At 47.8% G+C, this 245,616-nt stretch overlaps 4 protein-coding genes and 1 pseudogene across 6 annotated transcripts; all 5 read left to right on the forward strand.

Moving 5' to 3' along the window:
- Positions 1-9,665: 9,665 nt before the first annotated feature.
- LOC122546883 (uncharacterized) lies at positions 9,666-81,222 on the forward strand. Of its 2 annotated transcripts, XM_087981064.1 has the most exons (6): positions 9,666-9,747; positions 10,438-10,515; positions 60,698-60,902; positions 67,616-67,783; positions 78,876-79,025; positions 79,122-81,222. In XM_087981064.1, exons 3-6 carry the CDS (start codon positions 60,830-60,832, stop codon positions 79,346-79,348), a joined length of 618 nt encoding a protein of 205 aa, XP_087837190.1. In that variant the 5' UTR covers positions 9,666-9,747; positions 10,438-10,515; positions 60,698-60,829; the 3' UTR covers positions 79,349-81,222. The 2 variants fall into 2 exon arrangements, with proteins under 2 accessions (XP_087837190.1, XP_087837191.1); XM_087981065.1 differs by lacking the exons at positions 9,666-9,747; positions 10,438-10,515 and having other exon boundaries at positions 60,720-60,902; positions 67,616-67,765.
- LOC148139338 (adiponectin-like) lies at positions 9,730-19,903 on the forward strand (annotated as a pseudogene).
- Positions 43,706-44,515, forward strand: LOC148139339 (putative G protein-coupled receptor 139). The gene has a single exon (XM_087980849.1). It carries the CDS (start codon positions 43,706-43,708, stop codon positions 44,513-44,515), a length of 810 nt encoding a protein of 269 aa, XP_087836975.1.
- A 4,468-nt stretch (positions 81,223-85,690) lies between the features above and the next one.
- On the forward strand, positions 85,691-93,724 carry LOC122544243 (large ribosomal subunit protein mL50-like). The gene is made up of 2 exons (XM_043683319.2): positions 85,691-85,829; positions 90,559-93,724. The coding sequence occupies exons 1-2, from the start codon at positions 85,722-85,724 to the stop codon at positions 90,919-90,921; spliced, it is 471 nt and encodes a 156-aa protein (XP_043539254.2). The 5' UTR covers positions 85,691-85,721; the 3' UTR covers positions 90,922-93,724.
- Positions 93,725-110,043: 16,319 nt separating this feature from the next.
- LOC122546290 (transcobalamin-1) lies at positions 110,044-228,911 on the forward strand. Of its 2 annotated transcripts, none has more exons than XM_087981052.1 (9): positions 110,044-110,328; positions 116,840-117,031; positions 119,128-119,277; positions 122,140-122,295; positions 141,550-141,710; positions 219,273-219,459; positions 224,065-224,257; positions 226,211-226,329; positions 226,911-228,911. In XM_087981052.1, the coding sequence occupies exons 1-9, from the start codon at positions 110,265-110,267 to the stop codon at positions 226,970-226,972; spliced, it is 1,284 nt and encodes a 427-aa protein (XP_087837178.1). In that variant the 5' UTR covers positions 110,044-110,264; the 3' UTR covers positions 226,973-228,911. The 2 variants fall into 2 exon arrangements, with proteins under 2 accessions (XP_087837178.1, XP_087837179.1); XM_087981053.1 differs by lacking the exon at positions 110,044-110,328 and adding an exon at positions 111,276-111,508.
- The last annotated feature ends 16,705 nt before the right edge of the window (positions 228,912-245,616 follow it).

The raw sequence follows: 245,616 nt of genomic DNA on the forward strand, positions 1-245,616 counted from the left end.
CGGAGTGATTCATGCTGTAGATTTCAGTTCCCCACCTATACGTGCCTGTGTTCATACCTGAGAGGGTCCTTTCCTTGTTACACAGATTCCCTTCACAAAACTACATGTCAGAAATAGTTTGTACTTGATGATGATTTGAGATATTGATGGCTGTCCTCAGATACACATCCCTTGGCAACAACGGAACCGGGTAAAATATCTGTTAATGACAAAATGTTACAAGTCATTTCAACTGGGCAGTTGTAAAATAACCCTGTTAGCTCCAATTGCCCATCCCGTCCCTTAAATAAAATCGCAACATCTCACAAATCCTTGAACCTGTAAGATCTTCAGGCTCGAATCAGAATTTTTACATTTCCAAGGATATATGAAATAAACTCGAACACCTGGGATTGGCATTTAGGAGAGGTTTGTATCTGCATGACACACTCTCTACCCTGCTGTTACCAAACTGACTCTGAATCTAAAAAGTCATAAAGGGCCCATTCAGCCCAGATTTTCTCCCTACCCATTGTATATCACCTAAACCTAATCTTTCAAGTGTCCCTCTGTTCCCCTCCTCATGGTTCTCTGAAACTACGTTGACCTGAAAAGGAAACTAGACAAATTCACTTCTCGCTCAACTGGACACAATTTTTTAAAAATACTCCAGCCCCTACACTCCTGCCTATCTCTGTAACCTCCTCCAACCTCAACATCCCTCCGTCCCTCTGTAACTTCCTTTAGCCCCTATACCCCTTCCTAAATCTGTAACCTTCTACACCCCCTACACCCCTCCCTATATCTGTAACCTTCTCCAGCTCTATGCCCCTCCCTATTGCTACAACTCATCCCTATCTCTGCAAACCACCCCACTTCCTATGCTATGCCCTATCCCTGCAATTATCCCCATTTCTGTGACCTTCTGTGCCCCTCCAATTCCCCCAGTCTGCAGCCACTACCATTCTTCCTATCCTTGTACCCTCCTCCAGACTCTGTGACTCTCCCTATCTTTAAGACCTCCTCCAGCACGTACATGCTTCTCTATCTCTGTGCCTTCCTCTAGCCCTCGACCCCTCCCTAATTGTAATATCCTCCCGACCCTACAACCTTCCTAACCCTTATATCTGTCCTCCTCCTGTCTCACTGTTTATCACTGTTTATTTCTGCCTCTTCCTCTCTCTCTCTCTCTCACTCTCTCTCTGTACTTGAAGGCACTAATTCAGAGTTCCTTTTTTTCTGATTGAATTATGTGGAGGGGAAGATGGTCAATATTCATTCGAAACTCTTTACAGGAGAATCTTAGAGTGGGTTGTGATTGTCAGTTTCACGCCATCAGTATGAATGTTCCTGAAATAGCATTTCACAATTCAACCGGATTTCACATCTGAATTTTATTTCCATTCTTCACTCCACGAGAGTGTTTTCCAGTGGAGGAACTCTCCTGGAACACACTGTGAGACATTTCACCTCTTCCCATAGGATATCAACACAGCAACTTACCAGCGGGTAGGTCAATGTCAGTGTATCCACAGCGATTCTCAATCCCTGTACATTTCACGGTAGTTAAACTGTTGGCACACTCACTGACAGAACCATTATAGCACCCATAGCACTCGAGACCATTCAATGAAAGAATAACACTGAACATTAAGGATTACAATGGGACTGTCATGGGGAGGGATAAACAGAGTTACCCTTGTCATTAATCAGTCACAAAGAGACAGTTCAGCCCATCGTTCCTGTGTCAGCACAGCCCTGACAGCTTGTATCTTTCTGAGTTCCGCTGAGGGTGCTGCTTATTCTGACATGTTTCTGACCTTACCTCGATGATTGACATCATTACATAAGTCAGAATTGCAGCAAGGGGATCCCTCAAAATAAGAGACTGAGCCAAGGTTGTAGTTAAAGTTTCCCCTGCAGAATCCGCAGCATTTAATAATAAAACTGGAAGTTTTTGAACCTGTAAACAGGCAGAGATTGACTGTCACTCAGTATAAACAATCACTTCCTCTGTTATTTCACATACATGTCTGTCTGTCTATTGTGACAATATACACTTCAGGAACTGTACATAGACTGGAAAAGTCAACAAGATCAACTGATATACATGGATTGAATGAATCAACAATAACTTTGGGATAAACTGTTTCTTGAGATGAAAGGGACAGCAAGAAACTGTTACAAAACAAAGTGACAGTGACATGTGACTTAACCATCCCTGGGTAGAAGGAGCGACAGAAGCAATAAAAACAAGCTGTATCCTGGGAGAGAGGAGATAACAGTCATCTGTTAATCTGCTGCCTTGTGACGAATGGGCTATTCAAACCGTCGTCAGAAGCTATGTTCTGAAGTAAAGTGGTTAATTGCAAGAAAAAGCTCTGTTTTAAACAGGCAGCTCACCCTGAATGTAACAAGGTACAAAGGAGCAATTATTGAGAAGAAGGCAAACCTGAGACTTGAGGTCTCCAAAGAAAATCAGTTTTGGGGATGAAAGAATCTAAAGAATATTAATAATGTCACACTCAAATTTGAAACAGAGAACATTGTATAAGAACTCACCTCCAGAACAAGTCAATGGCAGAAATTTGAAGAAGTACACTGCACTAGGTCTGAACCCTGGACACTTCCAGAGACAGATCGCTGTTGGTTGAAAGCCTAACTAGATTTTGGCTTTAATTGAGTAATAATGAAGTTGTGTCACAGGCTTACTTGCTTATTTGAGGGGTCTTAATAAAGTTTGAATTATTGTTTCACTATTTGATTGTCTGTGAGATTTCTTAATAAGTAGCTGAATTAAAGGTGACGTGTGATGATTTACCCAGATCACGATCGACGTGAGATATTTTCAAATCAACCTGTTCTGATGTATCATTACAAATCTGTGCAACAGGTTGGAGTTGAACCCAGATCGCTTGGCTGAGAGGTAGGGACACTACCACATGCAGTGCCAAAGTTAAAAATCACACTACACCAGGTTATAGTCCAACAGGTTTAATTGGAAGCACTAGGTTTAATTGTCAACTACCTGATGAAGGAGCGACGCTCCGAAATCTAGTGATTCCAATTAAACCTGTTGGACTATAACCTGGTGTTGTGTGATTTTTAACTTTGTACACCCCAGTCCAACACTGGGATCTGGAAACCTTGACATACAGTGCCAATAGGTAAATTATATAGTTTGATCAGTGTAGCCATTGAACTCACTATCAACTCATATACCTACAAAAGTAGTTTGACTCTCTCCCTCTTAAGCTGTCAGTCTGTCTATCTTCCAATTTATCAACCCATCTGTCTATCTTCCAATCCACGGGGAGAATGTGCAAACTCCACACAAGACAGTCGCCAGAGGGTGGAATCAAACCCAGGTCCCTGGCGCTGTGAGGCAGCAGTGCTAACCACTGAGACACCATGCCGCCCCATCTTGAAGGGTTTGACAGAGTATATGTTGGGAGGATGTTTCCTTTCATGGGAGAGTCTGGACCAGAAGGCATCATCTCGAAATAAAGGAGTACCAATTTCAGACTGAGATAAGGAGGAATCTCTTCTCTCAGAGGCTTGTGAGTCATTGCAACTTCTTGCCACATAAAGCTGAGGCAGAGTGCTTGCGTATATTCAAAGCTGAGATAGATTCTTGATCAGTTGGGAAATCAGAGGTCACAGGGAAAGGACAGCAAACTGGACGTAAGGGATGTCAGATTAGGCATGGCCCTATTGAATGGCCAAGCAGGCTCGAGGGGCCAAATGGCCTACTCCTGTTCCTATATATTCTGGTCTTATGGTCTAACAGTGTCATCAGAAAGTTTTGGAGATATTAGGATTGGTCACTTCATTCAATTGATTGATGTAGATGGCGAACAGTTGTGGCTCTGACCTTAACGTTTGTGAATCACCATTAGTAATATCCTGCTGTCCAGAGAATGATTCATTTATTCTTCTTCCCTGTTTCTGTCTGGACACCAACTTCAAAATGACCACACTGTTTTGTATCTGTAAAATCTTCCTTACTGTCCTGTTGTAAAACCATCACATTGATGACTTGTTATGATCTCTTTATCTTAATTAGTTTGTACAGTTTTGGATTACTTGTGAGTTTGGTTAGACCTCCGCATGTGACTGTTACACCTATCACGTCATTCCAGTCATTTTGTTTATCTCCAGCACCACTTTAATTTTAATTGTTTTGTCATTATCTCTCTGCCTCATTTACTCGGAATATAGGTCATCCCTTCACTTACATGATTCAGCTATTGACACTTTACTCATACCATCTGACACCTTTGATCACCTGCAGAGACTTATTATTTGGCCTGTCTCGACCCTCCACTCATATCATTTGTACAATATTTTGATCTCTCTGGTTATAAATTCTGTAACTGTGTGTCTCTCTTCAATTTACCAGATGCAAGTACAGTGCTCCGAAAGCTTGTGATTTCAAATTAATCTTTTGAACTATAGCCTGGTGTCGTTTGATCTCTGACCTTGTCCACCCTCGTCCAAAACCAGCACCTCCACAATGTAAAAATTGAGAAAATTCATGACAGACAGAAGGAGATAAATGTATAAATGTTTTCCTTGTTTGGTTTTTGGGGAATTCCTGTGTTGCTGTGGTCCTTTGTACAGTTTTATTGTTCAATAAAATGGCATGATCTCATTTTGGATCTGGCACCAGCACTTTTATCTCCAGTAATTTCACAGAGATGAACTGTTGATGGAACCCAGCAGCACAATATCCGTCTCCCTGCTTCCTTCCTTTCTTTTTATTTCCCATTAGAAGATTTCACCATCTGCCAGTGCGTGACTCAACATTTCACTGAGTTTCTGGATTAGTAATAGTCTAATAATAAAAAGAATCTCATAATTAATATTCTATCAATAATAGCTAATGGAAAAGGTCAGAAGGAGATCTCAGTTATTTGTAAGAATAATAGGTTGATTATTGGAGGGGAATTTACCACTAAGACCAGAAGACACAGGATTAGAAATTCAGCCATTCAGCCCATCGAGTCTGCTCCACCATTCAATCATGGCGGATAAGTTTTTCATACCCAATCTCCCGCTTTCTCCCCATAACTCTTGATCCCCTTGATACTCAAAAACCTATCTATCTAAGTCTTAAATGTACTCAATGACCTGGCCTCCACAGCCTTCTGTGGCAGTGAATTCCATAGATACACCACTCTCTGATTGAAGAAGCTTCTTCTTATCTCTGTTCTAAAAGGTCTTCCCTTTACTCCGAGGCTGTGCCCTCAAGTTCTAATTTCTCTTACCAATGAAAATATCTTCCCAACATCTACTCTGTCCAGGCCATTTGGTATTCTGTACGTTTCAATTAGATACCCCCCCAATCCTTCTAAATTTCATTGAGTATAAACCCAGAATCCTCAAACGTTCCTCATATATTAAGCTTTTCCTTCCTGGGACCATTCTCGTGAACATCCTCTGAACACACTCTAGGGCAAATACATCCTTACTGAGATGTGGAGTCCAAAACTGCGCACAATGTTCCAAATGTGGTCCAATCAGAGCCTTTGACAGCGTCAGAGGTACGTCCCTGTTTTTGTATTCAAGTTCCCTCAAAATAAATGCCATCATTGCGTTTGCTTTCGTGACTACTGACTCAACCTGCAAATTTACCTTGCAAAGAATCCTGGATAAGAACTCACAATTTTTTTACACTTCAGACTTCTGACTTTTCTCCCCATTTAGAAAATAGTCCATGCCTCTATTCTTCCTACCAAAGTGCATAACCTCACACTTTCTCATGTTGTACTCCATCTGCCACTTCTTTGCCCACTCTGCTAACCTGTCCAAATCCTTCTGCATCCTCCCTACCTCTTCAATGCTACCTTTCCCTCTATCTATTTTTGTATCATCTGCAAGCTTAGCCTGAATGCTCTCAGTTCCTTCATCTAGACTGTTAATGTAAAAAATGAAAAGTTGTAGTGCCAACACCGAGCCTTGTGAAACACCACTTGTCACCGACTGCCATCCTGAAAAAGACCTTTTTATCCCCAGTCTCTGCTTTCTGCCAGACAGCCAGGCTTCTATCCATACTAGCATCTTACCTCTAACACCCACGGCCCTTATCTTTCTCAGTAGCCTCCTGTGCAGTATCTTGTCAAAGGCCTTCTTGAAGTCCAGGTGAATAATATCCAATGGCTCTCCTTGGTCTAACCTGCTCGTTACTTCCTCAAAGAATTCTAGCAGATTTGTCAGGTATGACCTCCCCTTGATGAAACCAGGCTGATTTTGCCCTATTTTACCATGCACTTCCAGGTATTCAGAAATCTCATCCTTCACAATGGATTCCAGGATCGTACCCATGACCGCAGTTAGGCTAATCAGTCTGTAATTTTCCGTCTTTTGCCTTACTTCTTTTTAAACAGGGGTGTCACATTAGCAATTTTCCAGTCTTCTAGGACCTTTCCTGATTCTAGCGATTCCTGAAAGATCATCACTAATGCCTCCACTATCTCTTCAGCTGTCTCCCTTAGAACACCGGGGTGTAGTCCATCTGGTACAGGTGATTTATCCACCTTCGGCCCATTCCCTTTTTCTAGCACCTTCTGCTTGGTGATAGCCACGATACTCAGCTCTGCCACCTCACTCTCTTGAATATTTAAAATATTACTCTTGTCTTCCACCGTGAAGACTGACGTGAAGTAATTATTCAGTTCCTCAGCCATTTCCTTGTTCCCTACTGCTATCTCTCCAGCGTGGTTTTCAGCGGCCCAACGTTCACTTTTGCCTCTGTTTTGCCCTTAAAATATCCAAAGCAACTCTTACAGTTTTCATTTATGTTACTTGCTAGCTTGCCCTCATATTTAATCTTGTTCCTTCTTTTTATTTTGTTACCCTCTGTTGATGTGTCAACACTGGGGGAAACACCCTCAGACGCATACACATGTCTCAGACACAATTACTCACTTAACCAACAATATGTACACTCAAACTTGTGCAAATACATAGACACACTCTAAGACTCACACTCATGTCCATAAACACTTACACTTATACAGTCTGTATCACACACACATTCACTCACTCATTCAAATACTGCACACACGTTTACATGCTCTTGCACACACACACACTCAATCCTTTTTTCATGGGCTCACACAAACGTACTGTATCACAAATGAGCACAAAAACTTCTACACACTCACACACACTCACTCTCTTGTGTATACATTCATGCAGTCACTGTATGTGGTTGATGCAGAGTAAAACCTCCCTGAACAATGGACAGTGTGTTTAATATTTCAGAGGCACAGACATGATGTGTCGAAGAGCTGAATCCAAAGGGGTTAGAGTTTCACCAGTAAGTATCTCTCAGTGGGTTGTCAGTGAGCTTCTGTACTCTGCCTGTGGTTTCATGGCTTTCAAAAAAAAGAACTGAAAGTGTATGTTGGCAAATAAGGATTTTGGAACTCCACCTCAGAAACTAACCAGTCAACCCCACAAACCCTGGACACATGTACAGCATTGATCCAGACTGTCCTCCCATTCTCTAGGAGAGGACCAAGGGAAGGCTACGCTCCTTCAGTCCCAGGGACATGGAACATTTTCAGATTCATGTCAGTTCTCTGAAGTGACAACAAATTGTAAAGCCCAGGGGTTGATCTGCATTATCTCTGGAACCAGGATGATTTATGTGGTGTGTGAGAGTGTGGGTCAGTGTGCGAGTATGTATGTTGGTGCCCATCTGTGTGGGTGAGTGTTCCCCTGTATCAAGTTGCAGAAGGAAAGAGGTTCTGCATAGTAATAAATTAGTGTCTGAATCTGGAAAAGGGAGAAGCTGGGCTTTTGTGACACAGTGGTGGTGTTCCAACTCCTGAACCAGGAGATTTGGTATCAAGTCCCACTTGCTCCAGGCATGTGTGATAATATGTTTCCACAAGTTGATGAAAATTACATCCATCGAGTGGGTGGGGTGGGGGGAGCAGTAATATCTATGCCAGGATGACCTTGGAAAGGGACCATATGGTGCTCACTGGCTTATTACCTGCCCTATGTGGCCAATGCATTATTTGCCTCCTCTTTCAAATCCAAAATTGGAATTTTGTTCACTTAAATCTGAATGCTTCATTTTTTGCCCGTTTACATTGGTTTGTTTGTTTTAAATTTGATTTACTATAGAAAGGGAGGGCGGTGCATCTGGGACCAGGAGTGAGGTATTCAATGAACACTGTGCCTTTAGAAATCTCCACCTTTTCCAGTTTCTCTTTGAAGAGCCAAGTTAGAATCTGTGAATGGTGAGGGGGTAGCAAGCGATGGGTGCCCAAAAGTACAGACTGGAAACAGATTTCAGGACTCATTGGGGTCGTGCACTGGAATCAAGCATCACAGAAGTCAAAGATTAAGTGCACAAAATTCATCAATTGACCAATATTCAGACCAAGATTAGTTGGAAGCACAGAAGAGGTTTCAGTGCTGAACAAGTAATTCAGTACAAGTAATTGGACTCAAGCTACAGATAAACAGTTTTAAACCATCAGCACATCACACTACAAATTAAAACTCTCATCTCCTTCAAAACTTCTCCTTATGTATGCACACACACACAAGGGAAAATAGGTTATGGGCGCAGGAAAACTGTGAAGGAAGTTCAGTCGTTTCTTTTCATGAGCTTTTGAGATGGTCCTTATACTGGTTAGGGCTTTTTTTCTCAGTCATCTTTCTCCACTGGTCTGCAAGAAACACAGGGTGAAAGTGAGGACTGCAGATGCTGGAGATCAGAGTCGAAGAGTGTGGTGCTGGAAAAGCACAGGGTGGCTGGTTCACTTGTAACAGGTCTCTGACTTATCAGTTAAAAGTCACAGCTCGTACAATTGCTGAAGGAAAGGTGAACTGGTTTTCTTAAGGATTAAAGTGGATTTTATCCATAGACTAACAGGGAGAGCTCCTGTGCTGGTCGAGAACAAATCACTTCTCTTTGTATTCAGTTCCCAGCCTTAAGCCATTCAGTTCCCTGAGAACTCATCACTCAGTTAATGGATTTGTCATTGATAGCTGGTCACTAGTCCATAGACCAATCAACTCCTTGTTTCCATAGAGTGCTGCATTGGAACGTGCCTCCTGCGCACTTCGACTGTCATTCCTGCAGAGACATCGGTGAGCATGAAATCAGGGTGGCTATTCCCTCTTGTTGGTTCTCTCTCTACCTGTGCAGACTGAGATGCTGGTGAGAAGGATTATCCATACAAGAGAGGCTGTACTTGTGACTTTGCCATTCCCAGTGTATGATCTGGGGGCACCATCTATTTTCTTTAAATTGCTTAAATTTCATAGTGACTTCATACAGTGATACAGATTCAGCCCTGTTGCTGTGGGTCTGGTGTAACTTGTAGGCCAGACTGGATAAAGACAGCAGGTTACCTTCTCTAAAGAACATTCATGAACCAGATGCATTTTCACAATAATTCCTGCTGGCTTCACAGTTAACATGGGACGAGCTTTTCATTCCATATTTTCTGAATGAAATTCAAATCACAGCATCTGCTGAGTCTGGATGTAAGCCCATATCCTCACGTCAGACTGGAGATTCTTGTTTCTTTTGTGCAGCACCATTCCAATTTCACCGTTCACTCACTTCCCTCCACCCCAGCCCATACCCCATCATTCCCCCCCCTTCCCATTTTCTAGTCTCCTTCTCCCAACGATCTAAGCAACAGTTCAGAGACAACACCCTGCACCTGGAGACGGATAGAGACAGAAACACAGAACCAGAGAACTCATTCAAGAAAAATGGCTGATATCTGGAAAGTATATATCTGCTTCCATTTCATGGCAAATATATTCAGGGTAATACTGTTTCAGTTTCTGTCCTGCTGGATGCAAATGCTTGGTGTGATTTCAAGGGTGAATTTATGAAACAATATTTTACTGTTCAAGTGCTAGGACACTATTGCAAGCATCCGTTTCTGCCTTTGAAAATGCAGCAGTCTGAATTACTTTTAAACAGTTCGTATCCCCTCTGGGATTTGAAAGAGTGCAGGAATTTGAGAAATCCTGCAATGTAAACAATATGCTTCGACTGAATTGGGACTGAGGGAGTGCCACACTGTAAGAGTGTCCGTACTGATGGAGTGCTACACTGTTGGAGGGAGTGCCACACTATCAGAGGGTCGGTACTGAGGGAATGTCACACTGTTGTTGGGTCAGTACTGAAGGAGTGCTGACTGTCAGAGGGTCAATATGGAGGGAGAGCCCCACTGTGAGAGGATCAGTGCTGAGGGAGTGCTGCACTGTCAGTGGGTCAGTATTGAGGTAATGCCATGCTGTCAGAGGGTATGTAATAGGGAACACTATAATTAGCAGTCAATATCAGATGGCTGGATGATGCTGTGTAACAATGAGGTGTGGAGAGAGATTCTCTGCCGGAGCTATTCTGTAATTTACCAGTTGTTGTGATGCTCGTTTTGACTCTGTTATTTATTGCTGTGTTTCTATCAGGTCATCTGGCTGTTCCTGATTCTCTGTCCCTTCACCTGCCAACCCACTGCCTCTGAGGACTGTACCTGGGCCGCTCAGGTACGTACCTGCGACAGAACCAGCTCCCCCAGTACCTACAGCCTTTTGTGTGGGATCTGTCAGCAATGCTCTGGGCTGGGACTTGGACTCCAAGCGATGCAGCTCTGAATGTTGTAAATCAGGCTTGCCTACTCGTGGTTCCACACTCTGTACTGTGATTCTCTGACTATTCTTCACTGCTCCTGCTGCGCTGTCCGTCAAAACCCCTTGAAGAGTAATAGGAAGGAACTCCTTCATCACCAGTGACCCCTACCCCAGGCAGAATTCAGAGAGGCAGGGACTCCCTCGCGAGGCTCAGCAGACAGGATCAGGAGTGTGGGAACGGGGAGGGGGCTGGGTTGAAAGAATGTGTGGGACTGCGGGAAGGTGAAGGAGGCTCACGTTCCTGGGACTGAAGGGGAAAGTTGGCACTGAGCTGGGACAGGGTGAGTTGGATACTGGGGGTGTGCTGCGCTGGGGTAAGATCCATAAACAGCGCAGGACGGGACTGACCGTGCATTAAACCTGTTGGGAGGAAGGTCATGGTGGCCTTTCAAAGACTTGGTCCTGAACTGCTCTAAATGTCCTGAACCTGAGGGAGAGAGGGTGAGTCATAGAGTCATAGAGATGTACAGCACGGAAACAGACCCTTTGGTCCAATGTGTCCATGCCAACCAGATATCCCAAACAAGTCCAGTCCCATTTGCCAGCACTTAACCCACATCTCTCTAAACCCTACCTTATGCATATACCCACCCAGATGCCTTTTAAATGTTGTAATTGTACCAGCCTCCAACACTTCCTCTGGCAGCTCATTCCACACACAAACCACCATCTGCATGAAAAAGTTGCCCCTTAGATCTTTTTTATATCTTTCCCCTCTCATTTTAAAACTATGCCCTGTAGTCCTGGATTCCCCCACCCCGGGGAAAAGACTTTGTCTATTTATGCTATTTATGCCCTTCATGATTTTATAAACCTCTATAGGTCACCCCTCAGCTTCCAGTGCTACCACTGATGGAAAACGGCCCCAGCCTATTCAACCTCTCCCTACAGCTCAAATCCTCCAATCCTGGCAACATCTATGTAAATCTTTTCTGAACCCTTTAAGGTTTCGCAACATCCTTCCAATAGGAGGGAGACCAGAATTGCACGCAGTATTCTAAAAGTGACCTAACCAATGTCCTGCACAGCAGCAACATGACCTCCCAACTCCGGTACTCAATACTCTGACCAATAAAGGAAAGCATACCAAACACTGCCTTCACTATCCTATCTACCTGCGACTCTACTTTCAACGAGCTCTCTAAGGTCTCTTTGTTCAGCAGCACTCCCTAGGACCTTACCATTAAGTGTATAAGTCCTGCTAAGATTTGCTTTCCTAAAATGCAACACCTCACATTTATCTAAATTCCATCTGTCACTCCTCAGCCAAGAGACCCATTTGATCAAGATACCGTTGTAATATGAGGTAACCTTCTTCAATGTCCGTTGCACCTCCAATTTTGGTGTCATCTGCAAACTTACTAACTATATCTCCTATGTTCACATCCAAATCATTTATACAAATGACAAAAAGTAGAGGACCCAGCACCGATCCTTGTGGCACTCTACTGGTCACAGGCCTCCAGTCTGAAAAACAACCCTCCACCACCACCCTCTGTCTTCTATCTTTGAGGCATTTCTGTATCAAATGGCTAGTTCTCCCTGTATTTCATGAAATCTAACCTTGCTCACCAGTCTCCCATGGGGAACCTTGCAAAATGCCTGATTGAAGTCCGCCACTCTGCCCTCATCAATCCTCTTTGTTACTTCTTCAAAAAACTCATGTGAGTTATGATTTTCCACGCAAAGAGCCATGTTGACGATCCCAAATCAGTCCTTTCCTCTCCAAATATGGATTTACACCTAAAGGAGGGTGAGTAAGTGTGAGGGAGGAAGGAAGGGTGAGTGAGGGAGGATGAGTTAGTGTGAACGAGGAAAAAGGAGTGAGTAAGTGAGGATGAGTGAGTGTGAGGGAGGGAGGAAGGGTGAATGAGGGAGGACATGTGATTGTGTGATAGCTAGTGAGTGGGAGCAAGTTGGAGTGAGGGAGTGAGTATGGGTGAGTGAGTGAGTGAGAGCCAGTGAGTGAGTGAGATAAGGGGAGTGAAGGAGGGTGGATGAGGTAATATGAGAGTGTGAGTGAGTGAAGGAGTGAGAGTGAGGACCAGTGAGTGAGTTAATGTGTGTGTGAGTGTGTGGGGAGGGTGCTAGGGAGCTATCAATGAACTTGAACTGGACAGAGCCACTGTGTCGTTCTTCCTCACTTCCTCCCTAAAAAAGCCTACACACGTCCAGTAAACAGCTGCAGCAAAGCCAGGCTGGAACTCCTTCTCGTGAACCCATTCCCATCTGCATTCAACAAAGGTCAGCTCCAAGTGCGCTCCGCAGGAGGTGAAAGCAGTGGGATGTTAGTTCCTGCCAAATCAGCTCTCCTCCCGTTTCCACCCAATCCCCAATGATCAAGAAACGAACCACATCTGTCTCTCTATAACTCTGACTCTGAACCAAGGCAGCAAAAACATTTCAGGACTTCGCTCTGCTGCTGGGAATTTTTAAATGGTCATTTCAGTACAGAATCATTGAAGTTATTGACTTGTAAATACAAATTGTTACTTATCAAAGTTTATGAAATTCATGTTTACTGTTCTTTCCATGCTTGCACTGTATTGTCAGAGGGTCAGTGCTGAGGGACTGGGCACTGTGGGAGGGTCAACGCTGAGGGAGCACCGCACTGATGGAGGGTCAGTGTTGAGGGAGTGCCGCACTGTCGGAGGGCTAGTGCTGAGGGAGCGCTGCACTGTCGGAGGGTCAGTGCTGAGGGAGTGCCGCACTGTCGGAGGGTCAGTGCTGAGGGAGTGCTGCACAATCGGAGGGTCAGTGCTGAGGGAGTACCGCACTGTCGGAGGGTCAGTGCTGAGGGAGTATCGCACTGTCGGAGGGTCAGTGCAGAGGGAGTGCCGCACTGTCGGACAATCAATGCTGAGGGAGTGCCACACTGTCGGAGGGGACAGTGCTGAGGGAGTGCCGCACTGTCGGATGGTCAGTACTGAGGGAGCTCCGCACTGACGGAGGGTCAGTGCTGAGGGAGTGCTGCACTGTCGGAGGGTCAGTGCAGAGGGAGCACCGCACTGTCGGAGGGTCAGTGCTGAGGGAATGCCATACTGTCGGAGGGTCTATGCTGAGGGAGTGCCGCACTGTAGGAGCGTCTGTGCTGAGGGAGTGCCAAATGTCCGAGGGTCAGTACTGATGGAGTGCTGCACTGTCGGAGAGTCAGTGCCGCACTGTTTTAGTGTCAGTGCTGAGGGAACACCGCACTGTTTTAGTGTCAGTGCTGAGGGAGCACCGCACTGTCAGATTGTCAGTGCTGAGGGAGTGCCACACTGTCAGAGGGTCAGTGCTGAGGGTGTGGGCACTGTCGGAAGGTCAGTGCTGAGGGAGTGCCACACTGTCGGAGGGTCAGTGCTGAGGTACTTCCATTGCGAGACCTCCTTCCATCTCCTGTATTTCATAGAGTGTATGAGGCCTACTGAACTCAGGCTTTTTGAATTTTTCTTAGATGAGTTTTCAGGATGTAAAAGATGCTGTTGATAAAACCAAAGATACCAATGGCCTGACCAATCGAGTTGCAAAGTTGGAAGAACTGGTCGCTGTTCTCCAGAAATGTAATTGAGAATGTACTGAAAGTCACAGAGGCATACAGCACAGAAACATTTGGTCCAACCCGTCCATGCCTAAATTAATCTAGTCCCATTTACCTGCATTTGGACCATATCTCTCTAAACACTTCATTTACGTGTACCCATCCAAATGATTTTTAAATGCTGTAATTGTATCAGCTTCCACCGCTTCCTCTGGCAGCTGATCCTATACACGCACCACCCTCTGCGTGAAAAAGTTGCCCCTTAGGTCTCTTTTATATCTTGCCCCTCTCACCCTAAACCTATGCCCTCTAGTTCTGAACTCCCCCACCTAAGGGAAAAGACCTTGTCTATTCACCCTATCCATGTCCCTCATGATTTTAGAAACCTCTATAAGGTCACCCCTCAGCCTCCGACGCTGCAGGGAAAACAGCCCCAGCCTGTTCAGCCTCTCCCTGTCACTCAAACCATCCAACATTGGAAAAATGCTTGTAAGTCTTTTCTTTCAAGTTTCACAACATCCTTCTGATAACAGGGAGACCAGAATTGCGCACAGTATTCCAAAAGCGGCCTAACCAATGTCCTGTACAACTGTTACGTTCAATACTTGGTGTGGCTTTCCAGCCAGGCTGGATTTCTGAGTTATACAGGTGATTTGGGAGTTCAGTGTGAGGTCGGAGACAAATATTTTTGAGACAGTTGGAGCTGGTTCCCAGCGATCACCCTCCTCAGAGGTGGCCATATTGTTTTGGGAGCAGAAGCTGCACCTTGGACATCTCGCGTGTTCCTGGATTTGTAGAATATTGTGATTCTGCCACTGGGAACCCTCACCAATGGTTTTATGCCCAATGGAGATTGCCCATGTCTCTGAGATTGTCACAGCAGCCAGGTTATCCATGCATCATTAAAACCAACAAAAGCAGTGAAAACCACAAAGGCCAGGCAATGGGCCTCTGCATCAAGAGACATTCCCTGCACTTCAATTGCATTACCATCACCGAACCCCAACCCACAATCAAAATCTTTAGGGGTTCCCATTGGTCTGTAACTAAACTGAACGCACCACATAAAACTGAGAAGGCAAAAGTCTCGTTTGTTTTGCAGTGAATACCTCACCTCTTGACTCCCATAGCCTGTCCACCAAAAACAAGGCACAAGTCGAGACTGTGAGGGAATGCTCCCCACTTGTCTGGATGGGTGCAGCTCCAACAGCACTCAAATAGCTTGACACCATCAGGACAAAGCAGCTCGCTTGACTGGCACCCATCCGCAAACACCCACTCCCTCCACCACAGACGCTCAGTAGCAATAGGGTGTACCGTCTACAAGATGCAGAAGTGAGGGGGAGTGTGTGATTAGACTGGGTGGGATATTAAAGGATACAGTGTGTGAGGGGGAGTGTGGGATTAGACTGGGTGGGATATTAAAGGTTGTGGGAATGAGGGGGAGAGTAGGATTAGACTGGGTGGGATATTAAAGGGTGTGGGGAGTGAGGGAGAGAATGGGATTAGACTGGGTGGGATATTAAAGGATGCAACGTATGAGGGGGGGAGAGGGATTAAACTAGGTGGGATATTAAAGGGAGTGGGGAGTGAGGGGGGAGAGTGGGATTAGACTGTTTGGGATATTAAAGGGTGTGGGGAGTGAGGGGGGAGAGTGGGATTAGACTGAGTGGGATATAAAAGGGTGTGGGGAGTGAGGGGGGAGAGTGGGATTAGACTGGGTGGGATATTAAAGGGAGTGGGGAGTGAGGGGGGAGAGTGGGATTAGACTGTTTGGGATACTAAAGGGTGTGGGGAGTGAGGGGGGAGAGTGGGATTAGACTGGGTGGGATATTAAAGGGAGTGGGGAGTGAGGGGGGAGAGTGGGATTAGACTGTTTGGGATACTAAAGGGTGTGGGGAGTGAGGGGGGAGAGTGGGATTAGACTGGGTGGGATATTAAAGGGTGTGGGGAGTGAGGGGGGAGAGTGGGATTAGAATGTATGGGATATTAAAGCTTGTGGGGAGTGAGGAGGGAGTGGGATTAGACTGGGTGGGATATTAAAGGGTGCGGGAAGTGAGGGGGGAGTGGGATTAGACTAGCTAGGATCTTAAAAGGTATGGGGAGTGAGGGGGAGAGTGGGATAAGGCTGGGTATGATATTAAAGGGTGCAGGGAGTGAGGGGGGAGTGGGATTAGACTGGGTGGGATATTAAAGGGTACGGGGAGCGAGGGGGGAGTGGGATTAGACTGGGTGGGATATTAAAGGGTACGGGGAGTGTGAGGGAGAGTGGGATTAGACTGGGTGGGATAATAAAGGGTACGGGAAGTGTGGGGGAGAGTGGAATTAGTGTGGGATATTAAAGGGAGCGGGGAGTGAGGGGGGAGAGTGGGATTAGACTGGGTGGGATTTTAAAGGGTGTGGGGAGCGAGGGGGAGGGGGAATTAGACTGGGTGGGATATTAAAGGGTGTGGGGAGCGAGGGGGAGGGGAATTAGAAGGGTGTGATATTTAAGGGTGTGGGGAGTGAGGGGGACAGTGGTATTAGACAGGGTGGGATATGAAAGGGTGTGGGGAGTGATGAGGAGAGGGATTACACTGGGTGGGATATTAAAGGGTATGGGGTGTGAGGGGAGAGTGGGAATAGACAGGGTGGGATATTAAAGGGTGTGGGGTGTGAGGGGAGAGTGGGATTAGACTGGGTGGCATATTAACAGGTGCGGGGAGTGAGGGGGGAGAGTGGGATGAGACTGGGTGGGATATTAAAGGATGTGGGGAGTGAGGGGGAGAGGGTGATTAGACTGTATGGGATATTAAAGGGTGTGGGGAGTGAGGGAGGAGAGTGGGATTAGACTCTGTGGGATATTAAAGGGTGTGGGGAGTGAGGGGGGAGAGTGGGATTAGACTGGGTGGGATATTAAAGGGTGCGGGGAGTGACGGGGAGATGGGGATTAGACAGGGTGGGATATTAAAGGGTGCGGGGAGTGACGGGGAGATGGGGATTAGACAGGGTGGCATATTAAGGGGTGTGGGGAGCTGGGGAGAGTGTGATTAGACTGGGTGGGATATTAAAGGGTTTGGGGAAGGAGGGGGAGAGTGGGATTAGACTGGTGGGATTTTAAAGGGTGTGGGGAGTGAAGGGGGAGAGTGGGATTAGACTGGGTGGGATATTAAAGGTTGCGGGTAGTGAGGGGGAGAGTGGGATTAGACTGGGTGGGATAATAACAGGTGCGGGTAGTGAGGGGGAGAGTGGGATTAGACTGGGTGGGATATTAAAGGTTGCGGGTAGTGAGGGGGAGAGTGGGATTAGACTGGGTGGGATATTAACAGGTGCGGGTAGTGAGGGGGAGAGTGGGATTAGACTGGGTGGGATATTAAAGGATGTGGGGAGTGAGGGGGAGAGGGTGATTAGACTGTATGGGATATGAAAGGGTGTGGGGAGTGAGGGGGGAGAGTGGGATTAGACTCTGTGGGATATTAAAGGGTGTGGGGAGTGAGGGGGAGAGTGAGATTAGACTGGGTGGGATATTAAAGGGTGTGGGGAGTGAGGGGGGAGAGTGGGATTAGACTGGGTGGGATATTAAAGGGTGCGGGGAGTGAGGGGGAGATGGGGATTAGACAGGGTGGCATATTAAGGGGTGTGGGGAGCTGGGGAGAGTGTGATTAGACTGGGTGGGATATTAAAGGTTTTGGGGAAGGAGGGGGAGAGTGGGATTAGACTGGTGGGATTTTAAAGGGTGTGGGGAGTGAAGGGGGAGAGTGGGATTAGACTGGGTGGGATATTAAAGGTTGCGGGTAGTGAGGGGGAGAGTGGGATTAGACTGGGTGGGATATTAACAGGTGCGGGGAGTGAGGGGGGAGAGTGGGATGAGACTGGGTGGGATATTAAAGGATGTGGGGAGTGAGGGGGAGAGGGTGATTAGACTGTATGGGATATTAAAGGGTGTGGGGAGTGAGGGGGGAGAGTGGGATGAGACTGGGTGGGATATTAAAGGATGTGGGGAGTGAGGGGGGAGAGTGGGATTAGACTGGGTGAGATATTAAAGGGTGTGGGGAGTGAGGGGGGAGAGTGGGATTAGACTGGGTGGGATATTAAAGGGTGTGGGGAGTGAGGGGGGAGAGTGGGATTGGACTGGGTGGGATTTTAAAGGGAGTGGGGAGTGAGGGGGGAGAGTGGGATTAGACTGGGTGGGATATTAAGGGGAGTGGGGAGTGAGGGGGAAACGTGGGATTAGACTGGGTGGGATATTAAAGGGTGTGGGGAGTGAGGGGGCAGAGTGGGATTAGACTCTGTGGGATATTAAAGGGTGTGGGGAGTGAGGGGGAGAGTGGGATTAGACTGGGTGGGATATTAAAGGGTGTGGGGAGTGAGGGGGCAGAGTGGGATTAGACTCTGTGGGATATTAAAGGGTGTGGGGAGTGAGGGGGAGAGTGGGATTAGACTCTGTGGGATATTAAAGGGAGTGGGGAGTGAGGGGGAAAAGTGGGATTAGATTGGGTGGGTTTTAAAGGATGCAGTGTCTGAGGGGGAGAGTGGGATTACAATGCGTCTCTTTTCCTGACTGTTCCTTTGTCTCTCTCTCTCTCTCTATCTCTCCTGCTTTCAAACATTCCTTAAAAACTGGCATTTTGAGTGGTCAGCACCTGACCCTGACCTCTTTAATGTGGCCCATGGCCAGGTATGCTTTTCTTAAATTACAATCCTTTCAATGATTAATGCCATTATCGGTGCTAGGTGAGTGCCGGTTGTTGTTCTTATAGTAGCTTGTATTGTTCCTTATCTTTACACCCTCATAACCTGTATGTCCAGACGTGCCAAGTGTCATTTTCCACGCTACTGTGTCTTCAAATGTGAAGTGGGTGAACAACGCATTATCTATTACTCAGTTGGTGTGAACAGAGGCTCTGCCTACAACCCTTCGACTGGTATCTTCACTGTCCCCGTGGATGGCATCTACTTTTTTACCTCCTCCCTGCTGACACAGATATCCGCCGAGGACACCTCAGTCTACCTCATGAGGAACGATTCAGCCCTGAATTGTAAACACAGTAAACTGAGACCATTCCAGGCCCAGGCAGCATCCAAGTCTGCAATACTGACCCTCGGCCAAGGCGACCGAATCTGGGTACAGCTCATCCGTGGAATGACATGGAGTGGACTAGGAGCCATGAATTTTCAGGGGCTTCTTTTGGAGGCCCAGTAGGAAGGAACTTCTGCCAAACTCAGTCGCCTTTTGCCCAATATCCCACTCTTCCCCTGCATCTTTCCATCTCACCCAGACTAATCTCACTCTCCTCACTGCTAATATCCCACCCAATCTATTCCCACTGCTCCCCTCACTCCCCAAAATGCTGTAATACCCCACCCATTCTAATCTCACTCTCCACACTCCAGAATATTCCACCCAGTCTAATCCCACTGTCTCCCTCACTCCCCACCTGCTGTAATATCCCACCCAGTCTCATCCCACTCTCCCCCCCCGACTCCCCATACCCTTTAATATTCCACCTCCCACTCACTCCCTACTAGTGTGTTTACATTTCACATGAACCTGACTGCTTTGGCATATTCACATTATATTCACCATAATAACTAACAAGGTCAGGGAAGCCATTTTGATGCCCACACATGACTAATACAGCCATTTTGTATGAGGCATAGTTATTAATCAAATCACTGCATGGCATTTGTAACTAGTCATAGAAGAAGATTGTTGTATCTGTTGTGAATTTAGTTAGGTTGCAGTTAATAAACCAATAACCGTATTAGTAAGGCTGGATTTTAATTTGGAACACTTCAAATAAAACATGTTAAATTGTTCATTATGTTAAATCTCTTCTGTCTGAGAGAAACAGTGCAGGTAGATGATTCACAATATATTTCAATGACATGGGTGAGGGAACCAAATGCAGTATTTCCACATTTGTTGATGACACACAACTGGATGATATTGTGAGGAAGTGGAAACGTGGCTTCATGTTGATTAAGACGATTTGAGTAAGTGGACAACATTAGGCAGATGCAGTACAACATGGTAAATGTGAAAGTATGGATAATAGATCTCAGTGTGTAAAACAAAATATAATTTCAATGGTGATATATTGGGAAGTGCGGATGTACAAAGGGATCTAGTTGTCCTTGTACACCAGTCAATGAGAGCGTTCAAAGAGGGGCAGCAAAATATCAGGAAGGGAAATATTGGAGTTCAGAAGTCGGAATGTCTTACTGCAACTGCACAGGACCTGGTTTTGTGTGCTGTTATGGTCTCCCTTCTAAAAGAGGATGTACCTACCAGGCAGAGTACAGCAGAGAAGGCGGATACTGTAATTCTGGAGATCAGAGTCGAGAGTTCGATGCTGGAAAAGTACAGCAGGTCAGGCAGCATCCAAGCAGAAGGAGAGTCAATATTTCAGGCATAAACTCTTCATCAGGAATGAGGCTTGAGAGCCCGGAGGGCTGAGAGATAAATGGGAGGGGTGTGGGGCAGGGGGGGAAGGTAGCTGAGAGTACAATAGGTTAGATTAGATTACTTACAGTGTGGAAACAGGCCCTTCGGCCCAACAAGTCCATACCGACCCGCCGAAGCGCAACCCACCCAGACCCCTACATTTACCCCTTTAACCTAACACTACGGGCAATTTAGCATGGCCAATTCACCTGACCCGCACATCTTTGGACTGTGGGAGGAAACCGGAGCACCCGGAGGAATCCCACGCAGACACGGGGAGAATGTGCAAACTCCACACAGTCAGTCGCCTAAGTCGGGAATTGAACCCGGGTCTCTGGCGCTGTGAGGCAGCAGTGCTAACCACTGTGCCACCGTGCCGCCCACTAGGTAGATGAAGGTGGGCAGTAATGGTGATAGGTCACAGAGGAGGGTGAAGCTGATAGGTGGGAAGGAAGACGGACAGGTAGGACAGTTCAAGAGGGCAGTGCCAAGCTAGAAAGTTGGATCTGGGATAAGGTGAAGGGAGGGGGGGAAGTGAGGAAACTGGTGGAATCCACATTAATCCTGTGCAGTTGGAGGGTCCCAAGGTGGAAGGTGAGATGTTCTTCCTCCAGGTGTCAGGTGGTTAGAATTTGGTGATGGAGGAGGCCCAGGACCTGCAAGTCCTTAGCGGAATAGGGGGAGGAGGTAAAATGTTCGGCCATGGGGCAGTGGGGTTGCTTCGCTCGTGTGTCCCGGAGATGTTCTCTGAAGCATTCTGAAAGTAGACGTCCTGTCTCCTCCATGTATAGGAGACTGCATCAGGAGCAACAGACACAGTAAATGACATGTGTGGGAATCAGAAGGTTTTGAATTTGTAGTAGGTACTGATTGTCCTGTTCAGATCCATTCAGAACATTCTGATCCATTCAGAGTACAGCAGAGGTTCACTGAGCTGATATCCAAGATAGTAGGACAGGATAGTGTCTGAGGAAAGGCCAATGAAAGAAGGCCCATCTGTTTTGATAATGTAGAAGATATTTGATGTCTATCCTGAGGTTCTGTAATGGCATTTGAGATGGATCTGTTGTAAGCAGATTACCTTGTGAGGACTGCACCTTGCTGTGCTAGTTTCCTGAACACATCTCATTTAAACTGGCCATCTCCAAGTTTTAATTCCAAAATCTGCTATTTATTTCCTTAAAGAGGCCTTCCCCCGACCAAAATAAGGCTGTGGATGTAAATTCAATGCTACCTGACAAAGTCCTGTGTGGAATCCAGGGAATGTCACACCTGTAGGGTGTCAGCGAAGTTTCAGAGAGAGAGAAAGAGAGAGAGAGAGAGAGAAAAAAACCTGACAGGAAGAGATCATGAGGGAGCTGACTATCTACCCCTCCACTCCACCAAGCAGAAATCCCCCCTTGCAGAAAGCTTGTTTGATTTGTCTTTCCAGAAGTATGCAAAATACAAATGGTTAAATATCAATTCCAACTCTGATATGGGCTTGTGGCAGAAGGTGTGCTAGTGAATTAGGGGGGATCTTATAGAATCACACAAAATTATGAAGGGAATTGGTAAAATAGAAATATATAGGATATTTCCACTGGTTGGTGAGACTAGGACAAGAGGGCATGGCCTCAAGATCAGAGGTTTAAAACTGAACTGAGAAGGAACTTCTTCACCCAGAGGGTTGTTAATCTATGGAATTCCTTGCCCAGGGAAGTAGTTTAAAGCTAAACTAGATACTTTTTTGAAAATTCAAGGAATGAAGGGATATGATGAAAATGTGGGTAAGTGGAACTTAGTCCATGAATAGATTAGTCATGATCTTATTGAGTGGCGGAGCAGGCTCGAAGGACCGGACGGCCTACTCCTGCTCCTAGTCCTTATGTTCTTATGTTCTAGTGAACTACGAACTTGTCTCTACTAGCTTGGGTTCAGGCATGAAGAGGACTGGAGAAGTGAGTCAAAAAGTCACCCAACAAACACCCTTGCTTTGCAGGTAATGGATTCTCTCACTCTGATTGCTGACAACCAACCACTATCAAAAGGGAATAGGATAAAGTATAAAAGTGGGGAGATTTTGCTAAACTTATACAAGGGGATAGTCTGTCCACAGCTGGAATAGAGTCATGGAATCATAAAGATGTACAGCAATGAAACAGACCCTTTGGTCCCACTCATCCATGCTGCCCAGATATCCCAACCCAATCGAGTCCCATTTGCCAGCACTTGGCCCATATCCCTCCAAACCCTACCTATTCATATACCCATCCAGTTGCCTTTTAAATACTGTAATTGTAGCCTCCACTACTTCCTCTAGCAACTCATTCCATACACGTACCACCCTCTATGTGAAAAACTTGCCCCTTAGGTCCCTTTTATATCTTTCCCCTCTCACCTTAAACCTATGCCCTCTCGTTCTGGACTCCCCCACCCCAGGGAAAAGACTTTGTCTATTTATCCTATCCATGCCCCTCATGATTTTATAAATCTCTATAAGGTCACCCCTCAGCCTCCGATGCTCCAGGGAAAACAGCCCCAGCCTATTCAGCCTCTTCCTATAGCTCAAACCCTCCAAACCTGGCAACATCTTTGCAAGTCTTTTCTGAACCCTTTCAAGTTTCACAACATCTTTCCGATAGGAAGGAGACCAGAATATTCCAACAGTGGCCTAACCAATGTCCTGTACAGCAGCAACATGACCTCCCAACTCCTGTACTCAATACTCTGACCAATAAAGGAAAGCATACCAAATGCCTTCTTCACTATCCTATCTACCTGCGACTCCACTTTCAAGGAGCTATGAACCTGCACTCCAAGGTCTCTTTGTTCATCAACACTCCTTAGGGCTTTACCATTAAGTATATAAGTCCTGCTCTCATTTGCTTTCCCAAAGTGAAGCACCTTGCATTTATCTAAATTAATCTTCATTTGCCACTCCTCAGCCAATTGACCCGCCTGGTCAAGATCCTGTTGTACTCTGAGGTAAACCTCTTCACTGTCTAGTACATTGTTAATTTTGGTGTCATTTGCAAACCTACTCACCATACCTCCTATGTTCACATCCAAATGCTGTGAATAGCTTTTGGCCTTTTATCTCAGGAAAGATATATTGGCATTGGAGGCAGACCTGGTAGATCCATGGTATGCTGGGATTGCATTTGTTTAGTTTCAAAGAATGAGTGGCGGCCATATTGAAATCTGCAAGTTTCTTGGAGAATTTGACAAACTAGAATTTGTTCTCCCTGAGGGGAATGAATCTGTGGAATTCTTTACTGCACAGGTCTGCTGAGGCTGGGTTAGTAAGTATCTTCAAGGCAAAGGTAGATTTTTAATCAGTAATGGGGAATCAAGTGTTGCGGGGAAAAAACAGGAAAGTGGACTTGAAGACGATCAGATCAGCCACAATCTCATTGAGTAGCAGAGGAGACTCAATGGGCAGAATGACCCACTTCTACTCCCTACCTCGACAAACAGGAGGCTGGAAGAACAAGCCAGGCAGCATCAGGAGGTGCAGAAGTCAGCATTTCGGGCAAAACCCTTCTTCAGGACTAGAGGTGAGGGTCAGGGGAACTGCAGATAAAGCGAGAGAGGGGTTGGGGTGCAAAAAGTAGAGGAATGGTGAGGTAGTGATAGGACTGCTTCTACTCCTACAGCTTATGGTCTTAAAAGGATTTACACAAACTTGTAAAATCCAAAGTTAACAATCACACAACACCAGGTTATAGTCCAACAGGTTTAATTGGAAGCAATAGCTTTCGGAGCGACGCTCCTTCATCAAGTGATTGACTACCACCTGATGAAGGACCATCACTCCAAAAGCGAGTGTGCTTCCAATTAAACCTGTTGGACTATAACCTGGTGTTGTGTGATATTTAACTTTGTACACCCCAGTCCAACACCGGCATCTCCAAATCTTATAAAATCCAAGAATCCTGAAATCGATGATCCAATAATCAATGTTCCAGGAACTACATTTTAATAACCTCTTAGAGAGATTGGTCCATGTACCTTTCAACTTCTTTTGAATCTGTATGTATATGGGTTACATTATTCGTTCCTCTTGCCTGTCTGGCTTATCATGTTTACTATTCACACTCACTGACTGGTCTCTCTGAGCTCTGATAACATTATTTCCTCTGGGATTGCACTCACAGCCTTTATGTGTCACAAATGGAAATTTGAAAAAGGCTTTGGCCTTGTTCCCGGGTTGGCTCATGTTCACACTCATGTAGATCCAAAAATATTCCCAGTCCTAGGATTAAAGGAGAGTGGGAGGAGATTGTGGATCAATGCTGTACGTGTGTCTGGGGTGGGGCGTAGGAGGCGGTTGTGTGGTGAGGAGTCAGGGGCATGCTGGTGGTCAATTCTCAGGGGACCATTAGTTTCTGAGGTGAAGTTCCAATTCCATATTTGTATAAGTGCCTGTCAACGTTTGTTTTTTTTAAAAGCTGTGAAACTCACTGACAGATACTTACTGCCAAGATTCGAATGCCACTGGTTTCAGTTCTTCACCACATCATGTCTATGAGTCTGAAATATTAAGTACACTGTCCACTGTTCGGGGAGATTTCACTCTGTGAATCGACCACACACACGGAGTGGGTCAGTGCATGAGGATGAGTGTGTGTGTGTGAGAGAGAGAGAGGCAGAAAGGGTTTTGTCTGAGGGTGAGTCAGTGACTGAGTGAGTGTGAAAGTATGTGTGTTCACTGTGTGAGTGCGTGCCTGTGGGTGTGTGCACCTGAATGTGTTTGGGTGTCTGTGAGTGTGTGTTTATGAGTCAGTGTCTGAGGGTGTGTGTGGGTGTCTGTCTGAGTGTGTGTAGGTGCCTGTGAGTTTGTGTGAGTGTCAGTCTGTGAGTGTGCATGGGTGAATGGGTGTCTGAGAGTTTGTGTGTCTGAGAATGTTTATGTGGGTGTCTCTGAGTTTGTGTGAGTGTTTATGAGTCAGTGTCTGAGAGTGTATGTGCGTGTCTGCGAATGTGCATAGGTGAGGGGTATCTGTGAGTTTGTGTGTCTGAGAATGTTTATGTGAGTATCCGTGAGTGTGCGTGGGTGTCTGTGAGTGCGTGTGGGTGAGGGATGTCTGTGAATTGTGTGTCTGAGAATGTTTATGTGGGTGTATGTGAGTGTGTGTGGGTGTCTGTGAGTGTGCATAGGTGAGGGGTGTCTGTGAATTTCTGTGTCTGAGAGTGTTTATGTGGGTGTCTGTGAGTGTGCATGTGAGGAGTGTTTGTGAGTTTGTGTGTCTGAGAGTGTTTATGTGGGTGTCTGTGAGTGTGTGTGTGAGTGTCTGTGAGTGCGTGAAGGTGTCTGTCTTAAGTGTGCATGGGTGAGTGGGTGTCTGTGAGTTTGTGTGGGTGTATGTGGGTGTATGTGAGTGTGTGTGGGTGTCTGTGAATGTGCATAGGTGAGGGTTGTCTGTGAGTTTATGTGTCTGAGAGTGTTTATGTGGGTATCTGTGAGTGCGTGTGGGTGTCTGTGAGTGTGTGTGGGTGTCTGTGAGTGTGCATAGGTGAGGGGTGTCTGTGAGTTTGTGTGTCTGAGAGTGTTTATGTGGGTGTCTGTGAGTGTGTGTGAGTGTCTGTGAGTGTGTGTGGGTGTCTGTGAGTGTGCATGGGTGAGGGGTATCTGTGAGTTTGTATGTCTGAGAGTGTTTATGTGCGTATCTGTGAGTGTGGGTGTCTGTGAGTGTGCATGTGTGAGGGGTGTCTGTGAGTTTGTGTGTCTGAGAGTGTTTATGCGGGTATCTGAGAGTGTGGGTGTCTGTGAGTGTGCATGGGTGAGGGGTGTCTGTGAGTTTGTGTGTCTGAGAGTGGTTATGTGGGTATCTGTGAGTGTGGGTGTCTGTGAGTGTGCAAAGGTGAGGGGTGTCTGTGAGTTTGTGTGTCTGAGAGTGTTTATGTGGGTGTCTGTGAGTGTGTGTGGGTGTCTGTGAGTGTGCATAGGTGAGGGGTGTCTGTGAGTTTGTGTGTCTGAGAGTGTTTATGTGGGTGTCTGTGAGTGTGTGTGGGTGAGGGGTGTCTGTGAGTTTGTGTGTCTGAGAGTGTTTATGTGAGTGTCTGTGAGAGTGTGTGGGTGTCTGTGAGTGTGCTTGGGTGAGGGGTGTCTGTGGGTTTGTGTGTCTGAGAGTGTTTATGTGGGTGTCTCTGAGTTTGTGTTAGTGTTTATGAGTCAGTGTCTGTGAGTGTATGTGCGTGTCTGTGAATGTGCATAGGTGAGGGGTGTCTGTGAGTTTGTGTGTCTGAGAATGTTTATGTGGGTGTCTGTGAGTGTGTGTGGATGTCTGTGAATGCGTGTGGGTGAGGGATGTCTGTGAGTTGTGTGTCTGAGAGTGTTTATGTGGGGTGTCTGTGAGTGTGTGTGGGTGTCTGTGAGTGTGCATAGGTGAGGGGTGTCTGTGAGTTTGTGTGTCTGAGAGTGTTTATGTGGGTGTCTGTGAGTGTGCATGTGAGGGGTGTTTGTGAGTTTGTGTGTCTGAGAGTGTTTATGTGGGTGTCTGTGAGTATGTGTTGGTGTCTGTCTTCAGTATGCATAGGGGTGTGGGTGTCTGTGAGTGTGTGTGGATGTCTGTCTTGAGTGTGCATAGGTGACGGGTGTCTGTTATTCTCAAACACCCAGTCAAGTATCCATTTCAGTGTCAACACCTTGCATTGAAAAGCTACGCTTTATACCAATAACCTGCCAGGAGCTTCTCGAAAATTCCGCCTGACATCCTGCCCTTGGGCAGTCACTCCTGTCTCGGGAATAACTTCTCTGTCCTTGACAGTTCTGACTGCGACGTTTGGTCCTTCCAATTTCAAACAAGCTCCCAACAGATTGGCTGGCTGTATCAATCCGCTTATCAGCGATTTATTGCTGAGCAGTAATCAAATACTTTGAATAAGTCATTCATAATCGAGTGCACAGCTCAGTAACTCTTTCTTCTTATCATATACTGACCCTCTGACAGTGCCGCACTCCCTCAGTATTGAACCTCTGACAGTGCAGCACTCCCTCAGCACTGACCCTCCGACTGTGCGGCACTCCCTCAGCACTGAGCCTCTGACAGTGTAACACTCCCTCAGTACTGACCCTCCGACAGTGCGGCACACACTCAGCACTGACCCTCCAACAGTGCTGCACTCCCTCAGTTTTGAACCTCTAACAGAGCAGGACTCACTGAAATTTTCTGCACTTATTCAGTGCATCACTGCTTAAATTCAGCACACGCTTCTGATAAAAACTACTTAATATCAGGAATCACAGTAGTGCGCTCCTTGTTGATGGTATAAGAAACTCCACAATAGCCTTTGTTTTCACATCCCATGCAGCCATCTGTCCGTGTCCAATAATATGGCCCAGGAATGTACCTTGGGTTTTTTCAAGCACGCTCGTGGTCAGGTTTATCACCAAACCCACCTCCCAAAGTCAATCAAACAATTTTGATAAATGTTCCATATGTCCCTTCGATATGGGACTAAACATCACCAGGGCGCCATTGTACACCACACAGTTGGGTAATCCCAAAATGACTTTACTGGTTAGTCTTTGAAATATGGTTGGCATACTTTTCAAACCAAATGGCAAGACTTTACACTGATGTAGACCATCCGGTGTCATGAAAGCCAAACTTTCCTTCAGTTTTTCAGGTAACGGTTCTTGCCAGTATCATCTGAGTAAATCTAATTTATAAATATAAGTTGCTTGTCCCACAATCTCAATACAGTCTTCCAAACATGGAATAAAATATGAGCCAGATTTTATAACTGCATTGACTTTGCGATAGTTGACACATAATTGTTGAGTGCTGGAAATGTGTTGCTGGAAAAGCGCAGCAGGTCAGGCAGCATCCAGGGAACAGGAGAATCGACGTTTCGGGCATAGGCCCTTCTTCAGGAATGAGGAAAGTGTGTCCAGCAGGCTAAGATAAAAGGTAGGGAGAAGGGACTTGGGGGAGGGGCGTCGGAAATGTGATAGGTGGAAAGAGGTCAAGGTGAGGGTGATAGGTCAGACTGGGGTGGGGGCGGAGAGGTCGGGAAGAAGATCTCAGGTTAGGAAGGCGGTGCTGAATTTGATGGATTTGACTGAGACAGGGTGGGGGGAGGAGAAATGAGGAAACTGGTGAAATCCGAGTTCATCCCTTGTGGTTGGAGGGTTCCTAGCCGGAAGATGAGGCGTTCTTCCTCCAACCGTCGTTTTGTTGTGGTCTGACGATGGAGGAGTCCAAAGACCTGCATGTCCTTGGTGGAGTGGGAGGGGGAATTGAAATGTTGAGCTACAGGGTGGTTGGGTTGGTTGGTCCGGGTGTCCCAGAGGTATTCTCTGAAACGCTCCGCAAGTAGCCGGCCTGTCTCCCCAATATAGAGGAGGCCACATCGGGTGCAGAGGATGCAATAGATGATATGCGTGGAGGTGCAGGTGAATCTGTGGCGGATATGGAAGTTTCCTTTGGGGCCTTGGAGGGAGGTGAGGGGGGAGGTGTGGGCGCAAGTCTTGCACCTCCTGCGGTTGCAGGGGAAGGTGCCGGGAGTGGAGGTTGGGTTGGTGGGGGGTGTGGATCTGACGAGGGAGTCACGGAGGGAGTGGTCTTTACGGAATGCTGATAGGGGAGGGGAGGGAAATATATCCTTGATGGTGGGGTCCGTTTGGAGGTAGCGGAAATGACGGCGGATGATGCGCTGTACATGGAGATTGGTGGGGTGGTAGGTGAGGACCAGTGGGGTTCTGTCCTGGTGGCGGTTGGAGGGGCGGGGTTCAAGGGCGGAGGAGCGGGAAGTGGAAGAGATGCGGTGGAGGGCATCGTCGACCACGTCGGGGGGGAAATTGCGGTCCTTGAAGAAGGAGGCCATCTGGGATGTGCGTTTTTGGAACTGGTCCTCCTGGGAGCAGATGCGGCGGAGTCGAAGGAATTGGGGGAATGGGATGGCGTTTTTACAGGGGGCAGGATGGGAGGAGGTGTAGTCCAGGTAGCTGTGGGAGTCGGTCGGTTTATAGTAGATGTCCGTGTTGATTCGGTCGCCTGAGATAGAAATAGAAAGGTCGAGGAAGGGGAGGGAGGAATCTGAGACTGTCCAGGTGAATTTGAGGTCGGGGTGGAAGGTGTTGGTGAAGTGGATGAACTGTTCAACTTCCTCGTGGGAGCACGAGGCGGCGCCGATACAGTCATCGATGTAGCGGAGGAAAAGGTGGGGGGTGGGGCCAGTGTAGTTGCGGAAGATGGATTGTTCCACATACCCTACGAAGAGGCAGGCATAGCTGGGGCCCATGTGGGTGCCCATGGCTACTCCTTTGGTTTGGAGTAAGTGGGAGGATTGGAAAGAGAAGTTGTTCAGGGTGAGGACCAGTTCGGTCAGTCGAAGGAGGGTGTCGGTGGAAGGGTACTGGGTGGTATGGCGGGAAAGAAAGAAGCGGAGGGCTTTGAGTCCTTCGTGATGGGGGATGGAGGTGTACAGGGACTGGATGTCCATGGTGAAAATAAGGCGTTGGGGACCGGGGAAGCGAAAATCATGGAGCAGGTGGAGGGCATGGGTGGTCTCCCGAACGTAGGTGGGGAGTTCTTGGACTAATGGGGACAGGACCGTGTCGAGGTATGCCGAGATGAGTTCGGTGGGGCAGGAGCAGGCGGAGACAGTGGGTCGGCCGGGGCAGTCAGGTTTGTGGATTTTGGGCAGGAGGTAGAAGCGGGCGGTGCGGGGTTGTGGGACTATGAGGTTGGAGGCGGTGGATGGGAGGTCCCCTGAGGTGATGAGGTTATGGATGGTCTGGGAGATGATGGTTTGGTGGTGGGGGGTGGGGTCATGGTCAAGGGGGCAGTAGGAGGAGGTATCTGCGAGCTGGCGTTTGGCCTCAGCGGTGTAGAGGTCGGTGCGCCAAACTACTACCGCGCCTCCCTTGTCAGCTGGTTTGATGGTGAGGTTGGGGTTGGAACGGAGGGAGTGGAGGGCTGCGCGTTCCGAGGGTGAGAGGTTGGAGTGGGTGGGAGGGGTGTGGGAGTTCAGGTAGCGGTTAATATCGCGGCGGCAGTTGGCTATGCAGAGGTCGAGGGCAGGTAGGAGGCCAGCACGGGGTGTCCAGGTGTAACCCCACCCCCACACCCAGCTCCAGCCCCACACCAGGTCCTAGCTCCCAGCCCTGCCGTGTGTTCACCATCCCTCCAGACCTCCCCCTCTCTGAGGATGAAAGATCAGTCTTCGGCAGAGGCCTCACCTTCATTCCCCTACGCTCCCGGATTAACGAGTTCAACATGCGGCGTGACATCGAACAATTCTTCCGCCGCCTTCGCCTCCGCGCCTACTTCTTTAACCAAGACTCTCGCCCACCCTCTGACGACCCCTTCTCCCACCTCCAACACACCCCGTCCACCTGGACACCCCGTGCTCGCCTCCTACCTGCCCTCGACCTCTTCATAGCAAACTGCCGCCGCGATATTAACCGCCACCTGAACTCCCCCACCCCTCCCACCCACTCCAACCTCTCACCCTCGGAACGCGCAGCCCTCCACTCCCTCCGTTCCAACCCCAACCTCACCATCAAACCAGCTGACAAGGGAGGCGCGGTAGTAGTTTGGCGCACTGACCTTTACACCGCTGAGGCCAAACGCCAGCTCGCAGATACCTCCTCCTACTGCCCCCTTGACCATGACCCCACCCCCCACCACCAAACCATCATCTCCCAGACCGTCCATAACCTCATCACCTCGGGGGATTCCCATCCACCGCCTCCAACCTCATAGTCCCACAACCCCGCACCACCCGTTTCTACCTCCTGCCCAAAATCCACAAACCTGACTGCCCCGGCCGACCCATTGTCTCCGCCTGCTCCTGCCCAACCGAACTCATCTCCGCATACCTTGACACCGTCCTGTCCCCCTTAGTCCAAGAACTCCCCACCTACGTTCGGGACACCACCCATGTCCTCCACCTGCTCCATGATTTTCGCTTCCCCGGTCCCCAACGCCTTATTTTCACCATGGACATCCAGTCCCTGTACACCTCCATCCCCCATCACGAAAGACTCAAAGCCCTCTGCTTCTTTCTTTCCAGCCGTAACGACCAGTACCCTTCCACTGACACCCTCCTTCGACTGACTGAACTGGTCCTCACCCTGAACAACTTCTCTTTCCAATCCTCCCACTTCCTCCAAACCAAAGGAGTAGCCATGGGCACCCGCATGGGCCCCAGCTATGCCTGCCTCTTCGTAGGGTATGTGGAACAATCCATCTTCCACAACTACACTGGCCCCACCCCCCACCTTTTCCTCCGCTACATCGATGACTGTATCGGCGCCGCCTCGTGCTCCCACGAGGAAGTTGAACAGTTCATCCACTTCACCAACACCTTCCACCCCGACCTCAAATTCACCTGGACAGTCTCAGATTCCTCCCTCCCCTTCCTCGACCTTTCTATTTCTATCTCAGGCGACCGAATCAACACGGACATCTACTACAAACCGACCGACTCCCACAGCTACCTGGACTACACCTCCTCCCATCCTGCCCCCTGTAAAAACGCCATCCCATTCTCCCAATTCCTTCGACTCCGCCGCATCTGCTCCCAGGAGGACCAGTTCCAAAAACGCACAACCCAGATGGCCTCCTTCTTCAAGGACCGCAATTTCCCCCCCCCGACGTGGTCGACGATGCCCTCCACCGCATCTCTTCCACTTCCCGCTCCTCCGCCCTTGAACCCCACCCCTCCAACTGCCACCAGGACAGAACCCTACTGGTCCTCACCTACCACCCCACCAATCTCCATGTACAGCGCATCATCCGCCGTCATTTCCACTACCTCCAAACGGACCCCACCACCAGGGATATATTTCCCTCCCTCCCCTATCAGCATTCCGTAAAGACCACTCCCTCCGTGACTCCCTCGTCAGATCCACACCCCACACCAACCCAACCTCCACTCCCGGCACCTTCCCCTGCAACCTCAGGAGGTGCAAGACTTGCGCCCACACCTCCCCCCTCACCTCCCTCCAAGGCCCCAAAGGAAACTTCCATATCCGCCACAGATTCACCTGCACCTCCACACATATCATCTATTGCATCCTCTGCACCCGATGTGGCCTCCTCTATATTGGGGAGACAGGCCGGCTACTTGCGGAGCGTTTCAGAGAATACCTCTGGGACACCCGGACCAACCAACCCAACCACCCTGTAGCTCAACATTTCAATTCCCCCTCCCACTCCACCAAGGACATGCAGGTCTTTGGACTCCTCCATCGTCAGACCACAACAAAACGACGGTTGGAGGAAGAACGCCTCATCTTCCGGCTAGGAACCCTCCAACCACAAGGGATGAACTTGGATTTCACCAGTTTCCTCATTTCCCCTCCCCCCACCCTGTCTCAGTCAAATCCATCAAATTCAGCACCACCTTCCTAACCTGAGATCTTCTTCCCGACCTCTCCGCCCCCACCCCAGTCTGACCTATCACCCTCACCTTGACCTCTTTCCACCTATCACATTTCCGACGCCCCTCCCCCAAGTCCCTCCTCCCTACCTTTTATCTTAGCCTGCTGGACAAACTTTCCTCATTCCTGAAGAAGGGCTTATGCCCGAAACGTCGAGTCTCCTGTTCCCTGGATGCTGCCTGACCTGCTGCGCTTTTCCAGCAACACATTTCCAGCTCTGATCTCCAGCATCTGCAGACCTCACTTTCTCCACATAATTGTTGAGTACCATGTGGTTTTGACACCATTACTATGGGTGACTTCCATTTGCTACAACTCACTTTAATTATATTGTCTTTGATCATGCGATCAATCTCTTTTTGAACCTGTGCCAACTTTAGAGAGTTAAGTCTGCAAGGATGGTGCTTTATTGGAACAGCATTTCCTATCTCTACACCATGCGTAATTGGATTATTGCATCCCAGCTTATTCCTACAAATCTCCCCATGTAGAAGATTATAATAATTCTTTCAGATCATTTCAATTTTCCTCAGAAGGTAACTCAATAATTTATCCCTTTTTTTGGAACTTTCTCATTGTCCAACTTAACCTGAGGAATGTCCAATTCACAATCATCTGGCTTTGGTTCCTCATTTTGTGTTGTAAGCAGGAACACATTCTCCTTTTGCTTTCCTTCCCCATCAAAATACCTTTTGAGCATTTTCACGTGGCACTCTCTGTGAGGCTTCTTTCTATTTGGCGTTTCTGATCAAATAATTCACCTTTGATTTTATCAATTTTGTAAGTCCCACTAAACCTTGCTTTTAAAGGTTTATCTACTACTGGAAGTAACACAAACATTTTACCTCCTCTAGCAAAACTATGAAGTTTTGATTTCTTGTCTGCTTCCTGCTTCATCATTTGCTGCGCTACTTTCAAATGCTGTCTAGTCAACTCACCAGCGTTATTTAATCTTTCCCTAAAATTTGACACATAGTCCAAATATGTGGTGTCTGAACTTTGACTCACCAATTCCTCTTTACTTAATTTGGTAACTATTTATTTTCCGGGCTACAAATTGCAAACAAAAGAGAAATTCCCACAGTCCATTTAGGTTACTACAGGGATGACACACTGCCATTTGTAGTTAATGGTTACTCTTCAGGTTTATAATGAGGGCCTGGAAAGTTTGTTTCCAATTTCTTTAAAATTTTAAACTTTATTGATTTTTTTCATTCTCTACGGGGAGATCGAACAAAATCGGGAGAAATGAATCTGGACGTTCCTTCTCCTCTGCTCCTGTTCAGAAACTTAGACCAATTCCTCACATCCAAAGACACTTGTTGACACTCTGTCTCAAGTTGCTTTCCAACTTCAGATTACAGATTTTTTTTTACAGATTACATTACAGTGTAGAAACAGGCCCTTCGGCCCAACAAGTCCACACCGACCTGCCGAAGCACAACCCACCCATACCCCTACATTTACTCCTTACCTAACACTACGGGCAATTTAGACTGGCCAATTCACCTGACCTACACATCTTTGGACTGTGGGAGGAAACCGGAGCACCCGGAGGAAACCCACGCCGACACGGGGAGAACGTGCAAACTCCACACAGTCAGTCACCTGAGGCGGGAATTGAACCCGGGTCTCTGGCGCTGTGAGGCAGCAGTGCTAACCACTGTGCCACCGTGCCGCCCACAAAGATAGCAGTTCCAAAAACAAATAAAAATTTGTGGCATTCTACATCACAAAAGAAAAGAAAATGACTGTTTTGTTTAAGGTAATTTGTTACCACATAGACAAAGAAAATATCTAATGAAAAGAAAAATGGATCTTCCATTTGTTTTGATTAGGAGAAAGAGAGGACTGCAGATACTGGAGATCAGAGCCGAGACCATGGTACTGGAAAAGTATAGCAGGTCAGGCAGCATCCAAGGAGCAGGAGAATCCCTCCACATTATCCCAGTCCCAAGCCTCGAACTCGGCACCACCCTCTTGACCTGTCCATCTTCCCTCCCACCGATCCACTCCAACCTCCTCTCTGACCTATCACCTTTTACCCACACCAACTTCACCTACACATCGCATTCTCAGGTACCTGCACCCCAGCCCCACATCCCTCCTACTTATCTCTCAGCCTCCATCCAGCCCACAAGCCTCATTCCTGATGAAGGGCTTATGCACGAAATGTCGATTCTCCTGCTCCTCGAATGCTGCACGACCGGCTGTGCTTTTCCAGCGCCACACTCTCGACATTTGTTCTGGTTCCCAGGTTTCAGGCCGGGATTTGGCTTGTTCAATGTTAACACAGTTGGGATCATAAAAACAGTTCCAAAAAAGTAAGTCATAATCTGTTTGACATTGTGTACTAGAGCAGTGATACACTCACCATTGATGCTGTTTATTCACATGGTGGCAACACTGCACCCTCTACTGAGAAAACCATGCACTGCTCCAACAAAGGACTCTCTATGCTTGCCTCATCTCATAAAATGGATATGGTTAAGTGGAACCATTTGAAGAAAATGGGTTACCTCTCCTTTTGACAACACCTACTTTTATCACCTCCTGCCCTACACTGATGGCACTTTACATGATATTCACACATTATTCACTCCAATGTCCATATCCACCTGTGAAATGTACCTTTAATGTTAATTACAGGTACACAATCCATTATCCGAAATCCTTGAGGCCAGTTGGTTTTCAGAATTCAGAACATTTCGTTTTTCGGAATAAATGACATTTCACAGTGGAATACAAAATATTACCGAACAGCAGACACATATGTGAACAGTACAAGCGCTGAGACTCACTTGACGCCTGCCAGTGCTGGACCATGCCACCACAGCACACCTGAGTGACGTGGTTCAAGTGGGTGTGCCGTTGGGTCACATGGTAAAAACAATGACTGCAGATGCTGGAAACCAGATTCTGGATCAGTGGTGCTGGAAGAGCACAGCAATTCAGGCAGCATCCGAGGACAGGCAAAATCGACGTTTCGGGCAAAAGCCCTTCATCAGGAATAAAGGCAGAGAGCCTGAAGCGTGGAGAGATAAGCTAGAGGAGGGTGGGGGTGGGAGAGAGTGGCATAGAGTACAATAGGTCAGTGGGGAAGGAGATGAAGGTGATAGGTCAGGGAGGAGAGGGTGGAGTGGATAGGTGGAAAAGGAGCTGGGCAGGTCGGACAAGTCCGGACAGGTCAGGGGATCGAGTTTCTGGAGGTTAGAAGCTAGGATGAGGTGGGGGAAGGGGAAATGAGGAAACTGTTAAAATCCACATTGATGCCCTGGGGTTGAAGTGTTCCGAGGCGGAAGATGAGGCGTTCTTCCTCCAGGCGTCTGGTGGTGAGGGAGCGGCGGTGGAGGAGGCCCAGCACCTCCATATCCTCGGCAGAGTGGGAGGGGGAGTTGAAATGTTGAGCCACTGGGCGATGTGGTTGATTGGTGCAGGTGTCTCGGAGATGTTCCCTAAAGCGCTCTGCTAGGAGGCGTCCAGTCTCCCCAATGTAGAGGAGACCGCATCGGGAGCAACGGATACAATAGATGATATTAGTGGATGTGCAGGTAAAACTTTGATGGATGTGGAAAGCTCCTTTGGGGCCTTGGATGGAGGTGAGGGAGGAGGTGTGGGCGCAGGTTTTACAGTTCCTGCGGTGGCAGGGGAAAGTGCCAGGATGGGAGGGTGGGTCATAGGGGGGCGTGGACCTGACCAGGTAGTCACGGAGGGAACGGTCTTTGCGGAAGGCGGAGAGGGGTGGGGAGGGAAATATATCCCTGGTGGTGGGGTCTGTTTGGAGGTGGCGGAAATGTCGGCGGATGATTTGGTTTATGCGAAGGTTTGTAGGGTGGAAGGTGAGCACCAGGGGCGTTCTGTCCTTGTTGCGGTTGGAGGGGTTGGGTCTGAGGGCGGAGGTGCGGGATGTGGATGAGATGCGTTGGAGGGCATCTTTAACCACGTGGGAAGGGAAATTGCGGTCTCTAAAGAAGGAGGCCATCTGGTGTGTTCTATGGTGGAACCGCTCCTCCTGGGAGCAGATACGGCGGAGGCGGAGGAATTGGGAATACGGGATGGCATTTTTGCAAGAGGTAGGGTGGGAAGAGGTGTAATCCAGGTATCTGTGGGAGTCGGTGGGTTTGTAGAAGATGTCAGTGTCAAGTCGGTCATCACTGATGGAGATGGAGAGGTCCAGGAAGGGGAGGGAGGTGTCAGAGATGGTCCAGGTAAATTTAAGGTCAGGGTGGAATGTGTTGGTGAAGTTGATGAATTGCTCAACCTCCTCGCGGGAGCACGAGGTGGCGCCAATGCAGTCATCAATGTAGCGGAGGAAGAGGTGGGGAGTGGTGCCGGTGTAATTACGGAAGATCAACTGCTCTACGTAGCCAACAAAGATACAGGCATAGCTGGGGCCCATACGTGTGCCCATGGCTACCCCTTTGGTCTGGAGGCAGTGGGAGGATTCAAAGGAGAAATTGTTAAGGGTGAGGACCAGTTCGGCCAAACGAATGAGAGTGTCGGTGGAGGGGTACTGTTGGGAACGTCTGGAGAGGAAAAAACGGAGGGCTTGGAGGCCCTGGTCATGGCGGATGGAGGTGTAGAGGGATTGGATATCCATGGTGAAGATGAGGTGTTGGGGGCCGGGGAAACGGAAGTCTTGGAGGAGGTGGAGGGCGTGGGTGGTGTCTCGAACGTATGTGGGGAGTTCCTGGACTAGGGGGGATAGGACAGTGTCGAGGTAGGTAGAGATGAGTTCAGTGGGGCAGGAGCATGCTGAGACAATGGGTCGGCCAGGGTGGTCAGGCTTGTGGATCTTGGGAAGGAGGTAGAACCGGGCAGTGCGGGGTTCCCGGACTATGAGGTTGGAAGCTGTGGGTGGGAGATCTCCTGAGGTGATGAGGTTCTGTATGGTCTGGGAGATGATGGTTTGGTGATGGGGGGTGGGGTCATGGTCAAGGGGGCGGTAGGAAGAGGTGTCCTCGAGTTGGCGTTTGGCTTCAGCGATGTAGAGGTCAGTGCGCCAGACTACCACTGTGCCCCCTTTATCCGCTGGCTTGATGGTGAGGTTGGGATTGGAGCAGAGGGATTGGAGGGCTGCGCGTTGTGAGGGTGAGAGGTTGGAGTGGGGGAGGGGGGGTTGACAGGTTGAGACGGTTAATGTCCCGGCGGCAGTTGGAAATGAAGAGGTCGAGGGCAGGTAATAGGCCAGCGCGGGGTGTCCAGGTGGATGCAGTGTGTTGGAGGTGGGCGAAGGGGTCCTCGGAAGGTGGGCGGGAGTCCTGATTGTGAAAGTAAGCTCGGAGGCGGAGGCGGCGGAAGAAATGTTCGACGTCACGGCGTGTATTAAATTCATTGATGCGTGGACGGAGGGGGACGAAGGTGAGTCCTTTGCTGAGGACTGATCGTTCATCCTCAGTGAGGGGGAGGTCTGGAGGGATGGTGAAAACTCGGCAGGGCTGGGAGCTGGGATCTGGTGTGGGTGTAGAGCTGGGAGTGGGGGCGGAGCCAGTACCTGGAGTGGGTGTGATGGTGGGGGGAATGGGGGTAGAGTCATGAGCAGGGGTAGTGTTCCCCTCGGGGTTCTGGGGGGTGGGGATAGTGACAGTGGGGTCTGTGGGGGGCGTGTCAGCAGAATGCAGGTGAGTGGCGCTGGTGGGGGCGGAAGTGGTGGCAGACACGGCAGGAGGGGTGGCGGAAGTCACTGAGGGTGTGGCATCGGCGATGATGTGAGGGGCGGAAGTGGCTGTGGGAGTGGCCATGATGGGGGCAGAAGTGACATCATCAATCAGCGTGGGGGTGGTAGCTGCATCAGCCGCATGGCTAATGGCGTTTCCGAAGCCAGGGGAATCTTCTGGAATGTTTAAGGAGCGCTGGTTATGGAGCTGGGTAGATAAAAGTTTGTTGTACTTACAGTTTTTGATGTTTGAGATGGAATTGAAATACTGTTTGGCAAGTTGCACAAAGCTCCAATTTCCATTACTGCAGTCACATTTCCCTTTCAGTTTTCTGTTCTGAGCTGTAAATAGAATGATCATGTTGCTTCACATTTTACAAATTATTGGTGTGGCCACAGCTGGAGCAATTGAGGCTAACTCGGGGCACAAGTTCTGGCTTGATGGTGAGGCCTTACTGGAAGTTGCAAAGCTGACTTGACTGAATGATACCAGGGATGAGGGACTTCAGTTGATGTGGAAAGACTGGAGACATTGGGATTATTTTCCCAAGATGGAGAGAGGTTGCTTCACCGTTTGTCAAAACAGGGACAAATGCATTTCCAAGCCATTAAGTGTGATGACACCAATTTTGGATAAATCAAATTGATCCGCACCTTTTTTTAGATTCTGAAAAGCTGAGAGATGCAGGATTCTCTGTCCTCAAACTACTTATACAAATTAGTCAGGCAGAAACTTAAATTAAAGCAACAAAACAAAGGGAATACTCAGGTGTATCTCAGTTAACGTTAAGACAATTAGATGTAGGAATGGAAGTAGACCGTTAGGCGTATTCTTTGAGATCATGAACCAGAGTATTTCAGTCATGAAGACAGATGAGAAGAGACACAGGTTATTATCACAAATACGTAACACATTCTTGGTGACACAGTTGCAGATTCTCCTTCTCAGTGCTTAAAAAAGTAATGTTGTGTCACACAGCTCAAGGACAAGAACATATAGAACATAGAACATAGAACAATACAGCACAGAACAGGCCCTTCGGCCCTCAATATTGCACCGACCTGTGAACTATTCTTAGCTCGTCCCCCTACACTATCCCAAAATCATCCATGTAGTTATCTAAGGATTGTTTAAATCTCCCTAATGTGGCTGAGTTGACTATATTAGCAGGTAGGGAATTCCACACCCTTACCACTCTCTGCGTAAAGAACCTGCCTCTGACATCTGACTTAAATCTATCACCCCTCAATTTGTAGTTATGCCCCCTCGTACACGCTGACGTCATCATCTTAGGAAAAAGACTTTCACTGTCTACCCTCACTAATCCTCTGATCATCTTGTATGTCTCTATCAAATCCCCTCTTAGCCTTCTTCTTGCCAATGACAACAGGTTCAAGTATCTCAGCCTTCCCTCATAAGACCTTCCCTCCAGACCAGACAACATCCTGGTAAATCTCCTCTGCACCCTTTCCAATGCTTCCACATCCCTCCCGAAATATGGGGACCAGAACTGTACAAAATATTCCAAGTGTGGCCGCACCAGCATTTTGTACAATTGCAGCATGATATTGCGGCTCAGGAACTCAATCTCTCTATGAATGAAACCTGTCACACCATATGCCTTCTTAACAGCACTATCCACCTGGGTGGCAACTTTCAGGGATCTATGCACATGGGCTCCAAGATCCTTCTGCACATCCACACTACCAAGAATCTTTCCATTGACTGAGTATAGTTCTCAAGTTGCACAAAGCCCAATTTCCATTACTGCAGTCACATTTCCCTTTCAGTTTTCTGTTCTGAGCTGTAAATAGAATGATCATGTTGCTTCACATTTTACAAATTATTGGTGTGGCCACAGCTGGAGCAATTGAGGCTAACTCGGGGCACAAGTTCTGGCTTGATGGTGAGGCCTTACTGGAAGTTGCAAAGCTGACTTGACTGAATGATACCAGGGATGAGGGACTTCAGTTGATGTGGAAAGACTGGAGACATTGGGATTATTTTCCCAAGATGGAGAGAGGTTGCTTCACCGTTTGTCAAAACAGGGACAAATGCATTTCCAAGCCGTTAAGTGTGATGACACCAATTTTGGATAAATCAAATTGATCCGCACCTTTTTTTTAAGATTCTGAAAAGCTGAGAGATGCAGGATTCTCTGTCCTCAAACTACTTATACAAATTAGTCAGGCAGAAACTTAAATTAAAGCAACAAAACAAAGGGAATACTCAGGTGTATCTCAGTCTGAAATTATTGAGATGCAGATGTGGAGGTGAGTTTACTGCAGCAATAAAATGCCCTGGTCCAACCATATTTGGAACACTGTGTGTGTGGTTCTGGGACCCAGGCTCTGGAAAGGGCATCTGAGCCTTGGATAGAGAGATCCCATAATGGGACGAACAAACAAAGCATTAGATTTTGAGGAGAAGGATGCCTCTGTTCTTTACAACAGTCATGGGGAGGGGCGGGAATGTTTAACTCAATTCATACATTTCATGCAAATGTCGGGAATGCAGTTTCATTCGCTCGGTGGGAAAGCAATGCTTTCAGAACAAATCAGGAGTTTGCTCCGGCTCTTGTCTCTCCACGATACTGTGTGTAAGTTGTACCCTCCATTTTGTTGTGTCCACCAGAAAGAATGAGGGTGTAGTTGGGTAACTGTTTGAAGTGGTGCTTGCACTCAGGTGAAGGTTCACTATCAAGAGGGCAGTGTCATTGTCCTCTGCTCAAATCCACGGTGTGCAGCAGACTAGTCAGCGTTTGTGACCTGTTTGAACAGGTCTCGGAATCCAATGTACATAAAGACAAGAATAATGCCATGTTCTCTGGACTCTCACCCCTTCACTGTTAGATCGGGTCCAGTAAAATCGATAGATTACAGATTGGAGGGCCCAAGACTTGTCTGAAAGACTGGAAGAAGATGTCACCATTTTATGACAACAACAGGACATGTGCAGAGACCCCCAATCTGCAGAGACATGGCGTACTCATTCATTGTCAAAGGAGGAAAACATACCCAGCATTGCACTCATTCTGATGGCCAACAAGGTGTCTGTCTGCATCAAGGTATCTGCAGAGCCTCAGTACGCAAGTCTCACCCAGTGCTGAGGTTCTGCCAGTATCAGATCATGTGAAGGATGAGCCCAGACATACTGAGCTGTAACACTCCCTGCAGTTGGTTTGTAACATTCCGAGTCTCGCAAGGTTTATGTGAGTAACAAAGTCCATCACGCTGTCAGTCAGTAACATCCCAGCGGCTGTGTTTAGAAGCAAAACACGTGTCGATCCTATCCAATGATTCTCGGAGCAGATTGTCAAATTTCAGAACAGAGTGAGTCATGAAACTTGACAGGGACAATTCTGGAAGCAACGTGGATTTCAGGAATAATGAAAGATCAAAATGTGTATGTGTTTCATTTTAGTCCTACTTATGTCCATTCCTACTGGGTCCATTCTGCATCTTTTGGTTGGTCTTTTTCCAAGTTCTCTGGAATCCCTAAGTTTTGCAGTCTCTTATTTTTGGGCAAATTGTCATCCATTGTATCACCCTTCAATGTTGTAAAAATAAGCTTTTCAAATGGAACAATACCCTGCAGGCTGGGAGTTAGTCTGTGTCTACACCATCTGCATTTGGATGTTCCAAGACTCGACCTTACAACAGACATTGTTTGTCCAGCCCCTCTCTCCATCATGTTGGTCACTGGTTTGAAATGAGGGTCAACTCCCATGGTCTTGCTATTACTAAGGTTGATGAACAAAGGTGAAGCAGTTTGGGAATCTCCTCACTGGAATTGAGAAGTATGAGAGGTGATCTCATTGAGACATCATGTTTTCTTTCGGGTCTTGGTGGGGTAACTGCTTGAGAGGATGTTTCCACTCCTGGGAGAGTCCAGGGTCAGAAAGAGCAGTAGAATTATGGGGTGCTAATTCAGGATTGTAATGAGAAAGCATTCCTTCTCTCAGACTGCTGTGAGTCTTTGGAACCGCTTACCACAGAGAGCTCTGCAGGCAGAGTTCTTATTTATGTTTAAGGCAGAGTAAATAAATAAATAGATTTTTGAAGCAGGGGTTAATGTGAATGGGCAGGATGTGAGAAATGTGAGATCAGCCATGATCCTGTTGACCAGCAGAATGGCCTAGTCATATTCCTATTTCTTATCATCTTCTGGTCAATAATTTGAATTGCCTTATTCACTTCAATGAGCAACTTCAATGGCTTGTGTGACACCTGTAACTGTGAAATGAGCAGTAGCATCCAAGTGACTCTATTGCATAACGCAGTGCAGTTTCAGCTCCTCCAAATCCAATACAGGATGAGCAGGACACAGCCACCTGGGAATGGCAAACATCAGCGTACACCTTAGACTGAATTAATCTTGGGAGTGGATCCCAGGGGATGATCAGAGCCTGGTGCAGCTCTGTAAGCAATTTAGCAACAGGACTGGAACTAAATCTGTCTTGGGGAACTGTGATCAAAATAAATGTAATTTCATGAGATATAAAGGCAGAACAGGCAGCAATCAGTTGTGAATTGGAATCTTTATTTCCAACGGGGATAAGCCATCGGCTTTCATAGTAAATAGCCATGTCGACAAAAGAGAGGATAAGAGCACTGTTTATCACTCGATATATATTTGAGCGTATCATTGCACCCGTTGGAATTCTTGGTGAGTTCTTGCACGTTTTTGCCTCAATAGTGTTCAGGTTTAATGCAGCCATCTTTTTCAATTGGTTCAAGATGTTCTCTCCTCGTTACTTTTCACCCTCTATTTCCAGCTGCAGCTACTCAATTTCCCAGGGCCTCTTGTTGCAAATTTGACTTCAGAGGACTCTGGGAAGTAGCATCGAGGAGAGAGAAAACAATTCCATGTTCATATATCACTGTTCACTTTTATTGACACTAAACTGTTTGGTCCATTTTAATCCTGAAATTATTATTATTCAGGAGAATAATTCATACGATTTCTTGTTTGATGTCTTCAAAGGAAATTTATTGATGATTATCATTCTTAACCGAGGAAAATGTAGGCTTACTAAATGTACCACCAGCTATCTCATCGCGATGGCAGCAGCAGATCTCCTGGTCATCTTCTTCAGTATGATAATGTCATTCATCTTTGCTGCATTGTACACGCCCCACACTGTCCCTTGTACTCTTCGAGAAGTGATGATATATGTAACCCTTGATTGTTCCGTCTGGTTAACAGTCGCTTTCACTTTTGATCACTTTGTTTCTATTTGTTGCCAGCAGTTCAAACTCAAATATTCCACCGTCAAAACTGCAAGGGTGGTGATAGGAACCGTGTGTATATTGAGTTTGGTGACTAACATCCCCTACTACTTCTCCTTTGAATCCTATGAATCGTACATACCTGTTGGTTGTGTACAAAGTCCCGAGGGTTACACTCTTCCTGGGTGGCTGGTATTCTTCTGGTTCCACGGTATTTCAACCCCACTGCTGGCTTTCTGTCTGATTTTGGTGCTTAATGTGCTGACCATCAGACATGTTTTAATATCGAGTAGAGCCCGGAGGAAGCTCCGTGGTCACGGCAAGGCTGAGAAACATGAAGATCCAGAGATGGAGAGTCGGAGGAAATCAATGATTTTACTTTTCTGTTTGTCAGGGAACTTTATCCTTTTGTGGCTGACAGAACTGATTATGATGATGTACTTCAAAATCAGCAAAACAAATGATATGCTAAATTATGGTCACCCTCTAAGTATGGCTTGGAATGCAGGAGACATGTTAAAATTTCTCAGTTCCTGCACAAACACATTTATTTATGCTGTCACTCAAAGTAAGATCCGAGAGGAATTGAAAAATGGAGTCATGTATCCATTTACATTCATTCGAAAATTGACTAACATGTAATTATCATGTTTGAAGGGGTTTCTGGTCACCAGACAAAGGAATTGGATGAATATGATGGAATTCTTCAGTACCTACAGGGAACTGCACAGAAAACTGTTCCTGATATTTCAAAACAAACAATCTACCTTTTCACTACTTTCCCCTTTCAGGGTTGGTCTAGCTTGCTCTGTAATAGCTAATATTCACCTTAACCAGTCATTGTGGTTGGAATTCTCTCTCCATTCACGTCCCCCTGCTCCCCAGAAAATTTCTCCCAAAATTCCAATCTGAAATGTTGGCGAATCTCTAATATTGAACGTCTCACATTTGGTGCCTTTCTGGGAAGTCAAAAATACAAACCGACTTTCTCAAAGCCTTGTTATAATTTTGCAAGCCTTTATTTACTCAGCACACGTCGACCTGTAATGAAGCGAAGGGTGTAACCTTGCAGAGGTGCTTTTAACTCTTTCAACTGTGCCCTTTCCACCACCTCTATATCCTTTACAAGTCAAGCAGAACCGAACATAACAATCTCATAGTCAAAGGTCCTTTCACATCAATTCACCATTTTCTATCACTGTCGAGAAATTTCTTTAAGTAAATTTCCTTCTTTGTTATCTTTTAAATTCACATTTTTAAGGCATTCAAATATAATCATGATGGTACGAACTGTTCTTTAATGAGAGACTGGAACATTACAGAAGAACCTCAATATTGTCTTTCTGTCATTCCTTCTTCTCATTGTTAATATAAAGCATTGATGTTTCCATTGCCAAGGTACCTGCCAATGGACAGACTGAATACATGAATCATTCCTTAAATGTTGTAATACTTTGGCAGTATTGCAGGTGGTTTTAGTCCTTCCTTTCCTAAAGAAAAGCTTATGAGGGACAAGGAATCTCACTAACATTTCAATATAACATATAGCTTTCATAAGGGAGTGTGAATATTGAGTAAAGATGGAGGTTCAAAGGCAAACACCTGTTTAAGGGGAACTGCAGGGGTAATAAGTGAACAGGGTTGGCAGTATGAACTCAGATTTCTCCAGCTTCCTCATTTCCCCACCCCCCACCTTGTCTCAGTCCCAACCCTCGAACTCAGCACCACCTTCCTAACCTGCAATCTTCTTCCTGACCTCTCCGCCCCCACCCCCACTCCAGCCTATCGCCCTCACCTTATCACCCACACCTTAACCTCCTTCCACCTATCGCATTTCCAACGCCCCTCCCCCAAGTCCCTCCTCCCTACCTTTTATCTTAGCCTGCTGGACACACTTTCCTCATTCCTGAAGATGGGCTTATGCCCGAAACGTCGATTCTCCTGTTCCTTGGATGCTGCCTGACCTGCTGCGCTTTTCCAGCAACACATTTTCAGCTCTGATCTCCAGCACCTGCAGTCCTCACTTTCTCCTTGTCAGTAGTAACCCCGTTTGTATTATGAGAATATGCACCGGTCTTTCTTGTTTTATACAAGCCTGTTGTTCGATCCAAAATGTCACTCCAGATCAGATGGAGCTCTCCAACATGCTATGATTTAAATCAATGCATTTCCGCAGACTTATGCAAGCTTACAGACAGTCAAGTGGATGTCTCAATGTGGCTTCGTGTTCAAACTATTGGAGAGGGTGCTGGCAGTCCCTGTTACATCTCTCCACATTTCAGCTTCCAATTGAAGTCAATGTTGTTTCAGACCTATAACAATGCATTGCAATCTCAGTCACCATCCTAAGTATAGGACTTCCACAGAAGTGTTTTATGGTGATACACAGGAGTGAAATGTTGTTCTCATGACCTCATTCTTATGCTGAATTGTAGCAAACTCAAGTTGCACTAATGACTGACCTCCAGTTCACTGCCCCAACCTGCCAGATAAAAACAGACCTGCACAGCAGCATTTAAAAGCAGACTTGCTCCAGTTTATCTCTCAAAAATTCATTATTTCCTCTGTAAAACTAATCGAATACTTTGGATTCTTGATACTGGATTAAACAGGCCACTACATGGTGACATTTTTTAGAGAAGAGAGTTGGTGAATGTTTCCACCTGCATTTGAAAAGGCACATTATTGAGTGCCTTTAGTGAAAGCGTAGTTTCTAATTGGTCAGATGCCGAATAAAGCCTGCTTCCTTTTTTCAGGGAACAAACCAAGAACGTCAAGGCCTTGGAAAGTGAACTGGGTGGACGCTGAGAGAAAAGGTTGCTTTGCACATTCAAAGTAATCTTACCAGAAATGTAGGAGAAAGTGAGGACTGCAGATGCTGGAGATCAGAGTCAAGAGTGTAGTGCTGGAAAAGCACAGCAGGTCAGGCAGCATCCGAGGAGCAGGACAATCGACACTTCGTGCAGAAGCCCTTCATCAGGAATCCATTCATTCCCAATGAAGGGCTTATGCCTGAAACACCGATTCTCCTGCTCCTCGGATGCTGCCTGACCGGCTGTGTTTTTCCAGCACTCCCCTCTTCACAGAAATATAACACACATCCTGAGAGAATGACTAGAAGGGATCTTATTTATTGGAATTCAGAAATTTGAAGGGAGATCTTACAGAAACATATAAAATTATGAATGGAATAGATAAGATAGAAGCATAAGATGTCTCCACTGATGGTAAAACTAGGACAAGAGGGCATAGCCTCAAGATTAGAGGGAGCAGATTTAGGACTGAATTGAGATGGAACTTCTTCCCCCAGAGGATTGGGAATGTATGGAATTTCTTGCCCAGGGAAATAGTTGACGCTACTTCAATAAGCGTTTTTAAAACTAAGAGTTTTTTTTGGACAATAAAAGAATTAAGGGATACGCTGAGAGCGTGGGTAAGTGGATCTGAGAGCACGAAAAGACATTTCATTTGTTCTGATTCCCGGGTTTCAGTCTGGAATTTGGCTTGTTCAATGATGACTTCAGTTGGGATCACAGCACACTGTTCCAAAAACAAAAGTTAGATTCTGTTTGTTTTCAGACCCTGGAACTGATGCTGTTTATTCAGACTGTTGCAATCACTGCGCCCTCTTTTGGAAAAACCATGTAATGCTTTCAATGCTTGCCTTATCTCATCAAATTGGTTTGAGTGGAACCATTTGAAGAAAAGTGGATGGCCTCTCCTTCTGACAATGCCTTCATATCTCACACCTACCCTTATTAGCTCCCCTTGGGGTGCAGGTCACTCTTCCTTGAAGGTGGAGTCACAGGTGGGGGAGTGAAGAAGGCATTTGGTGCACTTACCTTTGTTGGTCAGAGTTAAAAATCACACAACACCAGGTTATAGTCCAACAGGTTTATTTGGAAGCACTAGCTTTCGGAGTACTGCTCCTTTGTCAGGTATCTGTGGAGCAGTTCCACAACCATCCGATGTAAGAGCAGCACTCCGAAAGCTAGTGCTTACAAATAAACCTGTAGGACGATAACCTGGTGTTGTGTGATTTTTAACTTTGTACACCCCAGTCCAACACCAGCTCCTCCACATCATGGCTTTGCTGGTCAGTGCACCAAGTATAGGAGTCGGGATGTCATGTTGCGACAGTACAGGACATTGGTTTGACCACTTTTGGAATGCTGCATTCAATTCTGGTCACCCTGCTACAGGAACAATGTTGTTAAACTTAAAAGGGTGTAGAAAAAATTTACAAGGGTTGTTAGGTATTCTCTTTTTCTTCTTAGAATACCCAATTGTCAATCAGTAACAATCCGAGAATTATTACTAAGAAGCAGTAGTAGTTACATTCTGGTAAATGACAAGAAGTGTGGAACTGCGTTGCTTCTAAGTTCGGTTTATATTTTAAACGTTAAGGCACTGATTGCTTTATTTCAATTATGCGTGGTTTTCAACCTTAGCAACACAATAAGCCAATTGCAATATGACATTCCATCAGTAAGTTACTTGACTTGTAACCCTATTAGCAGCAGGAGCAAATTGACATGTATATTAACATAACTTGATCAGATAAGCTGTCTTCTTACATTTTTAACTGTTGTATGACTTTAGCTTGATCACACTATTTTCTTATATCCCCACAAGGATGTTGTGATCTTTGGGGATTTGAGCTACAGGGAGAGGCTGAATAGGCTGGGGCTGTTTTCCCTGGAGCGTCGGAGGCTGAGGGGTGACTCTATAGAGGTTTATAAAATCATCAAGGGCATGGATAGGGTGAACAGCTAAAGTATTTTTCCCAAGGATGAGGGACTCCAAAATTAGAAGGCATAGGTTTAAGATGAGAGGGAGAATATTTAAAAGGGTCCTGAGGGGCAACATTTTCACACAGAGGGTGGTGCATGTATGGAGTGAGCTGCCAGAGGATGTGGTGGAGGCTGGTACAATAACAACATTTAAAAGACATTGAAGAAGTAACAAAGAGGATTGAAGGCGGCAGAGCAGTAGTTGTACTTCAGTAAGGCTTTCGACAAGGTTCCCCATTGGAGACTGGTTAGCAAGATTAGATCTCACGGAATACCGGGAGAACTAGCCATTTGGATACAGAACTGTCTCAAGGGTAGAAGCCAGAGGGTGGTGATGGAGGGTTGTTTGGAGCCCTGTGACCAGTGGAGTGCCACAAGGATCGGTGCTGGGTCCTCTACTTTTCAGCATTTATATAAATGATTTGGATGTGAGCATAAGAGGTATAGTTAGTAAGTTTGCAAATGACACCAAGATGTAGTGGACAGTGAAGAGGGTTACCTCAGATTACAGCAGGATCTGGACCAGATGGGCCAATGGGCTGGGAAGTGGCAGATGGAGTTTAATTCAGATAAATGTGAGGTGCTGCATTTTGGGAAAGCAAATCTTAGCAGAACTTATACACTTAATGCTAAGGTCCTAGAGAGTGTTGCTGAACAAAGGGACCTTGTAGTGCAGGTTCATAGCTCCTTAAAAGTGGAGTCGCAGGTAGATAAGATAGTGAAGAAGGTGTTTGGTATGCTTTCCTTTATTGGTCAGAGTATTGAGTACAGGAGTTGGGAGGTCATGTTGCGGCTGTACAGGACATTGGTTAGGCCACTGTTGGAATATGGCATGCAATTCTGGTCTCCTTCTTTTCAGAAAGATGTTGTGAAACTTGAAAGGGTTCAGAAAAGATTTACAAGGATGTTGCCAGGGTTGAAGGATTTGAGTTCAGGGACTGAGACCACTGGGAGAGACAGAGAAATGGTGCAGACAAAGTTACATGGCAGTACAACTTCAGAGTTGGCATAATGTCATCATCAGATTAATGATCACAGGCCTCTGCACAGTGAATAGAAAATGTACTTTCCTGACTATGGGGAGAGTCGGTGTTGGAATGTGAAGTGGGATTGGATTCCAATGTTTGAAATCACAGATGTTTCTATGATTTAGCTGATTTGAAAAAGAATTTGAATGGGTATTTAATAAGAACATAAGAACCAGGATTGGGCGTAGGCTGTCCGGCCGTTCGAGCCCGCTCTGCCATTTAATAGGATCTTGGCTGATCTTCTCCTGGTCTCAGCTCTACTTACCCACCCTCTCACCATAACCCTTAATTCCTTCACTGTTCCAAAAAAAGTGATGTAGCTTAGCTTTAAAAACATTTACTGAATTAGCCTCAACCACTTCATTGAGCAGAGATTTCCACAGATTCCCAACCCTCTGGGTGAAGATATTCCCTCTCAATCTGCTCCCTCTAATCTTGATGCCATGCCCTCTTGTCCTAGTTTCACCTGCCACTGGACGCATCCTCTCTACTGGCACTATTCCTGTAGACAACGATGACACAAAGATCAAAGCCAAAGGCTAGACAATCCCCTCTCTGCCTTCCCAGAGTACCCTCTGATAAACCCCATCCAAACCCAGGGGGCTTATCTATTTTTACACTTTCCAGAATTGCTAACCCCTCCTCTGTGTGAACCTCAATCCTGTCTAGTCTAGTAGCCTGTATCTCAGTATTGTCCAAAACAATATTGTCTTTTTCCAGTGTGAATACTGACAAAAATATTCCTTTCGCACTTCCCCTATTTCCTCGGACTCCGCACACAACTTCCCACTACTGTGCATGATTGGCCATAATCTTACTCTAGTCATTCTTTTATTCCTGATATACCTACAGAAAGGAGAAAGTGAGGGCTGCAGATGGTGGAGATCAGAGCTGAAAATGTGTTGCTGGAAAAGCGCAGCAGGTCAGGCAGCATCCAAGGAGCAGGAGAATCGACGTTTCGGGCATGAGCCCTTCTTCAGGAAGTGCCCGAAACGTCGATTCTCCTGCTCCTTGGATGCTGCCTGACCTGCTGCGCCATACCTACAGAAAGCTTTAGGGTTTTCCTTGATCCTATCTTCTCATGTCCCCACCTGGCTCTTCTTAGCTTTCTCTTTAGGTCTTTCCTGGCTAACCTGTAACTCTCAAGTGCTCAAACTGAGCCTTCACGTCTCATCCTAACATAAGCCGCCTTCTTCCTCTTGACAAAAGAGTCAACTTCTTTAGTAAACCATGGCTCCCTCACTCGACCACTTCCTCCCTGCCTGACAGGTACATACTTATCAAGGACACGTAATAGTTGTTGCTTGAATCAGCTCCACATTTCTAATGTGCCCATTCCCTGCAATTTCCTTCCCCATCCTATACATCCTAAATGTTGCCTAATTGCATCATAATTACCTTTCCCCAGCAATAACTCTCGCCCAGCGGTATATACCTAGCCCTTTCTATCACCAAAGTAAACATAACCGAATTGTGGTCACTATCACTAAAGTGCTCACCTACCTCCAAATCTAACACCTGTCCGGGTTCATTACCCAATACCAAATCTAATGTGGCCTCGCCCCTTGTTGGCCTGTCTACACACTGTGTCAGGAAGCCCTCCTGCACACATTGGACAAAAACTGACCCATCTAAAGTACTCAAACTACAGTATTTCCAGTCAATATTTGGAAAGTTAAAGACCTCCATAACAATTACCCTGTTACTGTCGCTCCTGCGCAGAATTATCCTTACAATCTTTTCCTCTACATCTCTGGAACTATTCAGAGGCCAAAAGGCTGACCTCTTCTTTCCTGTTTCTAACCTCAGCCCATTCTACCTCAGTAGATGAGTTCTTTCTGCCACCGTGATACTGTCCTTTACTAACAATGCCACACAACCTCCCCCCCGCCCCCCACTTTTACCATCTTCTCTGTTCTTACTGAAACATCGAAACCCCGAATCCTGTAAAAACAATTCCTGTCCATTGCTCTACTCCTGTCTCTCAAATAGTCCCAACATCGAAGTCCCAGGTACCAACCCATGCTGTAAGTTCACCCACCTTATTCCGAATGTTCCTGATGTTGAAGCAGACACACTTCACACTTGCTGGTGAACTCTTGCGACCTTGAAACCTCATTTCTGACCTCACTACTCTCAACCTCCTGAACATTGGAGTTACAATTCAGGTTCCCACCTCCCTGCTGAATTAGTTTAAACCCTCCTGAAGAGCATTAGCAAATTTCCCCCCCAGGATATTGGTACCCCTCTGATTCAGGTGAAAGACCATCTTGCTTGTAGAGGTCTCACCTACCTCAGAAAGAGCCCCAGTTATCCAGGAATCCAAAACCCTCCCTCCTGCACCATCTCTGTAACTACGTGTTCAACTCTTCTCTCTCCCTCTCCTTGCCTTGCTAGCACGTGGCACGGGCAACAAACTAGAGATAACAACTCTGTTTGGTCTAGCTCTAAGCTTCCACCCTAGCTCCCTGAATTTCTGCCTGAAAACCCCATCTCTTTTCCTACCCATGTCATTGGTGCTGATGTGAACTACGACTTGGGGCTGCTCCCCCACCCCCTCAAGGATCATGAAATCACGATCAGAAACATCACGAACCCTGGCACCTGGGAGGCAACACACCAACTGTGAGTCTCTCTCATTCCTTCAGAACCTCCCATCTGTCCCCCTAACGATGGAGTCCCCAATGACTAAAGCGCTGTTCATCTCTCCCCTTCCCTTCTGAGCAACTGGGACAGAGTCTGTGCCAGAGACCTGTACCCTACGGCTTACAGCTGGTAAGTACCACCCCACAACATTATCCAAAGCAGTATACTTGTTATTGAGGAGAACGGCCACAGGGATCCCTGCCCTGCCTGCCGGTTCCTTTCCGTCCCCTGACGGTAACCCATCCACCTTCTTCATGTACCGGAGGTGTGACTATCTCCCTGTAATGCCTCTCAATGACCCCCTCCACCTCCTAAATGATCCCAAGATCACCCAGCTCCAGCTCCAGATCGCTAATTCAGTTTTCGAGAAGCTGGAGTTGTTTGCATTTCCCAGAGATCCAGTCAGCAGGGACACGACTGGTGACCCTTACCTTCCACATTCTGCACGAGGAGCATTCAACTGACCTAACGTCCATTCCCACTATTCTAAATTCCCAAAAAAGCGTACTGAATAATAAAGAATTTTTAAAAATTTACCTTACCAATCTGGCGCACATAACGTTTTTATTTGGTGAGAGGATGAGGATGGGTGGGAGATCTCAGTTAAATCAACCACCCAAATATATGAGTTCACTAACCCAGCAGTCCAGTGCCTCCTCCTGCTCAGCGTGCGCTCTGCCTATTCATGAGGTAAGTTTTTAAGTCAATGATTCACCTCCCAGTCAGCCCCTGGTCGACTCTCCAGCTCCTCCTGCTGCTGAAACAAAAATGGAGGGCCCTGACACTCAAGGTAAGTTTTTAAATCACACCTTTCCTGGTGCGTGTGTTGGGAAAAGGTGTAAACCTTGCAACAGCAATGCATTCCCTCAGCACTGACCCTCCAACAGTGCCCACTCCCTCAGCACTGACCCTCCAACAGTGCGGAACTCCCTCAGCACTGACCCTCCGACAGTGCAGGGTTCCCTCAGCACTGACCCTCCGACAGTGTCCACTCCCTCAGCACTGACCCTCCGACAGTGCAGGGTTCCCTCAGCACTGACCCTCCGACAGTGTCCACTCCCTCAGCACTGACCCTCTGACTTTTTGACCATCTGCTCACCATGAGTTGTGATCACTGTCAGTGGTCTGTCTGTTCACTGTGGAGCAGCCAGCGTTGAGAAGTGACCGATGGAAGCTTTCCAAGTAATTAAACCAGATTGACCAGGTTGGTCCATGTTAGTCTGTTATGGTGCAACTCAGCAGGAGAGATTTAAAATCATTGCGATATTCTCTTGTGAAAAGAGGGAGATTCTGCAATGTAACAATTAAACTGTAATTAGCCTGAGGCAGTGATGTCAAGAGAATGACACTGAATGAATAATGTATAACTTCCAGGCTAATGTTCTATGGTCTTGTCTTTGTATCCTGCTCTGGTGGATGTTGTGATTTCAAATCCAGCCTCATGGTAATTCCTGTCCATTGTTGTAAAACCCCACCTGGTTCACTGATGTTCTTCAGGGGATGGAATCTGCCATCATTACCTTTGCTACACGTGACTCCAGACCTACAGGAATGTCATTGATCTTTCCTGGCTCTCTCGATAATTAGGGGTGGGCCAACAGGCAACACGTGGGCTGAATGGCCTCGACAAAGCTGGAATGATTCTGTGTTGCTGCTGGTGGAAATGCCCCTTGTTTATGAAAACCCACCATGTAAAATAATGTCATTTTTATATTCACCTTGTAAAGGATGGTCTGCAGACTGCTCACCGGTGTCAGCAAGAATCGAACATTTAACAATCCTTTCACAGCTGGATTGCTCACGCAAACATCTCCATGAAGTGTCAAATTTCACTAAAATTTATTTTAAAACTTCTCCCTCACTTTAATGCCCCGTCCAAAACTTCCTCTTCCTTGTATTTAAGGGAGTGCCGGAGATGATATCAATAGTGGCAATCAATTTCCATTCCATGTTCCTCTGCAAACAGACTGTCACCACAGGAAGATAGAACATAGGACATTACAGCCCAGAACAGGCCCTTTGGCCCTCGATGTTACGCTGACCTGAGGAACCAGTCTGAAACCTATCTATCTTACAGTGTTCCATTTCCATCCATATGTTTATCCAAAGACCATTAAAATGCCCTGCAAGTTGGAGAGTCCACTGCTGTTACAGGCAGTGCGTTCCACACCCGTAATACTCTCTGGGTAAAGAAACTACCTCTGACATCTCCCCTATATCTATCACCCCTCAATTTAAAGCAATGTCCCTTCGTGCTAGCCATCACCATCCAAGTAAAAAGGCTCTCCCTGTCCACCCTATCTAACCCTCTGATTATCTTATATGTCTCAATTAATCACCTCTCAACCTTCTTCTCTCTAACGAAAACAGGTTCAAGCCCCTCAGCATTTCCTTATCAGACCTTCCCTCCATACCAGGCAACATTCTTGTAAATCTCCTCTGAACCCTTTCCAAAGCCTCCACATCCTTCCTATAATGCGGTGACCAGAACTGTACACAATACTCCAAGTGCGGCCACACCAGAGTTTTGTACAGCTGCAACATGACCTCATGGCTCCAAAACTCAATCTCTCTACCAATAAAAGCTAACACACCGTATTCCTTCTTAACAACCCAATCAACCTGGGTGGCAACTTTCAGGGATTTATATACATGGATACGGAAATCTCTCTGCTCATCCACACTACTCAGAATCTTACCATTTGCCCAGTAGTCTGCATTCCTGTTGCTCCTTTCAAAGTGAATCACCTCACACTTTTCCGCATTAACTCCACTTGCTACCTGTCAGCCCAGCTCTGCAGATTATCTATGTTACTCTGTAACCTGCAACATCCTTCAGCACTATCCACAAATCCATCGACATTAGTGTCATCTGCAAATTTACTAATGCATCCTTCTACACCGCCATCCAGGTCATTTATAAAATTGATAAACAGCAGTGGCCCCAAAACTGATCCTTGCGGTACCCCACTAGTTCCTAAACTCCACGATGAATATTTCCCATCAAGCACCACCCTCTGTCTTCTTTCAGTTAGCCAATTTCTGATCCAAACCGCTATACCACCCTCAATCCCATGCCTCCTTTTCTGCAATAGCCTATCATGGGGAACCTTGCCTTACTGAAATCCATATACACCACACCAACCGCTTTACCCTCATCCACCTGTTTGGTCACTTTCTCAAAGAACTCAAAAAAGTTTGCGTGGCACGTCCTACACTTCACAAAACTGAGTTGACTATCCCTAATCAACTTATTCCTCCCCAGATGATTATAAATCCTATCTCTTACAACCCTTTCCAACACTTTACCCACAACCAAAGGCTCACAGGTCTATAAGTTCCAGGGTTGTCTCTACTCCCCTTCTTGAACAAGGGGACAACATTTGCTGACAATGACGACATAAGATCAAAGCCATTGGCTCTGGATTCTCCACCCTGGCTTCCCAGAGAACCCCAGGATAAATCCCATCCAGCCCCAGGGGACTTATCTATTTTTACACTTTCTAGAATTGCTAACACCTTCTCCTTGTGAACCCCAATCCCATCTAGTCTAGTAGCCTGTATCTTAGTATTCTCCGCAACCACATTGTCTTTTTCTAGTGTGAATACTGATGAAAGTATTCATTTCGTGGTCCCCCTATCTCCTCTGACTCTATGCACAACTTCCCACTACTATGCTTGATTGGCACTAACCTTTCTCTTGTTATCCTTTTAGTCCAGATATTCCTACATAACGCTTTCGGGAATTTCTCGATCCTATCTGCCAATGACTTCTCATGTCCCCTCCAGGTCCTGCTTAGCTCTCTATTTAGGTCTTTCTTGGCTAACTTGTAACTCTAAGCGCCCTAACTGAGCCATTACATCTCATCCGAACATAAGTCTTCTTCTTCTTCTTGACAAGTGGTTCAGCTTCTTTAGTAAACCACGATTCCCTCACTCAAACACTTCCTCCCTGCCTGACAAGGACATGTAGCAGCTGTTCCATGAATAAGCTCTACATTTCAAGTGTATCCACCCGCCAGTTTCCTTCCCCGTGCTAATTCGGAGATGCCGGTGTTGGACTGTGGTGTACAAAGTTAAACATCACACAACACCAGGTTATAGTCCAACAGGTTTAATTGGAAGCACTAGTTTTTGGAGCGCTGCTCCATCATCAGATGATAGTGGAGGACACAATTGTAAGGCACAGAATTTATAGCAAAAATTTACAGTGTGATGTAACTGAAATTATACATTTAAAAATACCTTGATTGTCTGATGAGTCTTTCATCTGTTCGAATGCTATTATAGTTTCACTTCTTTCATGTGTAAATCACAAAACCTTTTTTTAAAAGTTGCATTCTCAGGTTAACTATAACAATTGGGGTTAGCTAGACAATATGTTGAAGGTGTTAGCCCCCGTGTTCTCTGTCTATGCCATGATGTTTAGATTGATTCTAATCTAAAAAGTGAGATAACAGAGTCTTACATAAATTCATGCAGTTTTTGAGCAAAGTACAATGTAACTCTGCATGTACAAATTCACCCCACAAACATATATGTATATGTATGTATATGTGTGCATGTGGGTCTTTGTGTCTGTGTATATGTTTGTGTATGTGAGTGTAGAGTGTCTTAAGTCTGTGAGGGGGTGCATGTGTGAGTGTGGGAGTGTGTGCGTCTGTAGGAGTGTGTGTGAGTGTCTGTGTGACAGACACACACACATTCCCACACTCATACATGCATCCTCTCAGAGACTCAGACGACTCTACACTTACGCACACACATATACACTCTCTCTCACAGACACTCACAACCCCCCACCCCAGACACACACACACTCCTACAGACACACACTCCCACACTCACACATGCACCCCGTCACAGACTTAGACACTCTACACTCTCAACCCCCCCAACCCAGACACACACACACACACACACACACACACACACACACACACACACACACACACACACACACACACACACACACACACACACACACACACACACACACACACACACACACACACACACACACACGTTTGTGGGATGAATTTGTACTTGCAGAGTTACATTGTCCTTTGCTCAAAAACTGCATGAATGCATGTAAAACTCTGTTATCTCACTTTTTAGATTACAATCCATCTAAACATAATGGCACAGACAGAACACAGGGGGCTAACACTTTCAACATATTCTGGATCAGTGGTGCTGGAAGAGCACAGCAATTCAGGCAGCATCCGAGGACAGGCAAAATCGACGTTTCGGGCAAAAACCCTTCACCAATTGTTACAGTTAACCTGAGAATACAACTTTTAAAAAAAAGGTTTTGTGATTTACACATGAAAGAAGTGAAACTATCATGGTATTCGAACAGATGAAAGACTCAACAGACAATCAAGGTATTTTTCAATGTATAATTTTAGTTACATCACACTGTAAACTTTGCTATAAATTCTGTACCTTACAATTGTGTCCTCCACAACCACCTGATGAAGGAGCGGTGCTCCGAAAGCTAGTGCTTCCAATTAAACCGGTTGGAGTATAACGTGGTGTTGGGTGATTTTTAACTTCCCATCCAATGCATCCTAAATCTTGCCTAATTGCCTTTCCCCAAGCAATAACTCGTGCCCTGCATTATATACCGATACAATGCAGGGAAATCTGACTGAGCTGTAAAGTTGTGGAGGATGAGTTTCGACAATGAGTTGGAGGACAGTACAATCAGCCTTGAAGTGTTCAATCAGGTCAGTCTTTGAGAATATTTAAGGGAGAGATAGGCAGATATCCGATTGTAAAAGGCATAAGGTACCCGAGGGATGGTTTTAGGGCATTGAAGTGTTCAATCAGCCATTGATCACATTGAATGACGGGATATTTTAGTGGGCTGAATGAACTGCTCCTGTTTGCATGATCCTAACAGTCACAGATTATCATAGCCTTGGAGAAAATAGGAACTCAAAAGTAAAACTGAGAAATCGTTTACATAATAAGTCGCTCAGCAGCTCCTGTGAAGAGACACAGTTCATGTTTGAGGTTTTTCTATACAAACGACATCTTGAAATTACAGAGATAAAGAAAATAACATTGATCCTCCCTGACTGATCCCAGTGCTGACCCTCGCTGGGGATCCTCATTCACTGAGCCCAGTGCTGATCCTCACTGGGGATCCTCACTCACTGAGCCCAGTGCTGATCCTCACTGGGGATCCTCACTCACTGATCCTCACTGGGGATCCTCACTCACTGATCCCAGTGCTGATCCTCACTGGGAATCTCACTCACTGAGCCCAGTGCTGATCCACACTGGGATCCTCACTCACTGATCCCAGTGCTGATCCTCACTGGGGATCCTCACTCACTGATCCCAGTGCTGATCCTCACTGGGGATCCTCACTCACTGATTCCAGTGCTGATCCTCACTGGGAACCCTCACTCACTGATCCCAGTGCTGATCCTCACTGGGGATCCTCACTCACTGATCCCAGTGCTGATCCTCACTAGGAATCCTCATTCACTGATCCCAGTGCTGATCCACACAGGGAACCCTCACTCACTGATCCCAGTGCTGACCCTCACTGGGAATCCTCACTCACTGATCCCAGTGCTGATCCTCACTGGGAACCTTCACTCACTGATCCCAGTGCTGATCCTCACTGGGGATCCTCACTCACTGATCCCAGTGCTGACCCTCACTGGGAACCCTCACTCACTGATCCCAGTGCTGACCCTCACTGGGAACCCTCACTCACTGATCCCAGTGCTGATCCACACTGGGAACCCTCACTCACTGATCACAGTGCTGATCCTCACTGGGGATCCTCACTCACTGATCCCAGTGCTGACCCTCACTGGGAACCCTCACTCACTGATCCCAGTGCTGATCCTCACTGGGAACCCTCACTCACTGATCCCAGTGCTGATCCTCACTGGGAACCCTCACTCACTGATCCCAGTGCTGATCCTCACTGGGAATCCTCACTCACTGATCCCAGTGCTCATCCACATTGGGGATCCTCACTCACTGATCCCAGTGCTGATCTTCACTGGGGATCCCCACTCACTAATCCCAGTGCTACCCCTCACTGGGAACCCTCACTCACTGATCCCAGTGCTGTTCCTCACTGGGGATCCTCATTTGCTGAGCCCAGTGCTGATCCTCACTGGGAACCCTCACTCACTGATCCCAGTGCTGATCCTCACTGGGAACCCTCACTCACTGATCCCAGTGCTGATCCTCACTGGGAATCCTCTCTCACTGAGCCCTGTGCTGATCCTCACTGAGGATCCTCACTCACTGATCCCAGTGCTGATGCTCACTGGGAACCCTCACTCACTGATCCCAGTGCTGATCCTCACTGGGAACCCTCACTCACTGATCCCAGTGCTGATCCTCACTGGGAACCCTCACTCACTGATCCCAGTGCTGATCCTCACTGGGAATCCTCACTCACTGATCCCAGTGCTGATCCTCACTGGGGATCCTCACTCACTGATCCCAGTGCTGATCCTCATTGGGGATCCACACTCACTGATCCCAGAGCTGATCCTCACTGGGAACCCTCACTCACTGATCCCAGAGCTGATCCTCACTGGGGATCCTCACTCACTGAGCCCAGTGCTGATCCTCACTGGGAACCCTCACTCACTGATCCCAGAGCTGATCCTCACTGGGGATCCTCACTCACTGATCCCAGAGCTGATCCTCACTGGGGATCCTCAGTCACTGATCCTCACTGGGAATCCTCACTCACTGACCCCTGTGCAAGAAGGTGATGTTGACCTGGAATTGAGAGGAGAAAGTGAGGTCTGCAGATGCTGGAGATCAAAGTTGAAACTTTATTGCTGGAACAGCACAGCAGGTCAGGCAGCATCCAGGGAACAGGAGATTCGACGTTTCGGGCACAGGCCGAAAACTCACTCTTCCTGAAGAAGGGCCTGTGCCCGAAACGTCGAATCTCCTGTTCCCTGGATGCTGCCTGACCTGCTGTGCTGTTCCAGCAATAAAGTTTCAACTGGAATTGAGAGAAAGGCTATGCGAAACAAAGAACAAAGAACAAAGAAAGTTTACAGCCCAGGAACAGGCCCTTCGGCCCTCCAAACCTGAGCCGATCCAAATGTACTATCTAAATATGTTAGTCAATTCTTAAGCATCTGTATCCCCCTGCTCCCCACCTACTCATGCATTTATCCTGACGCACCTTAAATGAATCTACCATGCCTGTCTCTACCACCTTTGCTGGCAATGGTTTCCAAACACCCACTACCCTCTGTGTGAAATACTTGCTGCATGTATCCCCCTTAAACTCTCCACCTTTCTCCTTGAAAGCATTAAGCCACAAACATATCTGATACCTATTTTCCTCTTTGCAGCAATGAAACTGCATTCACAATGAAACCAGAACTTCTTGCTGTGTCTGCTTCAGCCCACATGCATAATGAGTGCGTGACAGCCTCCAGCCGCAGAGCCCTGAGGAGAAGGGGTTCGACTCACTGATCTGCACAATGAGCATTAACGGTCAAAGCAAGATGAAGTTCCTCTCTAGCATTCTCAACCTTTGTGCTCTAGTTACTGGAGGTGAGACTTTTATTCAATAGTTCACGTTCTGGCTGATCACTTCAGTGAAAATAAATGCATGGATTATTCTCATAACAATGCAGTTGATGATGCCAACAGTATGGGTTCAATTCCTCCACTGTCTGATGTTACCAGGAAGGATGTTCCTCCATCTCTCCTCTCTCCTCAGGCATGGCGACCCTCAGGTTAAACCCCCTGCCTGTCTTCTTTCTCTCTCTCTCTCTAATGAGAGAGCAGCCCTTACTCTCTTAGGATGACGATAATTTTCTTCTCTTCTCTCATCTGTGGAGTGTGTGAAAGTAATATCCTTTATACCATCATAAGTGTGTGAGTTTTCTAGCTCGTTCTTTGAAGAGGATGAGATACCCAACCTTGGCTGACCTTGAGAAGTGAGTATTCATATGAACCTGTGGCAGCCTGTGTAGTGTGGGTGCACCCGCAGTGCTGTAGGGAAAACGAATCCAGGATTCTGACCCAGCGAAGGAATGGTGATATATTTCCAGGTCAGGATGGTGAGTGGCTTGGTGAAGGAACATACTGGTATCCCCTTGTATCTGCTGCTCTAGTCCTTTCAAGGTGATAAAGGTCCTGAGTTTGGAAGGTGCTGAGTAAAGAGCCTTGGTAAGTTGCTGCAGTGTATCATGTGGAGAAAGTGAGGTCTGCAGATGCTGGAGATCAGAGCTGGAAATGTGTTGCTGGAAAAGCGCAGCAGGTCAGGCAGCATCCAAGGAGCAGGAGAATCGACGTTTCGGGCATAAGCCCTTCTTCAGGAATGGGGAAAGTTTGTCCAGCAGGCTAAGATAAAAGATAGGGAGGAGGGACTTGGGGGAGGGGCGTCGGAAATGTGATAGGTGGAAAGAGGTCAAGGTGAGGGTGATAGGTCAGACTGGGGTGGGGGCGGAGAGGTCAGGAAGAAGATTGCAGGTTAGGAAGGCGGTGCTGAATTCAATGGATTTGACTGAGACAAGGTGGGGGGAGGGGAAATGAGGAAACTGGTGAAATCCGAGTTCATCCCTTGTGGTTGGAGGGTTCCTAGCCGGAAGATGAGGCGTTCTTCCTCCAACCGTCGTTTTGTTGTGGTCTGACGATGGAGGAGTCCAAAGACCTGCATATCCTTGGTGGAGTGGGAGGGGGAATTGAAATGTTGAGCTACAGGGTGGTTGGGTTGGTTGGTCCGGGTGTCCCAGAGGTGTTCCTCCTACGCTCCAGTGGAAAAAGTCCCAGTCCATCCAGCCTCTCCTTATAACTCAAACCTTCCAGTCCCAGGAACATCCCTGTACATTTTTCTTTGCACCCTCTTCAGGTTAAAGTTAAAAATCACACACTTCAGTTTAACAGCATCCTTCCCATAGCAGGATGATCAAGATTGTACGTGGTGCGTGAGTCCCACCTACTGCTGGAGGATGTAACAACACATCAGAACAGATCAAGTTTCACCATAATTAAGAATCCAGAATGAAACAGTCAGTGATAGGTGTACAAGATGATTAGGGGGTTAGATAGGGTCGACAGTATGAACCTTTTCCCGCGTATTGAGTCGGGTATTACAAGGGGGCATAGCTTTAAATTAAGGGGGGGTAGATATAGGACTGATGTTAGGGGTAGGTTCTTCACTCAGCGAGTCGTTAGTTCATGGAATGCCCTGCCAGTAACAGTGGTGGACTCTCCCTCTTTATGGGCATTTAAGAGGGCATTGGATAGGTATATGGAGGATAGTGGGTTAGTGTAGTTTAGGTGGGCTTGGATCGGCGCAACATCGAGGGCCAAAGGGCCTGTACTGCGCTGTATTCTTCTATGTTCTATGTTCTATCTATGATAGTACTGAGGCAATGTTACTGAGAAATTACACCAATTCCACAGCTCAACTCTGAAATCGATGTAATTAATCACACAAGTGATTACTTGAGGATGAAATGAGTTCTCTGTGATTTCCTGGAGCAACATTTATCTCCCGTTAATAACCAGGCACCTACCTTCAGACAGGTCACTGGAGGGATATTATGGGATAGCTCAGAACATGGAGAACATAGAACAGTACAGCACAGAACAGGCCCCTAGGCCCACGATGTTGTGCCAAGATTTAATCCTAATGTAAAATATAGTAACTTAACCTACGCACCCCTCAACTCACAGCTCTCCATGTGCATGTCCAGCAGTTGCTTAAATGTCCCCAATGACTCTGCTTCCACCACCACCGCTGGCAACGCATTCTATGCATTCACAACTCTCTGCATAAAGAACCTACCTCTGACATCTCCTTTATACCTTCCTCCTAATATCTTCAAACTATGACTTCTTGTACCAGTCCATCCTGCCCTGGGGAAAAGTCTCTGGCGATTGACTCTATCTATTCCCCTCATTATTTTGTGTACCTCGATCAGGTAGATCCAGGTTGCTGAGCGTCAACTGGTTGCTGGGTTTCCCTGCACTATGACGGAGATTGAACCTCTGACCAATGTTTGGAAGGGACCTGAGAAGTCCTGGACACTCCCAAGGTGCTCGTTCCTCAGTCCCACACACATGAGCTCCGTTCCATGTGACTCCAACCTAGGACCATCACTTTCTCCATGTTTGCATCTTTTCACAGCCTCTATGCGGACCTTTTACACTGGTTACATTTAAGCTGGAGACTGTCCCCACATACTGCTTGAGTCAGCAATGCATGACTTCCTTAAGCACAAGAATCAGTGAGTATACATCTAAATAGTGTCAATTTCTTCGAAGTTTGCAAAACCATGATAATGGATGGTGGACTGGCAGATCGAAATGCAGACGGATTGATAAATTGGAAGATAAGCAGTTAGATAGACAGGTGGACAGGTAGGTAGTTGAGTGACTGCTTTAGATACAGAAGTAGAGTCATTGTGTCATGGAATCATACTGCTCAGAAGCAGGCCCTTCAGTCGAACTCATCCATGTCGACCAAATTTCTTAAAGTGAGCTAATTCTATTTGCCTGCCTTTCTCAAAACCTTTCCTGTCCATGTCCCATCCAAATCTTTTTTAAATGTTGTAATTCTATCACTTCCTCTGGCAGCTCGTTCCATACATGCGCCATCCTCTGTGGAAAAGGCCCCCCTTTCAAATCTTTCCCCTCTCATGTTAAACATACACCCCCCCCCCCATTTTTGGACTCCCCTGCTCTGGGGAAAAGACTTCGGCCATTCACCTTTTCTCTGCCTGTCATGATTCTACAAACTCGTGATGTCATCCCCTCAGCCTCCTACGCTCCAGTGAAAAAAGTCCCAGTCCATCCAGCCTCTCCTTATAACTCAAACCTTCCAGTCCCAGGAACATCCCTGTACATTTTTCATGCACCCTCTTCAGTTTAACAGCATCCGTCCCATAGCAGGATGATCAAAATTGTACGTGGCGTGTGAGTCCCACCTAAATGTAATAACACATCAGAATAGGTCGATTCAAATATATCCCACCTTAATAGATGGATAGACATGTATGCATGAAGTAACAGATGAAGTAATTGTTTATATGGAGTTGACACCAGTCTATCTATGCTTCCAGGTTCAAGAAATTCCACGAGGTAAAAACAATGACTGCAGATGCTGGAAACCAGATTCTGGATTAGTGGTGCTGGAATAGCACAGCAGTTCAAGCAGCATCTAAGGCGCTGCTCCTTAGATGCTGCCTGAACTGCTGTGCTCTTCCAGCACCACTAATCCAGAATCAAGAAATTCCAGTTTCACTATTAAACGCTGTGGATTCTGCAGGGGAACCTATTCCTACAAACTTGGCTCCGTCTCACATTTTGAGGGATCCCCTTGCTGCAATTCTGACTTTTGTAACAATGTCAGTCATCAAGATAAGGTCAGAAACATGTAGGACCAAGCAGCAGCCTCAGGTGTATGGCACAGTTGAAAAGGAACAAGCTGTCAGGGCTGTGCTGACACAGGAACGATGGGCTGAACTGTCTCTGTGTGGCTGATTAATGACAAGGGTAACTCTGTGTTTATCCCTCCCAAGCTAATCCCATTGTAATCCTTAATGTTCGGTGTTATTCTTTCAGTACAACAAAATACAACATTGAATGGTCTCAAGTGCTATGGGTGCTACAGTAATTCAGTCAGTGAGTTTGCCAACAGCTTATGGAGTCAGCTCCACGTATGGAGTCAGCTATTACAAGGGGGCATAGCTTTAAATTAAGGGGGGGGTAGGTATAGGACAGATGTTAGGGGTAGATTCTTTACTCAGCGAGTCGTGAGTTCATGGAATGCCCTGCCAGTAGCAGTGGTGGACTCTCCCTCTTTATGGGCATTTAAACGGGCATTGGATAGGCATATGGAGGATAGTGGGCTAGCGTAGGTTAGGTGGGCTTGGATCGGCGCAACATCGAGGGCCAAAGGGCCTGTACTGCGCTGTATTCTTCTATGTTCTATGTTCTATGTTAACCATTGTGAAATGTACAGGGATTGAGAATTGCTGTGGATATAATGACATTCATCTACCCGTTGGTAAGTTTCTGAGCTCTTGTCCCATGGGAAGAGGTGAATTGTCTCACAGCGTCTTCAAGGAAAGTTTCTTCACTGAGGAAAACATTCTCCTGGAGGGAAGTTTGCAAATGAAATTCAGGCATGAAATCCGGTTGTGTAATGCGATATTATTTCATGCTGATGGTGTGAATTCTACAATCACAACCCACCTCTGGAATCCTTCTCCAAACAGCCATCAAATGAAAATTGGCCGTCTTCCCTCCCACATAATTCAATCGGAAAAAAAGGGATTTCGGAATTAGTGCTTTCAAGGAGCAGAGAGATGGACAGAGAGAGACAGAAAGGGACAGGCAAGACAGAACACTGGAATTAGGGATGGTCAACATGCAGAAAGGAGGAGTAAAGAAATGATGAGCGTTTGTAGGGGCTGGAGGGGGTTACAGAGATAGGGAGGGGGTTACAGAGATAGGGAGGGGGTTACAGAGATAGGGAGGGGGTGTAGGGGCTGGAGGGGGTTACAGAGATAGGGAGGGGTGTAGGGGCTGGAGGGGGTTACAGAGATAGGGAGGGGTGTAGGGGCTGGAGGGGGTTACAGAGATAGGGAGGGGTGTAGGGGCTGGAGGGGGTTACAGAGATAGGGATGGGGTGTAGGGGCTGGAGGGGGTTACAGAGATAGGGAGGGGGTGTAGGGGCTGGAGGGGGTTACAGAGATAGGGAGGGGGTGTAGGGGCTGGAGGGGGTTACAGAGATAGGGATGGGGTGTAGGGGCTGGAGGGGGTTACAGAGATAGGGAGAGGGTGTAGTGGCTGGAGGGGGTTACAGAGATAGGGAGGGGGTGTAGGGGCTGGAGGGGGTTACAGAGATAGGGAGGGGGTGTAGGGGCTGGAGGGGGTTACAGAGATAGGGAGGGGGTGTAGGGGCGGGAGGGGGTTACAGAGATAGGGAGGGGGTGTAGGGGCTGGAGAGGGTTACAGAGATAGGGAGGGGGTGTAGGGGCTGGAGGGGGTTACAGAGATAGGGAGGGGGTGTAGGGGGTTACAGAGATATGGAGGGGTGTAGTAGCTGGAGGGGGTTACAGAGATAGGGAGGGGGTGTAGGGGCTGGAGGAGGTTACAGAGACAGGGAGGGGGTGTAGTGGCTGGAGGGGTTTACAGAGATAGGGAGAGAGTGTAGGGGCTGGAGGGGGTTACAGAGATAGGGAGGGGGTGTAGTGGCTGGAGGGGGTTACAGAGATAGGGAGGGTGTAGGAGCTGGAGGGGGTTACAGGAATAGGGAGGGGTGTAGGGACTGGAGGGGGTTACAGAGATAGGGAGGGTGTATGGGCTGGAAGGGGTTACAGAGATAGGGAGGGGTTGTAGGGGCTTGAGGTGGTTACAGAGATAGGGAGAGGGTGTAGGGGCTGGAGGGGGTTACAGGGATAGGGAGAAGGTGTAGGGGCTGGAGGGGGTTACAGAGATAGGGAGGGGTGTAGGGGCTGGAGGGGGTTACAGAGATAGGGAGGGGTGTGGGGGCTGGAGGGGGTTACAGAGATAGGGAGGGGTGTAGGGGCTGGAGGGGGTTACAGAGATAGGGAGGGGTGTGGGGGCTGGAGGGGGTTACAGAGATAGGGAGGGGTGTAGGGGCTGGAGGGGGTTACAGAGATAGGGAGGGGTGTGGGGGCTGGAGGGGGTTACAGAGATAGGGAGGGTGTAGGGGCTGGAGGGGGTTACAGAGATAGGGAGGGGTGTGGGGGCTGGAGGGGGTTACAGAGATAGGGAGGGGTGTGGGGGCTAGAAGGGGTTACAGAGATAGGGAGGGGTGTGGGGCTTATAGGGGTTACAGAGATGGGGGGGAAGTGAATGCTGGGTGCAAATGCAGATATGCAATCATGTAGGATCTGCAGGAAGTGACACGGCCTGGACAGGTGCAGGATGTGAAAAATCACATGACACAGTTTCTCGTCCACCAGATTTATTTGGAAGCAATAGCTTTCGGAGCGCTGCCCCTTCATCCTCAGCTACTATCACCTGGAGTCATGTGATTTTTATCTTTGTCCACCCCAGTCCAATACCACCATCTCCACACTGGACGTAAACCTCTCCTGAAATCTCGTCCCAAACTTTGGAGTTTGTTTTGCTTTTTCTGTCAAAAAATACAAATCCTCGTTTGAATCCAAAGATTTTACCTTTTCCAGGATTCTGGGAGGTTGCGATTTTATTTCAGGGACAGGCATTTGGAACGAACAACAGCCCGATTGAAATGACCTGGACCTTTCTGTCACCAACAGATGCTGTTTTTGGTTCTGTTGCTGTCAACGGCTGTATGTCCGAGAACACTGGTCAGTTACTCAAATCACCGTCAAGTTTCGGAGTACAAACTATTTCTGAGATCCAGTTTTGTGACAGGAACCTTTGTAACCAGGAGTGGACCCACCCAGGTATGGACACAGCACAAGGTAGGTGGGGAACTGAGAATTACACTGTGCGTCTCGCTGTCTAATATTCTGCGTTCATTCTCTGTTGTGAAGGGTGAAAATGTCACTCCACTGACAGAGTGTATGGAAGTGATCAATCCACTGTGACACAATGCATCTCTTCAGACTGTAAGGCAATCTCGGTAAAAGAAGAGCAACCCAAGAATAAACTCTGCTCTAAATACTGTATCTGTAGATCCATTTGTTGGGAATTATTAAGATTTCAATTTCGTTGTTTAACATCAATCGCTATAAAGCCTGGAGTAATATACTAACAACAAGCTCTTGGACTAATATAACACCCAATGCAGTACAACACCTGAAGGAATCTGACATTATAAAGTAATACTCGGTTTGACGCCAAGTAACATGGAGGTCTAACAGCTGTGAAAGAGAAGGGAGGTGCAGAGGGTGATAGGCAGGGAGGTGCAGAGATAGATAGGAGAGAGGGAGCGGGGGAAGTTGAGGGAGGTGCAGAGATAGAGTAGGAGAGAGGGAGCGGGGGAAGTTGAGGGAGGTGCAGAGATAGAGTAGGAGAGAGTGAGCGGGGGAGTAGAGGGAGGTGCAGAGATAGAGTTGGAGAGAGGGAGCGGGGGAATCAAGGGAGGTGCAGAGATAGAGTTGGAGAGAGGGAACGGGGAGAGCCGAGGGAGGTGCAGAGGTGTAAGGAGGAATCCCAGCAGTTGAGACACCAGACAGCCGAAGACATGAGTGTACCACATGTGGAGTGAAGGGAATTGGGGATAACATAATGGGAGTGAAATGCAGCGTCTCAGAGACCTCCAAGAGCTCCAGGGGGCGAGAGGACATTACAGAGATAGGGAGGGGTGCAGGGGACTATTGGGGGTTACAGACATAAGGAGGGGTGTAGGGGCTGGAGGGGGTTACAGAGATAGGGAGGGGTGTAGGGGCTGGAGGAGGTTACAGAGATAGGGAGGGGTGTGGGGGCTGGAGGAGGTTACAGAGATAGGGAGGGGGTGTAGGTGTTGGAGAGGGTTACAGAGATAGGGAGGGGTGAAGGGGTTGGAGGGGGTTACAGAGGTAGGGAGGGGGTGTAGGGGCTGGAGGGGGTTACAGAGAGAGGGACGGGTGTAGGGGCTGGAGGAGGTTACAGAGATAGGGAGGGGTGTGGGGGCTGGAGGAGGTTACAGAGATAGGGAGGGGGTGTAGGTGTTGGAGAATGTTACAGAGATAGGGAGGGGTGAAGGGGTTGGAGGGGGTTACAGAGGTAGGGAGAGGGTGTAGGGGCTGGAGGGGGTTACAGAGATAGGGAGAGGTGTAGGGGCTAGAGAAAGTTATAGTGATAGGGAGGAGGTTAGAGACACATGGAGGGATATATTTCATGTTGGAAGCACACTGCTTGATGTTTGTGCGAAGATTTGTAGCTCGGGTGCTCGATGTTGTGGTTCTGTTCGCCGAGCTGGGAATTTGTATTGCAGATGTTTTGTCCCCTGTCTAGGTGACATCCTCAGTGCTTGGGAGCCTCCTGTGAAGCGCTTCTGTGATCTTTCCTCCGGCATTTATAGTGGTTTGTCTCTGTCGCTTCCGGTTGTCAGTTTCAGCTGTCCATTGCAGTGGCCTGTATATTGGGTCCAGGTCGATGTGTTTGTTGATAGAATCTGTGGATAAGTGTCATGCATCTAGGAATTCCCTGCTGTTCTCTGTTTGGCTTGTCCTATAATAATAGTGTTGTCCCATTTGAACTCATGTTGCTTGACATCTGCATGTGTGGCTACTAAGGATAGCTGGTCGTGTCGTTTCGTGGCTAGTTGGTGTTCGTGGATGCGGATCGTTAGCTGTCTTCCTGTTTGTCCTATGTAGTATTTTGTGCAGTCCTTGCATGGGATTTTGTACACTACATTGGTTTTGCTCATGCTGGGTATTGGGTCCTTCGTCCTGGTGAGTTGTTGTCTGAGAGTGGCTGTCAGTTTGTGTGCTGTTATGAGTCCTAGTGGTCGCAGTAGTCTGGCTGTCAGTTCGGAAATGCTCTTGATGTATGGTAACGTGGCTAGTCCTTTGGGTTGTGGCATGTCCTCATTCTGTTGTCTTTCCCTTAGGCATCTGTTGATGAAATTGCGAGGGTATCCGTTTTTGGCGAATACCTTGTATAGGTGTTCTTCTTCCTCTTTTTGCAGTTCTGGTGTACTGCAGTGTGTTGTGGCCCTTTTGAACAGTGTCTTGATGCAACATCATCAGAAATATACACATAGACAAGGAAGAAACCATGGTCTCATTCGACGTAATGGCACTGTTCACCTCTATCGACAAAACCCTAGCCAGAGAAACAATAGCCAACCTGCTGGACATACAGAACAGACAACAGGACAGGGAACCTATCAACAAAGACGGCATACTCAAACTACTGGACCTGTGCCTCACAACACACTTCACATTCAACAACCAAATATATGAACAAATCAACGGCACACCCATGGGCTCACCCATCTCAGGACTCATAGCAGAAGCAGTAATGCAAAGGTTAGAACAAACAGTCTTACCGCAAATTTAACCCAAACTCTGGGTCAGATATGTCGATGACACGTTTGTAATCATTAAAAACACGGAAATAGAGAACACACACTGGATCATCAACTCCACACTAACAGGAATCCGATTCACTAGAGAGGAAGAAAAGGACAACCAACTCCCATTCCTAGACGTGATGGTACAGAGAACACCTAACGGAGAATTCACCACAAAGGTATACAGGAAAGCCACACACACAGACCAAGTCCTAAACTATGAAAGCAACCACCCCAACACACACAAACGAAGCTGCATCAGGACACTGTTCAAAAGGGCCACAACACACTGCAGCACACCAGAACTGCAAAAAGAGGAAGAAGAACACTTCTACAATGTATTCGCCAAAAACGGATACCCGCGCAATTTCATCAACAGGTGCCTAAGGGAAAGATAACGGAACGAGGACATGCCACAACCCAAAGGACTAGCCACACTACCATACATCAAGAGCATTTCCGAACTGACAGCCAGACTACTGTGACCACTAGGACTCATAACAGCACACAAACTGACAGCCACCCTCAGACAACAACTCGAAGGACCCGATACCCAGCATGAGCAAAACCAATGTAGTGTACAAAATCCCATGCAAGGACTGCACAAAACACTACATAGGACAAACAGGAAGACAGCTAACGATCCGCATCCATGAACACCAACTAGCCACAAAACGACACGACCAGCTATCCTTAGTAGCCACACACGCAGATGTCAAGCAACATGAGTTCAAATGGGACAACACTACTATTATAGGACAAGCCAAACAGAGAACAGCAGGGAATTCCTTGAGGCATGGCATTCATCCACAGATTCTATCAATAAGCACATCGACCTGGACCCAATATACCGACCACTGCAATGGACAGCTGGAACTGACAACCGGAAGCGGCAGGGACAGGCCACTATAAATGCCGGAGGAAATATCACAGAAGCGCTTCACAGGAGGCTCCCAAGCACTGAGGATGTCACCTAGATAGGGGACAAAACATCTGCAACACAAATTCCCAGCTCGGCGAACACAACCACAACAACACTGTTTGATGAATGCACTTCAGCCAGAACAATAGGGCAGACATCTGCCTGCATGGCCCTTCCTCTGGCTTATGCCTAACTTAAATGCCTGACTGTGTTTGTACAGATGGAACGATCGGACAGTCTGTTGTGCGTGGCTGTGGGAGCTGTGCTGACAATCTGTCCTTTAATACTGGGACATTCTCAGTGGAATCAGTCGAGTCCTGCTGCCAGTCAGAGCTCTGCGACCACGCAGTAATCATGGCTAGGTCACCAACATACACACGACAAAGGATGAACTTTATGTCCATGTCAAAATGTAAGAAAGTGTCTGTCACGAAGATAGAGGCCATTCGACCAATCCATATAGACTTGGATTTGTTTTCCCTCATGGATTTATTGAGCTTCCTACTTCAACCGATATGATCCATCTTGACTACTTCCTGCGTTTACTTGCTTCACAATCTCCCACTGGATAAGGACGGATCTCCTGAATTCCTGCTTGGATTTGTTAGTGCCTCTCTGATATTGATGGCCCCTAGGTCTGGTCTCGCCACGTCCTCTCTCCCTCTGACCTATCAACGTTGTAGGGTTTCTGATTTGCCATCAGTAATTTGCTGATTTTTCGGTGGATTTGAGTCACCCCCAGATCCCTGGTTCTGACACGGGGTCTTACTTCAGGAATGTGAAATGAAGAAGGCAGTAGGCAGGTTGTTCAGGGCAAAAGAATCTCTGCATTTATTTAACTGCAAAGTGGTAAGGTTCATGCAAGGAATAAATCGCCAAATGCATTAGAACAGTGAAATTGGCACAGTTGTAACTAGATACACTATCAAATTAAATAGAGCACTATTCAAAGCTAAACAGCAGTTTTAATCACAGACACTTACTTCAGGCTTCCGACTACTGGAGGACCCTGCACTGTCACCACACATCTTCCCCCTTCCCACTAGCTTGGTTGGTATCTTTCAGGTCTCGGGAGTTTCAGCTCACCACTGGGGAACAGCCTGTTGTAAAGTGCTTCCAGTTACTGTAGTTCTTGCTGTAGGTTCCCTTAGCTTGGAACAGGCCCGTGTCTGGAAGGCCTTGTTCAGTTAGCACTTCAACTCATAGAGTCTTAGAGACATACAGCACGGAAACAGACCCTTCAGTCCAACTCATCCATGCTTCTAGTTATCCCAACCCACAGCCCATATCCCTCCAAACCCTTCCTATTCATATACCCATCCAGATGCTTTTTAAGTGCTACAAGTGTATCAGCCTCCACCACATCCTCTGGCAGCTCATTCCATACACACACCACCCTCTGTGTGAAAATGTTGCCCCTTAGGTCCCTTTTATTTCTTTCCCCTCTCACCCTAAACCTGTGCCCCTCTAGTTCTGGACTCCCCGACCCCACGGAAAGACTTTGACTATTTACTCTATCCATGCCCCTCATGATGTTATAAACCTTGTTTTACATCCCCCCCGCCCCCGCCCCCACCCCCACCCCGCCCCCCGCCCCCACCCCAGGTGTTCTTTGTTGAGATGATGCTTTTAATCATGGCTTCCTGATTCAGCTTCTCAGTTCCTCCTCTGTGGTTTTTCGTTCCGATGTTGCTTGTTGGGGGCTGGAAGCCTGTGGGGAAATTGTTTCTGCAGGTGCTTGACATTGGTAATAGCTCTCTCTCTCCCAGATCAGTTAAAGATCACACAACACCAGGTTATAGTCCAACAGGTATAATTGGAAGCACTAGCTTTCGGAGCGCTGCCCCTTCATCAGGGGGTTGTGGAGCAGCATCATAAGACCCAGGATTTGTAACAGCAGGATTACTGTGTCATTGAATGTAATAGCAAACAAATTTAGATTAAGTCTTTCATCTTTTAGAATGATCATGTTAGTTTTGGTTCTAAAAGATGAAAGACTTAATCTAGATTTGTTTGATATTACATTCAATGACACATTATTCAGGTTGTTAGAAATCCAGGGTCTTATGATGCTGCTCCACAACCACCTGATGAAGGAGCAGTGCTCCGAAAGCCAGTGCTTCCAAGTAAACCTGTTGGACTATAACCTGGTGTTGTGTGACCTTTAACTTTATCCACCCCAGTCCAACACCGGCATCTCCAAATGGTGTTCCTGGTGTTCCCTTTGAGGTCAATTGGCTTCCTGACAGTTAAGAGTAGGCATGAGTATATCTTGAATATGTGAAATGTCTGGTATCACTGAGCATGAATATTGGTTGAAGCTGATCTGCCAAGACTACATTCAGCCTGGGTTGGATGGGGTTAGGCCCGGTTGATGGGGTTAGGCCCGGTTGATGGGGTTAGGCCTGGTTGATGGGGTTAGGCCCGGTTGATGGGGTTAGGCCCGGTTGATGGGGTTAGGCCCGGTTGATGGGGTTAGGCCTGGTTGATGGGGTTAGGCCTGGTTGATTGTTCTTTTAGAGAGACTGTGTGAATTGGATTTTTGGGCCGAACAATGGCTCTCTGCAGCTCTCTCGATGGCTTGTTTATTTTCCCAGAGTTAAAAATCACACAACACCAGGTTACAGTCCAACCTGTTGTGCTATAACCTGGTGTTTGTGTGGCTTTTAACTTTGCCCACCCCAGTCCAACACTGGCACCTCCAAGTCATATTTTCCCAGAGACTAACATGGCTGCCTGTGTGGTTCTTTTACATTGAAAAGTTAGTTGAAGAGTCCAGGGTTTTGGTCCAGTATTTCAGAAAATGGGGATTTTCGCTCATTCCTACAACATCTTTCATTATTCTGAGATATTAAAGAGAATTCCCACTCAGTTGCTCCCTTCTCAAGGAAAGAGCAGTAGATTACCACAGATCTAACCTGGAGCTTCAGATGATGATCTTAGCAAATTTCATTCATCTTCTCAAGTGCCTCTCCATCTGCTCGGATGAGGAGACATAGCACTTGTGACCATCCCAGATACCCACCTATTTTGAACAATGTGCCTTTCCTCCCCCCATTACCCAGATAGCCCTCTGCTGCACCACCTCCCTTCCCCATTCCACTGCTCTAAACCACCCCATGCAACAAAGACAGAGTCCCCCTTGTCCTCACCTACCACCCCACCAGTCTCCGCATCCAACCCGTCATTCTCAAACACTCCCACCAACACCAACTAGACCACACCAACGAGAACACCTCCCCCCCACCCCCCCCCCCCCCCCCCCCCGGCTCTCTGCAAGCACCCTTCCCTCCGACAGTCCTTGGTTTATGTCACTCTCCCCCCTCCCCACCCCCGAATCCCCAGGTACCTTCCCCTGCAACCGGAAAAGATGGAAAACCTGTCAGTACACCACCCCCATCACTTCCATCCAGGACCCCAAACAGTCCTTCCAGGTGAGACAGAGGATCACCAGCCTCTCCTCCAACTGGATTTACTGCATCAGGTGCTCCCAGTGAGACCAACTCCACATCAGGGACACCGAGCGTAAACTTAGGGAACGCTTCACCGAGCATCGCAGCCGGGTCGGCAGGGGACGGCCAGATTCCCCAGGCACCGCCCATTTCATTTCCCCCCTTCCAACTCCCTTCCTGACATGACCATCCTCCCAGTCACCGCCCATTTCAACTCCCCCCCAACCACTCCCTTTCTGACATGACCATCCTCCCAGACACCGTCCCTTTCAATCCCCCTTCCCACTCCCTTTCTGACATGACCATAGTCCCAGTCCAAGCCCATTTCAATCCCCCCAACCACTCCCTTTCTGACATGACCATCCTCCCAGTTACCACCCATTTCAATTTCCCTTCCCACTCCCTTTCTGACATGACCAACCTTGGTCTCCTCCATTGCCACAACAAATTGGATCTCAAATTGGAGTAACAACACCTCATCTTCTGCCTGGGCACTCTTCAGCCTAGAGGACTCAACAGTGTGTTCGCCAGTCTCAAATAACGTCCTTTCCATCCCCCTCTCTCTCCGTCTCCGTCTCCCTCCCTTCCACTGCTCCCTGCCATCAACCAGATTCATTCCTCCCATTGACCAACCAGGTCATACCCGCTGCCTGTTCTCTCCTATCATTACTTCACCACCTAGTCCACACCACCCCCTTTATCTGCAGCTCCGCCCATACCCACTCCCAGTCCTGAAGAAGGGTTACACCCAAAATACAGATTTCTCCATCTCCTGATGCTGCCTGCCTTGCTGTGTTCCTCCAGCATCCTGCCTGTCCCTCCTGATGCTGCCTGCCTTGCTGTGTTCCTCCAGCCTCCTGCCTGTCCCTCCTGATGCTGCCTGCCTTGCTGTGTTCCCCCAGCCTCCTGCCTGTCCCTCCTGATGCTGCCTGCCTTGCTGTGTTCCCCCAGCCTCCTGTCTGTCCCTCCTGATGCTGCCTGCCTTGCTGTGTCCTCTCAGCCTCCTGCCTGTCCCTCCTGATGCTGCCTGCCTTGCTGTGTCCTCCCAGCCTCCTGCCTGTCCCTCCTGATGCTGCTTGCCTTGCTGTGTTCTCCCAGCCTCCTGCCTGTCCCTCCTGATGCTGCCTGCTTTGCTATGTACCCCCAGCCTCCTGCCTGTCCCTCCTGATGCTGCCTGCCTTGCTGTGTTCCCCCAGCCTCCTGCCTGTCCCTCCTGATGCTGCCTGCCTTGCTGTGTTCTCCCAGCCTCCTGCCTGTCCCTCCTGATGCTGCCTGTCTTCCTGTGTTCCTCCAGCCTCCTGCCTGTCCCTCCTGATGCTGCCTGCCTTGCTGTGTCCTCCCAGCCTCCTGCCTGTCCCTCCTGATGCTGCCTGGCTTGCTGTGTTCCCCCAGCCTCCTGTCTGTCCCTCCTGATGCTGCCTGCCTTGCTGTGTTCCCCCAGCCTCCTGCCTGTCCCTCCTGATGCTGCCTGCCTTGCTGTGTCCTCCCAGCCTCCTGCCTGTCCCTCCTGATGCTGCCTGCCTTGCTGTGTTCCCCCAGCCTTCTGCCTGTCCCTCCTGGTGCTGCCTGCCTTGCTGTGTTCTCCCAGCCTCCTGCCTGTCCCTCCTGATGCTGCCTGCCTTGCTGTGTTCCCCCAGCCTCCTGCCTGTCCCTCCTGATGCTGCCTGCCTTGCTGTGTCCCCTCAGCCTCCTGCCTGTCCCTCCTGATGCTGCCTGCCTTGCTGTGTTCCCCCAGCCTCCTGCCTGTCCCTCCTGATGCTGCCTGCCTTGCTGTGTTCCCCCAGCCTCCTGCCTGTCCCTCCTGATGCTGCCTGCCTTGCTGTGTTCCCCCAGCCTCCTGCCTGTCCCTCCTGGTGCTGCCTGCCTTGCTGTGTCCTCCCAGCCTCCTGCCTGTCCCTTCTGATGCTGCCTGACTTGCTGTGTCCTCACAGCCTCCTGCCTGTCCCTCCTGATGCTGCCTGCCTTGATGTGTTCCCCCAGCCTCCTGCCTGTCCCTTCTGATGCTGCCTGACTTGCTGTGTCCTCACAGCCTCCTGCCTGTCCCTCCTGATGCTGCCTGCCTTGCTGTGTTCTCCCAGCCTCCTGCCTGTCCCTCCTGATGCTGCCTGCCTTGCTGTGTTACCCCAGCCTCCTGCCTGTCCCTCCTGATGCTGCCTGCCTTGCTGTGTTCTCCCAGCCTCCTGCCTGTCCCTCCTGATGCTGCCTGCCTTGCTGTGTTCCCCCAGCCTCCTGCCTGTCCCACCTGATACTGCCTGCCTCGCTGAGTTCCCCCAGCTTCCTGCCTGTCCCTCCTGATGCTGCCTGCCTTGCTGTGTTCCCCCAGCCCCCTGCCTGTCCCTCCTGATGCTGCCTGCCTTGCTGTGTCCTCCCAGCCTCCTGCCTGTCCCTCCTGATGCTGCCTGCCTTGCTGTGTTCCCCCAGCCTCCTGCCTGTCCCTCCTGATGCTGCCTGCCTTGCTGTGTCCTCCCAGCCTCCTGCCTGTCCCTCCTGATGCTGCCTGCCTTGCTGTGTTCCCCCAGCCTCCTGCCTGTCCCTCCTGATGCTGCCTGCCTTGCTGTGTTCTCCCAGCCTCCTGCCTGTCCCTCCTGATGCTGCCTGCCTTGCTGTGTCCTCCCAGCCTCCTGCCTGTCCCTCCTGATGCTGCCTGCCTTGCTGTGTCCTCCCAGCCTCCTGCCTGTCCCTCCTGATGCTGCCTGCCTTGCTGTGTTCCTCCAGCATCCTGCCTGTCCCTCCTGATGCTGCCTGCCTTGCTGTGTTCCCCCAGCCTCCTGCCTGTCCCTCCTGATGCTGCCTGCCTTGCTGTGTTCCCGCAGCCTCCTGCCTGTCCCTCCTGATGCTGCCTGCCTTGCTGTGTTCCCCCAGCCTCCTGCCTGTCCCTCCTGATGCTGCCTGCCTTGCTGTGTCCTCCCAGCCTCCTGCCTGTACCTCCTGATGCTGCCTGCCTTGCTGTGTTCCCCCAGCCTCCTGCCTGTCCCTCCTGACTCTGCCTGCCTTGCTGTGTTCCCCCAGCCTCCTGCCTGTCCCTCCTGATGCTGCCTGCCTTGCTGTGTCCTCCCAGCCTCCTGCCTGTCCCTCCTGATGCTGCCTGCCTTGCTGTGTTCCCCCAGCCTCCTGCCTGTCCCACCTGATACTGCCTGCCTTGCTGAGTTCCCCCAGCTTCCTGCCTGTCCCTCCTGATGCTGCCTGTCTTGCTGTGTTCTCCCAGCCTCCTGCCTGTCCCTCCTGATGCTGCCTGCCTTGCTGTGTTCCCCCAGCCTCCTGCCTGTCCCTCCTGATGCTGCCTGCCTTGCTGCGTCTTCCCAGCCTCCTGCCTGTCCCTCCTGATGCTGCCTGCCTTGCTGAGTTCCCCCAGCCTCCTGCCTGTCCCTCCTGATGCTGCCTGCCTTGTTGTGTTCCCCCAGCCTCCTGCCTGTCCCTCCTGATGCTGCCTGCCTTGCTGTGTTCCCCCAGCCTCCTGCCTGTCCCTCCTGGTGCTGCCTGCCTTGCTGTGTTCCCCAGCCTCCTGCCTGTCCCTCCTGGTGCTGCCTGCCTTGCTGTGTTCCCCCAGCCTCCTGCCTGTCCCTCCTGATGCTGCCTGCCTTGCTGTGTTCCCCCAGCCTCCTGCCTGTCCCTCCTGGTGCTGCCTGCCTTGCTGTGTTCCCCCAGCCTCCTGTTTGTCTACTTCGGATTCCCGTATCTGCAGTTTTTTGTTTTGTCTCTTACTGAATGTATTTGAAGAGCTATACTGTAAACTGTGCTCCAAATGTGCTCTAACAAGACCAAAACTGTAACCATAGGTGAGCTCTGATTGTAGGATGTGGAGACCAAATCACTGCACAATCCATCAAGTGTGGCCTAACCATGGGACATGGAAACTGTGAATGTACAGTGCTGCAAGTGTGGCTTCGTCAAAGTAGGTAAAGATCAGTACTGTGCGAAAGTGAGGACTGCAGATGCTGGAGATCAGAGTCGAGAGTGTGGTGCTGGAAGAGCACAGTAGGTCAGGCAGCATCTGAGGAGCAGGAGAATCGACGCTTCAGGCAAAAGCCCTTCATCAGGTTCCACACGTTTCAGCGCCACGCTCAAAGACCAGGCAGTTCTTCAGTTGTGAGGAATATGAATAGAATCTCAGACCTTATTCACCTGAGTGTTTTGTGTATCTGTGGAACTAACATGTGTCTTTCCTGTCTGTGGCTCAGGTGAAACAAACACCACCTTGAGCGGCCTGCAGTGTTACGGGTGTGTCCCGTATTGTAGCATCGATCCCACGAACATGAATTGCGCAGATCCCAGCAACTTGGTGAAATATGTCGGGCAGCAGACACACTGTCTTCACTCCTCAGCTACAGGTACATCATGTGTCTTACCGTGTCAAATTTTATTCTCGCATAACACTGACTTAGCATCGACGCGTCATCCTCCTAATACTGGCTTCTCTGTTTTAGATCCCCAACAGCAGAATGTCATTGATAAGGGCTGTGCTTCTGAGAGCATATGCAGAAACCCAGACGTCCTGAAGTTTTACGACCTCCAGCCAAAAGAAGACTTTTACTGCTGCCAAGACAGGGGCTGTAACCGTTGGGATTCAGGGGTTAGCACAGTACAGACAGCGACAGTCCCCCTCCTGCCATTAATTGCTCTTGTACAGAGTTTGTTTCAGTCAGGGCTGTGAGAGAATTCTCCATGATGTGGGAGATTAGCGGATGGTCCTGTCAGAGATTTTGTTTTTTTCTTATACGCAGCGAGTCGTGAATCTGTCTGAAAGGACAGGGAAAGCATATTCAACTTGATACAGGGGGAATTGGAAAAATATTTCATCACAAAAACAGTCACAGATTTTTGGGTGAGTGGGACTTGCTGCATTGCACTCTTGACAAGCTAATACAGCTACAATGGTTTGAATGTGGCTTCAATGATTCTTTCATTCCAAACGGAATTTGTTTTAGAGTCACAGAGATGTACAGCACGAAAACAGACCCTTCGGCCCAACCCGTCCATGCCGACCAGATATCCCAACCCAATCTAGTCCCACCTGCCAGCACCCAGCCCATATCCCTCCAAACCCTTCCTATTCACATACCCATCCAAATGCCTCTTAAATGTTGTAATTGTACCAGCCTCCACCACATCCTCTGGCAGCTCATTCCATACACGTACCACCCTCTGCGTGAAAAAATTGGCTCTTAGGTCCCTTTTAAATCTTTCCCCTCTCACTCTAAACCTATGCCCTCTCGTTCTGGACTACCCGACCCCAGGGAAGAGACTTTGCCTATTTATCCTATCCATGCCCCTCATAATTTTATAAACCTCTATAAGGTCACCCCTCAGCCTCCGACGGTCCAGGGAAAACAGCCCCAGCCTGTTCAGCCTCTCCCTGTAGCTCAAACCCTCCAACCCTGGCAACATCCTTGTAAATCTTTTCTGAACCCTTTCAAGTTTCACAACATCTTTCCGATAGGAAGGAGACCAGAATTGCATGCAATATTCCAGCAGTGGCTTAACTAATGTCCTGTACAGCCGCAACATGACCTCCCAACTCCTGTACTCAATACTCTGACCAATAAAGGAAAGCATACCAAACGCCTTCTTCACTATCCTATCTACCTGTGACTCCACTTTCCAGGAGCTATGAACCTGCACTCCAAGGTCTCTTTGTTCAGCAACACTCCCTAGGACCTTACCATTAAGTGTATATGTCCTGCTAAGATTTGCTTTCCCAAAATGCAGCACCTCACATTTATCTGAATTAAACTCCATCTGACACTTCTCTGCCCATTGGCCCATCTGGTCCAGATCCTGTTGTAATCTGTAATCTGTTGTAATGGAAATGAAATCACAAATTCCCACAGTCTATTTAGATTATTGCAATGACGGTATGATGCTATTTCTCAGTTGATGGTCACTTCAGTTGATAATTGATCAAGAGGATGGAGAAGGTTTGCTTTAGTTTTTTTTTACTTTAAGCATTGTTGGTTTTTATATCACTCACTATGGGGACAGTAAACACGCCAGAGAGATAACATTCTCTGCTCCTGGGCAGGAACTTAGACCATTTCCTCACATCCTCACGCTGTCTCTAATTCCCCATCTTCCCACCTCAGAAAGCAACGTTGTCTCTCACACAGCTCAAACATTAGGGAGCACTTTATTTTCAAGTTAAAAACGCTCTTGACTTCTGTTTTAGTTCCTGCAATACAACTTCAGATTATGCATCGCTCTCTCTGACCCACCAAAAACTGGAGTTTTTTCTCTCTCTCTCAGCCCCAGCAAAAAGTTAGAGTTCTCTCTCTACACCAAAGGTTTCTCTTGATGTTCTTTTCTCCTTGACTGGAGAAACGTTGTTCACGAGATGCTCTATTTTACTGAATTTGCCTTTGCCAGTGGTGTGTTTGTGAGATGTTACTGTATTGGACAGTTGCTGTTTAGTCATTAAATAATCCATTATTCTGTTAAGTTTTCCAATCAAGTTAAAGTTAAAGTTATACCATTTCTTTCTTCTGTTTTTATTTTAATCAGCGGTAAGAATAAAGTAAGTTTTGGTGAAAACTGAGTAGCGTGACCCATCGAATTACATCTGGAACACAGCATCTCGTGCTTGCCTTTAACTAAGATAAAGGCTATCTCCTTGATAAACTTGAAGGAGCTTTGATCTGATCTGTAACAATGGTGAAGTTAAAGAGGAAGGAAACCATGATTAAGCTCCAGTGAGATTTGAAATCATGACCAGAGTTCTAACCCCTAAGCAATACATTGTACATTAGCAATGGCATTAGCTGTAAGGAGGGGTTAGACATAACCGGGATTATTTTCACGAAATCCTCAGAGCCTATGGGGTGACCTAATAGAAATATATAAATTATGAGAGGCATGGATGGTGTGGGTATTTGGAGTCTTTTTCCCAGGGTGGCTCAGTGGTTAGCACTGCTGCCTCACGGTGCCAGGGACCCAGGTTCAATTCCCACCTCGGGCCATTGTCTGTGTGGCGTTTACACATTCCCGCCGCGTCTGCACGGGTTTGCTCCGGTTTCCTCTCACCATCCAAAGATGTGCAGATCGGGTGAATTGGCCAGAGCTAAATTGCCCCAAAGTGTTAGGTCCATTACTCACGGGTAAATGTAGGGGAATGGGTCTGTGTTGGGTTACTCTTCGGAGGGGCGGTGTGGACTAGTTGGGCCAAATGGTCTGTTTCCACACTGTAGGGAATCTAATCTACTAGGAGACATCAGTTTAAGGTGACAGGGAAAGTTTTAAGGTGATTTATGAGGTAAGTTTTTTTTACACAAAGTGGTAGCTGCATGGAATACCCTGCCAGGGGTGATGATAGAGACAAAATAACTGCAGATTTTGGAATCCCAAGTAGACAGCCAGGAGGCTGGAAGAACACAGCAAGCCAGACAATAAAGACTCTGCCTTTACTGCATTGGGAGGAGAGGATTGAGAGCAGTGGAATGAGGAATGGTCTGGCAGAGGGCTGTCTGGGTGACAGATCTCCCCTCCATTGCCTCCAGCCCAGCATTGCCCGGTTCTACCTGCCCCCCAAGATCCACAAGCCCAACTACCCTCACTGACCTATCGTCTCAGCATGGTCCTGTCCCACCGTACTCATCTTGTTCCTACCAGGACTCCATCCTCTCCCCCTTGGGTTCAGGCACCTCCCACCTACACCTGTGACACCAACCACACCCTCCACCTCTTCAGTAACTTCCAGTTCCCCGGACCCAGTGCTTTCTCTTCACTATGGACGTGCAGTCCTTGTACACGTCCACACCCCACAGGGATGGCCTCTAGGCCTCTGCTTCTTCCTCTCCAACAGACCCATGCAGTCCCCTTCCACCAGTACCCTCCTCCACCTCGCTGAACTGGTCCTCACCCTCAATAACTTTACATTTAACTCCTTGTGTTTCCACAAATCCAGGGGGTGGCCATGGGCACCCAGATGAGCCCCAGCTATGCCTGCCTCCTAGTTGGCTATATCAAACAGTCCCTCTTCAGTACCTACATTGGCACTGTACCCCAACTCTTCCACCATTACATCAGTGCAGCCTCTCGCACCCCAGGCTGTACTGGAACAGTTCATCGACTTTGCCCACAACTTCCACCCTGTCCTCCAATTCACTCGGTCCATCTCGACCACCTCCCTCCACTTTCTTGACCTCACCATTTCCACCTCCAGTGACAGTCTCCAGACAGACATTTACTACAAACCCACAGACTCCCATAACCAGCTGGACTACACCTCCTCGCACCCAGTATCCTGCAAGAACTCCATTCCATTCTCCCAAATCCTCTGCCTCCTCTCCATCTGCTCGGATGAGGAGACATTCCACTTGTGACCACCCCAGATACCCACCTATTTTGAACAATGTGCCTTTCCTCCCCCCATTATCCAGATAGCCCTCTGCTGCACCACCTCCCTTCCCCGTTCCACTGCTCTAAACCAGCTCATGCAACAAAGACAGAGTCACCCTTGTCTTCACCTACCACCCCACCAGTCTCCGCATCCAACCCGTCATCCTCAAACACTCCCACCAACACCAACTAGACCACACCAACGAGAACATCTCCCCCCCGGCTCTCTGCAAGCACCCTTCCCTCCGACAGTCCTTGGTTTGTGTCACTCTCCCCCCTCCCCCCCCCCCCCCCCCCCCCCCCCCGAATCCCCAGGTACCTTCCCCTGCAACCGGAAAAGATGGAAAACCTGCCAGTACACCACCCCCATCACCTCCATCCAGGGCCCCAAACAGTCCTTCCAGGTAAGACAGAGGATCACCAGCCTCTCCTCCAACCTAGTTTACTGTATCCAGTGCTCTCGATGTGGTCTTCTCGGGGGCACCGAGCATAAACTTAGGGAACGGTTCACTGAGCATCACGGCCAGGTCTGCAGGGGATGACCGGACCTCCCAGTTTTAATTCCCCTTCCCACTCCCTTTCCGACATGACCATCCTCAGCCTCCTCCACTGCCACAATGAACCACACCGCACATTGGAAGAACAACACCTCATCTTCCGCCTGGGCAGTCTACAGCCCGGAGGACTCATCATTGAGTTCTCCAATTTCAAATAATCTCCCATCCCAGCCTCTCCCCCTCCCTTCCACAGCTCCCTGACACCAACTGAATTCATTTCTCCCATTGACCAACCAGGTCGTACCCTCTACCTGTCTTCACCTGTCCCTACTTAATCACCCTGCCCGCCTCCCCCTTTATCTGCAGCTGTCCCTGCACTCACCCCTAGTCCTGAAGAAGGGTTACACTCGATGCTGCTGGTGGACATGGTAGAAGCAGATAACATTTCAGAAGCAGTTGGACAAACATTCGATCAGGCAGGTAATAGGGGTATACGCACCATGTGCAGGCAGAAGGCAATTAGTTTGGAATGGCATTATGGTTAGCACAGATATGGTGGGCTGAAGGGCTGCTCCTGTGCTCCTGCTCCTATTCCATATAAAAGCCGAACGAACTGCCAATACTGTACTGTCCTACGGTCAATGGACTCTGGGTATCTCTGGTTGGTGCTGCATATTGAATGGTTGAGGTGGGGATCAGTTAATATTTTAGATGGTAAATTCATTAAGTTATGATGAACAAAATGGAGCTCATACAGAAAGTGCCGGGGGTGGGGGGGTTGGTCACTACCAGCACATTCACTGTTCCCAGAACCACAACTGCCAATTAACTGTGGTCTATTTCTCCAGTTTTTCTGGCCACCGATCAATCAAAGTTGAAAGCAAGTGTGAGGCAGACGGAAACATTAGTGGTTACAAGAAAGAGGAAGGTTTTTTTTATTCGCACATGGGACGTGGGTTTACCAGCATTTTTGTTTTGTCCATCTGTTATTTCCCCTTGAGAAGGTGGTCTTGAGCTGCCCTCTTGAATGGCTGCAGTCCACCTGTAGATCCACAATGCCTTCAGGTAGGGAATTCCAGAATTTTGACCCGGTGACATTAAAGCAACAGTGAGATATTTCCAAGTTAGGGGTAGCAAGTGGCTTAGGGGGGAACTTGCAGGGGCTTGTGTTCTTATTTATCTGCTGTCCTTATCCTTCTAGATTGAAGCGTCATCAGTTTGGAAGTTGCCGTCTAAGGAACCCTGATGAATTTCTGCTTTGCACCTTATTAATAGTGCACACTGCAGCAGTGGAGGGAGTGGATGGTTGTGGATATGGTGCCAATCAAGTGGACTGCTTTGTCCTAGATGGTGTCAGGTTTTTGAGTGTTGTTGGAGCTGCACCCTTGAAATGAGGATCCATTTGGGAATGTGGAATGGAATGTAGGATTCCCTGAGAATGACGATCCAGTTCAGGATGTGTAATGGAATGTAGAATCCTCTGGAAATGAGGATCCAGTGCCAGATCCATAATGGAAAATAGGATTCCTTGAGAATGACAACCCAGTTTGATTTATCTAATGGAATGTAGGATTCCTTGGGAATGAGGATCCACTCGGCAGAGTGGAATGTGACAGAAAATGTATGTTCGAGGAAGAGTTAACTCTGATTTCTCTCCACAGTTTCTGCCAGACCTGCTGAGCTTCACCAGATATGTCTGTTTTTGTTTCTGATTTACTGCATCCACAGTTCCTTCGGTTTTTATTTTGTAACACAGGACTCCATGAGAATAAGGGTCTAGTTGGGAATCTATTATGTGATGTAGGATTCTCTGAGAATGAGATTCCAGAGAATAGACTACAATTCCCAGAAGGCGGTGCATCATGAATCTGCTTCTGCGCCTGCGCATAATTGCAGGACGCGCTTAGCAGTTGCTAAGTAATTGGCAGTGATGGGCGTGGTTAGGTGTGGCACATGCGCATCGTCCCCATGGTGTCTGCGCAAAGGTTGTCCTTATTGGACATGCGCAATAGTTTCAATGCCTTGGCCGCCGACACGCTTAATGGGTACGGTTCAGTGTTGGCACATGCGTACATGCTCTCTAGCGCCGGCCTCCGGCGGCAAACTGGGCGTGGTTTGCTATCCGCATGCGCACTCGCTGCCCGTGCAACCTGCGCCTTGAGGGAAAGCGTTGTCTGCGGCTGCGCGGGCGGGCGGACAATGGCGGCGGTGAGACTGAGACTGGGCTCGGGTTATCGGGGCCTGAGGAAGGGCCTGGGATTCAGCCGCACAGAGTCCGGCATCGCAGCAGGACCGCAAGGGCTGGAGGTAAATCTGTATAGACACCGCGGGAGGTCAGGGGTTAATCTCTGTACGAGGAACTGGGAAAGGTCAGGGGTTAATCTCTAGGAACTGGGGAAGGTCAGGGGTTAATCTCTAGGAACTGGGGAGGTCAGAGGTTAATCTCTGTAGGAACTGGGAAAGGTCAGGGGTTAATCTCTAGGAACTGGGGAAGGTCAGGGGTTAATCTCTAGGAACTGGGGAAGGTCAGGAGTTAATCTCTGTAGGAACTGGGGAGGTCAGAGGTTAATCTCTAGGAACTGGGGAGGTCAGAGGTTAATCTCTGTAGGAACTGGGGAGGTCAGAGGTTAATCTCTGTAGGAACTGGGGAGGTCAGAGGTTAATCTCTGTAGGAACTGGGGAGGTCAGAGGTTAATCTCTAGGAACTGGGGAGGTCAGAGGTTAATCTCTGTAGGAACTGGGGGAGGTCAGGGGTTAATCTCTGTAGGAACTGGGGAGGTCAGGGGTTAATCTCTGTAGGAACTGGGGAGGTCAGGGGTTAATCTCTGTAGGAACTGGGGGAGGTCAGAGGTTAATCTCTGTAGGAACTGGGGAGGTCAGGGGTTAATCTCTGTAGGAACTGGGGAGGTCAGGGGTTAATCTCTGTAGGAACTGGGGGAGGTCAGGGGTTAATATCTGTAGGAACTGGGGGAGGTCAGGGGTTAATCTCTGTAGGAACTGGGGAGGTCAGGGGTTAATCTCTGTAGGAACTGGGGAGGTCAGGGGTTAATCTCTGTAGGAACTGGGGGAGGTCAGAGGTTAATCTCTGTAGGAACTGGGGAGGTCAGGGGTTAATCTCTGTAGGAACTGGGGAGGTCAGGGGTTAATCTCTGTAGGAACTGGGGGAGGTCAGGGGTTAATATCTGTAGGAACTGGGGGAGGTCAGGGGTTAATCTCTGTAGGAACTGGGGGAGGTCAGGGGTTAATCTCTGTAGGAACTGGGGAGGTCAGGGGTTAACCTTTGTAGGAACTGGGGGAGGTTAGGGGTTAATCTCTGTAGGAACTGGGGGAGGTCAGGGGTTAATCTCTAGGAACTGGGGAAGGTCAGAGGTTAATCTCTGTAGGAACTGGGGAGGTCAGAGGTTAATCTCTAGGAACTGGGGAAGGTCAGAGGTTAATCTCTGTAGGAGCTGGGGAAGGTCAGGGGTTAATCTCTGTAGGAACTGGGGAGGTCAGGGGTTAATCTCTAGGAACTGGGGGAGGTCAGGGGCTAATAACTGTAGGACCTGGGGAGGTCAGAGGTTAATCTCTAGGAACTGGGGAAGGTCAGAGGTTAATCTCTGTAGGAACTGGGGGAGGTCAGAGGTTAATCTCTAATAACTGGGGAGGTCAGAGGTTAATCTAGGAACGGGGTGGTCAGAGGTTAATCTCTAGGAATTGGGGAGGTCAGAGGTTAATCTCTAGGAACTGGGGAGGTCAGAAGTTAATCTCAGAACTGGGGGAGCTCAGGGGTTAATCTCTGAAGGAACTGGGGAGGTCAGAGGTTAATCTCTGTAGGAACTGGGGAGGTCAGGTGTTAATCTCTAGTAACTGGGGAGGTCAGAGATTAATCTCTAATAACTGGGGAGGTCAGAGGTTAATCTCTAGGAACTGGGAAGGTCAGAGGTTAATCTGTAGGAACTGGGAAAGGTCAGAGGTTAATCTCTAGGAACTGGGGAGGTCAGAGGTTAATCTCTAGGAACTGGGGTGGTCAGAGGTTAATCTCTAGGAACTGGGGAGGTTAGGGGTTAATCTCTGTAGGAACTGGGGGTGGTCAGGGGTTAATCTCTAGGAACTGGGGAGGTCAGAGATTAATCTCTAATAACTGGGGAGGTCAGAGGTTAATCTCTGCAGGAACTGGGGGAGGTCAAGGGTTAATCTCTGCAGGAACTGGGGAGGTCAGGGGTTAATCTCGAGTAACTGGGGGAGATCAGAGGTTAATCTGTAGGAACTGGGGAGGTCAGAGATTAGTCTTTAATAACTGGGGTGGTCAGAGGTTAATCTCTAGGAACTGGGGAGGTCAGAAATTAATCTCTCGGAACTGGGGGAGGTCAGGGGTTAATCTCTGCAGGAACTGGGGGTGGTCAGGGGTTAATCTCTGCAGGAACTGGGGAGGTCAGAGGTTAATCTCTAGGAACTGGGGAGGTCAGGGGTTAATCTCTAGTAACTGGGGAGGTTAGAGATTAATCTCTAATAACTGGGGAGGTCAGAGGTTAATCTCTAGGAACTGGGGAGGTCAGGGGTTAATCTCTAATATCTGGGGGAGGTCGGGGGTTAATCTAAACTCGGAGAGGTCGGGGGTTAATCTAATAACTCGGGGAGGTCGGGGGTTAATTTCTAATAAATGGGGGAGGTCGGGGGTTAATGTCTAATAACTGGGGAGGTCGGGGGTTAATTTCTAATAACTGAGGGAGGGCGGGGTTAATCACTAATAACTGGGGGAGGTTGTGGGTTAATCTAATAACTCGGGGAGGTCGGGGGTTAATCTCTAATAACTGGGGGAGGTCAGGGGTTAATCTCTGTAGGAATTGGGGAGGTCAGAGGTTAATCTCTGTAGGAATTGGGGAGGTCAGAGGTTAATCTCTAGGAACTGGGGGAGGTCAGGGGTTAATCTCTTTAGGAACTGGGGAGGTCAGAGGTTAATCTCTAGGAACTGGGGAAGTCAGAAGTTAATCTCTAGGAACTGGTGAGGTCAGAGGTTAATCTCTAGGAACTGGGGAGGTCAGATTAGTCTCTAATAACTGGGGAGGTCAGAGGTTAATCTCGAGGAACTACGGAGGTCAGAGGTTAATCTCTAGGAACTGGGGAGGTCAGGGGTTAATCTCTAGGATCTGGGGGAAGTCAGGGGTTCATCGCTGTAGGAACTGGGGAGGTCAGAGGTTAATCTCTGTAGGAACTGGGGAGGTCAGAGGTTAATCTCTGTAGGAACTGGGGAGGTCAGGGGTTAATCTCTGTAGGAACTGGGGAGGTCAGAGGTTAATCTCTGTAGGAACTGGGGAGGTCAGGGGTTAATCTCTAACAACTGGGGGAGGTCGGGGGTTAATTTAATAACTCGGAGAGGTCGGGGGTTAATCTCTAATAACTGGGGGAGGTCAGGGGTTAATCTCTAGGATCTGGGGAGCTCAGGAGGTAATCTCTGTAGGAACTGGGGAGGTCAGAGGTTAATCTCTGTAGGAACTGGGGGAGGTAAGGGGTTAATCTCTGTAGGAACTGGGGGAGGTAAGGGGTTAATCTCTGTAGGAACTGGGGGAGGTAAGGGGTTAATCTCTGTAGGAACTGGGGGAGTCAGGGGTTAATCTCTGTAGGAACTGGGGAGGTCAGAGGTTAATCTCTGTAGGAACTGGGGGAGGTCATAGGTTAATCTCTGTAGGAACTGGGGAAGTCAGAAGTTAATCTCTAGGAACTGGGGAGGTCAGAGGTTAATCTCTGTAGGAACTGGGGAGGTCAGAGATTAGTCTCTAATAACTGGGGAGGTCAGAGGTTAATCTCTAGGAACTGGGGAGGTCAGGGGTTAATCTCTAGGATCTCGGGAGGTCAGGGGTTAATCTCTAGGAACTGGGGAGGTCAGAGGTTAATCTCTAGGAACTGGGGGAGGTCATAGGTTAATCTCTGTAGGAACTGGGGAAGTCAGATGTTAATCTCTAGGAACTGGGGAGGTCAGAGGTTAATCTCTAGGAACTGGGGAGGTCAGAGGTTAATCTCTAGGAACTGGGGAGGTCAGGGGTTAATCTCTGTAGGAACTGGGGAGGTCAGGGGTTAATCTCTGTAGGAACTGGGGAGGTCAGAGGTTAATCTCTAGGAACTAGGGAGGTCAGAGGTTAATCTCCAGGAACTGGGGAGGTCAGGGGTTAATCTCTAGGAACTGGGGAGGTCAGGGGTTAATCTCTAATAATTGAGGAAGGTCGGGGGTTAATCACTAATAACTGGGAGAGGTTGGGGGTTAATCTAATAACTCGGGGAGGTTGGGGGTTAATCTCTAATAACTGGGGGAGGTCAGAGGTTAATCTAATAACTGGGGGAGGTCAGAGGTTAATCTAATAACTGGGGGAGGTCGTGGGTTAATCTCTAATAACTGGGGGAGGTCGGGGGTTAATTTCTAATAACTGGGGGAGGTTGGGGGTTAATTTCTAATAACTGGGGAGGTCGGGGGTTAATTTCTGTAATAACTGGGGAGGTCGGGGGTTAATGTCTGTAATAACTGGGGAGGTCGGGGGTTAATGTCTGTAACGGGGGAGGTCTGGGGTTAATCTCTAATAACTGGGGGATGTCAGGGGTTAATCTAATAACTGGGGGAGGTCGGGGTTAATCTCTGTAATAACTGGGGGAGGTCGGGGGTTAATCTCTAAAAACTGGGGTAGGTCGGGGGTTAATCTCTGTAATAACTGGGGGAGGTCGGGGGTTAATCCTGACACGGAACTGGGGGAGGTTGCTGAAAGTACTGGGGTCATCTCTAGGAACCGAGGAGTAGCCAGGGGTTGGTCTGTTAATAACGAGGGGGTGCGCTGCGGTTAACTTCAATGGGGGTTGTTAAGGGACATGTCTGATTGTCGTCCATCACTCAGATTCCTGCCCAGACAGGACTGGAACTACGCAGAGAGTTGGGTGTGCAGTGGGGAAGCAATATTGAGTCATTCTGGTTCTGTTGGTGTTGGGATTTCACATTCAGACCTGACTCTCTCGCTCTCTCTCTCTCTCTCTCTCTCTATCTCACGATATATTTCCTCCCGTCTGTCTCTAGGACCCATCTCTGGTTATGCCCCCCTTCCAGAGCCGTAAGTACCAGCCTCCTGAGCAGCTGGAAGAGATGGTGCGGGCAGCGGTGGAACGGGTCACAGGTACGCCCTCTGGCCCGGACTGGCAGGAGGCTCAGCTGGATGAGGGTCAGAGGTTCCGACTCCTCTGTGAGCTGGCGCAAGCGCTCAAACACGTGGTGCCCAATTCCCAGCTCCATCAGACCAGGAGTCCGGGAGAACTGCTGCGCTTTTACCAGCAACCAGTCGACGCAGACCCCTTCGCCTTCCAGGAACTGGCTCACTCGAAGCTGCCTCCCAATATCCGCATCAACTGGGGCTACGACGGGAAAGGAGGGGAAGGAATGTAGCCAGGCCGAGAGAAGGAATGCCTGGAGCTCTGTGTCCTGGGAGGCTGGCATTCGATGTACTTCCTACCCTCACGGGGCAAGAAGGGACATTCCTCAGACCCCATTGCACTGAGGGGGGTGGGGGAGCAGTTACATTACCTCGCTGCATCTGTGGACCCTTAAGCACTGAATAAATCTTTTTCTTAGAGGTGTCTTGAAGTGAGTTGGTGATTCTCGCACCTGGTTATGTCAGACTTCACAGCAGTGCCAGGCCGTTCACTGCAAGAACAGCAAATGCCATCTTCATATAAACCAGAACAGGAGGAGGCCACTCAGTTCCCCTCCGCCCCCCCCTTCAGTCTGCTCCTCAGTCCTTTGACCGGAATACCATTTTCCTGCTGCATATCTTGATTTGTTTGGCCAACAGTTGGTTGATCTCAGCGTTAAATCCACTCAACAACTGAGAATTCACAGCCTCTGGAGAAGATTTGCCATTCTCTGAGTGAAGGAATTTCTCCTGATCTTGGTCTAAAACAGCCAACACCCAAATGCAACGTCATCCTGAGCTAGTTCAACTGGGCCAGTCCGAGAGAGGGGAGCTGCCTCTTGGCATTTACAGGGTCAAACCCTCAGAATTTTACTATGTTTTAATGACAGCACCACTCATTCTTCTAAACACCAGAGAATAGCAGGGGTTATCAACTTAACATCTCCTTCTAGCTCATCCCAGGAATCCATCTAGTGACTTCAATGGATGGGACAAATGGACAAGGTCTTTTCCCTGGGCTGGGGGAATCCAGAACTAGAGGGCATAGGTTTAGTGGGGGAGGGGAAAGATATAAAAGAGTCCTAAGGGGTAGAGAGTGGTACGTGTATGGAATGAGCTGCCAGAGGATGTGGTGGAGGCTGGTACAATTGCAACATTTAAAAGGTATCTGGATGGGTGTATGAATAGGAAGGGTTTGAAGGCACAAGGGCTGGGTGCTGGCAGGTGGGACTGGGTAAGGTTGAGATATCTGGTCAGCATGGACGAGTTGGACTGAAGGGTCTGTTTCCATGGTGTACGTCTCTGTGGCTCCATGACCTCGTTGAGTTCTATAAAATCTCGAGAGGCATAAATAAGATAGATAACAGACAGCTTGTCCCCAGGCTAGGGGAGTCTAAAAGCAGAGGGTGTAGCTTTAAAGTGAGGGGGAGAGATACAAAAAGCTCCAGAGGGGCAATCTCTTCACACAGATTGGGACAGACACTCTTTGAGGTGGTGGTGGAGGTGAGGAGAGTTTTGTTATTTAAGAAACATTTGGACAAGTAGATATTTGGGATAGGTAGGGAGAGATATGCACCAGACATAGGACTTGATTAATTATGAGAACGGGGCTGCATGGAGACGTTAGACCAAAGGGTCTGTCATCATGCTGTAAATCTCTGACTGTTTGGTGAAACATGAGTTGGCAGAGAAACGTAGTAGGGACTGTTAACGGTCAGTGTGAGCTTATTAAACTCTGACCAGACAGATAACATAAAGTACCACAGTCCCGGAGAGCTGGTCTCCCATTTGAGAGAGATGACTGATGGTCACCACCTCTCAGGCGAGGTGTGAGGTGGAGAAGGTGGGACCCTCATGGTAACCTCAGCTGGTATGAGAATTGAACCCACGCTGTGAGTGTCACTCTGCATCAGAGACCAGCCGTCCTGCCCACTGAACTAACTGATCCCCTCCCGTGCAGGCAGGTACTGATTGGTTAGTTCGGCCTCGCGGTGGATGTGACCGGTATTATCAGTCTCCATAACCCTTTCCTCAGCAGAAGAGGTGAAATCCGTGTACAAATTGGTTTTCCCGATTTGACCACCATCCTTTCCTCCTTGAGTTTACACCCCAGCATCGATATGTTTCACCTGGACCACTCCATGTGGGAGCAACGTTCCACATCTTTGCTACTTTCTGGGTAAAGAGGTTTCTCTTAAATTCCCAATGCGATTCCATCGAGGCTATCATATATGCCATCACACTGGTCTCCCCCTCCATAATAAACAGGAAGGTATTGGCTGGTGAATGCCATGGGCGATACTTTGGGCTGAATGGCTGCCTCTGTGTTACAGATGCCCTGGATTTGTGATGTTCTGGCATACCTGGAGGTAGCCAAGATCGATGAGCATGTCTTTTTGAGTAACTCCTTTCAAATTCAGCTAAAGGGAGCCAGAGGTACACGGCTGGCTCCACTCTACAACCTGTTATGATACACTTCTGGAGCAGATGGGACTTGAACCTGGACTTTCTGGCCCAGAGGTGGGGACACTTCCACTGAGCCATAAGAACCCACCGGCTCCACAATATTTGCAGATACGTTCTATTTTGTTCCAAAAGCACACAGTCAGTGCATGTGACGTTTTATAAATTCGTACTTTGGACATCGAACCAGTCTGAGTCAAGGTTGGAATACACAGAGACTCTAACCTCACACCTTTAATGCATTGTCTGAGCTGAGGTGTCACCTTTTTTTACATCAAACCTGAAGTTATCACGGGAATGTGACTTGAAGTTCTGGGATTTGCATATTAATGAATCAAAACCTGCAACCCATTCGAAGTGATTAAGACTTAACAGCAATCTAGGGTTGTCCAATACATCACATCAGTTGTATGACACTTCCATTCTCCTGCTCCTCAGATTCTGCATGACCTGCTGTGCTTTTCCAGCACCACATTCTCTACTTTGATCTTTTTACTATAAATTCTGAGTCCTATGATCCTGCCCAACTAACTACCTGATAAAGGAGCAGTGCTCCGAAGACTTGTACTTGCAAATAAACCTGTTGGACGAGGACCTGGTGTTGTGTGACTTTTAACTTCATTCACCCCAGTCCAAAACCAGCACCTCCATGTGGTAACTTGTTCAGCATGGTTTGTTTTACTACTTTGTAGCTACGATGCTGCCGTGCATGGTGACATTATGCACCTTTCACCGGGGCTGGCGTACAGGGGACAAGAAAACGTAAACCAGAGTTGAGAACATTAGTTTGAATTTGTTGCAGAAGTCTGTGTTGAAATCTTTCCTTTTGCCCAATGTCATACAGCAAAGGCCTTTTGTCTTCCTGTTTCAAGCCTTTTTACTATTTGTTGTAGTTCAACACGGGCAGCCTCATGTGAGTATGTCCATTCACTGACGTCCAGGTGAGAGGAAGATTCAAGGTGAGTGAGCCAGGATTCAGTCTGCAAACAGTTTGGGTCCAGCTAACAGCTGATGGGATTCCCCCCACCGCCCCCTGTATTTTTCCATGTATAATTTCAGTTACATCACACTGTAAACTTTTGCTATAAATTCTGTGTCTGACAATTGTGTCCTCCACAACCACCTGGTGAAGGAGCAGCGCTCCGAAAGCTCGTGCTTCCAATTAAATCTGTTGGACTATAACCTGGTGTTGTGTGATTTTTAACTTTGTACACCCCAGTCCAACACCAGCATCTCCAGATCAACTCTTGTCTGCGGGGGACTATAGTTCTGTCCGGTTTCACTTGTCAACCAGTTTGGTCACTGCTGAAGCATTCTGGGTGTTTCTGGTATAGTTTGGCCAAGTTTGCTTTCCTATTTTCTGTATGGGCCTATTATGGGTAGGCCGGGGTGGTAGATCTTTTCCCACAATCCCTTTAAAGAATTCAAAAGGATACAGGCACACCCTCCAGGTAAAGGGAGAACATTCTCTTTGAAGCAGTGAAGGTTAAGATGTGACCTCATTGAGGTATTCCAAATTCAGAGCAATTTTCACAGGGTAAAGAAGGATGTTCTGTTGGCATGACAGTAACTAAGGGTCACAACTGCAAGCTTCTCCATAAGAGAGCAAGATGAGGAGAAATTTCTTTATCCTGAGAGTTACTAGAATTTGGAATGTGTTACCTGGGAGGGTGGGGGAGGCAGAGACAATGACTGAATGGTTTCCTTCTGAGCTGTAAAACGCTACAATTATTTTATTGCTCGCCTGTCTGAAAGAAGTTTACTTTAAATAATCCACTTTTGAAAACAAAATCCCCTTGGCAATTTCTTTGGGGATGAAAAGTATGGTTTTATTAAGTTAATCAAAACCTCGGGGAATAGTTCACAACGCACTTAAAACATACAAGAAAGAAGAGAAATCCAGGCGAGGAACAAGGTTACAATTGCAAGTTACTTGAAAAATTGAAGATATTGACAATAATTCCTGAGGAGATGGGTAGAATAAGTCAATATCCATAGATTTCGAGGAGCCGGTGTTGGACTGGGGTGGCCCAAGTTAAAAATCACGCATCAGTTTTCTGTTCAAACGCGTTTATTTGGAAGCACTAGCTTTTAGAGCGCTGCTCTTTCATCTGGTCATTGTGAAACAGGACTGTGAGAAACAAACCCACTTAATCAATAATTTTCAGTCCGAGTCAAAGAGTTCCGAAGCAGTATATTTGTTCGAACATCTTTAAAGATGGGCGGCTCTACGAGGAGAGTCACACCCGACAGTAAAATACAGAGTTTTTAAATACTTTTCTAAGGGGTCTCTTGACACCCCTACACTAAGCAATAAACCTATCATAAGTGTCTATTTCATTCTATCCCCTTATTTGGTTATTACTTGCGCCCGTTATTCACTCATTTGGTAATTCCCTGCACCCAAGCCAAAGGCAATCATACTTATTAATTGCCTCACTTGTTTTCCTTTTAAGTCTGTCTCATTTGGCTGTCCTTCCTGGTATTTTATCTAGTTCCTCTTTTCTTACCTTCTGAGATCATCCTTTATTATTTTGATAGTCCAAAAAGCGGACCTACAAACTATAAGCTTATTGTGAAATGCCCCTGCTGCTTCTGTTGTGGTCAGCTACAACACTCAAAGTTATTTCTTAACTTAAAACAATTTCTTTTAAAGACCCTGACAACCTGAAATTTATTTCTCAATCCCTCCTTTTCTTTTTGTCAGTGTATGTTGATCTTATTGAATCTGTGACAATGAGGCCTCCAGGTCAGAGAGCATCAGACCTCAAAGTTCATCTACTTTGGAAATGCCTTTGGGGGTATTCTCAACATCATGAGTTGTTAACAAGTAAAGGCCGTCCCCCTGCATACCCTTCAGGGGCATCTGTTTGGTCAAGATGGTCTCGATCATTCTCTGAGCGAGACCCCGAATATAAGGAATGATACAGCAGCCCAGTGCTGCCAGAATCCCAACAACCACTCTCAAGGAGGTTAGAATAGAAACCACAACTCCTTTCCATTTGCCGAACCAAGACTCCAACCACCCCCATTATTGAAGGGTCCACCCCAGAATTTTCAGCCAATTCACGTGAGAGGGTCATCAATCCTTGTAAGGCTTGAGTAATCAAGTCATCTGGGGCCGTGTTATTCGGAATAAAGGTACAGCAACTTCCCCCTAACATAACACAAACTCCCCCTTTTTCTGCCAACATCATATCTAAGGCCATCCTATTTTCCCAGGCCATCCTGCTTGTGGCATCTAACTGTTCAGCTATTCCTTTAACAGCGTTTCTGGTGTAATTTATAAATCTTTGTTGGTTGTAAAAGATGTAATTAATCCAATCGACATTTTTATTAATCGTAACCCACCAGAAGAGAGACTCAAATCCAGCTGCTATCTGGTTACGGGCCTTAAATTCGTCAGGCACCCCTCTGGGAACCCTTATCAAGTCCAAATAAATATCATCATCAAAGGAGGTAGCAAAGACTGGCCGTGCCCTCCTCCTTTTCTTCATTTCAGGAATCTCACCTTGTTCAAATGCTCGGGTGAATGGAATAACCAATTGTACAAGTGCCTCGCCAGTCAGAGGGCACAGTAGGTCTTAGAATCTTTCCGCCACAGTACCGCCACAAATCCGTTCGGGGTATCTTTAAAGTTGAATAGTTTCCTCCCAACTCTGTCTCGGAAACTGATCCAATTTCCGAGCATGACTTTAAGTCTCCTAGAAATCAGGACTAGTCTGACCCCTGCCTTTGTACACAGGAGGTGCGATTCCCGACCACGTCCGAAAACGTAGGGGGAGAGGGGGGGGAACAGCAACAGCAAAGACCGACAGCCTGGGTTGTCCCCACCCCAGCGGAAAGGGGACCACGTGAGCCACCGGTCTACCTGAGGCACACGCAGAGCAATTGCTTTTATTCAGACTTTTCACAGTGTATCCCCGAATCCAGTTTCTATTTGATGGTCTGTTTTAAGTCCTTTACCTCTATAATGTTTACTGCTTTAAGGTCATCAGGAAGGGTGAAAAGTTGTACCTTATAATCCAGTAGTTCTGCCCATTTTCCCTGTCCTACGCTAATTCGAAAACAACAGCCCGAGAAATCATTCCCATTTGTTTTCATTTCTATCCCAAATAGCGGGCCTGGTGTACTGTGACGAGACCATTATACCAAGTACCATCCCCATAGGACTGAAGATGTACCTCTGAGCTGCGGTACTGTCTCTGATGATCTACATCCCCACAATTTACTAAGCTACATGCATCAGTGTCTATTACTTGTGGCTTATCAGACTCAGGAACACATATGGAAATAATGTTTGACAATATCCCAATATTAGGAGAGCTTGTATCATAACCCTAAGCATCCCCAGCATTCTAAAAAAAACGTGCTGACGCACAAAAAAACTTAATATACAATCCTACAGAAATAATCCCGCGCTCGCGTCGCCACTGTATAATCAGTTACTCAAAGTCTCTTTAGTCTGAGTTTCAGCGGGTCTTGTGTTGCTTCGGCCGTCCAGACCTCTTCCTCAACTGGAGATTCCACTGGCCCTTTGATCAGAGTGTAGTGAGTCCAGCCTTTCTCCGCCGTCCTTATCGCTGTTTGAGTGGTCAAAAGAGCCTGGTACGGCCCTTCCCAGTCCGGCTGCAATTTAGTCTCTGTCCATGGTTTTACTAAGACCCAATCTCCCGGTCGAATCGGATGAACAGAAATTTAAGGGGCAGAGTCTGTGCCAATAAAGCCTGTTTCCTAAGGAAAGACAAAGAGGAGGACAAACCCAGAATACACTTCTTTAAGAACAAATCTTTAGTTTCTGGGATTGGCAGTGGCCAGAGATAGGAACTTCCCGAGGACCTGGGACAGTAGGTATTAGCGAATAAACCACCGTTCCCTGTGGATTCAGAGCAGCTTCTTTCGTTACCTCAGTAATGGAGCTTTCCATTCTTTAATTAACAATGAATGAATGCAGTCATGTTTTAAATTAACCAGGAATCAATATGACAGGTCACTGACACTGTGTGAAGGGATCCTGCCAATTAATATTCATTCAGGCTAGCACAATCGATTAATTATAAATATTAATTATTAATTATATAAATATAAAAATCATTATCTGTAATTCAGGGTGGAAATGCAACAAATCACCAAAACATTTTTAAAACTGTAATTGCGCGGTTCTGTTTGTTTACTCGTCACTTGTGCTTTCTCATTCTGTTTCTGTAATTGTTTTGTTCGAGCACATTCATTTTTAAGAACCTCAACAGATTCCATAGCACCATTTGCAGTTACTTCAGTCCCAATTTGGTGGCAGTATTTTGTCATGAGCGCAAAACTGATTCTTCATGCCTCTCATCACAAAACTGTCACCATAATCCAATTAACTTTTTTGTTCCCACTCCCTTGGGCTTAAAATTTAAGGATGACCTTGCTGCCCCCGTATCAACTAGGAAAACCACGTCCTTTTTGTAAAGTCCCACCTTTAAATTTATCAAGGGTTCCTGGTGGGTCCCCGGGGACAGGAACTCCTGACACCGCTATTTTTCATCAAGGTTCATAAACGGTACTGACTTTACTTCCTTTTTCAGATCTGGACACTCTCTCTTAAAGTGACCCGTCCTTCCACAGTGATAACATCCCACCTGTGGGGATTTCCACTTCGCTCCTTGTTCCCATCTACCAGGCCCCTTAACATCTCCTCCCCGACCATTCCGGTTTCTTACTCCCTTTAGTTTTGTCCTTTTCTTTATTATCTCATCAACCGTGGGCTAGCATTATTTTTTCCTTTTATTTCTGTTTTTCGTCCTCTCTCCGTACAAATACTCTCTGAGCCTTCCTCAGCAAATCATCTAATGGTTTCTCACTCAATTCCTCTATTTTCTGTATTTCCTTCTGAATATCTGGCCAAGACTTAGCCACAAAGTATATTTTCAACAATCCTTCCCCCATTGGCCCCTCTAAATCCATCCCAGAATATTTGCGCATAGAGTCCTTCAGTGTTTGTAAAAACTCCGAGGGACTCTCTTCCTTTCCTTGACATATCTCAAATGCCTTCGTTAAATTCTGCGACTTCGGGGCGGCTTCTCCAATTGCCCTTATTAATAAATTTTTCACAGTTTTCATCTTTTCCCTATCTTTTTGTTTTTGATGATCCCAATTGGGGTCTCTTAAGGGGAACTTATCCTCTGCCTGACCTGCCCCTTCAGTTCCCAAGGGGTGTTCCCTGTCCCAGACCCCTAATGCTGCTTTTCTTATCAACCCTCTTCTCCATGAAACAAAATATTTAGTATGGACATCAATTCTGTCCAAGTGTCTGCGTGGGTATCCTCCGGGTGCTCCAGTTTCTTCCCACACTCCAAAAATGTGCAGGTTAGGTGAATTGGCCACGCTAAATTGCCTGTAGTGTTAGGTGCAGGGGTAAATGTAGGGGAATGGGTCTGGGTGGGTGCGCTTCGGCGGGTCGGTGTGGACTTGTTGGGCCAAAGGGCCTGTTTCCACACTGTAAGTAATCTAAATCTATATACATGCGGACCCAGGAATTGACCAATCTGTTCTGACAAACCTACCGGGTCTTCTATAAGTATTTGTTTTTTAAAGGACCTTACTTCCCCACTAGTTAAAGGGGCATCGACAAATCCAATTTCTCTTTCCCCGATCGGGACCTCTCTTAATGGAAGCATGTTTTGGACCAACATTTCTTCCACCTCACCTTCACTTACTTCTAATCTTTCCATTTGGCTTCTGGTGCGTTTTGCATTCGGGACCTGACTTTTATCTATTTCCTGTTCTGTCTCAGACATGGTGGGACCTCCACCCCCCCTGCCCCAGTCCCACTGCCTGCCCCTGACTCGAACCAGAAACCGCCACGGGCTGTTGGATACTTCCATATGGCGGGGGGTAAATTATCTAATACCTCCCATGGGGATAGAGGTGGTGCACGAGGGATTTTGTTTCCATCTATATTTACAGTGCACATCCGTATTTTGGATTCTCCCATCCAACAGGAGGCGTAATCAGACTCCTCCTGACTGAAGGGTTCCTTTTCATTAACATATAAATCTAAATATTGACAAACCCAGTCTTCGTCCGACCCGTACTTTAGCCAGAAGACGGCGGGACGAAGAATAGGTTCCTTAATCCGTACAAAACAACATTACTTTATCATCTTCTTTCTATCTTTTGTCGTGTGTGTGTGTTCATTTCCCAATGTCCTGCCCAACGGACTTTCTGGAGGAATGTTGCCAGGGACGCCTCCCTTCTCAACGGAGGATTTTCCTTTACTACTTGTTGCACAACCCACTTCACCCTGGTTCACCACCCAGTGGCCTCAATCACCTCTCCCAATTAGGGATCCAACCCCTACAGAATCTGAGGATTCTTTCCCCAGAAAATCCTTGAGTCCAACTCAAGGTAGGGCACTTTTTAGGGGTTAGCCTGACCCCCTCCAGCCCCTACACCCCTCCCTATCGCTGTAACCCCCTCCATCCCCTACACCCCCTCCCTATCTCTGTAACCCCCTCCATCCCCTACACCCCTCCCTATCTCTGTAACCCCCTCCAGCCCCTACACCCCTCCCTATCTCTGTAACCCCCTCCAGCCCCTACAACCCTCCCTATCTCTGTAACCCCCTCTAGCCCCTATACCTCTCCCTATCTCTGTAACCCCCTCCAGCCCCTACACCTCTCCCTATCTCTGAAACCCCCTCTAGCCCCTACACCCCCTCCCTATCTCTGTAACCCCCTCCAACCCCTACACCTCTCCCTATCTCTGTAACCCCCTCCAGCCCCTACGCCCCTCCCTATCTCTGTAACCCCCTCACGCCCCAACACCCCCTCCCTATCTCTGTAACCCCCTCCAGCCCCTACACCTCTCCCTATCTCTATAACACCCTCCAGCCCCTACACCCCTTCCTATCTCTGTAACCTCCTCCATCCCTACGTCTGTTACTCCCTCCAACCCCTACACCCTACCCTACCTCTGTAACCCCCTCTAGCCCCTACACCCCTCCCTCTGTCTGTAACTCTTTCCAGCTCCTACATCCTATTGAAAAGATGTTGTGAAACTTGAAAGGGTTCTGAAAAGATTTACAAGGATGTTGCCAGGGTTGGAGGATCTGAGCTACAGAGAGAGGCTGATCAGGACATAGCAGCCCCCCACTTGCTGGGAACCACATCCACAAACGGGTGTACCATCTCCAAGATGCACTGCAGAAATTCACCAAGGCTCCTTAGACAGAACTTTCAGATCCACGACCCATCTAGAAGACCAAGGGCAGCAGCTATATGGGAATGCCAATCCCTACAAGTTCCCCTCCAAGCCATTAACCATCCTGTATTGGAAACATATCGTCGTTCCTTCACTGTCGCCGGGTCAAAACCCTGGAAGCCTCCTCCTGCCCCAAGGGCATTGTGGGCCTGCCTACAGAATGTGGACTGCAGTCGTTCACAAAGGCTGCTCATCAGAAGGGGCAGCTATCTAGCGATTGCCAAGTGCCATGAGGGAATAAAAAAACCAATCACATGCACATCGGGTACAAAGGTCTTAATCATTTCTAACTTCCGTTTGTGTTTGTATTGACCTGATGTTTCTGGAATATGGAATCACTGCTCCATGGTTTTTGGACTGTGTTTATATTCCAGCAACTGGCCCCATGTGATCAGCAGTGACTGTGCTGTCAGTGTCCATTACTTTAACAAAATAAAATCAAGCACCAGACCGCAGGTAGAGACAGAGGAAAGAACAATTCCAGCCTTTCTCTCCATACCTTTCTATCATGTTAATAACAATGGGCGATGGTTAGATCAGTTTCCAATTTCTGAATTGTCAGTTGAATGTAACCCTGTCACACTGGGATATAAAAACATACTGCCATGAGCTTTAAACCAGGGCGGTGGTTAACTTCAATGAGGCAAGCAATTCCATGGCACACCCAATTTCTTTCAGCTCAACTGAGTGCTCGTAAAGGTCATGGGCCGAAGGGCCTGTTTCCATGCTGTTTCTAATCTGAAAATAAACTTGCTTCTGGTTATGGTCTCACTGGTGAGGATTGCAACACAATGCCTACAGAATGTCTCAGTGTAATCTCACTTTAAAGGTACGCCAGTTAAAGGCTGAGATAAGCAGGAATGTCTCCTCTCAAGAGAGTTATGAAACTTTCCCACAGAGTAGAGGAGACAGAGTCCTCGTGCATCTTTAAGACAGGTTCTTGATCAGTCAGGGAATCAATGCATTTCAGGCAAAAGGGGCAGGAAAGTTAATGGGGGGGGGGGGGATATTGGATCAGCCATGATCCTCTGAAATGGCAGAGCAAGATTAAGGGGTTGAATGCTGTTCTGGTTAGATCATTATTAATTTGATGATTCACTTTCGCAAGTTGTACATGCTGTCATTTTGGTTGGGGCGAAACACTGTTTAAGATGCCACAATGTTGTTTTGCATAGGTTTTCATTGTCTTTATACAAAGTTTCACATTGCAACACAATGGGGCGAGACAATGGTGGCTCAGTGGTTAGCACTGCTGCCTCACAGCAGCAGGGACCTAGGTTCGATTCCAGCCTCGGGCAATTGTCTACGTGGCGTTTGCATGTTCTCCCCATGTCTGCCCTTTTTAGCTCTGGTCTCCTCCCACAGTCCAAAGGTTAGGGTGGATTGGTCATGCTGAATTGCCTATTGTGTTCAGGTTAGGGTGAATTGGTTGTGTTAAAATTGCCTATAGTGTTCAGGGATATGTAGGTTAGGTGCATTAGTCAGGGGTAAATACAGGATAGTAGGGGAATGGGTCTGGGTGGTTTACTCTTTGGAGGGCCAGTGTGGACTTGTTGGGCTGAAGGGCCTGTTTCCACACTGTAAGAATTCTATTCTGTAACACTTGGACAGCTCTCACTGCATTTCTGCACTGTTTTCCCTCGCAACTGATCCTGCCAGACCTGCGGAGTTTCTCCAACCTTTTCTGTTTTCATTTCAAGGTTCTCCCTTTGCTCAGGAATTGCTGGTGTAGACGTCTCTGCTAGCATTGTTTTAGCTGGGAAATCTGAACAATACAAGGAGTGTGACATTTTGGGGGTACCAATGTTGGTCAGCACGGTGGCTCAGTGGTTAGCGCAGCTGCCTCACAGCACCAGTGAAGGGGTTTCGATTCCAACCTTGGCTGGCTGTGTGGGGCTTGCACATTCTCCCTAGCTCTGAGTGTATTTTCTCTGGGTGGTATGCTTTACTCCCACAGTCAGGGTGGGTTGGGGGTGGGTTGGCAATGCTAAATTAGCTACGATCTCTTTGTGTGTGTGTCTGTATGTGTGCCTATGTGAGTGTCTGTGTGTGTGTGTGTCTGTGTGTTTGTGTCTGTGTGTGTATGTGTGAATGTTTCTGTGTGTGTGTGTGTCTGTCTGTGTGTATCTGTGTGTGTGATTGTGTGAGTGTGTGTGTGTCTGTGTGTGTGTGTGTGTGAGAGTGTGTGTGTGTGTGTGTGTGTGTGAGTGTGTGTGTGTGTGAGTGTGTGTGTGTGTGAGTGTGTGTGTGTGTGTGAGTGTGTGTGTGTGTGAGTGTGTGTGTGTGGGGGGGGGGGGGGGGGGATGCCTTTCAGTAACAGCTGACCATGGGCTGCCTCCTCATTGCTCTGGCTTTCTGCTTCCCTGAGGCAGTGTTGCTTGTAACTGAAGAGCCCAGTGCTGGAGTGACAGTCCCGGTCGCAGAAGTCACATCTGGATGTGGCCGTTGATCTGCTCGAGCTGCTGCCCTCCTTCCTTGGTGCCCACTTCCCTGCTGCAGCGCTCCTCTGTTTCTTTTCCCCTGGTTTGAGATGTTGGCTCGGGGAGCTTCTCCATCTCGTGCGGTCAGCTGCAAGCCTTTCCCGGGCCTCCGTAAGGCCATCAAGCGCCTTCAGGTCCCTCACTCGGACCACCTTGTAGTGCAGCTGGGGACGCCCAGTTGGTCTCTTCCTGGATGCGAGCTCTCCATAAGGATATCCTTTGGGATGCGGCCGTCCTCCATGCGGTGGGCGTGGCCCAGCCAACGCAGTTTCTGCTGCCTGAGCAGGGTGTACCTGCTGGGAAGGTCCAGCATTGGACAGTCTGTCCTGCCGGTGCAGCAAACTGTTCCCTGTGCTTCCTTCAACGAAGGTGTACCCTCAGGCTCTTTGACACTGTCCAGTCCCCAACAGATGATCGGTTCAAACAAATTGGGAAACATCTCAAACGTCACGTCTTCCACGTGGGTTTGATGAATGCACTTATTGAGGTTTCTATGTTTCTCTCACCTTTCAGGGAAGTTTGACTAAAATTTCAGTTTGGCGCCTCTGTTCACTACTTTTGTTTCCCACGTGATATTTGCACCCCACCAATCACAGATTCGGCTCACAAACGGTCCCCCGTGATTCTCTGTGTCTTTGTGATTGCACCCTCGGGGCGACTGACTGTGTGGAGTTTGCATGTTCTCCCCGTGTCTGCGTGGGTTTCCTCCGGGTGCTCCGGTTTCCTCCCACAGTCCAAAGATGTGCAGGTTAGGGTGGGTTGGCCAGAGCTAAATTGCCCGTAGTGTGTTAGGTGAAGAGGGGAATGGGTCTGGGTGGGTTGCTCTTCGGAGGGTCGCTGTGGACTGGTTGGGCCGAAGGGCCTGTTTCCGGACTGCAGGGAATCTAATCTAAAAATCTAAACCTTCAGCTTTTCCAGCGTTTCTGACACAGTTCAGCCATAGACTATTACTGCTGCAATGTTTCACTCCAAAGTCACAATCGGCCAAACGGGAACACTTTAAAACCAGAAAACTGGGGAAGCTGGAAAGCTGAAACAGAAAGAGACATTGCTGGAGAAACTCTGGCGGCACTGGGGGAGAGCGAGCAAACTCAATGTTCCAGAAATGCAAGTTCTCCAAATAGCAATGAACACTCGCTCATCAACATTGCCTAGAATTCCAGGAGGGACAGGCAGGAGGTTGGGAGAACACAGCAAGGCAGGCAGCATCAGGAGGGACAGGCAGGAGGCTGGGAGGACAAAGCAAGGCAGGCAGCATCAGGAGGGACAGGCAGGAGTTTGGGGGAACACAGCAAGGCAGGCAGCATCAGGAGGGACAGGCAGGAGGCTGGGGGAACACAGCAAGGCAGGCAGCATCAGGAGGGACAGGCAGGAGGCTGGGAGAACACAGCAAGCCAGGCAGCATCAGGGGGACAGGCAGGAGGCTGGGAGGACACAGCAAGGCAGGCAGCATCAGGAGGGACAGGCAGGAGGCTGTGGGAACACAGCAAGGCAGGCAGCACCAGGAGGGACAGGCAGGAGGCTGGGGGAACACAGCAAGGCAGGCAGCATCAGGAGGGACAGGCAGGAGGCTGGGAGGACACAGCAAGGCAGGCAGCATCAGGAGGGACAGGCAGGAGGCTGTGGGAACACAGCAAGCCAGGCAGCATCAGGAGGGACAGGCAGGAGGCTGTGGGAACACAGCAAGGCAGGCAGCATCAGGAGGGACAGGCAGGAGGCTGGAAGAACACAGCAAGGCAGGCAGCACCAGGAGGGCCAGGCAGGAGGCTGGGGGAACACAGCAAGGCAGGCAGCACCAGGAGGGACAGGCAGGAGGCTGGGAGGACACAGCAAGGCTGGCAGCATCAGGAGGGACAGGCAGGAGGCTGGGAGGACACATCAAGGCAGGCAGCATCAGGCGGGACAGGCAGGAGGCTGGGAGAACACAGCAAGGCAGGCAGCATCAGGAGGGACAGGCAGGAGGCTGGGAGAACACAGCAAGGCAGGCAGCGTCAGGGGGACAGGCAGGAGGCTGGGGGAACACAGCAAGGCAGGCAGCATCAGGAGGGACAGGCAGGAGGCTGGGGGAACACAGCAAGGCAGGCAGAGTCAGGAGGGACAGGCAGGAGGATGGGGGAACACAGCAAGTCAGGCAGCATCAGGAGGGACAGGCAGGAGGATGGGGGAACACAGCAAGGCAGGCAGCATCAGGAGGGACAGGCAGGAGGCTGGAGGAACACAGCAAGGCAGGCAGCATCAGGAGGGACAGGCAGGAGGCTGGGGGAACACAGCAAGGCAGGCAGCATCAGGAGGGACAGGCAGGAGGCTGGGGGAACACAGCAAGGCAGGCAGCATCAGGAGGGACAGGCAGGAGGATGGGGGAACACAGCAAGGCAGGCAGCATCAGGAGGGACAGGCAGGAGGCTGGGGGAACACAGCAAGGCTGGCAGCATCAGGAGGGACAGGCAGGAGGCTGGGAGGACACAGCAAGGCAGGCAGCATCAGGAGGGACAGGCAGGAGGCTGGGAGAACACAGCAAGGCAGGCAGCATCAGGAGGGACAGGCAGGAGGCTGGGAGAACACAGCAAGGCAGGCAGCATCAGGAGGGACAGGCAGGAGGCTGGGGGAACACAGCAAGGCAGGCAGCATCAGGAGGGACAGGCAGGAGGCTGGGAGGACACAGCAAGGCAGGCAGCACCAGGAGGAACAGGCAGGAGGCTGGGAGGACACAGCAAGGCAGGCAGCATCAGGAGGGACAGGCAGGAGGCTGGGAGGACACAGCAAGGCAGGCAGCATCAGGAGGGACAGGCAGCAGGCTGGGAGGAACACAGCAAGGCAGGCAGCATTAGGAGGGACAGGCAGGAGGCTGGGGGAACACAGCAAGGCAGGCAGCATCAGGAGGGACAGGCAGGAGGCTGGGAGAACACAGCAAGTCAGGCAGCATCAGGAGGGACAGGCAGGAGGCTGGGAGAACACAGCAAGGCAGGCAGCATCAGGAGGGACAGGCAGGAGGCTGGGGGAACACAGCAAGGCAGGCAGCATCAGGAGGGACAGGCAGGAGGCTGGGAGGACACAGCAAGGCAGGCAGCACCAGGAGGAACAGGCAGGAGGCTGGGAGGACACAGCAAGGCAGGCAGCATCAGGAGATGGTGAAATCAACGTTTGGAGTGTAACCCTTCCTCAGGACTGGGGCGAGTTGTGGGGGAGCTGCAGATAACTCCAGCAGGCTTTGATCTGTGTTTTTTCTAACACTTGAAAAAACAGTGACCCTCCCAATCATGAGGTTACCAGGTTTTGCACATTTTCTCCTTCATTGTAATGTATTTTTGCATCAGCCTGGCAGGCTGTACTTTAATGTGACCTGTGCACCGACTGATGTCTTTCCCATTTGACAGCTGACTGGAACAGGGTGTGAGGAAGGAGCCAGCAGAGATGTGGTTTGTTTATTCATGGTCACACCTTCTACATTCAGTTCAAAGAATTCAATTGTTTCCAGGCAGAAGGGGTGGGGAAACTGCCTCCAGTGAAAGATGAGCCACTAAACGAACACAATTCCTCCGCCTCCGCCGGATCTGCTCCCAGGAGGACCAGTTCCACCAGAGAACACACCAGATGGCCTCCTTCTTTAGAGACCGCAATTTCCCTTCCCACGTGGTTAAAGATGCCCTCCAACGCCTCTCGTCTACATCCCGCACCTCCGCCCTCAGACCCCACCCCTCCAACCGCAACAAGGACAGAATGCCCCTGGTGCTCACCTTCCACCCTACCAACCTTCGCATAAACCAAATCATCCGCCAACATTTCCACCACCTCCAAACAGACCCCACCACCAGGGATATATTTCCCTCCCCACCCCTTTCCGCCTTCCGCAAAGACCGTTCCCTCCGTGACTACCTGGTCAGGTCCACGCCCCCCTACGACCCACCCTCCCATCCTGGCACTTTCCCCTGCCACCGCAGGAACTGTAAAACCTGCACCCACACCACCTCCCTCACCTCTATCCAAGGCCCTAAAGGAGCCTTCCACATCCATCAAAGTTTTACCTGCACATCCACTAATATCATTCATTGTATCTGTTGCTCCCGATGCTGTCTCCTCTACATTGGGGAGACTGGGCGCCTCCTAGCAGAGCGCTTTAGGGAACATCTCTGGGACACCCGCACCAATCAACCACACCGCCCCGTGGCTCAACATTTCAACTCCCCCTCCCACTCTGCCGAGGACAGGCAGGTCCTGGGCCTCCTTCACTGCCGCTCCCTCACCACCAGACGCCTGGAGGAAGAACGCCTCATCTTCTGCCTCGGAACACTTCAACCCCAGGGCATCAATGTGGATTTCAACAGTTTCCTCATTTCCCCTTCCCCCACCTCACCCCAGTTTCTAACCTCCAGCTCAACACTGTCCCCTTGACTTGTCCGGACTTGTCCGACCTGCCCAGCTCCTTTTCCACCTATCCACTCCACCCTCTCCTCCCTGACCTACCACCTTCATCCCCTCCCCCACTCACCCATTGTACTCTGCTACTTTCTCCCCACCCCCACCCTCCTCTAGCTTATCTCTCCACGCTTCAGGCTCACTACCTTTATTCCTGATGAAGGGCTTTTGCCCGAAATGTCGATTTTGCCTGTCCTCGGATGCTGCCTGAATTGCTGTGCTCTTCCAGCACCACTGATCCAGAATCTGGTTTCCAGCATCTGCAGTCATTGTTTTTACCTCGTTGATTAAACGAACACAGGCTGGTGACAAAAATCCTGTAATCCACCCGATTTGTTCACAAGATTAACCCCCACCTGAGTGCAGGCCTGGTTCCTTTACACCAGTTTTTGCAGAATGAACACGCCGACACGTGTGTGTGTGTGTGTGTGTGTGTGTCTGCCTCTGGGTGACTTGTGGGTGTCTGTCTGCTTCACCTGTGTTTGTACATTCTGTGTAAGTGTTGGCATGTGCACCTGTTCGTGTCCACACATTCACTTTTGCTGTCTACCTCTGACGACAAACATTCCCCCAGCATTTTGTCCCATTCCTACCTCAGTCTACTATTAAGCCTCACTGGCATGCTTCACTGGAAACAAATTTGGGACGCGCTCCTCAAAAGTTAAATATTTTATCGAAGTACCCACGATTCCTCATGCAAACCAATACATCCTGTGTCGGTGCTGAGGGAGCTCCGCACTGTCGGAGGGTCAGTGCTGAGGATGCACCGTACTGTGGGAGAGTCAGTGCTGAGGGAGTGCCGCACTGTCGGAGGGTCAGTGCTGAGGGAGTGGGCACTGTCGGAGGGTCAGTGCTGAGGGAGTGGGCACTGTCGGAGGGTCAGTGCTGAGGGAGTGGGCCCTGTCGGAGGGTCAGTGCTGAGGGAGTGGGCCCTGTCGGAGGGTCAGTGCTGAGGGAGTGGGCACTGTCGGAGGGTCAGTGCTGAGGGAGTGGGCACTGTCGGAGGGTCAGTGCTGAGGGAGTGGGCACTGTCGGAGGGTCAGTGCTGAGCTCATGCTGCATATCTCAGATTTCCATCATTCAAGATGAGATTTTGAACCTAAACCCCGTCTATTTAATAAATCCCGGCCAGTCAGCAATGCCCACTTCCCAGCCATGAATTTTGAGGATGAACATCAAATCTCCTGTGTTCCCATCTCTCAGAAAATCTGCGGCACAGGTCTAACCAGTGTGTTGTGTCTGAATATGATTTTCTTCCTGAAGAAGAGAACAAGTAACAAAGAAAATGTACAGCCCAGGAACAGGCCCTTCGGCCCTCCAAGGCTGTGATCCAAATCCACTGTGTAAACGTATCACCCGATTCCGAAGGGTTCTGTATCCGTCTGCGCCCCACCTAAATGACCAAAGTAAATGTTGTTCGTGAAGCCGGCATCTGATCGATATCAGATTGGTGTTTGTGGGATCATGCTGTGCAGAAATGGGTTGCTGCTTTTCCTGGAATACAACAGTTGATGCCAGTAAAGCAATCCCTTTGTTTGGAAATGTGTATGAGACCATCGCTGAAGCTCCCCCCCTCCCTCTCTCTCTCTCTCTCTCTCTCTCCCTCTCTCCTCTCCCTCCCTGGTTCCATTGCTGTCCACCAATAGAAATGGCTGTTAATTATAGCCTGAAGTGGCCCCTCCCAGTTGCCGGTCTGGTTCTGGGTGGATCGATTAAATATTGCCCAACATCTGGGCAAGATGCTAATTTCTTTGAATGCTCCTTCTGCCTTTCAGTAAATACATTGGGCAATCCTTAGGATCTAGTTTCAGTGAGATTTCAGCTCTTCCTTGTGGTGTGTTGCTCATCGTCTCAATAACAGGGCATTGAGTCACTTTGGGCTACTTCTGGCTGAAATATTTCAAAAGCACACACTGTCTCGTACGCTGGCTGAAGGAAAACACTCAGCAGGAATCCCTGTGCCTTGTTTGCGGCCGGTCCTGTCTTCCTCCACAATGGTCAAGCTGACCCCCTGCACACTGCTGCCGCTGTTGTTCCTGCCCTCTCTGGTTGGTGCCTGTAAGTGAACTGCCCTTTGACTGTGTCTCTCTCTCTCTCTATCACCATCCTTCACCCCCTCTGTTTCCTCTCCTGCGCTGTATCTGAGAGCTGCTGCCTCTCTCAACTCTTGCCCTTTCTCAACCAATTGCTTCCTCTCTGAGTTCCACCCTTCTGTGCTCTCTCTCCCCACTTTGTCACACTCTCTCTCTCCCTCCTTGCCTCTGTCCTGACTCTGTGAATTGTTCCTTCACCCTTTGTTGTTCCTCCTGCAGTGTCACGAGATCTGTCTGCGTTTCCATCCACTGCCTTTCTCTGCTGTCCTCTCAAACCTCTTTCTCTCACTCTGTCTGACTTGCTCTATGTCCTACCATCTTTTCTCTCTCTCTCTCTGTCACTCTCTCTTCCTCTATCAGTTTCTCTGTAGCTGACTCTCTCTGTCTCTCTCTGTGTCACTCTCTCTTCCCTCTATCAGTTTCTCTGTCGCTGCCTCTCTCTCTCTCTCTGTCACTCTCTCTTCCCTCTATCAGTTTCTCTGTAGCTGCCTCTCTCTCTCTCTCTCTGTCACTCTCTCTTCCTCTATCAGTTTCTCTGTAGCTGCCTCTCTCTCTCTCTCTCTGTGTCACTCTCTCTTCCCTCTATCCGTTTCTCTGTCGCTGCCTCTCTCTCTCTGTCACTCTCTCTTCCCTCTATCAGTTTCTCTGTAGCTGCCTCTCTCTCTCTCTCTGTCACTCTCTCTTCCTCTATCAGTTTCTCTGTCGCTGCCTCTCTCTCTCTCTCTGTCACTCTCTCTTCCCTCTATCAGTTTCTCTGTCGCTGCCTCTCTCTCTCTCTGTCACTCTCTCTTCCTCTATCAGTTTCTCTGTCGCTGCCTCTCTCTCTCTCTGTCACTCTCTCTTCCCTCTATCAGTTTCTCTGTAGCTGCCTCTCTCTCTCTCTCTGTCACTCTCTCTTCCTCTATCAGTTTCTCTGTAGCTGCCTCTCTCTCTCTCTCTCTGTCACTCTCTCTTCCCTCTATCAGTTTCTCTGTAGCTGCATCTCTCTCTCTCTCTCTATCTTCCCTCTATCAGTTTCTCTGTAGCTACCACTCAACCATCCATCTCTCTCTTTCTCTCTCTCTCTCTCTCTCTCTCTGTGCAGCTCTCAGTCTCTGGAAACAAGGATGGAATATGTGTGTGAATGAGTGTACGTGGATATACAGGTGATGTGCAAACATACAAGTCATTCTTAACGATAATGTACCTCATCCACCGACTCAATACTGAGACTGGGTGGTTTCGGATGTGGTATTACCAACATTGGCTAGTTTTTATTGCCAATCACTAATTCCCGATGACAGGATCACATTCCTATATTGCTACCGTCCATGTGGATAGACCCTCAGTGCCCTGAGAGAGGGAATTCCAGGATACTGACCCAGCTATACTGAAGGAACAGCGATATGTTTCCAAGTTGGGATGGTGAGGGGATCGGAGGGGAATCTGCAGGGAGTGGTGTTCCCATGTATTGCAACTCTTGTCTTCCTACATGGAAGTGGCCGTGGGTGTGGAAGGTGCTGTCGAAGAAGCCTTGGGGAGTGTCTGCAGAGTGTCTTGTAGATGGTACACACTGCTGTTACTGAGCGTCGGTGGGGGGAGGGAGGGGATGGTACACACTGCTGTTACTGAGCGTCGGTGGGTGGGAGGGGATGGTACACACTGCTGTTACTGAGCGTCGGTGGGGGGAGGGAGGGGATGGTACACACTGCTGTTACTGAGCGTCGGTGGGGGGAGGGAGGGGATGGTACACACTGCTGTTACTGAGCGTCGGTGGGTGGGAGGGGATGGTACACACTGCTGTTACTGAGCGTCGGTGGGGGGAGGGAGGGGATGGTACACACTGCTGTTACTGAGCGTCGGTGGGGGGAGGGAGGGGATGGTACACACTGCTGTTACTGAGGGTCGGTGGGGGGAGGGAGGGGATGGTACACACTGCTGTTACTGAGCGTCGGTGGGGGTAGGGAGGGGATGGTACACACTGCTGTTACTGAGCGTCGGTGGGGGGAGGGAGGGGATGGTACACACTGCTGTTACTGAGCGTCAGTGGGGGGAGGGAGGGGATGGTACACACTGCTGTTACTGAGGGTCGGTGGGGGGAGGGAGGGGATGGTACACACTGCTGTTACTGAGGGTCGGTGGGGGGAGGGAGGGGATGGTACACACTGCTGTTACTGAGCGTCGGTGGGGGGGGGGAGGGGATGGTACACACTGCTGTTACTGAGCGTCGGTGGGGGGAGGGAGGGGATGGTACACACTGCTGTTACTGAGCATCGGTGGGGGGAGGGAGGGGATGGTACACACTGCTGTTACTGAGTGTCGGGGGAGGGAGGGGATGGTACACACTGCTGTTACTGAGCGTCGGTGGGGGGAGGGAGGGGATGGTACACACTGCTGTTACTGAGTGTCGGTGGGGGGAGGGAGGGGATGGTACACACTGCTGTTACTGAGCGTCGGTGGGGGGAGGGAGGGGATGGTACACACTGCTGTTACTGAGCGTCGGTGGGGGGAGGGAGGGGATGGTACACACTGCTGTTACTGAGCATCGGTGGGGGGAGGGAGGGGATGGTACACACTGCTGTTACTGAGTGTCGGGGGAGGGAGGGGATGGTACACACTGCTGTTACTGAGCGTCGGTGGGGGGAGGGAGGGGATGGTACACACTGCTGTTACTGAGCGTCGGTGGGGGAGAGTGGGGATGGTACACACTGCTGTTACTGAGCGTCGGTGGGGGGAGGGAGGGGATGGTACACACTGCTGTTACTGAGCGTCGGTGGGGGGAGGGAGGGGATGGTACACACTGCTGTTACTGAGCGTCGGTAGGGGGAGGGAGGGGATGGTACACACTGCTGTTACTGAGCGTCGGTGGGGGGAGGGAGGGGATGGTACACACTGCTGTTACTGAGCGTCGGTGGGGGGGGAGGGAGGGGATGGTACACACTGCTGTTACTGAGCGTCGGTGGGGGGAGAGTGGGGATGGTACACACTGCTGTTACTGAGCGTCGGTGGGGGGGAGGGAGGGGATGGTACACACTGCTGTTACTGAGTGTCAGTGGGGGGAGGGAGGGGATGGTACACACTGCTGTTACTGAGCGTCGGTGGGGGGAGGGAGGGGATGGTACACACTGCTGTTACTGAGCGTCGGTGGGGGGAGGGAGGGGATGGTACACACTGCTGTTACTGAGCGTCGGTGGGGGGAAGGAGGGGATGGTACACACTGCTGTTACTGAGCGTCGGTGGGGGGAGGGAGGGGATGGTACACACTGCTGTTACTGAGCGTCGGTGGGGGGGGAGGGAGGGGATGGTACACACTGCTGTTACTGAGCGTCGGTGGGGGGAGGGAGGGGATGGTACACACTGCTGTTACTGAGCGTCGGTGGGGGGGAGGGAGGGGATGGTACACACTGCTGTTACTGAGCGTCGGTGGGGGGAGGGAGGGGATGGTACACACTGCTGTTACTGAGCGTCGGTGGGGGGGAGGGAGGGGATGGTACACACTGCTGTTACTGAGCGTCGGTGGGGGAGAGGGAGGGGATGGTACACACTGCTGTTACTGAGCGTCGGTGGGGGGAGAGTGGGGATGGTACACACTGCTGTTACTGATCGTCGGTGGGTGGGAGGGAGGGGATGGTACACACTGCTGTTACTGAGCGTCGGTGGGTGGGAGGGAGGGGATGGTACACACTGCTGTTACTGAGCGTCGGTGGGGGGAGGGAGGGGATGGTACACACTGCTGTTACTGAGCGTCGGTGGGGGCAGGGAGGGGATGGTACACACTGCTGTTACTGAGTGTCGGTGGGGGGTGGGAGGGGATGGTACACACTGCTGTTACTGAGCGTCGGTGGGGGGAGGGAGGGGATGGTACACACTACTGTTACTGAGCGTCGGTGGGGGGAGGGAGGGGATGGTACACACTGCTGTTACTGAGCGTCGGTGGGTGGGAGGGAGGGGATGGTACACACTGCTGTTACTGAGCGTCGGTGGGGGGAGGGAGGGGATGGTACACACTGCTGTTACTGAGCGTCGGTGGGGGCAGGGAGGGGATGGTACACACTGCTGTTACTGAGTGTCGGTGGGGGGTGGGAGGGGATGGTACACACTGCTGTTACTGAGCGTCGGTGGGGGGAGGGAGGGGATGGTACACACTACTGTTACTGAGCGTCGGTGGGGGGAGGGAGGGGATGGTACACACTGCTGTTACTGAGCGTCGGTGGGGGGGTGGGGGAGGGAATGTTTGTGGGTGTGGGGCCAGTCAAGTGACTGTTCTGTCCCTGGATGGTGTTGAGCTTCTTGAGTGATGTTGGAGCTGCCCAGCTGAGGGCAAGTTGGGGGTTTTCCCTCACACTGCTGGCGTGTACCTTGTAGATGGTGGGACAGGCTTTGGGGAGTCAGGAGAGGAGTTACTTTCTGCATCTGACCTGTTTTTGTCGCTTCTGTGTTTAAATAGAGACAAAAAAAACATAGATTCTGGAAGCGACAGTAAACAGGCAGAAGGCTGAGAGAACACAGCAAGCCAGGCAGCATCAAGAGGGACAGGCAGGAGGCTGGGGGAACACAGCAAGCCAGGCAGCATCAGGAGGAACAGGCAGGAGGCTGGGGGAACACAGCAAGGCAGGCATCATCAGGTGGAACAGGCAGGAGGCTGGGGGAACACAGCAAGGCAGGCATCATCAGGAGGGACAGGTAGGAGGCTGGGAGGACACAGCAAGCCAGGCAGCATCAGGAGGGACAGGCAGGAGGCTGGGAGGACACAGCAAGGCAGGCAGCATCAGGAGGGACAGGCAGGAGGCTGGGAGGAACACAGCAAGCCAGGCAGCATCAGGAGGGACAGGCAGGAGGCTGGGAGGAACACAGCAAGGCAGGCAGCATCAGGAGGGACAGGCAGGAGGCTGGGAGAACACAGCAAGGCAGGCAGCACCAGGAGGGACAGGCAGGAGGCTGGGAGGACACAGCAAGGCAGGCAGCATCAGGAGGGACAGGCAGGAGGCTGGGAGGACACAGCAAGGCAGGCAGCACCAGGAGGGACAGGCAGGAGGCTGGGGGAACACAGGAAGGCAGGCAGCATCAGGAGGGACAGGCAGGAGGCTGAGGGGACACAGCAAGGCAGGCAGCATCAGGAGGTGGAGAAGTGAACGTTTCGGGTGTGACTCTTCGGGATCTGGCGAGATTCTTCTCTCACTGGTCAGAGTCATTACTTCACATGAAATCCTGAGGGAGTGACAGCCAGTGATGAAGCAGCTGTAGAAGATTGTGAATCGAATATTCCTGTTTCCTAAGGCAATCCTGCATTTATGAACTCAAACAGGAATAGTTGGCATCTGGTCAGTGTATGTGTGTCTGCCTCCCATTCCAGCCCCACGTTCATTAGAGATTGGCTTCACTATTATCTAGGCTACGGGGAGGGAGGGAGTCAGATTCTATTGGGAAATTTTGCAGGGCTGTGGGGAAAGAGCAGGACAGTGGGATTAGTTTGGGATTGATAAAGGGCCAGGGGGAGAATGCGGAGCAGTGGGATTAGTTTGAGATTGAGACAGGGCTATGAGAGAGTGCGGAGCAGTGGGATTAATTTGGGATTGATACAGGGCTACGGGGAAAGAGCTGAATGGTAGGATGAGTTTGGGGATAGATACAGGGCTATAGGGATAAAGCAGGACACTGGGATTAGTTTGGGATTGAGACAGGGCTGTGGGGAGGGAGTGGGGCAGTAGGATTGGTTTGGGATTGATACAGGGCTGTGGTGGGGCAGTGGGGCAGTGGGATTGATTTGAGATTGATACAGGGCTGTGGGGAGGGAGTGGGGCAGTGGGATTGGTTTGAGATTGATACAGGGCTGTGGTGAGTGGGACAGTGGGATTGGTTTGAGATTGATACAGGGCTGTGGGGAGGGAGTGGGGCAGTGGGATTGGTTTGAGATTGATACAGGGCTGTGGGGAGGGAGTGGGGCAGTGGGATTGGTTTGGGATTGATACAGGGCTGTGGGCAGTGGGGCAGTGGGATTGGTTTGGGATTGATACAGGGCTGTGGGCAGTGGGGCAGTGGGATTGGTTTGGGATTGATACAGGGCTGTGGGCAGTGGGGCAGTGGGATTGGTTTGAGATTGATACAGGGCTGTGGGGAGGCAGTGGGGCAGTGGGATTGGTTTGGGATTGATACCGGGCTGTGGGGAGGGAGTGGGGCAGTGGGATTGGTTTGGGATTGATACAGGGCTGTGGGGAGGGAGTGGGGCAGTGGGATTGGTTTGGGATTGATACAGGGCTGTGGGGAGGGAGTGGGACAGTGGGATTGGTTTGGGATTGATACCGGGAATTGGGGAGGGAGTGGGACAGTGGGATTAGGTTGGGATTATTTCCAGGCCTTGGGGAGATGGAATGACTCTGTAAGGTGAGTGGCACAGTTCCAGTTGGTCAGGTGACCCCTCTCTTTTGCCCACCTGCACTCCACATCGTGACCGTTGAGGACTGATTCCCCCTTTTCTCTCTCTCGCTCTCCTTGTTCAGGCCTGCCCGAGTCAGAGAGGGGAACTCTCGAGTCCGTGCTGAGGGTCATGCTTCAGTCAGTGAACTCCAGTGAGGGAGCCCCGAACCCCAGCGTCCACATTGCCTTACGCCTGGCCCGGGACCACCACTTGCCCACAGAGGAAGTGCTCCTCCAACAGCTGAAGATGTCTGCTGTCCAGAAAGTGAAGCTCGGTACGTCCTGGGAATCCGGGGGGAAGGCAGCTTGACTGAACACGGGTTCAGTCCATTGGGCCCATCTGCTCCGTGCTGGGATTTGTCATTCACACTAAACCACCTCTTATCCAATCCCACCATCAAATCCTCCCCTTCGCTATATCAAGGTGAAAATCCGTCAGGAATGATATAATAGGCTGGGAATCTGTATCCACCTGGAATACAGGACATCAACAGATGCTCCAATCTTTAAAAGATTAAGAGCTATTCCCCCCGCCTTTATGCTTATTCCATGCCCCTGTATCAATCTCAAACCAATCCCACTGCCCCACTCCCTCCCCACAGCCCGGTATCAATCCCAAACCAATCCCACTGCCCCACTCCCTCCCCACAGCCCGGTATCAATCTCTAACCAATCCCACTGCCCCACTCCCTCCCCACAGCCATGTGTCCATCTCAAACCAATCCCACTGCCCCACTCCCTCCCCACAGCCCAGTATCAATCCCAAACCAATCCCACTGCCCCACTCCCTCCCCACAGCCCTGTATCAATCCCAAACCAATCCCACTGCCCCACTCCCTCCCCACAGCCATGTGTCCATCTCAAACCAATCCCACTGCCCCACTCCCTCCCCACAGCCCGGTATCAATCCCAAACTAATCCCACTGCCCCACTCCCTCCCCACAGCCCGGTATCAATCTCACACCAATCCCACTGCCCCACTCCCTCCCCTCAGCCATGTGTCCATCTCAAACCAATCCCACTGCCCCACTCCCTCCCCACAGCCCTGTAGCAATCCCAAACCAATCCCACTGCCCCACTCCCTCCCCACAGCCATGTGTCCATCTCAAACCAATCCCACTGCCCCACTCCCTCCCCACAGCCATGTGTCCATCTCAAACCAATCCCACTGCCCCACTCCCTCCCCACAGCCCTGTATCAATCCCAAACCAATCCCACTGCCCCACTCCCTCCCCACAGCCCTGTATCAATCTCTAACCAATCCCACTGCCCCACTCCCTCCCCACAGCCATGTGTCCATCTCAAACCAATCCCACTGCCCCACTCCCTCCCCACAGCCCTGTAGCAATCCCAAACCAATCCCACTGCCCCACTCCCTCCCCACAGCCCTGTAGCAATCCCAAACCAATCCCACTGCCCCACTCCCTCCCCACAGCCCTGTAGCAATCCCAAACCAATCCCACTGCCCCACTCCCTCCCCACAGCCCTGTAGCAATCCCAAACCAATCCCACTGCCCCACTCCCGGACAACATGTAGGCTGGACATTGGAAAGCGTGGCGGTTTCCTTCCCTAACTGAACCTGGTGGCTTTTTCCCAATGATTGACGATGATTTCATTAAATGCCCGCCATTAAATGCAGGGTCTTTTTTGAAACTGAAATTAAATATACTGTGGGGGGATTTGAATCCCCGGCCCTCAGAACATTGCCTCGATTAAATGATAATGCCACTGAGCCGTCACCTCACAAGGATCCTGTCGGGCAGGCCTTGAGAAGACCAGAGAATCCCTACAGTCCTGGAAGAGGCCACTAGGGCCATCAGGTCTGCACTGAAGGCCATCCCACCCAGACCGTATCCCTGGAACCCTACATTCCCCATGGCTAATCCACCCAGCCTGCATATCCCTGGGCTGGAGGAGGGAACCTACGCAGTCCCTGGATGAACATGCAAACTCCACACGGACAGTCACTCGAGGCTGGAATCGAACTTGTGTCCCTGGTGCTGAGGTAGAAGCGCTAATCACTGAGTCCCCATGGTTACATGGCTGAGCCCACAGCCCTGAACTATTGGGATGACAAGCAGGAAGAAATCCAACTGGGGAGCCCGGGGAGAAGACTTCCCCCTGGATGAGGAGGGGGGACGGGGAGGGGAATGTGGATCTGCCTCCCACAGGGAATGCTCCAGGTTAATAATCTTGATTCATTTGAAAGGGGAGGGGGACGTTGGCTGAGCACATGAAGGACGTCAGGAGCAAAAGGATCCTAGTGACCAGTGTGATGAAGAGCATGGGTAAGAGGTTCCCATCCTCATGATGGGCCAAACGGCCTGTTGCGATGATTTCTCAGTATGTTTACTCTTCTTCACCAATCAGGTGACAACTTCTCCTCAGGTTTGGTCGCTCTGTACTCCCTGGCCATCGCTGCGTCGTGCAACAATCCCGCCAACGTCTCCTACAAAGAGGACAGGATTGACCTTATCGAGATACTGCAGGAGAAATTAACTGAGGAAATCAAACACATTGGTAAATATCACCAAATATTAACATGCTGGGAGCCTGCACACCCCTCAATTTCCATTGAATGCTCTCTCCACACTCTCCCCATCACCCACTCCCAGAACAGGCCTAGATCCTATGGGGATTTCTGCTACAAAGCTGAAAACTATCCTGAGCTCCCTCTACATGGCAGAATCTCTAGAGTGCAGCAAGAGGACATTGAGTCTCTACCCACCCTCTGAAGAGCATCCCAGACCCAGTACTTCACCTAACCCATTTAGTCAGCACATCCCTGGGCACTATGGGACAGTTTAATATGGCCAATCCCACCCTAACCTACACATCGCTGGGCACTATGGGACAATTTAGCATGGTCGATCCACCCTAACCTACACATCTTTGGACTGTGAGGGGAAACCCACGCAGACACAGGGAGACCATGCAAACTTCACACAGACAGTCGCCCGAGGGTGGGATTGAACCTTGGTCCCTGGCGCTGTGAGGCAGCAATGCTAACCACTGAGCCACCGTGCTGCCCCAAATATCTAGAGTTCCTGAATCATTCCCATAAGCACTTTCAGAGATAGATGGAGTCATGCAAGCCATCTCTGTCTCATTCATTTATGCTCTCTGTCTGTCTCTAGCTCTTTCTGACTCCAGCTCTTAAATCAAGGACATTTTAAAAATTTCTGTATTCTCTGTTATAATCCTGAACTTTATTTATGATTCTCCATCCAAGTCTGTAACAAGCACTTAAGTATTCTGTGTCGAGAGTGTGGTGCTGGAGAAGCACAGCAGGTCAGATAGCATCCGAGGAGCAGGAGAATCAACATTTCAGGCCAGAGCCCTTCATCAGGAATGAGGCTTGTGGGCTGTGGGGGCTGAGAGATAAATGGGAGGGGGAATGGGGTTGGGAGGTTGGTAGCTGGGAATGTGATAGATCGATGAAGGTGTGGGAGAAGGTGGCAAGTCGGAGAGGAGGGTGGAGCGGATAGATGGGAAAGACGGACAGGTCAAGAGGGCGGTGCCAAGTTGGAGGCTTGGGACTGGGATAAGGTGTGGGGAGGGGAAATGAGGAAACTGGTTGATTCCACATTAATCCTGTGTGCTTGCAGGGTCCCAAGGCGGAATATGAGGCATTCTTCCTCCAGGTATCGGGTGGTTAAGGTGGGGGAGGCCCAGGATCTGCATGCCCTTGGTGGAGTGAGAGGGGGAGTTGAAGTGTTCAGCCACGGGGCGGTGGGGTTGGTTGGTGCGGGTGTCCCAGAGATGCTCTCTGAAACAATCCGCAAGTTGGTGTCCTGTCTCCCTGATGTAGAGGACACCACACTGTGTGCAACAGGTACAGTAGATGACGTAGTGGAAGTGCAGGTAAATGTATGTTGGATGTGGGAGGATCTTTTTGGGCCGTGGATGGAGATGAGGGGAGTGATGTGGGCACAGGTTTTGCACTTCCTGTGGTGGCAGGGAAAGGTGCCAGGAGTGGGGATCTGACGAGGGAATGGTCTCTGCGAAACGCTGATAGAGGTGAGGATGGAAATGTATCCCTAGTGGTGGGATCCGTTTATAGGGGGCGGAAGTGGCGGAGGATGATGCAATATATACAGAGATTGGTGGGGTGGAAGGTGAGGACTGGGGGGCTCTGTCCTTGTTGTGTTGGGAGGAGTGGGTTCAAGGGCAGTGGAGCATGAAGTGGAGGAGATGCGTTGGAGGGCATCATCAACCACGTGGGAAGGGAAGTTGTGATCTTTAAAGAATGAGGCCATCTGGGACTTTCTGAGGGGGAATTGGTCATCCTGGGAACAGATGCGGCAGAGGCAGAGGAATTGGGAATAAGGGATGGCATTTTTACAGAAGATAGCATGGGAGGGGGTGTAGTCTAGGTAGCTGTGGGAGTCGATGGGTTAGTAGAAGATGTCCGTAGTTAGTTGGTTGCTGAGATGGTGATGGAGAGATCCAGAAGGCGGAGGGAAGTGTCTAAGATGGTCCAGGTGAATTTGAGGTTGGGGTGGAAGATGCTGGTAAAGTTGATGAACTGTTCAACCACCTCGTGGGAGTATGAGGTGGTGCTGATACAGTCATCGATATAGCAGAGGAACAGGTGGGGGGTGGTGCTGGTGTAACTGCGGAAGATGGACTGTTCCAAATACCCGACAAAGAGGCAGGCAAAGCTGGGGCCCATACAGGTGCCCATGGCTACTCCTTTGGTTTGGAGGAAGTGAGAGGATTGGAAGAGAAGTTGTTGAGGGTGAGGACCAGTCCAGCCAGGCGGATGAGGGTGTTGGTGGAGGGGTACTGGTTGGGACGGCGTGAGAGGAAGAAACGGAGGGGTTGGAGGCCTTTGTTGTGGCAGACCGATGTGTAGAGGGACTGGATGTCCATGGTGAAGATGAGGCGTTGGGGAAACGAAAATCTTGGAGGAGGTGGAGGGTGTGGGTGGAATCACGAACATGGGGGGGGGGGGGGGGGGGTGTGTACCTGGACTAAGGGGGACAGGATGGTGTCACGGTCGGCAGAGATGAGTTTGGTGGGACAGGCGCAGGTTGGGACAATGGGTTGACCGGGGCAGTCAGGTTTGTAGGCAGTAGAATCAGGTGGTACGAGGTTCACGGACAATGAGATTGGAGGCTATGGGTGGGAGATCCCCAGAGGTGATGAGATTGTGGATGGTGGAGGATACTTAAGTATTCTGTACCTAGGTACCCTGTACCTAAGATGGTGCCAAAGCAGAGACATTACAACTTTTCACTGCATTCACTCGAATGCACATGACTATAAAGGCTATTTTACTCACTTCTTCGTCGCGCACTCTCTCTGCCTTTCTGTCCCTCTGTCTGTCGTTCTCACACTGCCGGCATCCGTAACCATTGTTGATGTTGTCTTGCTTAGTGAACACCTCATTCCCTCTGACTAACTATTACCAAGTCAGTCTGGATGTGCTGACACTCTGCGTGCTAGAAAGAGAACTTCCACAAGACTCAGTCCAGACCCTCAGTGATGCAGCAATGAAGAACAAATTCAAATATGGCAAGGAATTCTCGGTTGGTAAGGATACTCTCTATTGACCCCTCTCTTTGATTGCCTACTCTCTCTGATTATCAACAGCCTTACATTATCTCCTGTCTGTGATTATCTCCTGTCTCTGATTATCTCCTGTCTGTGATTATCTCCCGTCTGTGATTATCTCCTATCTCTGATTATCTCCTGTCTCTGATTATCTCCTGTCTCTGATTATCTCCTGTCTGTGATTATCTCCTGTCTGTGATTATCTCCCGTCTGTGATTATCTCCCGTCTGTGATTATCTCCTGTCTGTGATTATCTCCTGTCTGTGATTATCTCCCGTCTGTGATTATCTCCCGTCTGTGATTATCTCCCGTCTGTGATTATCTCCTGTCTCTGATTATCTCCTGTCTGTGATTATCTCCTGTCTGTGATTATCTCCTGTCCGTGATTATCTCCTGTCTGTGATTATCTTCTGTCTGTGATTATCTCCTGTCTCTGATTATCTCCCGTCTGTGATTATCTCCCGTCTGTGATTATCTCCCGTCTGTGATTATCTCCTGTCTCTGATTATCTCCTGTCTGTGATTATCTCCTGTCCGTGATTATCTCCTGTCTCTGATTATCTTCTGTCTGTGATTATCTCCTGTCTGTGATTATCTCCTGTCCGTGATTATCTCCTGTCTGTGATTATCTCCCGTCTGTGATTATCTCCTGTCTCTGATTATCTCCCGTCTGTGATTATCTCCCGTCTGTGATTATCTTCTGCCTGTGATTATCTCCTGTCTGTGATTATCTCCCCGTCTGTGAGTATCTCCTGTCTGTGATTATCTCCTGTCTGTGCTTATCGTCTGTCTCTGATTATCTACCGTCTCTGATTATCTCCTGTATCTGATTATCTCCTGTCCGTGATTATCTCCTGTCTGTGATTATCTCCTGTATCTGATTATCTCCTGTCTGTGATTATCTCCTGTCTGTGATTATCTCCTGTATCTGATTATCTCCCGTCTGTGATTATCTCCTATCTCTGATTATCTCCTGTCTGTGATTATCTCCCGTCTGTGATTATCTCCTATCTCTGATTATCTCCTGTCTGTGATTATCTCCTGTCTCTGATTATCTCCCATCCGTGATTATCTCCCATCCGTGATTATCTCCTGTCCGTGATTATCTCCTGTCTGTGATTATCTCCTGTCTCTGATTATCTCCTGTCTCTGATTATCTCCTGTCTGTGATTATCTCCTGTCTGTGATTATCTCCTGTCTGTGATTATCTCCTGTCTGTGATTATCTCCCCGTCTGTGAGTATCTCCTGTCTGTGATTATCTCCTGTCTGTGATTATCACCCGCCTGTGATTATCTCCTGTCTGTGATTATCTCCTGTATCTGATTATCTCCTGTCTGTGATTATCTCCTGTTTGTGATTATCTCCTGTCTCTGATTATCTCCTGTCTCTGATTATCTCCTTTCTGTGATTGTCTCCTGCCTGTGATTATCTCCTATCTGTGATTATCTCCTGTCTATGATTATTTCCTGTCTGTGATTATCTCCTGTCTCTGATCATCTCCTGCCTGTGATTATCTCCCGTCCGTGATTATCTCCTGTCTGTGATTACTTCCTGTCTCTGATTATCTCTTGTCTGTGATTATCTCCTGTATCTGATTATCTCCTGTCCGTGATTATCTCCTGTCTATGATTATCTCCTGTACCTGATTATCTCCTGTCTGTGATTATCTCCTGTCTGTGATTATCTCCTGTATCTGATTATCTCCTGTCCGTGATTATCTCCTGTCTGTGATTATCTCCTGTATCTGATTATCTCCTGTCTGTGATTATCTCCTGTCTGTGATTATCTCCTGTCTGTGATTATCTCCTGTCCGTGATTATCTCCTGTCTATGATTATCTCCTGTCTCTGATTATCTCCTGTCCATGATTATCTCCTGTCTGTGATTATCTCCCGTCCGTGATTATCTCCTGTCTGTGATTACTTCCTGTCTCTGATTATCTCCTGTCTCTGATTATCTCCTGTCTCTGATTATCTCCCATCTGTGATTATCTCCTGTCTGTGATTATCTCCCGTCTGTGATTATCTCCCGTCCGTGATTATCTCCTGTCTGTGATTATCTCCTGTCTGTGATTATCTCCCATCCATGATTATCTCCTTCCTGTGATTATCTCCTGTCTCTGATTATCTCCTGTCTGTGATTATCTCCTGTCTGTTATTACCACCTGTCTGTTATTACCTCCTGTCTGTGATTATCTCCCGTCCGTGATTATCTCCTGTCCATGTTTATCTCCCATCCGTGATTATCTCCTGTCTCTGATTATCTCCTGTCTCGGATTACCTCCTGTCTCGGATTATCTCCTGTCTGTTATTACCTCCTGTCTGTGATTATCTCCTGTCTGTGATTATCTCCTGCCTGTGATTATCTCCTGCCTGTGATTATCTCCTGTCTCTGATTGTCTCCTGTCTGTGATTATCTCCCCTCCGTGATTATCTCCTGCCTGTGATTATCTCCTGACTCTGATTATTTCCTGACTATGATTATCTCCTGACTGTGATTATTCCCTGTCTGTGATTGTCTCCTGTCTGTCATTATCTCCTGTCTGTGATTATCTCCTGTCTGTGATTATCTCCTGTCTGTGATTATCTCCTGTCTCTGATTATCGTCTGTCTGTGATTCACTCCTTTCTCTGATTATCTCCTGTCTGTGATTATCTCCCGTCTGTGATTATCTCCCGTCTGTGATTATCTCCCATCTGAGATTATCTCCCGTCTGTGATTATCTCCTGTCTCTGATTATGTCCTGTCTCTGATTATCATCTGTCTGGGATTAACTCCTGTCTCTGATTATCTCCTGTCTCTGATTAACTCCCGTCTGTGATTATCTCCCGTCTGTGATTATCTCCTGTCTCTGATTATCTCCTGTCTGTGATTATCTCCCGTCTCTGATTATCTCCCGTCCGTGATTATCTCCTGCCTGTGATTATCTCCTGCCTGTGATTATCTCCTGCCTGTGATTATCTCCTGTCTCTGATTATCTCCTGACTGTGATTATCTCCTGTCTGTGATTATCCCCTATGTGTGATTATCTCCTATCTGTGATTATCTCCTGTCTGTGATTATCTCCTGTCTGTGATTATCTCCCGTCCGTGATTATCTCCTGTCCGTGATTATCTCCTGTCTGTGATTATCTCCTTTCTGTGATTGTCTCCTGTCTGTGATTATGTCCTGTCTGTTATTACCTCCTGTCTGTTATTACCTCCTGTCTGTGATTATCTCCCGTCCGTGATTATCTCCCGTCCTTGATTATCTCCTGTCCGTGATTATCTCCTGCCTGTGATTATCTCCTGCCTGTGATTATCTCCTGTCTCTGATTATCTCCTGACTGTGATTATCTCCTGTCTGTGATTATCCCCTATGTGTGATTATCTCCTGTCTGTGATTATCTCCTGTCTGTTATTACCTCCTGTCGGTGATTATCTCCTGCCTGTGATTATCTCCTGTCCGTGATTATCTCCTGTCTGTGATTATCTCCTTTCTGTGATTGTCTCCTGTCTGTGGTTATCTCCTGTCTCTGATTATCTCCTGTCTCTAATTATCATCTGTCTGGGATTAACTCCAGTCTCTGATTATCTTTGGTCTGTGATTATCTCCTGTCTCTGATTATCTCCTGTCTGTGATTATCTCCTGTCTGTGATTATCTCTGGTCTGTGATTACTTCCTGCCTGTGATTATCTCCTATCTGTGATTATTTCCTGTCTCTGATTATCTCCCATCCGTGATTATCTCCTGTCCGTGATTATCTCCTGCCTGTGATTATCTCCTGCCTGTGATTATCTCCTGTCTCGGATTATCTCCTGTCTCGGATTATCTCCTGTCTGTGATTATCTCCTGTCTGTTATTACCTCCTGTCTGTTATTACCTCCTGTCTGTGATTGTCTCCTGTCTGTGATTATCTCCCATCCGTGATTATCTCTTGCCTGTGATTATCTCCTGGCTCTGCTTATCTCCTGTCTGCGATTATCTCCTGTCCGTGATTATCTCCTGCCTGTGATTATCTCCTGACTGTGATTATCTCCTGTCTGTGATTATCCCCTGTCTGTGATTATCTCCTGTCTGCGATTATCTCCTGTCCGTGATTATCTCCTGCCTGTGATTATCTCCTGACTGTGATTATCTCCTGTCCGTGATTATCTCCTGTCTGTGATTATCTCCTGTCTGTGATTGTCTCCTGTCTGTGATTATCTCCTGTCCGTGATTATCTCCTGCCTGTGATTATCTCCTGCCTGTGATTATCTCCTGACTCTGATTATTTCCTGACTATGATTATCTCCTGACTGTGATTATTCCCTGTCTGTGATTGTCTCCTGTCTGTGATTATCTCCTGTCTGTGATTATCTCCTGTCTGTGATTATCTCCTGTCTCTGATTATCTCCTGTCTGTGATTATCTCCTTTCTGTGATTGTCTCCTGTCTGTGATTATCTCCTGTCCGTGATTATCTCCTGCCTGTGATTATCTCCTGCCTGTGATTATCTCCTGACTCTGATTATTTCCTGTCTCGGATTATCTCCTGTCTGTGATTATCTCCTGTCTGTTATTACCTCCTGTCTGTGATTGTCTCCTGTCTGTGATTATCTCCCATCCGTGATTATCTCTTGCCTGTGATTATCTCCTGGCTCTGCTTATCTCCTGTCTGCGATTATCTCCTGTCTCTGATTATCTTCAGTCTGTGATTATCTCCTGTCTCTGATTATCTCCTGTCTGTGATTATCTCCTGTCTGTGATTATCTCTGGTCTGTGATTACTTCCTGTCTGTGATTATCTCCTATCTGTGATTATTCCCTGTCTGTGATTGTCTCCTGTCTGTGATTATCTCCTGTCTGTGATTATCTCCTGTCTGTGATTATCTCCCGTCTGTGATTACCTCCCGTCTGTGATTATCTCCCGTCTGTGATTATCTCCCGTCTGTGATTATCTCCTGTCTCTGATTATCTCCTGTCTCTGATTATCTCCTGTCTCTGATTATCATCTGTCTGGGATTAACTCCTGTCTCTGATTATCTTCGGTCTGTGATTATCTCCTGTCTCTGATTATCTCCTGTCTCTGATTATCTCCTGTCTCTGATTATCATCTGTCTGGGATTAACTCCTGTCTCTGATTATCCCCTGTCTGTGATTATCTCCTGTCTGTGATTATCTCTGGTCTGTGATTATTTCCTGCCTGTGATTATCTCCTATCTGTGATTATCTCCTGTCTGTGATTGTCTCCTGTCTGTGATTATCTCCCATCCGTGATTATCTTCTGCCTGTGATTATCTCCTGTCTCTGATTATCTCCTGACTGTGATTATCCCCTGTCTGTGATTATCTCCTATCTCTGATTGTCTCCTGTCTCTGATTATCTCCTGACTCTGATTATCGTCTGTCTGTGATTAACTCCTTTCTCTGATTATCTCCTGTCTCTGATTTTCTCCCGTCTGTGATTACTTCCTGTCTCTGATTATCTCCTGTCTGTGATTATCTCTGTCTCTGATTATCTCCTGTCTGTGATTATCTCCCGTCTGTGATTATCTCCTGTCTGTGATTATCTCCCGTCTGTGATTATCTCCTGACTGTGATTATCTCCTGTCTGTGATTATCTCCTGCCTGTGCTTATCTCCTGTCTCTGATTATCTCCTGTCTCTGATTATCTCCTGTCTGTGATTATCTCCCGTCTGTTATTACCTCCTGTCTGTGATTATCTCCCGTCTGTGATTATCTCCTGTCTGTGATTATATCCCGTCTGTGATTATCTCCTGACTGTGATTATCTCCTGTCTGTGATTATCTCCTGTCTCTGATTATCTCCTGTCTCTGATTATCTCCTGTCTCTGATTATCTCCTGTCTGTGATTATCTCCCGTCTGTGATTATCTCCCGTCTGTGATTATCTCCTGTCTCTGATTATCTCCTATCTGTGATTATCTCTGTCTCTGATTATCTCCTGTCTGTGATTATCTCCCGTCTGTGATTATCTCCCGTCTGTGATTATCTCCTGTCTCTGATTATCTCCTGTCTCTGATTATCTCCTGTCTCTGATTATCATCTGTCTGGGATTAACTCCTGTCTCTGATTATCTTCGGTCTGTGATTATCTCCTGTCTCTGATTATCTCCTGTCTCTGATTATCTCCTGTCTCTGATTATCATCTGTCTGGGATTAACTCCTGTCTCTGATTATCTTCGGTCTGTGATTATCTCCTGTCTCTGATTATTTCCTGTCTCTGATTATCTCCTGTCTGTGATTATCTCCTGTCTGTTATTACCTCCTGTCTGTTATTACCTCCTGTCTGTGATTATCTCCTGTCTGTGATTGTCTCCTGTCTGTGATTATCTCCCATCCGTGATTATCTTCTGTCTGTGATTATCTCCTGTCTGTGATTATCTCCTGTCTGTGATTGTCTCCTGTCTGTGATTATCTCCCATCCGTGATTATCTTCTGTCTGTGATTATCTCCTGTCTGTGATTATCTCCTGTCTGTGATTATCTCCTGTCTCTGATTATCTCCCGTCTGTGATTATCCCCTGTCTGTGATTAACTCCTTTCTCTGATTATCTCCCGTCTCTGATTATCCCCTGTCTGTGTTTATCTCCTGTCTGTGATTATCTCTGGTCTGTGATTACTTCCTGTCTGTGATTATCTCCTGTCTGTGATTATCTCCTGTCTCTGATTATCTCCTATCTGTGATTATCTCCTGTCTGTGATTATCTCCTGTCTGTGATTATCTCCTGTCTCTGATTATCTCCTGTCTGTGATTATCCCCTGTCTGTGATTAACTCCTTTCTCTGATTATCTCCCGTCTCTGATTATCTCCTGTCTGTGTTTATCTCCTGTCTGTGATTATCTCTGGTCTGTGATTACTTCCTGTCTGTGATTATCTCCTGTCTGTGATTATCTCCTGTCTCTGATTATCTCCCGTCCGTGATTATCTCCTGTCCGTGATTATCTCCTGTCTGTGATTATCTCCTTTCTGTGATTGTCTCCTGTCTGTGATTATCCCCTATGTGTGATTATCTCCTATCTGTGATTATCTCCTGTCTGTGATTATCTCCTGTCTGTGATTATCTCCCGTCCGTGATTATCTCCTGTCCGTGATTATCTCCTGTCTGTGATTATCTCCTTTCTGTGATTGTCTCCTGTCTGTGATTATGTCCTGTCTGTTATTACCTCCTGTCTGTTATTACCTCCTGTCTGTGATTATCTCCCGTCCGTGATTATCTCCCGTCCTTGATTATCTCCTGTCCGTGATTATCTCCTGCCTGTGATTATCTCCTGCCTGTGATTATCTCCTGTCTCTGATTATCTCCTGACTGTGATTATCTCCTGTCTGTGATTATCCCCTATGTGTGATTATCTCCTGTCTGTGATTATCTCCTGTCTGTTATTACCTCCTGTCGGTGATTATCTCCTGCCTGTGATTATCTCCTGTCCGTGATTATCTCCTGTCTGTGATTATCTCCTTTCTGTGATTGTCTCCTGTCTGTGGTTATCTCCTGTCTCTGATTATCTCCTGTCTCTAATTATCATCTGTCTGGGATTAACTCCAGTCTCTGATTATCTTTGGTCTGTGATTATCTCCTGTCTCTGATTATCTCCTGTCTGTGATTATCTCCTGTCTGTGATTATCTCCTGTCTGTGATTACTTCCTGCCTGTGATTATCTCCTATCTGTGATTATTTCCTGTCTCTGATTATCTCCCATCCGTGATTATCTCCTGTCCGTGATTATCTCCTGCCTGTGATTATCTCCTGCCTGTGATTATCTCCTGTCTCTGATTATCTCCTGACTGTGATTATCTCCTGTCTGTGATTATCCCCTATGTGTGATTATCTCCTATCTGTGATTATCTCCTGTCTCGGATTATCTCCTGTCTCGGATTATCTCCTGTCTGTGATTATCTCCTGTCTGTTATTACCTCCTGTCTGTTATTACCTCCTGTCTGTGATTGTCTCCTGTCTGTGATTATCTCCCATCCGTGATTATCTCTTGCCTGTGATTATCTCCTGGCTCTGCTTATCTCCTGTCTGCGATTATCTCCTGTCCGTGATTATCTCCTGCCTGTGATTATCTCCTGACTGTGATTATCTCCTGTCTGTGATTATCCCCTGTCTGTGATTATCTCCTGTCTCTGATTATCTCCTGTCTGTGATTATCTCCTTTCTGTGATTGTCTCCTGTCTGTGATTATCTCCTGTCCGTGATTATCTCCTGCCTGTGATTATCTCCTGCCTGTGATTATCTCCTGACTCTGATTATTTCCTGACTATGATTATCTCCTGACTGTGATTATTCCCTGTCTGTGATTGTCTCCTGTCTCTGATTATCTCCTGTCTGTGATTATCTCCTTTCTGTGATTGTCTCCTGTCTGTGATTATCTCCTGTCCGTGATTATCTCCTTTCTGTGATTGTCTCCTGTCTGTGATTATCTCCTGTCTCTGATTATCTCCTGTCTGTGATTATCTCCTTTCTGTGATTATCTCCTGTCTCTGATTATCTCCTGTCTGTGATTATCTCCTTTCTGTGATTGTCTCCTGTCTGTGATTATCTCCTGTCCGTGATTATCTCCTGCCTGTGATTATCTCCTGCCTGTGATTATCTCCTGACTCTGATTATTTCCTGTCTCGGATTATCTCCTGTCTGTGATTATCTCCTGTCTGTTATTACCTCCTGTCTGTTATTACCTCCTGTCTGTGATTGTCTCCTGTCTGTGATTATCTCCCATCCGTGATTATCTCTTGCCTGTGATTATCTCCTGGCTCTGCTTATCTCCTGTCTGCGATTATCTCCTGTCTCTGATTATCTTCAGTCTGTGATTATCTCCTGTCTCTGATTATCTCCTGTCTGTGATTATCTCCTGTCTGTGATTATCTCTGGTCTGTGATTACTTCCTGTCTGTGATTATCTCCTATCTGTGATTATTCCCTGTCTGTGATTGTCTCCTGTCTGTGATTATCTCCTGTCTGTGATTATCTCCTGTCTGTGATTATCTCCTGTCTCTGATTATCGTCTGTCTGTGATTCACTCCTTTCTCTGATTATCTCCTGTCTGTGATTATCTCCCGTCTGTGATTACCTCCCGTCTGTGATTATCTCCCGTCTGTGATTATCTCCCGTCTGTGATTATCTCCTGTCTCTGATTATCTCCTGTCTCTGATTATCTCCTGTCTCTGATTATCATCTGTCTGGGATTAACTCCTGTCTCTGATTATCTTCGGTCTGTGATTATCTCCTGTCTCTGATTATCTCCTGTCTGTGATTATCTCCTGTCTGTGATTATCTCTGGTCTGTGATTATTTCCTGCCTGTGATTATCTCCTATCTGTGATTATCTCCTGTCTGTGATTGTCTCCTGTCTGTGATTATCTCCCATCCGTGATTATCTTCTGCCTGTGATTATCTCCTGTCTCTGATTATCTCCTGACTGTGATTATCCCCTGTCTGTGATTATCTCCTATCTCTGATTGTCTCCTGTCTCTGATTATCTCCTGACTCTGATTATCGTCTGTCTGTGATTAACTCCTTTCTCTGATTATCTCCTGTCTCTGATTTTCTCCCGTCTGTGATTACTTCCTGTCTCTGATTATCTCCTGTCTGTGATTATCTCCCGTCTGTGATTATCTCCTGTCTGTGATTATCACCTGTCTCTGATTATCTCCTATCTGTGATTATCTCTGTCTCTGATTATCTCCTGTCTGTGATTATCTCCTGTCTGTGATTATCTCCTGTCTGTGATTATCTCCCGTCTGTGATTATCTCCTGACTGTGATTATCTCCTGTCTGTGATTATCTCCTGACTGTGATTATCTCCTGTCTCTGATTATCTCCTGTCTCTGATTATCTCCTGTCTGTGATTATCTCCCGTCTGTTATTACCTCCTGTCTGTGATTATCTCCCGTCTGTGATTATCTCCTGTCTGTGATTATCTCCCGTCTGTGATTATCTCCTGACTGTGATTATCTCCTGTCTGTGATTATCTCCTGTCTCTGATTATCTCCTGTCTCTGATTATCTCCTGTCTCTGATTATCTCCTGTCTGTGATTATCTCCCGTCTGTGATTATCTCCCGTCTGTGATTATCTCCTGTCTCTGATTATCTCCTATCTGTGATTATCTCTGTCTCTGATTATCTCCTGTCTGTGATTATCTCCCGTCTGTGATTATCTCCCGTCTGTGATTATCTCCTGTCTCTGATTATCTCCTGTCTCTGATTATCTCCTGTCTCTGATTATCATCTGTCTGGGATTAACTCCTGTCTCTGATTATCTTCGGTCTGTGATTATCTCCTGTCTCTGATTATCTCCTGTCTCTGATTATCTCTTGTCTCTGATTATCATCTGTCTGGGATTAACTCCTGTCTCTGATTATCTTCGGTCTGTGATTATCTCCTGTCTCTGATTATCTCCTGTCTCTGATTATCTCCTGTCTCTGATTATCATCTGTCTGGGATTAACTCCTGTCTCTGATTATCTTCGGTCTGTGATTATCTCCTGTCACTGATTATTTCCTGTCTCTGATTATCTCCTGTCTGTGATTATCTCCTGTCTGTTATTACCTCCTGTCTGTTATTACCTCCTGTCTGTGATTATCTCCTGTCTGTGATTGTCTCCTGTCTGTGATTATCTCCCATCCGTGATTATCTTCTGTCTGTGATTATCTCCTGTCTGTGATTATCTCCTGTCTGTGATTGTCTCCTGTCTATGATTATCTCCCATCCGTGATTATCTTCTGTCTGTGATTATCTCCTGTCTGTGATTATCTCCTGTCTGTGATTATCTCCTGTCTGTGATTATCTCCTGTCTGTGATTATCTCCTGTCTCTGATTATCTCCCATCCGTGATTATCTTCTGTCTGTGTTTATCTCCTGTCTGTGATTATCTCTGGTCTGTGATTACTTCCTGTCTGTGATTATCTCCTGTCTGTGATTATCTCCTGTCTCTGATTATCTCCTATCTGTGATTATCTCCTGTCTGTGATTATCTCCTGTCTGTGATTATCTCCTGTCTCTGATTATCTCCTGTCCGTGATTATCTCCTGTCTCTGATTATCTCCTATCTGTGATTATCTCCTGTCTGTGATTATCTCCTGTCTGTGATTATCTCCTGTCTCTGATTATCTCCTGTCTGTGATTATCCCCTGTCTGTGATTAACTCCTTTCTCTGATTATCTCCCGTCTCTGATTATCTCCTGTCTGTGTTTATCTCCTGTCTGTGATTATCTCTGGTCTGTGATTACTTCCTGTCTGTGATTATCTCCTGTCTGTGATTATCTCCTGTCTCTGATTATCTCCTATCTGTGATTATCTCCTGTCTCTGATTATCTCCTGACTCTGATTATCGTCTGTCTCTGATTTTCTCCCGTCTGTGATTATCTCCCGTCTGTGATTACTTCCTGTCTGTGATTATCTCCTGTCTGTGATTATCTCCTGTCTGTGATTATCTCCTATCTCTGATTATCGTCTGCCTGTGATTATCTCCTGTCTCTGATTATCTCCTGTCTGTGAAGAGAAAATGAGGTCTGCAAATGCTGGAGATCAGAGATGGAAATGTGTTGCTGGAGAAGCGCAGCAGGTCAGGCAGCATCTAGGGATCAGGAGAATCGACGTTTCGGGCATTAGCCCTTCTTCAGGAATGGCTCCTGAAGAAGGGCTAATGTCCGAAACGTTGATTCTCCTGTTCCCTAGATGCTGCCTGACCTGCTGCGCTTCTCCAGCAACACATTTCCATCTCTATCTCCTGTCTGTGTTTATCTCCTGTCTGTGATTATCTCCTGTCTGTGATTATCTCCTGTCTGTTATTACCTCCTGTCTGTGATTATCTCTCGTCCGTGATTATCTCCTGTCTGTGATTATCTCCTGTCTGTGATTATGTCCTGTCTGTGATTATCTCCTGTCTCTGATTATCTTCTGTCTCTGATTATCTCCTGTCCATGATTATCTCCTGCCTGTGATTATCTCCTGTCTCTGATTATCTCCTGTCTGTGATTATCTCCTGTCTGTTATTACCTCCTGTCTGTGATTATCTCCCGTCCGTGATTATCTCCTGTCTGTGATTATCTCCTGTCTCTGATTATCTCCTGTCTCTGATTATCTCCTGTCTCTGATTATCTCCTGTCCATGATTATCTACTGTCTGTGATTATCTCCTGTCTGTTATTACCTCCTGTCCGTGATTATCTCCTGTCTGTGATTATCTCCTGTCTCTGATTATCTCCTGTCTCTGATTATCTCCTGTCCATGATTATCTACTGTCTGTGATTATCTCTCGTCCGTGATTATCTCCTGTCCGTGATTATCTCCTGCCTGTGATTATCTCCTGCCTGTGATTATCTCCTGTCTGTGATTATCTCCTGTCTCTGATTATCTCCTGTCTCTGATTATCTCCTGTCCATGATTATCTCCTGTCTGTGATTATCTCCCGTCCGTGATTATCTCCTGTCCGTGATTATCTCCTGTCGGTGATCATCTCCTGTCTGTGATTGTCTCCTGTCTCTGATTATCTCCTGTCGGTGATTATCTCCTGCCTGTGATTATCTCCTGTCTCTGATTATCTCCTGTCTGTGATTATCGCCTGTCTGTTATTACCTCCTGTCTGTTATTACCTCCTGTCTGTTATTACCTCCTGTCTGTGATTATCTCCCGTCCGTGATTATCTCCTGTCCGTGATTATCTCCCATCTGTGATTATCTCCCGTCTGTGATTATCTCCTGTCTCTGATTATCTCCTGTCTCTGATTATCTCCTGTCTCTGATTATCATCTGTCTGGGATTAACTCCTGTCTCTGATTATCTTCGGTCTGTGATTATCTCCTGTCTCTGATTATCTCCTGTCTGTGATTATCTCCTGTCTGTGATTATCTCTGGTCTGTGATTATTTCCTGCCTGTGATTATCTCCTATCTGTGATTATCTCCTGTCTGTGATTGTCTCCTGTCTGTTATTACCTCCTGTCTGTGATTATCTCTCGTCCGTGATTATCTCCTGTCTGTGATTATCTCCTGTCCGTGATTATCTCCTGTCTGTGATTATCTCCTGTCTGTGATTATCTCCTGTCTGTGATTATCTCCTGTCTCTGATTATCTCCTGTCTCTGATTATCTCCTGTCCATGATTATCTCCTGCCTGTGATTATCTCCTGTCTCTGATTATCTCCTGTCTGTGATTATCTCCTGTCTGTTTTTACCTCCTGTCTGTGATTATCTCCCGTCCGTGATTATCTCCTGTCCGTGATTATCTCCTGTCCGTGATTATCTCCTGTCTGTGATTATCTCCTGTCTCTGATTATCTCCTGTCTCTGATTATCTCCTGTCCATGATTATCTACTGTCTGTGATTATCTCTCGTCCGTGATTATCTCCTGTCCGTGATTATCTCCTGCCTGTGATTATCTCCTGCCTGTGATTATCTCCTGTCTGTGATTATCTCCTGTCTCTGATTATCTCCTGTCTCTGATTATCTCCTGTCCATGATTATCTCCTGTCTGTGATTATCTCCCGTCCGTGATTATCTCCTGTCCGTGATTATCTCCTGTCGGTGATTATCTCCTGTCTGTGATTGTCTCCTGTCTCTGATTATCTCCTGTCGGTGATTATCTCCTGCCTGTGATTATCTCCTGTCTCTGATTATCTCCTGTCTGTGATTATCGCCTGTCTGTTATTACCTCCTGTCTGTTATTACCTCCTGTCTGTTATTACCTCCTGTCTGTGATTATCTCCCGTCCGTGATTATCTCCTGTCCGTGATTATCTCCCGTCTGTGATTATCTCCCGTCTGTGATTATCTCCTGTCTCTGATTATCTCCTGTCTCTGATTATCTCCTGTCTCTGATTATCATCTGTCTGGGATTAACTCCTGTCTCTGATTATCTTCGGTCTGTGATTATCTCCTGTCTCTGATTATCTCCTGTCTCTGATTATCTCCTGTCTCTGATTATCATCTGTCTGGGATTAACTCCTGTCTCTGATTATCTTCGGTCTGTGATTATCTCCTGTCTCTGATTATCTCCTGTCTGTGATTATCTCCTGTCTGTGATTATCTCCTGTCTGTTATTACCTCCTGTCTGTTATTACCTCCTGTCTGTGATTATCTCCTGTCTGTGATTGTCTCCTGTCTGTGATTATCTCCCATCCGAGATTATCTTCTGTCTGTGATTATCTCCTGTCTGTGATTATCTCCTGTCTGTGATTGTCTCCTGTCTGTGATTATCTCCCATCCGTGATTATCTTCTGTCTGTGATTATCTCCTGTCTGTGATTATCTCCTGTCTGTGATTATCCCCTGTCTGTGATTAACTCCTTTCTCTGATTATCTCCCGTCTCTGATTATCTCCTGTCTGTGTTTATCTCCTGTCTGTGATTATCTCTGGTCTGTGATTACTTCCTGTCTGTGATTATCTCCTGTCTGTGATTATCTCCTGTCTCTGATTATCTCCTATCTGTGATTATCTCCTGTCTCTGATTATCTCCTGACTCTGATTATCGTCTGTCTCTGATTTTCTCCCGTCTGTGATTATCTCCCGTCTGTGATTACTTCCTGTCTGTGATTATCTGCTGTCTGTGATTATCTCCTATCTCTGATTATCGTCTGCCTGTGATTATCTCCTGTCTCTGATTATCTCCTGTCTGTGAAGAGAAAATGAGGTCTGCAAATGCTGGAGATCAGAGATGGAAATGTGTTGCTGGAGAAGCGCAGCAGGTCAGGCAGCATCTAGGGATCAGGAGAATCGACGTTTCGGGCATTAGCCCTTCTTCAGGAATGGCTCCTGAAGAAGGGCTAATGTCCGAAACGTTGATTCTCCAGCAACACATTTTCTTTGAAAAGGTGACGAAGGAGGTTGATGAGGGGAAAGCGGTAGATGTGGTATATATGGATTTTAGTAAGGCGTTTGATAAGGTTCCCCATGGTAGGCTACTGCAGAAAATACGGAGATATGGCATTGAGGGTGAGTTGGAGGTTTGGATTAGGAATTGGCTGGATGGAAGAAGACAGAGGGTAGTAGTTGATGGCAAAGTTTCTTCATGGAGTGCCGTCACTAGCGGTGTTCCGCAAGGATCTGTTTTGGGACCATTGCTGTTTGTCATTTTTATAAATGACCTGGAAGAGGGGTTAGAAGGTTGGGTGAGCAAGTTTGCGGATGATACGAAAGTCGGAGGAGTTGTTGACAGTGAGGAAGCATGTGGCAGGTTACAGCAGGATATAGAGAAGCTGCAGAGCTGGGCAGAAAGGTGGCAGATGGAATTCAATGTAGCTAAATGTGAGGTGATTCACTTTGGGAAGAATAACAAAAAGATGGGGTACTGGGCTAATGGTCGGATACTTGGTAGTGTGGATGAGCAGAGGGATCTTGGTGTCCATGTACACAGATCTCTGAAAGTTGCCACCCAGGTAAATAGTGCGGTGAGGAAGGCATATGGCGTACTGGCTTTTATTGGTAGAGGAATTGAGTTCCGGAGTCCTGAGGTCATGATGCAGTTGTATAAGACTCTGGTACGGCCGCATCTGGAATATTGTGTGCAGTTTTGGTCGCCATACTATAGGAAGGATGTGGAGGCATTGGAACGGGTGCAGAGGAGGTTTACCAGGATGTTGCCTGGTATGGAAGGAAAATCGTATGAGGAAAGACTGAGGCACTTGGGGCTGTTTTCACTAGAGAAAAGAAGGTTTAGGGGTGACTTGATTGAGGTGTACAAGATGATTAGGGGGTTAGATAGGGTCGACAGTATGAACCTTTTCCCGCGTATTGAGTCGGGTATTACAAGGGGGCATAGCTTTAAATTAAGGGGGGGTAGATATAGGACTGATGTTAGGGGTAGGTTCTTCACTCAGCGAGTCGTTAGTTCATGGAATGCCCTGCCAGTAACAGTGGTGGACTCTCCCTCTTTATGGGCATTTAAGAGGGCATTGGATAGGTATATGGAGGATAGTGGGTTAGTGTAGTTTAGGTGGGCTTGGATCGGCGCAACATCGAGGGCCCAAGGGCCTGTACTGCGCTGTATTCTTCTATCTATCTATCTATCTATCTCTATCTTCTGTCTGTGTTTATCTCCTGTCTGTGATTATCTCCTGTCTGTGATTATCTCCTGTCTGTTATTACCTCCTGTCTGTGATTATCTCTCGTCCGTGATTATCTCCTGTCTGTGATTATCTCCTGTCCGTGATTATCTCCTGTCTGTGATTATCTCCTGTCTGTGATTATCTCCTGTCTGTGATTATCTCCTGTCTCTGATTATCTCCTGTCTCTGATTATCTCCTGTCCATGATTATCTCCTGTCTGTGATTATCCCCTGTCTGTGATTATCTCCCATCCGTGATTATCTCCTGCCTGTGATTATCTCCTGTCTCTGATTATCTCCTGTCTGTGATTATCTCCTGTCTGTTATTACCTCCTGTCTGTGATTATCTCCCGTCCGTGATTATCTCCTGTCCGTGATTATCTCCTGTCCGTGATTATCTCCTGTCTGTGATTATCTCCTGTCTCTGATTATCTCCTGTCTCTGATTATCTCCTGTCCATGATTATCTACTGTCTGTGATTATCTCTCGTCCGTGATTATCTCCTGTCCGTGATTATCTCCTGCCTGTGATTATCTCCTGCCTGTGATTATCTCCTGTCTGTGATTATCTCCTGTCTCTGATTATCTCCTGTCTCTGATTATCTCCTGTCCATGATTATCTACTGTCTGTGATTATCTCTCGTCCGTGATTATCTCCTGTCCGTGATTATCTCCTGCCTGTGATTATCTCCTGTCTGTGATTATCTCCTGTCTGTGATTATCTCCTGTCTCTGATTATCTCCTGTCCATGATTATCTCCTGTCTGTGATTATCTCTCGTCCGTGATTATCTCCTGTCCGTGATTATCTCCTGCCTGTGATTATCTCCTGCCTGTGATTATCTCCTGTCGGTGATTATCTCCTGCCTGTGATTATCTCCTGTCTCTGATTATCTCCTGTCTGTGATTATCGCCTGTCTGTTATTACCTCCTGTCTGTTATTACCTCCTGTCTGTTATTACCTCCTGTCTGTGATTATCTCCCGTCCGTGATTATCTCCTGTCTGTGATTATCTCCTGTCTCTGATTATCTCCTGTCTCTGATTATCTCCTGTCCATGATTATCTCCTGTATCTGATTATCTCCTGTCCGTGATTATCTCCTGTCCGTGATTATCTCCTGCCTGTGATTATCTCCCATCCGTGATTATCTCCTGCCTGTGATTATCTCCTGTCTCTGATTACCTCCTGTCTGTGATTATCCCCTGTCTGTGATTATCTCCCATCCGTGATTATCTCCTGCCTGTGATTATCTCCTGTCTCTGATTATCTCCCGTCCGTGATTATCTCCTGTCTGTTATTATCTCCTGTCTGTGATTATCTCCCGTCCGTGATTATCTCCTGTCCGTGATTATCTCCTGCCTATGATTATCTCCTGCCTGTGATTATCTCCTGTCTGTGATTATCTCCTGTCTCTGATTATCTCCTGTCCATGATTATCTCCTGTCTGTGATTATCTCCCGTCCGTGATTATCTCCTGTCTGTGATTATCTCCTGTCTGTGATTATCGTCTGTCTTTGATTAACTCCTGTCTGTGAGTATCTCCTGTCTGTGATTATCGTCTGTCTGTGATTATCTCCTGTCTCTGATTATCTCCTGTCTGTGATTATCTCTCCGTCTCTGATTATCTCCTGTCTGTGATTATCATCTGTCTGTGATTATCTCCTGTCTCTGATTATCATCTGTCTGTGATTAAATCCTGTCTCTGATTATCTTCTGTCTGTGATTATCTCCTGTCTGTGATTATCTCCTGTCTGTGATTATCTCCTGTCTGTGATTATCTCCTGTCTGTGATTGTCTCCTGTCTGTGAGTATTTCCTGTCTGTGATTATCTTCTGTCCGTGATTACTTCCTGTCTGTGATTATCTCCCATCCGTGATTATCTCCTGTCTCTGATTATCTCCTGTCTCTGATTATCTCCTGTCTGTGATTGTCTCCTGCCTGTGATTATCTCCCGTCCGTGGTTATCTCCTGTCTGTGATTGTCTCCCGTCTGTGATTATCTCCTGACTGTGATTATCTCCTGTCTGTGATTATCTCCTGTCTCTGATTATCTCCTGTCTCTGATTATCTCCTGTCTCTGATTATCTCCTGTCTGTGATTATCTCCTGTCTGTGAGTATCTCCTGTCTGTGATTATCTCCTGTCTGTGATTGTCTCCTGTCTGTGAGTATTTCCTGTCTGTGATTATCTTCTGTCCGTGATTACTTCCTGTCTGTGATTATCTCCCGTCCGTGGTTATCTCCTGTCTGTGATTATCTCCTTTCTGTGATTATCTCCTGTCTGTGATTATCTCCTGTCTCTGATTATCTCCTGTCTCTGATTATCTCCTGTCTCTGATTATCTCCTGTCTCTGATTATCTCCTGCCTGTGATTATCTCCCGTCCGTGGTTATCTCCTGTCTGTGATTATCTCCTGCCTGTGATTATCTCCTGTCTGTGATTATCTCCTGCCTGTGATTATCTCCTGTCTCTGGTTATCTCCTGTCTCTGATTATCTCCTGTCTCTGATTATCTCCTTTCTGTGATTGTCTCCTGTATGTGATTATCTCCTGTCTCTGATTATCTCCTGCCTGTCATTATCTCCTGTCTCTGATTATCTCCTGCCTGTCATTATCTCCTGTCTGTCATTATCTCCTGTCTGTAATTGTCTCCTGTATGTGATTATCTCCTGTATGTGATTATCTCCTGTCTCTGATTATCTGCAGTCTGTGATTTTCAACAGTCTCTGATTATCTCATGTGTCTGGTTTCACACATACGCACGCCTGTGTATGTACACACTTGTATATGAACACGACTGGACATGATGCAGGCTTATACAGACAACCGTACAGAAATATTCAGTCATGTCTGCACAAGTGTACATTGGGATACACATTCAGATACACACATACACATACACGTATGCACACTGGTGCCGGAATAATAAATAGAAGTAAGTGAGGACTGTAGATGCTGGAGATCAGAGTCAAGTGTGTGTTGCTGGAAAAGCCCAGGAGGTCCGGCTGCAACCGAGGAGCAGGGGAATCGATGTTTCCGGCACAAGCCCTTCCTCAGGAATGAGGGAATAATAGATCGCCCAGTAACTGATCCACAGACAAACACACAGCAATATTTGCAAGACGCACCAATAGATACCCACAGTCTAACGTGCTAATAACCTGACCTATAAGGATTGAAAAGACTGAGGGCTGATGGAGCTGTATGACTTCATTCTCACTTCCAATGTAGATACTGGAGCCGTAGCTGCATTGGCTTTGAGGTGCGTGAAAGACAAGCGGAACACACAGTGCACTACAAACGCACTCCACAAAGTCCTCAATCAGATCCTTCTCCAAGTGAAGGATGATGGTACCATCGGCAACATCTACAGTACAGGACTGGCAATGCAGGTAATTCACACCAACACAAAAGCACTAACACAGATACACATCATCTGAGACACAGGATCTCAAACCGACACCTACACAAAGTTACTCGACACTGTTCGGAGACCCATATCTCTCTGGGAATTACTGGACACTGTTCTGATCCCCATGTCACTCTGGGAATTACTGTACACTGTTCTCATCCCCATATCACTCTGGGAATTACTGTAAACTGTTCTGATCCCCATATCATTCTGGGAGTTACTGTACACTGTTCTGATCCCCATATCACTCTGGGAGTTACTGTACACTGTTCTGATCCCCATATCACTCTGGGAGTTACTGTACACTGTTCTGATCCCCATATCTCTCTGGGAGTTACTGTACACTGTTCCGATCCCCATATCACTCTGGGAGTTACTGTACACTGTTCTGATCCCCATATCACTCTGGGAGTTACTGTACACTGTTCTGATCCCCATATCACTCTGAGAATTACTGTACACTGTTCTGATCCCCATATCACTCTGGGAGTTACTGTACACTGTTCTGATCCCCATATCACTCTGGGAGTTACTGTACACAGTTCTGAGTCCCATATCACTCTGGGAGTTACTGTACACTGTTCTGATCCCCATATCACTCTGGGAGTTACTGTACACTGTTCTCATCCCCATATCACTCTGGGAGTTACTGTACACTGTTCCGATCCACATATCACTCTGGGATATACTGTACACTGTTCTGATCCCCATAACACTCTGGGAGTTACTGTACACTGTTCTGATCCCCATATCACTCTGGGAGTTACTGTACACTGTTCTCATCCCCATATCACTCTGGGAGTTACTGTACACTGTTCCGATCCCCATATCACTCTGGGAGTTACTGTACACTGTTCTCATCCCCATATCACTCTGGGAGTTACTGTACACTGTTCTGATCCCCATATCACTCTGGGAGTTACTGTACACTGTTCTCATCCCCATATCACTCTGGGAGTTACTGTACACTGTTCTGATCCCCATATCACTCTGGGAGTTACTGTACACTGTTCTCATCCCCATATCACTCTGGGAGTTACTGTACACTGTTCCGATCCCCATATCACTCTGGGAGTTACTGTACACTGTTCTCATCCCCATATCACTCTGGGAGTTACTGTACACTGTTCTGATCCCCATATCACTCTGGGAGTTACTGTACACTGTTCCGATCCCCATATCACTCTGGGAATTACTGTACACTGTTCTCATCCCCATATCACTCTGGGAGTTACTGTATACTGTTCTGATCCCCATATCACTCTGGGAATTACTGTACACTGTTCCGATCCCCATATTACTCTGGGATATACTGTACACTGTTCCGATCCCCATATCACTCTGGGAGTTACTGTACACTGTTCTCATCCCCATATCGCTCTGGGATATACTGTACACTGTTCTGATCCCCATATCACTCTGGGAGTTACTGTACACTGTTCTCATCCCCATATCACTCTGGGAGTTACTGTACACTGTTCCGATCCCCATATCACTCTGGGAGTTACTGTACACTGTTCTCATCCCCATATCGCTCTGGGATATACTGTACACTATTCTGATCCCCATATCACTCTGGGAGTTACTGTACACTGTTCTGATCCCCATATCACTCTGGGAGTTACTGTACACTGTTCCGATCCCGATATCACTCTGGGAGTTACTGTACACTGTTCTGATCCCCATATCACTCTGGGAGTTACTGTACACTGTTCCGATCCCCATATCACTCTGGGATATACTGTACACTGTTCTCATCCCCATATCACTCTGGGAGTTACTGTACACTGTTCTGAGTCCCATATCACTCTGGGAGTTACAGTACACTGTTCCGATCCCCATATCACTCTGGGATATACAGTACACTGTTCTCATCCCCATATCACTCTGGGAGTTACTGTACACTGTTCTCATCCCCATATCACTCTGGGAGTTACTGTACACTGTTCTGATCCCCATGTAACTCTGGGAATTACTGTACACTGTTCTGATCCCCATGTAACTCTGGGAGTTACTGTACACTGTTCTGATCCCCATATCACTCTGGGATATACTGTACACTGTTCTGAGTCCCATATCACTCTGGGAGTTACTGTACACTGTTCTGATCCCCATATCACTCTGGGAGTTACTGTACACTGTTCTGATCCCCATATCACTCTGGGAATTACTGTACACTGTTCTCATCCACATATCACTCTGGGAGTTACTGTACACTGTTCTGATCCCCATATCACTCTGGGAGTTACTGTACACTGTTCTCATCCCCATATCACTCTGGGAATAACTGTACACTGTTCTCATCCCCATATCACTCTGGGAGTTACTGTACACTGTTCTCATCCCCATATCGCTCTGGGAATTACTGTACACTGTTCCGATCCCCATATCACTCTGGGATATACTGTACACTGTTCCGATCCCCATATCACTCTGGGAGTTACTGTACACTGTTCTGATCCCCATATCACTCTGGGAATTACTGTACACTGTTCCGATCCCCATATCACTCTGGGATATACTGTACACTGTTCTGATCCCCATATCACTCTGGGAGTTACTGTACACTGTTCTCATCCCCATATCACTCTGGGAGTTACTGTACACTGTTCTGAGTCCCATATCGCTCTGGGAATTACTGAACACTGTTCCGATCCCCATATCACTCTGGGAGTTACTGTACACTGTTCTCATCCCCATATCACTCTGGGAGTTACTGTACACTGTTCTCATCCCCATATCACTCTGGGAGTTACTGTACACTGTTCTCATCCCCATATCACTCTGGGAGTTACTGTACACTGTTCACATCCCCATATCTCTCTGGGATATACTGTACACTGTTCTGATCCCCATATCACTCTGGGATATACTGTACACTGTTCTGATCCCCATATCACTCTGGGAGTTACAGTACACTGTTCTCATCCCCATATCACTCTGGGAATTACTGTACACTGTTCTGATCCCCATATCACTCTGGGAGTTACTGTACACTGTTCTGATCCCCATATCACTCTGGGAGTTACTGTACACTGTTCTGATCCCCATATCACTCTGGGAGTTACTGTACACTGTTCTCATCCCCATATCACTCTGGGAGTTACAGTACACTGTTCTCATCCCCATATCACTCTGGGAGTTACTGTACACTGTTCTCATCCCCATATCACTCTGGGAGTTATTGTACACTGTTCTGATCCCCATATCACTCTGGGAGTTACTGTACACTGTTCTGATCCCCATATCACTCTGGGATATACTGTACACTGTTCTGATCCCCATATCACTCTGGGAGTTACTGTACACTGTTCTCATCCCAATAACTCTCTGGGAGTTACTGTACACTGTTCTGATCCCCATATCGCTCTGGGAGTTACTGTACACTGTTCTGATCCCCATATCACTCTGGGAGTTACTGTACACTGTTCTCATCCCCATATCACTCTGGGAGTTACTGTACACTGTTTTGATCCCCATATCACTCTGGGAGTTACTGTACACTGTTCCGATCCCCATATCGCTCTGGGAGTTACTGTACACTGTTCCGATCCCTATATCACTCTGGGAGTTACTGTACGCTGTTCTGATCCCCATATCACTCTGGGAGTTACTGTACACTGTTCTCATCCCCATATCGCTCTGGGATATACTGTACAATGTTCTCATCCCCATATCACTCTGGGAGTTACAGTACACTGTTCTGATCCCCATATCACTCTGGGAGTTATTGTACACTGTTCTGATCCCCATATCACTCTGGGAATTACTGTACACTGTTCTCATCCCCATATCACTCTGGGAGTTACTGTACACTGTTCTGATCGCCATATCACTCTGGGATATACTGTACACTGTTCTCATCCCCATATCACTCTGGGGGTTACTGTACACTGTTCTGATCCCCATATCACTCTGGGAGTTACTGTACACTGTTCTCATCCCCATATCACTCTGGGAATTACAGTACACTGTTCTGATCCCCATATCACTCTGGGAGTTACTGTACACTGTTCTGATCCCCATATCACTCTGGGAGTTACTGTACACTGTTCTCATCCCCATATCACTCTGGGAATTCCTGTACACTGTTCTGATCCCCATATCACTCTGGGATATACTGTACAATGTTCTCATCCCCATATCACTCTGGGGGTTACTGTACATTGTTCTGATCCCCATATCACTCTGGGAATTACTGTACACTGTTCTGATCCCGATATCACTCTGGGAGTTACTGTACACTGTTCTGATCCCCATATCACTCTGGGATATACTCTACACTGTTCTCATCCCCATATCACTCTGGGAGTTACTGTACACTGTTCTGAGTCCCATATCACTCTGGGAGTTACAGTACACTGTTCCGATCCCCATATCACTCGGGGATATACAGTACACTGTTCTCATCCCCATATCACTCTGGGAGTTACTGTACACTGTTCTCATCCCCATATCACTCTGGGAGTTACTGTACACTGTTCTGATCCCCATGTAACTCTGGGAATTACTGTACACTGTTCTGATCCCCATGTAACTCTGGGAGTTACTGTACACGGTTCTGATCCCCATATCACTCTGGGATATACTGTACACTGTTCTGAGTCCCATATCACTCTGGGAGTTACTGTACACTGTTCTGATCCCCATATCACTCTGGGAGTTACTGTACACTGTTCTGATCCCCATATCACTCTGGGAATTACTGTACACTGTTCTCATCCACATATCACTCTGGGAGTTACTGTACACTGTTCTGATCCCCATATCACTCTGGGAGTTACTGTACACTGTTCTCATCCCCATATCACTCTGGGAATAACTGTACACTGTTCTCATCCCCATATCACTCTGGGAGTTACTGTACACTGTTCTCATCCCCATATCGCTCTGGGAATTACTGTACACTGTTCCGATCCCCATATCACTCTGGGATATACTGTACACTGTTCCGATCCCCATATCACTCTGGGATATACTGTACACTGTTCCGATCCCCATATCACTCTGGGATATACTGTACACTGTTCCGATCCCCATATCACTCTGGGAGTTACTGTACACTGTTCTGATCCCCATATCACTCTGGGAATTACTGTACACTGTTCCGATCCCCATATCACTCTGGGATATACTGTACACTGTTCTGATCCCCATATCACTCTGAGAATTACTGTACACTGTTCTCATCCCCATATCACTCTGGGAGTTACTGTACACTGTTCTGAGTCCCATATCGCTCTGGGAATTACTGTACACTGTTCCGATCCCCATATCACTCTGGGAGTTACTGTACACTGTTCTCATCCCCATATCACTCTGGGAGTTACTGTACACTGTTCTCATCCCCATATCACTCTGGGAGTTACTGTACACTGTTCTCATCCCCATATCACTCTGGGAGTTACTGTACACTGTTCACATCCCCATATCTCTCTGGGATATACTGTACACTGTTCTGATCCCCATATCACTCTGGGATATACTGTACACTGTTCTGATCCCCATATCACTCTGGGAGTTACAGTACACTGTTCTCATCCCCATATCACTCTGGGAATTACTGTACACTGTTCTGATCCCCATATCACTCTGGGAGTTACTGTACACTGTTCTGATCCCCATATCACTCTGGGAGTTACTGTACACTGTTCTCATCCCCATATCACTCTGGGAGTTACTGTACACTGTTCTCATCCCCATATCACTCTGGGAGTTACAGTACACTGTTCTCATCCCCATATCACTCTGGGAATTACTGTACACTGTTCTCATCCCCATATCACTCTGGGAGTTATTGTACACTGTTCTGATCCCCATATCACTCTGGGAGTTACTGTACACTGTTCTGATCCCCATATCACTCTGGGATATACTGTACACTGTTCTGATCCCCATATCACTCTGGGAGTTACTGTACACTGTTCTCATCCCCATAACTCTCTGGGAGTTACTGTACACTGTTCTGATCCCCATATCGCTCTGGGAGTTACTGTACACTGTTCTGATCCCCATATCACTCTGGGAGTTACTGTACACTGTTCTCATCCCCATATCACTCTGGGAGTTACTGTACACTGTTTTGATCCCCATATCACTCTGGGAGTTACTGTACACTGTTCCGATCCCCATATCGCTCTGGGAGTTACTGTACACTGTTCCGATCCCTATATCACTCTGGGAGTTACTGTACGCTGTTCTGATCCCCATATCACTCTGGGAGTTACTGTACACTGTTCTCATCCCCATATCGCTCTGGGATATACTGTACACTGTTCTCATCCCCATATCACTCTGGGAGTTACAGTACACTGTTCTGATCCCCATATCACTCTGGGAGTTATTGTACACTGTTCTGATCCCCATATCACTCTGGGAATTACTGTACACTGTTCTCATCCCCATATCACTCTGGGAGTTACTGTACACTGTTCTGATCGCCATATCACTCTGGGATATACTGTACACTGTTCTCATCCCCATATCACTCTGGGGGTTACTGTACACTGTTCTCATCCCCATATCACTCTGGGAGTTACTGTACACTGTTCTCATCCCCATATCACTCTGGGAATTACAGTACACTGTTCTGATCCCCATATCACTCTGGGAGTTACTGTACAGTGTTCTGATCCCCATATCACTCTGGGAGTTACTGTACACTGTTCTCATCCCCATATCACTCTGGGAATTACTGTACACTGTTCTGATCCCCATATCACTCTGGGATATACTGTACAATGTTCTCATCCCCATATCACTCTGGGGGTTACAGTACATTGTTCTGATCCCCATATCACTCTGGGAATTACTGTACACTGTTCTGATCCCCATATCACTCTGGGAGTTACTGTACACTGTTCTGATCCCCATATCACTCTGGGAGTTACTGTACACTGTTCTGATCACCATATCACTCTGGGATATACTGTACACTGTTCTCATCCCCATATCACTCTGGGAGTTACTGTACACTGTTCTCATCCCCATATCACTCTGGGATATACTGTACACTGTTCTCATCCCCATATCACTCTGGGATATACTGTACACTGTTCTCATCCCCATATCACTCTGGGAATTACTGTACACTGTTCTCATCCCCATATCACTCTGGGAGTTACTGTACACTGTTCTGATCCCCATATCACTCTGGGAATTACTGTACACTGTTCTCATCCCCATATCACTCTGGGATATACTGAACAATGTTCTGGTCCCCATATCACTCTGGGAGTTACTGTACACTGTTCTCATCCCCATATCACTCTGGGAGTTACTGTACACTGTTCTCATCCCCATATCACTCTGGGAGTTACTGTACACTGTTCTGATCCCCATATCACTCTGGGAGTTACTGTACACTGTTCTCATCCCCATGTAACTCTGGGAGTTATTGTACACTGTTCTCATCCCCATATCACTCTGGGAATTACTGTACACTGTTCCGATCCCCATATCACTCTGGGAGTTACCGTACACTGTTCTGATCCCCATATCGCTCTGGGAGTTACTGTACACTGTACTGATCCCCATATCTCTCTGGGAATTACTGTACACTGTTCTCATCCCCATATCACTCTGGGAGTTAGTGTACACTGTTCTGATCCCCATATCACTCTGGGAGTTACTGTACACTGTTCTCATCCCCATATCACTCTGGGAGTTACTGTACACTGTTCTGATCCCCATATCACTCTGGGATATACTGTACACTGTTCTCATCCCCATATCACTCTGGGAGTTACTGTACACTGTTCTGATCCCCATATCACTCTGGGAATTACTGTACACTGTTCTGGTCCCCATATCACTCTGGGAATTACTGTACACTGTTCCGATCCCCATATCACTCTGGGAGTTACTGTACACTGTTCTGATCCCCATATCACTCTGGGAGTTACCGTACACTGTTCTGATCCCCATATCACTCTGGGAGTTACAGTACACTGTTCTGATCCCCATATCACTCTGGGATATACTGTACACTGTTCTCATCCCCATATCACTCTGGGAGTTACTGTACACTGTTCTGATCCCCATATCACTCTGGGAGTTACAGTACACTGTTCTGATCCCCATATCCCTCTGGGAGTTACTGTACACTGTTCTCATCCCCATATCACTCTGGGATATACTGTACACTGTTCTCATCCCCATATCACTCTGGGAGTTACTGTACACTGTTCTGATCCCCATGTAACTCTGGGAATTACTGTACACTGTTCTCATCCCCATATCACTCTGGGAGTTACTGTACACTGTTCTCATCCCCATATCACTCTGGGAGTAACTGTACACTGTTCTCATTCCCATATCACTCTGGGAGTTACTGTACACTGTTCTGATCCCCATGTAACTCTGGGAATTACTGTACACTGTTCTCATCCCCATATCACTCTGGGAGATACTGTACACTGTTCTGATCCCCATGTAACTCTGGGAATTACTGTACACTGTTCTCATCCCCATATCACTCTGGGAGTTACTGTACACTGTTCCGATCCCCATATCACTCTGGGAGTTACTGTACACTGTTCTGATCCCCATATCACTCTGGGAGTTACTGTACACTGTTCTCATCCCCATATCACTCTGGGAATTACTGTACACTGTTCTGATCCCCATATCACTCTGGGAGTTACTGTACACTGTTCTCATCCCCATATCACTCTGGGAGTTACTGTACACTGTTCTCATCCCCATATCACTCTGGGAGTTACTGTACACTGTTCTCATCCCCATATCACTCTGGGAATTACTGTACACTGTTCTGATCCCCATATCACTCTGGGAGTTACTGTACACTGTTCTGATCCCCATATCACTCTGGGAATTACTGTACACTGTTCTGATCCCCATATCACTCTGGGAGTTACTGTACACTGTTCTGATCCCCATATCACTCTGGGATATACTGTACACTGTTCTGATCCCCATATCACTCTGGGGGTTACTGTACACTGTTCTCATCCCCATATCGCTCTGGGAGTTACTGTACACTGTTCTCATCCCCATATCACTCTGGGAATTACTGTACACTGTTCCGATCCCCATATCACTCTGGGATATACTGTACACTGTTCTGATCCCCATATCACTCTGGGAGTAACTGTACACTGTTCTCATCCCCATATCACTCCGAGAATTACTGTACACTGTTCCGATCCCCATATCACTCTGGGATATACTGTACACTGTTCTGATCCCCATATCACTCTGGGAGTTACTGTACACTGTTCTCATCCCCATATCACTCTGGGAGTTACTGTACACTGTTCTCATCCCCATATCACTCTGGGAGTTACTGTACACTGTTCTGATCCCCATATCACTCTGGGATATACTGTACACTGTTCTGATCCCCATATCACTCTGGGATATACTGTACACTGTTCCGATCCCCATATCACTCTGGGAATTACTGCACACTGTTCCGATCCCCATATCACTCTGGGATATACTGTACACTGTTCTGATCCCCATATCACTCTGGGAGTTACTGTACACTGTTCCGATCCCCATATCACTCTTGGAGTTACTGTACACTGTTCTGATCCCCATATCACTCTGGGAATTACTGTACACTGTTCCGATCCCCATATCACTCTGGGATGTACTGTACACTGTTCCGATCCCCATATCACTCTGGGAGTTACTGTACACTTTCTGATCCCCATATCACTCTGGGAATTGCTGTACACTGTTCTCATCCCCATATCACTCTGGGAGTTACTGTACACTGTTCCGATCCCCATGTAACTCTGGGAATTACTGTACACTGTTCTCATCCCCATATCACTCTGGGAGTTACTGTACACTGTTCTCATCCCCATATCACTCTGGGATATACTGTACACTGTTCTGGTCCCCATATCACTCTGGGATATACTGTACACTGTTCTGATCCCCATATCACTCTGGGAGTTACTGTACACTGTTCTGATCCCCATATCACTCTGGGAATTACTGTACACTGTTCTGATCCCCATATCACTCTGGGATATACTGTACACTGTTCTCATCCCCATATCACTCTGGGAGTTACTGTACACTGTTCTGATCCCCATATCACTCCGAGAATTACTGTACACTGTTCCGATCCCCATATCACTCTGGGATATACTATACAGTGTTCTGATCCCCATATCACTCTGGGAGTTACTGTACACTGTTCTCATCCCCATATCACTCTGGGAGTTACTGTACACTGTTCTCATCCCCATATCACTCTGGGATATACTGTACACTGTTCTCATCCCCATATCACTCTGGGAGTTACTGTACACTGTTCTGATCCCCATATCACTCTGGGATATACTGTACACTGTTCTGATCACCATATCACTCTGGGATATACTGTACACTGTTCTCATCCCCATATCACTCTGGGAGTTACTGTACACTGTTCTCATCCCCATATCACTCTGGGATATACTGTACACTGTTCTCATCCCCATATCACTCTGGGATATACTGTACACTGTTCTCATCCCCATATCACTCTGGGAATTACTGTACACTGTTCTCATCCCCATATCACTCTGGGAGTTACTGTACACTGTTCTGATCCCCATATCACTCTGGGAATTACTGTACACTGTTCTCATCCCCATATCACTCTGGGATATACTGAACAATGTTCTGGTCCCCATATCACTCTGGGAGTTACTGTACACTGTTCTCATCCCCATATCACTCTGGGAGTTACTGTACACTGTTCTCATCCCCATATCACTCTGGGAGTTACTGTACACTGTTCTGATCCCCATATCACTCTGGGAGTTACTGTACACTGTTCTCATCCCCATGTAACTCTGGGAGTTATTGTACACTGTTCTCATCCCCATATCACTCTGGGAATTACTGTACACTGTTCCGATCCCCATATCACTCTGGGAGTTACCGTACACTGTTCTGATCCCCATATCGCTCTGGGAGTTACTGTACACTGTACTGATCCCCATATCTCTCTGGGAATTACTGTACACTGTTCTCATCCCCATATCACTCTGGGAGTTAGTGTACACTGTTCTGATCCCCATATCACTCTGGGAGTTACTGTACACTGTTCTCATCCCCATATCACTCTGGGAGTTACTGTACACTGTTCTGATCCCCATATCACTCTGGGATATACTGTACACTGTTCTCATCCCCATATCACTCTGGGAGTTACTGTACACTGTTCTGATCCCCATATCACTCTGGGAATTACTGTACACTGTTCTGGTCCCCATATCACTCTGGGAATTACTGTACACTGTTCCGATCCCCATATCACTCTGGGAGTTACTGTACACTGTTCTGATCCCCATATCACTCTGGGAGTTACCGTACACTGTTCTGATCCCCATATCACTCTGGGAGTTACAGTACACTGTTCTGATCCCCATATCACTCTGGGATATACTGTACACTGTTCTCATCCCCATATCACTCTGGGAGTTACTGTACACTGTTCTGATCCCCATATCACTCTGGGAGTTACAGTACACTGTTCTGATCCCCATATCCCTCTGGGAGTTACTGTACACTGTTCTCATCCCCATATCACTCTGGGATATACTGTACACTGTTCTCATCCCCATATCACTCTGGGAGTTACTGTACACTGTTCTGATCCCCATGTAACTCTGGGAATTACTGTACACTGTTCTCATCCCCATATCACTCTGGGAGTTACTGTACACTGTTCTCATCCCCATATCACTCTGGGAGTAACTGTACACTGTTCTCATTCCCATATCACTCTGGGAGTTACTGTACACTGTTCTGATCCCCATGTAACTCTGGGAATTACTGTACACTGTTCTCATCCCCATATCACTCTGGGAGATACTGTACACTGTTCTGATCCCCATGTAACTCTGGGAATTACTGTACACTGTTCTCATCCCCATATCACTCTGGGAGTTACTGTACACTGTTCCGATCCCCATATCACTCTGGGAGTTACTGTACACTGTTCTGATCCCCATATCACTCTGGGAGTTACTGTACACTGTTCTCATCCCCATATCACTCTGGGAATTACTGTACACTGTTCTGATCCCCATATCACTCTGGGAGTTACTGTACACTGTTCTCATCCCCATATCACTCTGGGAGTTACTGTACACTGTTCTCATCCCCATATCACTCTGGGAGTTACTGTACACTGTTCTCATCCCCATATCACTCTGGGAATTACTGTACACTGTTCTGATCCCCATATCACTCTGGGAGTTACTGTACACTGTTCTGATCCCCATATCACTCTGGGAATTACTGTACACTGTTCTGATCCCCATATCACTCTGGGAGTTACTGTACACTGTTCTGATCCCCATATCACTCTGGGATATACTGTACACTGTTCTGATCCCCATATCACTCTGGGGGTTACTGTACACTGTTCTCATCCCCATATCGCTCTGGGAGTTACTGTACACTGTTCTCATCCCCATATCACTCTGGGAATTACTGTACACTGTTCCGATCCCCATATCACTCTGGGATATACTGTACACTGTTCTGATCCCCATATCACTCTGGGAGTAACTGTACACTGTTCTCATCCCCATATCACTCCGAGAATTACTGTACACTGTTCCGATCCCCATATCACTCTGGGATATACTGTACACTGTTCTGATCCCCATATCACTCTGGGAGTTACTGTACACTGTTCTCATCCCCATATCACTCTGGGAGTTACTGTACACTGTTCTCATCCCCATATCACTCTGGGAGTTACTGTACACTGTTCTGATCCCCATATCACTCTGGGATATACTGTACACTGTTCTGATCCCCATATCACTCTGGGATATACTGTACACTGTTCCGATCCCCATATCACTCTGGGAATTACTGCACACTGTTCCGATCCCCATATCACTCTGGGATATACTGTACACTGTTCTGATCCCCATATCACTCTGGGAGTTACTGTACACTGTTCCGATCCCCATATCACTCTTGGAGTTACTGTACACTGTTCTGATCCCCATATCACTCTGGGAATTACTGTACACTGTTCCGATCCCCATATCACTCTGGGATGTACTGTACACTGTTCCGATCCCCATATCACTCTGGGAGTTACTGTACACTTTCTGATCCCCATATCACTCTGGGAATTGCTGTACACTGTTCTCATCCCCATATCACTCTGGGAGTTACTGTACACTGTTCCGATCCCCATGTAACTCTGGGAATTACTGTACACTGTTCTCATCCCCATATCACTCTGGGAGTTACTGTACACTGTTCTCATCCCCATATCACTCTGGGATATACTGTACACTGTTCTGGTCCCCATATCACTCTGGGATATACTGTACACTGTTCTGATCCCCATATCACTCTGGGAGTTACTGTACACTGTTCTGATCCCCATATCACTCTGGGAATTACTGTACACTGTTCTGATCCCCATATCACTCTGGGATATACTGTACACTGTTCTCATCCCCATATCACTCTGGGAGTTACTGTACACTGTTCTGATCCCCATATCACTCCGAGAATTACTGTACACTGTTCCGATCCCCATATCACTCTGGGATATACTATACAGTGTTCTGATCCCCATATCACTCTGGGAGTTACTGTACACTGTTCTCATCCCCATATCACTCTGGGAGTTACTGTACACTGTTCTCATCCCCATATCACTCTGGGAGTTACTGTACACTGTTCTGATCCCCATATCACTCTGGGATATACTGTACACTGTTCTGATCCCCATATCACTCTGGGATATACTGTACACTGTTCCGATCCCCATATCACTCTGGGAATTACTGCACACTGTTCCGATCCCCATATCACTCTGGGATATACTGTACACTGTTCTGATCCCCATATCACTCTGGGAGTTACTGTACACTGTTCCGATCCCCATATCACTCTGGGAGTTACTGTACACTGTTCTCATCCCCATATCACTCTGGGAATTACTGTACACTGTTCTGATCCCCATATCACTCTGGGAGTTACTGTACACTGTTCTGATCCCCATATCACTCTGGGAATTACTGTACACTGTTCTGATCCCCATATCACTCTGGGAGTTACTGTACACTGTTCTGATCCCCATATCACTCTGGGATATACTGTACACTGTTCTGATCCCCATATCACTCTGGGGGTTACTGTACACTGTTCTCATCCCCATATCGCTCTGGGAGTTACTGTACACTGTTCTCATCCCCATATCACTCTGGGAATTACTGTACACTGTTCCGATCCCCATATCACTCTGGGATATACTGTACACTGTTCTGATCCCCATATCACTCTGGGAGTAACTGTACACTGTTCTCATCCCCATATCACTCCGAGAATTACTGTACACTGTTCCGATCCCCATATCACTCTGGGATATACTGTACACTGTTCTGATCCCCATATCACTCTGGGAGTTACTGTACACTGTTCTCATTCCCATATCACTCTGGGAGTTACTGTACACTGTTCTCATCCCCATATCACTCTGGGAGTTACTGTACACTGTTCTGATCCCCATATCACTCTGGGATATACTGTACACTGTTCTGATCCCCATATCACTCTGGGATATACTGTACACTGTTCCGATCCCCATATCACTCTGGGAATTACTGCACACTGTTCCGATCCCCATATCACTCTGGGATATACTGTACACTGTTCTGATCCCCATATCACTCTGGGAGTTACTGTACACTGTTCCGATCCCCATATCACTCTTGGAGTTACTGTACACTGTTCTGACCCCCATATCACTCTGGGAATTACTGTACACTGTTCCGATCCCCATATCACTCTGGGATGTACTGTACACTGTTCCGATCCCCATATCACTCTGGGAGTTACTGTACACTTTCTGATCCCCATATCACTCTGGGAATTGCTGTACACTGTTCTCATCCCCATATCACTCTGGGAGTTACTGTACACTGTTCCGATCCCCATGTAACTCTGGGAATTACTGTACACTGTTCTCATCCCCATATCACTCTGGGAGTTACTGTACACTGTTCTCATCCCCATATCACTCTGGGATATACTGTACACTGTTCTGGTCCCCATATCACTCTGGGATATACTGTACACTGTTCTGATCCCCATATCACTCTGGGAGTTACTGTACACTGTTCTGATCCCCATATCACTCTGGGAATTACTGTACACTGTTCTGATCCCCATATCACTCTGGGATATACTGTACACTGTTCTCATCCCCATATCACTCTGGGAGTTACTGTACACTGTTCTCATCCCCATATCACTCTGGGAATTACTGTACACTGTTCCGATCCCCATATCACTCTGGGATATACTGTACACTGTTCTGATCCCCATATCACTCTGGGACTTACTGTACACTGTTCTGATCCCCATATCACTCCGAGAATTACTGTACACTGTTCCGATCCCCATATCACTCTGGGATATACTATACAGTGTTCTGATCCCCATATCACTCTGGGAGTTACTGTACACTGTTCTCATCCCCATATCACTCTGGGAGTTACTGTACACTGTTCTCATCCCCATATCACTCTGGGAGTTACTGTACACTGTTCTGATCCCCATATCACTCTGGGATATACTGTACACTGTTCTGATCCCCATATCACTCTGGGATATACTGTACACTGTTCCGATCCCCATATCACTCTGGGAATTACTGCACACTGTTCCGATCCCCATATCACTCTGGGATATACTGTACACTGTTCTGATCCCCATATCACTCTGGGAGTTACTGTACACTGTTCCGATCCCCATATCACTCTGGGAGTTACTGTACACTGTTCTGATCCCCATATCACTCTGGGAATTACTGTACACTGTTCCGATCCCCATATCACTCTGGGATGTACTGTACACTGTTCCGATCCCCATATCACTCTGTGAGTTACTGTACACTTTCTGATCCCCATATCACTCTGGGAATTGCTGTACACTGTTCTCATCCCCATATCACTCTGGGAGTTACTGTACACTGTTCTGATCCCCATGTAACTCTGGGAATTACTGTACACTGTTCTCATCCCCATATCACTCTGGGAGTTACTGTACACTGTTCTCATCCCCATATCACTCTGGGATATACTGTACACTGTTCTGGTCCCCATATCACTCTGGGATATACTGGACACTGTTCTGATCCCCATATCACTCTAAGAGTTACTGTACACTGTTCTGATCCCCATATCACTCTGGGAATTGCTGTACACTGTTCTCATCCCCATATCACTCTGGGAGTTACTGTACACTGTTCCGATCCCCATGTAACTCTGGGAATTACTGTACACTGTTCTCATCCCCATATCACTCTGGGAGTTACTGTACACTGTTCTCATCCCCATATCACTCTGGGATATACTGTACACTGTTCTGGTCCCCATATCACTCTGGGATATACTGTACACTGTTCTGATCCCCATATCACTCTGGGAGTTACTGTACACTGTTCTGATCCCCATATCACTCTGGGAGTTACTGTACACTGTTCCGATCCCCATATCACTCTGGGATATACTGTACACTGTTCTGATCCCCATATCACTCTGGGAGTTACTGTACACTGTTCTCATCCCCATATCACTCCGAGAATTACTGTACACTGTTCCGATCCCCATATCACTCTGGGATATACTATACAGTGTTCTGATCCCCATATCACTCTGGGAGTTACTGTACACTGTTCTCATCCCCATATCACTCTGGGGGTTACTGTACACTGTTCTCATCCCCATATCACTCTGGGAGTTACTGTACACTGTTCTGATCCCCATATCACTCTGGGATATACTGTACACTGTTCTGATCCCCATATCACTCTGGGATATACTGTACACTGTTCCGATCCCCATATCACTCTGGGAATTACTGCACACTGTTCCGATCCCCATATCACTCTGGGATATACTGTACACTGTTCTGATCCCCATATCACTCTGGGAGTTACTGTACACTGTTCTCATCCCCATATCACTCTGGGATATACTGTACACTGTTCTGGTCCTCATATCACTCTGGGATATACTGGACACTGTTCTGATCCCCATATCACTCTGGGAGTTACTGTACACTGTTCTGATCCCCATATCACTCTGGGAATTGCTGTACACTGTTCTCATCCCCATATCACTCTGGGAGTTACTGTACACTGTTCCGATCCCCATGTAACTCTGGGAATTACTGTACACTGTTCTCATCCCCATATCACTCTGGGAGTTACTGTACACTGTTCTCATCCCCATATCACTCTGGGATATACTGTACACTGTTCTGGTCCCCATATCACTCTGGGATATACTGTACACTGTTCTGATCCCCATATCACTCTGGGAGTTACTGTACACTGTTCTGATCCCCATATCACTCTGGGAGTTACTGTACACTGTTCCGATCCCCATATCACTCTGGGATATACTGTACACTGTTCTGATCCCCATATCACTCTGGGAGTTACTGTACACTGTTCTCATCCCCATATCACTCCGAGAATTACTGTACACTGTTCCGATCCCCATATCACTCTGGGATATACTATACAGTGTTCTGATCCCCATATCACTCTGGGAGTTACTGTACACTGTTCTCATCCCCATATCACTCTGGGGGTTACTGTACACTGTTCTCATCCCCATATCACTCTGGGAGTTACTGTACACTGTTCTGATCCCCATATCACTCTGGGATATACTGTACACTGTTCTGATCCCCATATCACTCTGGGATATACTGTACACTGTTCCGATCCCCATATCACTCTGGGAATTACTGCACACTGTTCCGATCCCCATATCACTCTGGGATATACTGTACACTGTTCTGATCCCCATATCACTCTGGGTGTTACTGTACACTGTTCCGATCCCCATATCACTCTGGGAGTTACTGTACACTGTTCTGATCCCCATATCACTCTGGGAATTACTGTACACTGTTCCGATCCCCATATCACTCTGGGATGTACTGTACACTGTTCCGATCCCCATATCACTCTGTGAGTTACTGTACACTTTCTGATCCCCATATCACTCTGGGAATTGCTGTACACTGTTCTCATCCCCATATCACTCTGGGAGTTACTGTACACTGTTCTGATCCCCATGTAACTCTGGGAATTACTGTACACTGTTCTGATCCCGATATCACTCTGGGAGTTACTGTACACTGTTCTCATCCCCATATCACTCTGGGATATACTGTACACTGTTCTGGTCCCCATATCACTCTGGGATATACTGGACACTGTTCTGATCCCCATATCACTCTGGGAGTTACTGTACACTGTTCTGATCCCCATATCACTCTGGGAATTACTGTACACTGTTCCGATCCCCATATCACTCTGGGATATACTGTACACTGTTCTGGTCCCCATATCACTCTGGGATATGCTGTACACTGTTCTGATCCCCATATCACTCTGGGAGTTACTGTACACTGTTCTGATCCCCATATCACTCTGGGAATTACTGTACACTGTTCCGATCCCCATATCACTCTGGGATGTACTGTACACTGTTCCGATCCCCATATCACTCTGGGAGTTACTGTACACTTTCTGATCCCAATATCACTCTGGGAATTGCTGTACACTGTTCTCACCCCCATATCACTCTGGGAGTTACTGTACACTGTTCCGATCCCCATATCACTCTGGGAATTACTGTACACTGTTCTCATCCCCATATCACTCTGGGAGTTACTGTACACTGTTCTGATCCCCATATCACTCTGGGATATACTGTACACTGTTCTGATCCCCATGTAACTCTGGGAGTTACTGTACACTGTTCTGATCCCCATATCACTGTGGGAGTTACTGTACACTGTTCCGATCCCCATATCACTCTGGGAGTTACTGTACACTGTTCTCATCCCCATATCACTCTGGGAATTACTGTACACTGTTCACATCCCCATATCTCTCTGGGATATACTGTACACTGTTCTGATCCCCATGTAACTCTGGGAGTTACTGTACACTGTTCTGATCCCCATATCACTCTGGGAGTTACTGTACACTGTTCCGATCCCCATATCACTCTGGGAGTTACTGTACACTGTTCTCATCCCCATATCACTCTGGGAATTACTGTACACTGTTCTCATCCCCATATCACTCTGGGAGTTACTGTACACTGTTCTGATCCCCATATCACTCTGGGATATACTGTACACTGTTCTGATCCCCATGTAACTCTGGGAGTTACTGTACACTGTTCTGATCCCCATATCACTCTGGGAGTTACTGTACACTGTTCCGATCCCCATATCACTCTGGGAGTTACTGTACACTGTTCTCATCCCCATATCACTCTGGGAATTACTGTACACTGTTCTCATCCCCATATCACTCTGGGAGTTACTGTACACTGTTCTGATCCCCATATCACTCTGGGAGTTACTGTACACTGTTCTGATCCCCATATCGCTCTGGGAGTTACTGTACACTGTTCTGATCCCCATATCACTCTGGGAGTTACTGTACACTGTTCTGATCCCCATATCACTCTGGGAGTTACTGTACACTGTTCTGGTCCCCATATCACTCTGGGAATTACTGTACACTGTTCTCATCCCCATATCACTCTGGGAGTTACTGTACACTGTTCTGGTCCCCATATCACTCTGGGAATTACAGTACACTGTTCTCATCCCCATATCACTCTGGGAATTACTGTACACTGTTCTGATCCCCATATCGCTCTGGGAGTTACTGTACACTGTTCTAATCCCCATATCACTCTGGGAGTTACTGTACACTGTTCGGATCCCCATATCACTCTGGGAGTTACTGTACACTGTTCTCATCCCCATATCACTCTGGGAATTACTGTACACTGTTCTCATCCCCATATCACTCTGGGAATTACTGTACACTGTTCTGATCCCCATATCACTCTGGGAGTTACTGTACACTGTTCTGGTCCCCATATCACTCTGGGAATTACAGTACACTGTTCTCATCCCCATATCACTCTGGGAATTACTGTACACTGTTCTCATCCCCATATCACTCTGGGAGTTACTGTACACTGTTCTCATCCCCATATCACTCTGGGAGTTACTGTACACTGTTCTCATCCCCATATCTCTCTGGGATATACTGTACACTGTTCTCATCCCCATATCACTCTGGGATGTCCTGTACACTGCTCCGATCCCCATATCACTCTGGGAGTTACTGTACACTGTTCTCATCCCCATATCACTCTGGGAATTACTGTACACTGTTCCGATCCCCATATCACTCTGGGAGTTACTGTACACTGTTCTTATCCCCATATCACTCTGGGAGTTACTGTACACTGTTCTCATCCCCATATCACTCTGGGAGTTACTGTACACTGTTCTCATCCCGATATCACTCTGGGAGTTACTGTACACTGTTCTGATCCCCATATCACTCTGGGAGTTACTGTACACTGTTCTGAGTCCCATATCCCTCTGGGAATTACTGTACACTGTTCCGATCCCCATATCACTCTCGGATATACTGTACACTGTTCTGATCCCCATATCACTCTGGGAGTTACTGTACACTGTTCTCATCCCCATATCACTCTGGGAGTTACTGTACACTGTTCTCATCCCCATATCACTCTGGGAGTTACTGTACACTGTTCTGATCCCCATATCACTCTGGGAGTTACTGTACACTGTTCTCATCCCCATATCACTCTGGGAATTACTGTACACTGTTCTGATCCCCATATCACTCTGGGAGTTACTGTACACTGTTCTCATCCCCATATCACTCTGGGAGTTACTGTACACTGTTCTCATCCCCATATCACTCTGGGAATTACTGTACACTGTTCTGATCCCCATATCACTCTGGGATATACTGTATACTGTTCTCATCCCCATGTCGCTCTGGGAGTTACTGTACACTGTTCTCATCCCCATATCGCTCTGGGAATTACTGTACACTGTTCTCATCCCCATGTCACTCTGGGAGTTACTGTACACTGTTCTCATCCCCATATCACTCTGGGAATTACTGTACACTGTTCCGATCCCCATATCACTCTGGGATATACTGTACACTGTTCTCATCCCCATATCACTCTGGGAGTTACTGTACACTGTTCTCATCCCCATATCACTCTGGGAATTACTGTACACTGTACCGATCCCCATATCACTCTGGGATATACTGTACACTGTTCTCATCCCCATATCACTCTGGGAGTTACTGTACACTGTTCTCATCCCCATATCACTCTGGGAATTACTGTACACTGTTCACATCCCCATATCACTCTCGAGTTACTGTACACTGTTCCGATCCCCATATCACTCTGGGAGTTCCTGTACACTGTTCTCATCCCCATATCACTCTGGGAGTTACTGTACACTGTTCCGATCCCCATATCACTCTGGGAGTTACTGTACACTGTTCTCATCCCCATATCACTCTGGGAGTTACTGTACACTGTTCTCATCCCCATATCGCTCCGGGAGTTACTGTACACTTTCTGATCCCCATATCACTCTGGGATATACTGTACACTGTTCTCATCCCCATATCACTCTGGGAGTTACTGTACACTGTTCTGATCCCCATATCACTCTGGGAATTATTGCACACTGTTCTGATCCCCATATCACTCTGGGAGTTACTGTACACTGTTCTCATCCCCATATCACTCTGGGAGTTACTGTACACTGTTCTCATCCCCATATCACTCTGGGAGTTACTGTACACTGTTCTGATCCCCATATCACTCTGGGAGTTACTGTACACTGTTCTGAGTCCCATATCCCTCTGGGAATTACTGTACACTGTTCCGATCCCCATATCACTCTCGGATATACTGTACACTGTTCTGATCTCCATATCACTCTGGGAGTTACTGTACACTTTCTGATCCCCATATCACTCTGGGATATACTGTACACTGTTCTCATCCCCATATCACTCTGGGAGTTACTGTACACTGTTCTGATCCCCATACCACTCTGGGAATTATTGCACACTGTTCTGATCCCCATATCACTCTGGGAGTTACTGTACACTGTTCTCATCCCCATATCACTCTGGGAGTTACTGTACACTGTTCTGATCCCCATATCACTCTGGGAGTTACTGTACACTGTTCTGAGTCCCATATCCCTCTGGGAATTACTGTACACTGTTCCGATCCCCATATCACTCTCGGATATACTGTACACTGTTCTGATCCCCATATCACTCTGGGAGTTACTGTACACTGTTCTCATCCCCATGTCACTCTGGGAGTTACTGTACACTGTTCTCATCCCCATATCACTCTGGGAGTTACTGTACACTGTTCCGATCCCCATATCACTCTGGGATATACTGTACACTGTTCTCATCCCCATATCACTCTGGGAGTTACTGTACACTGTTCTCATCCCCATATCACTCTGGGAATTACTGTACACTGTACCGATCCCCATATCACTCTGGGAATTACTGTACACTGTTCTCATCCCCATATCACTCTGGGAATTACTGTACACTGTTCCGATCCCCATATCACTCTGGGATATACTGTACACTGTTCTCATCCCCATATCACTCTGGGAGTTACTGTACACTGTTCCGATCCCCATATCACTCTGGGATATACTGTACACTGTTCTCATCCCCATATCACTCTGGGAGTTACTGTACACTGTTCTCATCCCCATATCACTCTGGGAATTACTGTACACTGTACCGATCCCCATATCACTCTGGGAATTACTGTACACTGTTCTCATCCCCATATCACTCTGGGAATTACTGTACACTGTTCCGATCCCCATATCACTCTGGGATATACTGTACACTGTTCTCATCCCCATATCACTCTGGGAGTTACTGTACACTGTTCTCATCCCCATATCACTCTGGGAGTTACTGTACACTGTTCTGATCCCCATATCACTCTGGGAGTTACTGTACACTGTTCTGAGTCCCATATCCCTCTGGGAATTACTGTACACTGTTCCGATCCCCATATCACTCTCGGATATACTGTACACTGTTCTGATCCCCATATCACTCTGGGAGTTACTGTACACTGTTCTCATCCCCATGTCACTCTGGGAGTTACTGTACACTGTTCTCATCCCCATATCACTCTGGGAGTTACTGTACACTGTTCCGATCCCCATATCACTCTGGGATATACTGTACACTGTTCTCATCCCCATATCACTCTGGGAGTTACTGTACACTGTTCTCATCCCCATATCACTCTGGGAATTACTGTACACTGTACCGATCCCCATATCACTCTGGGAATTACTGTACACTGTTCTCATCCCCATATCACTCTGGGAATTACTGTACACTGTTCCGATCCCCATATCACTCTGGGATATACTGTACACTGTTCTCATCCCCATATCACTCTGGGAGTTACTGTACACTGTTCTCATCCCCATATCACTCTGGGAATTACTGTACACTGTTCCGATCCCCATATCACTCTGGGATATACTGTACACTGTTCTCATCCCCATATCACTCTGGGAGTTACTGTACACTGTTCTCATCCCCATATCGCTCCGGGAGTTACTGTACACTTTCTGATCCCCATATCACTCTGGGATATACTGTACACTGTTCTCATCCCCATATCACTCTGGGAGTTACTGTACACTGTTCCGATCCCCATATCACTCTGGGATATACTGTACACTGTTCTCATCCCCATATCACTCTGGGAGTTACTGTACACTGTTCTCATCCCCATATCACTCTGGGATATACTGTACACTGTTCTCATCCCCATATCACTCTGGGAGTTACTGTACACTGTTCTCATCCCCATATCACTCTGGGAATTACTGTACACTGTTCACATCCCCATATCACTCTCGAGTTACTGTACACTGTTCCGATCCCCATATCACTCTGGGAGTTACTGTACACTGTTCTCATCCCCATATCACTCTGGGAGTTACTGTACACTGTTCCGATCCCCATATCACTCTGGGAGTTACTGTACACTGTTCTCATCCCCATATCACTCTGGGAGTTACTGTACACTGTTCTCATCCCCATATCGCTCCGGGAGTTACTGTACACTTTCTGATCCCCATATCACTCTGGGATATACTGTACACTGTTCTCATCCCCATATCACTCTGGGAGTTACTGTACACTGTTCTGATCCCCATATCACTCTGGGAATTATTGCACACTGTTCTGATCCCCATATCACTCTGGGAGTTACTGTACACTGTTCTCATCCCCATATCACTCTGGGAGTTACTGTACACTGTTCTCATCCCCATATCACTCTGGGAGTTACTGTACACTGTTCTGATCCCCATATCACTCTGGGAGTTACTGTACACTGTTCTGAGTCCCATATCCCTCTGGGAATTACTGTACACTGTTCCGATCCCCATATCACTCTCGGATATACTGTACACTGTTCTGATCCCCATATCACTCTGGGAGTTACTGTACACTTTCTGATCCCCATATCACTCTGGGATATACTGTACACTGTTCTTATCCCCATATCACTCTGGGAGTTACTGTACACTGTTCTGATCCCCATATCACTCTGGGAATTATTGCACACTGTTCTGATCCCCATATCACTCTGGGAGTTACTGTACACTGTTCTCATCCCCATATCACTCTGGGAGTTACTGTACACTGTTCTCATCCCCATATCACTCTGGGAGTTACTGTACACTGTTCTGATCCCCATATCACTCTGGGAGTTACTGTACACTGTTCTGAGTCCCATATCCCTCTGGGAATTACTGTACACTGTTCCGATCCCCATATCACTCTCGGATATACTGTACACTGTTCTGATCCCCATATCACTCTGGGAGTTACTGTACACTGTTCTCATCCCCATGTCACTCTGGGAGTTACTGTACACTGTTCTCATCCCCATATCACTCTGGGAGTTACTGTACACTGTTCTGATCCCCATATCACTCTGGGAGTTACTGTACACTGTTCTCATCCCCATATCACTCTGGGAATTACTGTACACTGTTCTGATCCCCATATCACTCTGGGAGTTACTGTACACTGTTCTCATCCCCATATCACTCTGGGAGTTACTGTACACTGTTCTCATCCCCATATCACTCTGGGAATTACTGTACACTGTTCTGATCCCCATATCACTCTGGGATATACTGTACACTGTTCTCATCCCCATGTCGCTCTGGGAGTTACTGTACACTGTTCTCATCCCCATATCGCTCTGGGAATTACTGTACACTGTTCTCATCCCCATGTCACTCTGGGAGTTACTGTACACTGTTCTCATCCCCATATCACTCTGGGAATTACTGTACACTGTTCCGATCCCCATATCACTCTGGGATATACTGTACACTGTTCTCATCCCCATATCACTCTGGGAGTTACTGTACACTGTTCTCATCCCCATATCACTCTGGGAGTTACTGTACACTGTTCTGATCCCCATATCGCTCTGGGAGTTACTGTACACTGTTCTGATCCCCATATCACTCTGGGAGTTACTGTACACTGTTCTGATCCCCATATCACTCTGGGAGTTACTGTACACTGTTCTGGTCCCCATATCACTCTGGGAATTACTGTACACTGTTCTCATCCCCATATCACTCTGGGAGTTACTGTACACTGTTCTGGTCCCCATATCACTCTGGGAATTACAGTACACTGTTCTCATCCCCATATCACTCTGGGAATTACTGTACACTGTTCTGATCCCCATATCGCTCTGGAAGTTACTGTACACTGTTCTAATCCCCATATCACTCTGGGAGTTACTGTACACTGTTCGGATCCCCATATCACTCTGGGAGTTACTGTACACTGTTCTCATCCCCATATCACTCTGGGAATTACTGTACACTGTTCTCATCCCCATATCACTCTGGGAATTACTGTACACTGTTCTGATCCCCATATCACTCTGGGAGTTACTGTACACTGTTCTGGTCCCCATATCACTCTGGGAATTACAGTACACTGTTCTCATCCCCATATCACTCTGGGAATTACTGTACACTGTTCTCATCCCCATATCACTCTGGGAGTTACTGTACACTGTTCTCATCCCCATATCACTCTGGGAGTTACTGTACACTGTTCTCATCCCCATATCTCTCTGGGATATACTGTACACTGTTCTCATCCCCATATCACTCTGGGATGTCCTGTACACTGTTCCGATCCCCATATCACTCTGGGAGTTACTGTACACTGTTCTCATCCCCATATCACTCTGGGAATTACTGTACACTGTTCCGATCCCCATATCACTCTGGGAGTTACTGTACACTGTTCTTATCCCCATATCACTCTGGGAGTTACTGTACACTGTTCTCATCCCCATATCACTCTGGGAGTTACTGTACACTGTTCTCATCCCGATATCACTCTGGGAGTTACTGTACACTGTTCTGATCCCCATATCACTCTGGGAGTTACTGTACACTGTTCTGAGTCCCATATCCCTCTGGGAATTACTGTACACTGTTCCGATCCCCATATCACTCTCGGATATACTGTACACTGTTCTGATCCCCATATCACTCTGGGAGTTACTGTACACTGTTCTCATCCCCATATCACTCTGGGAGTTACTGTACACTGTTCTCATCCCCATATCACTCTGGGAGTTACTGTACACTGTTCTGATTCCCATATCACTCTGGGAGTTACTGTACACTGTTCTCATCCCCATATCACTCTGGGAATTACTGTACACTGTTCTGATCCCCATATCACTCTGGGAGTTACTGTACACTGTTCTCATCCCCATATCACTCTGGGAGTTACTGTACACTGTTCTCATCCCCATATCACTCTGGGAATTACTGTACACTGTTCTGATCCCCATATCACTCTGGGATATACTGTACACTGTTCTCATCCCCATGTCGCTCTGGGAGTTACTGTACACTGTTCTCATCCCCATATCGCTCTGGGAATTACTGTACACTGTTCTCATCCCCATGTCACTCTGGGAGTTACTGTACACTGTTCTCATCCCCATATCACTCTGGGAATTACTGTACACTGTTCCGATCCCCATATCACTCTGGGATATACTGTACACTGTTCTCATCCCCATATCACTCTGGGAGTTACTGTACACTGTTCTCATCCCCATATCACTCTGGGAATTACTGTACACTGTACCGATCCCCATATCACTCTGGGATATACTGTACACTGTTCTCATCCCCATATCACTCTGGGAGTTACTGTACACTGTTCTCATCCCCATATCACTCTGGGAATTACTGTACACTGTTCACATCCCCATATCAATCTCGAGTTACTGTACACTGTTCCGATCCCCATATCACTCTGGGAGTTACTGTACACTGTTCTCATCCCCATATCACTCTGGGAGTTACTGTACACTGTTCTGATCCCCATATCACTCTGGGAGTTACTGTACACTGTTCTCATCCCCATATCGCTCCGGGAGTTACTGTACACTTTCTGATCCCCATATCACTCTGGGATATACTGTACACTGTTCTCATCCCCATATCACTCTGGGAGTTACTGTACACTGTTCTGATCCCCATATCACTCTGGGAATTATTGCACACTGTTCTGATCCCCATATCACTCTGGGAGTTACTGTACACTGTTCTCATCCCCATATCACTCTGGGAGTTACTGTACACTGTTCTCATCCCCATATCACTCTGGGAGTTACTGTACACTGTTCTGACCCCCATATCACTCTGGGAGTTACTGTACACTGTTCTGAGTCCCATATCCCTCTGGGAATTACTGTACACTGTTCCGATCCCCATATCACTCTCGGATATACTGTACACTGTTCTGATCCCCATATCACTCTGGGAGTTACTGTACACTTTCTGATCCCCATATCACTCTGGGATATACTGTACACTGTTCTCATCCCCATATCACTCTGGGAGTTACTGTACACTGTTCTGATCCCCATATCACTCTGGGAATTATTGCACACTGTTCTGATCCCCATATCACTCTGGGAGTTACTGTACACTGTTCTCATCCCCATATCACTCTGGGAGTTACTGTACACTGTTCTGATCCCCATATCACTCTGGGAGTTACTGTACACTGTTCTGATCCCCATATCACTCTGGGAGTTACTGTACACTGTTCTGATCCCCATATCACTCTGGGAGTTACTGTACACTGTTCTGAGTCCCATATCCCTCTGGGAATTACTGTACACTGTTCCGATCCCCATATCACTCTCGGATATACTGTACACTGTTCTGATCCCCATATCACTCTGGGAGTTACTGTACACTGTTCTCATCCCCATGTCACTCTGGGAGTTACTGTACACTGTTCTCATCCCCATATCACTCTGGGAGTTACTGTACACTGTTCCGATCCCCATATCACTCTGGGATATACTGTACACTGTTCTCATCCCCATATCACTCTGGGAGTTACTGTACACTGTTCTCATCCCCATATCACTCTGGGAAATACTGTACACTGTACCGATCCCCATATCACTCTGGGATATACTGTACACTGTTCTCATCCCCATATCACTCTGGGAGTTACTGTACACTGTTCTCATCCCCATATCACTCTGGGAATTACTGTACACTGTTCACATCCCCATATCACTCTCGAGTTACTGTACACTGTTCCGATCCCCATATCACTCTGGGAGTTACTGTACACTGTTCTCATCCCCATATCACTCTGGGAGTTACTGTACACTGTTCCGATCCCCATATCACTCTGGGAGTTACTGTACACTGTTCTCATCCCCATATCACTCTGGGAGTTACTGTACACTGTTCTCATCCCCATATCGCTCCGGGAGTTACTGTACACTTTCTGATCCCCATATCACTCTGGGATATACTGTACACTGTTCTCATCCCCATATCACTCTGGGAGTTACTGTACACTGTTCTGATCCCCATATCACTCTGGGAATTATTGCACACTGTTCTGATCCCCATATCACTCTGGGAGTTACTGTACACTGTTCTCATCCCCATATCACTCTGGGAGTTACTGTACACTGTTCTCATCCCCATATCACTCTGGGAGTTACTGTACACTGTTCTGATCCCCATATCACTCTGGGAGTTACTGTACACTGTTCTGAGTCCCATATCCCTCTGGGAATTACTGTACACTGTTCCGATCCCCATATCACTCTCGGATATACTGTACACTGTTCTGATCCCCATATCACTCTGGGAGTTACTGTACACTTTCTGATCCCCATATCACTCTGGGATATACTGTACACTGTTCTCATCCCCATATCACTCTGGGATTTACTGTACACTGTTCTGATCCCCATATCACTCTGGGTATTATTGCACACTGTTCTGATCCCCATATCACTCTGGGAGTTACTGTACACTGTTCTCATCCCCATATCACTCTGGGAGTTACTGTACACTGTTCTCATCCCCATATCACTCTGGGAGTTACTGTACACTGTTCTGATCCCCATATCACTCTGGGAGTTACTGTACACTGTTCTGAGTCCCATATCCCTCTGGGAATTACTGTACACTGTTCCGATCCCCATATCACTCTCGGATATACTGTACACTGTTCTGATCCCCATATCACTCTGGGAGTTACTGTACACTGTTCTCATCCCCATGTCACTCTGGGAGTTACTGTACACTGTTCTCATCCCCATATCACTCTGGGAGTTACTGTACACTGTTCTGATCCCCATATCACTCTGGGAGTTACTGTACACTGTTCTCATCCCCATATCACTCTGGGAATTACTGTACACTGTTCTGATCCCCATATCACTCTGGGAGTTACTGTACACTGTTCTCATCCCCATATCACTCTGGGAGTTACTGTACACTGTTCTCATCCCCATATCACTCTGGGAATTACTGTACACTGTTCTGATCCCCATATCACTCTGGGATATACTGTACACTGTTCTCATCCCCATGTCGCTCTGGGAGTTACTGTACACTGTTCTCATCCCCATATCGCTCTGGGAATTACTGTACACTGTTCTCATCCCCATGTCACTCTGGGAGTTACTGTACACTGTTCTCATCCCCATATCACTCTGGGAATTACTGTACACTGTTCCGATCCCCATATCACTCTGGGATATACTGTACACTGTTCTCATCCCCATATCACTCTGGGAGTTACTGTACACTGTTCTCATCCCCATATCACTCTGGGAATTACTGTACACTGTACTGATCCCCATATCACTCTGGGATATACTGTACACTGTTCTCATCCCCATATCACTCTGGGAGTTACTGTACACTGTTCTCATCCCCATATCACTCTGGGAATTACTGTACACTGTTCACATCCCCATATCACTCTGGGAGTTACTGTACACTGTTCCGATCCCCATATCACTCTGGGAGTTACTGTACACTGTTCTCATCCCCATATCACTCTGGGAGTTACTGTACACTGTTCCGATCCCCATATCACTCTGCGAGTTACTGTACACTGTTCTCATCCCCATATCACTCTGGGAGTTACTGTACACTGTTCTCATCCCCATATCGCTCCGGGAGTTACTGTACACTTTCTGATCCCCATATCACTCTGGGATATACTGTACACTGTTCTCATCCCCATATCACTCTGGGAGTTACTGTACACTGTTCTGATCCCCATATCACTCTGGGAATTATTGCACACTGTTCTGATCCCCATCTCCCTCTGGGAGTTACTGTACACTGTTCTCATCCCCATATCACTCTGGGAGTTACTGTACACTGTTCTCATCCCCATATCACTCTGGGAGTTACTGTACACTGTTCTCATCCCCATATCACTCTGGGATATACTGTACACTGTTCTGATCCCCATATCACTCTGGGATATACTGTACACTGTTCTGATCCCCATATCACTCTGGGAGTTACTGTACACTGCTCTGATCCCCATATCACTCTGGGAGTTACTGTACACTGTTCTGATCCCCATATCACTCTGGGAGTTACTGTACACTGTTCTGATCCCCATATCACTCTGGGAGTTACTGTACACTGTTCTGATCCCCATATCACTCTGGGAGTTACTGTACACTGTTCTGATCCCCATATCACTCTGGGAATTACTGTACACCGTTCTCATCCCCATATCACTCTGGGAATTACTGTACACTGTTCTCATCCCCATATCACTCTGGGAGTTACTGTACACTGTTCTCATCCCCATATCGCTCTGGGAGTTACTGTACACTGTTCTGATCCCCATATCACTCTGGGAGTTACTGTACACTGTTCTGATCCCCATATCACTCTGGGATATACTGTACACTGTTCTGATCCCCAGATCACTCTGGGAATTACTGTACACTGTTCTGAGCCCCATGTAACTCTGGGAGTTACTGTACACTGTTCTGAGTCCCATATCACTCTGGGAGTTACTGTACACTGTTCCGATCCCCATATCACTCTGGGAATTACTGTACACTGTTCCGATCCCCATATCACTCTGGGATATACTGTACACTGTTCTGATCCCCATATCACTCAGGGATATACTGTACACTGTTCTGATCCCCATATCACTCTGGGAATTACTGTACACTGTTCTCATCCCCATATCACTCTGGGAGTTACTCTACACTGTTCTGATCCCCATATCACTCTGGGAGTTACTGTACACTGTTCTGATCCCCATGTAACTCTGGGAATTACTGTACACTGTTCTCATCCCCATATCACTCTGGGAGATACTGTACACTGTTCAGATCCCCATGTAACTCTGGGAATTACTGTACACTGTTCTCATCCCCATATCACTCTGGGAGTTACTGTACACTGTTCCGATCCCCATATCACTCTGGGAGTTACTGTACACTGTTCTCATCCCCATATCACTCTGGGAGTTACTGTACACTGTTCTCATCCCCATATCACTCTGGGATATACTGTACACTGTTCTCATCCCCATATCACTCTGGGAGTTACTGTACACTGTTCTCATCCCCATATCACTCTGGGAATTACTGTACACTGTTCACATCCCCATATCACTCTCGAGTTACTGTACACTGTTCCGATCCCCATATCACTCTGGGAGTTACTGTACACTGTTCTCATCCCCATATCACTCTGGGAGTTACTGTACACTGTTCCGATCCCCATATCACTCTGGGAGTTACTGTACACTGTTCTCATCCCCATATCACTCTGGGAGTTACTGTACACTGTTCTCATCCCCATATCGCTCCGGGAGTTACTGTACACTTTCTGATCCCCATATCACTCTGGGATATACTGTACACTGTTCTCATCCCCATATCACTCTGGGAGTTACTGTACACTGTTCTGATCCCCATATCACTCTGGGAATTATTGCACACTGTTCTGATCCCCATATCACTCTGGGAGTTACTGTACACTGTTCTCATCCCCATATCACTCTGGGAGTTACTGTACACTGTTCTCATCCCCATATCACTCTGGGAGTTACTGTACACTGTTCTGATCCCCATATCACTCTGGGAGTTACTGTACACTGTTCTGAGTCCCATATCCCTCTGGGAATTACTGTACACTGTTCCGATCCCCATATCACTCTCGGATATACTGTACACTGTTCTGATCCCCATATCACTCTGGGAGTTACTGTACACTTTCTGATCCCCATATCACTCTGGGATATACTGTACACTGTTCTTATCCCCATATCACTCTGGGAGTTACTGTACACTGTTCTGATCCCCATATCACTCTGGGAATTATTGCACACTGTTCTGATCCCCATATCACTCTGGGAGTTACTGTACACTGTTCTCATCCCCATATCACTCTGGGAGTTACTGTACACTGTTCTCATCCCCATATCACTCTGGGAGTTACTGTACACTGTTCTGATCCCCATATCACTCTGGGAGTTACTGTACACTGTTCTGAGTCCCATATCCCTCTGGGAATTACTGTACACTGTTCCGATCCCCATATCACTCTCGGATATACTGTACACTGTTCTGATCCCCATATCACTCTGGGAGTTACTGTACACTGTTCTCATCCCCATGTCACTCTGGGAGTTACTGTACACTGTTCTCATCCCCATATCACTCTGGGAGTTACTGTACACTGTTCTGATCCCCATATCACTCTGGGAGTTACTGTACACTGTTCTCATCCCCATATCACTCTGGGAATTACTGTACACTGTTCTGATCCCCATATCACTCTGGGAGTTACTGTACACTGTTCTCATCCCCATATCACTCTGGGAGTTACTGTACACTGTTCTCATCCCCATATCACTCTGGGAATTACTGTACACTGTTCTGATCCCCATATCACTCTGGGATATACTGTACACTGTTCTCATCCCCATGTCGCTCTGGGAGTTACTGTACACTGTTCTCATCCCCATATCGCTCTGGGAATTACTGTACACTGTTCTCATCCCCATGTCACTCTGGGAGTTACTGTACACTGTTCTCATCCCCATATCACTCTGGGAATTACTGTACACTGTTCCGATCCCCATATCACTCTGGGATATACTGTACACTGTTCTCATCCCCATATCACTCTGGGAGTTACTGTACACTGTTCTCATCCCCATATCACTCTGGGAGTTACTGTACACTGTTCTGATCCCCATATCGCTCTGGGAGTTACTGTACACTGTTCTGATCCCCATATCACTCTGGGAGTTACTGTACACTGTTCTGATCCCCATATCACTCTGGGAGTTACTGTACACTGTTCTGGTCCCCATATCACTCTGGGAATTACTGTACACTGTTCTCATCCCCATATCACTCTGGGAGTTACTGTACACTGTTCTGGTCCCCATATCACTCTGGGAATTACAGTACACTGTTCTCATCCCCATATCACTCTGGGAATTACTGTACACTGTTCTGATCCCCATATCGCTCTGGAAGTTACTGTACACTGTTCTAATCCCCATATCACTCTGGGAGTTACTGTACACTGTTCGGATCCCCATATCACTCTGGGAGTTACTGTACACTGTTCTCATCCCCATATCACTCTGGGAATTACTGTACACTGTTCTCATCCCCATATCACTCTGGGAATTACTGTACACTGTTCTGATCCCCATATCACTCTGGGAGTTACTGTACACTGTTCTGGTCCCCATATCACTCTGGGAATTACAGTACACTGTTCTCATCCCCATATCACTCTGGGAATTACTGTACACTGTTCTCATCCCCATATCACTCTGGGAGTTACTGTACACTGTTCTCATCCCCATATCACTCTGGGAGTTACTGTACACTGTTCTCATCCCCATATCTCTCTGGGATATACTGTACACTGTTCTCATCCCCATATCACTCTGGGATGTCCTGTACACTGTTCCGATCCCCATATCACTCTGGGAGTTACTGTACACTGTTCTCATCCCCATATCACTCTGGGAATTACTGTACACTGTTCCGATCCCCATATCACTCTGGGAGTTACTGTACACTGTTCTTATCCCCATATCACTCTGGGAGTTACTGTACACTGTTCTCATCCCCATATCACTCTGGGAGTTACTGTACACTGTTCTCATCCCGATATCACTCTGGGAGTTACTGTACACTGTTCTGATCCCCATATCACTCTGGGAGTTACTGTACACTGTTCTGAGTCCCATATCCCTCTGGGAATTACTGTACACTGTTCCGATCCCCATATCACTCTCGGATATACTGTACACTGTTCTGATCCCCATATCACTCTGGGAGTTACTGTACACTGTTCTCATCCCCATATCACTCTGGGAGTTACTGTACACTGTTCTCATCCCCATATCACTCTGGGAGTTACTGTACACTGTTCTGATCCCCATATCACTCTGGGAGTTACTGTACACTGTTCTCATCCCCATATCACTCTGGGAATTACTGTACACTGTTCTGATCCCCATATCACTCTGGGAGTTACTGTACACTGTTCTCATCCCCATATCACTCTGGGAGTTACTGTACACTGTTCTCATCCCCATATCACTCTGGGAATTACTGTACACTGTTCTGATCCCCATATCACTCTGGGATATACTGTACACTGTTCTCATCCCCATGTCGCTCTGGGAGTTACTGTACACTGTTCTCATCCCCATATCGCTCTGGGAATTACTGTACACTGTTCTCATCCCCATGTCACTCTGGGAGTTACTGTACACTGTTCTCATCCCCATATCACTCTGGGAATTACTGTACACTGTTCCGATCCCCATATCACTCTGGGATATACTGTACACTGTTCTCATCCCCATATCACTCTGGGAGTTACTGTACACTGTTCTCATCCCCATATCACTCTGGGAATTACTGTACACTGTACCGATCCCCATATCACTCTGGGATATACTGTACACTGTTCTCATCCCCATATCACTCTGGGAGTTACTGTACACTGTTCTCATCCCCATATCACTCTGGGAATTACTGTACACTGTTCACATCCCCATATCACTCTCGAGTTACTGTACACTGTTCCGATCCCCATATCACTCTGGGAGTTACTGTACACTGTTCTCATCCCCATATCACTCTGGGAGTTACTGTACACTGTTCCGATCCCCATATCACTCTGGGAGTTACTGTACACTGTTCTCATCCCCATATCACTCTGGGAGTTACTGTACACTGTTCTCATCCCCATATCGCTCCGGGAGTTACTGTACACTTTCTGATCCCCATATCACTCTGGGATATACTGTACACTGTTCTCATCCCCATATCACTCTGGGAGTTACTGTACACTGTTCTGATCCCCATATCACTCTGGGAATTATTGCACACTGTTCTGATCCCCATATCACTCTGGGAGTTACTGTACACTGTTCTCATCCCCATATCACTCTGGGAGTTACTGTACACTGTTCTCATCCCCATATCACTCTGGGAGTTACTGTACACTGTTCTGATCCCCATATCACTCTGGGAGTTACTGTACACTGTTCTGAGTCCCATATCCCTCTGGGAATTACTGTACACTGTTCCGATCCCCATATCACTCTCGGATATACTGTACACTGTTCTGATCCCCATATCACTCTGGGAGTTACTGTACACTTTCTGATCCCCATATCACTCTGGGATATACTGTACACTGTTCTCATCCCCATATCACTCTGGGAGTTACTGTACACTGTTCTGATCCCCATATCACTCTGGGAATTATTGCACACTGTTCTGATCCCCATATCACTCTGGGAGTTACTGTACACTGTTCTCATCCCCATATCACTCTGGGAGTTACTGTACACTGTTCTCATCCCCATATCACTCTGGGAGTTACTGTACACTGTTCTGATCCCCATATCACTCTGGGAGTTACTGTACACTGTTCTGAGTCCCATATCCCTCTGGGAATTACTGTACACTGTTCCGATCCCCATATCACTCTCGGATATTCTGTACACTGTTCTGATCCCCATATCACTCTGGGAGTTACTGTACACTGTTCTCATCCCCATGTCACTCTGGGAGTTACTGTACACTGTTCTCATCCCCATATCACTCTGGGAGTTACTGTACACTGTTCCGATCCCCATATCACTCTGGGATATACTGTACACTGTTCTCATCCCCATATCACTCTGGGAGTTACTGTACACTGTTCTCATCCCCATATCACTCTGGGAAATACTGTACACTGTACCGATCCCCATATCACTCTGGGATATACTGTACACTGTTCTCATCCCCATATCACTCTGGGAGTTACTGTACACTGTTCTCATCCCCATATCACTCTGGGAATTACTGTACACTGTTCACATCCCCATATCACTCTCGAGTTACTGTACACTGTTCCGATCCCCATATCACTCTGGGAGTTACTGTACACTGTTCTCATCCCCATATCACTCTGGGAGTTACTGTACACTGTTCCGATCCCCATATCACTCTGGGAGTTACTGTACACTGTTCTCATCCCCATATCGCTCCGGGAGTTACTGTACACTTTCTGATCCCCATATCACTCTGGGATATACTGTACACTGTTCTCATCCCCATATCACTCTGGGAGTTACTGTACACTGTTCTGATCCCCATATCACTCTGGGAATTATTGCACACTGTTCTGATCCCCATATCACTCTGGGAGTTACTGTACACTGTTCTCATCCCCATATCACTCTGGGAGTTACTGTACACTGTTCTCATCCCCATATCACTCTGGGAGTTACTGTACACTGTTCTGATCCCCATATCACTCTGGGAGTTACTGTACACTGTTCTGAGTCCCATATCCCTCTGGGAATTACTGTACACTGTTCCGATCCCCATATCACTCTCGGATATACTGTACACTGTTCTGATCCCCATATCACTCTGGGAGTTACTGTACACTTTCTGATCCCCATATCACTCTGGGATATACTGTACACTGTTCTCATCCCCATATCACTCTGGGAGTTACTGTACACTGTTCTGATCCCCATATCACTCTGGGAATTATTGCACACTGTTCTGATCCCCATATCACTCTGGGAGTTACTGTACACTGTTCTCATCCCCATATCACTCTGGGAGTTACTGTACACTGTTCTCATCCCCATATCACTCTGGGAGTTACTGTACACTGTTCTGATCCCCATATCACTCTGGGAGTTACTGTACACTGTTCTGAGTCCCATATCCCTCTGGGAATTACTGTACACTGTTCCGATCCCCATATCACTCTCGGATATACTGTACACTGTTCTGATCCCCATATCACTCTGGGAGTTACTGTACACTGTTCTCATCCCCATGTCACTCTGGGAGTTACTGTACACTGTTCTCATCCCCATATCACTCTGGGAGTTACTGTACACTGTTCTGATCCCCATATCACTCTGGGAATTACTGTACACTGTTCTCATCCCCATATCGCTCTGGGAGTTACTGTACACTGTTCTCATCCCCATATCACTCTGGGAGTTACTGTACACTGTTCTGATCCCCATATCACTCTGGGAGTTACTGTACACTGTTCTGAGTCCCATATCCCTCTGGGAATTACTGTACACTGTTCCGATCCCCATATCACTCTCGGATATACTGTACACTGTTCTGATCCCCATATCACTCTGGGAGTTACTGTACACTGTTCTCATCCCCATGTCACTCTGGGAGTTACTGTACACTGTTCTCATCCCCATATCACTCTGGGAGTTACTGTACACTGTTCTGATCCCCATATCACTCTGGGAGTTACTGTACACTGTTCTCATCCCCATATCACTCTGGGAATTACTGTACACTGTTCTGATCCCCATATCACTCTGGGAGTTACTGTACACTGTTCTCATCCCCATATCACTCTGGGAGTTACTGTACACTGTTCTCATCCCCATATCACTCTGGGAATTACTGTACACTGTTCTGATCCCCATATCACTCTGGGATATACTGTACACTGTTCTCATCCCCATGTCGCTCTGGGAGTTACTGTACACTGTTCTCATCCCCATATCGCTCTGGGAATTACTGTACACTGTTCTCATCCCCATGTCACTCTGGGAGTTACTGTACACTGTTCTCATCCCCATATCACTCTGGGAATTACTGTACACTGTTCTCATCCCCATATCACTCTGGGATATACTGTACACTGTTCTCATCCCCATATCACTCTGGGAGTTACTGTACACTGTTCTCATCCCCATATCACTCTGGGAATTACTGTACACTGTACCGATCCCCATATCACTCTGGGATATACTGTACACTGTTCTCATCCCCATATCACTCTGGGAGTTACTGTACACTGTTCTCATCCCCATATCACTCTGGGAATTACTGTACACTGTTCACATCCCCATATCACTCTGGGAGTTACTGTACACTGTTCCGATCCCTATATCACTCTGGGAGTTACTGTACACTGTTCTCATCCCCATATCACTCTGGGAGTTACTGTACACTGTTCCGATCCCCATATCACTCTGCGAGTTACTGTACACTGTTCTCATCCCCATATCACTCTGGGAGTTACTGTACACTGTTCTCATCCCCATATCGCTCCGGGAGTTACTGTACACTTTCTGATCCCCATATCACTCTGGGATATACTGTACACTGTTCTCATCCCCATATCACTCTGGGAGTTACTGTACACTGTTCTGATCCCCATATCACTCTGGGAATTATTGCACACTGTTCTGATCCCCATCTCCCTCTGGGAGTTACTGTACACTGTTCTCATCCCCATATCACTCTGGGAGTTACTGTACACTGTTCTCATCCCCATATCACTCTGGGAGTTACTGTACACTGTTCTCATCCCCATATCACTCTGGGATATACTGTACACTGTTCTGATCCCCATATCACTCTGGGATATACTGTACACTGTTCTGATCCCCATATCACTCTGGGAGTTACTGTACACTGCTCTGATCCCCATATCACTCTGGGAGTTACTGTACACTGTTCTGATCCCCATATCACTCTGGGAGTTACTGTACACTGTTCTGATCCCCATATCACTCTGGGAGTTACTGTACACTGTTCTGATCCCCATATCACTCTGGGAGTTACTGTACACTGTTCTGATCCCCATATCACTCTGGGAATTACTGTACACCGTTCTCATCCCCATATCACTCTGGGAATTACTGTACACTGTTCTCATCCCCATATCACTCTGGGAGTTACTGTACACTGTTCTCATCCCCATATCACTCTGGGAGTTACTGTACACTGTTCTGATCCCCATATCACTCTGGGAGTTACTGTACACTGTTCTGATCCCCATATCACTCTGGGATATACTGTACACTGTTCTGATCCCCAGATCACTCTGGGAATTACTGTACACTGTTCTGATCCCCATGTAACTCTGGGAGTTACTGTACACTGTTCTGAGTCCCATATCACTCTGGGAGTTACTGTACACTGTTCCGATCCCCATATCACTCTGGGAATTACTGTACACTGTTCCGATCCCCATATCACTCTGGGATATACTGTACACTGTTCTGATCCCCATATCACTCTGGGATATACTGTACACTGTTCTGATCCCCATATCACTCTGGGAATTACTGTACACTGTTCTCATCCCCATATCACTCTGGGAGTTACTCTACACTGTTCTGATCCCCATATCATTCTGGGAGTTACAGTACACTGTTCCGATCCCCATATAACTCTGGGAATTACTGTACACTGTTCCGATCCCCATATCACTCCGGGATATACTGTACACTGTTCTCATCCCCATATCACTCTGGGAGTTACTGTACACTGTTCTCATCCCCATATCACTCTGGGAGTTACTGTACACTGTTCTGATCCCCATATCACTCTGGGAATTACTGTACACTGTTCTCATCCCCATATCACTCTGGGAGTTACAGTACACTGTTCCGATCCCCATATCACTCTGGGAATTACTGTACACTGTTCTGATCCCCATGTAACTCTGGGAGTTACTGTACACTGTTCTCATCCCCATATCACTCTGGCATATACTGTACACTGTTCTCATCCCCATATCACTCTGGGAGTTACTGTACACTGTTCTGATCCCCATATCACTCTGGGAATTACTGTACACTGTTCCGATCCCCATATCACTCTGAGAGTTACTGTACACTGTTCTCATCCCCATATCACTCTGGGAGTTACTGTACACTGTTCTCATCCCCATATCACTCTGGGAATTACTGTACACTGTTCTCATCCCCATATCACTCTGGGATATACTGTACACTTTCTGATCCCCATATCACTCTGGGAATTACTGTACACTGTTCTCATCCCCATGTAACTCTGGGAGTTACTGTACACTGTTCTCATCCCCATATCACTCTGGGAGTTACTGTACACTGGTCTCATCCCCATATCACTCTGGGAGTTACTGTACACTGTTCTGATCCCCATATCACTCTGGGATATACTGTACACTGTTCTGATCCCCATGTAACTCTGGGAGTTACTATACACTGTTCTGATCCCCATATCACTCTGGGAGTTACTGTACACTGTTCTCATCCCCATATCACTCTGGGAGTTACTGTACACTGTTCTCATCCCCATATCACTCTGGGAGTTACTGTACACTGTTCTGATCCCCATGTAACTCTGGGAATTACTGTACACTGTTCTCATCCCCATATTACTCTGGGAGTTACTGTACACTGTTCTGATCCCCATATCACTCTGGGAGTTACTGTACACTGTTCTCATCCCCATATCACTCTGGGAATTACTGTACACTGTTCTCATCCCCATATCACTCTGGGAGTTACTGTACACTGTTCTGGTCCCCATATCACTCTGGGAATTACTGTACACTGTTCTCATCCCCATATCACTCTGGGAATTACTGTACACTGTTCTCATCCCCATATCACTCTGGGAGTTACTGTACACTGTTCTCATCCCCATATCACTCTGGGAGTTACTGTACAATGTTCTCATCCCCATATCGCTCTGAGATATACTGTACACTGTTCTCATCCCCATATCACTCTGGGATATACTGTACACTGTTCCGATCCCCATATCACTCTGGGAGTTACTGTACACTGTTCTCATCCCCATATCACTCTGGGAATTACTGTACACTGTTCCGATCCCCATATCACTCTGGGGTTTACTGTACACTGTTCTCATCCCCATATCACTCTGGGAGTTACTGTACACTGTCCTCATCCCCATATCACTCTGGGAGTTACTGTACACTGTTCTGATCCCCGTGTAACTCTGGGAATTACTGTACACTGTTCTCATCCCCATATCACTCTGGGAGTTACTGTACACTGTTCTCATCCCCATATCACTCTGGGAATTACTGTACACTGTTCTCATCCCCATATCACTCTGGGAGTTACTGTACACTGTTCTGGTCCCCATATCACTCTGGGAATTACTGTACACTGTTCTCATCCCGATATCACTCTGGGAATTACTGTACACTGTTCTCATCCCCATATCACTCTGGGAGTTACTGTACACTGTTCTCATCCCCATATCACTCTGGGAGTTACTGTACACTGTTCTCATCCCCATATCGCTCTGGGCTATACTGTACACTGTTCTCATCCCCATATCACTCTGGGATATACTGTACACTGTTCCGATCCCCATATCACTCTGGGAGTTACTGTACACTGTTCTCATCCCCATATCACTCTGGGAATTACTGTACACTGTTCCGATCCCCATATCACTCTGGGGTTTACTGTACACTGTTCTCATCCCCATATCACTCCGGGAGTTACTGTACACTGTCCTCATCCCCATATCACTCTGGGAGTTACTGTACACTGTTCTCATCCCCATATCACTCTGGGAGTTACTGTACACTGTTCTGATCCCCATATCACTCTGGGAGTTACTGTACACTGTTCTGAGTCCCATATCACTCTGGGAGTTACTGTACACTGTTCCGATCCCCATATCACTCTGGGATATACTGTACACTGTTCTGATCCCCACATCACTCTGGGAGTTACTGTACACTGTTCTCATCCCCATACCACTCTGGGAGTTACTGTACACTGTTCTCATCCCCATATCACTCTGGGAGTTACTGTACACTGTTCTAATCCCCATTTCACTCTGGGAGTTACTGTACACTGTTCTCATCCCCATATCACTCTGGGAGTTACTGTACACTGTTCTGATCCCCATATCACTCTGGGAGTTACTGTACACTGTTCTCATCCCCATATCACTCTGGGAATTACTGTACACTGTTCTCATCCCCATATCACTCTGGGAGTTACTGTACACTGTTCCGATCCCCATATCACTCTGGGATATACTGTACACTGTTCTCATCCCCATATCACTCTGGGAGTTACTGTACACTGTTCTGATCCCCATATCACTCTGGGATATACTGTACACTGTTCTCATCCCCATATCACTCTGGGAATAACTGTACACTGTTCTCATCCCCATGTCACTCTGGGAGTTACTGTACACTGTTCTGATCCCCATATCACTCTGGGAATTACTGTACACTGTTCCGATCCCCATATCACTCTGGGAGTTACTGTACACTGTTCTCATCCCCATATCACTCTGGGAGTTACTGTACACTGTTCTCATCCCCATATCGCTCTGGGAATTACTGTACACTGTTCTCATCCCCATATCACTCTGGGAGTTACTGTACACTGTTCCGATCCCCATATCACTCTGGGAGTTACTGTACACTGTTCTCATCCCCATATCACTCTGGGAGTTACTGTACACTGTTCCGATCCCCATATCACTCTGGGAGTTACTGTACACTGTTCTCATCCCCATCTCACTCTGGGAGTTACTGTACACTGTTCTCATCCCCATATCGCTCTGGGAGTTACTGTACACTTTCTGATCCCCATATCACTCTGGGATATACTGTACACTGTTCTCATCCCCATATCACTCTGGGAGTTACTGTACACTGTTCTGATCCCCATATCACTCTGGGAGTTACTGTACACTGTTCTGATCCCCATATCACTCTGGGAGTTACTGTACACGGTTCTCATCCCCATATCACTCTGGGAATTACTGTACACTGTTCTCATCCCCATATCACTCTGGGACTTACTGTACACTGTTCCGATCCCCATATCACTCTGGGATATACTGTACACTGTTCTGATCCCCACATCACTCTGGGAGTTACTGTACACTGTTCTCATCCCCATATCACTCTGGGAATTACTGTACACTGTTCTCATCCCCATGTCATTCTGGGAGTTACTGTACACTGTTCTCATCCCCATATCACTCTGGGAATTACTGTACACTGTTCCGATCCCCATATCACTCTGGGAGTTACTGTACACTGTTCTCATCCCCATATCACTCTGGGAGTTACTGTACACTGTTCTCATCCCCATATCGCTCTGGGAATTACTGTACACTGTTCTCATCCCCATATCACTCTGGGAATTACTGTACACTGTTCTCATCCCCATATCACTCTGGGAGTTACTGTACACTGTTCCGATCCCCATATCACTCTGGGATATACTGTACACTGTTCTCATCCCCATATCACTCTGGGAGTTACTGTACACTGTTCTGATCCCCATATCACTCTGGGATATACTGTACACTGTTCTCATCCCCATATCACTCTGGGAATAACTGTACACTGTTCTCATCCCCATGTCACTCTGGGAGTTACTGTACACTGTTCTGATCCCCATATCACTCTGGGAATTACTGTACACTGTTCCGATCCCCATATCACTCTGGGAGTTACTGTACACTGTTCTCATCCCCATATCACTCTGGGAGTTACTGTACACTGTTCTCATCCCCATATCACTCTGGGAATTACTGTACACTGTTCTCATCCCCATATCACTCTGGGAGTTACTGTACACTGTTCCGATCCCCATATCACTCTGGGAGTTACTGTACACTGTTCTCATCCCCATATCACTCTGGGAGTTACTGTACACTGTTCCGATCCCCATATCACTCTGGGAGTTACTGTACACTGTTCTCATCCCCATATCACTCTGGGAGTTACTGTACACTGTTCTCATCCCCATATCACTCTGGGAATTACTGTACACTGTTCTCATCCCCATGTCATTCTGGGAGTTACTGTACACTGTTCTCATCCCCATATCACTCTGGGAATTACTGTACACTGTTCCGATCCCCATATCACTCTGGGAGTTACTGTACACTGTTCTCATCCCCATATCACTCTGGGAGTTACTGTACACTGTTCTCATCCCCATATCGCTCTGGGAATTACTGTACACTGTTCTCATCCCCATATCACTCTGGGAATTACTGTACACTGTTCTCATCCCCATATCACTCTGGGAGTTACTGTACACTGTTCCGATCCCCATATCACTCTGGGATATACTGTACACTGTTCTCATCCCCATATCACTCTGGGAGTTACTGTACACTGTTCTGATCCCCATATCACTCTGGGATATACTGTACACTGTTCTCATCCCCATATCACTCTGGGAATAACTGTACACTGTTCTCATCCCCATGTCACTCTGGGAGTTACTGTACACTGTTCTGATCCCCATATCACTCTGGGAATTACTGTACACTGTTCCGATCCCCATATCACTCTGGGAGTTACTGTACACTGTTCTCATCCCCATATCACTCTGGGAGTTACTGTACACTGTTCTCATCCCCATATCGCTCTGGGAATTACTGTACACTGTTCTCATCCCCATATCACTCTGGGAGTTACTGTACACTGTTCCGATCCCCATATCACTCTGGGAGTTACTGTACACTGTTCTCATCCCCATATCACTCTGGGAGTTACTGTACACTGTTCCGATCCCCATATCACTCTGGGAGTTACTGTACACTGTTCTCATCCCCATATCACTCTGGGAGTTACTGTACACTGTTCTCATCCCCATATCGCTCTGGGAGTTACTGTACACTTTCTGATCCCCATATCACTCTGGGATATACTGTACACTGTTCTCATCCCCATATCACTCTGGGAGTTACTGTACACTGTTCTGATCCCCATATCACTCTGGGAGTTACTGTACACTGTTCTGATCCCCATATCACTCTGGGAGTTACTGTACACTGTTCTCATCCCCATATCACTCTGGGAATTACTGTACACTGTTATCATCCCCATATCACTCTGGGACTTACTGTACACTGTTCCGATCCCCATATCACTCTGGGATATACTGTACACTGTTCTGATCCCCACATCACTCTGGGAGTTACTGTACACTGTTCTCATCCCCATATCACTCTGGGAATTACTGTACACTGTTCTCATCCCCATGTCACTCTGGGAGTTACTGTACACTGTTCTCATCCCCATATCACTCTGGGAATTACTGTACACTGTTCCGATCCCCATATCACTCTGGGAGTTACTGTACACTGTTCTCATCCCCATATCACTCTGGGAGTTACTGTACACTGTTCTCATCCCCATATCGCTCTGGGAATTACTGTACACTGTTCTCATCCCCATATCACTCTGGGAGTTACTGTACACTGTTCCGATCCCCATATCACTCTGGGAGTTACTGTACACTGTTCTCATCCCCATATCACTCTGTGAGTTACTGTACACTGTTCTGATCCTGATATCACTCTGGGAATTACTGTACACTGTTCCGATCCCCATATCACTCTGGGAATTACTGTACACTGTTCTGATCCCCATATCACTCTGGGAATTACTGTACACTGTTCCGATCCCCTTATCACTCTGGGAGTTACTGTACACTGTTCTGATCCCCATATCACTCTGGGAGTTACTGTACACTGTTCTGAGTCCCATATCACTCTGGGAATTACTGTACACTGTTCCAATCCCCATATCACTCTGGGATATACTGTACACTGTTCTGATCCCCACATCACTCTGGGAGTTACTGTACACTGTTCTCAACCCCATACCACTCTGGGAGTTACTGTACACTGTTCTCATCCCCATATCACTCTGGGAGTTACTGTACACTGTTCTAATCCCCATATCACTCTGGGAGTTACTGTACACTGTTCTCATCCCCATATCACTCTGGGAGTTACTGTACACTGTTCTGATCCCCATATCACTCTGGGAGTTACTGTACACTGTTCTCATCCCCATATCACTCTGGGAATTACTGTACACTGTTCTCATCCCCATATCACTCTGGGAGTTACTGTACACTGTTCCGATCCCCATATCACTCTGGGATATACTGTACACTGTTCTGATCCCCATATCACTCTGGGAGTTACTGTACACTGTTCTCATCCCCATATCACTCTGGGAGTTACTGTACACTGTTCTGATCCCCATATCACTCTGGGATATACTGTACACTGTTCTGATCCCCATATCACTCTGGGAATAACTGTACACTGTTCTCATCCCCATGTCACTCTGGGAGTTACTGTACACTGTTCTCATCCCCATATCACTCTGGGAATTACTGTACACTGTTCCGATCCCCATATCACTCTGGGAGTTACTGTACACTGTTCTCATCCCCATATCACTCTGGGAGTTACTGTACACTGTTCTCATCCCCATATCGCTCTGAGAATTACTGTACACTGTTCTCATCCCCATATCACTCTGGGAGTTACTGTACACTGTTCCGATCCCCATATCACTCTGGGAGTTACTGTACACTGTTCTCATCCCCATATCACTCTGGGAGTTACTGTACACTGTTCCGATCCCCATATCACTCTGGGAGTTACTGTACACTGTTCTCATCCCCATATCACTCTGGGAGTTACTGTACACTGTTCTCATCCCCATATCGCTCTGGGAGTTACTGTACACTTTCTGATCCCCATATCACTCTGGGATATACTGTACACTGTTCTCATCCCCATATCACTCTGGGAGTTACTGTACACTGTTCTGATCCCCATATCACTCTGGGAGTTACTGTACACTGTTCTGATCCCCATATCACTCTGGGAGTTACTGTACACTGTTCTCATCCCCATATCACTCTGGGAATTACTGTACACTGTTCTCATCCCCATATCACTCTGGGACTTACTGTACACTGTTCCGATCCCCATATCACTCTGGGATATACTGTACACTGTTCTGATCCCCATATCACTCTGGGAGTTACTGTACACTGTTCTGATCCCCATATCACTCTGGGAGTTACTGTACACTGTTCTGATCCCCATATCACTCTGGGAGTTACTGTACACTGTTCTGATCCCCATATCACTCTGGGAATTATTGTACACTGTTCTCATCCCCATATCACTCTGGGAGTTACTGTACACTGTTCTCATCCCCATATCACTCTGGGAGTTACTGTACACTGTTCTCATCCCCATATCACTCTGGGAGTTACTGTACACTGTTCTGATCCCCATATCACTCTGGGAGTTACTGTACACTGTTCTCATCCCCATATCACTCTGGGAATTACTGTACACTGTTCTGATCCCCATATCACTCTGGGAGTTACTGTACACTGTTCTGATCCCCATATCACTCTGGGAGTTACTGTACACTGTTCTGATCCCCATATCACTCTGGGAGTTACTGTACACTGTTCTGATCCCCATATCACTCTGGGAGTTACTGTACACTCTTCTGATCCCCATATCACTCTGGGAGTTACTGTACACTGTTCTGATCCCCATATCACTCTGGGAGTTACTGTACACTGGTGTCATCCCCATATCACTCTGGGAGTTACTGTACACTGTTCTGATCCCGATATCACTCTGGGAATTACTGTACACTGTTCTCATCCCCATATCACTCTGGGAATTACTGTACACTGTTCTCATCCCCATATCACTCTGGGAGTTACTGTACACTGTTCTCATCCCCATATCGCTCTGGGAGTTACTGTACACTGTTCTGATCCCCATATCACTCTGGGATATACTGTACACTGTTCTGATCCCCATATCACTCTGGGAATTACTGTGCACTGTTCTGATGCCCATGTAACTCTGGGAGTTACTGTACACTGTTCTGAGTCCCATATCACTCTGGGAGTTACTGTACACTGTTCCGATCCCCATATCACTCTGGGAGTTACTGTACACTGTTCCGATCCCCATATCACTCTGGGAGTTACTGTACACTGTTCCGATCCCCATATCACTCTGGGATATACTGTACACTGTTCTGATCCCCATATCACTCTGGGATATACTGTACACTGTTCTGATCCCCATATCACTCTGGGAATTACTGTAGACTGTTCTCATCCCCATATCACTCTGGGAGTTACTGTACACTGTTCTCATCCCCATATCACTCTGGGAGTTACTGTACACTGTTCTGATCCCCATATCACTCTGGGAGGTACTGTACACTGTTCTGATCCCCATATCACTCTGGGAGTTACTGTACACTGTTCTCATCCCCATATCACTCTGGGAGTTACTGTACACTGTTCTCATCCCCATATCACTCTGGGAATTACTGTACACTGTTCTCATCCCCATATCACTCTGGGAATTACTGTACACTGTTCTGATCCCCATACCACTCTGGGAGTTACTGTACACTGTTCTCATCCCCATATCACTCTGGGATTTACTGTACACTGTTCTGATCCCCATATCACTCTGGGAGTTACTGGACACTGTTCTCATCCCCATATCACTCTGGGATATACTGTACACTGTTCTGATCCCCATATCACTCTGGGAGTTACTGTACACGGTTCTGATCCCCATATCACTCTGGGAGTTACTGTACACTGTTCTGATCCCCATATCACTCTGGGATATACTGTACACTGTTCTCATCCCCATATCACTCTGGGATATACTGTACACTGTTCTGATCCCCATATCACTCTGGGATATACTGTACACTGTTCTGGTCCCCATATCACTCTGGGAATTACTGTACACTGTTCTGATCCCCATATCACTCTGGGAATTACTGTACACTGTTCTGATCCCCATATCACTCTGGGAGTTACTGTACACTGTTCTGATCCCCATATCACTCTGGGAGTTACTGTACACTGTTCTGATCCCCATATCACTCTGGGAGTTACTGTACACTGTTCTGATCCCCATATCACTCTGGGAGTTACTGTACACTGTTCTGATCCCCACATCACTCTGGGAATTACTGTACACTGTTCTGATCCCCATATCACTCTGGGAGTTACTGTACACTGTTCTGATCCCCATATCACTCTGGGCGTTACTGGACACTGTTCTGATCCCCATATCACTCTGGGAGTTACTGTACACTGTTCTGATCCCCACATCACTCTGGGAGTTACTGTACACTGTTCTGCTCCCCATATCACTCTGGGAATTACTGTTCACTGTTCTCATCCCCATATCACTCTGGGAGTTACTGTACACTGTTCTGATCCCCATATCACTCTGGGAATTACTGTACACTGTTCCGATCCCCATATCACTCTGGGAATTACAGTACACTGTTCTGATCCCCATATCACTCTGGGAGTTACTGTACACTGTTCTGATCCCCATATCACTCTGGGAATTACTGTACACTGTTCTCATCCCCATATCACTCTGGGAATTACTGTACACTGTTCCGATCCCCATATCACTCTGGGAATTACAGTACACTGTTCTGATCCCCATATCACTCTGGGAGTTACTGTACACTGTTCTCATCCTCATATCACTCTGGGAATTACAGGACACTGTTCTGATTCCCATATCACTCTGGGAGTTACTGTACACTGTTCTGATCCCCATATCACTCTGGGAGTTACTGTACACTGTTCTGATCCCCATCTCACTCTGGGAATTACTGTACACTGTTCCGATCCCCATATCACGCTGGGAATTACTGTACACTGTTCTGATCCCCATATCACTCTGGGAATTACTGTACACTGTTCTCATCCCCATATCACTCTGGGAGTTACTGTACACTGTTCTGATCCCCATATCGCTCTGGGAATTACTGTACACTGTTCTGATCCCCATATCACTCTGGGAGTTACTGTACACTGTTCTGATCCCCATATCACTCTGGGAGTTACTGTACACTGTTCTCATCCCCATATCACTCTGGGAGTTACTGTACACTGTTCTCATCCCCATATCACTCTGGGAGTTACTGTACACTGTTCTCATCCCCATATCACTCTGGGAGTTACTGTACACTGTTCTCATCCCCATATCACTCTGGGAGTTACTGTACACTGTTCTCATCCCCATATCACTCTGGGAGTTACTGTACACTGTTCCGATCCCCATATCACTCTGGGAGTTACTGTACACTGTTCTGATCCCCATATCACTCTGGGAGTTACTGTACACTGTTCTGGTCCCCGTATCCCTCTGGGAATTACTGTACACTGTTCTCATCCCCGTATCACTCTGGGAGTTACTGTACACTGTTCTCATCCCCATATCTCTCTGGGAGTTACTGTACACTGTTCTGATCCTGATATCACTCTGGGAATTACTGTACACTGGTCTGATCCCCATATCACTCTGGGAGTTACTGTACACTGTTCTGATCCTGATATCACTCTGGGAATTACTGTACACTGTTCCGATCCCCATATCACTCTGGGAGTTACTGTACACTGTTCTGATCCCCATATCACTCTGGGAGTTACTGTACACTGTTCCGATCCCCATATCACTCTGGGAGTTACTGTACACTGTTCTGATCCCCATATCACTCTGGGAATTACTGTACACTGTTCTCATCCCCATATCGCTCTGGGAGTTACTGTACACTGTTCTGATCCCCATATCACTCTGGGAGTTACTGTACACTGTTCTCATCCCTATATCACTCTGGGAGTTACTGTACACTGGTGTCATCCCCATATCACTCTGGGAGTTACTGTACACTGTTCTCATCCCCATATCACTCTGGGAGTTACTGTACACTGTTCTCATCCCCATATCACTCTGGGAGTTACTGTACACTGTTCTCATCCCCATATCACTCTGGGAGTTACTGTACACTGTTCTCATCCCCATATCACTCTGGGAGTTACTGTACACTGTTCTGATCCCCATATCACTCTGGGAGTTACTGTACACTGTTCTCATCCCCATATCACTCTGGGAGTTACTGTACACTGTTCTGATCCCCATATCACTCTGGGAGTTACTGTACACTGTTCTGATCCCCATATCACTCTGGGAATTACTGTACACTGTTCTCATCCCCATATCACTCTGGGAGTTACTGTACACTGTTCTCATCCCCATATCACTCTGGGAGTTACTGTACACTGTTCTCATCCCCATATCACTCTGGGAATTACTGTACACTGTTCTGATCCCCATATCACTCTGGGAGTTACTGTACACTGTTCTGGTCCCCGTATCCCTCTGGGAATTACTGTACACTGTTCTCATCCCCGTATCACAGTGGGAGTTACTGTACACTGTTCTCATCCCCATATCTCTCTGGGAGTTACTGTACACTGTTCTGATCCTGATATCACTCTGGGAATTACTGTACACTGGTCTGATCCCCATATCACTCTGGGAGTTACTGTACACTGTTCTGATCCTGATATCACTCTGGGAATTACTGTACACTGTTCCGATCCCCATATCACTCTGGGAGTTACTGTACACTGTTCTCATCCCCATATCACTCTGGGAGTTACTGTACACTGTTCTGATCCCCATATCACTCTGGGAGTTACTGTACACTGTTCTGATCCCCATATCACTCTGGGAATTACTGTACACTGTTCTCATCCCCATATCGCTCTGGGAGTTACTGTACACTGTTCTGATCCCCATATCACTCTGGGAGTTACTGTACACTGTTCTCATCCCTATATCACTCTGGGAGTTACTGTACACTGGTGTCATCCCATTATCACTCTGGGAGTTACTGTACACTGTTCTCATCCCCATATCACTCTGGGAGTTACTGTACACTGTTCTCATCCCCATATCACTCTGGGAGTTACTGTACACTGTTCTCATCCCCATATCACTCTGGGAGTTACTGTACACTGTTCTCATCCCCATATCACTCTGGGAGTTACTGTACACTGTTCTGATCCCCATATCACTCTGGGAGTTACTGTACACTGTTCTCATCCCCATATCACTCTGGGAGTTACTGTACACTGTTCTGATCCCCATATCACTCTGGGAGTTACTGTACACTGTTCCGATCCCCATATCACTCTGGGAGTTACTGTACACTGTTCTCATCCCCATATCTCTCTGGGACTTACTGTACACTGTTCTGATCCTGATATCACTCTGGGAGTTACTGTACACTGGTCTGATCCCCATATCACTCTGGGAGTTACTGTACACTGTTCTGATCCTGATATCACTCTGGGAATTACTGTACACTGTTCCGATCCCCATATCACTCTGGGAGTTACTGTACACTGTTCTGATCCCCATATCACTCTGGGAGTTACTGTACACTGTTCCGATCCCCATATCACTCTGGGAGTTACTGTACACTGTTCTGATCCCCATATCACTCTGGGAATTACTGTACACTGTTCTCATCCCGATATCGCTCTGGGAGTTACTGTACACTGTTCTGATCCCCATATCACTCTGGGAGTTACTGTACACTGTTCTCATCCCCATATCACTCTGGGAGTTACTGTACACTATTCTCATCCCCATATCGCTCTGGGAGTTACTGTACACTGTTCTGATCCCCATATCGCTCTGGGAATTACTGTACACTGTTCTTATCCCCATATCGCTCTGGGAGTTACTGTACACTGTTCCGATCCCCATATCACTCTGGGAGTTACTGTACACTGTTCTCATCCCCATATCACTCTGGGAGTTACTGTACACTGTTCCGATCCCCATATCACTCTGGGAGTTACTGTACACTGTTCTGATCCTGATATCACTCTGGGAATTACTGTACACTGTTCCGATCCCCATATCACTCTGGGAATTACTGTACACTGTTCTGATCCCCATATCACTCTGGGAATTACTGTACACTGTTCCGATCCCCTTATCACTCTGGGAGTTACTGTACACTGTTCTGATCCTGATATCACTCTGGGAATTACTGTACACTGTTCTCATCCCCATATCACTCTGGGAATTACTGTACACTGTTCTCATCCCCATATCACTCTGGGAGTTACTGTACACTGTTCCGATCCCCATATCACTCTGGGAATTACTGTACACTGTTCTGATCCCAATATCACTCTGGGAATTACTGTACACTGTTCCGATCCCCATATCACTCTGGGAATTACTGTACACTGTTCTCATCCCCATATCACTCTGGGAATTACTGTACACTGTTCTGATCCTGATATCACTCTGGGAGTTACTGTACACTGTTCTGATCCCCATATCACTCTGGGAGTTACTGTACACTGTTCTCATCCCCATATCACTCTGGAAGTTACTGTACACTGTTCTGATCCTGATATCACTCTGGGAATTACTGTACACTGTTCCGATCCCCATATCACTCTGGGAGTTACTGTACACTGTTCTGATCCCCATATCACTCTGGGAGTTACTGTACACTGTTCTGATCCCCATATCACTCTGGGAGTTACTGTACACTGTTCTGATCCCCATATCACTCTGGGAATTACTGTACACTGTTCTCATCCCCATATCGCTCTGGGAGTTACTGTACACTGTTCTGATCCCCATATCACTCTGGGAGTTACTGTACACTGTTCTCATCCCCATATCACTCTGGGAGTTACTGTACACTGTTCTCATCCCCATATCACTCTGGGAGTTACTGTACACTGTTCTGATCCCCATATCACTCTGGGAGTTACTGTACACTGTTCTGATCCCCATATCACTCTGGGAGTTACTGTACACTGTTCTCATCCCCATATCACTCTGGGAATTACTGTACACTGTTCTCATCCCCATATCACTCTGGGACTTACTGTACACTGTTCCGATCCCCATATCACTCTGGGATATACTGTACACTGTTCTGATCCCCACATCACTCTGGGAGTTACTGTACACTGTTCTCATCCCCATATCACTCTGGGAATTACTGTACACTGTTCTCATCCCCATGTCACTCTGGGAGTTACTGTACACTGTTCTCATCCCCATATCACTCTGGGAATTACTGTACACTGTTCCGATCCCCATATCACTCTGGGAGTTACTGTACACTGTTCTCATCCCCATATCACTCTGGGAGTTACTGTACACTGTTCTCATCCCCATATCGCTCTGGGAATTACTGTACACTGTTCTGATCCCCATATCACTCTGGGAGTTACTGTACACTGTTCCGATCCCCATATCACTCTGGGAGTTACTGTACACTGTTCTCATCCCCATATCACTCTGTGAGTTACTGTACACTGTTCTGATCCTGATATCACTCTGGGAATTACTGTACACTGTTCCGATCCCCATATCACTCTGGGAATTACTGTACACTGTTCTGATCCCCATATCACTCTGGGAATTACTGTACACTGTTCCGATCCCCTTATCACTCTGGGAGTTACTGTACACTGTTCTGATCCCCATATCACTCTGGGAGTTACTGTACACTGTTCTGAGTCCCATATCACTCTGGGAATTACTGTACACTGTTCCAATCCCCATATCACTCTGGGATATACTGTACACTGTTCTGATCCCCACATCACTCTGGGAGTTACTGTACACTGTTCTCAACCCCATACCACTCTGGGAGTTACTGTACACTGTTCTCATCCCCATATCACTCTGGGAGTTACTGTACACTGTTCTAATCCCCATATCACTCTGGGAGTTACTGTACACTGTTCTCATCCCCATATCACTCTGGGAGTTACTGTACACTGTTCTGATCCCCATATCACTCTGGGAGTTACTGTACACTGTTCTGATCCCCATATCACTCTGGGAATTACTGTACACTGTTCTCATCCCCATATCACTCTGGGAGTTACTGTACACTGTTCCGATCCCCATATCACTCTGGGATATACTGTACACTGTTCTGATCCCCATATCACTCTGGGAGTTACTGTACACTGTTCTCATCCCCATATCACTCTGGGAGTTACTGTACACTGTTCTGATCCCCATATCACTCTGGGATATACTGTACACTGTTCTGATCCCCATATCACTCTGGGAATAACTGTACACTGTTCTCATCCCCATGTCACTCTGGGAGTTACTGTACACTGTTCTCATCCCCATATCACTCTGGGAATTACTGTACACTGTTCCGATCCCCATATCACTCTGGGAGTTACTGTACACTGTTCTCATCCCCATATCACTCTGGGAGTTACTGTACACTGTTCTCATCCCCATATCGCTCTGAGAATTACTGTACACTGTTCTCATCCCCATATCACTCTGGGAGTTACTGTACACTGTTCCGATCCCCATATCACTCTGGGAGTTACTGTACACTGTTCTCATCCCCATATCACTCTGGGAGTTACTGTACACTGTTCCGATCCCCATATCACTCTGGGAGTTACTGTACACTGTTCTCATCCCCATATCACTCTGGGAGTTACTGTACACTGTTCTCATCCCCATATCGCTCTGGGAGTTACTGTACACTTTCTGATCCCCATATCACTCTGGGATATACTGTACACTGTTCTCATCCCCATATCACTCTGGGAGTTACTGTACACTGTTCTGATCCCCATATCACTCTGGGAGTTACTGTACACTGTTCTGATCCCCATATCACTCTGGGAGTTACTGTACACTGTTCTCATCCCCATATCACTCTGGGAATTACTGTACACTGTTCTCATCCCCATATCACTCTGGGACTTACTGTACACTGTTCCGATCCCCATATCACTCTGGGATATACTGTACACTGTTCTGATCCCCATATCACTCTGGGAGTTACTGTACACTGTTCTGATCCCCATATCACTCTGGGAGTTACTGTACACTGTTCTGATCCCCATATCACTCTGGGAGTTACTGTACACTGTTCTGATCCCCATATCACTCTGGGAATTATTGTACACTGTTCTGATCCCCATATCACTCTGGGAGTTACTGTACACTGTTCTCATCCCCATATCACTCTGGGAGTTACTGTACACTGTTCTCATCCCCATATCACTCTGGGAGTTACTGTACACTGTTCTGATCCCCATATCACTCTGGGAGTTACTGTACACTGTTCTCATCCCCATATCACTCTGGGAATTACTGTACACTGTTCTGATCCCCATATCACTCTGGGAGTTACTGTACACTGTTCTGATCCCCATATCACTCTGGGAGTTACTGTACACTGTTCTGATCCCCATATCACTCTGGGAGTTACTGTACACTGTTCTGATCCCCATATCACTCTGGGAGTTACTGTACACTCTTCTGATCCCCATATCACTCTGGGAGTTACTGTACACTGTTCTGATCCCCATATCACTCTGGGAGTTACTGTACACTGGTGTCATCCCCATATCACTCTGGGAGTTACTGTACACTGTTCTGATCCCGATATCACTCTGGGAATTACTGTACACTGTTCTCATCCCCATATCACTCTGGGAATTACTGTACACTGTTCTCATCCCCATATCACTCTGGGAGTTACTGTACACTGTTCTCATCCCCATATCGCTCTGGGAGTTACTGTACACTGTTCTGATCCCCATATCACTCTGGGATATACTGTACACTGTTCTGATCCCCATATCACTCTGGGAATTACTGTGCACTGTTCTGATCCCCATGTAACTCTGGGAGTTACTGTACACTGTTCTGAGTCCCATATCACTCTGGGAGTTACTGTACACTGTTCCGATCCCCATATCACTCTGGGAGTTACTGTACACTGTTCCGATCCCCATATCACTCTGGGAGTTACTGTACACTGTTCCGATCCCCATATCACTCTGGGATATACTGTACACTGTTCTGATCCCCATATCACTCTGGGATATACTGTACACTGTTCTGATCCCCATATCACTCTGGGAATTACTGTAGACTGTTCTCATCCCCATATCACTCTGGGAGTTACTGTACACTGTTCTCATCCCCATATCACTCTGGGAGTTACTGTACACTGTTCTGATCCCCATATCACTCTGGGAGGTACTGTACACTGTTCTGATCCCCATATCACTCTGGGAGTTACTGTACACTGTTCTCATCCCCATATCACTCTGGGAGTTACTGTACACTGTTCTCATCCCCATATCACTCTGGGAATTACTGTACACTGTTCTCATCCCCATATCACTCTGGGAATTACTGTACACTGTTCTGATCCCCATACCACTCTGGGAGTTACTGTACACTGTTCTCATCCCCATATCACTCTGGGATTTACTGTACACTGTTCTGATCCCCATATCACTCTGGGAGTTACTGGACACTGTTCTCATCCCCATATCACTCTGGGATATACTGTACACTGTTCTGATCCCCATATCACTCTGGGAGTTACTGTACACGGTTCTGATCCCCATATCACTCTGGGAGTTACTGTACACTGTTCTGATCCCCATATCACTCTGGGATATACTGTACACTGTTCTCATCCCCATATCACTCTGGGATATACTGTACACTGTTCTGATCCCCATATCACTCTGGGATATACTGTACACTGTTCTGGTCCCCATATCACTCTGGGAATTACTGTACACTGTTCTGATCCCCATATCACTCTGGGAATTACTGTACACTGTTCTGATCCCCATATCACTCTGGGAGTTACTGTACACTGTTCTGATCCCCATATCACTCTGGGAGTTACTGTACACTGTTCTGATCCCCATATCACTCTGGGAGTTACTGTACACTGTTCTGATCCCCATATCACTCTGGGAGTTACTGTACACTGTTCTGATCCCCACATCACTCTGGGAATTACTGTACACTGTTCTGATCCCCATATCACTCTGGGAGTTACTGTACACTGTTCTGATCCCCATATCACTCTGGGCGTTACTGGACACTGTTCTGATCCCCATATCACTCTGGGAGTTACTGTACACTGTTCTGATCCCCACATCACTCTGGGAGTTACTGTACACTGTTCTGCTCCCCATATCACTCTGGGAATTACTGTTCACTGTTCTCATCCCCATATCACTCTGGGAGTTACTGTACACTGTTCTGATCCCCATATCACTCTGGGAATTACTGTACACTGTTCCGATCCCCATATCACTCTGGGAATTACAGTACACTGTTCTGATCCCCATATCACTCTGGGAGTTACTGTACACTGTTCTGATCCCCATATCACTCTGGGAATTACTGTACACTGTTCTCATCCCCATATCACTCTGGGAATTACTGTACACTGTTCCGATCCCCATATCACTCTGGGAATTACAGTACACTGTTCTGATCCCCATATCACTCTGGGAGTTACTGTACACTGTTCTCATCCTCATATCACTCTGGGAATTACAGGACACTGTTCTGATTCCCATATCACTCTGGGAGTTACTGTACACTGTTCTGATCCCCATATCACTCTGGGAGTTACTGTACACTGTTCTGATCCCCATCTCACTCTGGGAATTACTGTACACTGTTCCGATCCCCATATCACGCTGGGAATTACTGTACACTGTTCTGATCCCCATATCACTCTGGGAATTACTGTACACTGTTCTCATCCCCATATCACTCTGGGAGTTACTGTACACTGTTCTGATCCCCATATCGCTCTGGGAATTACTGTACACTGTTCTGATCCCCATATCACTCTGGGAGTTACTGTACACTGTTCTGATCCCCATATCACTCTGGGAGTTACTGTACACTGTTCTCATCCCCATATCACTCTGGGAGTTACTGTACACTGTTCTCATCCCCATATCACTCTGGGAGTTACTGTACACTGTTCTCATCCCCATATCACTCTGGGAGTTACTGTACACTGTTCTCATCCCCATATCACTCTGGGAGTTACTGTACACTGTTCTCATCCCCATATCACTCTGGGAGTTACTGTACACTGTTCCGATCCCCATATCACTCTGGGAGTTACTGTACACTGTTCTGATCCCCATATCACTCTGGGAGTTACTGTACACTGTTCTGGTCCCCGTATCCCTCTGGGAATTACTGTACACTGTTCTCATCCCCGTATCACTCTGGGAGTTACTGTACACTGTTCTCATCCCCATATCTCTCTGGGAGTTACTGTACACTGTTCTGATCCTGATATCACTCTGGGAATTACTGTACACTGGTCTGATCCCCATATCACTCTGGGAGTTACTGTACACTGTTCTGATCCTGATATCACTCTGGGAATTACTGTACACTGTTCCGATCCCCATATCACTCTGGGAGTTACTGTACACTGTTCTGATCCCCATATCACTCTGGGAGTTACTGTACACTGTTCCGATCCCCATATCACTCTGGGAGTTACTGTACACTGTTCTGATCCCCATATCACTCTGGGAATTACTGTACACTGTTCTCATCCCCATATCGCTCTGGGAGTTACTGTACACTGTTCTGATCCCCATATCACTCTGGGAGTTACTGTACACTGTTCTCATCCCTATATCACTCTGGGAGTTACTGTACACTGGTGTCATCCCCATATCACTCTGGGAGTTACTGTACACTGTTCTCATCCCCATATCACTCTGGGAGTTACTGTACACTGTTCTCATCCCCATATCACTCTGGAAGTTACTGTACACTGTTCTCATCCCCATATCACTCTGGGAGTTACTGTACACTGTTCTCATCCCCATATCACTCTGGGAGTTACTGTACACTGTTCTGATCCCCATATCACTCTGGGAGTTACTGTACACTGTTCTCATCCCCATATCACTCTGGGAGTTACTGTACACTGTTCTGATCCCCATATCACTCTGGGAGTTACTGTACACTGTTCTGATCCCCATATCACTCTGGGAATTACTGTACACTGTTCTCATCCCCATATCACTCTGGGAGTTACTGTACACTGTTCTCATCCCCATATCACTCTGGGAGTTACTGTACACTGTTCTCATCCCCATATCACTCTGGGAATTACTGTACACTGTTCTGATCCCCATATCACTCTGGGAGTTACTGTACACTGTTCTGGTCCCCGTATCCCTCTGGGAATTACTGTACACTGTTCTCATCCCCGTATCACTCTGGGAGTTACTGTACACTGTTCTCATCCCCATATCTCTCTGGGAGTTACTGTACACTGTTCTGATCCTGATATCACTCTGGGAATTACTGTACACTGGTCTGATCCCCATATCACTCTGGGAGTTACTGTACACTGTTCTGATCCTGATATCACTCTGGGAATTACTGTACACTGTTCCGATCCCCAAATCACTCTGGGAGTTACTGTACACTGTTCTGATCCCCATATCACTCTGGGAGTTACTGTACACTGTTCTGATCCCCATATCACTCTGGGAGTTACTGTACACTGTTCTGATCCCCATATCACTCTGGGAATTACTGTACACTGTTCTCATCCCCATATCGCTCTGGGAGTTACTGTACACTGTTCTGATCCCCATATCACTCTGGGAGTTACTGTACACTGTTCTCATCCCTATATCACTCTGGGAGTTACTGTACACTGGTGTCATCCCATTATCACTCTGGGAGTTACTGTACACTGTTCTCATCCCCATATCACTCTGGGAGTTACTGTACACTGTTCTCATCCCCATATCACTCTGGGAGTTACTGTACACTGTTCTCATCCCCATATCACTCTGGGAGTTACTGTACACTGTTCTCATCCCCATATCACTCTGGGAGTTACTGTACACTGTTCTGATCCCCATATCACTCTGGGAGTTACTGTACACTGTTCTCATCCCCATATCACTCTGGGAGTTACTGTACACTGTTCTGATCCCCATATCACTCTGGGAGTTACTGTACACTGTTCCGATCCCCATATCACTCTGGGAGTTACTGTACACTGTTCTCATCCCCATATCTCTCTGGGAGTTACTGTACACTGTTCTGATCCTGATATCACTCTGGGAGTTACTGTACACTGGTCTGATCCCCATATCACTCTGGGAGTTACTGTACACTGTTCTGATCCTGATATCACTCTGGGAATTACTGTACACTGTTCCGATCCCCATATCACTCTGGGAGTTACTGTACACTGTTCTGATCCCCATATCACTCTGGGAGTTACTGTACACTGTTCCGATCCCCATATCACTCTGGGAGTTACTGTACACTGTTCTGATCCCCATATCACTCTGGGAATTACTGTACACTGTTCTCAGCCCGATATCGCTCTGGGAGTTACTGTACACTGTTCTGATCCCCATATCACTCTGGGAGTTACTGTACACTGTTCTCATCCCCATATCACTCTGGGAGTTACTGTACACTATTCTCATCCCCATATCGCTCTGGGAGTTACTGTACACTGTTCTGATCCCCATATCGCTCTGGGAATTACTGTACACTGTTCTTATCCCCATATCGCTCTGGGAGTTACTGTACACTGTTCCGATCCCCATATCACTCTGGGAGTTACTGTACACTGTTCTCATCCCCATATCACTCTGGGAGTTACTATACACTGTTCCGATCCCCATATCACTCTGGGAGTTACTGTACACTGTTCTGATCCTGATATCACTCTGGGAATTACTGTACACTGTTCCGATCCCCATATCACTCTGGGAATTACTGTACACTGTTCTGATCCCCATATCACTCTGGGAATTACTGTACACTGTTCCGATCCCCTTATCACTCTGGGAGTTACTGTACACTGTTCTGATCCTGATATCACTCTGGGAATTACTGTACACTGTTCTCATCCCCATATCACTCTGGGAATTACTGTACACTGTTCTCATCCCCATATCACTCTGGGAGTTACTGTACACTGTTCCGATCCCCATATCACTCTGGGAATTACTGTACACTGTTCTGATCCCAATATCACTCTGGGAATTACTGTACACTGTTCCGATCCCCATATCACTCTGGGAATTACTGTACACTGTTCTCATCCCCATATCACTCTGGGAATTACTGTACACTGTTCTGATCCTGATATCACTCTGGGAGTTACTGTACACTGTTCTGATCCCCATATCACTCTGGGAGTTACTGTACACTGTTCTCATCCCCATATCACTCTGGAAGTTACTGTACACTGTTCTGATCCTGATATCACTCTGGGAATTACTGTACACTGTTCCGATCCCCATATCACTCTGGGAGTTACTGTACACTGTTCTGATCCCCATATCACTCTGGGAGTTACTGTACACTGTTCCGATCCCCATATCACTCTGGGAGTTACTGTACACTGTTCTGATCCCCATATCACTCTGGGAATTACTGTACACTGTTCTCATCCCCATATCGCTCTGGGAGTTACTGTACACTGTTCTGATCCCCATATCACTCTGGGAGTTACTGTACACTGTTCTCATCCCTATATCACTCTGGGAGTTACTGTACACTGGTGTCATCCCCATATCACTCTGGGAGTTACTGTACACTGTTCTCATCCCCATATCACTCTGGGAGTTACTGTACACTGTTCTCATCCCCATATCACTCTGGGAGTTACTGTACACTGTTCTCATCCCCATATCACTCTGGGAGTTACTGTACACTGTTCTGATCCCCATATCACTCTGGGAGTTACTGTACACTGTTCTCATCCCCATATCACTCTGGGAGTTACTGTACACTGTTCTGATCCCCATATCACTCTGGGAGTTACTGTACACTGTTCTGATCCCCATATCACTCTGGGAATTACTGTACACTGTTCTCATCCCCATATCACTCTGGGAGTTACTGTACACTGTTCTCATCCCCATATCACTCTGGGAGTTACTGTACACTGTTCTCATCCCCATATCACTCTGGGAATTACTGTACACTGTTCTGATCCCCATATCACTCTGGGAGTTACTGTACACTGTTCTGGTCCCCGTATCCCTCTGGGAATTACTGTACACTGTTCTCATCCCCGTATCACTCTGGGAGTTACTGTACACTGTTCTCATCCCCATATCTCTCTGGGAGTTACTGTACACTGTTCTGATCCTGATATCACTCTGGGAATTACTGTACACTGGTCTGATCCCCATATCACTCTGGGAGTTACTGTACACTGTTCTGATCCTGATATCACTCTGGGAATTACTGTACACTGTTCCGATCCCCATATCACTCTGGGAGTTACTGTACACTGTTCTGATCCCCATATCACTCTGGGAGTTACTGTACACTGTTCTGATCCCCATATCACTCTGGGAGTTACTGTACACTGTTCTGATCCCCATATCACTCTGGGAATTACTGTACACTGTTCTCATCCCCATATCGCTCTGGGAGTTACTGTACACTGTTCTGATCCCCATATCACTCTGGGAGTTACTGTACACTGTTCTCATCCCTATATCACTCTGGGAGTTACTGTACACTGGTGTCATCCCATTATCACTCTGGGAGTTACTGTACACTGTTCTCATCCCCATATCACTCTGGGAGTTACTGTACACTGTTCTCATCCCCATATCACTCTGGGAGTTACTGTACACTGTTCTCATCCCCATATCACTCTGGGAGTTACTGTACACTGTTCTCATCCCCATATCACTCTGGGAGTTACTGTACACTGTTCTGATCCCCATATCACTCTGGGAGTTACTGTACACTGTTCTCATCCCCATATCACTCTGGGAGTTACTGTACACTGTTCTGATCCCCATATCACTCTGGGAGTTACTGTACACTGTTCCGATCCCCATATCACTCTGGGAGTTACTGTACACTGTTCTGATCCCCATATCACTCTGGGAGTTACTGTACACTGTTCTGATCCTGATATCACTCTGGGAGTTACTGTACACTGGTCTGATCCCCATATCACTCTGGGAGTTACTGTACACTGTTCTGATCCTGATATCACTCTGGGAATTACTGTACACTGTTCCGATCCCCATATCACTCTGGGAGTTACTGTACACTGTTCTGATCCCCATATCACTCTGGGAGTTACTGTACACTGTTCCGATCCCCATATCACTCTGGGAGTTACTGTACACTGTTCTGATCCCCATATCACTCTGGGAATTACTGTACACTGTTCTCATCCCGATATCGCTCTGGGAGTTACTGTACACTGTTCTGATCCCCATATCACTCTGGGAGTTACTGTACACTGTTCTCATCCCCATATCACTCTGGGAGTTACTGTACACTATTCTCATCCCCATATCGCTCTGGGAGTTACTGTACACTGTTCTGATCCCCATATCGCTCTGGGAATTACTGTACACTGTTCTTATCCCCATATCGCTCTGGGAGTTACTGTACACTGTTCCGATCCCCATATCACTCTGGGAGTTACTGTACACTGTTCTCATCCCCATATCACTCTGGGAGTTACTGTACACTGTTCCGATCCCCATATCACTCTGGGAGTTACTGTACACTGTTCTGATCCTGATATCACTCTGGGAATTACTGTACACTGTTCCGATCCCCATATCACTCTGGGAATTACTGTACACTGTTCTGATCCCCATATCACTCTGGGAATTACTGTACACTGTTCCGATCCCCTTATCACTCTGGGAGTTACTGTACACTGTTCTGATCCTGATATCACTCTGGGAATTACTGTACACTGTTCTCATCCCCATATCACTCTGGGAATTACTGTACACTGTTCTCATCCCCATATCACTCTGGGAGTTACTGTACACTGTTCCGATCCCCATATCACTCTGGGAATTACTGTACACTGTTCTGATCCCAATATCACTCTGGGAATTACTGTACACTGTTCCGATCCCCATATCACTCTGGGAATTACTGTACACTGTTCTCATCCCCATATCACTCTGGGAATTACTGTACACTGTTCTGATCCTGATATCACTCTGGGAGTTACTGTACACTGTTCTGATCCCCATATCACTCTGGGAGTTACTGTACACTGTTCTGATCCCCATATCACTCTTGGAGTTACTGTACACTGTTCTGATCCTGATATCACTCTGGGAATTACTGTACACTGTTCCGATCCCCATATCACTCTGGGAGTTACTGTACACTGTTCTGATCCCCATATCACTCTGGGAGTTACTGTACACTGTTCTGATCCCCATATCACTCTGGGAATTACTGTACACTGTTCTCATCCCCATATCGCTCTGGGAGTTACTGTACACTGTTCTGATCCCCATATCACTCTGGGAGTTACTGTACACTGTTCTCATCCCCATATCACTCTGGGAGTTACTGTACACTGTTCTCATCCCCATATCACTCTGGGAGTTACTGTACACTGTTCTCATCCCCATATCACTCTGGGATATACTGTACACTGTTCTCATCCCCATATCACTCTGGGAGTTACTGTACACTGTTCCGATCCCCATATCACTCTGGGAGTTACTGTACACTGTTCTCATCCCCATATCACTCTGGGAGTTACTGTACAATGTTCCGATCCCCAAATCACTCTGGGAGTTACTGTACACTGTTCCGATCCCCATATCACTCTGGGAATTACTGTACACTGTTCTGATCCCCATATCACTCTGGGAGTTACTGTACACTGTTCCGATCCCCATATCACTCTGGGAGTTACAGTACACTGTTCCGATCCCCATATCACTCTGGGAGTTACTGTACACTGTTCTCATCCCCATATCACTCTGGGAGTTACTGTACACTGTTCCGATCCCCATATCACTCTGGGAATTACTGTACACTGTTCTAATCCCCATATCATACTGGGAGTTACTGTACACTGTTCCGATCCCCATATCACTCTGGGAGTTACTGCACACTGTTCCGATCCCCATATCACTCTGGGAGTTACTGTACACTGTTCTCATCCCCATATCACTCTGGGAATTACTGTACATGTTCCGATCCCCATATCACTCTGGGAGTTACTGTACACTGTTCTGATCCCCATATCACTCTGGGAGTTACTGTACACTGTTCTCATCCCCATATCACTCTGGGAATTACTGTACACTGTTCCGATCCCCATATCACTCTGGGAGTTACTGTATACTGTTCTAATCACCATATCACTCTGGGAGTTACTGTACACTGTTCTGATCCCCATATCACTCTGGGAGTTACTGTACACTGTTCTCATCCCCATATCACTCTGGGAGTTACTGTACACTGGTGTCATCCCCATATCACTCTGGGAGTTACTGTACACTGTTCTGATCCCCATATCACTCTGGGAGTTACTGTACACTGTTCTGATCCCCATATCACTCTGGGGGTTACTGTACACTGTTCTGATCCCCATATCACTCTGGGAGTTACTGTACACTGTTCTGATCCCCATATCACTCTGGGAGTTACTGTACACTGTTCTGATCCCCATATCACTCTGGGATTTACTGTACACTGTTCTGATCCCCATATCACTCTGGGAGTTACTGTACACTGTTCTGATCCCCATATCAGTCTGGGAGTTACTGTACACTGTTCTCATCCCCATATCACTCTGGGAGTTACTGTACACTGTTCTGATCCCCATATCACTCTGGGAGTTACTGTACACTGTTCTCATCCCCATATCACTCTGGGAGTTACTGTACACTGTTCTGATCCCCATATCACTCTGGGAGTTACTGTACACTGTTCTGATCCCCATATCACTCTGGGATATACTGTACACTGTTCTGATCCCCATATCACTCTGGGAGTTACTGTACACTGTTCTGATCCCCATATCACTCTGGGAGTTACTGTACACTGTTCTGATCCCCATATCACTCTTGGAGTTACTGTACACTGTTCTGATCCCCATATCACTCTGGGAGTTACTGTACACTGTTCTGATCCCCATATCACTCTGGGAGTTACTGTATACTGTTCTCATCCCCATATCACTCTGGGAATTACTGTACACTGTTCTCATCCCCATATCACTCTGGGAGTTACTGTACACTGTTCTGATCCCCATATCACTCTGGGAGTTACTGTACACTGTTCTGATCCCCATATCACTCTGGGAGTTACTGTACACTGTTCTGATCCCCATATCACTCTGGGAGTAACTGTACACTGTTCTGATCCCCATATCACTCTGGGAGTTACTGTACACTGTTCTGATCCCCATATCACTCTGGGAGTTACTGTACACTGTTCTGATCCCCATATCACTCTGGGAATTACTGTACACTGTTCTGATCCCCATATCACTCTGGGAATTACTGTACACTGTTCTCATCCCCATATCACTCTGGGAATTACTGTACACTGTTCTGATCCCCATATCACTCTGGGAGTTACTGTACACTGTTCTGATCCCCATATCACTCTGGGAGTTACTGTACACTGTTCCGATCCCCATATCACTCTGGGAATTACTGTACACTGTTCTCATCCCCATATCACTCTGGGAATTACTGTACACTGTTCTGATCCCCATATCACTCTGGGAGTTACTGTACACTGTTCTGATCCCCATATCACTCTGGGAATTACTGTACACTGTTCTGATCCCCATATCACTCTGGGAATTACTGTACACTGTTCTCATCCCCATATCACTCTGGGAATTACTGTACACTGTTCTGATCCCCATATCACTCTGGGAGTTACTGTACACTGTTCTCATCCCCATATCACTCTGGGAGTTACTGTACACTGTTCTCATCCCCATATCACTCTGGGGGTTACTGTACACTGTTCTGATCCCCATATCACTCTGGGAGTTACTGTACACTGTTCTCATCCCCATATCACTCTGGGAGTTACTGTACACTGTTCTGATCCCCATATCACTCTGGGAGTTACTGTACACTGTTCTGATCCCCATATCACTCTGGGAGTAACTGTACACTGTTCTGATCCCCATATCACTCTGGGAGTTACTGTACACTGTTCTGATCCCCATATCACTCTGGGAGTTACTGTACACTGTTCTGATCCCCATATCACTCTGGGAATTACTGTACACTGTTCTGATCCCCATATCACTCTGGGAATTACTGTACACTGTTCTCATCCCCAATTCACTCTGGGGGTTACTGTACACTGTTCTGATCCCCATATCACTCTGGGAGTTACTGTACACTGTTCTCATCCCCATATCACTCTGGGAGTTACTGTACACTGTTCTGATCCCCATATCACTCTGGGAGTTACTGTACACTGTTCTGATCCCCATATCACTCTGGGAGTAACTGTACACTGTTCTGATCCCCATATCACTCTGGGAGTAACTGTACACTGTTCTGATCCCCATATCACTCTGGGAGTTACTGTACACTGTTCTGATCCCCATATCACTCTGGGAGTTACTGTACACTGTTCTGATCCCCATATCACTCTGGGAATTACTGTACACTGTTCTGATCCCCATATCACTCTGGGTGTTACTGTACACTGTTCTCATCCCCATATCACTCTGGGGGTTACTGTACACTGTTCTGATCCCCATATCACTCTGGGAGTTACTGTACACTGTTCTCATCCCCATATCACTCTGGGAGTTACTGTACACTGTTCTGATCCCCATATCACTCTGGGAGTTACTGTACACTGTTCTGATCCCCATATCACTCTGGGAGTAACTGTACACTGTTCTGATCCCCATATCACTCTGGGAGTTACAGTACACTGTTCTGATCCCCATATCACTCTGGGAGTTACTGTACACTGTTCTGATCCCCATATCACTCTGGGGGTTACTGTACACTGTTCTGATCCCCATATCACTCTGGGAGTTACTGTACACTGTTCCGATCCCCATATCACTCTGGGAGTTACTGTACACTGTTCTGATCCCCATATCACTCTGGGAGTTACTGTACACTGTTCTGATCCCCATATCACTCTGGGAGTTACTGTACACTGTTCTGATCCCCATATCAGTCTGGGAGTTACTGTACACTGTTCTCATCCCCATATCACTCTGGGAGTTACTGTACACTGTTCTGATCCCCATATCACTCTGGGAGTTACTGTACACTGTTCTCATCCCCATATCACTCTGGGAGTTACTGTACACTGTTCTGATCCCCATATCACTCTGGGAGTTACTGTACACTGTTCTGATCCCCATATCACTCTGGGATATACTGTACACTGTTCTGATCCCCATATCACTCTGGGAGTTACTGTACACTGTTCTGATCCCCATATCACTCTGGGAGTTACTGTACACTGTTCTGATCCCCATATCACTCTTGGAGTTACTGTACACTGTTCTGATCCCCATATCACTCTGGGAGTTACTGTACACTGTTCTGATCCCCATATCACTCTGGGAGTTACTGTATACTGTTCTCATCCCCATATCACTCTGGGAATTACTGTACACTGTTCTGATCCCCATATCACTCTGGGAGTTACTGTACACTGTTCTGATCCCCATATCACTCTGGGAATTACTGTACACTGTTCTCATCCCCATATCACTCTGGGATATACTGTACACTGTTCTCATCCCCATATCACTCTGGGAGTTACTGTACACTGTTCTGATCCCCATATCACTCTGGGATATACTGTACACTGTTCTCATCCCCATATCACTCTGGGAGTTACTGTACACTGTTCTGATCCCCATATCACTCTGGGGGTTACTGCACACTGTTCTGATCCCCATATCACTCTGGGAGTTACTGTACACTGTTCTCATCCCCATATCACTCTTGGAGTTACTGTACACTGTTCTCATCCCCATATCACTCTGGGAGTTACTGTACACTGTTCTCATCCCCATATCACTCTGGGGGTTACTGTACACTGTTCTGATCCCCATATCACTCTGGGAATTACTGTACACTGTTCTGATCCCCATATCACTCTGGGAGTTACTGTACACTGTTCTGATCCCCATATCACTCTGGGAATTACTGTACACTGTTCTCATCCCCATATCACTCTGGGATATACTGTACACTGTTCTCATCCCCATATCACTCTGGGAGTTACTGTACACTGTTCTGATCCCCATATCACTCTGGGATATACTGTACACTGTTCTCATCCCCATATCACTCTGGGAGTTACTGTACACTGTTCTGATCCCCATATCACTCTGGGGGTTACTGTACACTGTTCTGATCCCCATATCACTCTGGGAGTTACTGTACACTGTTCTCATCCCCATATCACTCTTGGAGTTACTGTACACTGTTCTCATCCCCATATCACTCTGGGAGTTACTGTACACTGTTCTCATCCCCATATCACTCTGGGGGTTACTGTACACTGTTCTGATCCCCATATCACTCTGGGAGTTACTGTACACTGTTCTCATCCCCATATCACTCTGGGAGTTACTGTACACTGTTCTGATCCCCATATCACTCTGGGAGTTACTGTACACTGTTCTGATCCCCATATCACTCTGGGAGTTACTGTACACTGTTCTCATCCCCATATCACTCTGGGAGTTACTGTACACTGTTCTGATCCCCATATCACTCTGGGAGTTACTGTACACTGTTCTGATCCCCATATCACTCTGGGAGTAACTGTACACTGTTCTGATCCCCATATCACTCTGGGAGTTACTGTACACTGTTCTGATCCCCATATCACTCTGGGAGTTACTGTACACTGTTCTCATCCCCATATCACTCTGGGGGTTACTGTACACTGTTCTGATCCCCATATCACTCTGGGAGTTACTGTACACTGTTCTCATCCCCATATCACTCTGGGAGTTACTGTACACTGTTCTGATCCCCATATCACTCTGGGAGTTACTGTACACTGTTCTGATCCCCATATCACTCTGGGAGTAACTGTACACTGTTCTGATCCCCATATCACTCTGGGAGTTACTGTACACTGTTCTGATCCCCATATCACTCTGGGAGTTACTGTACACTGTTCTGATCCCCATATCACTCTGGGAATTACTGTACACTGTTCTGATCCCCATATCACTCTGGGAATTACTGTACACTGTTCTCATCCCCATATCACTCTGGGAATTACTGTACACTGTTCTGATCCCCATATCACTCTGGGAGTTACTGTACACTGTTCTGATCCCCATATCACTCTGGGAGTTACTGTACACTGTTCCGATCCCCATATCACTCTGGGAATTACTGTACACTGTTCTCATCCCCATATCACTCTGGGAATTACTGTACACTGTTCTGATCCCCATATCACTCTGGGAATTACTGTACACTGTTCTGATCCCCATATCACTCTGGGAATTACTGTACACTGTTCTCATCCCCATATCACTCTGGGAATTACTGTACACTGTTCTGATCCCCATATCACTCTGGGAGTTACTGTACACTGTTCTGATCCCCATATCACTCTGGGAGTTACTGTACACTGTTCCGATCCCCATATCACTCTGGGAATTACTGTACACTGTTCTCATCCCCATATCACTCTGGGAATTACTGTACACTGTTCTGATCCCCATATCACTCTGGGAATTACTGTACACTGTTCTCATCCCCATATCACTCTGGGAGTTACTGTACACTGTTCTGATCCCCATATCACTCTGGGGGTTACTGTACACTGTTCTGATCCCCATATCACTCTGGGAGTTACTGTACACTGTTCTGATCCCCATATCACTCTTGGAGTTACTGTACACTGTTCTGATCCCCATATCACTCTGGGAGTTACTGTACACTGTTCTGATCCCCATATCACTCTGGGAGTTACTGTACACTGTTCTGATCCCCATATCAGTCTGGGAGTTACTGTACACTGTTCTCATCCCCATATCACTCTGGGAGTTACTGTACACTGTTCTGATCCCCATATCACTCTGGGAGTTACTGTACACTGTTCTCATCCCCATATCACTCTGGGAGTTACTGTACACTGTTCTGATCCCCATATCACTCTGGGAGTTACTGTACACTGTTCTGATCCCCATATCACTCTGGGATATACTGTACACTGTTCTGATCCCCATATCACTCTGGGAGTTACTGTACACTGTTCTGATCCCCATATCACTCTGGGAGTTACTGTACACTGTTCTGATCCCCATATCACTCTTGGAGTTACTGTACACTGTTCTGATCCCCATATCACTCTGGGAGTTACTGTACACTGTTCTGATCCCCATATCACTCTGGGAGTTACTGTATACTGTTCTCATCCCCATATCACTCTGGGAATTACTGTACACTGTTCTCATCCCCATATCACTCTGGGAGTTACTGTACACTGTTCTGATCCCCATATCACTCTGGGAGTTACTGTACACTGTTCTGATCCCCATATCACTCTGGGAATTACTGTACACTGTTCTCATCCCCATATCACTCTGGGATATACTGTACACTGTTCTCATCCCCATATCACTCTGGGAGTTACTGTACACTGTTCTGATCCCCATATCACTCTGGGATATACTGTACACTGTTCTCATCCCCATATCACTCTGGGAGTTACTGTACACTGTTCTGATCCCCATATCACTCTGGGGGTTACTGTACACTGTTCTGATCCCCATATCACTCTGGGAGTTACTGTACACTGTTCTCATCCCCATATCACTCTGGGAGTTACTGTACACTGTTCTCATCCCCATATCACTCTGGGAATTACTGTACACTGTTCTCATCCCCATATCACTCTGGGAGTTACTGTACACTGTTCTCATCCCCATATCACTCTTGGGGTTACTGTACACTGTTCTGATCCCCATATCACTCTGGGAGTTACTGTACACTGTTCTCATCCCCATATCACTCTGGGAGTTACTGTACACTGTTCTGATCCCCATATCACTCTGGGAGTTACTGTACACTGTTCTGATCCCCATATCACTCTGGGAGTAACTGTACACTGTTCTGATCCCCATATCACTCTGGGAGTTACTGTACACTGTTCTGATCCCCATATCACTCTGGGAGTTACTGTACACTGTTCTGATCCCCATATCACTCTGGGAATTACTGTACACTGTTCTGATCCCCATATCACTCTGGGAATTACTGTACACTGTTCTCATCCCCATATCACTCTGGGAATTACTGTACACTGTTCTGATCCCCATATCACTCTGGGAGTTACTGTACACTGTTCTGATCCCCATATCACTCTGGGAGTTACTGTACACTGTTCCGATCCCCATATCACTCTGGGAATTACTGTACACTGTTCTCATCCCCATATCACTCTGGGAATTACTGTACACTGTTCTGATCCCCATATCACTCTGGGAGTTACTGTACACTGTTCTGATCCCCATATCACTCTGGGAATTACTGTACACTGTTCTGATCCCCATATCACTCTGGGAATTACTGTACACTGTTCTCATCCCCATATCACTCTGGGAATTACTGTACACTGTTCTGATCCCCATATCACTCTGGGAGTTACTGTACACTGTTCTCATCCCCATATCACTCTGGGAGTTACTGTACACTGTTCTCATCCCCATATCACTCTGGGGGTTACTGTACACTGTTCTGATCCCCATATCACTCTGGGAGTTACTGTACACTGTTCTCATCCCCATATCACTCTGGGAGTTACTGTACACTGTTCTGATCCCCATATCACTCTGGGAGTTACTGTACACTGTTCTGATCCCCATATCACTCTGGGAGTAACTGTACACTGTTCTGATCCCCATATCACTCTGGGAGTTACTGTACACTGTTCTGATCCCCATATCACTCTGGGAGTTACTGTACACTGTTCTGATCCCCATATCACTCTGGGAATTACTGTACACTGTTCTGATCCCCATATCACTCTGGGAATTACTGTACACTGTTCTCATCCCCATATCACTCTGGGGGTTACTGTACACTGTTCTGATCCCCATATCACTCTGGGAGTTACTGTACACTGTTCTCATCCCCATATCACTCTGGGAGTTACTGTACACTGTTCTGATCCCCATATCACTCTGGGAGTTACTGTACACTGTTCTCATCCCCATATCACTCTGGGAGTAACTGTACACTGTTCTGATCCCCATATCACTCTGGGAGTAACTGTACACTGTTCTGATCCCCATATCACTCTGGGAGTTACTGTACACTGTTCTGATCCCCATATCACTCTGGGAGTTACTGTACACTGTTCTGATCCCCATATCACTCTGGGAATTACTGTACACTGTTCTGATCCCCATATCACTCTGGGAGTTACTGTACACTGTTCTCATCCCCATATCACTCTGGGGGTTACTGTACACTGTTCTGATCCCCATATCACTCTGGGAGTTACTGTACACTGTTCTCATCCCCATATCACTCTGGGAGTTACTGTACACTGTTCTGATCCCCATATCACTCTGGGAGTTACTGTACACTGTTCTGATCCCCATATCACTCTGGGAGTAACTGTACACTGTTCTGATCCCCATATCACTCTGGGAGTTACTGTACACTGTTCTGATCCCCATATCACTCTGGGAGTTACTGTACACTGTTCTCATCCCCATATCACTCTGGGGGTTACTGTACACTGTTCTGATCCCCATATCACTCTGGGAGTTACTGTACACTGTTCCGATCCCCATATCACTCTGGGAGTTACTGTACACTGTTCTGATCCCCATATCACTCTGGGAGTTACTGTACACTGTTCTGAGTCCCATATCACTCTGGGAGTTACTGTACACTGTTCTGATCCCCATATCTCTCTGGGAATTACTGTACACTGTTCTAATCCCCATATCACTCTGGGAGTTACTGTACACTGTTCTCATCCCCATATCACTCTGGGAATTACTGTACACTGTTCTGATCCCCATATCACTCTGGGAATTACTGTACACTGTTCTCATCCCCATATCACTCTGGGAATTACTGTACACTGTTCTGATCCCCATATCACTCTGGGAGTTACTGTACACTGTTCTGATCCCCATATCACTCTGGGAGTTACTGTACACTGTTCCGATCCACATATCACTCTGGGAATTACTGTACACTGTTCTCATCCCCATATCACTCTGGGAATTACTGTACACTGTTCTGATCCCCATATCACTCTGGGAATTACTGTACACTGTTCTCATCCCCATATCACTCTGGGAGTTACTGTACACTGTTCTGATCCCCATATCACTCTGGGAGTTACTGTACACTGTTCTCATCCCATGTAACTCTGGGAGTTACTGTACACTGTTATGATCCCCATATCTCTCTGGGAGTTACTGTACACTGTTCTGGTCCCCATATCGCTCTGGGAGTTACTGTACACTGTTCTCATCCCATGTAACTCTGGGAGTTACTGTACGCTGTTCTGATCCCCATATCGCTCTGGGATATACTGTACACTGTTCTGGTCCCCATGTAAGTCTGGGAGTTACTGTACACTGTTCCGATCCCCATATCACTCTGGGAGTTACTGTACACTGTTCTGATCCCCATATCACTCTGGGAGTTACTGTACACTGTTCTGAGTCCCATATCACTCTGGGAGTTACTGTACACTGTTCTCATCCCATGTAACTCTGGGAGTTACTGTACACTGTTCTCATCCCATGTAACTCTGGGAGTTACTGTACACTGTTCTGATCCCCATATCACTCTGGGAGTTACTGTACACTGGTCTGATCCCCATATCACTCTGGGAGTTACTGTACACTGTTCTCATCCCATGTAACTCTGGGAGTTACTGTACACTGTTCTGATCCCCATATCACTCTGGGAGTTACTGTACACTGTTCTCATCCCATGTAACTCTGGGAGTTACTGTACACTGTTCTGATCCCCATATCTCTCTGGGAGTTACTGTACACTGTTCTGGTCCCCATATCGCTCTGGGAGTTACTGTACACTGTTCTCATCCCATGTAACTCTGGGAGTTACTGTACACTGTTCTGATCCCCATATCTCTCTGGGAATTACTGTACACTGTTCTCATCCCCATATCACTCTGGGAGTTACTGTACACTGTTCTCATCCCCATATCGCTCTGGGAATTACTGTACACTGTTCTGATCCCCATATCACTCTGGGAGTTACTGTACACTGTTCTCATCCCCATATCGCTCTGGGAATTACTGTACACTGTTCTGATCCTCATATCACTCTGGGAGTTACTGTACACTGTTCTGATCCCCATATCACTCTGGGATATACTGTACACTGTTCTGATCCCCATATCACTCTGGGAGTTACTGTACACTGTTCTCATCCCATGTAACTCTGGGAGTTACTGTACACTGTTCTGATCCCCATATCTCTCTGGGAGTTACTGTACACTGTTCTGACCCCCATATCACTCTGGGAATTACTGTACACTGTTCTGATCCCCATATCACTCTGGGAGTTACTGTACACTATTCTGGTCCCCATATCGCTCTGGGAGTTACTGTACACTGTTCTCATCCCATGTAACTCTGGGAGTTACTGTACACTGTTCTGATCCCCATATCTCTCTGGGAATTCCTGTACACTGTTCTAATCCCCATATCTCTCTGGGAGTTACTGTACACTGTTCTCATCCCATGTAACTCTGGGAATTCCTGTACACTGTTCTGATCCCCATATCTCTCTGGGAATTACTGTACACTGCTCTGATCCCCATATCACTCTGGGGGTTACTGTACACTGTTCTCATCCCCATGTAACTCTGGGAATTCCTGTACACTGTTCTAATCCCCATATCTCTCTGGGAGTTACTGTACACTGTTCTGATCCCATGTAACTCTGGGAATTCCTGTACACTGTTCTGATCCCCATATCACTCTGGGAATTACTGTACACTGTTCTGATCCCCATATCGCTCTGGGATATACTGTACACTGTTCTCATCCCCATGTAACTCTGGGAGTTACCGTACACAGTTCTAATCCCTATGCCACTCTGAGATTTACTGTACAGTGTTCCGATTCCTAAGTCACACTTGGTGTTACTGTACACTGCTCTGTTCACCATATTCTCTGGGAATTACTGTACACTGTTCTGATCCTGATATCGTTCTGAGAGTTACTGTGCGCTGTTCTGATCCACATATTACTCTGGGAATTACTGGACTGTGTATTTGCTGAGTGAAATCTTTTTTTAAAACTTCTCATATCTGTTTTGCTTCATTGGTGTGAGGTGCCGAGGTGAATTATATTAATACATGTAAAGGGAGGGGGAGCGAGATAAACACATGAGGGAGGGTCAGGGACAGAAGGAGATGTTGAGAAGGTGAGATGAAGGGTGGATGGGCAGTGTGGGAGGAGAGGTAATGCCAACCCAGAAGAGATGGCACAAGTGACCTCCTTGGCATAGGGTGGACGCTATCTGTCTTCCACTTCACTGACACCGTCTCCCCTCTGTTTTCCCCAGGCCCTCTCTGCCAACTCAGACCTGGTCCCCAGCGTCCGCTGGAACAAGACCAAGTCCATGCACAGGCTCCTCAGCGCGATTCGTGAAGGATCCTTTTCCAATCCTCAGGCAGCATCGCAAATCACCCCGTCGCTGGAGTGTCGGACCTACCTGGATGTGAGGAAGCTGAACTGCACGGCAGACCGCAGTGAGTCTCTGGAGAGCTGGGGATCACACGCTCGGCTGTGGTTCAGTACCTCAGGGCACGCAATACATTTCAGATCCGAGGGCAATCATTCTTTTTGCACAGCAAACAGAGCTGCACAGCAAGATCCCATGAGTGGTACCGCACGCTTAGTTTTGGTGCTCAGTAATGGAACAACTGTTGGACACAGGGCTCCATTTGGAATACTTTCTCCCTCCTCTCACTCCCAGCATTGCCACCGGGTCTTCCCCATCCAGCAGGAGGGCCTCAGTTTAATATCTTACATAATGCAGGATATCACAGACAGTGTCCACTCCCTCAGCACTGACCCTCCGACAGTGCGGCGCTCCCTCAGCACTGACCCTCCGACAGTGCGGTGCTCCCTCAGCACTGACCCTCCGACAGTGCGGCGCTCCCTCAGCACTGACCCACCAACAGTGCGGCGCTCCCTCAGCACTCACCCTCCGACAGTGCGGCGCTCCCTCAGCACTGACCCTCCGACAGTGCGGTGCTCCCTCAGCACTGACCCTCCGACAGTGCGGCGCTCCCTCAGCACTGACCCTCCGACAGTGCGGCGCTCCCTCAGCACTGACCCTCCGACAGTGCGGTGCTCCCTCAGCACTGACCCTCTGACAGTGCGGCGCTCCCTCAGCACTGACCCTCTGACAGTGCGGCACTCCCTCAGCACTGACCCTCCGTCAGTGCGGTGCTCCCTCAGCACTGACCCTCCGACAGTGCGGCGCTCCCTCAGCACTGACCCTCCGACAGTGCCCACTCCCTCAGCACTGACCCTCCAACAGTGTGGCACTCCCTCAGCACTGACCCTCCGACAGTGTGGTGCTCCCTTAGCACTCACCCTCCGACAGTGCGGCGCTCCCTCAGCACTGACCCTCCGACAGTGTGGCACTCCCTCAGCACTGACCCTCCGACAGTGTCCACTCCCTCAGCACTGACCCTCCAACAGTGCAGTGCTTCCTCAACACTTGCCCTCCAACAGTGCCCACTCCCTCAGCACGAACCCTCCGATAATGCCCACTCCCTCAGCACTGACTCTCTGACAGTGCCCACTCTCTCATCACTGACCCCCTGACAGTGCAGCCCCCCCCCTCAGCACTGACCCTCCGACAGTGCCTCACTCCCTCAGCACTGACCCTTTGACAGTGCGGCACTCCCTCAGCACTGACCCTCCAACAGTGCAGCATTCCCTCAGCACTGATCCTCCGACATTCCAGTACTCCCTCAGCACTGACCCTCCGACAGTGCGGCACTCCCTCAGCACTGACCTTCCGATAGTGCGGCGCTCCCTCAGCACTGACCCTCCAACATTCCAGTACTCCCTCAGCACTGATCCTCCGACAGTGCAGCACTCCCTCAGCACTGACCCCCTGACAGTGCAGCCCCCCCCTCAGCACTGACCCTCCGACAGTGCTACACTCCCTCAGCACTGACTCTCCGACAGTGCTGCACTCCCTCAACACTGACCCTTTGACAGTGCTGCACTCCCTCAGCACTGACCCTCCGACAGTGCGGCACTCCCTCAGCACTGACCCTCTGACTGTGCGGCACTCCCTCAGCACTGACCCTCCGACAGTGCGGCACTCCCTCAGCACTGACCCTCCGATAGTGCGGCGCTCCCTCAGCACTGACCCTCCAACTGTGTGGTACTCCCTCAGCACTGACCCTCCAACAATGCAGAATTCCCTCAGCACTGACCCTCCGACAGTATGTTACTCCCTCAGCACTGACCCTCCGACATTCCAGTACTCCCTCAGCACTGACCCTCCGACAGTGCGGTGCTCCCTCAGCACTGACCCTCCGACAGTGCGGCACTCCCTCAGCACTGACCCTCCGACAGTGCGGCGCTCCCTCAGCACTGACCCTCCGACAGTGCGGTGCTCCCTCAGCACTGACCCTCCGACAGTGCGGCGCTCCCTCAGCACTGACCCTCCGACAGTGCGGCGCTCCCTCAGCACTGACCCTCCGACAGTGCGGTGCTCCCTCAGCACTGACCCTCTGACAGTGCGGCGCTCCCTCAGCACTGACCCTCTGACAGTGCGGCACTCCCTCAGCACTGACCCTCCGTCAGTGCGGTGCTCCCTCAGCACTGACCCTCCGACAGTGCGGCGCTCCCTCAGCACTGACCCTCCGACAGTGCCCACTCCCTCAGCACTGACCCTCCGACAGTGTGGCACTCCCTCAGCACTGACCCTCCGACAGTGTGGTGCTCCCTTAGCACTCACCCTCCGACAGTGCGGCGCTCCCTCAGCACTGACCCTCCGACAGTGTGGCACTCCCTCAGCACTGACCCTCCGACAGTGTCCACTCCCTCAGCACTGACCCTCCAACAGTGCAGTGCTTCCTCAACACTTGCCCTCCAACAGTGCCCACTCCCTCAGCACGAACCCTCCGATAATGCCCACTCCCTCAGCACTGACTCTCTGACAGTGCCCACTCTCTCATCACTGACCCCCTGACAGTGCAGCCCCCCCCCTCAGCACTGACCCTCCGACAGTGCCTCACTCCCTCAGCACTGACCCTTTGACAGTGCGGCACTCCCTCAGCACTGACCCTCCAACAGTGCAGCATTCCCTCAGCACTGATCCTCCGACATTCCAGTACTCCCTCAGCACTGACCCTCCGACAGTGCGGCACTCCCTCAGCACTGACCTTCCGATAGTGCGGCGCTCCCTCAGCACTGACCCTCCAACATTCCAGTACTCCCTCAGCACTGATCCTCCGACAGTGCAGCACTCCCTCAGCACTGACCCCCTGACAGTGCAGCCCCCCCCTCAGCACTGACCCTCCGACAGTGCTACACTCCCTCAGCACTGACTCTCCGACAGTGCTGCACTCCCTCAACACTGACCCTTTGACAGTGCTGCACTCCCTCAGCACTGACCCTCCGACAGTGCGGCACTCCCTCAGCACTGACCCTCTGACTGTGCGGCACTCCCTCAGCACTGACCCTCCGACAGTGCGGCACTCCCTCAGCACTGACCCTCCGATAGTGCGGCGCTCCCTCAGCACTGACCCTCCAACTGTGTGGTACTCCCTCAGCACTGACCCTCCAACAATGCAGAATTCCCTCAGCACTGACCCTCCGACAGTATGTTACTCCCTCAGCACTGACCCTCCGACATTCCAGTACTCCCTCAGCACTGACCCTCCGACAGTGCGGTGCTCCCTCAGCACTGACCCTCCGACAGTGCGGCACTCCCTCAGCACTGACCCTCCGACAGTGCGGCACTCCCTCAGCACTGACCCTCCGACAGCGTGGCACTCCCTCAGCACTGACCCTCTGACAGTGCGGCACTCCCTCAGCACTGATCATACAGTGAGCGGAAACCTCTGCTTCCTTGATGTTTTGGGAATGAGAGTTACATGGTTTGTGACCATCTCGGAGTAAAGAATTCTCCTCCCTTTAGTGCTCAGTGGGTGACCCTTTCTTTTTAACCGAGAGGTTGTAGTGGCGAGCCTCATGTGGAGATGTGGATCTTTCCAAGGAGCATGGACAGGGTGGATAGAAAGAAGCTGTTCCCAAATGGTCAGAAATCGGGGATGGGTGGGGCATAATCTGACAGTGAAAGGCAGGAGATTAAGCGGGCGTTGACGAAATGTTCTCTCACCCAGAGGGTTTTCAGGGAATGGAGTGCACTGGCTGGGAGGGCGTTGAGGCAGAGATCTCACAACCTTTAAAAAGTACTTTGGTGGGCACTTGGAAAGTCATAGCATTCAAGGGTGTGAGACTAGCATAGACTGGGAATGGTTTTTCGCTGTGTGGACTTGATGGGCCAAAGGGCCTCTTACATACTCTCACTCCCGATGAAGGGCTTCTGCCCGAAATGTCGGTTCTCCTGCTCCTCGGCTGCTGCCTGACCGGCTATGCTTTTCTAGCACTACACTCTCGACTTCCATGTTCTGCGATTTTCTGGCTCTATCTGGTGACCCCCATCCTTCCCCAGTTCGAGATTCTCACGCAGGAGGGTTCACCTGTTGGGAGAGAAAGTGAGGGCGCCCGGGCTCCCTCGTCTATCCGTGAGTTTGGGTCATTTCGTTGGGCTGGGAAATGATTCCGGAAAGTCCCGAGACAACCCGGCCTCCATCCTGCAATTTTGCGACAACTCCAGAGAAAAGGGTCAGCCTTGGAAACAGACATGCCATAGCTTTCACCGAAGTGAAGGAACAGATATCCTCCTGTCAGGTCTCAACACACAGTGATCCCAGAATTATATTTGGTATTGAGATGTGAGGCCTCCCTGTACAGCACCAGGGAGGTATTATCTCATTAGGTGGTGTAATGGTGAGATATGTCCGGTCACATGTGCATCCACGACAGTGGCTAACACAGAGTGTAAATATGTCCGGATAGATGAGGAAGGGGCATTTTTGGAGTCAGGACGTTCCAACAATAAAAGATTGATAATCATGGACCATTAACCCTGACGAGGTCAACTAAGTTTGGGATTCTAGTCGGCATGAATTCGTTGTACCAGGAGGATCTGTTTTCCGTGCTGTCCGACCTCATTTTGACGCTGGTGTCCTGAGTTGTGTTCGGTCTGGCATCTGAGGTTTCCTCACTCCTGCGCCATTCTGCCCCTCTCTCTGTAGGTAACCTGACATTCCCGGTGACCACTACATCCCCACCTCCCACCACCCAGGCTGTCCCCATCACGGTGGAGTACAACATTGTGGACGGACTGACCCATTCCTTCAACGACGCCGTGAATGTTTCCGTGCCGGTGGGGAGTCCCCTGATCCGGGTTCTGGAGAAGGCCCGGGATCTGTATCCCGCTCGATTCAGGTAAGGGCCTAACTGTGAAGGAGGTGCTTGCAGGGCAGACGCTGGAGAGTCAGAGTCGATAAGTGTGGCGCTGGAAAAGCACAGCAGCTCAGGCAGCATCCGAGGAGCAGGGGAATCAATGTTCCGGGCATAAGCCCTTCATCAGGAAGGTGTGGACATCTCCCAGGGTTCACTGGGAAGGCGGGAGAGTGATCTCCACCTCCAGTTCTCCCATTGGTGATCTCCTGAGGCTCCAGACCTGCCCACCCTCTGATACTGAATCTCCCCGGATCAGGGACGTCTCGGCCCGATATCCTTGATTGGACAAGGGAGGAGGCTATTGGAACTTTACCCCAGGTTTCACCCCAATATCAAGGTCCTGAAGCTAGAGTCACACTCAGCTCCCATTCTGTTTCACTCTGTCATTCTCTGTTTCCCTCTCTCTATCTCTTTCATCTGTCTGTCTCACCTCTTTTTCTTACTCTCTCTATCTCTCATGTTCTCTTTCTGTCTCTCATCTCTGTCTCTCTCTGTCTCTCTCTGCTGAAGGTGTGGTGCTGGAAAAGCGCAGCAGGTCAGGCAACATCCAAGGAGCAGGAGAATCGACGTTTCGGGCATGAGCCCTTCTTCAGGAATCATGCCTGAAACGTCGATTCTCCTGCTCCTTGGATGCTGCCTGACCTGCTGCACTTTTCCAGCAACACGTTTTCAGCTCTGATCTCCAGCATCTGCAGTCCTCACTTTCCCCTCTGTCTCTCTTTGTCTCTCTCTCTCTGTCTCTCTCTGTCTCTGTCTCTCTCTGTCTCTGTCTCTCTCTGTCTCTCTCTCTCTTTCTCTCTCTCTCTGTTTTTCTGTCTCTCTGTCTCTGTCTCTCATCATCATCTCTCTCTCTCTCTGTCTCTCTCTCTCTCTCTGTCTCTCTCTCTGTGTCTCTCTCCCCCCCATATCTGTCTCTTCCTATCTCTCTACTTCCCTCTCCATCTTTCTCCATCTCCCTTCTTCTGTCACACACTCTCTCTCTCTCCCCCACTCGATCTCTATCTCTTCCTCTCTCTCTCTCTTTTTCTGTCTCTACTTTCCTCCGCATCTTTGTCTCCCACTCTATCTCGTTCTCCATCTCTGTGTCTCTCTCATCTTTGTCTCTTTCTCATTCGCTCGTTATTGCTTCTCTATTTTTGTCACCTTTATCTCTCTCTCTCTGTCTTACCTCGCTGTTTTTCTCCTTTTCTCCCTATGTCATGTTCTGTGTCTCTCTGCCTCTCCAGCTCATGTCTCCCTTTCTCTTACTCTGTTTCTGTTCGCATGTCATGATCTGTCTCTATTTCTGTCTCCCTCCATCTTTATTTGTTTTCTCTCTCTCCCTCCCTTTCTCTGTCTCTTTCTGAATCTCATGATCTCTGTCAGCAATTCTCCCGTTCTGTTTTTTTCCTGATCGCCCGAATGTTTTATTGTTCCTGATTTGTCTGATCAGTTGCGTTTGCTGTCCATTTCAGTCTCTCCCACGTCTCATCTGAATCACCAGCGTTTGCATCTGACAGGTCACGCCACAATTAATGTTTCAGAAGGAGTGAGATTTGAAGAGAGGGAAAGAGAGAGAGAGAGAGAGCGAGCGAGTGAGACAGACAGAGATTGAGAATGCAACCAGGGAGAGACAGGACAGTTGGAACAAAAGATGAGGTTTTCTTCACCACGTTCTTCATCCACGTTGTGAACCTGTGGAATTGTCCCCCACAGGAAGCTGTTGGGGCCAGTTCATTAGGTAGATTCAAGAGGGAGCTGGGTGTGACATCTGTGGCTAAAGGGACCAAGGGGTATGGAGAGAGTGTGGGAATGGGACACTGACATTGAATGATCAGCCAGGATCCTATTGAATGGTGGGGCAGATTCAAAAGGGCCGAATGGCTTCCTCCTGCATCTGTTTCCCATGTTTCTGTGTTTGCTGTATTCTGAACGATGCCTCGTTCCCTGTTACAGCTTTAATGTCACAAGCACACTGTGGGGACCACTCCTGACCACCATTCGGAACCTAACAGCTTCCACCGAAAACAGAACCTATTGGCAGCTCCTGAGCGGCACTCAACCATTGGATCAAGGTAGGAACGGACAATGAGAAACAGCTGGGAGAGAAAAAAAAATCAGCAGGTCTGACAGCATCGGTGGGGAGAAATCAGAGTTAACATTTCGGGTCCAGTGACCCTTCCTCAGAACTGAATTAATGACAGATAAATAACACTGCCCGCAGGTAATCCAACTCCTGGACTCAAGAATATTATTCATGACACCATTGTCAATTGCCAGAAATCTGGCTCGCTAATGTCCTTCAGAGAAAGAATTTGCTGTCCTTACCTGGTCTGGCTGATTTGCTGGCCTTACCTGTCCACCCCCACAGCAAATGTGGTTATCTCTGAACTGACCACGAGGATGGGTAACAAATTGCTGGTCCAACTAACAATGCTCTAATCCTGTAAATAGAATTTTTTAAAATCCAGAAACAAAACTCTTAGACTACCATTGATAACTTCTACACGACTGTATTCCACATTAATATCTCTCTCTCTCTTTCTCCCCTCCCACCTCCCTCTCACACACATTCTCTCCCTTCCCACTGCTCTGAGGCTGGTGTTTCTATGTTGAGAGAGAGCTCCTTGATATTGTTAGTCTGTTTGCTTGGCAGGTATTGGCGATTACAAGCCCAAAGACGGGGAGCGCATCGTTGCAAACTACAGCCAGTACTGATCAGGAACTGGGAGAGATTCGGGCTGGGAAATCGAGATTCATCCTCCTGCACCATCCCAGTATGCCTCGGAGTTTTTCGGAAATCACACCTAACTCCTGGAACAGAGCTCAGATCTGAGATGAACCTCAGTGTCTCTCAAAATAACTGAAAAACACTGTCTTTCTCAACTCACCTTGTGATTAATGCCAAACCTGCACCATACCTCCCTGTGGCCGAGATGCTCCCTTGTCCCCACCCTCTCAATTCTTCAGTTTATGCAAACTTTTCTTACCCACATCACAAATGGACACAAGTCCTCACTCTTTGATCACCCTCCACAGACTATCACAGATTTCTGGCCCAATACAATATACACTGCAATATCATCCTCACCACCGGGCAACGCCTCTGTGACGGAAAGCAATAACCCCCTCCAGCCCCTACACCCCCTCCAGCCCTACACCCCTCCCTATCTCTGTAAACCCTTCCAGCCCCTACATCCCTCCCTATACCTGTAACCCCCTCCAGCCCCTATATCCCTCCTTATCTCTGTAACCCCTCCAGCCCCTACACCCCTCCCTATCTCTGTAACCCCCTCCAGCCCCGACACCCCTCCCGATCTCTGTAATCCCCTCCAGCCCCTACATCCCTCCCTATCTCTGTAACCCCCTCCAGCCCCTACATCCCTCCTTATCTCTGTAAACCCCTCCAGCCCCTATACCCCTCCCTATCTCTGTAACCCCCTCCAGCCCCTACACCCCTCCCTATCTCTGTAACCCCCTCTAGCCCCTACACCCCCTCCCTATCTCTGTAACCCCCTCCAGCCCCTACATCCCCTCCCTATCTCTGTAACCCCCTCCAGCCCCTACACCCCTCCCTATCTCTGTAACTCCCTCCAGCCCCTACACCCCTCCCTATCTCTGTAACCCCCTCCAGCCCCTACACCCCTCCCTATCTCTGTAACCCCCTCTAGCCCCTACACCCCCTCCCTATCTCTGTAACCCCCTCCAGCCCCTACACCCCTCCCTATCTCTGTAACTCCCTCCAGCCCCTACACCCCTCCCTATCTCTGTAACCCCCTCCAGCCCCTACACCCCTCCCTATCTCTGTTAGCCCCTCCAACCCCTACACCTCTCCCTATCTCTGTAACCCCCTCCAGCCCCTACACCCCTCCCTATCTCTGTAACCCCCTCCAGCCCCTACACCCCTCCCTATCTCTGTTAGCCCCTCCAACCCCTACACCTCTCCCTATCTCTGTAACCCCCTCCAGCCCCTACACCCCTCCCTATCTCTGTAACCCCCTCCAGCCCCTACGCCCCTCCCTATCTCTGTAACCCCCTCCAACCCCTACACCCCTCCCTATCTCTGTAACCCCCTCCAGCCCCTACACCCCTCCCTATCTCTGTAACCCCCTCCAACCCCTACACCTCTCCCTATCTCTGTAACCCCCTCCAGCCACTACACCCCTCCCTATCTCTGTAACCCCCTCCAGCCCCTACACCCCTCCCTATCTCTGCAACTTTGTCCAATCCCGGCCCCCGATTCTCATTGATCCAACAGTGGGGGCCATGCCTTTGGTTTTCCGGAACGTCTTGAGATCAGGAATGCATTCCATAAGCCTCCTAGACTCTCCCCACCTCTGTCTGTCTGTCCTCATTTTATATTTTACTTGAACCTGACACAAGAATGTACAACCACGATGGTGATTTTTTTCTGCCATGAGGTGTGTCTGCAGCTTCGGTTTGTTCACACTGGCATTATAATATGCGATAGCTCCTCAGTTCACTGCTTTTGTGATTATCCCTCTTCTTGCGCCTTTCACTTATGATTAATTGATGGCTTGCAAGGTTCTCACACTCCGTCCAGATCACCACTTTCGGAAAAAATAAGTGTCGCGGCGTTCCTGGATGCTGGCCACTTTGTTTTCCTTCTCAGTGAAATAAAGTCATCTCATGCATATCCACTGGCTTGGCCTGTCGTTTGGAACATTTGCAATACAATCGTCCGCAGTCTTCTGCCAAATTCAAATACTCACAGCAGGAATTAAGAGGATTGGGGTGGGCCGACTCAGACCTGAACCCCCTCCCATGCCATCAAATCCGAACTCCGCAGAGGCCATTCGCCCCATCGAGTCTGCACTGCCTCTCTTAAAAAGCTTCCCACTCAAACCCACCCATCCTCATCCGAAATTTCAAACCCTACATTTCCCAAGGCCAATCCACCCGAACCTGCACATCCCAGGACACTATGGGACAATTTAGCATGGCCAATCCACCCTAACCTGCACATCCCAGGGCACTATGGGACAATTTAGCATGGCCAATCCACCCTAACCTGCACATCCCAGGGCACTATGGGACAATTTAGCATGGCCAATCCACCCTAACCTGCACATCCCTGGGCACTATGGGACAATTTAGCATGGCCAATCCACCCTAACCTGCACATCCCTGGGCACTATGGGACATTTTAGCATAGCCAATCCACCCTAACCTGCACATCCCTGGGCACTATGGGACAATTTAGCAATGCCCAATCCACCCTAACCTGCACATCCCAGGGCACTATGGGACAATTTAGCATGGCCAATCCACCCTAACCTGCACATCCCTGAGCACTATGGGACAATTTAGCATGGCCAATCCACCCTAACCTGCACATCCCTGGGCACTATGGTACAATTTAGCATGGCCAATCCACCCTAACCTGCACATCCCTGGGCACTATGGGACAATTTAGCATAGCCAATCCACCCGAACCTGCACATCCCTAGACACTATGGGACAATTTAGCATGGCCAATCCACCCTTACCTACACATCCCAGGACACTATGGGACAATTTACCATGGCCAATCCACCCTTACCTACACATCCCAGGACACTATGGGACAATTTAGCATGGCCAATCCACCCTAACCAGCACATCCCTGGGCACTATGGGACAATTTAGCATGGCCAATCCACCATAACCTGCACATCCCTGGACACTATGGGACAATTTGGCATGGCCAATCCACCCTAACCTGCACATCCCTGGGCACTATGGGACAATTTAGCATGGCCAATCCACCCTAACCTGCACACCCCTGGGCACTATGGGACAATTTAGCACGGCCAATCCACCCTAACCTGCACATCCCTGGACACAATGGGACAATTTTACATGGCCAATCCACCCTGACCTGTACATCCCTGGACACTATGGGACAATTTAGCATGGCCACTCCATCCTAACCTGCACATCTCTGGACACAATTGGACAATTTTACATGGTCAATCCACCCTGACCTGTGCATCCCTGGGCACTATGGGACAATTTAGCATGGCCAATCCACCCTAACCTGCACATCCCTGGGCACTATGGGACAATTTAGCATGGCCAATCCACCCGAACCTGCACATCCCTAGACACGATGGGACAATTTAGCATGGCCAATCCACCCTTACCTACACATCCCAGGACACTATGGGACAATTTACCATGGCCAATCCACACTTACCTACACATCTCAGGACACTATGGGACAATTTAGCATGGCCAATCCACCCTAACCTGCACATCCCTGGGCACTATGGGACAATTTAGCATGGCCAATCCACCCTAACCTGCACATCCTTGGACACTATGGGACAATTTAGCATGGCCAATCCACCATAACCTGCACATCCCTGGACACTATGGGACAATTTGGCATGGCCAATCCACCCTAACCTGCACATCCCTGGACACTATGGGACAATTTAGCATGGCCAATCCACCCTAACCTGCACACCCCTGGGCACTATGGGACAATTTAGCACGGCCAATCCACCCTAAGCTACACATCCCTGGATACTATGGAACAATTTGGCATGGCCAATCCACCCTAACCTGCACACCCCTGGGCACTATGGGACAATTTAGCATGGCCAATCCACCCTAACCTGCACATCCCTGGACACTATGGGACAATTTAGCATGGCCAATCTACCCTAACCTGCACACCCCAGGGCACTATGGGACAATTTAGCATGGCCAATCCACCCTAACCTGCACATCCCTGGATACTATGGAACAATTTGGCATGGCCCATCCACCCTAACCTACACATCCCTGGACACTATGGGACAATTTAGCATGGCCAATCCACCCTAACCTGCACACCCCTGCGCGCTATGGGACAATTTAGCATGGCAAATCCACCCTGACCTGTACATCCCTGGACACTATGGGACAATTTAGCATGGCCAATTCACCCTAACCTGTACATCCCTGGACACTATGGGACAATTTAACATGGTCAATCTACCCTGACCTGTACATCCCTGGACACTATGGGACAATTTAGCACGGCCAATCCACCCTAACCTGCACATCCCTGGACACAATGGGACAATTTTACATGGCCAATCCACCATAACCTGCACATCCCTGGACACTATGGGACAATTTGGCATGGCCAATCCACCCTAACCTGCACATCCCTGGGCACTATGGGACAATTTAGCACGGCCAATCCACCCTAACCTGCACATCCTTGGACACGATGGGACAATTTAGCATGGCCAATCCACCCTAACCTGCACATCCTTGGACACGATGGGACAATTTAGCATGGCCAATCCACCCTAACCTGCACATCCTTGGACACGATGGGACAATTTAGCATGGCCAATCCACCATAACCTGCACATCCCTGGACACTATGGGACAATTTAGCATAGCCAATCCACCCTAACCTGCACATCCTTGGACACGATGGGACAATTTAGCATGGCCAATCCACCCTAACCTGCACATCCTTGGACACGATGGGACAATTTAGCATGGCCAATCCACCATAACCTGCACATCCCTGGACACTATGGGACAATTTGGCATGGCCAATCCACCCTAACCTGCACACCCCTGGGCACTATGGGACAATTTAGCATGGCCAATCCACCCTAACCTGCACATCCCTGGACACTATGGGACAATTTAGCATGGCCAATCCACCCTAACCTGCACACCCCTGGGCACTATGGGACAATTTAGCATGGCCAATCCACCCTAACCTGCACATCCCTGGATACCATGGAACAATTTGGCATGGCCCATCCACCCTAACCTACACATCCCTGGACACTATGGGACAATTTAGCATGGCCAATCCACCCTAACCTGCACACCCCTGGGCGCTATGGGACAATTTAGCATGGCCAATCCACCCTAACCTGCACATCCCTGAGCACTATGGGACGATTTAGCATGGCCAATTCACCCTAACCTGCACATCCCTGGACATATGGGACAATTTAGCATGGCCAATCCACCCTAACCTGCACACCCCTGGGCACTATGGGACAATTTAGCATGGCCAATCCACCCTGACCTACACATCCCTGGACACTATGGGACAATTTAGCATGGCCAATCCACCCTAACCTGCACATCTCTAGACACTATGGGACAATTTAGCATGGCCAATCCACCCTAACCTGCACATCCCTGGACACTATGGGACAATTTAGCATGGCCAATCCACCCTAACCTGCACATCCCTGGGCACTATGGGACAATTTTGCATGGCCAATCCACCCTGATCTGTACATCCCTGGACACTATGGGACAATTTAGCATGGCCAATCCACCCTGACCTGTACATCCCTGGACACTATGGGACAATTTAGCATGGCCACTCCATCCTAACCTGCACATCTCTGGACACAATTGGATAATTTTACATGGCCAATCCACCCTGACCTGTACATCCCTGGACACTATGGGACAATTTAGCATGGCCAATCCACCCTGACCTGTACATCCCTGGACACTATGGGACAATTTAACATGGCCAATCCACCCTGACCTGTACATCCCTGGACACTATGGGACAATTTAGCATGGCCAATCCACCCTGACCTGTACATCCCTGGACACTGTGGGACAATTTAGCATGGCCACTCCATCCTAACCTGCACGTCTCTGGACACAATTGGACAATTTTACATGGCCAATCCACCCTGACCTGGACATCCCTGGACACTATGGGACAATTTAACATGGCCAATCCACCCAAACCTGCACATCCCTGGACACAATGGGACAATTTTGCATGGCCAATCCACCCTGATCTGTACATCCCTGGACACAATGGGACAATTTTGCATGGCCAATCCACCCTGACCTGTACATCCCTGGACACTATGGGACAATTTAGCATGGCCACTCCATCCTAACCTGCACATCTCTGGACACAATTGGATAATTTTACATGGCCAATCCACCCTGACCTGTACATCCCTGGACACTATGGGACAATTTAACATGGCCAATCCACCCTGACCTGTACATCCCTGGACACTATGGGACAATTTAGCATGGCCAATCCACCCTGACCTGTACATCCCTGGACACTATGGGACAATTTAACATGGCCAATCCACCCTGACCTGTACATCCCTGGACACTATGGGACAATTTAGCATGGCCACTCCATCCTAACCTGCACGTCTCTGGACACAATTGGACAATTTTACATGGCCAATCCACCCTGACCTGTACATCCCTGGACACTATGGGACAATTTAACATGGCCAATCCACCCTGTCCTGTACATCCCTGGACACTATGGGACAATTTAGCATGGCCAATCCACCCTGACCTGTACATCCCTGGACACTATGGGACAATTTAGCATGGCCAATCCACCCTAACCTGCACATCTCTAGACACTATGGGACAATTTAGCATGGCCAATCCACACTAACCTGCACATCCCTGGGCACTATGGGACAATTTAGCATGGCCAATCCACCCTAACCAGCATATCCCTGGGCACGATGAGACAATTTAGCTTGGCCAATCCACCCTAACCTGCACACCCCTGGGCACTATGGGACAATTTAGCATGGCCAATCCACCCTAACCAACATATCCCTGGGCACGATGAGACAATTTAGCTTGGCCAATCCACCCTAACCTGCACATCCCTGGACACTATGGGACAATTCAGCATGGCCCATCCACCTTAACCTGCACATCCTTGGACACTATGGGACAAATTATCATGGCCAATCCACCCTAACCTGCACATCCCTGGACACTACGGGACAATTTCGCATGGCCAATCCACCCTAACCAGCATATCCCTGGGCACAATGAGACAATTTAGCTTGGCCAATCGACCCTAACCAGCATATCCCTGGGCACAATGAGACAATTTAGCTTGGCCAATCCACCCTAACTTGCACATCCCTGGCCACTATGGGACAATTTAGCAAGGCCAATCCACCCTAACCTGCACATCCCTGGGCACGGTGGGACAATTGAACATGGCCAATCCACCCTAACCTACACATCCCTGAATACTATGGGACAATTTAGCATGGCGAATCCACCCTAACCTGCACATCTCAGGGCACTATGAGACAATTTAGCATGGCCAATCCACCCTAACCTTCACATCCCTGTGCACTGTGCGACAATTTAGCATGGCCAATCCACCCTAACCCACACATCCCTGGGCACTATGGGACAATTTAGCATGGCCAATCCACCCTGACCTGCACATCCCAGGGCACTAGGGGACAATTTAGCATGGCCCATCCACCCTAACCTACACATCCCTGGACACTATGGGACAATTTAGTATGGCCAATCCACCCTAACCTGCACATCCCTGGGCTCTGAGGGACTATTTAGCATGGCCAATCCACCCTAAAGTGCACTTCCCTGGGCACGATGGGACAATTTAGCATGGCCAATCCACCGTAACCTGCACATCCCTGGGCACTATGGGACTCCATACAACGCTCCTCAAACATTCCAGAAGATTCCCCTGGCCTCGGAACCTATTCCGCCATTAGCCATGCAGCTAATACAGCTGCCTCCCCCACGCTGATTGATGATGTCACTTCCGCCCCCATCATGGCCTCTCCCACAACCACTTCCACCCCTCACAATTCCTCATGCATCACACCTGACATCACTTCCGCCCCTCACATCATCGCTGATGCCACATGCTCAGTGACTTCCGCCACTCCTTCTGCCATAGTCACCACCACTTCCGCCCCCACCAGCTCCACTCACCTGCACTCTGCTGACATGCCCCCCCACAGACCCCACTGTCACTATCCCCACCCCCCCAGAACCCTGAGGGGAACACTACCCCTGCTCATGACTCCACTCCCATTCCCCTCACCATCACACCCACTCCAGTTACAGCTTCCGCCCCCCACTCCCAGCTCTACACCCACACCAGATCCCAGCTCCCAGCCCTGCCGAGTTTTCACCATCCCCCCAGACCTCCCCCTCACTGAGGACGAACGATCAGTCCTCAGCAAAGGACTCACCTTCATCCCCCTCCGTCCACGCATCAATGAATTTAATACACGCCGTGACGTCGAACAATTCTTCTGTCGCCTCCGCCTCCGAGCTTACTTTCACAATCAGGACTCCCGCCCACCTTCCGAGGACCCCTTTGCCCTCCTCCAACACACACCTAGACACCCCGCGCTGGCCTATTACCTGCCCTCGACCTCTTCATTTCCAACTGCCACCGGGACATTAACCGCCTCAACCTGTCTACCCCCCTCCCCCACTCCAACCTCTCCCCCTCACAACGCGCAGCCCTCCAATCCCTCTGCTCCAATCCCAACCTCACCATCAAGCCAGCGGATAAAGGGGGCACAGTGGTAGTCTGGCGCACTGACCTCTACATCGCTGAAGCCAAACGTCAACTCGAGGTCACCTCTTCCTACTGCCCCCTCGACCATGACCCCACCCCACATCACCAAACCATCATCTCCCAGACCATACAGAACCTCATCACCTCAGGAGACATCCCACCCACAGCTTCCAACCTCATAGTCCGGGAACCCCGCACTGCCCGGTTCTACCTCCTTCCCAAGATCCACAAGCCTGACCACCCTGGCCGACCCATTGTCTCAGCATGCTCCTGCCCCACTGAACTCATCTCTACCTACCTCGACACTGTCCTATCCCCCCTAGTCCAGGAACTCCCCACATGCATTGGAGACACCACCCACGCCCTCCACCTCCTCCAAGACTTCCGTTTCCCCGGCCCCCAACGCCTCATCTTCACCATGGATATCCAATCCCTCTACACCTCCATCCGTCATGACCAGGGCCTCCAAGCCCTCCGTTTTTTCCTCTCCAGACGTCCCCAACAGTACCCTTCCACCGACACTCTCATTTGTTTGGCCGAACTGGTCCTCACCCTTAACAATTTCTCCTTTGAATCCTCCCACTTCCTCCAGACCAAAGGGGTAGCCATGGGCACACGTATAGGTCCCAGCTATGGCTGTCTCTTTGTTGGCTACGTAGAGCAGTTGATCTTCCGTAATTACACTGGCACCACTCCCCACCTCTTCCTCTGCTACATTGATGACTGCATTGGCGCCACCTCGTGCTCCCGCGAGGAGGTTGAGCAATTCATCAACTTCACCAACACATTCCACCCTGACCTTAAATTTACCTGGACCATCTCTGACACCTCCCTCCCCTTCCTGGACCTCTCCATCTCCATTAATGACGACCAACTTGACACTGACATTTTTTACAAACCCACCGACTCCCACAGCTACCTGGATTACACATCTTCCCACCCTACCTCTTGCAAAAATGCCATCCCGTATTCCCAATTCCTCTGCCTCCGCCGGATCTGCTCCCAGGAGGAGCGGTTCCACCATAGAACACACCAGATGGCCTCCTTCTTTAGAGACCGCAATTTCCCTTCCCACGTGGTTAAAGATGCCCTCCAACGCATCTTGTCCACATCCCGCACCTCCGCCCTCAGACCCCACCCCTCCAACCGTAACAAGGACAGAATGCCCCTGGTGCTCACCTTCCACCCTACTAACCTTCGCATAAACCAAATCATCCGCCGACATTTCCGCCACCTCCAAACAGACCCCACCACCAGGGATATATTTCCCTCCCCACCCCTTTCCGCCTTCCGTAAAGACCGTTCCCTCCGTGACTACCTAGTCAGGTCCACACCCCCCTACAACCCACCCTCCCATCCTGGCACTTTCCGCTGCCACCGCAGGAACTGTAAAACCTGCGCCCACACCTCCTCCCTCACCTCTATCCAAGGCCCTAAAGGAGCCTTCCACATCCATCAATGTTTTACCTGCACATCCACTAATATCATTGTATCCGTTGCTCCCGATGCGGTCTCCTCTACATTGGGGAGACTGGGCGCCTCCTAGCAGAGCACTTTAGGGAACATCTCCGAGCCACCCGCACCAATCAACCACACCACCCCGTGGCCCAACATTTCAATCCCCCTCCCACTCTGCCGAGGATATGGAGGTCCTGGGCCTCCTTCACCACCGCTCCCTCACCACCAGACGCCTGGAGGAAGAACGCCTCATCTTCCGTCTCGGAACACTTCAACCCCAGGGCATCAATGTGGACTTCAACAGTTTCCTCATTTCCCCTTCCCCCACCTCACCCTAGTTCTAAACTTGCAGCTCAGCACTGTCCCCATGACTTGTCCGGACTTGTCCTACCTGCCTATCTCCTTTTCCACCTATCCACTCCACCCTCTCCTCCCTGACCTATCACCTTCATCCCCTCCCCCACTCACCCATTGTACTCTATGCTACTCTATCCCCACCCCCACCCTCCTTTAGCTTATCTCTCCACGCTCCAGGCTCACGGCCTTTATTCCTGATGAAGGGCTTTTGCCCGAAACATCGATTTCGAAGCTCCTTGGATGCTGCCTGAACTGCTGTGCTCTTCCAGCACCACTAATCCAGAATCTGGTTTCCAGCATCTGCAGTCATTGTTTTTACCACTATGGGACAATTTAGCATGGCCCATCCACCCAAACCCGCACATCCCTGGACACTATGGAACAATGTAGCATGGCCAATCCACCCTGACCTGTACATCCCCGGGCACTCTGGGACAATTTAGCATGGTCAATCCACCCAAACCTGCACATCCCTGGACACTATGGGACAATTTAGCATGGCCAATCCACCCTGACCTGTACATCCCTGGGCACTATGGGACAATTTAGCATGGCCAATCCACTCAAACCTGCGCATCCCTGGGCACTATGGGACAATTTAGCATGGCCCATCCACCCTAACCCGCACATCCCTAGACACTATGGGACAATTTAGCATGGCCAATCCACCCTGACCTGTACATCCCCGGGCACTATGGGACAATTTAGCATGGTCAATCCACCCAAACCTGCACATCCCTGGGCACTATGGGACAATTTAGCATGGCCAATCCACCCTAACCTGCACATCCCTGGGCACTATGGGACAATTTAGCATGACCAATCCACTCAAACCTGCGCATCCCTGGGCACTATGGGACAATTTAGCATGGCCAATCCACCCTAACCTGCACATCCCTGGACACAATGTAACAATTTAGCATGGCCAATCCACCCTAACCTACACATCTCTGGACACTATGGGACAATTTAGTATAGCCAATCCACCCTAACCTTCACATCCATGGGCACTGTGGGACAATTTAGCATGGCCAATCTACCCTAACCTAGACATCGCTGGACACAATGGGACAATTTAGCATGGCCAATCCACCCTAACCTGCACATCCCTTGGCACTGTGGGACAATTTAGCATGGCCAATCCACCCTAACCTGCACATCCCTGGACACTATGGGACAATTTAGCATGGCCAATCCACCCTAACCTGCACATCCCTGGACACTTTGGGACAATTTAGCATCTCCAATCCATCCTAACCTACACATCCCTGGGCACTGTGGGACAATTTAGCATGGCCAATCCACCCTAACCTACACATCCCTGGGCACTGTGGGACAATTTAGCGTGGCCAATCTACCCTAACCTAGACATCCCTGGGCACTATGGGACAATTTAGCATGGCCAATCCAACCTAACCTTCACATCCCTGGGCACTGTGGGACAATTTAGCATGGCCAATCCAACCTAACCTTCACATCCCTGGGCACTGTGGGACAATTTAGCATGACCAATCCACCCTAACCTGCACATGTTTGGACAGGTGCAGTCAACCAGTTTCCTCATCTCCCCTCCCTCCCCCCCCCACACCTCATTCCAGGTCTAACCCTCCAACCCAGCACAATTCTCTTGAACTGTCCTATGTGTCCATCTTCCTTCCCACCTATCTGCTGCATCCTTCCCTCAGACCCCCACCTTCATTTACCTATCGCCTGCCTAACTACGAATCCGCCAGCCCCAACACCCTCCCATTTATCTTTTCGCCCCCTTGCCACCAACCTCCCCTCCCTCCCGGCCTTCACATTCCTTATGCTCAAAACGTCAACTATCCTGCTCACGGATGCTGCCTGACCTGCTGTGCTTTTCCAGCACCGTACCTTTTGACATTGATCTCCTGCATCTGCAGGCCTCACTTTCTCCTCAGAAGGTCATGGGTTTAATAATCAACTACAGAAATTTAAACATAACCTCACAGCACCGTCACTTGGGGGTCTTAGTACAGAGGGACCGCCGCACTGTCGGAGGGTCAGTACTGAGCGAGCTCCGCACTGTCGGAGGGTCAGTGCTGAGGGAGTGCCGCACTGTCAGAGGGTCAGTACTGAGGGAGTGCCGCACTGTCGGAGGGTCAGTGCTGAGGGAGCTCCGCACTGTCAGAGGGTCAGTACTGAGGGAGGGCCGCACTGTCGGAGGGTCAGTACTGAGGGAGGGCCGCACTGTCAGAGGGTCAGTGCTGAGGCAGGGCCGCACTGTCAGAGGGTCAGTGCTGAGGGAGTGCCGCACTGTCGGAGGGTCAGTACTGAGGGAGTTCCGCACTGTCGGAGGGTCAGTGCTGAGGGAGCTCCGCACTGTCAGAGGGTCAATACTGAGGGAGGGCCGCACTGTCGTAGGGTCAGTACTGAGGGAGGGCCGCACTGTCAGAGGGTCAGTGCTGAGGGAGGGCTGCACTGTCAGAGGGTCAGTATGCTCCACTGGATGAATGGACACCGTTCAACAATTGCCAGACAGGAATGCTCCACTGCAGGTGAGTGCAGCAGGCTAGACACACACACACATGCACACGCACGCACAGACATAGAACATAGAACATAGAACATAGAAGAATACAGCGCAGTACAGGCCCTTGGGCCCTCGATGTTGCGCCGATCCAAGCCCACCTAAACTACACTAACCCACTATCCTCCATATACCTATCCAATGCCCTCTTAAATGCCCATAAAGAGGGAGAGTCCACCACTGTTACTGGCAGGGCATTCCATGAACTAACGACTCGCTGAGTGAAGAACCTACCCCTAACATCAGTCCTATATCTACCCCCCCTTAATTTAAAGCTATGCCCCCTTGTAATACCCGACTCAATACGCGGGAAAAGGTTCATACTGTCGACCCTATCTAACCCCCTAATCATCTTGTACACCTCAATCAAGTCACCCCTAAACCTTCTTTTCTCTAGTGAAAACAGCCCCAAGTGCCTCAGTCTTTCCTCATACGATTTTCCTTCCATACCAGGCAACATCCTGGTAAACCTCCTCTGCACCCGTTCCAATGCCTCCACATCCTTCCTATAGTATGGCGACCAAAACTGCACACAATATTCCAGATGCGGCCGTACCAGAGTCTTATACAACTGCATCATGACCTCAGGACTCCGGAACTCAATTCCTCTACCAATAAAAGCCAGTACGCCATATGCCTTCCTCACCGCACTATTTACCTGGGTGGCAACTTTCAGAGATCTGTGTACATGGACACCAAGATCCCTCTGCTCATCCACACTACCAAGTATCCGACCATTAGCCCAGTACCCCATCTTTTTGTTATTCTTCCCAAAGTGAATCACCTCGCACTTAGCTACATTGAATTCCATCTGCCACCTTTCTGCCCAGCTCTGCAGCTTCTCTATATCCTGCTGTAACCTGCCACATGCTTCCTCACTGTCAACAACTCCTCCGACTTTCGTGTCATCCGCAAACTTGCTCACCCAACCTTCTAACCCCTCTTCCAGGTCATTTATAAAAATGACAAACAGCAATGGTCCCAAAACAGATCCTTGCGGAACACCGCTAGTGACGGCACTCCATGAAGAAACTTTGCCATCAACTACTACCCTCTGTCTTCTTCCATCCAGCCAATTCCTAATCCAAACCTCCAACTCACCCTCAATGCCATATCTCCGTATTTTCTGCAGTAGCCTACCATGGGGAACCTTATCAAACGCCTTACTAAAATCCATATATACCACATCTACCGCTTTCCCCTCATCAACCTCCTTCGTCACCTTTTCAAAGAATTCAATAAGGTTTGTGAGGCACGACTTGCCCTTCACAAAACCATGCTGACTATCCTTGATCACATTATTCCTATCTAGATGTGCATAAATCCTATCCCTTACAATTCTCTCTAAGACTTTGCCCACAACAGAAGTGAGACTCACCGGCCTATAGTTACTAGGGCTATCCCTACTCCCCTTTTTGAACAAGGGAACCACATTTGCTATCCTCCAGTCTTCTGGGACTACTCCTGTAGACAAAGAGGACATAAAAATCAAGGCCAATGGCTCTGCAATCTCCTCCCTTGCTTCCCAGAGAATCCTAGGATAAATGCCATCAGGCCCAGGGGACTTATCTATTTTCACCTTTTCCAGGATTTCCAACACCTCTTCTCTACATACCTCAAAGCCATCCATTCTACTTATTTGTGCCTCAGTATTCTCATCGACAACAATGCCCTGTTCCTGAGTGAATACTGAAGAAAAGTATTCATTCATTGTCTCCCCAATCTCTTCCGCCTCAACACGCAACTTCCCCCTACTATCCTTGACTGGACCTATTCCTACCCTAGTCATTCTTTTATTCCTAACATACCTATAGAAAGCCTTAGGATTTTCCCTAATCCTATCTACTAAGGACCTTTCATGTCCCCTCCTTGCTGCTTTTAGCTCTCTCTTCAGGTCCTTCCTGGCTACCCTATAACTCTCAATCGCCCCAATTGAACCTTCACGTCTCATCTTGACGTCCATTTAACAAGGGATTCCAATTCCTTATTAAACCACGGCTCCCTCGCACGACCCTTTCCTACCTGCCTGACAGGTACATAATTATCAAGGACACTCAATAGTTGCCCCTTGAACAAGTTCCACATATCATTTACACTCTTGCCTTGGAGTCTACTTTTCCAAGCCACACATCCTAAGTCATGCCTCACCGCATCATAATTTCCCTTACCCCAGCTATAATTCTTGCCCTGTAGTACACACTTATCCCTCTCCATCACGAGTGTAAAACACTCGTGATACACACACACACAGACAAATGCACGTGCATGCTCACACACACACAATGCGCACACACACCTTGTCTCATATACTCTCTCTCTCTCACACACACACATTCTCTCTCAGATGCATATACATCCTCTCACAAACACTCTGTCAAACACACACATTGTTTCAGATGCGTACACTCCCTCACACTAGCACTCACACTCTCTCTGGATGCCCCCACCCACATACACATCCATCCTCTATTCTCTCCCTCCCCCTCCTCGTACACTGACCCTTCTCCCCATGCACGGACATTCCCACACACTGACTTCTCCCCCACCAAACATACGTGGACATACCCAAGCACTTAACTCTCTCCCCCCACCTTGTGCAGTGACACACACACACACTCTCTCTCTCCCCACTCATCACGCACGGAAACACCCACAGTCCTCCCCTCCTCATCCATGGATACACTCACACTCTCATTCTCTGTGCCCCACACACTCTCTCCCTCACGCTCCCCTTCTCTCACACCCGTACACACATCAATCTGTGTGGTGAATTTGCACATCCAGATTTCAGATACATTCTATCTTGTTCGAAAAGCACATAATTTGTCGACAATGAATGTGGTAATTTATAAACTCCTACTTTGGAAATGAAACCAGCCTGACTCCAGGTTAACACACAGATCAACTCTAAACAACACTTCACACTAAAATACATTGTCTGACCAGTGGGGGGTCATCTCCTTTATATTGAGAACACCTTAAGTTATCTCAGGGCAGTGACTTGAAAAGAAATTCTTGGCTTTGCACAGTAATCGATCGTAACCTGCACCTCCATTCTAACTGATTAAAGATACAAAAGCCAGTCAATCCATTGAGTTGTGTGACCCTTTGATCTTTTCCTGATGTGGGTGTGGGTGTGTCCAATATCTCCCTCTCACACCAGTACCTGGTGAAGCATCAGCACTCTGAAAGCTAGTGTTTTCGAGTGCTATAAACGCATTTGACTATGAGCTGGTGCTGTATGGTTTTTGACCTTGTCCATTTCTGTGATGGAACTCTGCACTGTTGGAGGTGCCATCTTTCAGAGATACATTAAACTGCTCTGTCTGCCGTCTGGGCACTTTGGAAGAGAAGTAGGGAGCAGTTCACCTCTGTGTTCTGGGGCCTATCAATTTCTCCCTCAAACAACACGGAGTTATTCTAATACAGCTGTTTGTTGTGTGTGAACTGGTTGCTTTATTCCCAACATTAAATCAGTTCAATAAATGACATCTTTCAGTGGCTGAGGAGCATTTGGGACGTTCGGAGCATGAACGATGAACTCATAACTTTTGCCTCCAGTGTAAGAAAAACAAGGTTAAAGCCACAGAGCTTTCACAAGGCTATGCAGTAATTTAAGCTGAAATTGTGTTGCTGGAAAAGCGCAGCAGGTCAGGCAGCATCCAGGGAACAGGAGAATCGACGTTTCGGGCATAAGCCCTTCTTCAGGAATGAGGAAAGTGTATCCAGCAGGCTAAGATAAAAGGTAGGGAGGAGGGACTTGGGGGAGGGGCATTGGAAATGCGATAGGTGGAAGGAGGTCAAGGTGAGGGTGATAGGCCGGAGTGGGGCAGGGGCGGAGAGGTCAGGGAGAAGATTGTAGGTTAGGAAGGCGGTGCTGAGTTCGAGGGATTTGACTGAGACAAGGTGGGGGGAGGGGAAATGAGGAAACTGGTGAAGAGATGACTTGGGGTGTGCAGTGAGAGAGGGACTCACTGAAATCTTTGTAGAGGGAGGAAGAGAGCTTCTTCAAGGAAGACATCCTTGTAAGAGGATTCGCAGTAGGTTAAAATCTTCGAGGAGAAAGTGAGATTTGCAGATGCTGGAGATCAGAGCTGAAAATGTGTTGCTGGAACAGCGCAGCAGGTCAGGCAGAATCCCAGGAGCAGGAGAATCAACGTTTCGGGCATAAGCCCTTCTTCAGGAATGAGGAAAGTGTGTCCAGCTCACATCCAAATCATTTATATAAATGACAAAAAGTAGAGAACCCAGCACCGATCCTTGTGGCACTCCACTGGTCACAGGCCTCCAGTCTGAAAAACAACCCTCCACCACCACCCTCTGTCTTCTACCTTTGAACCAGTTCTGTATCCAAATGGCTAGTTCTCCCGGTATTCCAATGAGCTCTAACCTTGCTAATCAGTCTCCCATGGGGAACCTTGTCGAACACCTTACTGAAGTCCATATAGATCACATCTACTGCTCTGCCCTCATCAATCTTCTTTGTTACTTCATCAAAAAACTCAATCAAGTTTGTGAGACATGATTTCTCACGCACAAAGCCATGCTGTCTGTCCCTAATCAGTCCTTGCCTTTCCAAATACATGTACATCCTGTCCCTCAGGATTCCCTCCAACAACTTGCCCATCACCGAGGTCAGGCTCACTGGTCTATAGTTCCCTGGTTTGTCCTTACCACCTTCTTAAACAGTGGCACCACGTTTGCCAACCTCCAGTCTTCCGGCACCTCACCTGTGACTATCAATGATACAAATATCTCAGCAAGTGGCCCAGCAATCACTTCTTTAGCTTCCCACAGAGTTCTCAGGTACACCTGATCAGGTCCTGGGGATATATCCATTTTTATGTGTTTCAAGACATCCAGCACTTCCTCCTCTGTAATCTGGACATTTTCCAAGATGTCACCATCTATTTCCCTACTGTCTATATTGTCCATGTCCTTTCCCATAGTAAATACTGATGCAAAATACTTGTTTAATATCTCCTGCGGCTCCACAAAAAGGCCGCCTTGCTGATCTTTGAGGGGCCCTATTCTCTCCCTAGTTACCCTTTTGTCCTTAATGTATTTGTAAAAACCGTTTGGATTCTCCTTAATTCTATTTGCCAAAGCTATCTCATGTCCCCGTTTTGACCTCCTGATTTCCCTCTTAAGTATACTCCTACTTCCTTTGTACGCTTCTAAGTATTCACTCGATCTATCCTGTCTGTACCTGACATATGCTTCCTTCTTTTTCTTAACCAAACCCTCAATGTCTTTAGTCATCCAGCATTCCCTATACCTACCAGCCTTCCCTTTCACCCTGACAGGAATATACTTTCTCTGGATTCTTGTTATCTCATTTCTGAAGGCTTCCCATTTTCCAGCCATCCCTTTACCTGCGGACAGCTGCCTCCAATCAGCTTTTGAAAGTTCTTGCCTAATACCGTTAAAATCATCCTTTCTCCAATTTATAATTTCAACTTTTAGATCTGGTCTATCCTTTTCCATCACTATTTTAAAACAAATAGAATTATGGTCACTGGCCCCAAAGTGCTCCCCCACTGACACCTCAGTCACCTGCCCTGCCTTATTTCCCAAGAGCTGAAAATGTGTTGCTGGAACAGCGCAGCAGGTCAGGCAGCATCCAGGGATCAGGAGAATCGACGT

Source organism: Chiloscyllium plagiosum, unplaced genomic scaffold (assembly GCF_037043375.1).
Source record: "Chiloscyllium plagiosum isolate Xiang-an unplaced genomic scaffold, Cpla_swu_hap1 HiC_scaffold_38, whole genome shotgun sequence".
Taxonomy (NCBI): Eukaryota; Metazoa; Chordata; class Chondrichthyes; order Orectolobiformes; family Hemiscylliidae; genus Chiloscyllium; species Chiloscyllium plagiosum.

Bases quoted from the DNA above. Each gene is read 5' to 3' on its own strand.
- LOC148139339 (XM_087980849.1), top strand. From the start codon at position 43,706: ATGGCAGCAGCAGATCTCCTGGTCATCTTCTTCAGTATGATAATGTCA.
- LOC122546883 (XM_087981064.1), top strand. From the start codon at position 60,830: ATGAGCATTAACGGTCAAAGCAAGATGAAGTTCCTCTCTAGCATTCTC. The intron at 60,903-67,615 runs GTGAGACTTTTA...TGTCACCAACAG, and splicing joins TTGTGCTCTAGTTACTGGAG to ATGCTGTTTTTGGTTCTGTT. The intron at 79,026-79,121 runs GTACATCATGTG...TCTCTGTTTTAG, and splicing joins TCTTCACTCCTCAGCTACAG to ATCCCCAACAGCAGAATGTC.
- LOC122544243 (XM_043683319.2), top strand. From the start codon at position 85,722: ATGGCGGCGGTGAGACTGAGACTGGGCTCGGGTTATCGGGGCCTGAGG. The intron at 85,830-90,558 runs GTAAATCTGTAT...GTCTGTCTCTAG, and splicing joins CAGGACCGCAAGGGCTGGAG to GACCCATCTCTGGTTATGCC.
- LOC122546290 (XM_087981052.1), top strand. From the start codon at position 110,265: ATGGTCAAGCTGACCCCCTGCACACTGCTGCCGCTGTTGTTCCTGCCC. The intron at 117,032-119,127 runs GTACGTCCTGGG...TTCACCAATCAG, and splicing joins TGTCCAGAAAGTGAAGCTCG to GTGACAACTTCTCCTCAGGT. The intron at 226,330-226,910 runs GTAGGAACGGAC...TTTGCTTGGCAG, and splicing joins CACTCAACCATTGGATCAAG to GTATTGGCGATTACAAGCCC.